This window comes from Trichosurus vulpecula, chromosome 4, assembly GCF_011100635.1.
Source record: "Trichosurus vulpecula isolate mTriVul1 chromosome 4, mTriVul1.pri, whole genome shotgun sequence".
NCBI classification, from domain to species: Eukaryota; Metazoa; Chordata; class Mammalia; order Diprotodontia; family Phalangeridae; genus Trichosurus; species Trichosurus vulpecula.
Window position 1 is genome coordinate 274,815,927 of NC_050576.1, and position 250,985 is coordinate 275,066,911.

Consider the following 250,985-nt stretch of genomic DNA (forward strand, 5'->3'; position numbering starts at 1 on the left):
CTTTCTACAGCTGTCCTGATTTGGAAGGCTCTGTGCCTCAGATGACACCATTGAATTACCCAAACTTATGTGCAAAGTGCATCCTTTTAATCACTTAATAAGTGGAGGTGTAGCAAAGGTTCCTTTTGGAAATGGATTTTTTTTTCAATTCTATATTTCCACTCCTGTCCTCAATGATAATCTTGGTGTTGATGTCAATACTTCTCACTGTTCCATACACATTTGTTAGCTTGGGGCCAGACTCTTACGTTGTTTCATTTACATTATATCAGAGTGGCAGGGGAGCAGATTATACTATGTTGACATGCATGAACCTGAGACTTATAGCCCATCTCCATAATGTACAGGAAGCCTAGTCTCCTGGGTGAGTTGAGGAAACACTCTCCCAGCAAAACGCACTCATATTTCTGAGTGTGTCTCATTTTAGTGGATCAAATCTTTCCTATCTCTGCATCCAAGCTACTCAGTTGTGATCAGATGATCAGGACCCAAGGAAGCGATTGGAGAGCTGGCTGGCTGCAGCTGCAATGTAGGCTGTTTGCAGAGACAAGGAGCCACTGTTTTTTTTTTCAAACATAGCATAAACATAGAAGTTATTTTGTAGGCTCCAGGATGCAGCGATGGGCTGCGCTGCCAGTATTGTTCTGTTACAAGCCTTTCATTCTGTGGTACAGAGGAACTGTCCACACATTTGCCGGCGACGCCAGGAAGAGCCATCACATGAAATTGTGCCTCTGGATAGTGAGGACGAAATGAGCAGACCCAGGACCCTCATCATCATGGTAGAGTATAATATTTCACTCTTTAGCTTCAGGTCATTGAATTTGTTCCTGTCTATGGGATACATGGTTGGAGTTGCTCATGTATTGCTTTGGTTTGGTTTGGTTTTCTATAGATTCAGAAATATGGGCTGGATGATTGGCTCCTGTGAATAAGTGTTTGAGTAGTCTCCAGAAACTCTTATTCAACACAGCTGAAATTTGTGTGTTACCCAATTAGAGTGTACCTGTGGACTATTGGAAACGCTCCTCTGTTAAGCTTTCTAAAACCCAAGTTTAACTGTCATTAAGAAAAGGCATTTCAGAGTGGGGATTAATTGAATGCTTTTTTATTTTATGCTTCAAGTTTTAGGGAATAAATAGAGACTTAGTGATTTGTGTTTCACCAATGTAAAAGCCTGAATGTGGTCAGTTTTATCATTAGGTCTCTGCAGCATAGCTTCGTGTGGATTTTTAATTCTGATTTGGTGGCAAAAAAGAAAAAAAATACATATTTTTTCTTTTTAATCATAGGAGAGTTTTCAGAAAAAGGGATGGATCTTTTAGTAAAATAGTGATCAAGTTTCTTATTTATTGATCCTTGATCCACTCTTGGAGAAATTGTCTTTAGAATAGACGTGCTTTCAGATCTGCTGCTGGAAAATTGTTCCTTGTCACCTGTTAAATGCCATCTCCTCTCTGCTTCTAATTCCTTAAGTTTCTCTTTGGTGTGAATTCTAGGACAAGGAGTCTTTCCTTGCTTTTAAGTTTCTTTCTGATGGAGACATAATTTGCAATCTGCTTAGTCACTGAAATTCCACACCAGGATGTCAAGGCTGTGTTAAAGTTTCCAAATTTGGGGGAAAATAGTCTGGGTGGTTCTATATAGTAGACATTTTTCCTCTCATATATCAAATCTGTGTCTAATAGTGAATGAAAAATCCCTGCCCAGAATGCTTTAGTTAAAAGTGTTTTCACTTGGTTTGTGCCTCTGAATGACAGATTATTAAACAACATTCCCCAATGATTCCTTCAAATCAATCCTATTTCCAACACTTCCATGATTTTTAAAAAACTCATAAGTCTATTCTGTACTCACTCCTGCTTCTCAAGTGGCTAAGACGACTCTGCTAATGTGAATTGATTTCACACTGATAACTTCAAACTTATGGCAGCTCATATCAGTGAAGTCCTTTGAAGGTTGATAAGTAACACATGGCAGTTTAGGTCACTCAGAGGCATGCATACATTTGTTCCACAAATCCTGCTTTAAACCTGATCATAATAGGATGAACTTTGTCCATTCCTATAGGGTTTGTAGCTCGCAGATTGTTATGTCTGTTACCTGAAAAACTAGCCCTTTGTTCTCCCTTTCTGTTGTTGTTGTTTTTATTGTTGCACCAATTAAATCAAGCTTTCAAAAAATCAACGATAAATGATAAAAAAATCAATCAGCATACAATGTGAAAAACCATCAAAGCCCCTTGGTCTTGCTAAAATAAGACAGAAATTCAAACATAACAAGGAAATGCATTAGGAAAATTGGCAGCTCTCCTAAAGAAAATACTTTTCATGACAGAATTTTAAAGAGAAGAAAGAAACTTTGTAAATCTACTTTAAATTCAGTTCAACAAATATTTATCAGTGCCTGTTGTGTTCAAGGCACTTCACTAGGAATTGGAGATAAAAGATAAAAAAAATGACAGTCTTTCCTTCAGGAAGCTTATAGTCTACTGCCCAGGGACAGGGAACCTTAAAAATACAGTTAAATACTATACAAAAGGAGGAACAGAAGAAGAGCTATCAATCCATCAATTAGCATTTATTAAATACCTACCGTGTGCTAGGCACAATACTAGAAACTGGCTATACAAAGACAAAAAAAGAAAGAAGAAAATTCCTACTCTCAAATAGCTTAGATTCTGTTAGAGGAGACATGACATAAAATATATAGACTAAATATAAAATAAATACTGTATAATTTATTTCAAGGATGTTGAGAAAGGTGGGCACTGGCAGGCAAGGAATAGGGGAGGTCAGGCAAAGCATCAAGCAAAAGGAGGTTTTGAGCTGAGTATTAAAAAAAGTGAAGAATTCTATGTCGTAGAGATAGGTAGGGAGTACATTCCATGCACAAAAGATGATTAGTACAAAGGCACTGAGGTGGGAAATTGAATAACATTACATGTAAGGAATAGAGAGAAGTTCAGTTTGACTGTGTTATGGAATGAGACAACAGTAATATATAAGAGGGCTGGAAGGAGAGGTTGGAGCCAATTTGTGAAAGGCTTTAAAACCTAAAATATAAACAGAGAAGTTTAAATGTTATCCTAGATGAAATAATATGCCACTGGAGTTTGTTGAGTAGGGAAGAGACTTGGTCAGACTTGCACTCAAGGAAACCCAGAATATTAAGTATGTTTATGATAATATAAGGAAAAGAGCGAGAACACTAACAACTAGGGAGATCAGGAAAAGAATTCCTTAGGAGTTGGTGCATGGGCCTTGAAAGAAGCTAAGGATGACATAATGAAACACCCTTCCTTCCTCTCTGTTAAGTAGTGGTAGATTTCAGGTGCAGAAAGTTGACTGCATTGTCAGAAGTTGCTATCAGGTGGTTTTGCTTAACTGTTTTTCTTTGTTATAAGGGAAGGTTCAAAGAGGGGACAGTTCTGTTTAAAAGTGTGCTGTTTAAAAGAAAATCCTCAACAAAGCATTTTTAAAAATAAAGTGTTCCAAGAATATGAAGTAATGGATTCCTAGTTATCTCAAATGAAACTCCCTGTTTGGCTTGTGATACTTTTCATTTATGCACCAAAATATTTCGTTGTTTTATTAAAATTAGTGTCTGATGGGGGTGTTAAATATTTGTTATTATCAGAAAAATGCATTAGAACTTTGCTGGGTGCTGGGTGAAATGAGTTAAGCATATATAGTCTCTACCCTCTAGAAACTCACAATCTAAAACTGAATTCTTCATCATTCCCCAAGAAAACAGTTCTCCACTCTCATTTCCTTACTTCAGGTAATGGAACTAATCTTCTAGTGACCAAAAGTTAAAGCATCTAGGATTCCTCTCTCTCATCCCCTATCCCCCACAATATTCAACCGGTTACTAAGTTTTGTGGATTTTTCTTTGACGATGCATCTAGAATCTATCACTTTATAGTCACTCGGACTTGGCTCACTCAAGTTCAAGACCTTCTTACCTGTAGCCTAGCTCCGACTAGTCAACCAATATCTCCTTTCTCCAACCAATCCTGAACATTGCCTCCCGTGAAATATTCTTAAAACCCTTCTCTAATTATATCACTTGCCTGATTTAAAAAAAAAAAACTTTATAATGGCTCCCTAATGTCTTCATTAGGATAAAGTTAGAAATTCTAAGTTTGAATGCCAATCTTAGCATTCAGGCTAAGGACCAGTCTTCTCCAAGCTTACTAACCATAATTCACCTTCATGTGCCCTTAGCAACAGCCACCTGCTTTACTCACTTAATACATCTTTCATTTTCTTACTTTCATGCTCTTTATCTTACTATTTACTTTAGTCTGAAATGCCTTTTTCATGCCTTACCATCTACATAAATCATATTCATCCTTCAACATCCAGCTCAAGTCTAGCTTTCTCAGTATAATTGTTCCTGGACTATCTCCTCTGAATGTTAGAACACTTAAGATCATAGAATTTTGAGCTGGAGGGTACCTTGTAGAAAATTTAGCCCAAACTCCTCGTTTTACAAATGAGGAAACTGAGAACTAGCTTATTGTTACTCCAACTCAATTTTTACTCACTCATTTATTCATTCATCCATCCATCCATCCAACAAATATTTATTAAGCATACATGAAGTGTCCTGAACTGAACTAGGTGTTAACTGTTAATAATTTGCCTGTTCCATTTATTTTCCTACCAATGTCGATTGCTATCTTTGTTATCTGACTCTTACAATGAATGATGTTTAACAGCTTACAATTAAGCTTTAGGTCTCCAAGTAGATTTTTGGCCTCTGGAGGGTTGAAAAGCTTTACTTTCTGCCATGTTGATCATGGAAAGTGCTTATTAAAAACTTGGTCAAATCAAAATTCTTTCCTTCACAGGATGTCCCTCACGTGGTGTCCTGTGCATAGTAGGTCCTCAATAAATGGGTTGATCTGGATTGACTTAAGTCGATGCCATTGACATAACCAGATACAACCGATGCAGTTTATTGAGCCCATCAGCTGCAATGTACTGAGGCAAATCAGGAAAACAGAAAGTCCTTCTGATCAATTCAGGGAGTTGCCACATTCATGTCTCCATGCACAATCTGGCAGCCAAACCAAAGTCCCCCAAATGCAGGGTGGACAGTGGGATGAGAGGATTCTAGCCCCCAGGGAGGGCTGCTGACTAACCTGTGCAGTCTGCTCCCTTTGAGCTGTTTAGATTAAAACAGAGAAAACTGCTTTGCTGGAAATCATAGAATGTCAGAACCCCAGCTGGGGGAGGGAGGGACAACTTTGATATTCCTCAGTCGAGCCCTATCATTTTACAGATAAGGAAACTGAAATGGAATACACAACTATTTAAAACTTTCCTACTGAAAATTTTGAAGGTGTGCCTAGCTGAGTGGACCATCAGAGGATGTAAAATAGATGATGTGACATATAGAGTAGTGGACATGGAAGCCAGTAAGACTGAAGGTTGAATTTTGCCTTAGTCACTTACTAACTGTGTGACCCAGGGCAAATCACTTAATCTCTCTCTCAGTCTCAGATTCTTCATATGTAAAATTGGTATAACATTAATACCTACTGAGAGGGTTGTTGTGAGAATCAAATGAGATATATGTAAAGCACTTTGCAAACCTTTAAGTGCTACATACTTTGGTTATTCATTGTAAGATTAAAATCTCTTTGATCAAAGCATTTGCCTTGTTAAAAAAAAATTCAGGGATCCTGGGTGCTAATGGCTACCTCCAAGGAAGCAGTATCTAATTTAGGGATTCTTTGGTGGCCCCAGAATTCCAGTAAGTATTATTTGTTGCCTTCCAGAATAATTTCATTCCTTCATTGTCCTTAAAAGGTCTTGGATCAGATTCTCTAAAGCACAAAGTGAACTGCCAACCCTGAGAGTATGGAATTTAGCCTCTGGGATGTATTCTCAGAAGCTAGATTTCCTCCAGGTAACCATCTGTCACCTAGGTTGCTCTGTTTATTCTGCAGCTCAGGAGAACTGTTGGGCCCAAATATCACAACTTGCCAGGAGTATAATGGAAAGAAAACTGAGCTAGGAGTCAGGAGACCCAGAGCACCTTAATCCCTCCCTAATTGTTACCTTCATGTAAAACATGAGCACTGATAACCTCTTCTTGGCAAAGTGCTTTGAGAGTATTGGATAATGCAAGGTTGTGAGTGAGGCTCATGCATTGTTTATGGAAATAGAAATGTATCTCCATCTTCGAAGGTTATATAGTTACATTGGCAGAGGTTGGTTTTCAAATATGTCACATTCAATAAGGACAGGAATTGAGAGGAGCCTATAAAATAATGTAATAGGAGGATAATAGTGATGTAGGGAAGCAAAATCACCCCCTCTTTTCTATGTCCTGATTTAATAATTGATTATACTAAGTTAACAAAGCTTTATTAACAAGGGAAATGAACATGGTTTGCTGTGTCTTCAATATTTTCATATTGTATCTAGCCAACATAGCTCAAATTTTGACTTGACATTCCTATTTTTATTTTCTTATTTGAATAGACATGATTTTTCACTTAAAAGAAACTCTGTTTAATAAAATATCCCTGCCAGTGTTACTTTTTTTTCTAAATTATCTACCACATAGATGGGTCAGGTTAGTGAGTGAAGACTAAGAAAAATTATAGAATTTGTTCCCCCACCTCACCCCCCACCCCATTTTGGAGATTTGATCAGAATCCCAAGAAATCATTATACACGATATCTATAAGGACTAACTTTGATAGCCTTGACTCCTCTCATCAAAGCAGGGTTCAAAGACAGCTCCAAAAGACTCATGATGGAAAAAGTTATGCACATCCAAGAGAAAGAATTATGGAGTCTGAATGCAGATTGAGGCAAACTATTTGCTCTCTTTTTTCCCTTCTTTTTTGGTTTCGTTTCTTCTTTCTCATGATTTCATTCTATTGGTTATAATTCTTCTTTACAACTGAGCTATTATGTAATTAAATTCAATGTGAAGGTATATGTAGAACCTACATTGGATTACATGCCATCTTGACAGGGAGGGGGGAGGAGAGGGAGGGAGAGAAAATTTGGAACCCAAAAACTTGTGGAACCGAGTGTTGGAAACTAAAAATAAAAAATAAATTTATAATAAAAAATAATGATTTTGACTGCTCCCCTTGTCAACTGCTTCTTGTTGACAAGAATAATTTGCAATTCATTTATCAAGTGCCTTCTATTTGTGAGGCACGTGCTGGGTGCTGGGGATACAGTGACAAAAATGAATTATTTCCTGTTCTCTGTAATTATTCCCTGCAAGTTACAAGGAACTTATATTCTACCCAACAGAGGTACGGGACTTAGCAATGCAACTCTTCATTTTCTGGTGCTGGGGAAGCTCAGAATACATACTACATAATTTCTTCAATAATAATCTTTCACTTTCCAGAATTTACCAAATTTTTACAAAATTAGAGTTCTATAGGAGTAGAGGAACAAGATAAGTGTAAAAAGAAGAAGAAAAAGATTATAAATGCATGAAAACTCTGAAAAGGAATTAGAGACTGAGAAGTCGAAAAGAAGATTACTTCCTTCACTCAATAATATTGGTGTAATCACTTGGTTTCCAGAGCATAATTGGAGGGGCTGGTAGGAGGTGGGGGTAGGGAGGTTATACACCAAGTTGATCAGTAACTTTTTGTGTTCACAGCTAGAAGGCAATTGTAAAGTTGAAATAACCAAGCTGGTTGTAAACATGAAAGAAATCCATTACTGCATGGTTGCTCATTGTACAGATTCCAGTATGGCACTGGCCAAATCCTATGTATCCCCCTCCCAAAGGTAATCATTTAGAGAAAAGTGATATCACACATTAGCTTTTAAGATGGGTTTTAATCTTACCCCCCAGCACTTTGATGCTCCAATGGAGTGATATTTTTATGAGAAATAAATGAATTTAATATCCATTGAGCTTACCATGAGTGTTTTCAAGGGAGAAATGAATAAGAATTACTGTCATTTTGCTACCACTTTAAGAGGATCATCTGAATGAGCTACATGGTCATTTGTACCACCTACACAGTGTTTTTAATGAAGCTGTTTAATTGAGAGCTGAGAAAAACATGAAAAATTTCCCCCTACTGGAATCATTTTGCATAATACGTTTAATTTGGGAAAAATATTTTATTCTCTATTCCGTAAAACCAGTCTTATAAAGTAAAAGAGAATCAGACATTCAATCAGACATGCCAATCTAGTGAGTTAGACAAGTTTTTTGAGACCAAATGAGACCAAATAAGTCTCAAACGAAAATCCTTTTCCCTTAAATATTTTGATTGGCAAATCACTTAAATTTAGCAAATTAGTCATAGACGATTTTGTACTGAGAGACAACCTGGCAGAGAGTGTCTAGATGATCAGACCTTGGGTCAGAAAGACAGGTTCAAGTCCTAACTGGAATATGCTGACTCTGTGACCATGGGCAAGTGACAACCTCTCCAGGTGCCAATTAACCTCTAAGTTGCAGACAGATGCTGATCTCCATCAGAGGAGAGTATCTATACTGGGGCTTTCCCATAATTATAAAATCAAAGGCCCAGAAAAATAATAAAAACTTATGCAGCATAGAACTAGGCTTCTGTCTGTATTAATTCAAGTTACACCTCCAAATTTTATCATGTGTTACTATGGAGAAGACAAAAACCTATCTCACTCTTCTTGGATATACTTAGGCAAATGAATTGACCTTTTCCAATGGAGCTTAATTTGTGCCCACTTGTTGACATTAGAGAGGGGAAATGAAAATTCAAGTCAGCAAATTCAACATGGTGTTAAAATACTTATCAAAAAGATCAGATACTCCTTATTCAAGCAAATACTCCTAAGTGGGATTTAATTTAGCCAAGTATGAATTTGTTCTTCCTTCATAGATCCTAATTGCCACTCTTTGAATACTTAATATTTTGGCTTCTTTCTGTTTTCCTGTCTCTTTTATAGGAAAGTACCTTTAATTCAATCAAGACTTTAGAATTAGAAATTCAGTGCTGAAAAACAGAAACCAGTTTACATTAGAAAAATAGCATTTTACAAATGAAAAAGTTCTATATACATGTGAGGTGCTGTTATCATTTTGCGCAAATTTACTCAATACCTTCCAATTTTCAGTGTTTTGAAATACATTTTATTGCTATCTTTTGTTTCACAGTGATTACATTTCCAAATATTTTGTGCCAGAGATCCATCACATCTGACAATTTTTTTAAACAGTTCATCAAAACAAATACATTGAAAGTTCTGATATCATGTACAAGTGATCTATACCCTTTAGTCCCCCACATCTGCAAAAAATGTGGGGCAGCAGCTTCTCATGACTCTTCTCTGGGGCCAAGCTTGGTCTTTATAATTTCATTGGATTCATTTTCAATCCTCATTTTGTTCTTCTTTCATATGCCACTGGCAAGTAGGTAACCAAGTCATGGTTCATTGGATAGGGTGCTAGACTTGGAGTCAGGAACTTATGGGTTTAAATGTCACCTCAAACACTAATTGTGTCACCCTGTACAAGCTACTTTTGCCCTCAGTTTGTTCATCTGTAAAATGGAGATAATAAGAGCACCTATCTGACAGAGTTGTCATGATGATATGATATATGTGAAGTAATTAACAAACCTTAAATTGCTGTATAAACGCTAGCTTCTATTATATTGTTTTCCTGGTCCTGCTCACTTCACTTTCTATTAGTTCACAGATATTTTTCCCTGCTTCTGTATTCATCATATTCTTGGTTTCTTGCAGCACAGTAATAATAATAGCCGTTATATTCATGTACCACATTTGTTTAGCCATTCCTCAATCCCTTGGCATCTACTTGGTTTCCATTCCTTTGCTACTAGAAGAAATGCAGCTATAAATATTTTGGAGTCTCTCCTCACTCTAATACATCCTTCAACTACACTATGGCTGCCAAGTGATTTTCCTAAATCACAAGTCTGACAATGTCACTCTTCAATGCAATAAATTGCACTGGATCCCTGTTACCTCCAGAATTAAATACAAAAGACCATGTTTATCATTTAAAGCTTCGTGCAACTTGACTCCTCCCTACCTTACCAGTCTTCATGTGCTTTACTCCTGTCCATATACTCTATGATCCACTTGAACAGACTTGCTTGCTGTTTCTCACAATCCACCTCCCTCTTTGGGCCTTGTACCAGTTGTCCCCATGCCTGTGATATTTTCCCTCCTCCCTCCTCTGCTCCTAGATCTCAGGGCTTCCTTCAAGACAGCTCAAATCCCAACTTCTCTAAGAGTCCTTTCTTTGTTCTCCATCATCCTCACCCCCAATTCCTACTGCCTGCCTTCCAACATTACCTTCCATCTACTCCATATATGTCTTTCAGGGACATAATTATTTGCATGTTATCTCCCTCATTAAAACGTTGGTTTCTTATGATGAGCAGGATACTCTGAAAAAAACATGGAAAGACTTACAGGAACTGATGCAAAATGAATTGAGCAGAACCAGAGGAACATTATACACTGTACAGCAGTATTGTATGATGATCAACTATGAGTAACTTAGCTATTCTCAGCAAAACAACAATCCAAGACAATTCTGTAGGACTTATGATGAAAAATGCTGTCCGTCTCCACAAAAAGAACTGGCAGAGCCTGAATGCGGATCAAAGTACTTTTTCTTTACTTTATGTTTTCTTGGATTTTTTTGTCTGTTTTCTTTCACAGAATGATTTATATGAAATATGTTTTGCATGACTACACATGGATAACCTATGTCGAATTGCTTGCCTTCTCAGTGAGGGGGAGAGGGGAGGGAGGGAGAGAATTTAGAACTCAAAATTTGAAAAAAAAAGAGAATGTTAAAATTGTTTTACATGTAATTGGGAAAAAATAAATAATGAAAAAATGTGGGGTTCTTGAGGTCAGGGATCATGAAATTTTTTTGCTTTTCTTTGTGCCTCCATTATTTGTAATGCTTGGCAGTCAGTCAATAAACATTTATTAAGCATCTACTATGTTCCAGGCACCATGCTAAGTGGTAGGGATGGAAATACAAATAAAAACAAAGACTGATGCTGCCCTCAAGGAGTTTACAATCTAATGGGGGGAATAGAGCACACAGAAAGGGGAAAAGAGTGGAAGAAGGGGAGAAGGAAAAGTAGCTACCATGGGATAGAGGGGCATGAAGGAGAGGGCCAAAGAAGTCCCCAACCAATGTAGCAGGCGCTAAATGAGAGCACATGGCACACAGTAATCACTTGATAAATTCTTGTTGATAGAATTCCAAAATTATTTCCAGAGATGCTGCATCAACTCACAACTCCACCAATAGTGCATTAGCACCAGTCTTTCTGTAACCCCTCCAGTATTGACTATTACTATTTTTAACACCATTGCGACTTTGCTGATTATACAGTCAAACCTCAGATGTTTTGATCTGTATTTCTCTTATTAGTAACTTGGAGCAGTGTTTCATATGATTGCTCATTGTTTGTAGTTCTTCTTTTGAGAATGATTTGTCATATCTTTTTTCTACTTTTCTATGTCAGTAATCCACAAACTATCTAAGCACTGCAATTGCTTATTGAGATGGAGAATCAGAAAGATATAAAACCCCGTTTGCAGATCATCCAACAGCAGGATTCATTGTAGGCTATGACTACTAAGCCTATGTTCATCTGTGAAATGTATACTATCTGATTGCTTATTTTAATATGTTTCTAAGACATTTTTCTGTGCTTCCTATATCCAAGGCAATTTGCTTTTAATTTATAATCATAGGAAGTTATCTACAGCTCAACAAAATTAAGTGATTTCTTCAAGTTCACCCAGGCAATTTGCATCAGAAGTATGACTTGAATCTGGGTCTTCCTCACTCCGAGGTTGGCACTCTATTTAATATACCATGCAGCCTCCCTTAGAATGTCTCATTTATAATCTATGAGGATTATAATATACATGCTGTAGCTTCTCTCCATCATAATGTAAGCATCCTGAAGGCAGGGACCTTTTTTCTTTATTATCTCCAGTGCCTACCACACTGTCTACCACATAGTACATGCTTAATCAATGTTTTTTTAATTGGAATTACAGTTAAGCCTGATATAAATAGGACTGCCCAAAAGTAGAATATGCTGCTTCAAGACAAAGACATTACTGAGCAAACCTCAGATCTAAGCAAGATTCCAGAAATTGTTTGAAAAATAATGATTGCAAATAGATCTGTCTCCTAGGTTCCCAGAGTGGTTCATCATTCACTGGAGGTCTTTGTACCATGATTAGATTACCTTTGGTATGGTATACTGTAGAGAATATGGTTTGGACTTGATGGCCACTAAGGTCCCTTCTAACTCTGACATTCTAGGACATTGTGACTTTAACATCTAGTGAATATTAGATTTTTTTCAGATAAAAGGATTTCCTGAGTTCCACTTGAGACACTAGGCATATTCCTCAGTTGCTCATCAAGACAGTTGGTTCACTTCCATTTTGCAAAGAAAGTTGTTCTCTCCCATTCACAGCATGGAAATAATTACTATCTTATACTGGTATCACAGAAATTAAGGTGGTAACTTCAATACGTGGCAATGTAGTTTGTATGGAATTTGTTTTTAGCGCTTTTTAAAAGTGGATTTTGGGTATAGCTGTCTGTTTTAGCCTCCTGCAGCTAAGGTAACAACAGAAGAAGACTATTAAGTCCAAGGTACATGGGGTGAATAAGAGTCATTAAAGAAATGGATCTAAATGAGAAAGGCAATGAACCAAAAGATATTGCAAAAATGGAGGCTGTTGGGAGAGATAAACAGAGAAAGAGACAGTCTGCAGCAGGAATCAAAAGGCAGAGAGAGTTACAAGCAAAGAAGAAGCCCTTGGAGAGGAAAGGGGGAAGTGGACTGTGAAATACTTTTACCATTTGTTTCAAATCAGATCAGGCATGCTGCTCTTCAAAGATCCTTCTGTAATGATGTTTTTAACCAACCTGCCTTTGTGCTCAGCGAACACCATGTGACATTTCAATTTCAATCTGTGTTATTACTTTTCTATGCTTATTTTTCTTCTATGCTTGCAAATATCAGGTCCTTTCAAAAGAGGAGCTCTATTCTCTCCCTTTGGGCCTCCCCCACCCCTACCATTTTAAGCCAGGGGTATTTAAAAGAAAACAATCAGCCTTGATTTAAGGATCTTTCCAAAGTAAATAATAAAAAAATAAAAATCTCTGCTACTGCCCTTGATTAATTCAGAAAGCAGAATGGAACATGGCAAATCTGTCCCTGGTGTTCCTGAAGCAAGTACTCTCTGGGTACATGACAGATCTCTGGGGGCAGCAATGATGGGCAGGCAGGGAAAGCTTCTGCTATTGACTTTGAATGACAGGAATGTGAACCAATGACCATTTTCATCTTCCTTGTTTTTCCTGTCTTGGCCCTTTCCTCCTGGCCAATTTGAATGAAAAGCTAGAAATTTGGTTTTGACAAATAGCACCACCACAGGCATCCTCAATTTGGAAGAGAGTAGAAACAGATTGCCAATATGTCTTTTCTTTTAAACAGGGTTCAATTCAAATAGAAATATGACGATGATGCTGATGATGACGACGATGATGATGACAGTGGTGGTAGTGGTGGTTGTGTTGATGATGGTGCTGATGGTGATGGCAAGAATTTACTTTGAAGCTATTCTATAGTCCATATTTTGGTCTAAAATTTGGTCTAAAGAGCTGACATGAATGACCTTAGAAGACAGCTAGTCCAACTCCCTTATTTTATAGACAGAAAAACTGAGGTGGGCCAGCAAGGCTAAATGACTGGTTAAGTGAACATTTCATAGGTAGCGAGAGGCAGAAGTCTTAGTGCTGGTTTAAGCTCTTTGATTTAAAATGGCACTAAGACTTTGGGAACACTGGATAACCATACTAGGCTTTATTGTGTCTCTATTCATATTGTAGATGGGCACGTAGTAGAGGAGGCCTGGTGGTCATGAATGATAACCAAGATACTTCAAATCCATAACAAAATAAAAGCCTACCAGTTCCCCTCTATAGGATTCTTCCATTATTGTTAGTTCAGCATTTTGACTCTTTGATGACTCCTTGACCTCAGTGATGTGGTTCTTCCCTCCATCAATGCAGATTGGGACACATTCATGCCTTCTGCTCCTATGTGATTTTGGTCCATGTTTCAAAGGATACCCCACTAAATATTCCCCCACTGTTCAAGAGATACTATTCTTGGTACTTATACTTTTAATGGATCTCAGTAGAGCTCACTGGCTGTCCACCAAGTATCACTCACTCTTGCCATTTGACTGGCCTGCTTCCTTTTCCAATCATTTACTTCCTCTATCACACAGACACACAGATACACACACACACACACACACACACACACACACACAGACACAGACACACACACACACACATCTTATTGCACTTACTGAGGTTAGGTTATCATTGAAAATATTGATCCTGTTTGTCCCTGCTGGGCAGTTCTCTATTGTCCTTCAGCTACAACTTTAATTTCTTGGAATTAAGGCAGCAGCAAAAAAGTTTTAGGTAAATAGCTTTTCTTTGCAATTCCCTAGAAGTTGCTACATTTACCTGTCCAGTATGATTGATTAGAACTGGCAGACACTGGGCAATATGGTATAGTGAAAAATGCATGTGACTGGGAGGCTAGAGATATGTTTTCCAATCATAGCATTGCTGATAATTAGCTCAAATAACCCTGGGCACTGTATTTAACCTTCCTGAGATTCTAGATTCTTATCTGTAAAGCATACCTGCAGTGCTGACTTCCAATTCATTCAGTAAACATTTATTAAACCCCTCCAATGTGCCAGGCACTGTATTAAGCACTGTGGATTCAAAAAGAGGCAAAAGGCAGTCCCTGCCCTCAAGGAGCAAACGTGTTGTGAGAAGCAAATAAGACAATGAGTACAAAAAAATTTGGAACTATAATTAAGTGCTGGGTTTAAACAGCTGTTGATGTGTTTGTTTCACTAAGGGTTAAATGATTAGTCATGACCTCATAGTTACTACCAGTTTTTCATGGTTGTGGGAGTAAGGCACTTCATTGGGTCTTTGGAGGAATTATTGTTACTGTTTTTGTTGTTAATATAGGCATTCATATGGTGTTTTAAAATATACTATCTCATTTGGACCTCACAATGCTTCCATAAGTTTAGATTGTATGAGCACCATTATCAACTTTCTGTAGATGATAAAATTGAGTCTCAGAAAAACTAATAGAATTACAGATTTCAAGCTAGAAAGGACCTTAGGGTTCACCTAATGCACACCTTCATTTTGTAGATAAGGAAACTGATGCACAGAGTTTAATGTTTTGCCCATGCTCACACAGCTAGTAAGCAAGTTTTGAATTCAAACTCTTGATTCCAAGTCCTACAGTGACATGGAGAAAGATACCCAATATTTTTACTGATTTTTACCTTTTAAGACTTAAGCCTTTTCATTATAGACCCTTTCAAAGGTGAAGCCAATAAGCACAAAATGAAAAGATTTCTATTTTTTTGACATATAATCAAGATTTTAGAATTGAAAGGGGCATCATCCAATGAAGTTACCAACTTTTAGAGAGGTAATATAGTAGTAGATCCATTTTCTAGAGGAGATGACTGATGCACAGAGAAGCTACCTGACCTTGCCTAAGTCACCGTAGTAGTAAATTCTTGAGGGGGGAAATTTATATCAATGTCTCATGCCACTTGGTCTGCTTCTGTCTCCCCTACATCAGGCTACCCACTTTCTAGACACTGGATCCTAAGTTATACTGGGAACAGTACTTCACTTTGAGGTTATATTTTTCCGGGTTTGAAGTTTCCCACATCTGTGAGGCAGAGTGTTTACCTGGAGACTTGTCCTTTTCCATGTTCAAAAGAGATGTTACAGGCCCAGCCATGCCTTTTGAGCAAAAGACAGGAAGAATAGAAAGCATCCTTTGCTGCCTGACAGCAAAGAAGAGCCTGACCTTACAAAGAGGCTGGTAAGGGAATAGGGCTGGAATGTTTCAGAGTATGATAGTTAGGTTGCCTGGTCTCCTTTCCCTCCATTCCCTACAAAGAGGCCGGTAAGGGAATAGGGCTGGAATGTTTCAGAGTATGATAGGTTGCCTGGTCTCCTTTCCCTCCATTCCCTACCTAGTAACTTGACTCAGGGATCAGTGGCTGTGCAAGCTGTGTTCATAATTTAGGAAAGCTGTCCTAGATAGTATCTGATCTAACAGCTCTTTAAAATTACTTGCAGCATCCTGGAAAATTCTCTGGGGTGATATACAAGCAACCAAGGCACAGAACCTCCACTACAGCACACAACCCTATAGGGGAAAGAGATTGAAGGCAAATGCAATATAATTGGAGACTCTTGGGGTCCACACCATCCCATGTCCACCTGCTGTCCTTCCATCAAAACACACATAAAACCACTCTACGTGGTCTGGCACTATCCAAAACCAGGCCAATTTTGAGTCAACTCCTGCCATATACACTGGCACACCAATTACTTCAACTCAACATTTATTGAAATGCCTACCATGTCCAGTACTGTACTAGACACTAGGAATAGAAAGAAAAGAATGAAGCTATCTCTTCCCTTGAAAGATTTTATAGTCTGTTGGGTTAAAACACACACACACACACACACACACACACACAGATGTATAAATATAAATTATATACAAATAATCAAATTTATTTTGAGATGTGAGAGAAGCACCAACAACTGAAGGCATTGGAAAAGGCTTCTTATAAGAGGTGGTCCTTAAACTGAGTTTTGAGTAATTGTAAGAGGCAGAGGTGAAAAGGTATGGAACCTTGCTTTAGAAATATCTGTTTGGTTGTTATGTTGAACATGTACTGAAGAGTGGGGAGGCAAGATGCAAGGAGACCAATAAGGAGGCTATTTCCAATGTCCTGATTCACTGGCACAATATAAGAAGTGAGTAGTAAATCTTCCTGCATAAACAGCAGCTCCCATGTCTCTCTCCCTAGCCCACAGCCTACTTCAGCCCAATAGCTTAAAGATGCTTAATAAGAGTAGAAGTTCATAGTGCTTGGAACCCAAGAGATAACAGCTGTCCCCTCTCCCAGCAGTTCTTAACATTTCTTTTGTGTCATGGCTCCCTTTGGCAGTCTGGTTAAATCTACAGACCCCTTCTAAGAAAAAAATGTTTTTAAATAATTGGAGGAAATGCTAAAATTCTTTTAAAGGTTAGTGAAAATAACGTTATTTTCTACCTTTCAAATTCACAGAACCCTTGAAACCTATCCATGGATTCATAAGGGGTCCATGGATCCTAGGTTAAGAACCTTTGACCTATGACCATCATGTATAGAGAGTATCTTAGAATAAACAAGGCAGGAGGTGCCAATAGCAAAAAAAATGTGCTGCTTTTGTTTCCCTGATTCTCCTATTAGACCAGGGCTTTAACACTCCCCAGAGAATTTTGGAGCCTGTGAAACATTCCCTTGTGCGGTAGCTTAGATTGGCCCATGCATAATTTTACATCGTGCATTATTATGTGCCCAAAGCTTACAATGTGCCTGATGCCATGAGGTATTTTCTGGCATTCTCATGGAAAAGCTTCCAGGGAGTGATTTCTCTGGAAGAAAAAGGTAGATTTGCCATCTCTGTTCTGCCATCTGTGCCTCCCCAAATCTTTTCCAAGAAATTTCCAGGCATGTGGACGTTTTTGAGATTTATCCTTCCTGTTGCTAGTTGGCATTGTTTGAATTGCTCTCAGGCTGTCTGGCTTTGGACCAGATGCTTTAGGTCTCAGTTGGCCAACTCAAAATTCAGTCCCTACTCTTTATTAAAATATCCTTTACATATATACATATATATATGTATATGTATATATATATATACATATATACATATATATATATATATATATATATGTTCACAGGAATTAGCAAGGAACTACAGGAGTTTCCAAACCTCAACTTTTCTTGAACCTTTAGCCCACAGAACAGTCAAAATGAAAGGCTTTTGGAAACATGGAGGTGACTAGCATGTGATCCATGGGAGGGCATGTGAGGTGCTGAAATGACTTCCAGTTCTGGTTTCCCTTTGAGATTTGGTTGGGGTGGGAGGATTTTCTCTTGGGGGATTAGTAAAAAGAGCAGCAATTTCAGGATCCAGACTACGTATTTGCTGATACAAAGGAGACTCTGGGCAGTGTAAATTCAGTGCCAAGTAACCCAATTAAGGATTAAAAAGTCAAACAAACTACCATTAGGGGAAGGGAAAGAGGAAGAGATAGACATATATATATATATATATATATATATATATATATATATATATATATATATATGTGTGTGTGTGTGTGTGTGTGTGTGTGTGTGTGTGTGTGTGTACACACACACATATATATATGTGTGTGTATATATATATGTATACATACCTTTAGTACATACTATGTACCAGGTATTGTTTGCTCTCCATGAAGCCAAACATCCAGATATTTAGGAATAATCCTCTGAATCTCAGTTCCCTCATATATAGTGGGAAGATGTTACACAGAATAAGTATTAGGATCCCTACCAGATCTAAACCCTATGAGCTTGATAGTGGATCGATGTTTATATATTGAAGACCTATTCTTTCACTGAATGTGAACCGATTACAACTATAACTACTACTACCACTACTACTGTTTCTACTACTACTACCACCACTACTTGTACTACTATTACTACCACTATTACCATTATGACTTCTACTATCATTACTACTACTACTAGTACTACTACTAACCACTACTACTGTTACTACTCCTGCTACTACTAATAACAACAATCCTGCAATGGATATGGTCTTGTCAGTTTGCATATTCTCTTTTTGGTGAAAATCACAACATATTCATGTCTTCTCATGTCATGATTCTTGTCCATGTCTTTCTAAAGACCCACCATAAAGGATCTGTCCAACGTGCTGAAGGCTATTCTCCAGGTCTTTTTCCATTTTCAAGGGAGCAGTGAATCAGCTGGGTTGGCCATCTGTTACTTCTCTATCTTACCATATGGTCAACCCACTTCCTTTTTTCACCAGTCATTTTCTCAATGGTATCTTTTATGCCAAAGAGAAGCAGTCTGATGTAGTGGATAAAGCTAACCTTGGATCCAGAAAGACTTGGGTTAAAGACCCATCTCTGACACATAGTGTCTGTGTGACCCTCTGCTCCTCCCCATGCTCCCTGAGTCAGATTATTAACCTCTCAGTGCTCTGAAGCCAGAGGTATCAAACACATTATTGCAATACTGCCAGCAGAGTAAAATATATTTGGGAAGTATTTGACAAAATAAAGAAACCTACAATAAAACATAGGTAGTTTTACTTTTGAAAACTAAGTCAATATGCAGCCCACAAGTATCCTTATATATGGTTTAGTGGCATCAATAATTTGCACACCAATTAAATCATAAATCTATTTCATATTCTATCCTTTACGTCTCTTACTGCATACAATAATTAGCTTTTATATACCACTTGAAGGTTTGCAAAGTGCTTCACAAACATAATCTCATTTTATTCCCACAACAACTCTAAGATGTGGGTGCTATCTTTATCCTCATTTCATAGACAAAGAACCTGAGACAGGGGTTAATTGACTTGCTTAGGGTCATATAACTAGTAAGTGCATGAGTCCAGATTTGAGCTCAGATCTTCTATCCACTGAGCCATGACTTTTATTTCCTCAGGAACTTGTGCTCAATTATCTGCAACCATACCACATTCTAGGAAAACATTTGCATTTAAAAAGAGGGATCTTTGCACCAGAGATCAACTTGAGATTATTAAAAGCTGAGCAGGGCACAGTATTGCTTATAGAATGAAGGTTATAGAATAATGAACCTATGTTCTGTCCTCCTGACCCTCTCTATGGCCTTGTTAAGTATTTAATATCTTTGTTCCACTATAAAATGTGGGCTGTAATATTGGTACTGACCTGTCTCTCCAGAATGCTGTCTAAATGTTAATCCGATTTAAAGATATACAAACCTGGTCAGCTGATCTCCACGTTAAAGATCAGGATTTCATAAAGCACAGGAGTGGGAGCCCATATTAAATTTAAACTTTTAGTATTCTAGAGCTGAAAAGAACCTTAGAAATCATCATTTAGTTCCTCAAGAAATGGACAGGAAGTGGAGAGTTCTTTTTTGTGCTCATCCTGCTTTCAGTCATCTGAGAAGCATTTATTAAGTGTCAGGATATGCCAGGAACAGGGGATACAAAAGAAAGGCAAAAACATTCCCTTTCTTCAAGGAACTTACACTCTAAATGTGGAGACAACATGTACATAAAAGACACATACAGTGTAAATGGAAGGTCACACCAAAAGGAAGTCACTCGTTGATAGAGAATGATAGAGAAGAGGGAAAGTAGGATTTGAGCTATAGCACATGTTACTTTGGCTGAAATGTGAAAAAAGATTTTGTGATGTCTACATTTTCGGTGTATGGTGGCTTTTAATATATTATTTCCATGTACCAGAACAATAGTTTTATAAGTCAGAGTTACATTTACAATTTTTGAATCTTAAGAATAGAAGAGAACTGGTACCAAGAATTGGACCTCCATCTATATACCTTCTGCCCTGACACAACTCTTTTCTCTCCCAGCCTTAAATTCCCTGAATTATTGAAATTCAAAAACATACAATATTTTCAGAACTACCCTTCTTCATGAAAATTTGAATAATTTGTGTTCAAGAAAACAGAAAACTGGAATTGAGTAAAGTGTCTTGGCAGAGAAGTTCATAAATATTTCCCAAGTATCAAGAAGGTGTCATAATGTCTGTTGTACCCCAAATTGTGTTTTTTACTTGTTGATCAATTAGATCAGTACTGCTATAGATAGCAAGCAATTATATTAAATTTATATTGGTATAATTAATAAATAATAGCAATTTCCAAAAGTAGCATTTCACCCTGTACACAAATACATGCTCTTTGTAAATAGAAAAGTTTGAGTTGGAAATTTGAGTTGTTAATGATAATGACCTATTATCAAAAAGAACAACACATGAGAAACTTCTTTCTAGCTCTTTCTTCAGTACAGAATCTCGCAGGGGTGGGGAACCTGCAGCCTTGAGGCCACCTGTGGCCTTATAGATCCTTAAGTGTGGCCTTTTGACTGACTCCAAATTTTATAGAACAGAGTTTCAGAAGGATGAAAATGAATCTTTCTTAGTAAGGAAGCACATCATTTCAGTCCCTGAAAGTCAGAATTTGGGTGACTTCAGAGTTGGCCAGGTCCTATGTGACCCTCTGGAAAAATGGATTTTTTTATACTAGTTTGACAATGGCTAGATAATGGTAGATGTGGGGATTTTAGTGGACTGTGGGCTCAATATGAAGCAACAAAGTAATATGGTAGCCAACATAAATGTGATCTTGGCTGCATTAAGAGACACTTACTGTTCAGAAATAAGGATGTTCAACTTCCTATATAATCTGCTCTGGTCAGATCATATCTGGCATATTGTGTTCAGCAGACTGAGATGCTGCCCCATTTGGGGAAGGACATTAATAAGTTGGACAACATCCAGAGGAAAGCAATGAGGATGGTAAAGGACCTTGAATTCCTGTCATTCAAGGCTAACTTGCAGACGTTTGGAACATTTGCCTTAGCAGAGAAAAAACAGAGGGGAAACATAACTGTGATTAAGCATTTAAAGGACTGTCACTTGGAAGAAGGATTTGATTTGGATTGCTTGGGCGCAGAAGGATAAACAAGGAGAAATGGTTAGAAGCTACTTCTTTAAGAGGCAAATTGGGCTGGAACAACTTCCTAGTAATTCAGACTGTTGACAAGTGGAGTAGGATGTCATGTTCTGCATCACTGGAGACCTTCAAGCAAATTCTGGATGGTTACTGACATTGGATAGGTTGGATATGGTGTAGAAGGGATTCTTGTTCAGGCATGCATTATTTACTAGATGACCTGTGACCTCCCTGTCAGCCCTGGGATTCTGTGATTAAGTGAATTTCACTATCCATTAAGCCTCTGAACTTATCCTCTACCTGTGTAATATTTATATTATATATAAATCTATAATAAATATAAAGTATGTATATGTATACACCCATATGACACACACATATATACATACATACACGTACACATAAATGTACATCTTTTGCTTTCTTAATGACAGTGGTGAATCAATAACGGCATTTTCCTATACAGTGAGGTTGTCCCTCATTGAAGAGGTAGATTGTGTTCTCTGTATCTGAACAATGTAGTAGACCAGGGCTGTCCAAAATGTGGCCTGTGGGCGGCATGCAGCCTGCAGTGTGATTTATGCAACCAGCCTACAATCAAAGAAATTTACATAAATGCTTTAGTAAAAGAAGCCAAGCTACCACAGAGCTCTCACTAAAATGGCAAATCAAAATATGTTGTCTATTGTGTCAGTAAAAACCTAAGGTTGGACAGCCCTGTAGCAGACCATGCCTTTGTGTCATAAGAAATTATTTGCGTGACATAACTTGGTCAGTTTGGGTATACATTTGATAATAGTATTGCTTTCAATTAATTATAGCTAGCCAGCATTTATACAGATTCTCCCAAAAGTCTTAAGCTGTTGTTAAAACTCTGCTAAGAATTTTTGGAATATCCTGCATAGCACTTTAAAGCTTGCAGAGTCATTTACAAACATCTCCTTTTAACAACAACCCTTGGAGAGAGGTGCCGTATTTATTCCAGTTTCATGGATGAGGAGACTGAGACCTAGAGAAGTACAATGACTTGCCCAGGGTTCCAGAGCTAGTAAGTACCTGAGGCCCTATTTGAGCTTGGCACTTCCTGTCTCCAAGTGGAACATTCTGTCCACTGTGCCACCTAGCTACCTAATATTTTGGCATTTTAAACCGTAACTTCTCAGTCTGCTTACCCCCCACCAAGAATGTTTCTTCCATGTTTAATGGAATGGCACTGTTCCAAGTCACCATGAAGGAGTCATAAACAAAAGAAAGTATTTCTGTAGCGCATATAACTACCGAAATGAAAGTAGGCAAGATTCACCTATATCCCTTTAGAGACCCTGTCTCTTCCAATTGTACAGATGTGGAATGGTTACTTATGGAAGCTGGAATGTCACAGTCTCCTACTCTACCTGGTGAAATTGTGTCTGCGGGAGAAAATGTGGATGGAATTAAAGTATGTGGGGAGGTAAGAGAGGTTCCTTTTGCCTCTCTCCTTAGGAGGGCATCTTGACTTATGGTGAAATGTACATCAATATTTTATGGATCTCTACTGTCAGAGGTTTGTATAATCCCTCTGCTAATGCATTATGGGTTATGATTAACCCTTCTACATCTAACCTAAGTTTCAAATCTGAACATCTACATAAAATTTTCCTCATTAGTTAAAAGAATGATTACTCTATGCTCCAACCCTAAGTGAGGGATGGAGTTGGTGAGAACTTAGGAGAGGAGAGAATGCTTTTTTGGGCTTCTGGTTTCTAGCTTTTGTCTCTGATTTTATTAGCATAGAAAATTCCCAAGTGAGAAAACTCCCTCAAGCAATGTAAATTTCATGCAAATAAAGTCATGGCAATGTATTGCTCCAAAAGTCATCAAAATGGACTAAAATTTACCTTTATATAGCAATTTTACACTTACATGGAAGTCTTCTCATGGCAACCCTCTACAGTAGTGCTAATTAAGTAGGCCAATAAAAAATATTGATGAGAGGAAACTGAGGCTCAGAGAAGACACATGACTTGACCAAAATCACACAGCTGATCAGTTTGAGAGCCAGGATTGGAGGATAGGTCTCCTCATTGCACATTGAAGGTTCTTTCTGTTGTACTAGGCTGCCTCCTTTTAATGAAATCTGAAGGCTCCTCTAATTCTATAGGATAGCACATAACACTTGTTGTTTGAGCATCTTCTAATACATAGGAAAGAGAGGTCTTTGCTCTTTTTTCCAAATTGTGGAGTGTGTTTCATCAGAGGAAATATTCTCTTTATAGAGAAGTACCTACATTGCTAAATGTCTTCCCATTTGAAGTTATCTTCTGGTTGCTTTGTATAAGTCTGGTGTATAATTCTATGTCTATATGTTTCTCCCTCATCAGAATGTAAAATACTCAAGGACAGACTGCTTTACTTTTATCTTTGGGTTGCCGATGCTTATCATAGTCCTTGGCAAATATAAGTAATTAATTATACTCGATGGTTGATGGGTTAAGCTTAATTTCATGGAAGAATACTCATGAAGATTGAAAATGGTGTGAATCTTTACAATCTCTTTCATTGTTCCCATCAGCCTTCCAAATATCAGACTTAGGATATGAAATAAGGATGAGTTAGCCATCATCTTATGAAGATTTTGACACTTTAACAGATCCATATCTTTGTTCATATTAGTATTCTCTGAACCAATGCAAATCATGTGTGATCTTTCCACACCTTCTCATCCAAGGCAATTTTTGTGCATCATTCTAAGAACCTCTTGCAGTGGACCTTCTCAATATGCTGAACATGTTCTCATTGTTTCTATTTCTCGGGCATACCAGTGCAACACCTCAGCTATCTATCCGTTGTCCCTCATTTTCACTACATGACTAATTTAACTCATTTTCCAGTGATGGAGTATTGTTTGTGAAGACATCCATAAATCCATTGCCCTTAGGGTTACTTGTTACTTTTATTCTTAGAGATAGTTGCATTTGGAGATTTGTAGTTATATAGCATCATCACATGGGAGCACTGCTGGCAGCCATCCTAACCTTAAGTATTGGAATGGTTTCAGTGACCGACCTCAGGTACAAATACAAGGCAAGGATACATGTTCTTGGACTCATTTAGGGTTCAAGGTCTTTTCAAGGCTAACCTTCCCTTATATCCCCCTTCTTCCCATGTCAACATTCTCAAACGATATCCAAAGCAGGCTTCATGAAGTGGAGAATTCGTCTGGCCTGAGAATGTGAAAAGATCCTCTCTCTGGGTGGTTTGTATATACTCACAGAGATGCCAGGGATCACATTACAAATGCAGAACTTTCCATCATTCACGAAACAAAGAAATTTTATGCTTTAGCTGTCTTTGAGTCGGTAGCATTCCCTGATTGTCAAATGACTTGTAATTCTGTCTGTTCCAAGATTTACCCTTGAAATTCCCTCTGTCTCATAGGACTTGATGAAATCCAGATAATATGTACAGGTATCACTGGGGTCCACCACACATCACTAGGAGGATATTGGTATTATAGAAATGAGCTTTTGTGGCATCAGATAGTTTGGTAGCATTGAAAGCACTAAGCAGTTTCCTAAATTCCACTGTTTTTAATTTCTCCAATTCTTTTCCATTATTCTTCCTTGGAACTCATGGATGTGAAGCATATGGAATAAACCACTGGATTCAGAATTGAGAGAGGTAGGATAACATGCCAACTCTACTGTTTACTTCTTGTGTGACCTTGGAACTTAGTCATGGAACATCTCTGGGTCTACCTTCCCACATCTGTCAATTGAAGAGTTTGGACTAAGTGGCTTCTGAGGTTCCTTTCAGTTTTAAAATTATGAAATCATTTTATTCAATCACAAATCAGGAATTTGTGTCTAATTTGCATTTTCAGTGGCTAGACTGACTTGAGGAGAGTATTGAAACAGGAAAGGCAAGTTATAAGCATTCAGTATTTAATAGAGAAGATGTCAGCAAGAGAGAGACACAGAGAGACAGAGAGACAGAGACAGAGAGGAAGCAAGGAGGGAGGGAAAGGGAGAAAGAAGAAGAGAAAGAGGGAAGAGGGAGAGGCAGAGAGAGGAGGGAGAATTCTAGAACATTATTTGGATTAGACTCCTAGGAAAATTTAGGGCTATGTGGTTTACTGGTCAGAATAATGAGCCAGACCATGCTGGACTGAGATTCTGGATAAGCTCCCTGGGCACATGATTCACTGCAAACTTTGAATAGCTTGAGACTCTTTCTGCTATATTTACCTATGATGAAAAAAATAGGATTGCAGAAAGAAGACCAGATCTACCTTGCATCATCTTAGGAAGGTTTTCTTCGGTCAGTGCACTCTAAAATAATCCCTTCTGACATTCACTGGAGATGTGCCAACACAATTGCCAGCACCTTCACATGAGTCCCTCTTGCCCAAAGATACAAGTTAGAAAAAACAACAAGGGCACGTCTGCAAATGGGGCCCTGAGGTGATTAAATTATTCAACAGCTTCTTGTGGCTTTTCATCATTTTTCATGGCTTGTTACCAATAGCTCTTCCCTAGCAAAGCTCCTCTCTGAGGAAGAGAAGGCTTAATAGAGCCAAGTCTTGTCCTCAGGGAGCACATAGTCTGATGAGCCTTGAGGAATAACAGACCCTAGAGCTGCTTTCTAGGAACCCACAATTTGAGGAAAGAGAAGGTATCCCAGCACAAATCTAGGCATGATTGAGAGATCCCCCTGGCCAAAGGTCAAAGGTACTACATCACTAAGTCAAGCGTGACAGTAGGCTCACCAGAGAGGTCTTGATATGGTAAAAACGCCAAAAAGCTACTGGTGTGCAGTATAATGTTGAATTCTGTATAGTAAAACTATCATCTTTAATGTAAAATTACTTAAGGGATTATAGGTTACTTTATCATCAAATCCAACTCTCTCATGTGGCAGATGAGGACAGTGAGTCTCAGAAAGTTTAATTGACTCACCCAGGGACCTATAGGTAATAAATAACAGACCTAGAATTCAAACTGAGGTCCTATGACTCCAGGCTCAGAATTCTTTCATTATATCACAGTCTTACTACCCTTGTAAAACCAATATCCTTTTACTTTTCCAAGTCTGAGGTGTGACTTTTTCTAACATTATGAGATCACTTCCCATAAAGAGGTACTGGCCCCATCATTAAATACCATAGAAAGTTAGAGGTGGTAGTCCCCCTAGAGTACTTGGATTCAAATTCTGCCTATTCATGTTGGGCTATCAGCAAGCCATTTATCCTCTCTGAGGCTCAGTTTCCACATCTATAAGAGAGTGGCAATTATTTCCTGTAATATCTGTCTCCTAGAGTTGCTATGAATTTCAGAAAAGATAATGAATGTAAGGTGCTCTGAAAACTTTAAATTCTTATATAAATAACAGTCATATACCAGTGTATTCTTGGCTACAAATTAAGTCTTCTCAAAAAGTAAGGTAGAAAATTTGATATGATGTTTTTTCACTCACTGCCAGATCAGATACAGGAAAAATACTAGGAATGGTCAGGAAATGAGATATTTTGGTAATAGAGCAGTCATGTTAACTCTCTATTAACCAGAACAGTCCATACATTCATTATCAATCTAAAAATACTATCGATCCTTTCTACATATTAAAGAATAATTCACTTTGGCAGTGGCTTGAAAGTAGGTTTCGAACCTCATATAGACTTCCCTTTATTCAAAGGATATACTTGGTGGGGCTTTCGAAGCTAGAATTTGAAATAAAGTGTCTAGTTGAATTATCTCCGGCAGGGTTTAGGCCAGATGTCCAGCCACAATCCCCTGAAGTGTTGTTGAGAAACAGTCTGAACTGTGAAAGCACAGACAGGCTGAAAGTTAGAATTTCACTTGAGTTACAAAGCAGGCTGGGTAACAAAATCTTCAGGGGTTGCCCAGCTGTGTGCCATTGTGTAATTTGCTCACCTGAGGACAAAGTGGTTTTGATTTTTGACTGAAATATGTAGGAGACTGTGGAATAGTGAAAAGGGTGCTACTGGCCTTGGAGTAAGAAATCAATGTTCAAATCCAGCTTCTGACTCCTGCTACCCATGTGACCATAGGCAGATCCTTTAATCTCCCTGAACTTCAGTTTCCTCACTCATGGAATGGGAGGGTTAAATAAGATTGGGAAGGGGAAGAGAAGGGAGCAAGCTGTTATTGCGTGTGATTATGTGCCAAGCACTGTGCTAAGCATTTTACTGATATGAACTAATATCACTTTACAGCTATGAAATAATATCTGTAAAATCCAGTACCTGGCATACAGTCGGTGCTTAATAAATGATTATACTGTTGCCCCGATTCTCACAACACCTGTGAAGTAGTGCTATTATTATCTCCATTTTATAATTGAAGAAACTGAGGCAGAAAGAAGTTGTGACTACCCCAGGATTACACAGCCAGTAAGTGTCGGAGTCTAGATTTGGACTCAGGTCTTCCTGACTCAAGTTCCAGTGCTCCATCTGCTTTATCCTAGCCTAGAAGATCCTTTCTATTTCTAAATCTATGATCCTCTGTCATATGCCTATACAGTTGACAATTATAGTATCACTAGGAAACGTGATCAGGTTCCTAATTCAGAAATAGCTTCCAAAGGTCTAATTTATACCAGTGTTTTCAAAGTGCTCTCTTTTTTGGCTGTAAAACAATAAAAGGGGAAGGTGATAATAAATATCTGCCACTTAATTTCATTCTAGGCAGCATCATGCAAGTAAAAGATGTGGACATTAATACATTGCAAACAACAAATCCTTTTTGAAATCTGTTTTCTAACCAGACTCCAGAAATCGCCATCAAGTGGGGTGCACAGCTGTTTCATATTTGCAACTTAATTGAGTCATGAATTATTTTCAGTGAAGACTTCAAAGACACACACACAAAAAAAACAAACACACATATATATGGTCATGAAAAACTATCAATTCTGCTTCCTGTTACATTGCAATTGCTCAGAGTTCTAAGATCTAATCCAAAGGTTATGCCCCTGAGAAGGTAGCATCTTGCTTTCCAATTAGCACATTATCACCTTAGAACAAATCTTTTTGTTTATCATTCTAACAAAGAGGAGGTAGGAAGGGTGCTCTTCTTTAAACTGCTAGAGAAGGTAAGGTGGCCGGGTCTAAAGTTATAATATCATAATATTTATAGCTTGAGGGACCTTAGAAATTGTCCAACTCCTTATTTTGCAGATAAGGAAACTGAGGCACAAAGGCTTGAAGTGACTAGCTGAAGGTCTGACTAGGGATGAAAAGTGATCTTGATACTCAAAACAAGAAAAATGATTATAATAATGCCCTATGTATAGAGAAAGATCAAATACACATAGATGTATACATATGTATATAATGTATACACAATACATATATACTATATGTTTGTTATACATTATTATTAATATATATTTATATGTATATATAAATCTATGTGTGTATGTGTATATGTATATATGTGTGTATATACACATATACATATATACACACATGCATACATAATACATACACACCAACAACCCTTTGAAGTCAAAAGGGTAGGCTAGGTGTTATGATCTACTCCCATTTTTAGGTTAAAAAAAACAGAGGCTCAGAGATGTTATCTCTTGTACATAATTCCTATTTTGAACAGATCTGAGAGGTCATGGGGATTAGAGAAAGTGTCTAATCCCCTCCATCTTTTTGGTCATAAGACCTGATAGTCTCAGTGATTTACAGGCTTATCTACATTTAGTTCCCCACATACTAATGAACTCTGTTAGAAGAGAGGGGACTTCTGGTTTTCCAGCAAGAAGCCATGGCCCAAGCAGTGGGAAGTTGAGTTATCTTAGAGGCCAGGAAGACCTAGATTCAGGTCCTCCTTCCTCTGACACATACTGACTGTGTCACCATGTACAAATTGTGGAACCTCTTAGTACCTAAGGCAAATCTCTAAGACTGCAATTCATGGAAGGGTTACAGGTAAAGTGAGTCTCCACCTCAAGAATCCCTCAGGGATGGGGAACCTGCCAGCCTTGAGGCCACATGCAGCCTTAAATGTGGCCCTTTGACTGAATCCAATGTTCTGTGAAGTTTGGAATCAGTGAAAGGGCCACACTTGATAGAAGGCTGCATGTGGCCTTGAGGCCGCAGGTTCCCCATCCCTGTGCCTAGATTGATGAAATCACAAAGCTAGATCAAAAATAAATTCTAAAAGTAGATTTTCATTATGAACTTGGGAGTTTTTAAAATAGCTGTTTCTCAAAAACTGAGCCTTGCTTACATGCAAAACAGAATCTGTTTGGAGAAGCATTTAGAATGTGGTAGAGAGGAATTGTGAATTGGACGAGGTGACCTCTACAGCTCCTTCTGATGAAATGCTAAAATTATATGAATAATTGCATTGCAGAATATGCATTTTTAAAATCTCCAACCAAGATATGCAAGAATACTATGTGGGTGGTAAACACTGGGCTGGCATTCTTTTCCATTCTTTATTTACAATCCATGCTCAAGAGATTGCCATCTAGTGGAGTGAGTGGATGTTTTATTATGCAAATATAATTCAGCAGTTATCAGGAAAGAGGCAGAGTGTCATGTGGGTAAGACCCAGGGCTGGGAGTTAAGAGTTCAAGATGCTATGCCATGGCCTTCCTGTTTCTCATGCTAACACCCCAGGCAAGCCAGTGAGCCCTTTACCCTTTCTGTGGTACCATCTGTCTGCCCATAAAATAGATAATGCATTCTGAAGCTTTAAAATGCCATATTATTTCAACTTATCAATGGCAGTGTCCACTGCAGCATGGGAATATGTGTGAGTTCATAGAACAAAATACACATGGCTTAGAAATGACTTCCTGAAAATATGACCCTAGTGAAGGGCAGAGTGGGAACCCTTCATGACTCTCATTACATATTGCTGCCAAAATTCTTTCACCCTGGCCCTTTCAGTCCCAATCTCTGACACCTACTAGACATATTAAGTATCTCCTTGTCATTGGACTAGTCTAATCCCTTCTCTTGCCTTTGCAGGGTTATAGAAAGAAAGACAAAAAAGTGAGAGGCAAAAACAATCATTTATACTGTACCAAGTATCAAATTAAGTAATTATAATGTTGGTATTTGTCCCAAGACTCTAGGAGACCTGGCATGGTTTGGACATAAATATAATGCTGTTATTGCTCTGAAAATGTATAGTCTAACTTGGGCAGGAAAATAACCACCAAAAAAAAAAAGATTGGAACACTTAAACTGTTGGTTAAATCTTGCATTGTTTCTGTTCCTAGGCATGACATTCAACTGTTTTGTTTTTCCTTTTCCTTTGTGTGAAATCTTGTTGTCACATAGGCAGGGGGCTAAGCAGCTGATGTTTTCTTTCTCAGAATGAATCTTTATTACCGCTATCAACTTTTCTTCTACATTCAAATGCCAAGACTTTGCTTCGCTTGATGTCCACTGCCAGAGATAGCTGTTACCATGGAAAGCAATCATAGTGGCAGGAGCTGTCCAGCTGGAGTAAATTTAGAGGCAACAACAGAATGGGGATGGGGGGAACAGAGAGAAAGAGAGAGACAGAGAGACAGAGAGAGAGAGACAGAGACAAAGAGAGACAATGACAGAGACAGAGAGAGAGACAGAGAGACTCACCTGAAGAAATATGATTGTGGCAAATTGAAAAATCTCTTTGAAAAACTCATACCACTCTTATTCATCCTTGTTACGAAGCCCTCCCACCTAAATCTGGGCCATATCTTCTCATTCAACCCTTTGGATATACCTGAATCCTTGCATGATTTTGTTACTGTTCCAGGTGTTGACCTTTGTAGCTCAACATCCCTATCCCAATAACCAATTCTGGCTTATGACATGACATCATTTACCCCAAACTTCATAGGAACTTACCAGAAGCTACTCTCTATCACTGTAGCCATGGACTCTTGATCCTGAACCCTCAGCCCTCTCAGCCTTGGCTTGGGTTAGAGAAAAATAGTACAGTCATCTATCTCCCTTGACTCTCATTTGCAGCACCCTAATGTTCTTCTGGCTTTGTCTCACCCAGCTCACTTCTTTGGAGAGGGGATAATGATAGCAATAACAAATTATCCTGATGGGAAATTTAAGTTGAATTGATGCCAAATGTAATTATTTGAAAAGCAATCAAAACTCAGAAACCACATTTCTTACCATATTTAATTTCCCAAAATGAGATCTTAGGGGAAAACAATTAAAGAGTTTGCTGGCATATTCATTAATAATGAATATTTCACCAAGAAGGAAGAAATTATTTGGTGAAATATTAAGTGAGATCCATCACAAACATACTTTGGGGGATTGGACAAAACTGAAGGAAAATGTTTATTGAATCAATGTATTTAATATGTTCTCCACTTAATTATATTATGCTTGCTCAATCAAATCTCATGCTGATATATTATTATATAAGGTAAGAAAAAGAAGAAAACAACTGATTTGAATAGGGTGTTTTAAGGCACCCTATTTAAAGGACTTTCTGCAAATCAACTCTGTGAAGGAGGTATTGTTATTCCCAGTTTAAGGAAAGGAAATGGACCTGTGATTTCACTGATATGGGGAACTCCCAGGTGAGGAAATTGCCTCCTCTATCAATGCAAGGCAACATTTTCTCTACACTTGTAGTTTTAGAGAGTTTTTTAGAACAGTGAGTAGTTAAGTGGTTTGCTCAGGGTTCCCTTGCCTGTATGTGGCAAAGACAGGATTGAACCTAGATTTCTTCGTTTATAGGCTGGCTCTCTATCCAGCATTTTATACTGTACCTCACCCCATTTTATAGGTAAGAAACAAAATCAGGGAGATTTGGTGATATTCCCAAGACCACACACCTACCAAGTGGCAGAGCCAGGACTCACAATCAGGTTTTCTGATTCTAAGAACAGAGCTCATCCAACTACTTCATATTAGCTAATGCACCAGATCTGTCCCTCATCCCCATCAATACTTTAGGGTTCCAGTTCTCAATTTTTAGAACCTTCTTAGCTCCCTCTAATCTGTAGACTATAATCTGATAAAGTTAATTGTATAAAAGGTTCTAATGCTCGATGATGGTTTCTTTAGGAGGTGTTTCTCCTCCCAGGTAATATATTTGATTTCTAGCCAGGTCTTTCTGGAGGCAAGAGGCATCCCAAAACACATGAGAGATTAACTATATGATATTAGGTAAGATATTTCACCCTTCTGGCCTCAAGTTCAACATCTGTACATTGAAGAGGTTGGCTTAGATCACTATTATTTCCATCTTTGACGTTCTGAGTCTGTTAGCTTTTGGTTCGGTATGTGAGATTATTTGGGGACTGGCCAAATTTTTGGTGCCCCATAGGATACCACATAAGTTATTATACAAAAGGTCAACCCTGATCGAAATTAATCGGGTTCAACCCTGAGGCTGTGGAGGGTTGCCCTGAAATAATCTAATATGAAAACAATTACAAAACATGGTTCCTGATGCAGAAAACCTACTAAGACAATGTAGAACCTTATTAGTATTTTGGCTCAGTACCACAACCGAAAAAAGTCATTTGCGGCAGAGTGTAGGATTCAGCCAAGCAGACAGGAGAGGAGCAGTTAGAGTACAGGGAGAGAAACAGCTAATGCATAAAAAATAATGTGAAACTTGAGAGAACTTATTGATGGGGGAAAGAGGGAAGTTAAGAGCATGGAGGAAGGTCTGGAAAACAACTTGTAATAGCTGTCCCTACTGGGTTTTCCTGCTTTTCAGGTAACTGAAATATAGCGGGCTACAGAGGATGGTTAGTTAGTATGCCAAATGGGATTAAGCCAGCTAGCATCAGTATATGGAGAAATGAGAATTTCTGACATTACAAATGATACCTTAGTTCCATATGGAGCTTAGGCAAGTGTCCAAATGGTCAGTGGTTGCCATTTGGATTCATAGGGCAACAAGGGAGTTTAGAGGTGTTCCTAAGGGCTAATTGTATGAAATTCTAGATTTCAAAGCCCTTTGAAAAAGTCTTTCAGTAGGAAATGCCTATTAAGGACAATGCTCTTCTATTCACAGATGATAGGTGCTAATAGCATCAAGACCCTAAAATATCGCAAACCCTACATCCATGGCAGTGTAAAAAAGTTTGGCTAGCTATCCACACCAAAAAAATGAGTGGATAGAAAAAAATAGATGTTTCCCAAAAACAGATATAGCCATATAGTTTGCTATTAGTGTGTGTATGTATATCACTGATCAGTGTGTGTCCTTGCATATATGTGTGTATATGTATGTATATATGTACATGCATCTATAGCAAAACAGACAGAGATAGTCAGAGAGAGGGCACTGTGGATAATGAGCATGTCCAGGGTTAAGTGGCACAGAGTGTTTCCTAAGCCTGGAATACACTCCATCCCTAATTTGTGACTCTAGTAGAATCCTTGTTTTCCTTCAGAACTCATCTCTAGCACCAGTTCCTACATGAAGCCTTTCCTAGTTCCTCCTAGCTGCCAGTATCTTCCCTAAAATCTATCTTGTTTTTACTACATTCTGTATATACTCATATATGTTCATTCTGTCTCCTTCCATTAGAATGTAAGTTCCTTGAAGTCAGGCATTATTTTATTTTTGTCTTTATATTCCTAGTATCTAATGCAGTTCCTGACACATAGTGATTAAAGACCTTAGCTTGAAAAGGCCAAGGTCTCCCATTGCATCCTGTGCCATCTCCAGTTGTCCTGATCCATATCTGGCCACTGGACCCAGATGGCTCTGGAGGGGAAAGTGAGACTGGTGATTTTGCACAGCCCTCCCTCACTTAAATCCAATTCACTTGCATGTCATGGCATCTCCTCCCTGATGTCAGGGTCCTCTTCAAGAATGAAGGACAAACAACAGTATCTTAATAACTATTTTGTGATTAATTAATTGATTGAGGGCAAGAAATTAGGTTTCAGCATGAGAATCCTGTGTTTTCTATGATCTTAAGCTCATTGCTTTCATACCAGTAACCTTCCTGTGGTTCTATAACACTGTCAACCACAGGATGCCATGACCCCAGAAGAAGCAGGGCCAGAACTTGTCTTCACATCTACTGTTTCCAAGTCAAGGATCCAAGTGGACAGTGCCAGATGGATGACATTCTAGTTTATTAAACATGCTTCTTCTAATAAAACGTCCTTCTTTATTACTTAATGTCTTTCAGCCTCACTTTTCTCAATTATAAAATAAAAGAGTTGGACTGGGTAGCTTCAGAGATCCATGATCCTGTGATTTCATTCATTCTCCTCCCCTCCAAGACCCCATAGACTCTGGGAGCTGGCAGCCAGGCGTCTCAGGGGACAGCATGCTGGACCTGAAGTCAAAAGAGCAAAGTTCAGATCCTGCTTCAGACTCTTACTAGCTGTGTGACTTTGCCTCAGTTTCCTCATCTGTAAAGTTCAGATAATAATAGCATCTACTTCGCAGGGTTGTTGTAAGATCAAATGAGATAATATTTGTAAAGTGCTTAGCACAGTGCCTGGAACATAGTAGAGACTATATAAATGCTACCTGTTGTTATTTTTGGAGAAGGAAATGGCAAACCTCTCTAGTATCTTTGCCAAGAAAATACCACGGATTTTCATCGTTCTATGGTCCACAGGGTTACCAGGAGTCAGACACAACTAAATGACTTAACAACAACACCAACAACTATTATTATTATCACCATGTGTTATTCTATCTCTTGATAAAGGTGAGCATGAACCTATTTGTTAGTAGAGCAAAAAGCAAGCATCTCATTTGTTTTTTTTTAATTTCAATATCCCTTCTTTCCACAGAGCAAAGCAATTAGATGTTACTACCATGTATACCATTAAATAAAAACAATTAATCATTCTTCTTTGACAGAACAGAAGGAAGTGCTCAAATGAAAAGCTAGCATTCCTGCCTTATTATCCCATCTCAGAGCTAAGGGCATTAGACATATGCCTAAATTAAAGTGTCACTTTTGCCTTGCTCGTCTCCAGCTAGAGGCTCTTCAAAGCAGCAGGAGCACACCATTGCCTTAGGATGCCATTAGAGGAAGGGTTAGTTGCAGTTCCAGAGGATGCCCATAAAATAGCAGGATGATCATCTAGCAAAGGATAATTGGCTGGCTATTGGGATGTGGCATTTAAATGACAGGTTCCCTGTCCAACCACCCTAATGGATTTCCTCATCAATGCTTCAATGCAGAGTCCAAACAAGTACATATTCTCTTTTGTGGACAAAGAAGCAGATCTCATGTGAATAGGGAATGCTTTGTAAGTAAAATATGGCCTGGGCTCGCATTACCTGAATAAACCAAAATTGCTAAGAAAATGTCCTGGCTTTGGAAGTTTATTTCCACCTAGCATGTGCCAGGGAACATAATGGCATTTTCAGGGTATTCATGCCTCTGGTTGCCTACCATGAGTGACAGTCATGTTGAAAGTCAGGTAATTAGCAGTTGAGATGACCGCAGGAGGGCAATAGCAGTTCCCTGTTTTAGAAAGAAGTAACTCCAGCCCTTGCCAAAGTTTGGAGTGTGGAGCAGGAGCAATGCCAGCTAGCAGCCTGGAGGAGAAAATCACTGTCCTGGCATGGGCTGCTGGAGAGTAGATCCTAATGGCATTAATTCTTATTCTCTTCCCTCCTCCCCCAACCAAAGACTGCCCTCCAGGGTACCTGTATTTATGTTACTCTCCTTTCAGTTTAATTGGTGGTGTTGAACCATCTGCCCCAGAGCCAGAGAGCCTTTCAAGATTTTTTTTCATAACAGTTTCCACTGGATGGCTCAGGAATCTGTGGGGAATTTAATCCGTTGTTACTGGGTAGATTGTATTTTTGTGGGCAGAAACTCTATAACAAGTTAGGAACTAGCTACATTCATTTTTTTGGAAGAAGGGAGAGTATAAATAGTCTATCTGGATTTCTTAGGGGGTGGGCTGGATACTGGGGGGAGGGGATGATGAGCCATAAAAATATAACATATCATTTGCGATTCTTACCTGGTCTTCAACTCAATTCAACAAGCATTGATTAAACAAACATATGCTATATGGCAGGAGCACTTTGCTTGGCACTGAGTATTCAAAGGTAAAAAAAGTGGAATATCCTCTACCACCATGAAACTTGTCGAGAGAGAGAGAGAGAGAGAGAGAGAGAGAGAGAGAGAGAGAGAGACAGAGAGAGAGAGAGAGACAGAGAGAGACAGAGAGACAGAGAGAGAGAGAGAGAGAGACAGAGAGACAGAGAGACACACAGAGAGAGAGGCAGAGAGAGAGAGAGAGACAGAGACAGAGAGACAGAGAGACACACGGAGAGAGAGGCAGAGAGAGAGAGAGAGAGAGAGAGAGAGAGAGAGAGAGAGACAGAGAGAGAGAGAGAGAGAGAGAGAGAGGAAGAGAGAGAGAGAGACAGAGAAAGAGAGAGACAGAGAGACAGAGAGAGAGAGAGAGAGAGAGAGAGAGAGAGAGAGAGAGAGAGAGAGGAAGAGAGAGACAGAGAGAGAGACAGAGAGAGGAAGAGGCGGGGAGAGAGATAAAGACACAGAGAGACAGACAGACTTATTTCTTTGAAGACAGAGTAACATCTTGGGGACTAGCCATTTTGTAACAGACCAAGATAAACCCCCCAAATGTAAACACAACTTTGGAGGAAGGAGGAATGGATTGTAAAGTGTTATAGCTTAGCTGTTGCCACTTGGAGTCTTTGACTGTAAGGAAAACAAAGTTTGCCCAACCCTGAGGCTGTGGAGGGTTGTCCTGAAATAGTCTGATACAGAAAGAAAAGATGATGTACTCTGACTAAGTATGAAAGCAAGAACTTAAGAAAAGAACTAACCCCAAAATCAGCATTTCCCCATTTCTCAGGAGCTATAATAAGAAACTGAATGGCTAAGCACATTGAAATCCTTTAAGAAAATAATCAGTGGATCTCAAGGTACTTTTCTGATAGCAACCTGTGATTGGTATTAAAGCCAATCTTAGGATCAAAGAATCGTGGACTTAGAGATGGAAGGAACCTTATAGATCATCTCAACTACCTACTGCTTTTTTATAGTAGGGGAAATTGAGGCATAGAGAAGTTAAATGACCTGCCCAAAGTCAAACAAATAGTGAGTACAAGAAATAGGATTTGGACTCGAGCCTTCTGCCACCAAATCCATCAGGTTTTTTTTCCCCTACATACTGCTATCTGTCCTCTGAGCTGAGTCCTCTTCACTCTCTCACCTCCATAGGGCAATATTGTTTTACAGGACAAGACCACAAATCTCTATACCAAACTGTAAGTTCCAGAGTGCAAAGATTGTGTTTAAATTGGAAACTTTGTATCTTCCTCCCCCCAAGACTAGGACAGTGGTCTACACCCAGTAGGCATTTAACGGACATTTGCTGAATTGAATATAAACTGCAGTTCTTTATTTACCTGCATATCCCAACATAAATAGAAAGTCTCACTTCCTGAGTGCCAACAAGAGCTTGAATGATTGTCAGATAAACAATCTCCCATTACTCTTGGGCCTCTTACAGTGTAGCTTACTCTAAGCTGTGTCGTCTGTGTTGTCATGGAGCTTAAATCCTGGGAGACTACTTCCACCCTGGCACTCAGACCTTGGAAGTACCCTCTGTCCCTGGGCCCCTTCCTTCTAATTGAAGGGATCCTTCTAGAACCTCCATTTAACAAGTGCATCCAGGCCAGCCCAGTCTGCACTCCCCTGGACCTCCCCTTGATTCCTACACTGGGCACCATCTCCCTCCGCCCTCCTCTGGCTTTTTGGGTTCCATTTATGAACTGCCTTCCCATTAGAATGTAAGTACCTTAAGGGCTTGTATTTGTATTCTCAGCACTATGCACTGTATCTGGCACATGGTAAATGCTTAATAAATGCTTGTTGACTGACTGACTCAGTCTGGTGTTATTAAGTGAAGACACAACCACAGATGGTTGTATCTAACAGTATTCTGTAGTAAGTGCCCTAGAGAGCTAAAAACAATGTGACATATGAAGTCTAAGGAGAAAGAAGGAATCAGGGAGGCTTATGAAGGATGTGGCACTTGGGTTAGGTTTGAAAGGATGGGAAGAAATTCAGTAGGCAAAGAGGAACAATAAGGGTATTCCAGGTGTAGAGAACAGGGTGAAGAAAGCATAAAGGTAGGAGAGAGTAGAACATATTTGGGGGTCACAAAATAATCCAAATAATCTGGAGTATAGAGAACATGGAGTGGAGCAACACAAATTAAGTCAGAGAAGGTAGACTGGCATTAAGTGAAGGTCCTTGAGATATTTTAATACTGCTTTCCCCAAAACAACCTCATAAGGCGGAGAATTGTTATACTATATACAAGGTGTTCCTAAAGTCTGGACACATAGGAAATGTGGAGTTATTGCATCGAGTTCATGTGAATCTTGCAAAGTGCATCAACCTTTGCATTACAAATGATGGAAATCATATTGAAGATGTTATTTGTTAATATTCCAATTAAATAAAATGTTGAAAATTTCATTCATTTCATTTCTTGAAAATATGCATTTTTGCCTATGTGTCCAGACTTTAGGAACACCCTGTAAATGGCACAGGGGATAGAGTGCTGGACCTAGAGTCAGGAAAATCTTATTTCAAATCCAGCCTCAGGTACATACTAGTTGTGAGACCCTGGGCAAGTCACTTAATCTGTGTCTGCCTCAGGCATGTGCTATTATTATCCTCATTTTAAAATGAGGATCAGATGAAATGCTATTTGTAAAGTGCTTAGCACAGTGCCTGGCACTTAGTAGGTGCTTAATATTGACTATCTGCTTGTTTTGTCCACTCACTCACCCCCATTGGCATCCCTATTTTACCCATGAGGAGACTGAGTCTCAGAGAAGGTACATGGTTTTCTCTTAGCCATTAGGAACCTTAGTATTAATGCTAAATATCTTAGTATTAAGTATCTTAGTATACTTAGTACTTAGTATCAATCCTTGCTTTCCAGAATCCAAGCCCAGGCTGATTTCTTTAACATGCTATTTTGGGTTCAGCATAAACAGCCCAATGACCCTCATTGAAGCCGATGCTATTTGGGCCATTTATCTTCCAAAGAGCAGCCAACATCAAGCAACATTTTATCAGTGCAGACACAACTGAGCAAGCCCACACTTATCTCAGAGGCCACTCAGAGTTTTGTTATGGCTGATCTACAGTGCATACCAGAGAACTTGGCTTTTCTAGTAGGTTTTTATGGAATGTAAGTTTCTTGAGGACAAGAACTGTTTCACACTAGAAAGCCTCTGTGTGGAGAGTGGATTCAAATTGGAAGCACTATTTTAGTGAGGTCCATGGGCAGAGAACACATTAGACCAATGGGTACCTTCCAACTTCTGGATGAGGCTCCCCTTCTTTGCTTGGAGACCTGTGCTTTTGTAGAGTCCATAGATGCAACTTCTCTCCACCACGAGGTGTTCATGCTCCCTTGAGCTGACACTATTGTTAGGTGCCAGCATCCTCAGGTGACATGATGTTACTTGAACTGAAGCTGGGAGGAGAATATCTGTACATTCTTAAAGGAATGCACCCCACCCACTCCCCCTAATTCCTTCTGCCAATTTAACTCCTTCAGGGGGGAAGAATGCAACGATTATCTATATCCAAAGCTACATACACTTTGCCAATAAATGAACCAATCAATCAATGAGCATTTATTAAGAATTTACTAATATGCCAGTCACTGTGCTAGGCATTGGGATCACAAAGACAAAAACAGTCCTTGTCCTTAAAAAAATTTACATTCTAAAAGAGGAGATAACATACATGTGGGGGGGCAGTTAGGTAGCACAGTGGATACACTGCCAAAGTGCCAGGCCTGGAGTCAGGAAGACTCATCTTTCTAAGTTCACATCTGGCCTCAGACACTTATTAGCTGTGTGATCTTGAGAAAGTCACTTAACCTGGTTTGCCTCAGTTTCCTCATTTGTAAAATGAGCTAGAGAAGGAAATGACAAACCACTCCAATATCTTTGCCAAGAAGACTCCAAATGGGGTCATGAAAGTTGAACATGACTGAAAACAACTGAACAACAACAATAACAAAAACATATATGTATATTGATAAAATGCAAAACAGACACAAGGTGACTTTGTAGGGGAAGGCAGTAGCACCTTGGGGGTCCAGGAAAGGTCTCATGCAGAAATTGTTGCTTGGGTTAAGTCTTTAAGAAAACAAAGGGGTACCAAGAGATAGAAGGGGAAAGCAGAGTATTTAGGTTGGGCAGAGAGCTAGTACAAAGTTACAGGAAACAGGAAATGATATGTCTTGTACGAGGAGCAGGAAGAAGGCCAGTTTAACTTTACCGTAAAGTGTAGGGAGGAGAATAAAGTGTAATAAGGCTAGAAAAGTGGGATAGAGCCAGGTTCTGACAAATTTTAAATGCCAAACAAAGGAGTTCATGTTTAATCCTGAAGATAAGAGGGAGACTCCAGAGTTTGTTCGTTGGTCTGATATGGTCAGACCTGTGCCTAAGCACAATAGCTTTGGAGGATGAATTGGAGCCAAGGGACTTGAGACAGAAAGACCAATTCGGAGGATATCGTAATAGTGCTGATGAGAGGTGATGTGGATTTAAACTAATTGTACCTGTGTGAATGGAGAAAAGGGATGTATGCAAGTAATATGGCAGACCTCAGGCACCCGATTTTTAGTGGGTTTTTTTCTTCAAAAATATTAACTTCTGAAACTAATTAATATTCATGAAGCCTCCATAAGGAAAAAGAAAAGAAACTACATGGATTCCACCATGTAGTTGGGGAGGCTCACAGGCAGTTTGTATCATATAATAACTAAAGCCTGAACAGGGATGGATTGAACATTTTTAGGATTCTGCTTGTAGATTTGTTTTTATATTTTCAATTTTTTTCCATCTGTTTTGGTAGGCTTGGTAGTGGAGTGGAGGAAGGGAGATGGGCTCCTTCATTAGACCTTCCTGTCTCCTAGTTATCCTATCTTCCTCTTTCTTTCATTGCCACACTTCCTGACATTAGATCTGCTCCCTTCATTTTCTCTGCTCCCACTCAGTCTTTAACCCACTGGTGTCTGGCCACTACTCCACTGAAACTATGAAAATGACCTTTGAATTGTCTAAGTCTCTTCACTGTAATACCAGCTTTCCTAGGCCTTCCGGAGTCAGAGTGTATTCATTTCCTTGCCCATGACTGGGAACCCTGGTGTTCACCCAACCCCAGCTGCTAGTTCTTGCTTTGACAGAGAGTAAGAGAAACCATACACAACCACAGGATTAGGTTGACAGCTGCTCTGAGAGCTTGAACCTTTGTTTGGATCTCCTTGACTTGCTGGATTCTAGGCTGCTGCTTGCCTTGATCTCTGAGATCTCACCACTCTCACCAACCTTGACTGATTTCCAAGCTTACAGATATCTAGCTATCAAAAAAAATGTAAAATTCCTGATCATTATCTGGATTCTGGGGAGCCCAGACTCCTGACATCAAGATCCTTAACCCTCCATTTGCCTGTCTCCTAAAACCCCCTAGTGCTGGTCCCTATAGACATTCCATTACTGATATTCTTTAAAAAAAACCCACAACTTTCTCCTCCTTTGAATTCTGTGACACTTCCCTCCCCAATGTCTCTTCCTTCCACTCTGATTAGATCCTCCCCTTTCTGTTTTGCTTCCTTTTCTTCCTTCCCAATATGGATGAACTTTGGCTATTTGTTCTCTTTCCCTCATAAATTCAAATTCCAATGCTATATACCATAATAATAACAATAATAGATAACATATAGCACCTTAAAATTTGCAAAGCCTTTGATATATATACATATATAATATATATTTGTGTATTATATATTTGTGTGTTGTATGTGTATATATATATATATATATATATATATATATATACACACACATATGTACACACACACACTAATTTGACAGCTCTGTGAGATAGGTATTATTTTTATCCCCATTTTAGAGGTGAGAAAACTGAGATAATCAAAGATTAAGTGACTTTCCCAGGATTACACATTTAGTGAGTGTTTGAAATGAGAAAACATGGATGACGCTGAGGTTGTAAGCCTAGAGGACTAGGGGAATGATGGTATCCTCAGCAGTAATATGGAAGTTAGGAAGATGGGAGAGTTTGTTGGGAAAGATAATGAATTCAGTTTTGGACATGTTGGGTTTAAAATGTCCATTGGACATCTAGTTTAAGATGGCCAACAGGCAGTTGGAGATGTGAGGCTGGAGGTAAGCAGAGTGGTTAGGGTTGGATAAGTAGATTTGAAAATCATCAGTATAGGAATGACAATTGAATCCATGGCAGCTGATGAAATCACCAGGTAAAATCCTGTAGAGGGAGAAGAGAAGAGTAAGAATTAATAAAAGGCCATTAAATTGGTCAATTAAAAGATAATTGGTAATTTCAGGGAGAGTTGTTTCAGTTAAATAATAAGGATGGAAACCATACTTCAGAGGTGAAAAGAGATGAGAAGAAAAGTGGAGGAGCCTATTGTAGATGATCTTCTTGAGTTTAGACACTAAAGGGAGGAAAGGTGGTAGTAAGCTAATGAGGATGGCAATGGATAAAGTAAGGATTTTTTTTTTGAAGATTGGGGAAGCATGGGAATTTTGTTGGCAATAGAGAAATAGCCAGTAGAAGAGGACACATTGAAGATTAGTGAGAAAGTAGGAATGATAGAGGGGGTAATCTGCTTGAGAAAATGGAATGGATTGGGTTCACATGTTCATGTAGAAGGGTTTGCCTTGGCAAAAAGAAGGACCACCTCTTCATATGAGATAGCAATAAAGGAGAGGAATGAAACACATCAGAGTGATTTGAAATGAGAAGGGAGAAGGGGGAGCTCTCATTGAATATTCTCCATTTTGTCAACGAAATATTAGGCAAGGTTCTGAGCTGGGGAGTGAGGGGAGTCATGGGAGATTTGAGGGTGGATGATAAGCTTTGAAGAAGTTTTGGTAGTGAGTGAGCTGGTGAATTGATTAGAGAAGAGTAAAAGGATCTCCTTGCTGCAGTAAAGGCCCAGTTGATAGATAAATTTACAGAGGAGTCAATCAGAACAGTTTTGTCATTTTCCCCAGCTGCATTCAGCAGTATGAGACTGTAACACCTGAGGACCACTGCTGTGAATAATTTTAAGGATCTAATCACATAGTATAATGAACTCTATTTATTCAGAACTAAACATTGTTCAATAAACTAAGTTATAACATTCATAGCAACATCCTTGAGCAAAATATATCATTATACATATATATATATATATGTATATGTGTGTGTATATATATATATATCTCATAACACTCATATGTCATATGGCACATAGCATATATCATTGCATTCAGTAGCATTCCCCAAAATACTTGTTTATACAATCGGGGGGTCCCAGGCTAGGGTTTTCCCTAACACAACACATCTTTAAGGGGTAGCAGAAAATACCATACTGTCCACCCCTAGGTCATAGTAAGAACATCACACTACACAGCATATATCATTGCATCCCCAAAATCAGGGGGTCCCAGGCCACAATCTTACCTAGTACAACACATCCTTAAAGGTTAGCAGAAAATACCGTGCCATCCATTCCTAGGTCACAGGAAGAACAATCTCCTTAATCACATAAGCCTATTAATGGACAGGAGAGATCTTCCTATTCCATTAACATTACAGAGACCTGACCAAAGTCACAGAGAGAAGGATTGACTGTCCAGCCAAGGCAACCCATCCACATGTACCTACTAAATAGGGTTATTTTAAGGATCAATTGAGATAATATATGTCAAGCACTTTGCACACCTTAAAGTTCTGATAGTAAAAATAATTATTATTAATGTTATTAATTTGTCTATATCTCAAAAACTGAAAACCATTCCATAGGTCTCAGTGCCATCCTCTATGTTCCCTATATTCTTTTTTTCCCCAAATACTTCTTTTTCTTGGATATCTCTCACAACACCTCATGCTTGCACATTTCTACTTATAATAAAATTTTTAAAGTACATCATCAGGCCTGGAAAGCCCATCTAACCCAGCATGTCAGCATTGCACATATTCCCACATCCCTTCCCTCTCGAGAATTCTTCTGAACTTTCCCTCCTTTCTATCCCAGTGGACTTCCTCATTGGGGAGCACAAAAATAGACATGTACAGAGATTCATGGACTGTACCATTCCTTGTGGAATTTTGTGCTGTTTATAGAAATGTCTCTGATGAGCTACCACTGAAGGTCATCTTTATGGAGAATGTGCAAGTTACTGTTGGGGGGGAGGCATTGTACGTACATATCTATAGTTCTGCTTCTTAACAACAGGATCCCTGGCCACAAACTTCATCCCTCGGCTGCTCTTAAGGAACCAGCAATCTGTGGCTAGGCAAGGGAGAAGTGAGTCATCCACATAAAGGAGAAGTTGAGTGATGTGAAAAAAAAAAACTTCAGGGGAAACAAATTGTGGTGGAGAAAAGAATTGAGAGGCCAGTAGGGACAGAGAGGCACAAAAGTCACACTTCCTTAGAGTTACAAAGTGTTCTTGTAGACATTATCTCATTAAATCCCCACAGCATTTCTGTGGGGTAATACAATTATAATTACCCTGTTTTACGGATGAGGAAACCTTAGGGTTAGGAAGGTGGGCGGCCTTCCCAAAATCACGATTAATAAGAGTCAAAGTCAAGCCCAGGTCTCAAAACCCAACTCTTTGGACTCCACCTTAAGCAGTCTCTCCACTACAACGCATTGCCTCCTCTTAATAAAATCATAGATCTAAAGCTTTAAGGGAATTGATTCCCAGTGATTTCTTTTGCTGATAATTGTTTTTCATACACAGAGGAGTGTCTTCATATGTAGGAGAAAAGGTAGACATATGTCTAAGCGTATTAGCTAAAGGAAGAGAGTACATAATTATAGAAGATGTTAAACAATATCAAATACTATAGTATAAAGATGATGCTAGATTTAAAGGAACTCATGTTTTAGTTAGGGGTTTAGTACATATACTTATTTAAAAGTAACTCATAATATAGTCACTTTGTAGTCCATGGAAAGGCACCATAATTGTCATGGAAAGAGCACTGCCTCTTGAGTCAGAGAACCTGGGGTCAAATTCACCCACTGACTTTTACTTTTTGTATGACCTTGAGCAAATTATTTAGCCATCAGGCCTCAATTTCCTCATCTGTAAAATGCTATCTTATGAAGCAATATTACTCTGTATGTTTTGCCATCTTTTTCTATATAAAGTTCATTCTCTAAACTGGTATTTCCCTTTGCTGCTTCATTTCTCTATTTGGAGTTGAACAGATGATCTCTGGAGTCCTTTTTAAGTGTAAATCTGCAATCTTATGTCTAGTATCCTGTGACTTTGGTTCAGATTCTAACTTTGTTACTTAAAACCCATGAGACCTTAGGCAAATGTCTTCCCCTTTATAGACCTCAGTTTTCCCATCTGTAAAATGAGAGGGTTGGGACTCTTCTAGCTCTGACATTCTTTGACTCGAAGTACCCAATAAGAAACAATCCTATTATAAATATTCAAAGACAGAAGAGATATATGTGCCTAAGTCCTCAGGGATGGCTTAATGGAGAAGTTGGAATTTGAGATGGGTTTTTATCAAGTGCCTGAAGGTTAGATAATACTAGTATCCTAAGGACATATCTGTACATAAGCAAAAATAACTATAATATTCAGTATTACAAAGAAATACATCAGAGAATTGAAGAACAAAGCACTCAGTGAGATCTGAGCAAAAATGGTCGGTCAGTGAACAAGCATTTATTATGTCCTTATTATGTGCCTGTCATTGTGTTATGTCCTGGGGGAGGGGGGGTAATGCAAAAACACTGTCCCCACCTACAACACATACTCTTTAAAGAACTTTACAGATCTTTTCCACTTTTCATGTGTTTGCTGTCCTTATCCCAGTTTCAGCCTTACATGTTCTTTGAATGGCTTATCTTAATCAGCTCTCTTACCAAGTTATCTTTAAATTTTTTTCTTTTTCCATTGGTTCTTACTATCTTATGAAGCAATATTATTCTATATATTTTGCCATCTTTTCTATATAATTTTGTAATCAAGTTTATGCTCTAAACTGGTATTTCCCTTGTCTGCTTCATTTCTCCATTTGGCAAGGAGATTAAGTATTTGCTTAATTAATTGATTAATTAGGAATTGAAGCAGGTTTTAGGCTCTTTTGTTCTCATTATGGCTACAGAAAAGGCTTGTGTCAGGAGCACAAAATAGCCTTGATAGGCGCTCCTCTAATATGCAGAACATGTCTCAAGATTATGCAAGATTCCTTGAAAGGCACAATAACAGGGGCAGCTAGGTGGCACAGTGAGTAGAGCGGGAGTAGAGCAGAACTCAGGAGGAACTTGAGTTCAAATCCGGCCTCAGACACTTGATACACTTACTAGCTGTGTGACCTTGGGCAAGTCACTTGACTCCAGTTGCCCTCCAAAAAAAGGCACAATAACAGAAATAGCCTTGTTCGACAAAACTCTGGTTATCATTATTATCAAAACTGAGGCATAAAGCAGGGAAATAGATATTTACCAAAGAGGTTTGTTCCTGAAAATGAAATCTCTATATAGGATTAATTCTTCCAGATACTACAGATAACCTTCTAGTTAGTTTCCAGATGCTATTGTGTTGACTGGATGAGTACCCATAATGAGTATCTTAAACAAAATCCTAATCACAGAGAATCCTAGCTATTAAAAAAGAAAAGACTAAATGGATGAACAATGGACAAACTATAGAGCTTATCTGTTTTGGATGGACACTGAATATGAGTGATGAGCTATGCCCAGAGTTGAACTGGAGGAGAGGAGGCTGAATAGTATTTGAAAAAAAAAGTTACAAAATGTGCTCACTCACACTTCTCCCTGAAACAACCCCCCATTTTTTTCACCAAGTATTCTTACAGTGATGTTCTATATCTCAGTCATTTGTCCACGTAATTAGATATTGAGGGCAACGTCAGGTACTGTGATAAGTGCTAGAGATACAAAAGGAGTCAAAGGACAATCCCTGCTCTCAGGGAGCTCAAAATCTAATGTGGGAGACAACATGCAAACAAATATATACAAAACAAACTATGTACAAGACAAATAGGAAAGAATTAACCAAGGGAAGGCACTAAAATTAAGGGGGAAGAGGGAAGGTTTCCACTAAAAGATAGCATTTTAGTTGTAACTTAAAGGAAGCCAGGGAAGTCAGTAAGCAGAATAGAGGAGGGGAAGCATTCCAGGAGTGTGGCATGCCAGAGAAAATGCCTAGAGCCAAAAGATATCTTGTTAATGGAACATCTAGGAGGCCAGTGTCACTGGATTGAATATATGACAGGGGACAAGGTGTAAAAAGAATGGAAAAGAAGGGGGCTAAGTTATGAAGGACTTTGAATGCCAAACAGAGAATTTTGTATTTGATTTGATCCTGGAGTCAATAGAAAACCACAGTTGATTGAATTGGGGGGGGGGGGTGACATAATCAGACCTATATTATAGAAAAATGGCTGAATGGAGGATGGATTGGAGTGGGGATAGATTTGAGGCAGGCAGACCTTCCTCCCTCTCCCAGCTGGCTATGGTAATAGTCCAAGTGTGTGGTGGTGAGAGTCTGCACTAAAGGCCATGTCAGAGGAGAGAAGGAGGCATATTCGAGAGATGCCACAAAGGTGAAATCAATAGGCTTTGACAAGAACTTGGATATGGGGAGTGAGACATAGTGAGGAATCCAGGATGACTCCTAGGTTGTGAGCCTAAAGATTAGTATAGTATTTCCCTCTAAAGTGATGGGGAATATAGGAAAGATAGTGACTCCATTTGGGATATATTGAATTTAATGTCTGCTGCACATCCAGTTTGAGATGTCTGAAAGGCAGTTGAAGATACAAGATTGGAGGTCAGCAGAGTTTGAAGCAAGATAGATTTGAGAATCATCAACATAAATTTGGCAATTAAATCCATGGGAGCTGATGAGATCATCAAGTGAAATAGCATAGAAGGAGAAGAGAAGAGAGCCCAGGATGCAATCCTGAGGGACATCTATGATTGGAGGGTGTGATTTGGAGGAAGGCCCAGCAAAGGGGACAGAGAAGGAGCTATCAAATAGGTAGGAGGAGGACTAGGAGAGAGAGATGCCCGGAAAACCTAGAGAAAAGAAAGTATCAAATAGGAGAAAATGATCAACGGTGTCAAAAGCTACAGAGACGCCGAGGAGAATGAGGATAGAGCAAAGAACACTGGATTTGGGAAATAAGAGATCATTAGTAATTTTGAATAGAGCAGTTTCAGTGGAATGATAAGGACAAAAACCAAATTATAAAAGGTTAAGAAGAATATGAGAAGAAAGAAGCTGGACATGCTTTTAGTCCACAATTGTAAAAGCAAATGTTTCTTTAAAAAAAACTCTGAAAACCATATGAAGAGGTTTCATACATAGATAATGACTATATCTAACTCTGTCCATCCATCTATCTATCCATCTATCTGTCCATCTATCCATCTGTCTATCCATCCATCTATCCACCTATCTATCCATCTGTCCATCTATCCATCTATCTATCCATCCATGTATCCATCTGTCTATCTATCTATCCATCCATCTATCTATCCATCCATCTGTCCATCTATCCATCTATCCATCCATCTATCTGTCCATCTATCTATCCATCTAGCTATCCATTCATCTATCTATCCATCTATTTTTCCATCTCTCTATCTATCCAACCATCTTTCCCTTCCAGCACTAGATCTTTCATCCTATGGCCAGATTTCATCAGACTTGTGATTTTAAATATAATAAAAGTGATATATAATAATTATAATTGCTCACATTTATGTAGTACTTACTGTGTGCCATACACACTGTGCTAATTGCTTTAAAATAGGATCTCATTTGATATTCATGACAACTCTGGGAAGAGGTACTATTACTATCCCCATTCCCCATTTTACAGATGAAAAGCTGAAGCAAACAAAGATTAAGTGACTTGCCCAGGGTCAAAAGGATAGTAAGTATCTGAAGCTGGATTTGAACTTATATTTCCATGACTCCAGACTCAGAGCTCTATCCACTATGCAAGCTAGCTACCTGTTTGAGTTGGTGGCAGGCATGGGATTAATTTTGCTTTAATTAGATCTTCCATTAAGTCTTCTTGATCAGGTTTTGTGTGTATTTTAAGTCCTATTTTATTTAATTATGATCAGTTCTCTAAAACAGTGAGGGCATATAGGATCTTAGGTTGTTGCTGCTGGCTATTTTTTAAGTCAAACAGGTGATTAGGGTGGGGAGAGAGAGAGAGAGAGAGAGAGAGAGAGAGAGAGAGAGAGAGAGAGAGAGTGAGAGAGTGCACGCATGTGTGTTTCTTCCCAGCTGGCTGTTACTCACAGGAAACTGACTTTTGATGGTTTCTTTTCCTTTCTGTTCAGTTACTCTTCATGTAGCATGTGCATTTCCCTTCCTACCAGTGAAGAAAGATTTGTTCAGCCTGTTGAAGCTTCTGAAAGGGAACCTTTAAAAGAACCGAATTTTTAGGTGCTTGGCTGCTCAAATTTCCATTGGTACAATGAGCTTTCGGGTAAAAGTTTTTAAAAAGGATCCTGGTGACTTGTGGAAAAAGAGAAGAACCATGAGGAGAATAAATCAAGGGGAAATTCAAAGATATAGTTCTGTAGGTATCTGCATTTTATATTTTATTTTGTATATTTTCTTCAATGATGGGGAGGGGGCTGAGAAGTCTTCTCTAGAGTGATCTATGAGATTGTTTAAAAATGGTTGTGTGGAGTCAAGTTTATGCAGTGAATGATGGCTTTAGAACAGGTGCTGTGACTTAACAAATTAGCAAAAACTCTCTTAGATCAGAGAAAGGTACATGGAAAAATCAGATATACTTTATTTTTTTTGTTCTTTTGAAGGCGTATATCCTTTCCAAAGTTTATTCTTACATTTTGTTCATATAGAGAGAAAAGTCCTTTAGACATAATGATAACTTTCGTTTTCTTAGAACGTGAGTACATTTGGAGTTTGTCTGATTACTTTAAAATCAAAATATCATTTTACTTTTCAGAAGTATTTTATAACAGGTAATCTGATTCCAGAGAATAACTTTTTGTGCTATTTAAAAATTTACCTAATAATCCACCTTCTTGTTCCATTGAATTATGAACTTTATGAATGCCTAGAAAACTTACTCCAGAAAGAAAATCTAAAAAAAGAATTCAATTTAGTTCAGTTTAAGGTGTTTTCAGAAAAGTAAAGGACAATAAAAATCAGACTCCCTTTGAAAAGTTTAAAAGGCTACGTGTATAAGGCCATTATTTCTATTAAATTTTCAATGAAATCTTTTTAGAATTAACTTCTAAAAAGCTTTGTAAATGGTAATTAACTTTACTTTCTTAAAAAACATTCATTGACAATGTAAAAAGAAAACAATAAACCTTTACTTTTTTAATACTCTTCAAGGATTTGTATCTTATAAATGTTCATCAGTTAAGTCTCTCAGCCAATCTGCCAGAACATCTTTCAGGGTTCATTGGTTAGATGAAAGACCATTTGTGGAAGAAAACTCGGTAGCTTAATCCGGTAGTGTTTTGTTTTTTTGTTTGTTTGGGTTTTTTAGTTCTTTCTAACTAAAGAATTTGGTTTTGGTTTTAAAATGGTAACAACAGCATTTTATGCCCAGGATTGTATTGAGCCTAGAAAGTTTCTTATTAAAGGATAAGTCACTTTCTTAATTGTATAGCCTCACCTCTTACCATTGCAGACCTATCAGGTTAAAAATAGAGGCTGATGACCATTTTTGTACCACATCACAGGAGTACCAGTCCTGAAGTGCCCTATCCAACCCCTTCTCTATTTCCTTCTCATTTCTGGGGCGTTTTTCAGTGATGTAAGTGTAGCAGCATTTCTGAATCACATTCATGTTCTTGGGAAATCAAAGGAGGGTAAGATACTGTCATGGTATTCTCTTGGTAGATGGTTAGTTCCCAGGGGAAAACCAAAATGCTGGATTCCTCAACCTTGTTTGTGATATTTTGCAGATTTTTGTTCCTCCTACTCAATATTTTATAATTGAGATGTGCAATAATCATGATCTGGTCTTATTTCCTGTCCATTTGGAAGTTCAGTGTTTTGGGCTTTTGTTTCATTTTGTTTTGCTGTCAGCATAATAATGGTTTGGGTCATTTTAATTTATTCAGATAGAAATTAAGTTACTCTTTGCATCAGTTCAAATACCAGCATTCACTGCATTGGCATTTTCAGCGAGTTGAGTTTAGAGATTCTGAGATACATGATCATTTGGACTTCTTTATTCCCATGATCACTAGAATGGATAAGTAGCAAATGAACTATAGTTGTATTTATTTTACATCAATCTGAAGTAAGTGATGGCAGTAGGAAAATTCATCATTTCATTTGTCTCCTGTCTAGAATAAAGGAATCTCAGTTGGAAGCAAACTCAGAAGTCAACTAGTCCAACCTGTACCAAACAGAAACTCTCCTTCTTCTGTAAAATGAAGATAAAATATATGCTTTACTTGCCTCTCAGGGTTGTTTGACAGGATCAGATGAGATTGTCTATGTAAAGTGTTCTGTATGATATATGGTGCTAAATAAATATCAGTTCTTATTACCCCTAATATATATATATTATGTCAGTGACTTTAGTTTATACATTCAACCCATTGGAGCCAGTGGCATAATGACTTGTGTGTTGGCCTTGCAATCAGGAAAACTTGGGTTCAAATTCTGTCCATAACACCAACTAGCTATATGACCATGGATATGTCAGCCCCTTCTCTAAGACTTATCTTCTAAATGATAGATATATTGTGTCTGCCTTGATAATCATAAATCCTTGCAGTATTAAAGCATGATTGGGGTGATAATTGTTATTATTGTTATTAACAACAATAATAATAATGCGTGCCCCACTTACCTCACCAGACTTTTATGAGCAGTAAATAAGATAGCATTGCAAGAGCATTGTTAATACATAAAACGTTACATAAATATTATTAGAATGTCCATATCACTACCTGGGAAGTAGGGGCATAAGGCAAAATTTACTGCAGTTTGCATTCAAGTGAATTATATAATCAAATTCATTGGGCCATGAAGCACTAACCCCTCCCCACCCAATTACCAATTTTAGTCACTTTCTGTACCTGCAGGTACAGTTCTGAATAGGGTTTTGGTGTTATGCTATATCTCTTGTAGTCTAGCTTTGACTCAAGAAGCTGAATTGAGGAATGAGGCTGGTTTGGTTTGGGGGAAGAGAATCCATCCAACTTTCTTCCTCATCCACATGAGCTCATTTGAATTTCTGGTGCTAGCAGGAAGCTAAAATAAATGCCAACCTCTCAGTTGGGACTCTTTGGGACAGCCCAAGTCTAGACCGGTTCTTTTTGGATGACATTAATATCTGAATGAACCTCCCTGAGCTTGTATAAATTTGAAACTGTACAACCGAAATGATTTAAGAGCCAGGCCTAGGACATGTCAGAAATGGAGATTAGTCAGTTGACAGAATTTTTAGCTCTGGTTGCTCAACCTAAAAGTGAACATTAACAAAGCATTTTCTTTCAAGCTGTTTGTTGCATGTTGTACTTTAGTAAAAGTACTCATGATTTAGATGCAAGTTATAGCATATACCTTTTTTAAAACAACCATATTGATTTTTTAACTCAACAAAGTTGGCCTTGTTCCAAACCAGCTATTTGTAAGGCCTTAGGTTTAATTGGAATTTTCCATGCATGCTGCAAATATCAGTCACTCTCAAAAAAACAATCTTCATTTCATAAGAGCTTTGCTGCCAAGTCATGGTTGTCAAGGATCCTCCATCCATTGTGCCCCTCCCCACAAAGAGAGCTATAAAACTTAACAATTACACCTGTATGCCTCATAAAATGTTCTCGACAGACAATCTGGCCTATTTTGATTTCTTCATAAGCACTTTACATTTAGAAATGTTACCCTGTTGGCATGTGTTAAAATTGCTTTGGGAGTTTATTATTACAGTAATCCAACTTTTACATGGGTGACGCTGAAAATCATATGTATGCCTATCTACCTTAGCAAATGGTTTGCCAAGTCAAGTGAAAGGCAATTAAATTAAAAGTCACTTAAAAGAGAGCTGTGGAAAATAAAGTCTCTTGGTTACATTGTCAATTAGAAAGACTTCCCTTAATATTTTTATAATAATTTTTTTGTTGTTGGTTTAACTTTTAATCACTGGAGTTTGCCATATCAAAAATAAGTAAATAGAGCATGTAACTCCTGACCCTCATTTTATTTTTCAAAAATAATCAAATAAGTTGCTAAATTTTGACACCTATAAATTGTTAATCAAGAATTAAAAATAAGTTTATGTAAAAATGTAAATACAGTGCCCCATGAAGTTATCTTATACTGAGAAGTCATTAATTTAAAGGATTTTAGACCATTTAAAAACTTGGAGGTGCTCAAATTTCTACCTTTCCCCTCTGGTGTATACCTTGCTAACAGTTCAAAGAAGAAATAAAATTGTAAATTGTGTGTATAGCCATTAAATGGTTTTACCATTTCCATCTATGTGTTTGTATGTGGGTATATATATGTTTCTTTTTCATCTTGTGTTTTGCCACCATTATTGCTCTCACCAGACCTATAACTAGGGTGAGGTGATAAGGACTTTGTACTATGGCATCACATTAGAGGACACTAATAGCATCTCTAGTCTCCTTCAGTGAGTATAGAAATAACAAATCATAGTCCTAGTCCTTAAGCATAATTAGTCAAAAATAAGTTATCAGATTGTGAATTACTCCCTTCTTTTCTCTCACAGACCATCATGACATACCCTTCCCAGAACTTCTGATCCTGGCATCCTGATATCTATCTTTTCCCTTCCTTGTAAGGGCATTCTTCATATATCTTGCCTGGGCACAAAATGCCTAGTTATCTTTCTGCCTACAAATTCATTTTCCTTTTCTTTCATGTTGTGGAAACTAGCCTCCCCCTCCCCAGTCCAGTCAAATATTAAAACTGAAAGATAATTTAGAGATTGTTATCCATATATTCTAATTCTATTCCTTCATAGTATAAAAAAAGGAAAATTTCCTAATGTGAATTTGGACTCTTAAGTGTGAGTTTATGAGTTACTGATTGACAGAAAACAAAAATTGTAACATATATGTTGGGACTGAGAAGATGATGAAACTGTAAATATTAAGCAAGATTAGTCATGGATGAATGAGAGATGAAAGTGATGAGAAAAATGGGCTCAAAGAAGAAAGGGAAACTGAGGAAATAAATTTTATTAAAATAGAAGGGCTGGAGGAACAGCAGGTTTAGTGAATTGTGACAGGCTAGAAAGATAGGTTAGAGCCAGGCTGTGGGTTTTAAAAGCCAAACAGGGGAGTTTATATTTTATGCTTGGGCACCACTGAAATTTATGTAGTAGGGGATAACATGGGAACATGTGCTCAAGGAAAATCATTTGGAAGCTATGTGGAGGATGGATTGGAATTAGGAGACACTTGAAGCAGAGAGACCAATGAAGAGGCAGTTGAAGTAGTTAAGCCAAGAGGTGATGAGGGCCTGGACTAAGATGTTGGCTCTGAGAGTAGTGAGAAGAGAAGGATGAAAGTAATGGTGTGAAGGCAGACATGGGTTTAGCCACTGATTGGATATGTGGGACAAAGGAGAGAGATAACACCAAAATTACAAACTTGGGAGACTGGAAAGATAGTAGTATCTTCAATAGCAACAAGTAGGTTCAGTAGAAGGTCTGTTTGTGGCGGGGGCAGGGGGGAAGGGAAGATAATGTATTCTGTTTTGGACATATTGACTTTGATATAACTTCAGGAAATCCAGTTTGAAATGTTTAGTAGATGGTTGATGCTGTGGGATGGAAGCTTAGCTTAGATTAGCCCTAACTTTTGTTTGGGACTGAATAAGTCAATCTGATAGTCATCTGCATAGAGATGATGATTATGTACCCATGAGGCCAGGGTAGAACATGGGGGAACACTCACATTTATGGGGTGTGCTATGGATGATGAGCCAGCAAAGAAGACCGAGAAGGAGCCATCAGACAGGTAAGAAAACTGGGGGAGAACACTGGCACCAAAGCCTATAGAAGATGGTTTCTTAGGGTGCTCAAAAGTGTCAAAGGTGAGGACTGAGATAAGATCATCAGATCTAACAAATAAAAGAGTATTGCTGATTCTAGAGAGAGCAGTTTCAGTTGAGGCCAGGTAGAAAGCCAAAGGGTTGAGGAGTAGGTGAGAGGAGAGGGAGGGCAGGCGATGAGTATAGACATCTTTTTCCAGGAAGGAGGAGAGAGATGAGGATAACAGCTTGCACTCATGATAGGGTCTTGTGAAGATTTGTTTCTTTTCTAAATGGCAGAGATGGATGCATTTGGAGGAAGTAGAGTCTATAGGATCATAGATTGAGGGATGAAGAACCTTAGATTCCATCAAATCTAACCCCCTCAATTTTACAAATAAAACTGGGGTACAGAGAGCTTAGAAAGTTTTAATTCAGCTCACTGTCCTCATCTCCAAGGACCATTACTATAACTTTCCTGAGGTTTCCATATATTGACCCCTAGTTTCATAAACCATTTAACTAAAGTGGGCTACACTGGTCTAGAAAGAATCCCAAACATCAGATCTTTTACTGTCAGGAAAATGTTCCCTTTCCTCAGTGTCCTTCTCTCAAATGATGGAGGAATTGCTCAGACAGTAATATAATACCACTTCCTTATCTAATCCATCTGTCATGGGAAGGGAACTACTGAATGTCAATCCATTCCCTTGTAGGTCCTTTCACCTCATTCGTAAAAAGAAAGAGACAAGCTATTCAAAAGTGGGATGAAGATTTAAAAGTAGCATATTGGTCTCTCCAACCTGATCCACAGTTAGGTTGGAGTGAGATGGGCTTTGATCCAAGACATTAAATTTGAAGAGCTCGACTAGCACTTCCACTCATCTTCAGTGCTTGGGGATATAACTAGAGGATTTGAAGCAAAGTCATGTTGCCTGTGTTGTAGAGTGGATCCTTACTAAGGTACTGGTTGGACCAAATGGCCACGGAGGTCTCTTTCACCTCTGAAGACCTAAATTGAGTGAAACAAGAGCCCACTGAATGAAAAGGATGTTTTCCATGGGGTGTGCAAGTGCACCCCAGGATGAATTCCATAAATTCAATATTCTTAAATTCTATAAATCCAATAAATATTCTTATAAAATAGATGATAGTATTCTTTGAAAGGATAATTGAGATGAAATTGTGTTGCATCAATCAGAATTATGGGAGCTGAGCATCGTCTCTTGATATTGACAAGTTTACTCAAGCTAAAAGCCTGCCCTTGAAATATACCAGTCAGTGGTCACAAATCAAGATTTCTAGAACATTTTCATATCTAATTAAAGAAAATAAAGAGCTCATTGTTGTTGCTATTTTACTAATAGGTATAGCTGTTGGTTGTTGTTGTTTTGTATTCTCCCCTAAGAAATTCCAGATTGAAAAGGGAATGAAAGAAGGGAGAGAATGATTGCCTGGAATTATGGGAAATAATTTTTTAAGTAAAAACTGAAAATGTTGATAAGACTTTCATTCATAAAGATTTCTTGTGAGCAAAACTTTGTTTAGGAATTTGGAAAGCACTTGATTTTTAGCATTTCATAAGTTAGTTGCAACTTTTCAACTGCAGAATTTAAATGAATTCAATTAAAGCTCCTAGGAATTCACCCTAAGACATTAATATCCTTGTGCTGAAGAGGGGCACTAGTAATTTAGTTTTGATATTTTTTAATGATATTTATTTATCATTTTCCCAAAGTGTTTGTAGGAAACTAAATGGGACACATAACAATTTTGTTTGCCTGTACTTGGGCATGATTCCTACCTTCTTTATAAATGCCATTATATTAGCCTTGCAGTTAACAATCTTTTCAACTACATTCTGCATCTAAGAAGGGGGGAATCTAAATGGTGAGGTGCTGACGAGAGATTTATGTGTCTCACTTTTCATTTCCATCAAAGGACTAAAGAGATCTGAATGCAAGCTGATTGGAAACTCTACATTAGTGTAATTCCCAAAAGGCTATTATAATCCCCCAAACTTCTTTAGTTAAATAAAAAGGCTAAGGATATGAAATGTTGTGATTTCTTTCCTTCTTTATTTCCATATTAGTCATGTTGTGAAAGAAAACAGACAGAAAAAGAAAGAAAGTTTTAAAGAAGTATTCTTTGACTTACATTCAGATTCCATCAGTTCTTTCTCTGGAGGTGGATAGCATTTTTTCAACATAAATCATTTGGAATTCTCTTGGATCATTGTATTGCTGAGAATAACTACATCATTTACAGTTGATCATTGTACAATGTTGCTGTTATTGTATACAGCATTCTTCTGTTTCTGCTTATATAACTTTACATCAGTCTTTTTAGGCTTTTCTGGCAGCATCCTGCTCATCATTGTTTATACTGAAATAGTATTCCATCAAAATCATATAGGACAACTTGTTCAGCCATTTTCCAATTGATAAGCATCCCCTCTATTTCCAATTGTTTGCTACCACTAAAAGCACTATTATAAATATTTGTGTACATATAGGTCCTTTTGTCTTTTGGTTTTTATTTTTTTGGAATACTGACCTAGTAGTAGTGTTTCTTGGTCAGAGGGTATGCATGGTTTTATAGCCCTTTGGGCATAGTTCCAAATTGTTCTCCAGAATGGATGGATCAGTTCACAACTCCACCAACAATGCATTCGTTAGCATCTCAATTTTCACACATCTTTTCCAACATTTGTCGTTTTCCTTTTCTGTCATCTTAGCCAATCTGATAGGTGTGAGGGGTTACCTGAGAGTTATTTTAATTTTTCTTTCTCTAATCAGTAGTGATGTAGAGCATTTTTTCATATGAATATAGATAGCTTTGATTCCTTTCTCTGAAAACTACCTGATCATATCATTTGATCAATTTATGTGATTTCTTTCTTGTAATTGCTATTTTATTTTTTTCCAATTACATGTAAAGACAGTTTTCAACATTGATTTTTTATATTTTGAGTTTCAATTTTTTCTTCCTCCCTCCCATGACACATTAGTCATGTTGTGAAAGAAGAAACATAACAAAAGGAAAAAGTCACACAAAAAAAGTGAAAATAGTATGCTTTGATCTGCATTCAGACTCCGTAGTTCTTTCTCTGGATATGGATAGCATTTTCCATCATGAGTCCTTTGGAATTATCTTCAATCATTGTATTGCTGAGAAGAGCTAAGTCATACTTGATAACTGCATAATGTTGTTATTGCTGTGTACAATGTTCTCCTAGTTCTGCTCACTTCACTCAGCATTAGTTCATGTAAGTCTTTCCAGGTTTTTTTCTGAAATCCACCTACTCCTCATTTCTTATAGCACAATAATATTCCATTGCATTCATATATCACAACTTGTTCAGCCATTCTCCAATTGGTGGGTTTTCCTTCAATTCCCAATTCTTTGTCATTACCAAAAGACCTGCTATAAAAATTTTTGTACGTGTAGGTCCTTTTCCCTTTTTTATGATCTCTTTGGAATACAGACCTAGCAGTGGTATTGCTGGATCAAAGGGTATGCACAGTTTGATTGCCCTTTCAGCATAGTTCCAAATTGTTCTTCAGAATGGTTGGATCAGTTCCCAACTTCATTAACAATGCATTAGTGTCCCAATTTTCCCATATCTTCTCCAACACATATCATGTTCCTTTTCTGTGATATAAGTTAATCTGATAGGTGTGAGGTTGTACCTCAGAGTTGTTTTAATTTGTATTTCTCTAGTCAATAGTGATTTAGGGCATTTTTTCAGATGACCATAGAAAGCTTTAATTTCTTCACCTGAAAACTGCCTGTTCATACCCTTTGACCATTTCTCAATTGGGGGATGACTTGTATTCTTTTTTTGGAGAGGAGAATGACTTGTATTCTTATAAATTTAACTCAGTTCTTTTTATATTTGAGAAATGAGGCCTTTATCAGAAACACTTGCTGTAAAAAACATTTCCCATCTTTCTGCTTTCTTTCTAATCTTGGCTGCATTGGTTTTGTTTGTGTAAAATTTTTTAAATTTAATGTAATCAAAATTATCCATTTTGCATTTCATAATGTTCTCAAACTCTTGCTTGGCCATAAATTCTTCCCTTCTCCATTTAACTAACTAATCTGTTTCTTTCTCTCCTAATTTGCTTCTGCTGTGACCCTTTATGTCTAAATCATGTAACCATTTTGACCTTATCTTGGTTTATGGTGTACGTGATTTCTTTCAAATTGTAATTTTGAAAATTCACACATGCAAGGCCTTAAAAATAATGTGTCAATGTAGAGGTTTAAGAAATTTTCTTGTTTATACTTCTATTCTCAAATCAGTATTTCTGATCTAATCACAATTTAATTTTTTCTTCTCTGCTAGGGTTTTTTATCCTTTTTGTGTCATTGGTAGAGTATGGTCTTATGGTTTTAAATGTATAAAACCAAATACGTAGGAAACCAGCTGTATCAAAATGCATTTATCAACATATTGAAAACAAGTTCACAGTCCCCAGGTTAAGAACCCCTGCCTATGCAGTAGTAGCTCAGAAGAGAAAATTTGCTGAACTTGGTAGAGCTGTGAGGATTAAGAAACTTAAATGATATTAACTCTACTTGTTCTATGGAATAAGTTTCTTCTGAGAAGATATATTATCATCTTTGATACAAAGAGAATATATTTCAGATTCATAGGGTCATAGAATACTAGAGCTAGGAAGGGCCTGGAAAGTCTTTTTGTCTAAACCCATAATTTAATCAACAAGGAAACTGTGGTCCCAGAGTAGTAAAATGATTTGCCTATCCTCACATAGCTGGTAAGAGACAAAGCAGGCACTAGAATTTAGGTTTTATTGGATTCAAGATTGCTATTTTTGTTTTGTTTTGTTTTCCATTCTACTATCCTGCATCCTTCTCCTTTGTCTGAAGATCCTGGCTTCTATCTCTTAGAATCCCTAACTTCTTCTAGAGTTGAGCTCATGGGTCACTTCCTATGGGAAGTCCTTCTTGACGACCTCTACTCCCAAAATTTTTTGTGCACCAACAGAATGCAAGTTCCTTGAGGGCAGGGATCATTTTTCATGTTGTCTTGGTATTCCCAATGCCTGGCTTTAAGCATGCATTAAATAAATGTTTGTTGAATGATGTAAGGTACAGGGGGTCCCAAAAACATCTTAGTGATTATTTAAGCTATTAAAACTTAAAATGGCACTTAGTCTTTTGGGGCACCTTGTGTTACTGAAATTCTCCCCCATTTTCATGATATTGTGCTTTTTCAAGCTCAAAGAGGGTTAAGAAGTCAGTATAAATACACTTTAGTCCTTATTTAATGATTTCCTTATTGATAGGCATGGCTCATCTTGGTGCCCTTAATTAGGATATGTAGGTAGTTTTCTACGGCAGCCCATTCTGATGTAAGACTAAATGAGCTCCATTTCTATCTTGGGCTATGAGTTGCTATTGCAAATGTCACAGTCAGGTTCCCTAAAAAAAGAAATGGCAAATCCAGGAGCAGCTGATTTTGAGCCATAGAATTTGAATGGCCCCAGGAAGGATCAATCAGGGCATTGTCATAAATTTACACTGATAATTAAATGCTCAATATATAATTATTTTGTAGCCAAAATGCTCAAGTTAATTCGAAAAACCTCTGCCCCCATACCTATAGGTAAGGGGCCCAAGTAAGCAATTGCATAGCTTAGTTGTAGGCATTGTATTCTCCCTCCTTATTCCATGAGTGCCTACATTTCCCCGCTACAGTTATCCCTTCCACATTGCGACTTTCCCCATTGCAGTTTCGATATACCGAGGTTCAGCATAAGAAATTAAATGGGACATGTGAAGGTCAGCAGACAACACAGAAAAAGTTTAGAAACTCAGAATATATGTATAGTATTGTATAATATGTATAGTATTGTATAATATCAACATATTTTCTCTTTTATACCATAAATATACACATTTTTTTTAAAGTTAATATAAGGAAAAAGTTAAAGTTTGAGAAAAGAACACAAAAGTCAATAAATGAAATACAAAGGCTAGAAATGTAGAGATATGTTTAAAAGTTGATTAACTCATAAATGCACAAAATGTATGTACTATTATGTATAATATTACCTGTATAGTATGTATTTTACTGTTTAATGACATAAACGAACAGCTACACAATTTTTTTTCTTAAAATTAAATCAGTAGTAAAAAACTGTGGTTCTATGCACTGGTTTGGAGATGCCAGGTGTGTTTACTTCAGTCTCTCACATGACATTTCATGGTGATCTCACAGTGATCTTTGCATTTTGAGTTTCTCATATCTTGTGTCCTTTAACCTATGACCAAATCCTTATGCCAAATTTAAAATAAGGTATTGTAAACACCACATAAAAGAAAAAGAAAAAAATCAGACTTCTCTGGTACAAGGGGAGGGGCAAAAAATTTTACTTGGATTTTTCAGATTACTGAGATGGGGGAGGTCATGCCCCTAACCCTTATGGTATGGAAGGGCTAACTGAACTTTCTCAGTTTTTTCACATCCTAAATGTTAGTTTGTTTTATATTGCATAGGTTAATATCTTTAACAGGGAAAAACTGGCAACTGAAATGTTTCTGTTCATACTCTATTCTCAAAAACAATACCTATGACCTAATTAATACCTCTTCTCTATACAGAAGTAGATTAACACATCTGCTGAGTTTGGTCTCTTAATATGCAATGCAAGACTCATAAAATTCAAAAACTCCTACTAACAAGAATGATCAAACTGATCACCATCCTCATCCATAAGGGAGGTATGAGATATCCTGCACTGGGTGGCTTAGAGCATGGACAGAAGATTTGTTGAGTAATGGATAGAATTCTGGGCTTAGATTTGGGAAGCTTTGGGTTTAAATACCAACTCTGAAACTTACTAGGTGTGTCAAAAAAAGTAACTTCTACGTCCCTCAAAGAACTGCCTAGAATTTGCCTCCTAAATCATAGAAGGATTGTGATCCGTGATGGAAGAAAGACTTCACACACCAGGAGTTTCCTCACCTTGCTAAAATTGCAGATCCTTCACATATCTGTGGATATATGGCAGCAGTAAAAATCCTTTAAAAAAAAGCTATATGTAATCAGAGTCACATTTTAAATAGACTAGAACTCATGATTTAAACAATGAGTTTTTTGTTTTAATTGTGAACTTAACAGTTAAATCAATACATATCAAGATAAAACAAACAGAGGAAAGGACTATATAAATGTACTAGGAACTTTTGTAGAAGTTTTAAGAAAATTACACACACGCATATATATATATATATATATATGTATGGACAGAGAAAATAAAAAATAATAACAAAATTGCTCTCTGTCCTTATGCATGCCTTTTTTAGTCCTCTAGATTTAAAAATGTTTATTGATGCTCTTTTTTATATCTGCCCTATTTACTAATCCACCTCCCACCCATTCCCTGAATAGAAACCCTCCTTACAACAAGTAAATTTAATCTGAAAATGCACATCTTACTTATCCTCTACCTCTAGTTATATCCTCTCTACCAGGAGGGAGGAAAGTACATCAGGCTCTTGGAAGACCAGTCTCATGACTAGTTATGGTTTGAGTTTAGGGTCTTTCAGAATTGTTTCCCTTCACATTGTTATCATGTTCTCTATGTAAATTACTTTCCTGGTTCTGCTCATTTTAATTTGCATCAGTTAATACAAGTCTTTTCCATATTTCTCTGCATCCATCATACTCATCATTTCTTATGTTCAATAAAATTCCATTAGACCCTTGCCATGAGTAATAGTCTCCTCAGAAGAGTCAGTTACAGGGAATATAACCTTTTATAGTAAAAAGAAATGCTGTTTGTGGAGTCTACAAAGGACACTGATCTTTAGGCCCAGCAGATAGCTGCACCTGCAGGGAACATCATGAGTTGTGAGAAAGTGACTTCCAGGCATGAGGAGTCCTTTTACCCCTTTGTACAGGTATCGTCTGTGCATGTACTGCTTACTACCTTTTTGCTTTAGATTTGAGCCTACTCTCCTCACCGACCTTCTGTACATTTGTGGGCAAAAAGTTAATTAACTCTAATTGTTAGTGGAAAGCACAGGAGTAGGGAGCTCATATACAACAGTGCTATAAACCCAGCCCCTGAGGGTTATCCCTCTGGGGATCCATCCTGCATTTTGAGTGAGAGTTTATGAAGGAGTGGTGGGGTGGACTCACTACTTGTAGTAGCTTATTACATTATATGAATAATCCTTTTGGAGTATAAATAGCCACTCTCTGATTTGTCATTTTAGGGCTTTTGGCTTTTTTTCAATGTAGGACACTCCATAAACTTAAGGACCAACAGGGAAGAACAATTCGCAAGTGCATTAATTAAGATTCTGCTTATATTCTGCTCTAATCATTTGCATGTTTGAACTATCCATACCTGCTCTCATTAAAAGCATTAGTTCCATAATTCAAAGATAATTTGCTTACAATTAGATATAAAGTCAGATGTAAATTTCCTCAAAGGGCCCCAAGCTCAGTCAGTCTTTTTACACAGTGAGGAATAGTTCACTTTGAAGTGGCAAATCATAGTTGTAATCAATGCAAAGTGTCTTTCTGACTTAATAAATGACTGCCATTCTCTTTAGAACTAAAAATAGAACATTAATAGATGAACTCCTAATTGTGCTTCCCTTGCTACTGACATAAGCCTTTGTTCTCACTTATAAAAACTATTACTTATTGTTGATTATCTCTGTTCTCCCCTACCTTTTAAAAAATTAAAAGTAGAATTTGTTAGTTGTTTATGCTTCATCTTTAATTTTATACTTGTTATATTGAGTTCCTGTTTCTCCCTAGAATAATTCTGAAAAGGCTGGCATAAAAGTAAAATAAATAAATGTCATATTGTCTTAAATATACTGCCACCCCCCAACATAGGCTAATCCCCTAAAGTGAGATTGCTTTGATAAGAAAAAAAATTAGGTAGGTAAATCTATTATGCAAAATAAAATAATTACATAAAATTACCATGGAAAGGGTTATTCTTTTGATCAAAAATGTATTTTATGCACAGAATTGTAGTTTTAGAGCTTGGAGGCCATCTAATGTAGGCCTCTTATTTTACAAATAAGGAAAGTAAGGTTGAAGTGACATCAGTAGCAGAGCTGGGATTCAAACCCAGATTCTCTCTTTTTTTACATAGCCCCATGATGCCTCTAAACCCTTATTTCCACTGCATTTATTATTTTCATTATCATGCTCTTACTGAAAACATGACTATAGTACATACTCATGTTTTATAGAAACCAGAACTAGAGGAAAGTAGGACCAATGTATTTGAAAATCTGGGCCAGAAAAAGGATAGAGTCCCACAAACTCCAACCCCATTCCAGCCACCTGAGCTCCCCATCCATTACCTTCTGTGTATTCCAAGGTTAGGACAGGATACCCTGTCACCTCTCCATACTGTTATACTGGCAGTATCCCTAAACATGACCCATGACCCACAGTTTGAGCCTAGGAGGTCATGACTCTTCTTTATTTCTCCTGAATATCAGCAAATAATTCATAACAAAAAGTTATGAGAAGTAAAACCTGGGGTTCTTGGTGTTGAGGGCATGAACTCCGTCTCCTTGTTCTAGACCAATCACATTGATGTTTGGAATTCTGGTTGTGGTGATGGCACTGCTCAATGACTTTGAGATAATAGATTGATCTCATAAGAATTAGTAGAATGTCTTTTGTAAATTCTGGGGATGACTGCTGTTAAATTGCTCTGATTTTTAGGTGATAGAAACTGTCTTATTTACCTGTTTATACTCCCTTGTTTGGTCTCATGCCCTTACTTCTATGAAGGGAGTGCTTGGTGAGAAAATGCCTCTTGATGTAAATTATAGTGATTTTTTGAAGTAAGGCATTTCAGATGGGAGGCTAGGTGGCACAGTGGGTAGGATGCTGAGCCTGAATTCAGGAAGACTCATCTTCGTGAGTTCAAATACAGCCTCAGACACTTGCTAGCTGTGGGCAAGTCAGTTAACCCTGTTTGCCTCAGTTTCCTCATCTGTAAAATGAGCTGGAGAAGGAAATGGCAAACCACTCCAGTATCTTTGCCAAGAAAATCCCAGATGGGGTCACAGAGAGTTGGACATGACTGAACAACATTCCAGGTAAGGAAACTCTCCCCACCAATGAAGATCTCAATTAATTAACAATATTTATAAAGCAACTACTGTGTGCCAGCCACAGTACTAGGTACTCAGATTAAAAATACAAAAAATAAAATCATCCTCAGTGAACTTACCTTCTAGTGAAGAAGACAACATATTCATATGGCACTAGGAACTGGGAGAATTAGAAAGGCTAGTGGTGGAAGGTGGCTTTTAACCTAAATCTTGAAGTAAATCAGGGATTCTAAGTAGTGGAAGTCAGTGAGGATGGCATTCCAGGCATAAGGGATAGTGCTTATAAAGGCACAAAGATGGGAGATAAAGTGTCATATGAAAAAAATAGCAAAAAGTCCAGAAGATCTGGACCACTGAGTTTGTGGAGGAGCAAGGTTAAGAGAGTGGAGTAAGGGAACATGTAAGAAAGTTGAGAAGGTAGGATGGGATCAGATTGTGAAAAGCTATAAATGCCAAACAGAGGTACATTTGACCTTAGAGGCAATTAAGATCTACTGGAGTTTTTTTAATGTGTGTTTGTTGATGGGGGTGGGGGAATTGATGTGGTGACATAGTCAGACCTGAGCTTAAAAGGAACCACTTTGACCGTTTGGTAGATAATGAATCAGAGTGATGAGAATCTTGTGATAGGAAGAACTATTAGGAGGTAATCACAGTAGTCCAGTTAAAACTTGACGAGGGTCTTAACTAGGGGAATGTCCATGTGAGTGGAGAGAAAGAGACATATACAAGATTAATTGGCTAAGATTCGGCAGCTGGTTAAATACATGAGGTAAATGTGAAGAGTCAAGCATGACCTCACACTTATGAGTCTGAGTGATGGAGAGGATGATACTGCCCTTGACAGTAATAAGAGAGTTTAGAATAGGGGTAGGTTTGGGGTGGTAAAATGATGTATTCTCTTTTGGGTATGTTGAATTTGAATAGCCTGTTATTGTTCAGTCATGTCTGACTCTTCATGACCTTGTGGACCAATATTGTCCATGGGCTTTTCTTGGCAAAGACAGTGGAGTAGTTTGTCATTTCCTTCTCCAAGGGATTAAGACAAATGAGGTAGAGTGACTTGCCCAGGGTCACACAGCTAGTAAGTGTATGAGTCCAGATTTGAATTCACATCTTCCTAACTCCAGGTCCAGCACTCTGAGCCACCTAACTTCCCCCTTGAAATGCCTATAGTAAATATAATTTGAAATATCCAAATGGCAGTTGATGAGAGAATGGAGGTAAGGCTGAATATATACATTTGGAAGTCATTTGCAGAAACCATTGAAACCATGAGAACTGATGAGATTACTTAGCGAGATGGTGTGGAATGAATACAGAAGAGGGCCCAGGACAGAACCTTTAGGGAAACCCACCGGTGAAAGATAGATGAAAAACAAGCAAAGGAGACTGAGGAACAGCTGGACACATAGGAAGTGAACCAGGAAAGAACAGGGTAATTTGCTAATTTTAGGACCCTCTAGTCCACAACTAGGTAGATTTCCTTTACCAGCTTCTTATAATCACCTATATTTTTCCATAGGTTTGATATTCTTTTTTCTCTTGCAGACAAACCCTAGAAAATGCAGTCTTGTGGTCTGCAATGTCTGGAGACAGGATATAAGAGATGGGGAGGCAGAAAGAGGATAGTGGTAGAAGGAAGAGGATAAGTTTTTAGAGTTTACACGAAGCTGATTTCTGAACTTATCCCGGAGAGCCATCTTGACTCAGGTGCTAGGCAAGGTCTAAGAGATCAAGAAAGCTAATTAAAGGGATGAAAAAGTACTGAGATTGAAGGTGAGGTACCCTGGACAGGTTCTGAAAGAAGCATCTGGTATTCTGGAAAACTGATTTTGGTCAGTGAGGTCTCAAATTTCTGGACTGGATCCTTGCCTCTTTCAAAATAGGTTACAATAATGAGAAAATGTTTCCTTTGTGTTGGGGCCCCATTCTTCCCATATGAAATTAAATTGGAGATTATTTTTGGATTTAGTTAAATGGAACAAATGAATGCCAAACATCTCTAGACACTAGAAAAATTGCATGGCCAACAACTCACCACTGTTTCCCAACACCAGCCCTGGTGCATAATAAAAGGTACTGGGGAATGCCTTTTCACATGCATAGAATCATTTCAGAACAGCTAATGAAATTCATTACTCATTTGAGATAGAGAATATAAAAGGCATTATAAAAAAATCCAATCCAATTCAACATAATCTTGGCACTCGGCTTATTCCAATTGGTCCACTTCCAAAAGAAACAGACAAATTAAATTCAGGAGAGACAATCCTACTGTTGTTAAAGTTTTAAATCAAGTCTGCTCAGTTACCCGGCTTCTCTCAATGTCTCTTTAAGGAGCAGTCATGAGAAATTAACTGATCCCAGCATCCTTGCTTACATCTGCTCAACTAGTACCCTGAACAGACAGCCCTCCTGCTCCAAATATGATTTCTAACCAAATAGCCAGAATTTCCCTTTCACGCATGCAAGACATATTTGAGCTAAGCTTTGCCAAATTCCAGGCTAGTAACAGTATAGAACATCTAATTACCATTTTCCCGTTTAATTTCATGTTCACAGGGCTATTAATCAATATTTTGAGTTAATTGATCCAATACCTAGCACATAGGTGTTTCATGATATTGATTGATGCTTTGGAAAAGGAATTTCCTGGAAAGCCATGAATTCTTGCTTTAAAAAAAATAATAGTAAGTAGAGAAATTAGAGATTGAAAGTCTTCAGTGTTTTCATGTAGATCCTAAACTCATTTTTATGGCCCTTTCATGGCTACCTATCTTCTCCCACCTTCACACTTCAGACTCACAATGACATTTTGCTCACTCAAGCCACGTTTCATCCATCCAATCCAAATAAGAAAGGAACTGATGTCAATTAAATGTCTGATTTTTTTTTATTTGACAGGTTATGCTTTAAGATAGGAAATTAATAAGAGTAGGGTTGTCAAGCAACAGGAAGGACCCACTGAGGCTATGCACCATTGGTGTTTTGGTTTTGTTTTTTTCTTCTAGGAACACCCAGGTAACCTGGGTGCAGAAGAAGAGATGCCTTGCATCTTGCTGTATGTCCACAGCTTGTTCTCATCTGTAGCAAAATAGGTGAATATAGGAAAAAGAGATAAAGAAATGCTTTGCCTGTAGTGGAGACAGGTAAATAGGAAGACCTTTGTAACTGGCAGGTGAAACAAATGACTGTTTAGGAAAGCTCATGAAATAGGATGAGATGACTCTTTGACTATGTTTTTCTTAAAGGCAGCATTTTTATGGTTTTCGTTTCACCCCTAGAGTAGGGACTCTTAACCTGGGTTCATGAACATTTTAAATATTTTGATAACTGCATTTCTTTTTTCCAGTTCAATTACTCTTATTTATTTTAATAAAGAAATTAAGTTTTGTAAGAGAATGAATCCCATAGTTGATGAAGGATAGGACATGTTAGTTATACGTTTAATGTTCTTTTCTTTTTTATGTGAAATAACTAATCTCTATTATATTCATCTTGCTTTTTTTAAAGTATATAATGCATTTAGAATTTAGCTTTGTTTTTTTTCTAATTTTATGTATTTTATTCTGAACTTAAGAAATAAAACAAGTATTTCCATAACATAGTGGAATAGAAAGAAGAGATGATTATACAGGAAACTGCAAATCTATTATGTACAACTTGCTATTCCTTTTAAGTATATAATAAAGTTATCAGGTAACCTTTTTTTTTCCTTTTTGTCTCCCCTGTCCCCCCCCAACTAGCTACCATTAGATACAAATATGTGTATATATGTAAAACCATGGTGTATATACATCTATTGATCAGTTCCTTCCTCTGCATACAAACTATATTTCAATATAATTGATTTCCCTTGCAATCTTATGAGTTTCATTTTATGTATTTAAAAAAATTATTCTGAGGAGTCCCTAGATCTTTATCAGACCATCACAGGGGTCCAGGACACACGAAATGGTGAAGAATTCCTGCTCTAGATAATAGCTGCTCATATTTATATCATGCTGTTGGTCTCAAATCAAATTAGATGGTTCCATTTGAGCCTCACAACAGCCCTGTGAGGTAGCCAGGGTAAGTGCTGTTGCCTATGTTTCATGGATGAGGAAACTGATGATCAGAATGGTTGTGATTTTTCTAAGACCACAGCTAGTAGGTTGAACAAGGACTCAAACCAACATCTTTTGACTCAAATGTTCTTTGCCCCATAATGTAATGTGTAATAGGTCTTAGTCCAAAAAGTCCAGCCCTCTCGTTTTAGAGAAGAAGAAACTGATCCAGAGAAGGTAAGCCACCTGCCCAAGGTCACACAGTGAGAACAGAGACAAGATAAGAACCTAGACTTATGTTCCCAATTTAATAATTCTTTTTAATACAATGCTGCCTCACACTTCATGTCTTTGGGTACCAGTTCCATCATCTGCAGGATGAAGAATGAAGGGGTGGACTGGATGACCTCTAAGAATCCTTTCTTTCTAACATTCTTTGGTTCCCTTAATTATTCACAGTCATCAATTATTTATGGTTTTAGCAAAACATGATGTTGTTTTATGATAGAAGTTTTTAGACAGCCCTAGAGCTGGCCCACTGTTCCTCTCATCTATTTTATTTGTGTTCTTGGAAAATCATCCAAATAATCATTTAAATGCTGCTTCAGGTCACCTACTAGCAATTATTCAGACATTGAAGTATGTTGTTGCAGCATTAGTCATCAGAGATCTTTGGAGGGAGGCCTAGAAATCAAAGACAATTTCCCTTTTTTGTTGTTGTTGCACTGCTAATTTCATTGTACATTTAACAGATTGTGTGAAATTTCTTTTTAAGATGCTCAGTTGTGGGCAATGAAAGATGTTTGCTTTCTTTCATTGAAGGAAGAGCTCTGTGATTACTTACTTAACTTTCAAGTTTATACCCAACACAAAACTACCTGGGAGCGCAGAATTCTCTATATACAAAAAAATGTCTGTTGCTTAAAGAATATTATCTAAGAATAGATATAATAATAATAACTAACATCTATATAGCACCTACTCTGTGCCAGACCCTGTGCTAAGTGCTTTACAAAGATCATCTCAAGTTAGGTGCTGGTATTATCCCCATTTTACAGGTGGGGGAACTGAGGCAACCTAGGGGTAAGTGATTTGCTCAGAGTCACAGGGCTAGTAAGTATCTGAGTCTGGATTTGAATTCATGACCTGAATCTTCCTGACTCAAAGCCTGGCATTCTATTCACTGTACCACCTAGCTGTCTATGAGAAGGAAGAGTAGTAGAGGGTTGACCTTTCAGTCATGAAGGCCTAGATTCAAGGCTTGCCTCTGACAGGTACTGACTGTGTGACCCTGGACAAGTAATTTCACCCAGAAAGCTCCCTAAGATTATAAATTATACATGCCTTGCTGATCTGTATCAATGGAGGAAGTTTCCACACTGGGAGTTGCCTACACCAAAGAAATCATGAGCCTGATGATTTTTTTTAAATATCCATATAGCTTCATTCCTTCTCTTGTCTATCTTCTTCTCCCTTATCTCCACTTTCTCTAGTCCCCTCTTTCTGTTTATGGAGGCAGACTGTCTGTTAGGTGATTTCTCTCCAGAATCTTTTCTGTTTCCAGTGCACTGAGTCCATAATGGATCTGTTATGCTGTTCTATTAGAGACCAACCCAGCTCGTCTCATCAGCAGTAAGGATGCTGAGAGCCAAGCAATTAATTCTGACACTGGATCTAGGCTTCAGCGCCAACTTAGACAGCCTGTGGTACTTTTATTGCTTGTAGGATGCCAACATTTAAAAACTGACCAACAGAAGCTACAAGGAAGTGTCTAAACCAGCAAGAAATTGAATTGAGCAACAGTGTTTTTGAGCAGGTCACTCTACAGCCCAAACAAAGCTAAATGTAGAAAATGTTTTAATGACAGTCCAAAAGCAAGGATGCATTGACTTTTCACCTCCATCTTTTGGTATATTTAATTTCTTTCAAGGCTCAGCTCAGATGCCACCTCCTACAGGAAATCCTTCCACATTTCTTTAATTATTAGTGTTCTTTCTCTTTCCCAGAAATTATCGTGTATCCATCTTATATATTGAATGCCCCTCCCCTCTTTAGAATAAGAATGAGGAAACTGATGATCAGAGTATAAGGACTAATTTTCTTTTTATCTTTGTATCTCCAGTCCTTAGCAAAATGGCCTAGGCATTGGTGCTTAAAAAATGTTTGTTGCATTGGACCCAACTGGTATTTTGTGTATGCAACAGATTTGATTGCCACAAGGTTTGGGAACCTGTGCGGAATCAAAGAGTCAGTAGCAATGGATTCAAATAGTGCAAAAAACTTTTCATATTGTTTTAAATTTGGATAAAATAGCAATATTACTAGAGATGATCAGCTTGGAGTAGGCAGACTTGGAAGCAATATGATGGCTATCTTCAAGTGTTTGAAAGGCTTTAAGACACAGAAGGGGAATTATTTTGCTTCACCCCAGAGAGCAGAACCAGGAACAACGAGCAGGAGTTGCCAAGTGGCCAATTTAGGCTTGAGCAGTGAGCTTCTAACAATTGGTGCTGTCCAAAGTCAAATGTCCTGCCTTGGGTGGCCTGGGACCACCTCACTGGAGATCTTCAGGCAGAGGCTGGGTCAACACTTGCCTATGTTGCAATGGTGGTTTTTTTTGTGGAGGGTGGGTTGGAGAGACATGAATTGGACTATATTGCTCATTGATGAACTCAAATATTCTGCAAAAACCTGTGATTTAACCAGAGCTAGAACGGCAATAACTCAATACTTCCAAAACATGAGACTCAGTGTGATCTGGGAAAATACATGGATGAGGTTAACATGATGTGTTTTCTTTTTCATAGCAAGAGAGACCCAGACTTCTGGAGCCCTTGGATTATGAAACAGTCATTGAAGAGCTTGAGAAAACTTATTGGAATGATCCTCTTAGAGATCTCATTTTCTTCCCCAATGATGATTTCTCAGTAAGTACTCTTTTTTTTTTCAAAGCACTTAAATCCTGATTGAATTTGAGAATGTCCTGTTTAATACAGTATTGGACACAGTGCCTGCTCAGAAAGACTTGTGGTTGGGTTTGGTTAGAAAAGTGAGTAGTCTGCATGACATAATATAAAAATAAAGATGATGAAAGTGAGCCAGATTTGGGGGAATGAATAATATTCCAAATTATTTCTAAGGGTAGTGAAGGATAGCTTTGTAGTAGCATTTTGGCAGTCCATTTTTTTGTGCTTCTTCCTAAAAGAGTCTAAAAATGTGGGAAATAGAGAATCACATGAGAATCATAGATTTTGAGCTATAAGAGGCCTTGGAGATCATCTTATCTAATTCCTTCATTTTTCCGGGGGAAGTAAACTGCAGCCCAAAACACTGGTCTTTTTCACACAACTGTCAAGGCCAGGGTTCAAACCCAAATCCTCTGACTCAAAAGCTACCACTACAAATATTATACTGCACAAGTCAGGTGATTCAGCTAATTTAGAATAGAGTAGAAAAAAGTCCTGGATTTTGAATCAGTGGACCAGGGCTCTGTCTCATCTCTGTTTGGGTAAGTTGCTTAACCTTTTCTGGGTCTCAGTTTCTTCACTGGATACAATGAAGTGGTTAGACAAGCTAATTGCTAAACTTCCTTTGAGCTCTGAATCTTATTAAGTCTTGTGGAAACCTATACTTTACTTGGCAACCTTCTCTCAAATAACAAATGTGATTGCATCATGGAGATATTCCCACCCACTTGATGCCTTTGTCTGCTAGTCCAAACCACTGTGACCACTGACCAGACTACCAGCCTAAACTACTTCAATTCCTGACTCTCCCCATGTATTTGGCTCAAATTTGAATATCAAATAGCCCTCACTTTCATTATTTTTTTGATTATCTAGGAAGATGCAGCCAGGTCCAGTGAATAAAGGGCCCTCCTTGAAATCAAGGAGACCCGAGTTTCAGATTTCAGATTCATACACTCATTGGGTGACCATAAACAAGCTGCTCAGGACCCCCAGACAATTTTCTAAGACTATAAATTTCAGGTGATATTGTCAATCTTCAGAGGAAATTTACATACTGGGAATTCCCTACAAGACTGTGATCACAGGTTTGGATTCTCCTAATCCCTTTTAAAAAAGAAAAGAAAAAAACCTAAGATTAAGGTGTAAAGTGGGATAGAAAAGAATAAATGTAACAAGTTAATAGATAATTTAAATTTGAAAGAGTCCCTAGAGGTCATCTATTCTAGTCTCTTCCACCACCATTTTTCTGGTAAGGAAATTTAAAGCCTGAAGGTGGAAATTGACTTGCCCCAATATCACAAAACTAGTTAATAACAGAACTAGGTCTAGGACACCAGCCTCTTGCTTCTTCCACCAGTCTAGTTGACAAATAAATACAAAAGCTATTCAGGTGCTCTCCTAAACCCAGACCTATTCTATGTGCTGCATATTATACTGTCTTGCACTTTCGTGTTTGGCACAGTTTGGGGCTTATCGCAAGCTGAAATGCACTTCCTTAGTTTGACCAAAATATGTAGTACTTGAACTCTAAATGCGAGGTTTAGCACACTTAACTCTCTCCCCACATCCTTGTTTTCATTTCTGTGACCCAAAAAAAAAAAAAAACGTTGATCTTCCAGGGCAGCTCCTTTTTCTCAAAAACAAAAACAAGCACAAACAAAACTATGCAAACTGGGAAATGTTTCCTTTCTTCTATTTAGCTTAGCCAACTATCTGATAAACCCGAAAAGTTCTATTTCTGTACCTCGAAGGAAAAGGAAGGCGACAGAGATAATAGGATCATGGGACCTCAGATTGAGAGTGGGAAGAAATCTCAGAGGTCATCCGGTCCAACTGCCCCATTTGACAGATAAGGCGACTGAGACTCAGAAGAGTTAAGTGACTTAAGTAACCCAAAATCATACCTTCAGATTATGAGGGGCGGAGATGGCATTCAAACCACCACAAGAAGGCATGCACAATTAAGAAGCATTCTTTGTCATCTTTCATCACTCATTAAGTTGGAACAGACTGTCCCAAAAGGATACTTTTCTGGGTTTTCTTTTTCTAATTAATGTACATGTGATATTTTAAATTGAGCACATCTTGGTGTACAAAGATTCAAATTGAACGGAATTCCCATCTCTGGCACTTGCTACACTTTCACATAGTTCTGAAGAACATGACTGATTACTGTAGAAACTTTCTACTTATTTTCTGACTAGGTGACTCTGACTGACCAAGTCAATTTCTCTGTACCTATTTCCTCATCTGTAAAATGGGGTTAACTATACTTATACTGCATCCCTCCTGGTGTTGTTCAATCAATTCACGAGCATTTATTAAGCACCTTGTTGTTATTCAGTTATTTCAGTCATGTCCGACTCTTCGTGACCTCCTTTGGGGTTTCCTTGGCAAAGATACTGGAGTGGTTCGCCATTTCCTTCTCCAGCTCATTTTATACATGAGGAAACTGAGGCACACAGGGTTAAGTGACTTGCCCAGGGCCATACTGATAATTGTCTGAGGCCAGATTTGAACTCACAATCTGACTTCAGTCCTCGCACTCTATCCACTGTGCTGTCTAGCTGCCCCTATTAAGCACCTACTATGTGCCAGATGGTGTGCTGAACAATGAGAATACAATGACAAGAACAAAACAGTCCCTTCCCTCATGAGGCTTACCTTCTATTGAGGCAAGCACTTTATAAACCTCACAGCACATTGTTAATGTAAGCCGTTAATTCTATCATTTCCCCCAATAGACATGCTAATGTCTGTACTGTGTACTTTCAGGATAGGTATGTGGGACAGTAGACAGAACTCTGAACCTAGAGTCAAGAAGATCTGAATTCAAATCCTGCCTCAGACACTTAACTAGCAGTTTGACTGTGAGCAAGTCAATAAACCTTTCTCAAGTCTCCATTTTCCCACCTATAAAATGGGATAATAATGGCACCTCCCTCATGGGGTTGTTGTAAAGCTCAAAGGAGACAACACATATAAAGTGTTTTGCAATTGAAGGGTTAAACAAATAAATTATAGGGTTTAACAAATGAATTAAGGGTTAACATGAATTTGAAGGGTTAAATAAACTATTAGTATGACCCTCATTGCTCTCTAATTCTATAATTTTGAATTAACATCTAATTATTATCGAATATCTATCATTTAAAAAAAACCGTGTGCCATAGTATAGGTCAAATCTTAAGTCAGATTATTGATCAACTGAAAACAAAAAGATGGCTTTGAGTATTTATTAAGTGCAAAGTTTTGCTTTGTAAGAAGTTTTCATATTTATTATCTCTCCTGGCTTCCTATGAATAGAATGAATTTGTGGTCTGAGGGGAAGCCATTCCTTGACCTCTCTTTGCAATCATCTAGTCCTGTCTGACTGCCTGGCACATAGTAGGCACATAATAAATGCTAATTGATTAGCTGACAGGAATCTGCTTGGCCTGACTGTCAGCCCCTGTTGTTACATGTGCATCTTGCAAGAACTGAGTAAAGAAGTAAAAACTAATAATTAATAATAATAATGATAATAATAGCATGTGTTTATGTAGCACCCAATATGCTAGGCACTGCGTTAAGCATTTTACAAATATTATCTCATTTGATCCTCAATAGAACCTTGAGGGGTAGGTTCTATTATTACCCCCTTTGAAACTGAGGCAAACAGAGGCCGACTTGCCCAAAGTCACACAGCTGGTGAGCATCTGAGGCCAAATTTGAACCCAGGTTTTCCTGACTCCAGGCCCAGTTCTCCATCTAATAAGCCACCTATCTGGTACATCATGAAAGAGCATAATTCCTTTCCAAGATGGTGGTCTGAAACATCTGGGATATCCTGTGGAAGGCAATAGCTAGATAGCCATACATGGGCCTGCTTTAATCCCCTATGACAGAAACTGCCAGTTCACTGCCCCCCATGAATGTTTCTGTGAATCTAGTCTCCAACCTATAAGTTGGAGAACTGCCTGATTCTATAATTACCATAATGACTACACTTTCAGTTACTGGACAGCAACACCATGGAGCAGGCCTTAACTCATTGATTCATTTATTAAATCAATATGTCGTTAGAGCTTACAAAGTAAATGGAATTATACTAAGGAACATGGGACTCAGAAGCAGAGTAATGATGCCGGAGGACTGATTGCAAAAGCACAATGTTGATTTAAGTTATTTTTATAAACTAATGTGGACAAAGAGAGTAAAATGATTGGATTGCTTTAAGAATCAGACTTTGTGCTGTGTATATGAACAGTCTAAATGTATCTACTCCTGCAATCCTGAATGAGTACATCAAGAGAATGATGTTAACATTATCTTAAATTGCTGTTTTAGGGACAATCTTTGTTCCTTGGATGATTTTAGTCTTCCTTACCTTCCTTTAAATCCCAAGTAAAATTTGGTCTTCACAGGAAGGCTGTCCTAACCCCACTTAATTCCAGTGCCTTCCCTCTGTTAATTATTTCCTATTTATCCTGCATATAACCTTCTCTCTGTGTGTGTGTGTGTGTGTGTGTGTACGTATATATATACATTTATATATACATATATATATACATATATGTATTTGTTTATATGTGGTCTCCCCTACTAGATGATAAGCTCCTTGAGGGCAGCAAATGGGGTTTTTGCCTCTTTTTGCATCCCCAACACTTAGTATTGAGCCTTCCACATAGTAGACACTTAATATTTATCGATTGATCAATAGTCTCCTAAGGGCAGAGTGAGTGAATCACAAGTGTATTTCACTACCAGCTTATGTGCCATCCTCAGTTGTGACTTTGTTAAAGAGTGAAAGATGATATGACTCTGCTCTCCTCCATTGCTGAAAGCCTTGATGAATTAATGAAGAAACTTCCATTTTTGGCATGTAGTATTTTGTATTATGGTTTAGCCATGTTGAAGGGTTGTCACATGGCAGTCATCATGGTCTTAGTTTGGATAACTGTTGGAAAGCTGTGTACTTTAAGGACAGACTTGTTCTGCTCAATTCCAGAAGGCAAGACTGAAAAAAATGGGTAGATGTTGAAGAAAGGCAAATTTTAGGCTTGGTTTCAATGTGAGAGTGGTTTTGACTTCACCCTTACATAAAGAAAAACTTCCTAAAGAGTGGAACCATAAACAAGAGGAATGGGCTACTAGGGGAGGTAACAGAGTTTCCTCTCACCCTGATGTCCATTAAGCAGAGTCTGAACAATCACTTACTGACCGTATTTTTCTGTGCCTAATAATAGTAGATGCTAGATAAATGTGTTTTCATTCATTAATACTGAATAGAGAATTCTTATTCAGGTGCTATTGGACTAGATGGCCTGAGTGGTTCCTTCCAGTCCTAGGACTCTGTGATTCTGATGTTGTATTTTGTCTATCCCTCAATTAGTTTGTAAGGTCCATGAGGACAGGTCCATGCTCTCACTTTATACTCATTGTTTCCTCTGGATGTTCATTATCAATGCCTTTAAAATCTGCATCTCCCTTAGCACCAAACACAGGAATTTTTATAGAGTGATGACTCAGTAAATGGTAGTTGATTGAACTGATACCCAACAGACTGAACCAAAAGGGAGTAAGTAGAATTAGGGGTATGAAATAAGCATGACCATCCTTAGTCAATTGATAGTTTCCTTTAGGAAAGATAAGTGACCTAGGTCAGAATCTTGTTCACTTCATTTGTACTCTATCACACAGAAAATATTATTCTACTCTGACATAGTATAGTCTAAGCTCTATTTCCATTATGATTCTGAGAGCACTTGACTGAAATTGTCATGCAAAAACTCTCCCAGTAGGATTTAGTCATAAAGAACAGTGGAAAAAAACAATAAACACACTTTTCAGTTTGCTTTCTTGCCTTTCTTTTCAAAGTTGTTTTCTTTTTCACATTTCAATTTTTTATTTATTTAGTTTTCAACATTCACTTTCACAAAATTTTGAGGTCCAAATAGTCTCCCTATCTCTCCCCTCCCTCCACTCCATGGCATTGCATTCTGATTACCCCTTCCCTGAATCTGCCTTCCTTTATATCACCCCCCCCAATTCTCTTATCCCTTTCTCTTTCTATTTTCCTGCAGGGTAAAATAGATCTCTATACCCCATTGCCTTATTTCCGAGTTGTATGTAAAAACAATTTTTAATATTCGTTTTTTAAAACTTTGCATTCCAAATTCTCTCCCTTGCTCCCTCCCCACCCACCTTCATTGAGAAGGCAAGCAATTTGACATAGGTTATACATGTGTAGTCATGTGAAACACTTCCGTAATAGTCATGTTGTGAAAGACTAACTATATTTCCCTCCATCCTATCCTGCCCCCATTTATTCTATTCTCTCCTCAAAAGTGCGTTCTCAAAAGTGTTTGCTTCTGATTACACCTTGATTAACCCATGTCACTATTGTCATCTAGTCTACATCTTTCCATCTCATCCATAAGAACAGCATGGAGACTCTCAAACTCTGATGAAACCCAGGTAATTTCTTTCAATAGGCTAGTAACCATCAAAAGAGGACCAGAGTTAGACTGTTTCATCCTGTTCTTCTCAAAGCCATGCGGAATCTTTAAAATTGCCAATTCCTTTTGAGATGCTCAATAATCATGCCTTTGATGATACATTTTAGAATTTTGCCAAGAATCAAAATCAAACTCCCTGATAGCTGCAGACCCAATTCTTACCTTTTTTGAAAACTCAACAAATTTCCTTTCTCTAGCATCTCTTCCAGCCCCTGTAATCTTTTAACTATCACTAACAGAGACTCAGCAATCACATTGCTAGATCTTTTCATCCCCTGGATGTGGTTCAGCTGGCTCTGTGTCTTAAAGGGAAGCTAGATGTTCTCTTGCTGTCACTCTACTTACTTGGGGATTTCAACTCTCCATTAGCCATTTTTGTTTTGTTTCTAATCCAAAGATTATCTTTCTTGCCAAAAAAAAAAAAAACAAAAAAGCAAAAGGAGAACAAAATTTGAGTAGGTTCACCCAGTTGGTACAGGGGATAGAGCGTTGAGTGGGGAGTCAGGAAGATCTGAGTTCAAATTTGAGCTCAGATACTTACTAGCTATGTAACCCCAGGCAAGTCACTTAACCACTCCCTGCCTCAGTTTCCTCAGCTGTGAAATCAGTCTCATAATAGCACCTACCTACCTTTTGAGGACCAAATGAGATAATATTTGTAAAAAGCTTAACACAGTGCTTGGCACATATTAGGTGCTTAATAAATGCTTATTCCTTTCCCCACTTCATTATCAGTTATCATCATCCTATTGATGCCAAACTGCAGGCGCATCTTTCTTTGTCTTCCTCTTTTTTCCAACATACTTTAAAAGCAAACAAACAACTTTTTGTTGTCCTTAACTTTCCTTACCATTCTCAGGCAATGCTGAGTGTTACCATTCCTGACATCATTCTTATAGGGCAATGCTGTGCTTTCATATTTATCCTCCAGAACCTGCCCTTGCATCCATCTTATCATCTTCAGTCTATTATGCAAGTAGTAAATACCTATTAATCACCAACTATATGCCAGGTACTTGTGCTGTGGGCTGGGGTCATAAATACAATGAACGGTGAACTAGGGATCAGGAAGGCAATGAATGCCTTTGAAAAGTAAAGATGCCACGTTTACCAGATTTGTAGATTTTAGCTATTGCTAGAGATTTAATGAAGGTATGGACTATAGAAAAACTACTGCTCGTAGATCAGTTCGCCCTGGACAGCATCAATAATGTCCTCTTCAAATATGAAAACTCATACTGTTCTGCCCAAGGACTGGATGATTTGTGGACTTCTGGTAATCTATAACGAAGCATTTTCTGTACTTACAAATATTTAGGATTCTACTGTTTGGTATAACTCTAATTTTATTTGGTTTGATATTGAGACTAATTGAATTACTGATGATAAAATAATAGTGACAAATTGTGATTGCTAAAAGTAAACAGCAAAGGGGAATTCTAGAACTGAGAGTCCTGAGTCATTCTATAGGAGGAAGGAGAATGACTTCATTTTTTAACCAGTGGAGCGAAATGTTCTTGGGGTTCCACCCCCACCTTCTGCTTTTCCTATTGATTCACTGCATATTATTATAGAGTTGAATTTCTTTCTGATGTTTCTACTTCTGCAGCTGTAAAACAAGCTTTTAAGGTTTACTTAGCTCATAGATGTTAGCACCACTTAAAATATTTTGCAAAGATAGTCATCTTGATCGAGTTAATTTCTTGAAGAGAGCATTATGCCAAGTGACCAGTTAGAAGATATTGACTATGCTTAGGCTGTTTTCTATTATAGGCTGTGTCCACTAGAACATGGTTAGAGTAAGATACCCAGTGGTCTGTAAGGGACCTCACAGATCATGGAATCTAATCCTCTCATTTTACAGTTGAGCAAACTGATACCCAGTGAGGCTGGTGAGTGATTTGTCTACAATGAAATAACTAGAAAGTGGAAGAGCTAGAGGAACAAGCTGGGCAATTTGGAAGAAGGCATTAACTTTTTTTTTCTTTAATTCATCTATATAGCCAGTTGAAAATTAGTACTCAATTGAAGTAAAAGAACCTAATGAAGATTATATTGTTTATGGACCACTCCAAAGTATCTGTTTTAACAATTCAGCAAAATATTAAGTGCTTACTAAGGGTCAAGCAGTGTACTAGACATATGGAACCAAAAGATGATCGATTAAGCAATCCTTACCTCCAGGGAGCTTATAGTCTCAAGTGTTTATTGAATATCTCCTACGTACCTAATACTGCTGCATGCTGTGAAGATACAAAATAAACATTGAGTATAATCCTATGTGTATATATATATATATATATATATATATATATATATATATATATATGTGTGTGTGTGTATGTGTATGTGTATATGTATGTATGTGTACACACACATACATATATCTCTATATATGTCTATATGTTTATATACACACAAAATAATTAAGGAACAAGGCAATAAATAAAATGATGTGGTTAAACTAAATTATCTTTAGGTCCCTTCCATCTCTAAAAGAAATTATAAAATCAAATGATCATTGTTGTTCAGTGGTTTCCAAATCTTTATGACCCCATTTGGGGTTTTCTTGGCAAAAATACTAGAGTGGTTTGCCATTTTTGTCTCCAGCTCATTTTACAGATGAGGAGACAGATACAAACAGGGTTAGATGACTTGCCCAGGGTCACAAAGCTAGTAAGTGTCTGAGGCTGGATTTGAACTCAGGAAGATGGGGTCTTCTTGACTTCAGGCCTGGAACCCTACCCACTGTACCACCTAGCATTCCCAATTAAATAATAGGTTATCACAATGGAGAAAGCCTGATAAAAGTTGAGAGAATTCAGAGTTCCATGTGGTCTGAAATAGTTGGGGTAGAGATGAAACTTAAGGCAAACTTGAAGAGTGGAAAGGAGGCAGGATTTAGACATCTGGGGGAAAGGAAAGAGCACATTCCTCATAGGAGGAATAAAAAAGAATAAAATCATAGATGTGAAAATGAGCAAGCCTGTAGGAAGGTGTTTATGCACCAACCCAGGGAGCATGCTACAACATTGCAACAGCCTGGTGTCTTGAAGGCTCTCCTCCCATGAGATCAGGAAACTTCCCATTATGAAAGCCTTCTGATTGACCTTTGTCATATGGCATGGTCAGACTTCTCAAACTCCAAGCATTAATGCCAATTTATTAGCATTTCCTTGACTTAACCTACCACTTTTCTCCCAAAGAGCCCCAGACTTTTTTGATGATGATGATAATGATAATCTCCATTATCTTCATATCTCTATGAGGAGATGAGAAGCATTTTATACTGATTAGGTGACTTGACAAGGGGCTAATACAGCTGGTCGGTAACAGAGCTGAGACATCATTTAAGGTTCCCAACACTCAGTCCTCTGAGGGGGACACAAGGGCACATTGTTGATAGGATCCTAGCAGAAGTGGAAGAATATTTCTTGGTCAAATTATCTGTCTTTAACTCATTTAATTAGCCCCTTGTTTCTTCTTCCATGTCATTTCTGTGTTCAATAAGTTATTCCAAAGTACTATCACTTAAATAACAGTGACACTTATATAACTGCAAAATACTTCCTTTCTCTCCTCTCTCTCTCTCCTCTCCCCTTCCTCCCCCCCACCCCCACCATTTTGCAGATGAGGAAGTTGAGTCTTAGGGAAATTAAATGACTTGACCATCACACAGCTAGGCAGTTCTGAAGTCAACACTTGAATTCAGATCTTCTGGCTTCAAGACCAATGATCTTTCCACTCTGTCATACTGTTTCTCAAATCATAATAAAATAATAATGATAATGATGCCTAATGTTTACATAGAATTTTCAGACTCGCAACATTCTTTGCATAAGTTATCTGATGACATTGTGTGGGTAGGTGCTATTTTTAGCCCTATTTTATAGGGGAGGAAACAGAGGTGAGAAGAAGGTAAATGGCTTGTGTAGGGTTACAAAGGGAGGTGTGGGCTCCAAACTCGGGTTTTCTGGACTCCAAATCTAGAAATGACCATCTAAGTGGATTTGTTAACAGGAAATATCAGCCCCTCTGAATTGGGAGTGCTTGTAGGAAGGAAGTTTAGATCAGAATTGAGGCCATGATCTGAGCCTAAATAGTTTCCTGATTCCAGGTTCTTTGGCTTCTCCAGCAAGACCTAAAAGCTTTAAACACCATCATTTGCTTCCACTCTTTGAACAAATGTAGATTGTAGCTTCAGAGGAAGCCTTCTCAGCCCTGGTGTGGAGGAGGGGAAATATAAGGGGAGGGGAACAAGTGGCTTTTCCTCATGGGCAATGATGGTCCTTTGGTGGACTGAGAAACAGCCCTCACATGTTTGAATGACATCTTACCTAATCACCTCGACCAGAAGATTTATGCTGTATGTGACAAAGACCCTCAGAACAAACATGAGGGCAAGAAGAGAGGACCATAAATTCACAAGATAGAACCAGCAAAAGTCTGGATTGCAATCAATTTCAAAAGTATATTCAAACAGTCTACATTTACCTGAATGAAACCTGATTCTTTCTGTCTCTGTCTGTCCCTGACTTTCTCTCTCTCTGTCTTTGTCTTTCTGACTCTCTCTTTGTCTGCCTCTGTCTCTGTCTCTCTGCATCTCTCTGTCTCTGTTTCTCTGTCTTTGACTGTCTCTCTCTCTGTCTCTGACTCTCTCTCTCTCTCTCTCTCTCACTGTCTTTCTCTCTGTGTGTCTCTGTCTCTGACTATCTCTCTCTATCTCTCTGTCTCTGTCTCTCCCTGTCTCTCTCTCTCTCTCTCTCTCTCTCTCTCTCTCTCTCTCTCTCTCTCTCTCTCTCTCTCTCTCTGTCTCTCTCCCTCCCTCCCTCTCCCTCTCCCCTTCTTAAACTCCATCACCAAAAAAGGAGCCAGGCTTAAGTTTTCAGTGTAGCCCATGACCTGTTTTATATCCACTGAGCCATTTTAATTATCAACCAAAGGGTTTATAGCACAGAACAGGAAGTCTGTTGTGGCCAAGGCACTTTCTAGTGGTCAGAAAGCATCCAGTTCTCAGAAAAGCAATTCTTTGCAATCTTATTAATACCGTTAACAAATGTCTTCGCTGGTTTAACCTTTTCCTGCCTTGATTTCTGAGGGGTATTTAAAAAGTCTTAAAAACTGTGAAAATGTTACCCTGATTCCTGAAATTATGACTTCCTTTGAGCTGAGGCAAACGTTGCTATCCCTACCTACACAAAAAGATATAAGCTTTTGTGTTGCTCATTCCTTTATTTTAGGTTCCTTTGTGTTCTGGGCAAGATATTAAATGCCCAGTAATTGCATGTGTACAGTAAAAGAATGGCCTTCATCACACAGATGTGTGGGTGTGCCTGTGTTCTGTGGCTATTTAGTCTGTAGGAACTGAACCATATTTGATAAGTACTAATCATTCTGAAACAGACATAGCCAGTGCACATCTAAGAAGGCAGCTCCATAGAAAGGAGGATGTGGTCTTCAGCTCCCAAATTTAAGAGATGCCTTTTGAATAGGAATAATCTTTGCATGCAACTTACTGACAGGTTCATGTCCTCAGGAGCCAGAGGCTTCTACAAGAATCATAGTGGGAGAAAGAGGGAAGGGTTTTGAAGCAAGGGAAACAGGGTTTTTTCATTGGTACACTCCCCTCTATGATGCTTTATTTTCTGTAGGTGTGTTCTTTGAAAAGCCATAAATCCAGATTATTGCTAAATAGAAAACTGAATTTTGAACTACAGTAACATATCACCTGGCCTGAAATCAGATACCTGGCAAATGTATCTATCTAAGAGATAGACCCCTACAAAAAGCTTCTTAAGAGCCCAAAGAGATCTCATCAAGTCCATGCACCTAAACTCATGCATTTTTCTTTTGAGGAAAGTTCCCCCAGATTCACAGCGTCTATTTATTCCTATTTTGCATACAGTTTTAGCACTCTTGCTTATCTACTTCCCAAGACCATAATAGTTAAGAGGTAGCAAATTAGAAGAGAGACAGGGGATGTTATTGGTGGCACCCTGAGGGACAGTGAAAAGCAACAGCTGATAGCGTGACAATGACAAAAATATTATATTAGCAAAATCAAAACTATCACTATGTTATAATTTAGATTATAACTGATATTTATTAGGAGGTCATCAAAAAGATTATTCACTCTATTTAGGAAATATATGATATATTTTAGGAACATTTCTACCCAATATATGATATATTTTAGGAACATTTCTACCCAATGTATGGTATATTTTAGGAACATTTCTGCTTATTTTTTTTAAATTGCTGCTTAAATGAATAAGCCTTCAACTATCTAAAACCTGAGTTTTTTGGCTATCTGAAGTTTTATCTGTACTTATCTCTCTACCTCCCCATCTTTTATTAGCAAAGAATACAGGCTCCATGCATCTTAAGATTATGAAATTTTTCTAACATACCGGAAAGCAAGAGTGTGTGTGTGTGTATGTATATGTATAATTATGTATATGTATATTTATGTATATGTATGTGTGTATGTATGTGTGTGCATAATATATGTATATATTATGTTGTATGTATATGTATGTACACATGTGTGTATAATGGATACATGTATGTATATAATGTATATGTGTCTATATAATATATTATATACAATACATATACATGTGTATGTACATGCACGTGCATATACACATGCATATACACATACACACATGTAGATATACATGTGCATGTAGGTGTGCATACACACATCCACACATAACCCAGCTATTATCTGTCTTGGCAAGGAGACAAAGCCTAGATAATAGAAACTTTCATTGAATCCAACAATCACTATTAGACATTATTTAAGCTCCTCCCCCATCAAAACATTAAACAGAATTATCTGACAAAAAAAAGCAAAATTTTCCGCCCTGTGTTTTCTCACCATGTATTTGTTATACATCCTTCCTGAAGGAAGAAAAGTACCCTCTCTTTTTGATTTTATGCTCCATTGTGCTTTGAGTGGGAAGAGGATGTCAAGAAGCATTCACACATATTCAAATCTGACTGATGAGTGGCCTATGATTTCTCCTTGACCTCTGAAATTTTAAGTATTGGTCCCTGATCACTAGGTCCCCTGGAGTTCTATTCAGTTTGTAAGGCAGTTTCAGTCCAAATGGCACCATGATGTCCTTGCTACTCATTTTTCCACCAATCAATATTTATATAACTTTGCTTCTAAAGCAGTTTCTCCATTTTTTCTTTCTATGTCACTAACAACTTATAGGCCCTGCCATTATCCTCCTTCCCCCATGACACACTTATTTCCAAAGAATTATGAGGAGGAATAGTGACAAGAGGTGGGGATTAAGTGTCAGACTCCATAAAAGGAATAATGCAGTACCATTTCTATCTCCAAATCTCTTGTCTCCATCTCCTTCTCCAGTGTTTAGCTACTTTCAAAAAGGAGTCCATGAAGTATTATTTTTTTTCATTTTAAAAAGGATCCATATTTTAAAAATTGGGAAACAGACTCAGGCCAGTGAAATTATATTTGCACTACTCATTAGGAATCATAGGAGTCTGGATTTAGAGCTTCAAGTGATCTTAGAGCTCATCAAGTTCAGCCCCCTCATTTTACAAACAAGAAAGTGACTTAGCCCAAGGTCACACAGACTGTAGTCAATTGTATCCCTCTCTCAGAATGAATTCTAGTGTAAGGAATATGCTGCCTGTGTAAGATACGTATCCACATGGGATGTACTGAATGTTTAGACAGACCGCTCAAGGGGAGACATTGATAGCTATCTCGGGATTCTTACTCACCCCTCTGCAAGGGAGACTATAATTCCTGGCTGTAGAGGAGCAAGAGAATGGTCCATAATTATGACTGCCTGCTCTGTACCACTCTGAGAAAGAGGTACCAGACTAGAATTAGATTTATCTGGTTGATATCCCTGGCTGCTATCACTTAAAGGGGAGGGAGGATAGCCATTAACTTAACTCACCAGTTTGACTCCTTCCTACCAAATGCTAGTTATACAAAAGATCATTGCAAATAGTGACCAATGAGTACACCAATTTATCCAAGAAAATAGAAAAATCAGAAAAGTTATACATATTAGAATGTACCAGAAAATGCAAAATGATAGGTAGGAGTGAGATGAGATCACATTCAACCAAGAGAGGGGCCGCTATCTCACCCAAGGGGAAACTCTCCAAAATTTCTAGGGAAGCAAGCTAGAAATCAAGGACATGTTGAAGAGCCACCTCCGCCTACATGTCTGCAGTAGAGTCTTTCTCTTTGCTTCTGCTCTGAAGAGATTCTGGAACCACATGAGTCTCAAAGAAGGAATGAAAAATGTCTCATTTCCAAAGTTCTCATACCAACTCTGTTCTTCATGTAGTCACATGAGATTGTGTCAGCCCTCCAATTAAGAGACTTGCATGCAAAATGCTCCAAACTGGAAACTCGGGTTATGTTAGAAAAACCTGTCATAAATAGTAAGGTTAAACAGATTTCATCAGAGCATGGGGTGTGATCAAGAAAAAAGATATGGGCTAGTGATGTAACAAAACTGAGATTTCACTAGTGAACAACCCACCTGCCTCATTACTACCCAAATTTGAGCTTATTATCTTTCTCGATATGCCAAAGATATCAAGACAATTCAAGGAAGAAAGGCTCCTAGCATGTTGGGTGGACACCTGGCAAATTTATGGAGGGAAGTGAAGAAGAAGAAGAAGAAGACACATTAATTATACTTATAAGACATAATAATTTTATGCATAATTGTATAAATAATTCTAACTATTTTATATTTATAATTTCTATTTTAAATTAAATATTTATTAAATTAAATATTTAAAATTAAATATTTATTAACTATAAATGAATATAATTTGCATACTCTATTATATATCATATGCCTATTATAAACTCATGTAGCTTGTATAAATTAAATGTTTATATCCTAATTTAATACATTTATAATTTATTTTATTAGTAATAATAACAATAATCATCATAATAATAACGGTATATCATTTTCAGGTTTGAAAATCACTTTACAAATATCCTATTCTATCCTCACATTAATCCTGGCAGGTAGCTGCTTTTATTAATCCCAGTTTATAGATGAGAGAAATGAGACTGGTAGGGTTTAAATGATTTGCCCAGGGTGATACAACTAGAAAGTGTCTGAGGTCAAATTTGAACTAAGGTCTTCTTGACTCCAACTCCAACACTCTAGACCCCTTTAATTCTTTAATGTTATTATGCTTATATTCAACCCATTTCGTATTAGGAAGAAGGTAGATCTTTCTTGTTTTGTGTCAGTTACCTTAATATCTTTCTTTTTCTGTTTTAGACAGCCACAATTTCTTGGGATATCCAAACACTGTATTCGACTGTGCCAGAAGATGCCGAACACAAAGCAGAAAATTTATTTGTGAAAGAGGTAACTATGAAGTGGCTAGCTGTCTACTAATTTAGAAAACTTTCGCCTCTGTTCTCAATACAATTTGTCACCTAATTAATGCTTTTTTCATATTAGGTAAGAACCTCTAAGCACTGTGATTCCCTGATGATTTTAAAGGAATAATCCTCTAGCCTGTCTCATGACATAGTCACATTTAGAATTATATAATATAAATTTTATGTAATTTTATTTCATACAAATTTATTTAATATAAATTTTATATCACTTAAATTTACTTTATAAAAATTTGTATTATATAATTTATATTAATGGAACGTAAATTATATAATATATAAAATACGTTTCTATTTATTTATATTACATCCTCTTATTTGGGCTTTTCTTAATTTACTGGTAATTTTTTCCAAGCAAACATTTTTTCAGCCTGACTCAAAGTCTCAGTCTGGAGAAATGTTAAAATGTTCACATTTAGAAATGGGGGTGAAGGCAGAGTCATATAGCCAAGTTATTGAAATTGATTCACTTCTCAGGCTCTCACTTTCCTCATGTGCAAAATATGGTTAGATTCAGTATCTCTGAGGCCCCTTCTAGCTCTAAGTCAATTGTTCCATAAGCTCACAAATTTGACCTTTTTTTAGCAATGTGATAGATCACAAGTTCATAGATTTTAAGTTGGAAAGAACCTTAGAGATCATCTAATCCATTCCCCTCAGTTCTGAGGTGAGAAAACTAGAGAGAGAGGTTAGGGGACTTACTCAAGGTCATGCAGAGATAGGAAGAAAACTGGGATTTGAATCCACGTCCTCTGGCTCCAAATTCAGTGCTCCATCTGCTGGGTTACAGGATAAATGAGGTCTAAATTATGGAAAAGTCTGAGTAATAAAGTATCCTGAAGAAAAGTAATTTATTACTTTTGAGTATTAACATGAACTAATGGTAGAGCGCTTCTGTGCCCCTTTCTAATGAATGAATAAGATCCATTTATGAGTAGCATCTGTTTCCTTGTAATTAATATAAATTTTCTCTCTTAAAAGAGCTTATTTTCTTAACTTAATTAAATTTTTTCCTCTATAAGTATATTAACATGTATAAAGTATATTTGAATAAATTCAGTTCAATTGAACATATTCAAAATATTTAAAGTTTGAATTAAATTGGAATAAATATATTAATTTTAAAGATTAAAATTTTATCTATTTAAAATTATTTAATTCAATTATACATTGAATATATTTATAAATATTCCAATTTTAATATATCAAATACATAATTTCCCCATAAGTATATACTCATAATAAAATTATAGGAAATTTTGCATATATTTCTAGAAGACATTCAAAATTATATGTTTCTATATTATGGTTTTTTGCTTTTCAAAACTTAGTCTAGCCTAAGGTAAATTTGACGCTACTGACCACCCTCATCATGTCTAAAACTGAACTTTCCCCTATCTTTCTGCTAAACCTCATGTCTTCCAATAGGTAGTGCCTATTTCTTTCCAAAGCACCACTTCCCATTAACAATGTCCCAGCGATATCCTTAATCCCTGGCTCTCTGTTACACTACAGATCTAGTCAGTTGCCCACTCTTGCCTTTTCTACCTTCACAACATCATGCACATAATCCCTTCTCTTTACTCACACAGCTCCCACCTTGATTCAGGTCCTCATTACTCCCTAGATTATTGTAATTGCCTTGTAATTGTTCTTTCTGCTTCAAGTCTCCAGTCCATTGTACACAGGACTGCCAAAGTAATCTTCCTTAAGCATGATCTGACCGCATCTCTGCCCTATCCAACCAACTCAGTGCTTTCCTTTTGCTTTGAGGATAAAATAAAAAGTCCTCTATTTAGTATTCAAAGACCTATACGACCTGTACTTCTGGCCTCGTTGGACATTACCACCTTCCTACAGTCTGTAATCCAGCTGAACTGGCTTTCTCTCTGTTCCTCACACATGCCACTCCGTCTCTCATTGCTCTCTACTCCCCATGCCTGGCATGCATTCCATCCTTATTTCTACCTCTTAGAGTCACTCTTCCTTGACGTTGCAGCTCAGGCAAAATTATCAACATGAATAGTTTCCTTATCCTACCCCAAATGCTGTGTGGTCATTATTGTTCAGTCATTTCAGCTATGTCCGAATCTTCGTGACCTCATTTGGGGTTTTCTTGATGGAGATAATGGAGTGATTTGCCATTTCTTTCTCCAGCTCATTTTACAGATGAGGAAACTGAGGCAAACGGGATTAAGTAATTTGCCCAGGGACACACAGCTTGTAAGTGTCTGAGACTGGATTGGAACTTAGATCTTCCTGACTCCAGGCCCAGAACTCTATACACTGTGCCACCTAAAACTACCTTGTTTTAGGCTATTTTGTATACCTTACATTTATTAACTTTCCATTCATGCTGTATATATTTTATATGTACTTATCTCCTCCGTTAGAATGTAAGCTCATTGTAAATATAAATTATTTCATTCTTCATACTTATATTCCCAGAGGCTAACACAGTACCTGGCACATAGTAAGCATTTCATAAATGGTTGATGATTGATTGAGTGACTGATTTAGTATAATCTGAATTTACTTATTCAATTCCATCTGTGAGAATTGGATGCCACCAGTGTGCAACCTGCCAGACCCTCAGTATTGAAATAATTATCAGTGTAAAGTTGATATTCTCCCAAGTAGATCTAACCAAAGATACTTTTATCTCAAGTTTACCTTCACTATTTTTTGTATTGGTGCATATATTATGCACTTGTTTAAGAAGGTCCAAAGCCATGGGTTTTATTACTCATCTAGTAATGCTATCCTGAGGGCCCCCCAATACAGGAGAACACAAGGCAGTCATTCCAGTACTCCACTATGCAGAGCTGCACTGCCCTGCCCTGGAAAGGTCTCACCTGGCTCTCTTCTCCCTCCCTCTTGGCAAAACATTCATATTTGCAGTAGTTAAAAAGCCATCCTTAGAAAAACTAGTCCTGAAGTCCATGCAAGTTGTTTTTAACAGGATTAACTAGAGGGAGAAATAATAGGGCCCTCTTCACAGTTGTTGGTAACCTGCTGGATTCCTGCCCCATACCTCAAATGCCTGGCCATCCTTGGTAACATTTTAAGAAATCAGTAATTGATAAGAATATTAAATATTGGCTGATCTGGGAGCAAGCCCAAATAGAAGCTTCCTAAATATGTTTCCCACAAGTCAAAAGTCAAGAATTGTTTCATGTGTGTCTTTACATCCCAGCGCCTAGACTGGGGGTGGGGAACCTGCAACCTCAAGGTCATATATGGTCCTCTAGGTCCTCCAGTGTGGCCCTTCAATCCAAACTTCACAGAACAAATCCCTTTAATAAAAGGATTTGTTCTGTAAAACTTGGACTGCGTCAAAAGGCTACACCTGAGGACCTAGAAAGCCACAGGTTCCCCACCCCTGCAGCCTAGACCAGAGTAGGAGCTTAATAAATGCTTATTGAATGAATAAATGAAAATTATCCCCATCCTTTGTACATTTCTGTCTAACCTAAGAGTAGGAAAGTCAAGATTTCCTCTTATTCTATTGATAAAAATGTCCCATGAGACAGAATCAAAAGCTCTCATTCATTTTCTTCACTCTTATCTCTTAGCCATGTCAGTCAATTAGTGAGACATTCAATTGATCTGACATGAACCTTCTTAACCAGGTTTGTGGATTACTCCTGGTATCTTGTCATTTTCTTATAAATGCTTGGTAAATCATTTTCCTCTTCTTTTTGTTTGGGAAAATATATGCTCTGTTTCATCCTTCCTTCATCTAGGCGCAAGTGCCTGTCATCTTAAGTGCTGGCCACTATGATTTTCTGACCAGACTTGACCTTTTTTAAGAGGAGTTCATTTCATTCAAAATCCTTTCATTTCCAGTAGCTTCTTTAAAAATAGATACCAGAAAACTGTCTGTTTTCACTTTTTCATTGTCTCTCCTGTCCTCTCTTAGCTTATTATTTATAATCCTTCAGTCTCCCCTGCCTGGATAACTCCTTAGTCAATAAATCAACAAGAATTATTTTTTATATATCAGACAATGGGTTAGGTGCTGGGTATAGAAATAAGAAAATGAAATGCCCTGCCCTCTAGGAGCTTATATTCTTATGGACGAGAAAACATGCAAATATATAGGTTTATTCAGCACGTTTATTCAGAGGTTACATTGGAGAGGAGAAAGGGGTCAGGAAGGCCTTATATGGAAGGTACATTTGAACTGAGTCTTAAAGGAAATTTGATCAATGCTTGTTGAATGAATGAGCAAAACCCTCTGGCCGTCCTTTAGGCATTGGTGCCTAACCTAACAGTAGAATGGTCAAGATTCCATCTTCTTACCTTATTAATAAAAATTCTCCATGAGAAAAAACAACAACTCTCTCATTTTGTTTCACTCTTATCTATTACCCATGCCACTCTTGAATAGGAAGACATTTAATTCATCTTGGTGATTCCAAGAGCTGAAGGTGATGAAAGGAATGCATTTCAGGAATTGGAGGGGGGGGTCAGCCAGTGCAAAGGTACAGAAGGGAGACATAGACCCTTCCACCATCAAAAAAACCACTTCAATTCTGGGGCCTCTAGGGACTAAGCTTGGCAATCCTCTGTGGCTCTGGTTGGGTTCAGATTTTGAGGGGCTCTATTAAAGCATCTCCAAATGTTCTAATGAATCCTGATACTGACCTTTCAGTATGCTCTAGATTTCTCCCCAAAATGGCCTAATTCCCAATTAAGGAATTCCTAAATCCCCTAATTTCCCAAACCTGGCCTAATTCAAATTTACTTTAGTCTGGGGAATATCAGAGCTCCTGGGTTTGAGGGCGTAGCTCCATTACATTTAGCAAACTTTTTATTAGACCACCCTTCATAGGATCATAGATCTAGAATTAAAAGGAATCTTGTCTATCTCATTTTAATGATAAGGGAACTGGGACCCAGAGAGATTTAGTGACTCACCAATAGATAACAAGTGGCAAGGCTGAAATTCAAACTCGGGTCCTCTGATTCCAAATCTCATGCTCTGTCTATTGCACTTTGCTCCTTTCTTGTGCCATGTGAGTGTAAGGAGTCTACATGGGACTTACCACAAGGTAGAAGAGCCATTAGGGGCATGATTGCTAGGCAGCAAATAGGCGCAAATTCGATTTTAACAATTTCAGCCTTTTTAACTGTTCCCCACTTTGAGTGCCTGAGTTTCTTATCAGTAGTGATGAATAGTCTGATTTCCATACCAATGTTGATTTTTTTATTGGAGTTATTATTTTTTAAAAAAAAACAACCTTTTCCCCCTATTTTATGTATTATCATTCCGTGCTCCCCCACATGCCCATCAGTTAAGTAGGAGGCATAAACCCTTACATATGACTATTTTATTACTCCTAGCATACTTCAAAAATCAATGTTAGTTTCTCAAGTGGAATATTGTACTACTCCAAACACTAATTTTACTTTTCCCAGAATGATCTGGTTAGCACAAAATCTGGTTCATCCTATTTAACACCTATTTTGTTTAAGAGAATGACACTGGAAATTATGAAAGTGAAGGAGGCCAAGGATTTAACAACCAACAGCAAACAACAAATATTTATTAAATTCCTACTTTGCTTAAAGTATTGTGCTAGGAGCAGGGAATGCACAAATGGAAGACAGGTGCTTAAAATTTCATGGAGCAGTTAAAATTGAGCAATGAAAGGAGCAAAACTAAAGGGAATTTAAGTTGAGAAAGATCAGGTATAACTGATGTGATTAGGAAAGGTCATGGAAAGGCTTCATGAAAGAGACAGCAACAAGTGAAGATGAGGAGGGAAGGCTTTCTAGGCATGGGAGGTAGCCAATCAACTCAGTGGATGTGAGGGAATGGGGGGAAAAGAAGAGTGAGAAACCTGTGAGATTTCAAATTCAGGCAGTTAGTAGGAGGGCATTGTCATCAGCAAGAATTAAGAAGTTGGAGAAAAGGAAGGCTTAGAAGAGATAAACATGAGGTCAGTATTAGAAATGTTGAGTCTGAAAGACAAGCAGAAATGTTTAGCAGAAATTTGAAGATGAAGACTAGAGCTTGAGATAGATTATGGGTCTGAATATATAGGTTTGGGAATCTTCGCTTTAAAGAAGGTAATTAAATTGATGGGAACGAATGAGATCACTAAGAAGAGGAGTAGAGGTGAAGAAAAAAAGAGGACTAATGACAGATCCTTGGGAAGTAAATGCATTAAGGAATGGGAAAAGGATGACCAACTGCCAAAAGGTCCTGATTATAGAAAAGAACTAAACATCCCCAACTTTTTTCAACCACACTTCATGTGACATGGTCTCTAGACCACTCCCTGTCCCAGTTGCTGAAATATATTTCAGTTTGCCAATGTCCTTCTTCAGATGCTGTTCCCAGTACAGAAGCAAAAATGTTAACCTTTCTACTTTTGTTTTGCATCATTAACTTTAGACTCTTTCTGTGGTAGGGAAAGTGAATGCAGAAACAGTCTAACAGCCCTTTGGAAATGAGAAATAGGAAGTGCCGTCATTATCTGGAGCTCATAAATGGTATAAAATTAACATCTACAAAACATCCCCATGTGTGTTTTTTATTTGCTTTTTTTCTATGTCGAGACAGCACCACCTCCTCCCCCTGGGGTAAAATCAAAGGGACCTATAAATAGGTTGCATACTTCATACACAGAGTTTGTACAGCAAAATCTTCATTTTAATATACACAAAGGGAATATAGAAGGCAGGAAGCTCCACTCTCTAATTAAAACTGAGCTCTTGGTTTGGTTTCACTTGGCAAATCAACATAAGGAAGCAGAGAATCTCATGTATTGAACCCTTGAAGGTAGAACCACTGTGCCTGGGGACCACTAAGGCTGAATTAACCCCCACCCACTGCCAAAAAATACTTGTGGTGTAATAAAATAACAAATGACTATTCTCCCCAGTTGCTATGGTTCCTCTGAAGTTCCTAAAAATGCACATTGCAACAGTAGATAGAACATAGCACTAGGAGTCAAGAAGATCTGAGTTCAAATCTTGCCTCAGATACTAGCCTCTCTGGTCCTCAGTTTCCCTATCTGTAAGATGAGGATAATAATAGTCTTTACCTCACAGGATTGTTCCGAGGATCGAATGTAATACTATATGTAAAGAGCTTTGCAAACCTTAAAGTGCTATAAAATGATGTCATTATTATTATTATTATTTAATGAGCCATTTGAAGCATAAGGTTAAAAAAAAAAGCTACAAACACATAAGGAATTCCATTCTGCCATTGATCTACCACTTTCAGGGAATTCAGTGGCATCTAAAAGCACTGAAAGGTTCAAAGTGCAATGACTGTGCCTTGTCTCCTGTATCCACACTTGAGTGAGGTCAAGTTTTTTTTTTAATTTATTTTTTATTTTTAGTTTACAATACTCAGTTCCACAAGTTTTTGAGTTCCAAATTTTCTCCCTCTCCCTCTCCCTCTTCCTCTCCCTCTCCTCCCCTCTTCCCCCCAAGATGGTATGTAATCCGATATAGGTTCTACATATACCTTCACATTTAACTTATTTTCACAATAGTCAAGTTAGTTGTAAAGAAGAGTTATAACTAATGGAATGAACCATGAGAAAAAAGAAACAAAACCAAAGGAAAAAAGAGAGAGAGAGAGAGAGAGAGAGAGAGAGAGAAAGCAAATAGTTTGCTTCAGTCTGCATTCAGACTTCATAATTCTTTCTCTGGATGTGGATATCTTTTTCCATCATGAGTCTTTTGGAGTTGTCTTTGAACCTTGCATTGTGAGAGGAGCCACATCTATCAAGGTTAGTCATCACAGATACAATGTGTCTGTAATTGTGTATAATGTTCTCCTGGTATCTGTTCCCCTCACTCAGCATCAGTTCATATGTCTTTCCAGGTTATTATGAAGTCCATTTGCTCCTCATTTCTTATAGCAGAGTAAGGTCAAGTTTGATGCAATATGGCCCAATGGAAAGTGTGTTTTATAATCATGACCCAGTTTCATATCCTGGCTCTGCCAGTTGGTATTTATGTGACCTTTGGACAAGCCATTTGATACCTCTAGACCTTTATTTCCTCCTTTTGTAAAATAAAGGGTTTGGATTCTGGGTCCTCAATGGTCCTTTCAGGCCATAAATATGAAAGAGGGGTTCAATTCATTCTGCCTAGCCCTCAAAGGCAGAATTAGAACCAAGGCATGGCAGTTGTAGAGGGGCAGATTTCGACTCCATTTAAAGAAAAATTGTCCTATCAGAGTTATGACAAGTATAGTGGGCTGCCTGAGGAAGCTGTGGGCTCCTCTTTACTAAGGCTTTCAAACCATAGCTCTATGACCACTTTTTAGGGAAGTGTAGGTACAGGCTAGGCCAGATGATCTTGAAGGTCCCTTCAAGGTCTTTGATTCTGACTCACTAAAGCATTTCATCCTGAAGAGAGATATATCAGTGGGTTGAGGAAATGAGATGGAATCAAGAAGGCAGGTATCCTGGACCTAACTAACCACTCGGAAATAACAAGAACTAGTTAGCAGGCAGGCATAAACCAGGAACAGGCTAGACAAGGTGGTTATTTTTAAAGCTTCTTATCATGAGTCACAAGGCAATGGCAGGAAGATAACAGCCAACTAAATTATGAATCAATCAACCACCATTTTTAAGTACCTATTCTTTGCCAGGCACCTTAGTCAGTGCTGAGGAGACAAGGAAAGAGAATGAAACCAGTATCCAGTTTTAATCTTCCATAGCAGGAAAATTAAGGGAGCACCCTACTCCTGATCCAATGAAAGGAGGTAAACAGACTCTCATATTCAGCCACTGCCGGGAGGTCAGGGAGGAAGCATCTAGAGGTCAGTTAGATAACACTTTCAAAGCTAGAAATTACATAATTGTTCTTGGTCATGCATACTAAGTGATCCCTACAGTTGGAAGGGAGATTGTGTGGGAGTTCTGGAAATCCAATACTTTCAATCAGTCAATCAATGCATAAACAAGCATTTATTAGTGCCTACCACGTAATGGGCACTGTTCTCAGGAAAAATCTACAGCTAAAGCCCTAATTGGGGACAGAGAGGGAGGGGAAACCCAGCAGCTTCCCCTTACATTACTATAGACCCAGTTTAAAATTCTTAAGTGAAAGAAATAAGCACAGAGTCCAAAGTACAAATGAAGCTATGCCTTGACAACCCTCCTTTTTGTAGTTGATCTGACTTCTGTGTTAGAGGAGTCCTTAACCTTTTTATGTGTTTGTGTGTCATGGAACACTTGGAGAGTCTGATGAAGCCAATGGACCCCTTCTTAGAACACTATGTTTTAAAAATAAGTTTTTATTGAGATCTTTTTTTTTACAATAGCATAGTTTCCCCCAATACCCCTCCTTCTCCTTCTCTCAAAGAACTATCACAATTTGTATTTTTAAAAGCAAATTTGTAATAAATTTGTATTTTTATAACAATTTGTATTTTTTAAAAGCAAAAAAAGAAAGAAGAAAAAATCAGTGCAACTATTCAGTACATCAGAAAAAGTCTGAAAATATGTACAATGCATAACACTTGTGGATCTCGTATCTCTGCAAAGGGGTGGAATGGGGATGTTTTCTCATATCTTTTCTTTGGAGCCATGCTCATTTCTTATGACTTTGCAATAAAATAGTCCATGTTGGAGGGATTGTGGGAAGAGAGGCGCGTGTGCGCACACACACACACACACACACACACACACACACACATAATGAGTACAATCATTTTGGAAAGCAATTTGCAATTATGTCAATAAAATAACTAAAATGTCCATACCCTTTCACCCAGAAATTCCATTACTAGGCTTATACCCCTAGAAGGCCACTGATAAGAAGAAAATCCCTATCTACACCAAAATATTTATAGCAGCACTTTTTTGTGATAGCAAAGAATTGGAAACAGAGCATATGCCTGTCAGACAGAGAATGGATGAACAAATTATGGTATATTAATGTAATAGTATATTATTCTACCGTAAGAAATGATGAATGAGACAAAGAGAACCATGGAAAGGTCTACATGAACTGATGCAGAGAGAAGGAAGCAGAGCCAAGAAAACAAGAAATGATTACAACAATGTAAATAGAAAAAACAACCACAAAAAATCAGAATACTATTTTAAATGCATAAAATGAAGCACCCAGGATTGCAAAGGAAACCAATTATATGGAAATACAGTTATCACAATAACAAAGTTTCCAAGTGTCTTATGTCTGTCTACAGACCCTTTGGAGGTCCAGGTTAAAGATCTATGTCTTCCTTCTGGAAATTTTTTTTTTTAAATAAAGCTGAAAAATTATGGTCTTTGGTCTTTGCTCAGAGCCAGAAGACCTTGACATCACAACATATCTAAATCACAGCATAATAGGAATTTTACAGCTATGATTAAACCAGCAATTTCTTTATAAGCATACCCTTGGAGATGAATATGTAGAGTAAATCTTTGTTTAATAACACTATCTCACATTTAAGTAACACTCTGATGTGTGCAAAGTCATAAGGGAGGTAATGTAGTAATTATTGACATCCGCATTTTGGAGTTGAAGGCCTACACAGCTACTCAAGTCCTAGGTGAGGTTTGAATGATTGGGACTTTACTAATTAAAACATGCCTCCGCCTGAGGGTACCAGGAAGAAGCCTGGTGACACACTGTCACCAATTTCTCTTTGACTTCTATGATATTTTTGAAAGATTCTTCCCTCTTTCTGAAAAAGTTTGCTCCAACACACAGTAAATAAAAGTCAAATTTTAAAATCTTAACATGCCTTTAGCAAGCATTCTCACGTCTATTGAATCCCTGAGCCATAGGAGATTCTGGAATGCATTCAAACAATTTAAGCATTTCGCAGGCAAATAGTCAGTGTTGGAGGAGTTGTGGGGAGACAGACGCTCCCGCATTGTTGGTAGAGCTATGAATCAGTATAGCCAGTTTAAAGTTTGCAAAGCACTTGACAAATACTACCTCCTTTTGTCCTCATGACAACCTGGCATGTAAGTGCTATTATTATCATCCCTATTTTACAGATGAGTAAACTGAGGTGTACAAAGGTTAAGTGACTTGCCCAGGGCCACACAGCTAGTAATTGTCTGAAGCCAAATTTGAACTTGGATCTTCCCGAGTCCAGGCCCACTGCTGTATTTACTGTGCCACCTAGCTGCCTCTGAGGAGCACTTAATAGCAATTTTTGGTGGTATTTGCCCCTTCTCCCTTATTACTTTTATTGATTCCTATGTCTAATTGAGTAAAAGGGGTCCTAACCCCTTTTATTTGATTTAAAGACTTGCCAAAAACAAACCCACGAATATTTGTTGATTAATTCAGAGAGCAACAGCTCGCTATCAATGTCTTCCCTATCTATAGGCCATGGCTTTCTAGTAACTGGTTCATATGTGTGAACTTTAGTAAAAAGCCATTTATTTAACTAAGAAGGAAATACCTATAAAAGGTGACCTTCAGGGGCAGCTAGGTGGTGCAGTGAGTAGAGCACCAGCCCTGGAGTCAGGAGGACCTGAGTTCAAACCCGGCCTCAGACGCTTGACACACTTACTAGCTGTGTGACCTTGGGCAAGTCACTTAACCCCAATTGCCCTGCCTTCCCCCCTGCAAAAATATATATATATATATATATACATATATATATATATATATATACATATATATATATATACATATATATATATATATATATATATATGAAAGGTGACCTTCTGTCAGTAGGGTTGCTGGTAGGATTGTTGAGAGAGTCAAATGAGATAATGGATAGAAAGCCTTTTCTAAACCTTTAGGAGCTATAGAAATATGAGTTCCTATTACTATTGTGGAGCAGGACCAGAATTATAAATCAGATCCTCTGTCTCTCAGACCACTGATCTGTCTGCTACAAATCATGCTACTAATTCCCCAAAATCATTAAGTACCTACTGTATGTTGTACAAAACTTAGTTAACACACATCTTTATTTCCATGGATCTTACATTCTCATATGGTGATCCAGTTTACAGATAAGTACAATAATAAATAATAGCTAATAGGTAATTGTTCTAGAGGTTCAAATAAAGTGCTGTGGGCTATGGAATCAGCAGAGGGTCCATGGGCAATGTCTCTTTTGAGTTAGGCTTCAAAGAATGGATAGAAAGGCATTCAGTGAAGAGTAAAATGAATGGCATTTAAGTTAAGAGCCAGGAGCATGATAAAAAGTTTATGTGCATGTGTGGCTGGAGCCAAGAGGTTGTAGAGGGGATGAGTATGAGATAAGACTGAAACAGAAAGGAGGTACCATATTGTAGAACACTTGGAATGCTGCGCAGTGGATTTTGCTAGGCTAATGGAGGATTTTGAGCAGAAGAGTGATACGACCATCTAGATCTGTCAGTTATTCAATCAATAAGCATTTATTAAGCACTTCCTATGTGTCAGACACTGTGGTAGGCACTGATGAAACAAGTCCAAAAATAGAACAGTCCTTGCCCTCAGAAAGCTTAGAAACTACTTCAGGAAATAGCACATATGTATTTAAGTCTATATTAAGTATATGCAAAATAAATATAAGATAACTTATCAGGGCTAACTATAAGAGCTGAGGGATCAGGAAAGGCCTATTGTAGGAGGTACATTTGAGTTCAACTTTGAAAGAACTTAAGGATTCTAAGAGAAAGAGGTAAGGAGAGGCTGCAATGATAAGTAGATGCAAGAAGGAAAGTGACGTGTGAAAAGCACCAGGACTAGTCATCACTAGGTCTGGTGTCAGGAAGACTCATCTTCCTGAGTTCAAATCTGGCTTTAGACACTAAAAGTGAGAGCCTGGGCAAGCACTTACGCCTGTTTGCCTCAGTTGCCTCATCAGTAAAATGAGCTGGAGAAGGAAATGGCAAACCACTGCAGTAGCTTTGCCAAGAAAATCCCACAGGGTCATGAAGAGTCAAACACGACTGAAAAAAGACCAGATAACAACAAAGGAGAGTAAAATATTATAAGGCAGGGAAGGTAGGATGGATAATGTTCTGAAAGCCTTGAAATGCCTAGAAAAGCATTCATATTTAACCCTGAAGGGGTTTACTAAAAAGAGGAGTAGCATTGTCAGACTTTAGGGATTTGGTAGCTGTGTAGAGGATGAACTGAAGCAAAAAGAGTCCCTGGAAGGTGATTTTTATGAAGGAATGCCTAGATGAAAAATTTAACTTGAATTCTAATGGACTGAGTTCTACCAAAGGATGTTTGCTTATATTTCCTGTTGGTTAATAATAATAATCCCCTTACACATATCCCAGGAAGTAATTAATCATCAAGATTATAATAGCTGTCTCTTTCTCTGGCATATTCCATTACGTGATTAGAATTATTATTTCAATATTATCATCACTAATATATCTTTGCAATGATTTTGAGTATTTCTATTACTATGTTATCAAAATTTTCTCAGTTTAATGCATCTCTGGCTTGTGCATTTACTCACTACCAGACACCAAATGTGTTTCTTAATACTGAGAAATAACCCATCATTTAACAATATGAGGCCTATACACATTGAAGTGAGTTGTGGGTGGAATTGGCCAGAATTTGTTTACGTTTGTTTTATTTTACACATTTGTTATTATCTCTTTAAAGTGTCTGAATGAGCTCCTTGTGATTGGTTGTTGATTTATCTTGTTTTAAGGAAACACAAGGAATGTCTGTAATTTTTGCAATGTAAATAATTAAGCCAGAATTCTATGTTACTCTAGGCAATTTATTACACACATCAAAATGAAGAAGGCCTCCTGTTAACCAGCAAGGTTTTGTTCAGGACTCCATGTACCAAGTGATCAGATCTCATCTGTAAAAAAACCACCACAAGAATACTGCAGAAATTGGAACAGGGACTTTTTATAAAGGCTTCCTTTTTTACATAGGCCCAACAGTATAGGAATCAAGTACAAATTTAGGGTATGGGGGTGGGGTTTATTATGCTCATTTTGTACTGATGCTGACATTCTTGATGAGGCCAAAAAAAGGGGATCCTATGCAAGGATGGATTTCCTTTAGCCCAGATGCACAGAAAACTTGTTTGGCCAAAATTCAGACCACAGAAACTCCCATTCAGTATTGTTCATTCCCTGTACAACTCCTAGCCCATAAAAGAAGCCTGGCATACACGTTACCAATTCAGAATCCTGGCATATTTTCCACAGACTTAACACTATCTCTCTCCTTGATTCAGAAAATGCTTTTCCAGGTGATGTTTTTGTGTGTTAGTGGGTTTCTTGCTGGAAGATTTTTTTTTCAAAAACCTCCTAATTTAGGGGCAAACCCGTTCTTTGGGGTTGTATTTGAGAGTTTTTTTTTTTCTTTTTGATCATGTTATATTAAAAATGAAGCTTTAATATAAAGCTAAAGAGTTTTTTAAAGGATGTGATCATTTTTAGAATTAGATTATAATTTATTGATGGTCATGGGATCATTAAATTAAGAGCTAAGAGGGATCACAGCAGCCGTCCAGTTCATTTTACAGATGAGGAAACTGAACCTTGGAGAAGTTAAATGCCTTGCCCAAGGTCACACAGGTAGGACAGATCAGAGCTAGTATTGGAACCCAGGTCCTAGAACTTCCAATCCAGCATCCAAATTGTTTGTTGCTTGGAGGATGTTTATATGCTATGAGAGCAGAGATTGCCCCACATTAGAAGCATTATTCAAATGGAAGAGTCTGAACCTCATTTTCTCTCTTTCCAATTCATATTAGAATAAAAAGGTACCTGGAAATAATGGATAAGAAAGTTGAAAAGAAAACCTTTGACATGTTTTTATTATCAGAGCTGGGGAAAACTTTCATTCCTATCCATAAATTCCACCCCCACCCCCACCATATAATTCCCCACACACCCTGCACCTCAAATGAATACTTAAGCCTCCAGACTTGAAGCACTGCACAGTTTCTAAATCGGCTTTCTCTTCTCCATAGTGAAAACAGTTGTACAATGTTTGGCAACGAGTGAATGAAAACACAGATGTACAAGCCAGAGACTTGTGAAGTGTAGGAATAAGGAAAACCCTTCTTCAGTTTGAACCAAAGAACTTAATCACAATGAATCGTAAGCCCATTTTGATTCCATAAATGAGGAAGGAGGATCTGAGGATTATCGATGTGTCTCAGCTCACTCAGTTATTCAACTGCTCTGAAAAATTCCTCATGGAATCTAGCCAAGAAATTGACTGGAGGGTCAGGGGTGGGGGGGATATTCCTAGGTCAGACTCAGACATGAATGAAGATGGTTGAATTTGAATGAAGCCCATAGTGGCTCAGATGGCTTTAGGAGTTAATGTGTTGGAAGCTGAATTGCATTTCAGTCTAAATCTGGGCGTAATGAAGATTTTTTAATGGCAACTTAAATCACTGTTCTAAGGAAGAAAAAAAAAACTTAAACCAGTTTCCACTTCAGGTTTGAATTCCCAGATGAGTCATTATAAAGTTATTACCTAAAAATGAAGTCTAAGTCTGACGCCTCTGAGACAAGGAAATAACCCTTGGTTCCTGAAGGTTATAAAGAGGCTACAAATTCTGATAGATCCTTCCAAAATAAAAAAAATCTTTGGGTATAGACCTTACAGGGGGTGGTAGGTTTATTATCTCAGGACCAGAGTGGAGAAATTTATGGCCTGATATACTTAGGTCATAGGACTTTTTCAAGACAGTCTTCCCAAACTGTAGGGGGTTTTATCTCAAATAGAGAAATGAATCACCTACACCAACAAAATTTCAGATCCTTAAGATAACTACCTTTTTTTTTTTAAAGAGAGGAGAACCATGTAGAACTGTGCCGTTAAAGCCACTAAACTGTACATACCTTTTTGACCCAGGTCTACCACTACCAGAGGTAGAGATGATGAGGGACAGGTGGAGTCTGGGGGAGAAGGAGGAGGAATATACATTTATATAGCACCTAATGGGTGCCAGGCACTGTGCTAAGTGCTTTACAAATATTATCTCATTTGATCCTCAAAATAGCCCTGTGGGGTAGGTAATGTTATTATCACCATTTTACAGTTGAGGAAACTGAGGTGAGGTAAAGAGAGCATAAGTGACTCACCTAGGGTGACACAACTAGTAAGTGTCTGAGGTTGGATTTCATCTCAGCTCCTCCTGACTCCAGTCCCAGCACTCTATCCATTGCACCACTACCTGCCTTAGAAGAAGAAGAGGAGGTAGAAGAAGGAAGAAGAGAAAAAAGGGAAAGGAAGGGAAGAAAGGGAGATGGAAGAGAAGAAAGGAAGAGAAGGAAAGCAGGAAGGAAGGAAAGAAGGAAGGGAGGGAGGGAAGAAGGAAGGAAGGAAGGAAGGAAGGAAGGAAGGAAGGAAGGAAGGAAGGAAGGAAGGAAGGAAGGAGGGAGGGAAGGAGGGAAGGAAGGAAGATGGGAAGCAAGGGAGGATGGAAGGAAGGAAGAAATGAAGGAAGTTGGGAAAGAAAGAAGGGAGGAAGGAATGAAGGGAGGAAGGGAGGAAGAAAGATTGAAAGAGTTTTTAAATGTGGGCCAGCTTTAAAAGGAAAAAGCAAGCTTTACATGATACAGATTTGCAGTTTCTTATATAAGCCCCCTTTTCTGTTCTAATTTGTATGTGGTCAGTGTCAGAGGAGAAAAGGGGGTATATGTGTGAGGCTGGTGTGAGGGTCAAATAGAATCTGTGTAAAACACTGTGTCAACATTAAAGTACTATGGAAATGTTAGCTATTAGTTTTATTGTGAAGCATTGGTGTAGGACTTTGGAAAGGCAATAAACAAGTGTACAATGGCAGATTAGAAATCAGCTACATAGATTTTTCAAACTGTGAGTCATTTCTGATGGAAATATTACCCCCTAAGGACTGGACTACAACTCTTCATAGATTCATCCCAAATGGGAGTCAGCAAGCTCATTTCCTTCAAAGCACATCTTACAAACACCTGGTGAATGTTTGCTAGTAAACCACTTAGAGTTCATTTGCAATAATTTAAATCTTTGTTCATTCTTGGCTAGGTTTCTCTCTTTGTTAAGCATTTCCACCGTTTTAAGTATTAATAAATACCAAGTATCCTTTTCCTTGTGATACTCTTGGCATCAGGATCTGATTCGAAATACATTGTTACTCAGACAAATGATTTCCAGATATACCCCCAAGGTACAACTAGAAGCTTCTTTTGTCAGATTTATAACATATCATTTCATACTCCTATATAATCTACCTTTCTAATCCTGCCATCTCTACAAAACATTAGGCAATTCATATTTCTTGATCCTGTCAGACAATCTTTCTTGTAAAAATTAATAATTCTTGCCATCAAATTAAGTAACCATAAACTATGCCTTTTAGAAAATATGAAAGAACAATTGAAGGATCATTCACCCTTAACGTGTATAGCCTCATCTGGAAATATGCCCTTCTAGGGTTTTGGTTTGAGGTTGGGTTGTTTTTTTTTAAAGTCCTTTTAAGTTTTCTACTCTCTTCTGAAATGTTCTGTTTTTTTTTCAGCTGCTTCCATGGTTATCATCTTTCCTCTTTTCTAAAGGAAAAGTTATGGCATTAAAATATTAAAACTGGATAATAAAAGATTCATTCATTCGGCACATATTTATTAAGTGTATATTACGTGTAAAGGTTTGAACTATATTTGGCATGTTCCGTTTTAAAAGGCTTGTCTCTCTGGGGGTGAAATTGAAACTCCCAATACTGTTGCCATCTGTATGGAAAGTAGAAATGCAAGATTTAGAGAGTAGATGCACTGTGTTGTGGAGCCACAGACTCTGGGTTCAAATTCTGCCTCTGATACTTAACACAGATGTGACCTTAGGGGCGTCAGTTCAACTCTCTGAGCCTGTTTTCTCACTGTTGTTTCTAACTTCACAGCATCTCTGGTACATGATCCCCTTCTCTCCAGTCCTAGCCCTAGCTTCAAAGCCTTATTACTTCTTACCTTGTCATACCCTTCTAGTTGGTCTCCGTGCCCCTCAAATCTCTCCTCACCATAATTCATTTTTCACTCAGCCACCAAAGTGATTTTCCTAAAGCATAGTTCTGACCATATCCTTGTCCACTAGTCAGTAAATTTCAGAGGCTCCTATTACTTCCAAGATAAAATAATACTATTAATCATAATAATATCAGCAAGCATATATATAGCTCTTTAGTGTTTGCAAAGCACTTTACATATATTACTTCAGTTGATCCTCACAACAATCCTGTGAAGTAGGCACTATTATTAAACCATTTTTATAAATGAAGAAACTGAGGCATAGAGCTAAGTGACTTGCCAAGACTCGCATAGCTACTAAATGTCTGAGACAGGGATTGAATTCGGTCCTTTCTTGATTCCAAGTCCAATGCTTTATCTACTGTGCCACCTAATTGCTTAATAATACAAGTTTTATAGTTGTCATTTAAAACTCTTTATAACCTGGTGCCTTCCTACCCCTCCAGTTTACTTTACTGCCCTCCACTCAATCTGTGACCCAGAAACGCTGGCCTATATGGAATTCCTTAAACCTGACCTTTTACCTTTTGTCTCTGTACCTTTGTCCTTTGTGTCTGGAATCCTTGCCTTCTACACCTACCTTACAGGCCTCCTTTCATGTCTAAGCTCAAACCCCATTTTCTACAGGATGTCTTTTCTGGTGCTTCCATCTCCTAGTGCCTTCCTCTCTGAGATAACCTTCCCTATATTCTGCATCAGTCTCGCATAGGCCTAGTTATTTACATGTTACCTTTTGCATTACAATGTAAGTTTTTGAAGACATGTTGGATCTTTCTTTGTGCCCCCAGCACCCCAGCACTTTGTGCCCATCACATAGTAAGTATTTAATAAATACTTTCAAAATTTGATTTGATCTGATGGGTTTAGACTCGATGAAGTCATTTCAGGTTCCTGATCTAGGAACCTTGGACTCTTTCAAGCTTGGGCCCACATCTATAGGAAGCCCAGAATTTAAGTTCACCAGAGCTGACTCTGAAGGCTTCATGGTTTAATGGCCTTTATCTACACTGTTTCCTATCCCTGATTTTTTAAAAGTCATATCTATGATCCCATCTGTCTGGAAACTCCCTCCACTGATGCATATAGGCAACTGACCTGCAATTTATGTTCTTACAGCCTTACTTTGGGACATTTTTTAGAATATAAAGCTCTCACATCTTTGCCTTTTCCTACATGTTTTTCTCATAGATTAAGATCTATGATGAGGTCACAGACTTAGAGCTATAAGGGGTCTTATAGGTTATCTAGTTCAAGGTCCCTCATTGGCCTCCTATAGAGAAACAGAGGGATAGAAAAGTGAAGTAACTAGCCCAAAGTTACACTGGTCATAAATCAAAAAGCTAGGATTTAAACCCAAGTTTTCAAATCCACTTGTATTTTTTTTCTTCTGTTCCGCCTCTTCTGTAACTTACAGACCAAGGATATGCTGGTAAATGTTGAACAACCAACTCTCTAATGGGGAAAAAAGTATACTATGCCACACTTTTAAGTTTAATCAGCATTATTACTATTTTCTCTATAACTTCCTTAAATCTAGACAATCATCACAACAATAGATCAAGCCTTTATCTGTACTATTTCTCCAGTGCCCAAGGTGTAAATGTTCTTACCAAAATTTGAACAATCAGCTCTTGAGAACTAGTTCAATTGATACTGAGTGAAGTGAGCAGAACCAGGAGAACATTGTACACAGTAAGAGCAATATTGTATGATGACAAACTTTGATAGATTTAGCTCTTCTCAGCAAGACAATTCCAAAAGACTCATTTTGGAAAACGCTATCCACATCCAGAGAAAGGACTATGGAGTCTGAATACAGAGGAAAGCATACTATTTTCTCTCTTTTTTGTTGTTGTTTTCTGTCTTTTTTCTTTATTATGGTTTTTCTCTTTTCTTCTGATTCTTCTTTCACAACATGACTAATGTGGAAATATGTTTAATATGATTGTACAAATGTAGCCTATATCAGATTGCATGCCATCTTGTGGAGGGAAGAAAGGAGGGGGAACAGAGGAGGAGGGGAGAGGAGGGAGAAAAAATTGGAACCCAAAATCTTATAAAAGTGAATGTTGAAAACTATCTTTACATGTATTTTGGAAAAAGATGAAATATGATTAAATGGGGGAAAAAAACTAGTTCAAGCTGTCTCCGGCACACTTTTGCAGAGGTACCCAAATTGGAAATGTGAGAAGTTGGAGGCTTCTCTGACTTGAGAAGTCAGAGCCTGGAAAAGTCACGTGCTCTGCTGTTCTTTTCTTCTCACTGGAACTGACTGGACTATCCTCAATACTGGAGAGAAACTTCACCAAGAAACTGATGGAGAAGTAAATAGAGCATGGGTCCTGTAGTCAGGAGGACCTGCATTCAAATCTGCCCTCAGACACTTACTAGCTATGTGACCCTGGGCAAGTCACTTAACCCTGATTGCCTCAAAAAAAAAATAGAAAGAAACTGATGATCTAAATCAGCTAGGGTGAAGTGCAGTCTGTGAAGTCAAAACTTCTGAGGAAGGCAGATAACGGTTGCTTTGAAGAGATTTGAACAGAGGGGTGGCCTAAGAGCATGAATTTATAATAAGCTGGGTCAACTTGGTTTCTGGACAAAGAGGAGCTGTTTTCTTAATTATAATAGCATTTAATGATCTTCTTAGTGAGAGCATGTGGGCTGTGACAAAGAACAGAGAATAAGCTTTCTATGCATAGCATTTTCCAAATGCCATAACTGGGAAGAAGAAATGTTCATGGTTTTTGTAAAGCATTCTGGGTTTCTCCTAAAATAGTCAAAATAAACCTGGATTAACCAGAGCATAATTAACAGAACTGATATTTTTTTCTCCCAATGCTCCAGTTTTAGGATAAGAAGCAAATCACAAGAAAAGAGGGTCAAATCTGGAATTAAATACAGCAATGTTGAGAGCATATCCTGAGGGCGGTGGATAGTAGTCATTGAAAATTCAGCTGAGTCCTACTCCTTCTGAAGTTAAAATCCTGGACAATGAGAATTGATATTCATAACTATGACCCTGAGGCCCTGAAAGACCTTCAGTTTTTCAATAAGGCTTCCTCTACTAAGTAAAAAAAAAAAAAACAGCCACATAATTGCACAGAGTGGGCCCAGTTTTGTTTAACTAGCAAACTCTGGACATCAGATCACATGCCATGGAGCTGGAAGGGACCTCACAGATCATTTGTCTAGATGGTAGGGCTGAGATCTCAACCTAGATCCTCCAGTTCTAAATTGAATATACTTCTAGGATATGATATACAAGACTTTTTTGAATTTGATGTCCCTTTCTTTTGCTACATAGATCTTCACACATTAGAATAGTTCCTCCACTATTTTTTTTACTTCTTTTAAGAGCCATTACCAGTTAATGTTGCCATAAGCTGACCAACCTTTCTATTAGCAAATATTTGGTATTGCCTTTTCATTTAGGGTTTTAATAAACATTTATTGATTAATCCAAATTCTCTAATTGAAATATAAATTAACAGTTATTATTCTGTCAAACCTAATTGATTTAATCTATTAAACTTGGCTTTTTTTCTAAATATTTTTCTCTTCTATTATTATCTCTTTTGGATAACGTCAAGAAAAGAAAGTTAAGAGAGCTACATATTACTTTACAAGACAGTAGGGAAGCTGAATGACTATATTTATGTAAAGTGAATGCTATAAAAAGAATAAGGGTAGTCACTGAGGTCAGAACAAAAAGAATGAGATAAAAATGGGAGATTTGGCTTAAATATGAGGAACATCATTCATAACTAATTGCTATTAAGTAATGGAAAGAACAGACAAGGAAGATTGGTGAATAACTGTCTCTGAGGCCAGATTATGCATTAGTATATCTGGGATGATTCAGGGGTGATTAAATTAGCCCTTCCACGACATGGGGAAATTGAATAAATAATCTAAATGATACTTCTCAAAAATGCAGGCATTTGTAAAGAAGGGTGACTAGATTTTGATGGGAAATATCAAATACTTCTAAGTAAAGAAGACATATTGATGCCACAGCCAGAGAAATTGGGTTGAAATCAGTTCTGCTATAAGCTACCTTGTGGTCTTAGACAAGTCATTTAACTCCTTGGCCTCAGTTGACTGTAAAATGTGTGAGAAATGGAGGTAGGGGGAGAGTGTCGTGAACCAAATGATCTCTAAGATCTTTTCCAGCCCTAAATCTATGATAATATTTTAGGATAATAACAGTAATAATAGCAAGCACTTATACAGTGATTTATGGCGCAAAAAATTCTTTGCATGTTATTGCATTTCATCCTCACAATAATCCTATATGTTACATACTATCATTATCCCCATTTTGCTGTTGAGGAAACTGAGGCAAATAGAGGTTAAGTCACTTACCCAGAGTCACATAGCTAATAAGAATCTGAGGTCACATTTGAACTCGAGTCTTTAAGACTACAAGCCCTGCCCTCTAGCTACTACTGCAGTGTGTGCTTTCAAGAATTTCAAAGAAACTATGGGGCAGTGGAGAAAGTGCCAGTCCTGGAGTCAGGAAGACTTGATTTCAAATCTGGCCTCAGACACTTACTAATAGTGTGACCTTGGGCAAGTCACTTAACCTCTGTCTGCCTCACTTTTCTCATCTGTAAAATGAGGAAAATAACATCCATCTGGCATGGTTGGTACAATTACAAATCACTTAGCACAGTGCCTGGCACATAGTAAGTGTTATATAAATGTTAGCCATTATTGTTAGGAGGGGAATAATCATTTGCTATTTTATTATATTACAGGCATTTGGGAGGGGGAGAATTCAGCCCTAGTGGTTCTACACTCTATTCTCTTATCTGCCTATGATCACCCAAAGGACTCTCCAACCCAACAAATACACCACCGTCACCAGAATGATGAAGGATCCAGTGTAAAGAGCCTTGGGCCCTCTTGCTGTTTTTTTCCACCTCATCTGGAAAAAAAATTAATTTTTTCTTCTTTTCTTTTAGGCTTGCCAATTTTACAATTCCCAGTGGTATGTAGTGAACTACAAATATGAAAAATATTCTGGAGACATTCGACATTTGCCACAGTAAGAGCCTTTTTCAGTTCCTATCTTTGCCCTTTCAAGCCTTAATTCCTACTCAAGATTTGAGGTGTGGTCTCTTTCGTGTATGTGTGAAGCCAGGATTGGGTTAATTCATAGCACTTCAGTTGCCTAACTCCTTAACAACAATGGAGGCCTGGTGATATGTCCAAGTTTGCTTCTTCTTCAGTCTTCCCTGAAATCCACCAGGTGAAGGCATGAGAAAATTGTGAGCGAACTTCTGTGTGATCTCTCAGTTGGAGATTCTGAGTCTTGTTTCATACCCCCCCTTCTAAGCCCTTACCATCAGATCTGCAAGGGTTAAGAATTCAAAACTGGAGTCAAAGATTTCCAGGGACAGAGACTTCCAGGCAACATTCAGACTCTGCTGATTCTGCCTTTTCCAGTCCTGGGATAGCAAATGTCAACCAAATGACATCAGTCACTAGCACCATGTCTTGATGTGATTAACATCCCAAGAGAGCAAACGGGGCAAGTGAACAACTGCTATCTCCAAACCTCTGTCACCAGCTTCACTTGTGGGGTCACAACACCAGCAAGCGTTTAGATTATGGCACATTTTATGTTTCAGATTTTATCTTAGGACCATAACATCCTAAGTCTAGAGTTGGAAGGGATTTCAATGGTCATATAATCCAATCTCGAATTTTACAGATAAGAAAACTGAGGCTTAGAGAAGTTATATGACTTACCCAAGGTTACACAGGTAGTAAGTAGCAGAGCTGGGATTAGAACTCAGATCCTATAATAATTTCATTACCTTGAGAAAGAAGGCTATTAGGAAAATCTACATAATTTATTCTACAAAGCTGGAGGATTCCTCAGAGTATGAGATATTGAAAAGGGCCCTGGATTTACGGTCAGAAAACTTGGGTTGGAATCTTGGCTCTGCCTCTTCCTAGTCATGTAGCCATCAGCAAGGATGAAGAGGAGGAGGAGGAGGAGGAGGAGGAGAATGATGGTGATTATGATTATGGTGATGATGATGATGATGACATTGATGATGATTGTGGTAATGATGGTGATGCTGATGATGGTGACGAAGATGATGATACTGATGGTGATGATAATAGTGGTTGTTGTTATCATTCATTTCATTCCTCTAATCTTTTTCTTTTGAAACTTGTAAATTATCTAAGGACGAGTCTTTCTGCTGTTGTTATCCTTTCACGTTTGAAGTTCTATAGACATTTGTACTGATAAGTGAATGACTGTTGTTTGTAACTGAATGAGTATTGGGATGTCAGCTCACATTCTTCTGTAAGGTCATGGAAAAGATCTTCCAGACTTGTAGCTGAAAGAACAGTGACGTGAATGTGCCCTTGCCCCCTCCACCCCATGGTTTTCATTTATTTCTATACTTTGTTACAACAGAAATAGAGCCCCCATTTAGGGGCCTTTGCTTTTGGAGAATTTGAAGCAATCATTAATTGACGAACTAGGAACTACAATTAGAGTCCTGTCATGACCAGATAGCCTCTTTTGTTTTATATTTTCTTTATTTCTAAATAGGTTAAGACTCCAAAGCAGAAAATTTGTGAAGTTTTTTTTTCTGGAAGTTTTTTGTCTGTGCTGTTACAATAACTTCATAAAGATTCTCCCTCGAGTTTCTCCCTTTTCTTGCCCATCTTCCATACAACTGTCTAAGTGATATTCCTAAAGTATAAGTTTGACCATGTCGTTCCCCTACTGAAGAAACATCAATAGATCCCTCTTAACTTTAGATTCAAATACAAAATCATCTCTTTGACATTTAAAATGCTTCCAACAATCTGATTCTGGCCTACTTTTTCAGACTCATTAATTATTACTTCCCCTCACAGATTCTACTAACCTACTTGCTATCCCTCACACACAACATTCAATTTACTATCTTCAGGCTTTTGCATAGACTGTCTCCCATGCCTGAAAAGCCCTCTCTCTTCACTTGAACCTTTTAGAATCCCTAGCTTTCTTCAAAGCTCCGTCCCAGTGTAACGTATCTTCAGTCCTTCCAGATTCCCTCAGCTGCTAGTTCCTCTCCCATGTAAAACAGGTTATATTGACCATATGTATAAATGTGTGTATATACATATATACACGTAACATACATATGTATATGTGTGTATATATATACATATGTATATGTATTATATTTTTTCTATATTTCCTGCTGTATTGATTTTGTGTATTTTATGTCTACTAATGGCACCAGGTAGGGCAAATTGTGTGTCCAAGAAGGACTGAGTGCTCACTAGCCATTCCCTCCATCACATATGGGTACCTGTTGTTTCTCCTGATAAAATACAAACTCCTTGAGGATGGTGACTGTTTCATTTTTGTCTTTTTATTTTTAGCACCTCATACGGTACCTGGCACATGATAGATGCTTAAGGATTTTCTGTTGATTGATTGATTCATTCTCTTTAGAAAATGCCCATCTTAGTATAGAGGTCACTGGAACATGTAGAAAGAATGAAAATTGAACCTACTATCTTTAAAGGAAGTTCTATGAATATAACTCAACCAAAAGCCATTCCTTCTCTGATCACTAGAACATATCCTGTCTTAAAAGATTGCCCAGTGTCTCACAATTCCATCAATATGGACTGAAAGGTAGGTGTCTCCCATTCTATGAGCCATTGTTCAAAGCATCAAAAATGAACTTGACCAAAGCTCTAACCATTAAAAAAGAAATACAACCCTGAACTCTTTTCATCACCCTGTGTCTAACCTCACATTAGGCAATGCTAGGTGGGTCCCTGGCATACAGTAAATGTTAAGTGAGCCATTATGGGTGACCACATTCCATGAGTCAGTTTCTCTCTTTTTTTTTTCTTTTACATCAAGCTCGTTCATTCAGTTTTGTCACAGGGCATCTATAGCAGCATCTGCAAAGCTGAGCTTTTTTCATCAGATGAAGACTTCCCTTTTCTAAAAATAGTTTATATACTAGGAAGTGGTTTGTCTTGGGAACAGCGTCCTTACAGCAAACAGATAGAATGTGAAGTGGTCCTAGATGGAGTATTTCTGGTTGTCTATTCTCAGTTGAAGCATTCCACCTTCCAGGCTCTCTATATCCATTAACTTCTTTGATGGCCATATATAATAACCCCACCCACCATCAGACTCTCAGATGTAAAAGGATAACCTTTTGGGGTGATGAGGGGGTGGCTCAGTGACAAACGTATTTTTTACTTTTTTAGTGTTCAGTTTGACTGATAAAAAAAACTATTTACAGTAAGCTGTGAAAACCATAGAAAATTTCAATATCTCATGGGCAAGAATGATTCATCAGCTAGGGAACATGACTTAAGTAATTGAAATAATATTGTTTAAGGCTTTCCTTAAGGGTTTCCCTTCATTTAACTAAAGGCAGTTGATGCCAAGATGAAGTAATAAAATCTTCTTGAAGGGAACTTTCAAAAGAAAAATCAGAAATGTTAGAAAATGATCATCAGAAAAAAAATAAAGACCATGACATTTATTATTAGCTATTTTTTCCTCACAACAACCCTGGGAGGTAGGTGCAATAATTATCCCCATTTTGGAGATGAGGAAACTGAGGCAGACTTGCCAAGAGTCACACAGCTTATAGTAGGCCGGATTTGAACTCAGGTCTTCCTGACTCCAGATCCGACTTTCCATCCACTGTGACACCTAGCTATCCAAAAGAATTGCATATACATTGAGAGAATGTAAAAAATGCTACCAGTTCCTTCTTAGAGGAAATTTTTGTAGTATTTTATGCAAAGGAAACTAACATTCTTGGCATCATAGAATCATTACGTTTTAGAGCTAGAGGAACAATTGAGGAAACTTCAACTCAGAGGGAAGTGACTATTTTTTCTACTCATGGGGCATTCCCCTTATGCTAAACTAACAGAGGCAATTTGGGGTGTTTTCTACTGGTGGAGTGTTGATAAGCAGCTTGTTCTCTGGGCCACAGTGAGACTTGTTATCCCATGCACAAATGGGAGTGCTTGGTTTTGAAGTGGGTCATGGCCAAACAATTCTAAATCTGAGCATGTGGAGTTCATTTCCAAGTATGGACAGACAGCAGCCCACTGACTCATGCTCTGACAGATACTAAACTGGATTCTACCTGCCAGGGACAGTCATGACAGCAGCCAATTGTGAATTTAGCATGCATGGCACATGAGGGAAGACCAACATGCCCTTGGGTTGCTGTCTTTCCTTAGTTTGATGTTTTCCTCATTAGTGTTATGTTTTTCACATAAGTTAATTTTTTAAAAGTGTTTTAAGGAAGTTGTATTTCATGAGAGAGTATGGAACATTGACAGAAATGTTTAAGGAGACAGCACGTCGAAGGAGGCCTCCCAAACTTTTCTGCTATTTATCTACCTTTTGTTTCACATGCTTTGTTGTTGTTGATTTGTGTCCAACTTTTCATGAACCTGTGGACCATACTGTCCATGGGGCTTTCTCGGCAAAGATGCTGGTATGGTTTGCCATTTCCTTCTTCATGTGCTTAATTCTAATCATTTCTTCTTCAAAATTGTATTCCCTGGCTTTAGATATGCAGAGCTTTGGGAATGGGCATCTCTGAGGTTTTTTCCCTTAGAATGAGAAATTTTCCAATACAAGCACCTAAATGGTTCAATGGATAGACTGCTGGACCTAGAATCAAAAAGTCTGCAGTTTAAATCCTATCTCATATACTTGGTCAGGTCACTTAACCTCTGTCTGGCTGTCTCCTTATTTCTAGAATAGGGATAATAATAGCAAGTGCCTGTCAGAGTTGTTGTGGGGGAAAATGAGATAACATCTATATTTCTATAGCACCGTGTGACTAAATAGATGCTAGTTTATTATTAATAATAATTATAATACCAATCTCGGAAAGGTCATTGAGGCAAGTTGTACACATTCTTCCTCTAGCACATCTCACATTGCACTCATGCAGTGAGGAAATAGGAGTCCTCATACTGAGTTTCTTCCTCTTTCAGTCTTCTATTCCCCAAGCACTGAACAATCATGGATTTCTTGATAGTATGGCCCCAGAATTGGCCTTGCTTATCGATTTTCCCTTTATCTGCCGTTCTCATTTCAAATATCCTTTGTTGATGTTGTTCTATTTTGTCTCTCTATGACCCCACTTGGGGTTTTCTTGGCAAAGGTACTGGAGTAGTTTGCCATTTCCTTCTCCAGCTCATCTTATAGATAAGGAAATTGAGGCAAACGGGTTAAAATGTCTGAGTCCAGATTTGAACTCATAAAGATAAGTCTTCCAGATTCTAAGCCCAGTGCTTTATCCATTGTGCCACCTAGCTGCCCCAAAATAGCTTTGCTAGGAATATAAAAATCTCAGTATTCAAAGTGACCTATTTGCTGAGCTTTAAGTGACAGATGACCCTGTACATCCTTGTATTGGACCAACCAACCCCCTGGCCACTTGGGTCAATCCAAAACTTTTCATTTGTGTCACCATTTCTATATCTCTTCTGACAAGCAACGTCTGAAGCAGCCTTCAGGAATAGGGACATAACAGAGTAACAGAATCAGAGGCCTTTTCCTCCTAATATTAAAGGGAGGCAAGAACTGTACAAAGGCTTCCTGAATGTTGTCAACACCATCAATTGTCCATTCTCAAGAAGTTTCATTTTTAGGCATTCATTCCTCTTCAGGTGCCAATCCTGATTCTCCTGACCTTCTCCATCATTCTGTAGTAGCCTCCTCACCCTGGAAGTCCACCCTGCCCCTACAGCCCATTCCTCTGAGTAACTGGTTCCTCCCAGAACTTTCATATCTTTGCCCCTTTGTTTTTTAAATTATTTATTTAGTATTTTATTTCCCCCAGTTACATGTAAAAACAAATGTAACATACATTTTTTAAAAAATTTTAACTTCCAAATTCTTTCTCTCTCCCTTCCCATTTCATTGAGAAGGCAAACAATTTGATATAGGTTATACATGTGCAGCTGTGAAGAACATACTTCCATATTAGTCATGTTGTGAAAGAAAACAGCCCCCCCCCAAAAAAAATAAGGAAAGTTTTAAAAAGTATTCATACTACATCAGTTCTTTCTCTCAGGATGGATAGCATTTTTCATAAGTCCTTTGGAATTGTCTTAGATCATTGTATTGCTGAGAATAGCTAAGTCAATCACAGCTGATCATCTTTACCATGATTGCTATTAGTGTGTACAATAGAATCTCCATATTTTAAGGAAAGTGTCCAGGACCACCACGTCTTCATTCTTCTCTGGGGTTCCATTTCTGATTCCCCAGAATTTTCTATCATGCCCTCTTGTGAGTCCCTTCCCCCTTTCCTCAACCTATATATCTATAGAGACTGTCTTTTTGCTTGTGTTTGTATTCCTAACACTCAACATCTGTGTTGTAGACAAATCTCTGAGACCATCCACCTAGGAGTTCCCTATATTAATGAAATCAAAGGTCAAGTCCCTCTCGTTATGGCACCAGAAGTGGGTACTCCCTGTCTTTCCTTAATTTCCTTCACTTATCTTCCACTAACCAGAACTCAAAAGAGTCATCATTTGGTGAATGGGTTTGCCTCCCTGTACCCCTGAAAAGTAAACTAGATTTACATAATATATTAGTATTAGTAGAGTGACAATCAGTAGTATTCCATCCCTAACCACTGCTTCTCCATCCTGAGCAGCTAAAGGTGATATTATCATTAATTATCATTAAATCATGAGTGTGAGATAATGCAGATGATGCTCACCCAACTAACATGCTCCTCATCTCATTCTCAGTCACTCTACTCACTAGGAAGACCCCTGCCTTTCTCACTAGCTCCAGATCAGCAGTAGGAGGTTTCTAAATGATTCCATTTGAAGGTTTCTCTTTGGGAATGATAAAATGTGCTATTGTTTTAGACAGTTTACATAATGTGACCACCCTTCCTCCTCCATCCTTTCATCTCCTTTATTCCTTAGCTCATCATTGAATTTCCCCACCATAACATAATGGCTGTATGAGCTCTATACCATCAATGTGAATAGGCAGCCCCCAAACCAATAGTTCCCCATAGAGATCATGTCCCAAGAAAAAGCAATCTGCTAACCCTCTCATAGTCATAACATCTATTCAGTTATGCAATGTACAATATCAAGTTGGCACTGTCACCAGCAAGAACACCAACAGATTTTTCAGGAACACTGTGACACACAGTGGCATAACATTCGAATAGCACATGGCCTCCCAACAGTTTAACAGAAGACTGAAACAGCTGGTTTGTTCAGCACAGTTGTTTCAGTGGAGAAAAAAAAGAACCAATCTCTTTTTGACTGTCAATTACAGCCTCAGGAAAAAGGAGAAAAGAGAACTCTTAAGCACCTCTTTGCATTTCTAGGAAAATAGCCTCAACCTAACACACGCCTCCAGAAAGAATTGCTTTAAAAAAGACTCTTGGACAAAACTTGCAGAAAGATAAATCCCAGTGGTACACTCAGTTTCTCAAAACTGGTTCAAGTTCATCTCTTAAAAGCCACATCTCACAAATGCTCGTTTTCCTCTGAACTTCTCTATGGCTAACCAGAATTTAATCATGTGGCACCATTGGTCTGTCCTTGCCATTTTCTGATCTTTAACTTTCTTCAGTCGTCGTTGCAGAAGGGTTTTCAGTCCTAGAAGTACCCCCAGTTTACAAGGTGGTTATCTTTAAAGTCCTTCACTGGCCCCAGAAGATCTTGCAATGGGTGCCACATTTTTACCTCCTTTACATGAAGCACATGATATGTCAATCCTTGTGGTTCATTAAACACCTAAGATCATAGGAGTTAGAGCTGGAAAGGAACATAAAGGTCATCCAGCTGATTCCCTCAATTCACAGATGAAGGAACTAAAACCCAGAGAGGTCAAAATACCTTGCCCAAAGTCAGAGAGGTGGTAAGTGGTGGAGTCTGAATTCAAACTCAGATCCTCTGGATTCAAAGCCCTTGCTTTTTTCTGTTGTTGTTTATTTGTTTCGATTGTGTCTGACTCTTCATGATCCATATTTGGGGTGTTCTTGGCAAAGATACTGGAGTGGTCTGCTTTTTCCTTCTCCAGCTCATTTTAAGATGAAGAAACTGAGGCAAACAGGGTGAAATGACTTGCCAAGGATCACACAGCTCACAAGAGTCTGAGGTTGGATTTGAACTCAGGTCTTCCTGACTGCAGGCCCAGCACTCTATCCACTGTACCACCTAGCTACCCAGTGTTTTTCCATACCTCTCTCCTTTTAGAGTACATATAAAAATTTAGCCATGATTTGAGGTCAGTTCTCTCAGTCATCTCCCTTTCTAAACTATAATCTTCTCCTGGATTTATTTCAGTTTAACATTCTTGTGAAAAAAATCTGACAAGAAGCTAGCAAAGAGTCATATTCTAGCACTAGGGGGGAACTCAGAGATCATCTGGTCTAATATGCTTATTTTATAGATGAAGAACAAGTCCTTGAGATGTCAGGTGACTTTCCTATATGACCTGAGATGTCAGATTATACAGATGGCAACAGAAGCAGATTCAAATCCACTTCTTCCAACTCTAAGTCCAGTGACCTTCCCATAGGTCCACAGTGGCCTCCCTCCTCCCAGACTCTCATAAAAGCCTGCTTTGATTTCTCATTTCTCAAAGTCCTTAGGTCAGGCACAGCCTTCCCCAGTGGATATGCTAATGTTATTTCAGAGGGTCCTGCTTCCTGCCTTCCCCACAGCTAATGGAAACAGAGGGAAATAGCTAGTTTACAGTCCCTGGAAAGCAATCATTCCTGGGAATCAGAAGTTATAATCATGGAAGAAAGCACTGGAAAATAAAAATAGTTGGTCCAAGTCTTTAGGAAAATTATGATATGAGGGGAGTTTTGGGGTGTGTGTGTGTGTGTGTGTGTGTTTGTGTGTGTGTGTGTGTAGTGCTTCCATTTCTCCGCCATCTTCATCTCTCTTCTCTGTGGGACTCTCCCAGTGCTTTCATCCCCTCTTCTCTGTCCTCTCCCTTACTAAAATCTCCCATCAAGAAAGAATCTAAATTTGTCTTCTGGAAAAACCAATCTCTGCTCCTTGCCTTGACTTCCTCTCCACTCATCTCACTTATTCCTTAATCCTCTGCTTAATAAATACCTTTTGAATGACTGATTAAACATAGAGTAGCTCCCAATCCTGATGGCCGTAGGACTGATCTGACCAGACTAATTGACATCCTAAAAAGAGTCCTGGATTTAGAGTTAGAATATCTGATCTCAAAACCATAAGTTTTCCCCCTGCCTCTACGACATAGCCCTCTCTAGGGGAAGGGTGGCAAATAACTTTAGAGGGCTAAGGGAAGAGGATAGGCATTTCTATAATTCCTGCTATGTGCCAGGCACTGTACTAAGCCCTTTAAAATGACTATCTCCTTTGATCCTTACAATAACTCTACAAGGGAGCTGGGTTATTATTACCAGTTCACAGTTGAGGAAACTGAGGCAAACAAGCTAAGTGACTTATCCAAGATCATTCAGCAAGCATCTGAGGTAGGATTTGAACTCAGGTCTTCCTGACTCTAGCCCCAGCACTCTATCCACAGGGATAGCCTCTTTAGACCTCTGTTTCCTCATCTGTAAAATGGTAGAGAATGGAATCCGTGATGATTGGTATGTCCCCAAGCTCAGCAGTACATCTTTCCACCCCCCCTGCTAGACCCATAAGAATGGTCCCTATGACCTGGGATGCTCAGTGATGATGGGGTTCTTTAGCCCAGGGCTTCTTAAACTCTTTCCACTCATGACCCCTTTTTGCATTTTGGCAGCATTGGTTCATTGGCATTGCGTGGCCTGGGGGCATGCACAGTGCAAAGTGCGAATGCTTTGTGTCCAGAACAAAGGCTGCAGTGAAGTGATGCAACACGGGCAAGCACTGCCAGAAACACCTCGGATTCATTACACATCTGATTTTTAATTAATTTTTGATCATTGTGTGTTCAGAAACCTTTTACTGTTGCCAAATTTTTTGCTGCCCCATAGGGGTTGCAACCCACAGTTTAAGAAGCGCTGCTTTAGCCCACATCTTTTCTTTGCCCACACATTCAGGAGCAAGCTTTACCTGGCTTTCAAAGAACAAATACTAATGGGACTGACTGTCTCAGTCTCTGAACCCTAGGTGGCCTCTGGTCATTTAATTCTCCTTGCTCTATTCCAGCATCTCCATCCTTAGCCACCTTAGACCAGGGGTAGCGTTTGACCAAGAGTTAAGAGAATATGGCACTGATCTCACTCTTTCCATTCAGTGACTTACTTTGGAAGGTTTAAGAAGTCAATTGACCTGACTGCATCTGTGACCACGTGCAGGTCACAAAACCAATCTGAGACTTAGTTTTCTAACTTGTAAAATAAGGATAATAATCCCTACACCCCTTTTCTCATTCATTTGATCTGAGTCTCAAGCAAAAGAATATATATTAAGTGTTCAGCGAGCCTTAAAGCTCTATGATTATTAACACCTATCTATGTAGAATGGATATACTCAGTTGAATACATTTTTTAAATCACATCCAAAAAGGACTTTGAGTCCATTTAGTGAAGACTCAATCAATACAAAAATAAAGTATTCCTGTTTTTGCACTTATTTATGGAGCATCCCCTCCATCCCTTTTTTTGTAATCTGAACCATCAATAACATTTTATGAGTGAGTGAAAATTTTGTGAGTAAAAATGGAATTTGCTTCTGGTTTCTAGATCCCAAATGAAAGTCTGTGGTTCTGTCTAGACGACACCAAATATCCTGATGGAAAGGAGAAATAGAAATATATGGATGCAGCCTTTTCCTCCTAAAGCCAAATGTCTATTTAGAAATGTTGACATGCTTGGCTCAGTTTTTCTGCTTCACTCCAGAGAGTTTTTATAGAAGTCATACACAGCCTTTAAAAAGTGCTGCATGGAATCAATTTTCCATTTTGCAGAGCTAGGTCTGTGATATTGCTGGACCCTTAGGATGGGTGATGATAATCTTAATTGGTAAAGGTCCTACTGAGGGAATTTTCTGGATGCCCTAGCTCCTACAGAACCTTTGGGCACTAATGGGCAGCTCTGGAATAACACTGATTGTGAAGTCTTAATTAGGGGAGCAGCACAGCCTAGTGGTCTGAGCAAAAGATTGGTATTCGGTGACACGGATGTTCCAGCAATACCTCTGTTCCAATTGTTAGTCTCAAGCCTTAAGTATGACACTTGCATTCATTCAAAATTTATGCTTCATAAAATGAAGCTAACAACGTTAAATGTGACAAATAAAAAACCACCTTCTTAAGGCCTTCCTTTATGTAAACCAGGGGTTTGCAACATAGTTTTGGGTCTGGTAAAGCCTGTTCTCAGAATAATGTTTTTAAATGTGTAAAATAAAATATACAGGGCTATGAAGGTAAATAAATACAATGAAATAAAAACATGTTATGCAAGACATTTATTTGTTTGTTTATTCATTCAAGAGCCAGTGATCTGAGGGATATGTTTTCTTCTGGCTAAGATCTGTTATTTTGTTCATGTGGTGAACTTCTATTTTGGAAATTCATCACTGATGCAGGTCTCACAACTAATCTGTAGTCAGTCCATCGGTAATACGTATTAATCACCTACTACGTGCCAGGTGTTATGCTAAGCTCTGGAGACATAAATAGAAAAAGAAAGATGATCGCCCTCAAGGAGATTAGAATTTAATGGGGGAAGACAACACACAAAAGGAAGCTGAAAAGGGGAGTATTTCTATTATCTTTGTTTTATCATTTTATTATCAGCATATTTCTATTATCTTTATTTCAGAACAGAATTCAGACCAGAGAAACTACCTTCCCATTCTTTTGAAGTTGACCATGAAGATGCTGATAAGGATGAAGTAAGTAGACTTTTTAAGGTTAAATACTTGCAACATGTCGTTAACAGTTTCCTGGAGTGTTTCACAGTGTTCTACATTTGGAACGACCACATCATCAGGCCCTATAGTCTAATAAAACAGCTTTGGACATAGAAAAGAGTTTTGTCCATTTTAAGTTAGATGCCTCCAACATCAGAAGTAGCTAGAGCTCTAGATTTGGAGCCAGAATGATCTGGGTTTGAATACCATTTGACATTACTGACTGTGTGATCCCTGGACAACATCTCTTTGACCCAAGTGCCTTTCTATAATTTATTTACTAAGCCATAAACAGGTTGCACCCTTCGAAGGTGGTTATGTGCTAATGACATCCTAGATCACAAATTCATTTCCTGTCTCCCATTCACAAAAGAAATCATCCCGTTATTATGGATATCTTTTGCACAGGACACCACATCCCACTCATCTTCCAAAGGAGGTGGAGGACCAGGAGGGCCAGGAGTCTTCAAGTCTGGCTGGCTTTACAAGGGGAATTTTAACAGCACAGTCAACAACAGCATCACTGTCCGGGTGAGTAGTCATCATTATCCAGGTTTGCTGTGGTTATCTTCGCGGGTGGTCCCACTGGAGTCACAGCAGAGATGATGTTGTTTGTATGTGGCTGTATTCCAGTCCCCCTTCATATTTCACTTATCAGGAAGTATGATGATATTAAAGAGGAGTTTGTTTTCTCCAGAACAGTGTCCAAGAAGTGAAGTAACCCGATGGCATTTTTAAATCTTCTAATTTATTTGAAAATATTTTATGATTCACCCAAACAACTTTAACTTTCTTCCTTTTTGGCTTATTTTAGTCATTCAAAAAGCGTTACTTTCAGCTGACTCAGTTGCCAGATAACTCCTACATTATGAACTTCTACAGAGATGAGAAGATATCCAAAGAACCTAAAGGCTGTATCTTTTTGGATTCCTGTACAGGTGTTGTGCAGGTGGGTCCAACTTGTTTACTTTGTTTGAGATTTTACTTGAAAAAATGATCATTTGTAACCCCTGGGACTACATTTCTTCTATTTGTTTTCACTCTTCCTACTTTAATAGTGTTTACTTACTAATGGTTTTCTCTTTTTAAAATATTTTATCAATTCATTTTGCTTTTATATCATAGTGCTTTCTGGATATACCCCCCAAAAAAAGGAAGGAAGGAAGGAAGGAAGGAAGGAAGGAAGGAAGGAAGCAAGGAAGAAAGAAAGAAAGAAAGAAAGAAAGAAAGAAAGAAAGAAAGAAAGAAAGATGTACATATATACACACATATGTATATCTGTATATATATACACATATGTATATCTGTATATATATATACAAACATATTTTTATATATTTTGTTTCTATTATTTTTATTTCAGAAAAATTATGTGTGTATATAGACATAGACATACACATACACATATACATGAACATACACGTACACATACACATGCATGCATGTGGGGGTAGCTAGGTGGTGCAATGGATAGAGTGAGAGGCCTGGAGTCAAGAAGACTCATCTTCCTGAGTTGAAATCTGACCTCAGACACTTACTAGCTTGTGTGACCCTGGGCAAGTTACTTAGCCTTATTTGCCTCAGTTTCCTCATATGTAAAGTGAGCTGGAAAAGGAAATAGCAAACCACTCTGATATATTTGCCAAGAAAACCTCAGACAGGGGCATAAATAGCCAGACGCAACTGAAAAACAACTGAGCAAACTACAAATATACACACATACATATATACTCACATACATATATAAACATATTATACATGTATCTATATACACATAGGTATGTATATACAAACACGTACATATGTGTATTTATAGATGTTTATATGTCTATAGATCTATAGATCTTTATATGTGTTCTTATATATCCCTTCTAATAAATAAAATCATTAATCAAAAATCATCTATTAAATTCTTACAATGTGCCAGGCACTGTGCCAAGCTCTGGAGCTGCAAACATAAATTTTAAAACTGCTCATGCTCTTAAGGAGTCTACATTTTATTAAGGGAGGTTTTATATACATATGTATATATCTGTGTATGTGCATATGTACATATACCGCATGTGTTTTATATGTATTTGTGTATGTATCATATATACACATATATATCCATAGATACACAGACGTAAAAGCTAGCAAAGTGATTTTGTTGAGAGAGCACTGGCTTCTGGGAGAATTATGAAAGGCTTCATGTCAAAAATTATACTTGAGCTGAACCTTGAAGGAAACCAGAGATTCCAAGAGCCAGAGGGGAGGGGAGAATGTGCTCCAGGCATAAGGAATGACCACTTCAAAGGTGTAGAGACTGGTAATGAAATATAGAGTATGAAGAACAGTAAAAAAAATTCATTTTGACTGGATGATAGAGCCCAAGAATTGTGATAATATATAATAAGACGGGAAGATAGGTTAAGGACAGTTTCTGAAGGGCATTAGATGCTAATAGAACAAAGAGGCCAAATACTACAGGGTACATAGCATTTCACAGTCATGCCCCCTACCCCTAATACTTCTGCGTCTTAGTTTCCTCGTTTGCACCATGATGAGCTCTGAAATCCCTTCCAGCTATAAATAATGAAAACAATAATAATAAGTGACTGTTATAAAGTGCTTTAAAGTTTACATAGCATTTTACAACTATTATCTTATTTGATCCTTACCATAACTGAGAAATAGATGCTGTTTGTTTTTCACTTGTTCAGTCATGTCCTACTCTTCATGACCTCATATGGTGTTTTCTTGGAAAAGATACTGGAGTGGTTTGCTGCTTCCTTCTCCAGTCGATTAGGCAAGCAGAAGTTAAGTGACTTACCCAGGGTCACATAGCTAGTGAGTGTCTGAGGATGGATTTGCACTCAGGTCTTCCTTACTCTAGTGCTCTATCCACTGCGCCACCTCACTACCTCCTGGTAAATGCTACTATTATCCCCATTTTACAGCTAAGGCAGACAAAGAGTAAGTGATTTGCTGAAGGATACACAGCTTTTAAGGGTCTGAGGCAGAATTTAAACTTAGATCTTTCAGGCTCCAGTTCTAGGTCTCTGCACTGTACCACCTACCTGCCTCTAATATATGGCCCATATGTCACATATGACCCAATATATGTCATGCATATAGCATGCAAACCCACAGAGATATTGAAAATTTAATCCTACCTGCTTTATTAGCTAGAAGGAATTTAAGTTGCCCAGGAAGGAAGGAAGAGTCTTTTGTTGGTAGAAAGAGAAGCATTAAAGGCAGTAATAATATTCTCATAGATTACACGTAAAAACAAAAACAAAAACCAGTCTCTCAGAAATCCCTGCTAGAAATCCAAGGGTGCAAGTGCTGTGCTGGAATATTTTAGGAGTACATGACTTCTATTTACCAGAACCTAACATCAACATGATTGAATCGTTAGTCAATAAAAATTTATTAAGCAGTTACTACATGCCAGTATCTATGCCAAGCACAGTGACAAAAATGCAGGTTTCCAAATCTCAGGGAGTTTACCTTCTGATTCTAGAGACAACATATACACATCTAAGAATGTGCAAAATGAACAGAGGGTGGCTGTGGGAGGGGCTGCCCTAGCACCTGAAGGGACCAGGGAAGAATTCATATAGAAAGTGGTGCTTGGGCTGAGTCCTGAAGGAAACCAAGAAATCCACTGAATTGGAGATGAAGAGGGAGTCCATTTCAGGCACAAAGAATAGCCAATTCAGAGCCAGAGAGGAAAACAGGGAATGGAGTATTGTGTGAAGCGTGTTTGCCTCTGTTGGTCCCTTAATCCAAGCATACATATACCTTAGGCCACTAAGACCACATTAGAAGTAGATGATGATGCCTGTTACCTCTATAACCTATAAAGGTTCCCTCATTCTAAACCTCTTCTTCTCCACTGGGTAGAATAATCAAAGCTACCCCACTGATTCTTGTGTTGTTACCACAACAACCCTCTATTCATTCATAACCCTTTTTCTCTTTCTCACCCACCTATTTTTGGGAGTCACAGTGACATCGACTGAGATCCACCTTTCTACCTTTTCCTGTGACCCCCAAGAGTCAGGCTGCCTTTGGTAAAAGAAAAAAAAAATAAAAAGATGTGGTTTGTAATATTATAAGGTCTCTGGAAGTTTGGAATGATAGGAGGTATGTGGTCACTTTAGTCATCACTCTCCAGAAGTGATCTTGGTCCTCTATATTCTCAGCTGATCATCTCAGAACTGTGTGCAGCTCCAGCCAGGGCTGTTTGCCCAGTGCAGAGCAAAGTTTTGCAGTCATCTCATGAGTGTAGGTCACCACTGAGAGCTCATTTGCCGGCTATTTTTGCATAAATTATCCTGGTTGGCTATCTAGATGCTCAGAAATTCCCCAGATAATTGCATCACCCTTTGTTTCCCTCTAGCTGGATAGATCTTCCCCCAGAGAGGCCAGCAACTAAGGCGTACTTCGACCAGAAAACAGCATTTGTGAGATGTCATGTATATAGCAGGCAAACCCACAGAGATATTGAAAATTTAATCCTACCTGCTTTATTAGCTAGAAGGAATTTAAGTTGCCCAGGAAGGAAGGAAGAGTCTTTTGTTGGTAGAAAAGGAAGCATTAAAGGCAGTAATAATATTCTGATAGATTGCAAGTAAAAAACAAAAACCAGTCTTTCAGAAATCCCTGCTAGAAATCCAAGGGTGCAAATGCTCTGCTGGAATATTTTAGGAATACAAGACTTCTATTTACCAGAACCTAATTGCAGTGAAGTGGTTTCTTTGGATAGGGCTATAATAAGGGTGATTTTTCTGATGCGCTGAGTTCTGACCAGGACTGACTTCCCCCTGGAGAGGTATTGTATTATGTCTCATGTCTCTCATTTATTCTTCTGAGATGCTATGGTACCATAAGGTTGGCATATGTATGAAAAGTGTCATAGAGTGAGCAAACTGGCTCTATCTGCCCAATGTTAGGTTGTTCCGGACAAAGCTAAGTGGCCTATGAATGGAAGCTCACTGGGTGGCTCCCTTTTCATTTCTTCAAAATTGCCAAAATTTCACTCTCTTTAGGGCTCTGGGAATAGTCCATTTGGTTAGTTTTTTTAATATTAAAAAACTGTTGAGAACAGAATCACTTCCTAGCATATAATTTACCCAAATAGAAGGGAGTATGTGAATATTTGTTTTAGGCAGTGGAAGATGGCTGGATTTGGATTCAGGGGACGTGGGTTGGAGTCACACCTCTCTCTTGATGCAGCTTCGGGAAAGTCATGTAGCCTTTCTAGGATTCAGTTTCCTCGTCTGTAAAATGAAGGAGTTAGACCAGGCCATAATATATAAATTTGGAGCTAGACAGGAACTCTGAGGTTACCCAGCCCTATAACCTTCTCCCCCATATTTTACATATGAAGAAACTGAGGTCCAGAGAGAGATGGATTATAAGGCCCCTTCTAACTCTTAATTAATACTCTTATGACCTCATGAAAATTAAGTTTGATTCCATGGTGTAGGATTTACATCTGATTGTATTGCTCTGGTACTCAGGATATATTGTTGATAGTTCGTAGATATCAAGTAATAATGAAGACATAGTAAATCTACCTGTACCCATTCACATTACAATGAATTCTTATTTCCCCAAAAATAACCATATTTTTCCATGAATTCCTTCCAAATCCACGTTGATGATGCCTTAGGAGAGTCCCAACTTAGGAATTCAGTCCTTGAATTCTGTAATACTGAACATTCCATCTGGGAATCATCCTTCCATTGGGTAGGACAGCTGTCCTAGGAGACATAGGTCCTAGGAGTATCACCCTCCCAGGGGGTTTCAGGCAAGAGCTTTCCCTGGTTTCAGCACCAAGTTGCTTATCTTGTCCACCCTCTGCTCTCTCCAATTATCAGCGGTCTCTTAATTGATGAATCTGCTCTCTCTTCTCAGTGCTCATCCTCTTTGAGCTCTCTGCAATATTTGACACTGTTGCTCACCTCCCCTTGGATATTCTCTCTTCTTGGTTTTTTGACACTGTCCTCTTTTCTATCTGACTTCTCCTTCTCAGTTTCCTTTCCTGTTTCTCCCCAAGGCTATGCCCCAGACCATCTTCTCTTTTCTCTCTGTATTAACTTTTCTATGCAGATGATTCCCAGATCTATATCCAGCCCATTTTCTCTTCTGAGCAACAGTCCCAGTCAATAGCATTTATTAAGTGCCTGCTATCTTCCAAGCTTTCTGCTAAGCACTGGGGATATGAGAGGCAAAAGACAGTCCCTGCCCTCAAGGAGCTCACAATGTAAAGGCCAATTGCCTTTTGGATATTTTGAATTGCATGTCCTGTAGGTATCTCAAACTTAACAAATCCAAAGCAGATTTTGTTATCTTCCCCCCCACCAACCTTCCTCTCTTCCAAACTTCCCTAATGCTGTCAAATCTCCCCCACCTTCAATCCTTTCTCCCACTCAGTAAATTTCAGTGCTTTCATAATGCCTTGAGGATAAATATAAAATCCTCTGCTTGGCATCCAAAGCTCTTCATAACCTGGTCCCTTATGACTTTTCTAGTCATTTTACACTTAATTCCTATATCCATATCTATATATCTATATACATACTCCACAATCCAGCTACACTGCCCTATTCACTGTCCTTACACACAATGTTTAAACTCCCACCTCTGGGCCTTTGCATTGGTGGTTCCTCATATCTGGAATGCTCCTCCTCCCTCACCTTCACTTCTTAATTTCCTTCAGAATCGGGCTTAAATCCCACCATCTTTAGGAGGCCTTCTCCAGTTCCCTGAGCTGCTAGTGCATTCCTCTCTGAGATTGCTCTCCATCACTGTATTATTTTATATATTTTTGTAGTATACACGTTTTTCCCCCGATAGAAGGTATACCTCCTGTGGATGAGGATTATTTCATTTTGGGCTTTGTAGCCCCAGAGCCTAGCATAGTGCCTGTCACATAGTAGGCTTTTCATGCTGCAGTGGAAAGAATGATGAACTTGGAGTCAAATGGTTCAAATCCTGGATTGACCACTTGTTACCTGTGCTACCCAGGACCTTGTATCAACCTTATTTACATGTTGCTTCCCCCGTTAAAATGTGAGATCCTTGAGAGGAGGTACCATTCATTACGTCTTCAATGCTTAACACAGTGCTGGCACATCAGAAGTGTTCAGTAGATGTTTGTTGACTGACTAACTACTTAGACTAGCAAGCCACGTTATTTACCTGATTGTCTGCTGAGCTGGATATTATCGCAAGGTTAAGTCCAAAAGGGGGTGGAATCATGGACGCTGAATTCAGATCTCTCGAGCGTTTAAAGCCTGGTATTTTTCTGGATAGTTCTTATTTCAAAATCTGGAATTCCTCCAGAATGCAATAATGCTGAACTTTAAAAGGAGAATTAATTAAGTGTTACAAAGCAATCCAGCAAAAGTAGGAGATAATTGCATTTTAAAGGAGATGCCAAATTTCCATGTGGAAAGGACAATAAAGAACCTAATGGAGGGAGGAGGTATTTTTCTATCATTGGCCACAAAAGGGACTATTTGGCTATAAGTCTGAAAAAAAAGTATTACTTAGCCATAGGTGAAAGATCCACAGCTCCATTTTATAGACATTGAACTGGAAAGTTTAATGCTTACTTTTCCACATGCACTCCAAGTTTGTTCTGGCAAGTAAAACCCGTTTAAACCTAGCTGCATGTGTTCTATGAACCTGTGTAGAGTATATTGAAGTATGGGCACAAGGCACATGTTAAATTCATGAAGAAGATGAAATAAATCTTTGTTGTTTCACTTTCAAACAGTTGTTGGTTCCTCTTAGCATAGCTCACTTAATGATATGAAACATTTAACTTTTTTTTTTTTTGGTGAGGTAGTCAGGGTTAAGAGACTTGTCCAGAGTCACAGAGCCTGTGACCTCAAGTGTGTGAGGCCAGATTCACCTCAGGTCCTCCAGACTCCATGACCCATGTTCTATCCACTGCATCACCTAGCACCCCAAGATGCATATTTCCTTGAGAGGAACCCACATTTAACATTAATTTTGACATTTCATCCCTTATTGGATGTTGGTTCCCATGCATAGATGATATATAAGATCATACTCTTTTGATAGTGTGAATTTTATTGCAAAGCATTATTGGACTTACACCCCTTTTAATCTCTTAGTCATAGAGCAAGGGTAACTGGGGGTGGAAGAGAAAGTAAAGCCTAAAGACCTAGGCAAATGACTACATGGCCCTACTAAGGAGATATTTGTATATAATAGTGGTCTTCTTTGCCCTGTACTTTTCAGCTGAAAGGCCTGACCATGTCCTCATAATCCCATTGTGGTAGACAAAAAATCAGTGAATCATCAAGTTAGAGCTAGAAAGGATCTTAGGGGCCACTGAGTCCAACCTTCTCATTTTAGAGATGAAAAAAATTGAGGCCAGAGGGCTTAAGTAACTTGCCCAGAGTCACAGAGCAGGTGAGACTCTGAGCTGGGATTTGAACCCAGGCCTTCTTGGCTCCCAATTCAATGCTATGCCTACTGATGCCATACTTCCAGTCATTCTGATGCCATATGATTAGCCAACTTTTATGTTAGTATGGAAAACTGAGAACTATTGTGAGATGCCACAAAAGTTACCAAAATCAGTTTTCTTACCACTCAACATGTTTAAAACAGAATTATTGCCTCTCAAAAAGCTTGAATTTCCCCAGTTTTTTAGAGGGTCCCTCTCTCCTTACAGTCACCCAAGTTTGCAACCTTAGAACTATCCTTGACTCTTCCTTCCCCTTTACCTTCTCCCTCCCTAATCAGATCAACTGCCAAGTCAAGTGGGAGATAGGGCAATGATATACGCAAATGATCACATATATAGGAATGGTCTAATGGAAGATTCAAGGTGAGGAGAGATCATTCTTTCAGGGTTTTTTTTTAATATTACTTTTGAAGTCCTATAGTACCCCCTACAGAGAGTATATGTTGAGAGAAAAGGCCTATATAGCTGTCCTGACTCTGTTGTAAATGAGCAGGGCCTTCAATTCCCAGCGGGACCATTTTTTTGTATACCTTTCTTACTATGAAGCTGCAATGTGTTTTGTTACGAGGAATCTGTCCGTGTCTGAGTCATTCTCACCTTGGAGGTGTTGTTGGCTTACAGAGTCCATATTACAGAATGACAGACTGGTAAGTTATCAGGTGAAACCTCTTACAGCCAGTTTGTTGATTAAAGCCAGACAGACTGGGTTGAATTTTAGACTTTCTAAAGAAAGGCAATGGGGCATAGTGCATAGAGAGTTAGCCTTTGAGTCATAAAGACCTGGATACAAGTCCTATTTAGCATTGTGACCATGAGCAATAAGTCTTTCACCTCTCTAAGCCCTCATGGAATTCCCTGAGCATGATGTCAGTCTTTATGGGTGGAGAGAGTTGCCATACTTGGATTCCTCTTCCATTCTTGCCTCACCAGCTGCTGGCTGGACATCTCCAAATGACTATCCCACAGGCATCTCAAACTCAACACGTCTGAAACAGAAGTAACTATTTCCCCTCAAAAAGCTTGAATTTCCTTAGTTTTTTGGAGGGTCCCTCTCTCCTTCCAGTCACCCAAGTTTGCAACCTTAGAGCCATCCTTAACTCTTCCTTCTTCTTTTCCTTCTTCCTCCCAAATCTAATCAGTTGCCAAGTTTAGTGGGAGGTAAGGTAATGATATATGCAAATGATTGTGTGTATAGGAATGGTCTAATAGGCTGAAAGATTCAAGGGGGAGAGAGGTCATTCTTTCAGTTGAGAGGTGGGGAGGGAAGAGAGAAGGTATCATGGCAGATGAATACATGACTTTGACCCTGAAAGCGGAGAAGGACTTCAATGGATAATAGTAACAACAGCAACAACCACCATAACACTAGTTGGCATCTATGTGGTGCTCTGAGGTTTACAAAGCACTGCACAAGTGTGATTCCATTTTATCTTCACAACAGCCCTGTCAGGTAGGTTATTATTGTATCCATGTTATAGATGAGCAAACAGATACAGGTACAGACTTGCTGAGGGTCACGGAACTAAAAATTATCTGAGTTCAAATTTGAATTCAGGTTTTCCTAACTCCAAGACGTTGCTATCCACCTATTCTAGTACCACTTGTTTGGGAGGGCAGGGAGTCTATTCCAGGCATTGGGAAAGGCCAAAGGCCATGTGCAAATGTACAGAAGCAGTAGAGGGCAGTAAGATATCAATGATCTGTCCATATGCATTGTAGCCAAATGAAAGTACCATGAGCTGTACCTAGCAAAGTAGGTTTGAGCCAGATTGTGGAGAGCAGGAAATTCTATTTTAAGGAGTTGGTATTTTATTCACTAGACAATGGGGAGTCACTAAAGGATTTGGAGCAAGGGAATTATATAATCACAATTAAGATTATTTTTATGTCAGCACAAAGGATGGATTAGAAAGGAGAGAAACTAGAGGCAGGAAAAACAATTATAATCATGCAGGCAGGAAGTACCTGAATTAGAATGATCTCACTAAGTGGAAAGTAGGAGACAAAAGCAAGACACATCTGAGATCAAATTCTCTCTACCTGGCTAGTGATTAAATGGTGGGGAATGGGAAAATAAGGGAAAGGAAGAGTTAAGCAGGATTCAGAATCTTTAAGCATTGGAGACTGGGAGAATAGTAGCATCATTGAGAGAAGCAAACAAGTTAGGAGAAAGGGCAGATTTGATAGATAGGCAGACAGGCAGACAGACAGACAGACTCATTTATATAGAGAGATTCATTTATGTAGAGTAATTCATTTATATAGAGTAACTCAAACCTATAGAAGAGGTTCTTATCCTATTTCATTATAGACAGGTAGGTAGCACAGTGGCTAGAGTGCTGGACCTGAAGTCAGGATGACCTGAGATCAAATCCCACCTCAGACGCCTACTAGCTCTATAACTTTGGGGAAATCATTTTTTGCCCCAGTTTCCTTAACTATAAGATGGGATAATAATAGCACCTACCTCCCAGGGCTGTTGTAAGGGTTAAACAAGTTCATATTTCTAAAGTACTTAGCATAGAATCTGGCACATAATAGGTGCTATAGAAATATTAGTTATTATTAATCAATTTTTGTCATGGACCCCTTTGGCAGCTTAGTAAAGCCTATGGAGACTTTCTTTAAAATAGTGTTTTTAAATGCATAAAACAAAATACATAGGATTACAAAGGAAACCAATTAGGTTGAAATAAAGATTTATTTTTTTCCATTCTAAGTTCATAGATCCCATAAAATCTATCCACGTTTTCCTAGGGTCTCTGTGCACTAGGTTAAGAAACCTAAATCCAGAGAGTTATGGCTACAAAACCCCTTTCCTCACAGCTACTATGTGAAGTACATGATACAAATAATATCATCTTGTTTTACAGAGGTATAAACCATGGTGACAAGTTGAGTGGCCAGATTTTTACTGCTCATGTCAGAGAAAGAATTTGAACCTAAACCTATGCCCTTTCCATCATACCCGGTGTTAGACCTATTGTTTTTGAGGTACAGATTATGTCATACAGCAAGTTCTTTGAAGTAGTGAACTAGAGCTAAAGGGAGAGGTCAAGGCTGGAGATACATCAAAATCACCAATCTAAATGAGTTGCAATAAATCAGGATGGTTCATAAATGGGCTACATCAGGTAAAAAAAATCACACAATTTTAAAAGAGAAGGGAGATTTTATGGGGAGTTGCAATAATTCAAGTCTTAATAACTAACATATATTCTGACATTTGACTATCATTGAAATATCTGACTAATTTTTTTCTAGATGCCATTATTATCTTGATTGCAGGTAATAGGTAAGATGGAAAACCACTCAGATATCTTAATCTGCCTAAATGCAAACTTCCCTACAGTTTGGTTATTTTTGATGATCTCAAAATAGAAAAAGATTATAATAAGCTATTAATAGAATGTTCCATTTCTAAATGCCCCCTTTTGAGAGCCAAAGGTTGCTTGCATGATGGCTTAGAATACAAATATAAATTATCATAATATCTTATATAAGTCATATGTAGGAAGATTATCTAAAATGTATGTAACAAATATGATAGACACATAGATAGATAGATGGATAGATAGATAGATAGATAGATAGATAGATAGATAGATAGATAGATAGATAGATATGGTTTGAATTAGTAGATATGGTCTTAACTCTGGTCCACTTTTGCAGAAAGTTGGAAGAGGGCCATGTCTGCAACACCAGGTGGGGAGTAGCAGGAAGAGCCAAGGACCATCAGAGGCTAGGTGATGACTCCTATCTCCTAGAGAGGTATTCAACAGATTGTACCACACTCAGATATCTCTAAATACAACATTTAGGGGCTCAAAAGGAAAGCAAATTCCTTAATTTCTCTTCAAGGAGAGGGTAGCTCTTAGCTTAAACTCACCAGTTTAGCCCCTCACCACCAAATGCTTGTTACACAAATAGCTAATAGCAAGTAAACTATTTATCCAAACAAAACAGAAAATAGAAATTAGAAAAGTTCTACAGATTAGAATATATTAACAAATATGCAAGAGTAAATAAAATTTCAGCTTAAACCAGGAGAAAGAACAGCCTCACCCAGGGAAGGTCTTTTCTTCATAATCTCCTGAGTTACAACTCCTTGAAGTCGAGGAAGGTGGGCCTGCTCTCATATTTGTCTGTGGTTCTAAAGGCTCCAGTCCATCTTTTGAAAGTCTCTTTCTCTCTCAGAAACCTCCTTAGAGATCTGTTTGTGTCTCTGAAGTCCCTCTCTGCAACAAATTGAAATAAGTCCCATTTGCAGGAGTCCTATCTCCCTCTGTATAAGCAGCACAGGGCTGACCCCTTGCAAAACCGCCCCAGGTTTCACACTTAACATTAGTGTAGCATTTTATAGGGATTACTTCCCCTGCCTCCCATATGGTGCCCCCTCCCACCTCCCCACAAAGTATTTCATTTGATTTCCACAATAAGCCTTTTAGGAAGGGAAGTAAGTGGGATTGTGATAATACCACTTATTGTGATAATTTGCAGGTTAAAAACACAGGCCCAGAAAGGTTAATTGACTTGTCCAAAGTCACTGAGCTAGTAAATGGTGGACCTAGCACTCGAATTCTGGTCTTCTGACTCCTGGTCCGGTGCTTGCCACCAGCTTTTCCTGCTGCCTTCATTCAATTATCTTGAAATGAAGCTGCAATTCATCAACTGTAGCTTCTTAAAAACCAATTTAAAATATTACTCTTGCTCCTGAAATCTTTTGTTATTAGCTATCTACATTGAAAGGCCAATGGCTTTCAGAGTATTTATTTTCTTTTGAATGAACTATAATGATGTTCATTTTCACATAGTTTTTTATCTCCTTGATAGTATTACATATAGGATTAGGCAGGTTAAACTAATCATTTCATGTTAGTTTTAGAAACAACTCAGCACTTGAGCATTCTCATCATAAAATTTGTTTCATTTGAAAATAACAAAAGCCAAATAAAATACGTATACTTTTTTTTTTTAGCAATTTTCAGCTTTGTTATTATTTCTACTGTAGTTGGAATTTTTCCTTTTATAATAACTGTCCTTTAAATAATTGTTCTTTAAAAGGGACTAGCCTTTGCTAATGTTATCTGCATAAACAGATCCTCTAGTCAATATATCTGTATGATTTATGAGTTTCCTAAGGTTTTGGAGGGTTTGTTTTGGTTTATTTTTTTCTTTTCTTTTTCTTCTAATTTTTTTTTTAATAATTAGCAGCTGCTAACAATCTAGTTATTCCAATTTAGGCAGAAAAAAATCAGACTATCTTCCAGTTTTAAAAATGGATAATTTCCTCCTTTAAATTCTCCTTTCCTTTGGCTTATATGCTACTGTGCTTTCCTAATTCTCCCCTAGCCTCGTTTTTTTTTTCTCTAAATAGCAAGGTGTCAAAGAAAATAAACTGAGGGAAATAAGAGTTATAAGAACCATCTTTTAGTCCTTTCTCTACCACTAGCTAATCATGTGACCTTGGACAAGTTGACTGAGCTCACATACACTGAATTTCTTCTCTTACAAATTGGGGATAATACCTCACCTTCCTGCCTCATAGCAATATTATGAAGATCAAATGAAATCTTTTGTGTTGGATAATAGAGATTAATATGAACAACATTCTAGATGTATAAAGGACTGTCCTCATAACATCCCCACAAGGTAAATTGCAGAAGTATTATTATCTGCATTTTAGAGATAAGTAAACTGTACTTTATTTTAACTGGCATACCTCATCTCTACCTGCTACCTCTGCATAAATGACTTCCATATCAGGTGAAACTTCCCCATTCTCCCTAGTCTCCTTGGTCCAAATACCTATGGCGTCTCCTTTTGCTTATCTTTTTACATGAAAGGATGGTTAACAATATAAGGAAGTAAATGAATTCTAAGAGGAATGGCATGAGGGCTGACACTGGAGTGAGAAAGATAGTGGGTCAAATCTTGCCTCAGGCACATACTGGCTGTGTGGTCACTGGCAAGTCATTAACCTTTTAGTACCCTTAGAAAGCTCAAGACAGTGATTCTTAAACTACCTTTGCTCACTTTAGTACAAGAAAACATTATGTTGTTGTTGTGTTTTTTTTCCTTCGTTTTCGAAGAGGACCATGGCATCAGGGAAATGATGGCATGACTTGCAGTTGACTTTGATTTGAGTGAGGGAGGCTGTGCAAGGTCACTAGCCTCACTTTCTCCTCCAGAGTCATCTGGATCCAGTGACCAGATATTCATCAGGATGACTGGAGGTTACCCAGGATGCAATGGAAGACCTTGGCCCTTTTAGGTTAAAGCCTTTTCATGTACTCACTTAGAATGAGGTAACACCCATTGGGTGAATAGGCCTTTTTAAGAAGCAAGTCAAGAGATGGCCCCTTTAATTAGAAAAAAAAGGGGAAAAAAATCAAGCTGGGAGGGGAAGACCCTCAGGGTTGCAGTTCCAAAGAGAAACAGTTACCATTGACATTCACTCTAAGCCAGGAGGGCCCAAAATACAGCCATTAAGTGGAGCTTGGGTAGGGACCTATTGTGGTCCAATCTATGAACTACAGAGTGAATTGGGTTTAAGGTTTTGCAAAAGAAGAGAGAGAGAGAGAGAGAGAGAGAGAGAGAGAGAGAGAGAGAGAGAGAGAGAAAGAGAGAGAGAGAGAGGAAGGAAGGAAGAAAGAAAGGAAGGAAGGAAGGAAGGAAGGAAGAAAAGAAGGAAGGAAGGAAGGAAGGAAGAAAGAGAAAGAAAACATAGCCCAATTGTGAAACTAGTGCTGGGGTACTAGTACTTCTCTTTGAGAACCTAAGATTCTAAATTACAAAAGAATTGAAGCTCTGCATCAAAGATAAAATTTTCAATACTGAAAATTTCCTGGCATGTAGCTGAGCCAGGATTTGACCTTGCTACCCTTCCAAAGGCAGTGTGGGATAATGGAAGAAACTCTGGATTAGGAGTTGGGAGATGTAGGTTCTAGTCTTTCTCCTAGAAATGGCCAATTTTACTGGAAAGAATATTGGATTTGTAATGAAAACACATGGGCTTGAATTCCAGCTTAGCCTTAAACCAGTTATTTAATTTTTCTAATCTTCAGTTTCCTTATCTGTCATCTCTGATCCTGATGCAATGACCTCAGTTTCTCAGGAATGAAGGATCTCAGTTTCTGCTGTATGACCCTAGGCAAGATCATGTTTTCTTTCTGGTTGTCCATTCCTGCATAGGATAGCTCCAAGCCAGGGAAGTTTATTGCCAGCTACACATTCACACACACACACACACACACACACACACACATCAGGGGAATAGCTCAGGAGAGTAGAGGGTGAAGGATAATGTCATTACCGTCTGCCCTTAGATTCTTTTGCCCCATGAGACCCAAAACATCTCACAGTGACAGATGAAAACAATGTATGTGCAGATTGACATTTAGGAATTAACTAGAAGTAAAGGGCAGTTTCTATTCTTTAAATCAGAGTCACTTAAGATAGAGATGTTGATCCTAGCAGGACAAATTGCAAATGCCTCCACTATCCTGGTTCCAAAAAGCTTGACTCTTGAAAGATAAGAATTCTGGACCTAATCAAATCCTTTCTCTATAGGGGGAGTTACTGAGGTAGTGTTTGTTTGTTTGTTTGTTTGCTATTCTGATAACTAGGTGTGCCTTCTTCTAGCCAAAAGAAAGAGAGCAAAGCCTAAACCTCCTCCAGTTGGGCAGGGGGTAGCTCCTCCGATAAGCTAAAGTTCTGACTCTGGTAGCAGAGGCAAGTTCCACAACTATTTGGGCAATGGAGACACCTAACAATAAGTATCACCATGAAGCTAGTAGGGTAACTAACTGCAGAGTGGGCAAATCTAGAAATGACCATGAGGACAGCTGGAGTAGAACCAGTGGAAGCAACAGAGACATTGGCAAACATCAAGAGCCTAACAGCATTTGAGGCACGAGTAATCCCTCCACAAATGTGGATACATGTTTATATGTGTTTCACCCATTATACCTATTCTTCTCATTGTAGATGTGTGTATTTAAGAGAGTGGGCCCAAATTGGGGGGTGGGGGAGCAGTTTGGAGGTGAAGGAGAGAATGTTTCAATTGCTACTTACCTCGCTTATTATGACATTATGTTAAATGTCTTCACTTTGAGCTTATTGTGTAATCTAGCTAATGAGTAAAAAGTGGACATTCAAGGCTATAGTTTTGAGTGAATATAGGCCCACAGAGAACCTTGAACGGGGACACATGTGACACCAGAGTGCCGGATGCACTACAAAACAAAAGGACTGGATAAGATGTTATTTATATAGCCATTTACCAACATCTCTCATTCAGACCAGCACATCTACTCAGTTTCCTCATATTAATAATGCCATTATTTTCTTGGTCTCTGAGTCTTGAAAACTAAAATTTAGCTGTGATTCTCTCCCCCACACACACACTTCACTTTCCATATCTATTCAATCACTAATTTCTTCCAGTTCCTTCTCTATAATGTCATTTGTATTAGTTCCTTTTTGTTTGTTTCCATAGCAACCACTCTGATTCAGGTTTTTTAGCACTTCATAGTTTAATACTGCAACTGCCACCTAATTGTCTCTCACTTCCCATCTCTTACCCTTTGAATATGATTATTGAGAAATATATTTGACAAATCACAGCCATACCATCATTTGTGTTAGAAAGGACTTCCTGGACATTGTTTCACAAAAACCTTACTTATCCAGTCTCTGTCTCTAACACAAATTCTGGCTCCTTTTGCCTATTAAGTTGAATCTCAACTCCCCAGTATAATTCAAGGTGCCATATAAAGTTCTCCTGCCCCACCCAGTCATTTTTCCAACCTCATGTTTTATCAGACAACAATACAGTCCCTCCTTCTAGACAATCTGGTCTAAAATCAGGATGTTTTCTCATCCTTAGAAGACCTTGTCACCTTTCTTCCAATCTATGACCTTTACTTCCTTCAAGACCTAGCCATTGGCATCTCAAATTCAACATGTCTAATATGAACTCATTATCTTTCTCCCCACACCCTCCCCTGTTCCAGGCTTTCCTATCATTAAGGTACTCCCATTCTCCCAGGCCCACAAAGTATCTGTCCTTTCCCCACTCCTTCCCTCCCTCTCCAACTTACTTTTTTCTGGCTTCCTTCAAGACTCAACTTAAATCACACCTTCTGCAAGAGACCTTTCCCCACTGTACCCAGGTACCAACACCTTCAACTCTCATTCCCATATTATTCTTTAAACACTTTTGTTTATAGTACATAGAATATGATTTTTTTGCACATGAACCTTTGAGAAAAGGTTGAAAGTACTGTGTGAGTCCACATCTACTCAAAACTATAGTTCATGAACCTCCACTGATATGTTTACTTGTAATAATCAACCAAAATGATTAGTTTGAACAATTAATTCCAAACAGAGACATTTAATGAGATAGCATAGTAAGAAAAGTATCGATTTTCTTATAAATGTGGTACAAACTGTCCCACAAATACATACATCATCAGTGGGAATGGCAAACATAAGTAGTAATCATTCATGGGGATCCAAAAATAAGGACTGTATGTGACCAAGGATTACATGTGTACATATAGGGAACCAATGTGGCTAGGAAGGAGCAAACCCATTCAGAATTCCTGGATCTGGGACCCACATTCAGAGGACACCAATGTAGGATATACATGCTGCCAAGGTACTTGTACACATTTAAGCCGCACAGGTCACCAATGTACCCACATGGAGGGGCAACTCCTGCCTCCAATACTACATGTGTTCTGGGCCTGCTTCCTGCTGGATACTGCATTGCCAGAGTGCACTGCTGGGTGTGGTAACTCCAGTACTCCCCCCATGGCTGTCATATCTTTCCTGTTTGTCATCTGTCTTTGCTGAGCTTTAGATGGAGTCTTCAGCTGAAGTGTTATCTTTTCCTCATGAGAAGAATGAGTCCTGGCCATCTCTCTTTTAGCTTAGGCTCTTTTAGAAAGGTAGGCCCTTCATATACCCAGTCATAAGGAAAAGTGGTTTTCTCTCCAAAAGGAGAAAGGGACTTTGTGGTAGGATGGGCTGCCCTTCAGCAAAGAGGAGAATTTAAGAAAAAAAAATTCTGATGTTCCTAATTGACTTAAATGTTCTGCTTAAACACTCTTTTTTTTTCTTTACTTTACTACATTGGAGCATAGCTAGAATACAACATTGACCTACCATATACTTCTCTGTTTCCTTTCATTTGAAAAATATGCAAAAGATTTTGGCTCAGCTTTAGATGGGAAAAAATTGTTGGCTTTTTCTAAAAGGCCTTCCCTTTTTAGTTTATGTAGCATGATACATAGAACCAAGAGTGGATTTGTGGAAACCCTTATAACCTGAAAGAAGAGAACTTAGTTATACAGACTGAGGACAGAGTGAGCTTGTTAACATATACCTTGTACAGGAGAATTCAATACCACTGCCCTTCTGAAGAAAGAGTCATGGAAATGAAATTGACCTGTGATTTTCCTTTTTTGTTATTAAAGGCTTCTGACTCTTAGTAAAATATTCATTATTCAGTCTTCATTGAGAACAAAGGCCTTCTGTTTCATGTTAAGTTTTTAAAAGTCTGTGGAAGAAATATTTGATATTTCTACCTGTGGATGAATGGACTAATTATATAAATATCTCCTATGTATATCAGGTGCATATATGTGTGTGTGTGTGTGTGTGTGTGTGTGTGTACAACGCGAACATTACATATATTTATATATGTACATGCATGTCTATGTGTATGTGTATATACATACATACACATACACATATACTTATTCCTGTACATATACATACACATATACATATACACCACACACAAAGAACAGGTTGAATGGGGCAGCTGGGTGGCACAATAGATAGAGCGCTAGATCTGGAGTTGGGAAGATTCATCTTCTTGAGTTCAAATCCAGCCTCAGACACTTACTAGCTGTGTGACCCTGGGCAAGTCACTTCACCTTGTTTGCCTCAGTTTCCTCATCTGTCAAGTGAGCTAGAGAAGGAAGTACCAAACTACTCCAGTATCTCTGCCAAGAAAACCCCAAATGGTGTCATGAAGAGTCAGACACAAATGAAATAACTGAACAACAACAAATAGGTTGATAGAGATTCAAAAAATTTTTTTTGGTTCAAGATCTATGGTCCCATTGCTATGGGTAATTCTCAGGGTCAAAACTGCTTCCACCAATGCATATCAGCAAGTTACTCATAGAAGTTATTATCTTAGAAAGTTGAATGGGTACTAAGATAACTTGCCAATGATGGCATCATTGGTGTGTGTGTGTGTGTGGGTGGGTGGGTGGAGGGGCTTCTTGACTCTCAAACCAACTCCTTCTCTCACTATACCATGGCCATGCTGCCTCTTTGACTCAGTATGAATTTGAGATACTCAAATTTAAAATATCATCACAATTGTATCAATGAGATACTTAGACATGTAATATATTGGAAAACGAAATGCCAAAGTTAATGCTGTGGGCTACTAGAAAGTACCTGATCAAGACTCAGAAAGGAAATGACTTACTCAAGGTCACACAGATATTATGGTAGCTGACAACAGCATCTTAAGATGTTGCTGACTATAGCTTCTTGAAAGCTGTTCTCCAACACAGCAGTATCCTCTTCCATTCAAATCTACTGTCACTCCATAGAATGAGAGCAGAGATCTGCCTGATGCCAAAAATTAGGATCACTCAGTAGTTTATCATTATTTTTGTTTTTAGTTTGGGGAGGGGTATGTATATTTTTCTGGCAGTAGGGGAAGGATGATTAATAGTTAGTAACAGATCATCTGGCCACAGGTCCACAATAATACTCATTGTTTGGCATTTAGATTTCTTAACAATATAGTTCCAACTTATTTTGCCAGATTGATTCGACATCAATTTTCCCCACATATTATATGCTCCAGTCTAATTGAAATACTTTCTGTTCCCACTTCAGGACTTTCCATCTCCTCCGAAGGTTTTAATCTGGGATCTATGAACTTTTACTTTTAATATTTCAATGTTTTACTATTTCAATTTTAGTATTTCAATCACCACATACCAGTATCATTGGTTTCTTCATAATCCTGTGTATTTTATTTTATGCATTTAAGAAACATTCTGAGAAGAGCTCTGTATCTTTTATCAGATGGAACAAAGGGGCAATGATACGAAAAGTTAAGAACCTGTGATCCTCAATGCATGCCTTCATGTAAACTATCCCCTTCAGAGGCATCACTCCCTCCTCACCTACCCCCTTTAAAATCCTTAGCTGCCTTCAGGTCTCAGCTGGAGGATGACCTTTCTGTGAGGGCTTTCTTCATCCCCTCTTGTCTTAAGCCGCGCACCCCCCAGACTACTTTGTATGTATATTTCTATTCTTATCTGTGAACCTATTGTTTTCCCCAGTAGAACATAAGCTCCTTGAAGACAAAACTGGCTTATTTTTTTTCCTTTGTATCTCCAGCCCATAGCAGAAGGTCTAGCACATAGTACATTAATACTTGTTTGTTAAATGGAGTTAAACTGAATAGAATTGAAGTGAACTCCCTGGAGTGATCTTTTCAGTTCATCTGCTAACCTTTACACTTCACTGCCCTACTTTAATGAAGGCTTCCATAGTATAGTATAGGCCTGGCTGTAATAAGAGTTCATGTTTGCACTGTGACAATATGTGTGTATGTGTATATGTATACACATACACATACACATAGATATACATTTATATATATACACACATATATATAAACACAAAATGGGTGTAATTATATTTTGACTCCTTCACAGGGCTGCTATGAGGATAAAATGATTGTATATATATAATTTTAATAAATATATAAATATTATATATGTTTAAATTTTACATAAAATTTCTATATGAAATTATACATGTGTATACATATGTATAACTTATTTGATCCTCACAATACCTCTGTGAAGTAAATTGTCAAAATATAATTATACCTGTTTTTCAGAGAAGGTAAGTGACTTGGTCGAGGTTACACAATTATGTTAATATATACAAAATCTTATTTGATCCTCATTAATAGCCCTGTGAAGTAAATAGTCAAAATATAATTATATCCATTTTACAGACAAGCTAAATGACTTGGTTGAGGTTACATGGTTATTCAGGAGCAGGCCAGGGTCTCCAACAGTATTCTCAACTCCAAATCCAAACATTTCTGCTTAGCTATTTCATTTTACACTTACACCAAGGAAGAATGGACGTAAATTACCTATCCATGCTAGGAGAGAGCATATGACTATCCCTAGCCTTATCACCTAAGAATGAATGCAGAATTGGATTCCTGATATACATACACATATTTTAGAGTTCTTGAGATCATTAACTTTGCCTTGTCTCTTTAGCCATAGCAAATTACTGACTAGGAGTTGCAGAAAATTCAGCCATCTCCAAAGCATAACTGAAAAGAACTAGATTTGAATTCGAAGGATGTAGATTTCAATCTCTCCTCTGCCATTAGTAGTTCTATGATCTTGAACAAGATACTTAACCTCCGTAGACCTGTTTCCTTATCTATAAGGGAGAAAAAAAGAAGATTAAACTGGAAGACCTTTAAATCTACAATTATATGAATTAGATTATAATACCTCTGAAAAGACAACTGGTGATATAAAATATTCGAGAGAGGGGTGACTTTTCTTAGCAGAAGTGCTACTTCTTTCTCAAAGATCCAACCTGAAAAGGTGTCACCTCCTGTAGAACCTTACAAAGGTCCTAAAGTTAAATATCAGTAAACTCCTGACATTAACTAGGTGGTGTAGTAGATAAAGTGCCGGATTTGCAGTAAAGACAACCTGAATTTTGAATCCTGCCAAAGACACGTACCAGCTGTGACATTCAAGGACTCGCTAGACACCTCTCAGCCTCAGTTTCCTCATCTGTAAAATGGAGATAATAATAGGACATAACTCACAGAGCTGTTGTTGGGATCCAATGAGATAATGCATGCAAAGCAATTTACATGCCCTTGGCAAACCTCAAGCTTCTACATAAATGTCAGTTATTATTATTATTGATATCAATATTGTTATTTGTTCCTATTGATAATATGCAAATTATCTGGAAATCAGAGATAAGTTGGAAGGTCCCAAAATTTGAAATTTAAAATTTCCCGGGGCCCCCAGCTATGTGCAAACTTGAAAGATCCAAAAGTTTGAAATTTAAAATTTTACAGAACCCCCCAGCTGTGTTGCAAAGCATACCACAAGGTTTCTCTGACCTCCAAAAAGTAGTAAGTGAAAACACTGTACCTCCAGCAGTAAGTGAGGCAGAGAAATCAATTTTGATCCACTCATCCATTCATTTAGATCCTAATGGAATGGGTCACCATTTTTTTTTTAATGCTAACAGTAGCGGATTTAAGTAAACCATATAATCAATATGCCTAGCATGTAAAGTGGCATAAAAGATATCCTCAAGGACATGTATGAAAGGAAGAAGGAATGAGCTGATCACAGAATGAGAATAAAGGATGAGAGAAGGACAAAGCAAGGGCTACAATGATACTTATGAAATATTAAAAGAACCAAAGCATTGAATGGCTCCACGATAGTATATTTATGTTAAGACACAAATGACACTGTTGGACAATATCAGAAGGTATGGATGGGTTTGACATCTACAGGGGTAGAAAGAATACATGATGTGATCACGGATTCATACCATAGTGCCCAATGAAATGGGACACTGAAGGTCATGGAGACACCAACTGCTCTATACTTTTCTATTTGAAGGGTCTCATAATTCTGCTACTTAGCTATTTGCCATTGTGTGAAAAACTCACGGATAAATTCTTTTTTCTCTCTCTCTTAGAGATGCCTTTGTTCCATGCTTCATAGGGCAATTATTGAAACCTTCCTTTTCTCTCCCCTTGATACTGCAGAATAACAGACTAAGAAAATACGCCTTTGAATTGAAAATGAATGACCTGACATATTTTGTGCTGGCGGCTGAAACAGAGCTGGATATGGATGAATGGATTCACACTCTCAACAAAATCCTCCAGATAAATCCTGAGGGGCCCCTTCAGGAAAGAAAGAGTGCAGACCTCACAGATCTCAGGCTGGGTGAGAAACAGATGTGCTACCATTTCTTCTCATACCAAAAGGAGACTCCTTCTTTGGGGTCAGTTAGGCCATTTAAGCTGCACCAGCTCAAATAGCTTTCTGCCTCTAACCCATCCATCCCAGAGGTATCCATTTCTGTAAATCATCCCCCAAATCTTTACATTGACTTAATAATGGTGGTGACTGCAAATGAGCATTTTTTCCAGTTGATTGGCAATAGTTTGAGATACTATTTCAACAGAAGTTGTTGGGAGTCACCTATTGCAAACACTTCAAACATTATTTCTGAAACCCGTTAATGGATCATGACATTTTTCAGACGACACATCACATTTTATGGCCTGACATTGAAATCAAGTAATAGAACTCCATCAGGTTGATTTTTTTAAGGCCTTGATAATGCAAATGTGCATAAATTCATGGGTAGCAATGCAAATGGGTAGCAATACAGCAGATAGAGCCTTGGTTGTGGAGACAAGAAAAACTGAGTCCCCATCTGAACTCAGAATCTCACTAGCCACGTGATGCTAGGCAAGGCATTTAACCATTCAATGCCTCAAATCCCTCATCTATAAAATAGGGTTACTAATAGCACCTTCCCTCAAGTCTGTTAAGATCAGATGAGATGTTTGTTAAAGGTTTTACAAATTTTAAAGCATTACCTAAGTACTAGTGACTATCAGAGTGCTGGGCCTGGAGTCAGGAAGACCTGACTTCAAATCCAGCCTCAGACACTTATAAGCTATGTGACCCTGGGCAAAGTCACTTAACTCTGTTTGCCTCAGTTTCCTCATCTGTAAAATGAGCTGGAGAAGCAAATGGCAAACCACTCCAGTATCTTCGCCAAGAAGGTCATAGAGTCAGACTTTACTGAACGAGATGATTAATATTATAAAATATGTTTAATGAAAATGAATCCTCTAGTTAGAAATTTTTCTGATTTTTCTTCCAAATCTGTTGTCCCTTGGTGCTCTCCTGTCTGGTCAGCTTAATCTCCTTTGCTTGTTCTGGTGCATGTTTTGCCCAAAGACTCCTTCCCAGGCCCTCTTCTCCTTTTCTCTTATACTATCTCACTTGATGACCTCAAGGGCTCCCAAGGCTTCCATTATCTCCCCTACACAGATGATTCCCAGATATACCCGGTCTTAACCTCTCATCTCTACTACAGCTACACCTCACCAGCTGCCTTTAGGGACATTTCCAGCTAGATATCCCATGTGTATCTCAAACTCAATGCAACCCAAACAGAACTAATTCTCTTTTCTGCAAACTCTCTAACATCTCAAACAGGCCTATTTCTGTCAGAGGCACCACCATCCTGCCTGTTTCCAAGATCATATCACGTTACATACATCATATTCTCTACTCGTTATCCTCAGTCACCACATATATCTAATCTGTTGCCAAGTCTTGTTTCTACTTCCCCAATATGGGCCCTTCCCTCCACTCACAAAGACACCTCTCTTGTTCAGACCTTCATCACCTCATTTCCTGGGCTATTATAATAGCCTTCTGATTGGTCTCGTCTGATTGCCTCATGTGAGGAGAGGGGCAAAGGGGAAGGACAGGGGAATAACCACTTATGTAGCACTATGTAGGTTCCAGGCACTTTTTACAAATATTCTCTCATTTGATCTTCACAGACTACCTGTGAGATGGACGCTATTATTATCCCCATTTTACAGTTGAGGAAACTGAGACAAAGAAAGATTAAGTGACTCATGCAGCATCGCACAGCTTACAAGTGTCTTAGGTAGGATTTCAACTCAGGTCTTCCTGATCCCTAGTCTAGTAGTCTGTATCCATTGTACCTTGCAGTCTGATAGAGGGGAGAAGAGAACTTAAGCTCATTTGTACCTCTTGCCTGAATGAGAAGAGGAAATCTCAGATTCATAGAACCTACTTCTTTCCTCCTTCCTCATACACAGATGTTTCAGATTGCTTCTGTTCCCTTTTCTAACATAGCCAAGGCTGAAGAGGAAAGAGACTATTTTGTTGACAGTGTCAACATAAGGTGTGCTGGTTTCAAACAGGGTCCATGCCCAGACCTAAACTGAATGATTCAAACCATAGGGGAGTGGATTTGATAACCACCTCGAAACACAAAGATCTCTGATAGCCTGTCCTGCAGCACAGGATCAGTGGGGTTAGAGGGTGACCCCACTGTGGTGGTGGTGACTCTGAACAGAGGGCAAATCTAAGTGTTGGGGCCAAGTACAAAATCTAACAAATGGCAGCCTGGGAGATGAGAATCATAGAATCAGAGGTCTAGGGCTGGAAGCTACCCTGGTGGGTGGCAATTCCAAGACCTTCATTGTATAGGTCAGGGGACATAGGCCCATAGATTGTGATGTAAGGGGAAGAGGCGAGACACAATAAACTTATTAACCCAGAGCAGGGTCTGAGACCGAATGAGTGTACCCAGTCTGCAGTTCTAACCTGGGTGATGTGTACTTTAGTGCTAACATTGATGATTGGTTTTCCTGGTGAGCTAAATGCTCTCAGAAAAACCAGGGTAGACTTACATGAACTAATGCGAAGTGAAAAGAGTAGAACCAAGAGGATGTTGTACACAGTAACAGCAATATTGTGGGATAATTAGCTGTGAATGACATAGCTTTTTTCAACAGTACAGTGATCCAAGACAACTCTGAAGGACTTATGATGAAAAATGCTATTCATTCCCAGAAAAAAGAATGATGGTATCTGAATATAGACCAAAGCATACTTTTTTTTTTTTTACTTTATCTTTCTTGAGTTGTTGGGGTTATTTTTGGTCTATGTTTTCTTTTACAATATGAGTAATATGGAAATATGTTTTGCATGGCTACACATGTATAACCTCTATCAAATTGCTTGCCTTCTCAATGAGAGCGGTGGGGAGGGAGGAAGGAAGGAAGAGAATTTAGAACTCAAAACTTTAAAAACAAATGTTAAAAATAGTTTTTACATGTAGCTGAGGAAAATAAAATACTACTAATAAATAATTTTTTAAATGATTTGTTTTCTCATGTGTCTTTTCAAGATTCTCTGGAAAATCCTATGACTTGTGAATGCACATCAGAGGAAACAGATTCTTCAGAGAACAACTTGCATCCAGAATTTGCAAAAGTAATTAACTGAGGGTATGGGGCAGGGAGAGGAAGATAATTATGCCAAGAAGGGTTTTTAGTCATGTTTACTCCTATATCTAACCTCAGGAAATTGATTTTACTTCTTTTTCTCCATCTTTAGAATGGGTAGTTTGAGTTGGATGGTCTTTAAGCTTCCTTCAAGATCTATCTTTCTATGATTTTATAAAAGATCTTTAATCTTTAACATAAGGTTTATATGGAGATATTCCCCACCAAAAAAATTCCAGTATTCCCAAATGCATTTCAACAACTGAACACGCCCAAGTTAAAAAATGGAAACAAAAAAGTTTTCCAAGATTTGACCCAAGAATGGAAGCAAGCATGTCAATGGGGAAATTACTTCTTTTGGGGCCAAGGGGAAAGAGAGGGCTCGGGAGAAGGTCACAAGTATCTGACAGTCTGTTCATGAATATTTGTTTGGTTTTGTTTTGTTTTGTTTTCACAGTACCTCACAGAAACAGAAGAAACTGTTAAAATGTCTCGAAACATGGAGAGGCTAAATCTATTCTCTCTGGATCCAGACATAGATGTAAGTTAGACTTTACTGCACTTAACAAACATGAGTCTATAAAATCAAAGATTATCATTTAGATTGAGAATGTAGAAGTGGATGACAGGTGAGTCAATTTTTCAAATTCTTTTTTGTTGTTGTTGTTATTAAGGCCTTAAAACTTCAGAGAAAGGATCTTTTGGAAACAGAATCCATGATCAGGCCATTCGAAGAAAAGGCAGCCAAGAGATTTATGATTGTTTGTAAATCTCTCAACTTAAATCTTCAGGGATGCGTCACTGAGAATGAAAATGATCCATTGACTAATGTAAGTTGGTCTTGGTTATTTCGTCTATTGATATGTCGACCCTGAATTGGCCTTCCTAACTCCAGATGCAATCATGATTAACTAATGCCCTGTTGTCCCTGATTATTATGCTTCTTCTCAGGATGGGCTTAATAATCTCAAGAGTTTCTAGCCCCCCACACTGGGAAATAGCGGCTAGCAAGTCCCTATATGTAATCTCTAGCCGGAAAAATATTCCTCATTGCTCCAACACAATGCATCAAAGGAAAAAGGTGTGTTTCTAGCTGTTTCTAGTTATTTGGCACATATCCTCTTCCTTCAGATTCAGTCTCTCTCTATGCGTGGAACTTTCTTGTTTATATTCTGATACTGGGTGGACGTATGAGTGTGTGTGTGAGAGACTGAAGGCAAAAGGAAAAGGGAGTGACAAGAATGAGATAGATAGATAGTATCGTGGAAACAATGAGAGATAGTGGAGGACAGAAGGGTCTGGCATGCTATCTGGTCCATGAGGTCATGAAGAGTCAGACGCAACTGAACAACTGAGCAGCAACAACAGCATGAGTATGTGTGTGCATGTGTGTGTACATATGTAGCACTTGAGGACCTAGAGGGCCGTATGTGGCCTTGAGACTGCAGGTTCCCCACCCCTGACCTAGGCAGCTAGGTGGCATAGTGGATAGAGTGCCAGGCCTGGAATTAGAAAGACTCACCTTCCTGAGTTCAAATCTGGCCTCAGACACCCAGTAGGCAAACAGAGGTAGGTGACTTGCCCAGGGTCACACAGCTAGTAAGTGTCTGAGGCCAGATTTGAACTCAGGTCTTTTTAACTCTAGGTCCATCGCTGTATTCACTGCTCCAAGTGTAGTGCTTGTGCCATTATACCAGGTATGCATTTAGTCATGTTGTACATGGTAGGCATTTTTTATCTTTAGAATCCCATATCTAGCATACATTTATGTTCCAATGCATCTATGATTTCATCCATGTGGGTATATACCCTCCAACAGTTCAGATTGCAACTCATCTATATCCTTCTTATTCTGTGTGACTCCTGTCCATGTCATCCCAACAGTCTCCCACGGTGGTATCCGTCCCATGAGCTGGAGGCCATCGTCTTTGTGTCTTAACTTGAGTGCTGAAAGAGCACATAGCCTACACATACATTTTTCCCCATTCTCACTACATGATTGGCCCACCCCTCCATTTTGTCAGGCATTTTTGTGATTCTATCTTTCATACTATTTTCTGCATAGAATCTGTAGCTGGTAATGGGCCGTGTCCTGCTTACATCCACCCTGCAGCTTTCCATTGTCCTTTGGATGACCTCCAGTTTTGGTTTCTTGGGAGATCATGGTATTTTGTGATGTGCAACCATAGAGTATCTATTTATGTCCCTGCAAAAATGATCTAGCCAGCTTGTTGTTTTGATCTTCATCCTAAGTGAGGCTGAAGCTGCCAGAAATGAAGATGTGGTTAGACTATATCTGTAGCTCCTAAAATTGGGTCTGGGGGCTCTTGGGAGTCTGCTCTGGTTTACAAAAAGGACTTAGGGAACTTCCAAGGACTCTGAGGGAAAGGAAACAAAGGTGGGCAAATGGTTTTGAGGGAGCAAGGGGAAGAGTGAGTACCATTTTTAAGGCCAAACCCTGCCTATGGGACAAGAGCAGGAACGGCTTAGAAACTGAAAAGGGTCAAGGAGTCAACAAAATGTCATCTAAAAATATGTATTGAATCTAAGGCCCCATGCTATATGCTGAGCAGCATACAGAAAGCAAAGATTTAGACCTGAAAGGTCTCCTTAGTGGTAGTCAAAGTCTACCTCCTCCTTCAACAGCTGCAGAAACAGGACCAGTTAAGAGAAAGGCAGGTAATAAGTGGCAAGGCTGGAGTTTGTGCCCATGTCCTCTGATTTGAAACACAGTCGCACCAGAGTTAGAATCCTGCTTCAGACACTTACTGGCTATGGAACTACCCTCTCTGCCTCTATTTTCTTAACTATAAAATTGGGGACTAAGGTCTCATCCCTCTCTAAATCTGAGATCCAAATATTATTAAACTCATTTTATAGAAGAGGCAACTGAGTCTTTAGGTTGTCCAGTAACATGTGTGTAGTGATATCTTGACCCTACATTTAGCACTTTTTTTTCCCATTACACCAAACTGTTTGACCATAGCCCTGAGATAGGCAACCTGAAGGAGCAGCTGGGTGAAGCAGTGGATAGAGCTCTGGGCCCTAGAGTCAGGAAGATCTGAGTTCAAATCTGGCTTCAGACACTTACTAGCTGTGTGACCTCGGACTAGTCACTTAACCTCTCTTAGCCTCAGTTTCTTCATCTGTAAAATGTGGATAACAATAGCATCTGTCTCCCATGAGATAATAACTGTTAAATGCTTAGCACAGTACATGGCATATATTAAGCGTTACATTAATGTTAGCTACTAGCTAACAAGGCCATGGTCTCCCACTGCATCCTGGGCCATCTCCAGTCATCCTGATGAATATCTGGTCACTGGACCCAGATGGTTCTGGAGGAGAAAATGAGGTTGGTGACCTTGCATAGCCCTCCCTCATTCAAATCAAAGTCAAATGCAAGTCATGTCATCATCTCTCTGATATCGTAGGCCTCTTCAAAAACAAAGGACAAACACATTAGCTATTATTATTCTTCCAATTTTCCTAGAGTACCTTATCTTGATAGCCCCATTGCTTCATTCATATAACATTCTGCTTAGAATTATGGTTGTCCAGATAAAAGTTATACCTGTCCTAGTGAACTGTAAGCTCCTTAAGAGCAGGGACTGTATTGTTTTTCATCTTTCCCAAACACTGAGAGCAGTGCCTTATGTATATAGTAAGTGCTTAATAAAATTTTATTAAATGAATCTTTCTGCCAAGAGAAAGAATTCTCAAGATCACACTAGGTCAAAATTTTTCCTGAGTTTTTGTTAAATAAAGCATTGTGTCTCTAATTTCACTGTTGTCTTCCCCATGTGACATCCTGCTCCTATAGGCAACTTTGCATGTCCAGGTGGGGAATGTTTATTAACTATCTGGTCTTTCATTTTGCTTCCAGATTGAACCTTTCTTTGTGAGCTTGGCCCTTTATGATACCAGAGACTACAGAAAGATTTCTGCAGATTTTAATGTGGATCTGAACCATACGCTTGTTCGACAGATGGTTTCAGGTGCTTCAGTGGCCTTGGAAAATGGCAACATTGACACAGTTAGCCCCAGACAGTCAGAAGAACCACACGTCAAGGGATTTCCTGAAGAATGGCTGAAGTATCCAAAGCAGGTCACCATTTTGTTTCCCCTTGATTATCCAGGAGACTTTTGTAACTCTGTTCTTTTTTTTTCTTTTTTTTTTTGGGGGGGGGAGCGGTGGGCAGGGCAATTAGGGTTAAGCGACTTGCCCAAGGTCACACAGCTAGTAAGTGTATCAAATGTCTGAGGCCAGATTTGAACTCAGGTCCTCCTGACTCCAGGGCCGGTGCTCTACTCACTTTATAGCTCTATTTTTACCAACAAATGAGATTCTTTGGGGGTACCAAACAAGGATGTCATGAAGTTTCAATTCTAAGTGGAACTTTGCAAACAACTTCATTAGCATGTGGGTACTTATTAATAATGTTCCTTGATTTTATTCATATAGGCTATATTTTCTGTAAGTAACCCACACTCTGACATTGTTTTGGTGGCCAAGATTGAGAAAGTGCTTATGGGAAATATCGCCAGTGGTGCTGAACCTTATATTAAAAATCCAGACTCCAACAAGGTAATTAACAAAGTTTCTTAAACATTTCTTCCATTTTTTTTTCATTAAAAGAAATGACAAGAAAACCAAACATTCATTGGTCAGTCATCAAATCTGAACAGCCAATTTAGAAAAATATTCCATTAGTGAAATATTCATGAAGATTAAAAAATAATGTATTTTGCATGGGAAAGTTATTATAGAGCAACTGGATTTGAGTGCATGGGGAATTTTCCATTTGGGTAATGTTTAATATTTTAATAATACTCCCTTCAGTATGAATTACAACAATAAAGAATAAAGTTATTGTGTAAGCCAAGGCTATGAATTTGAGAAATCTTTACATTCTAGAGTCAAGAAGGTTTTTCCTAATTAGTAGAAATCCAGTGTTGGAAGGAAAGATATTGCCCATGGGATCCACGAGTGAGAGGGAGGGAGTATGGAGGGGACACCATTTGATCCACAGGATAACTGAATCCATGGGGTAGAAAAGCACTTATAACTAACTTTTATTATACTAATAAGTGGCTGAATTTGAAAGCAAAAAAAAATGCCTTTGGGATAAAATATTTACTCCTCCATTTAACTTTTAAAGCCCTTCACAATGGAGCTTCAAGTCTTTTTTCCAGTCTCTTGTCACTCCATTTCGCATACTCTTCAAGTCAGCCAGACTGTCCTTGCTTTGTTCCACCTCCTTGTCTTTGCTTTAGTCCATTCCCCATGCCTGAAAAGCATTCCCTCCTTACTTTGTCCCATTCTTCCTTTAAAAGACAAAGTTCAAGCCCCACCTTCTGCACAAAGCCTTTCCTGAACCTGTAAGTGCTAGTGTTGCCCCTCCCGAGCACCTTGTTTTAACTATTGTATATTTTTTTGTATTATTTTGAATATGCTTATATGTGCTTGGTGACCCCTCCCATATGGTAATCTTAGCTCCTCTTGAGTAGGGAGTGTTTCATTCTTTATATTTGTATCTCTAGAACCCAAAACAGTACCTGGTCCATAGAAAACATCTGAGAAATACTTGATTGATTAATCGTAATTTTCCATATACAAGTTGCTAGATGCTCATCGCTAATTTGTTTTCCTCTTTTTAGTATGTGCAGAAGATATTAAAGTCAAATAGGCAGTTCTGCAGCAAGTTGGGGAAATACCACATGCCATTTGCTTGGGCAGTGAGGTATGTTAACTATTTTATTTGCATAATTTCACCCAATAACTGGATAATGAAATTATAAAATCTTCTCTGTGGCATAATAGAAGGAGGCAACTAGGTGGTATAGTGGCTAGAGCACTGGGCCGGGAGTCAGGAAAACCTGAGTTCAAATCCAGCTCCACCCGTTTACTAGCCATGTGACTTTAAGCAAGATATTTCTCCTCTATTGTCTTAGTTTCTTCATCTGTAAAAATAATGATAGTAATACCACCTACCCCCCAGGGTTGTTGTGAAAATCAAATAATATAATGTTTGTAAAATTATTTGCAAACCATAAAGTACTATATAAATGCTACCCATTATTATTAAGATTTCTGAACTTGAAGTCTCCTGGAGTCATTAGTTTCCACTTGCCCAATTCAAATTTTTAAGGATTTTTTTTTCATTGAACTTTTATACCTCTTTTTCCATTTGGCTAATTCTGCTTCTTTTAAGGAGTTCTTTTCTTCAGTGGAATTTTGTGCCTCCTTTTCTTATTAGCCTATTCTGCTTTTATAAGGGGTTCTTTTCTTCAGTGATTTTTTTTTTGTGCCTCTTTTTACCATTAGGCCAATTCTGTTCTTTAAGGTGTTAATTTTCTTCCATATTTTTTGTGACTGTTTTACCAAGCTGTTAATTTTCTTTCCATAATTTCTTTGTATCACTGTCATTTCTTTTCTCAATGTTTGCCCCACCACTCTCTCTCTTTCTTTAACTCTTCTAGGAATTCTTGTTGGACTTGTGTTCAATCAGCATTTTTCTTTGAGGCTTTGCTTGTAGGTATTTTCACATTATTGTCTTCTGAGTTTGTGTCTTAGTCTTCCCTGCCACCATACTTACTTTTTATGGTCAAATTATTTTGTGTTGTTTATTCACTTCTCCACCCTATTTCCTGACTTTGAACTTTTTGTTAAAGTTGGGCTCTGCTTACCTGGGAGTGGGGAAACACTATAACTTCAGGCTTTTTCATGCTTTTGTTTTCAGAAATAGTTCTGGGATTTTACCAATTTTGTGTGCTTCCAAGGTGATGTGATCCAAGGAGAGGTGTGGTCACTGATGTCCTGGTGTGTTCTCTGGTCTTTACGCAAGAAGAACCCCTACTCCCCCGCAGTCACAAAGGCCAGCACTTTTCTTGGTCCTGGAATTGTGGCCAGGACCTCTATTCTCCTGCAGCTATAAATGTTTATGCTCCTTTCTGCCTCAGAACTGCAAGCAGGGCTCCTGTTCCCTTGTGACCAACCAGAAACATTTCTCTCTACCCTAGAAGTATGACCAAGAATTGTGTATAGGTTACCAATCAATGCTAGCCGCACCCAGTGCCAGCAAAGGGTCTCCTGTAATCTCTTTCTGACCAGTTGTCTGACCCCCTTACTGTCTCTGGGCTGAGTGTTCCCAAAGCTGCTGCCGCCACTGTCAAAGCCACCTCCAGAGCCTACAGTTGGTACTACAGACCTCTCCAGCCAGCCTGCTAAGTTGTCTTAGGTTGGAAAAATGTGTCGCTCTGATCTTTTTTTGTTTCTGTTGCTCCAAAATTTGATTTGAGAAGTTATTCTAAAGTTGTTTGGAGTGGACTGTTTGGGGTGCTCTCCTAAGTGAGCTTATACTGCTTGTACTCTGCCATCTTGACCAGGTAGCCCAATTATGCTCATTTTTTAAAAAAATGAATTCAACAAACATTTACCTAACATACACATGCTGTAGGGAAATATCAAGACAAAAATGAAATAGCCTTTACCCTCAAGGAATTTGTAGTCTATTTGACAACATTTGCTGCCATATTCCTCCACAGGTTAATTGCCTAGTTCTGCTGATTGAGATAATACTTTGTAGGTTGGACCTTCCTATCAATATTTGAAGGAAAGGACTTTATAGATCATCTCATCATGGGATCCTGGATTAAGAGCTAGAAAGGATCTTGGTGTTCAATAAGCATAATGCTCTCATCGTGCAGATAAGAAAATTAAAATTAAGTGACTTGCCCAGGGCCCTATGGCTAGCTACTGTCTAAGGCAAGATTAAAACTCAGATTTTTTTGACTCCAAATCCAAAGTTCTATTTACTACCTATCTGCCAACTAGTCTAATCTCACTTTACAAAGGAGGAAAGTGAAGCCCAAAGACATTAAGTAATTTATCTAAAGTCACATGGATGAAGGAGAAGAACTTCAGGAGGAAAACTTAGTTTCAAGCCCAGGTTTGGGGAGGCCAAATCCAGGACCTTTCCACTCCACCTTTTCACAGTTCACTTTGTCTTATACTGAATTGTGCATGTGTCAAATTTTGTTTGCTATATTTTAAATTCTTTGAAGACAGGTCCCCTCTCATCTTCATATTCCTGGTGCCCAGGGCAGTGTCTTACCCATAGCAGATATTTAATAAGTGTTTGTTGAATTGAATTGGATCGCTATCACACACTTTTTGAGTAGAGAACAGTCTGGATCAATAATAGGGATATTCTTTCCCAATTATAGGGTCTTTTCAGAAGAGTAAAGAGCAGGTGGCACCTCCGCCTGATTTATAAAATAGTCAGATGCAGGAAGATTACCATTATACCTGTATTTTTTCTTCATGGAAGCCAATGTAATTTCTAAGATAAATGGAAAAATAGAACCTACCACTTGACTAGGCCACCTTTGTGGAGAAGTTCTGTGACATACATTTCAAACCTGGAATATCAATGAGATCGTATGAGGGGAAAATGAGGTCAAGTCTGAGTCCATAAAAGAGACCATAAGAAGATTTGGTGGCAGACAGAAGTAATTATTCAATTTGGAATGAGCTGGCAAAAAGTCCAACAGAGTTTCCAAGGAGACAAACTGAGTTAAGTATCCCTGACAATAGAACTAATTATACACTTGGGATAGAAAAGCCAACAAATCCCACCATCATCAACTGTAGCAATATCAGGTTAGTGGCCCTGAAGTAGGCTAAGAAAACGTTATACACCACTGGTCTGAGCCACGTACATTTTTAATTACATCAAATTAATAGTGTCTAGGATGATGTATTTCTTATATGGTTAATGGGAGGATGTATAGTTATACTAAATTTCCTGTTAGACCATGTGGCTTGTCAGACCACAGATGTTTTAAAATGTCTTCTCAAACTCCTTTATATCATGGAGATAGTACAGCATGATGGATAGAGAGTTGCATTTAGTCAAGAAAACCTAGGTTCAAATATTGCCTCAGACTTTCAGTAACTCTATGACCCTGGCAAATCACTTAACCTCTCAGAGCGTCATGTTTTGCATATGTAAATGATTGTTCCTACTTCACAGGGTTGTTGTGAGAGTCAAAGGACATAATGTATGTAGAACAATTTACTAGAGGGGTGTGTGTGTGTGTGTGTGTGTGTGAGAGAGAGAGAGAGAGAGAGAGAGAGAGAGAGAGAGAGAGAATATTCTGACTTTGTGGGCAAATGGTTTAAATAGAAATTGTCATAGCCTTACCAAACTGGATATCACCCATGTCATTTTGCTTAATGATGTTGCTTGTCCAGAATTTTATTCTTATGGCAGTGCTGTAGAAATTTTTCCTTTCCCCCTATATTATCCAGAAGAGTCCTAACTTTGAAATATTGTTGGGTTTTTTTTTAACTTTAAAACATGACTCTGAAGTCAACCGTGTCACCATAGTATGGTAGAAGTGATAATGTAGCTCATAGCTCATCAATTCACAGATTAAAAAAATAAAACCTGCTTGGCCTAGAATTGTTTTTACTCAGGTCTAGTCAAGATGACATTTGATTCTTATCACTTGTGAAAAATCTTCTGTCCAAGAGGAATTTGGTGCTTGGCCCCTTTTTTGGCAGGGGGAAGGGAGGCCAGCTGTGGTGCCATTTTACAATGAAAATATTATCTTTTCAGCTAATCACGAGAGCAGATACAGATGGGCTATGCTAGATTTTTAACACTCATTTATTTGACCCTTAGATATGTGTCAAGTTGTCAAGCATGAAAATGGAACTTCTATTCCAGTGTCTCTTTGAAAAATAATACTTCTAAATCTAGTGGGCCAGAATTCCTTCCTGGTTTCTTCTAAAGCCAGCCTCCTCTGACAGTCTGAGCCAGCAGTCAGATTTTATTTTTCCTTGGTAATAAAAATAGATGATTTTTTTCCCTAGTGTTTTAAGTTTTACAAAACACACAATGTATTTTGTCTCATCTCTTCCTTATAACAACCTAGTAAGGTCGGTGCTTTTGTTATGCCCACTTTATAGATGGAGAAAGTGAGGTACAGAGAAATTAAGTGGAGCCCTTGGTTCCACCACTTGTAAGTGTCAGAGGCAAAATAGATCAAGTCTTTCCTGGATCTAAATTGAGTGCTCCTTCTACTATAGAGAGCTGCCTGTCTTCATAATTCTTTTCAAATTAAGATGAGTTCTTGCATTCTAATTCCTTCATTGGGGATGACTCTCTTCCGTATCCTCCATCTCGGTTGCTCTGGTGCTTTGAATGATTCATGTCATGAGATGTACTGCAGTTTCTCCACATCTAGTCCTATGTGATCTGCACCCATATTTTACCATAATCAGTGCACTAGAGATCAATCAGTAAGACTTTATTAACTGCCTACTGTGTGCTAGGAGTTCTGGTTGCAGGCACTGGGCAGACAGATACACAACTGTGACAGTCCTTGACTTCCTCTTTTATCCCTGGCACAATGCCTGGTACATAGCCTAGTTTACACATACATGGCACTTGATAACTGCTTTTTGTTTGTCTGATAGATTGTTCTCTTTGTATCTCAAGGGTACCAGTCACAACTTCAGCTATCTATTCCTTAAGGTTTTTTCTCACTAACTGACCACCTTTTCCTCTCAGCCATCACTGGATTCAAAGAACCATCCTTTTGACTTCCCTCTATCATTGAGTTCTCCTAAGTTTTGAGACCTACTTCACTCAAACCCAACATATCTGCCCTATCTTGGTTTTGCTTGTTTTTTGTTGCTGTTACTGTCCTGGTGGTCATTTTCAGCACCTACTTCCATTTCCCTTTCAAATCCCCTATTTCTATCCACAGACCACAAGAATCCATTTTTATGGTTTGTTATGAAAAGATAAAGCCTAAAAGAGTATCTTGATCTGATCAAGTACATACAAAAGAAACCCATGCTCATGTGACCTAATTTTTCAAAGCATTAAACAATTGCTTCCGGAAATCTCTAAAAGAAGGAAAAGTTCCAAAATAATGGAAAATATCATGCAAAAAGACAATGACAACCACCAACCCTTAGACCTGCATTCTTATTTCTATCGAATATTTGTCTAGAATGATCTAAATCCAGTATGGTAAATGTGCATGGAAGGTACCTTCTATGAGCAGGAAAAGGGGGAAAATGGAGTATTTAGTGAGCCAGCCCAGAAGTCAGGAAGACCTGGTGAGTTCAAGTCCCAATTCTTATACATGTTGGTGATGTGACTCTGAACCAGTCACTTAATTTCTCAGTGCCTCAGACAATGAATGGTTCCCACCTATAAGAATCAGAGCAGGTGACAATTAGCATAGAGAAAGGAGTTTCCGTACTAGGAATTCCATATCACAGTACAATCATTGGCCCAACCCAAAGCAAACAAATAAAACCAGAGAATCAAGCAGATGAGTGGGTTTTTTTTTATCCTGAACCACATCTTTATGATCACATAAATGACTAGAATGCTAGAAAATATATTCCATGTATGTATTAATTACATGTTGCTTTATTGAAAGCATTTGATTCAGTAAAGCAAAATGCAGCCACAAGGATTCTATCTCCTACAGAGTACCTCATGACATCAAAACATTACACAATATTCCATGACAGGTACATCTTCGTTCATTTCATTCAGTGATCCCCCTGGCATCAGATATGGGGTTAGGCAAGAAGATCTCTGTGTGCCAGAGGACCTCTTGGGTGTGTTAGCAGATATGCCCTAAGATCCAAAATAGGATTTCCTTTTGATGGAGAGACTCTAAATGCATCAGAGTCTGTGATTTCATTATCTTTGGGAATTCCCAGTATAGGAACTCCCTCTACCAACACCAATCAAAAAATATATATGGCTTAGTAGGTCCTAGGGCCCTGTCTACAGTACATGGAAGGTACAAGTTGCCTAGAGTAACATACTTCATAAGTGTCAAAGGTGAAATATGAACCCAAGCCTTCTTGATCCTAAGCTCAGCACTCTATACCCCATTTCAGGAGTAGGAAACCTGATATGATTTGTTCAGTAAAAGTTGGACTCAGTCAAAAGGCCACACCCAAGGACCTAGAAGGCTACCTGTGGCCTGGAGGTTGCAGGTTCCCCACCCTATCCTATGTCATACCACCTCTCCTATTTAGAGATAACATCATGCTAATTTATGAGAGGCAGTGTGGCTGGTTGATAGTGCTGGACCTGGAGTCAGGAAGACCTGAGTTCAAATCCTTCCTCAAACATTTACTAACTGTACAACCTTAGCCAATATAGCCTATATGTTAGCTCACATGGCCTATTTGAGCCGTGGTTTCCTCATCTGTAAAATGAAGGTATTTTACTAAATGACCTGTAATGTCAGTGCTAGCTCAGAATCTACGATCCTATAAATTGATGAAGCAAGTCATTGGATTTGAGGCTTCCTTACCCTCGAATTTGCTCCATCCTTATTTGACGGTTGTTTCATTTTTGTTTTGAATTCACCAAACATTTATTGAGGCACTGTGCCAAGCTCAGGAAATGCAAGCATAAGCAAGACAACCTAGTCTCTAGGAATTTACAGTCTAAGGGAAAGAAAGACATGCACACAAACAGTCATGCTACAAGAGGGAATGAGATCAGTGTGAAGGAGAGATGCAAGAGAGTACAGAGAGAAACCAGAGTGCTACAAGATCATTTGCTCATTCTTGTCATGAGCTCAGCTCTCCTGAGAGCTCCATGTAAATGAGCAACTCCTTTGGCAGGAATGGGGGTGAACACATCAACAATTTGTCCTACAGCGACTTGATTTAGTCATCGAGGGAGCAGACAGTCTTTGGGATGACTAGATAACGAAAAAACTGTTGATTGAACTGAATTAACATTCCCATAGAGTGAGAAACAAATGTCATACTACTTCCAACATGCCAGTCACCTGAAGTGAAACCTGGTGTAACATTTATGCTTAAAATGATTTGTCCTACACAGATTTATTTTCGTGTCTTTTTTCAATTGTAAAATAGAACAGAGAAAATTAGAAGGGCTGGTTATATTAGTTGAAACACACTGCTTCTGAGAACAGGCTATGCTTGTTCTTCCATCACCCTTTTTCATATCATGTAAGAAAATGTGATCTTGTGATTAATGGTCCATTTAAAAAAATTTAAAAAAAAACAAGTGAACTTGAGTTTGAAGGATTTAAAAAGTAATGAAATACTCTAAATAGAGTATACACATTAGCAGAAATTAAAATCTAATATCCTTCTGACACTATTAAGACTAATTCATAGGACCATATATTTAAAGTTAGGTGGGAATTTTGAGGTCATTTAGTACAACTCCCTCATTTTACAGTTCAGGAAACTGAGTCACAGAGTGTTTAAATGACTTCACTGAGATCATAGAATTAGTAAGTAACATAGCTGGGCTTAAACCCAGGGCAATTGACTTCAAATCTAATTATAGATGTTCTGTTTTTCTATTATGAAAGAATAAAAACTAGCATGTAGGTATTTCATTCATTCTTTCAGCACACATTTGTTAAGCACTTAGTATGTACAGAGTCCTGTGCTAAGGGCTAGAGGAAATACAAAGTTTGAGTAAGACATCATCCCTGCCCTCAGGGAGTTTGCTGTCTAGTAAAAGTGATATCTCTGTGGCCACGTGTTTCCCAAGTTCACCGTTATTCAACTCCAAATAAATTTCCTAACAGATATTTTCATGGCACCAGTAGGGTAGCACCATGGCATCAGAAGCGAGTAAGAGAAACACAACTAGATTGGATTTATGTTCTTTATTCTATAGCCTGAAATGTTTATTGACTCACATACCCTAGTCTCACCTTTGCCCTGTCCTAAAAATGAAACAGACAGCATATCTATCTTGATTGGAAATATCTGAGTTCTGATCATCGGCATCTGCCAGATTCACCAAGTTCTCTCATCCTCTGCATATCAAGTGCTACTTACTTTCCCTGGGAAAAAGAAAAATCAAACTAGAGATGCTCAATTAAGAGTTTCCAAAATGATAAGTTTTAAATATGAGTTCAAATGTGACTTTTATAAAAGAATACAAATCGAGTTCCCAATTCTCATATTCACCCTTCTCCCCTACACTTTTCAGGCTTTTAAGTCAAGATGAATGAATAAAGAAAGAATGAATGAATAAAAAAAAATTATTTAGGACTTACTGTGTTGTAAGCACTGTATTAAGTGTTAGGAATACCATTACCAAAGTATTTGCTTCAAGGACCTTATATTCTCATGATGAAGACTACCCACAAAGAGAATTAATAGCTAGAGTGGAGCACTTTGGTCTAGAAAGTTACAGGTGTATTGAGTGGGGGAAGTGGCCACAGGAAAGTGTATTCTATCTAGGGACAATGTCACAATTGATTTGATTATGTTTCATAGTTCCAGAATTGGAGGGGATAGGGTTGAGAGGGGAACAGTAATGGGTACATGAGTAGCAACTAACTGACTGAATAGGAGGAGTCCACTGGACAGTAGGTAATAAAATAAGACATGATACCTTGAGCTTTCCTGAAATTGTGATCTGATAAAGGCAGTCACTAATCAAAACACTGGCATGAAATTTATTCATGGCAATAGGAAATTTGGTAAAGGGTATAAAAAGTGAAGACATTTAATTATGGTGCAGGGAAATGGCCAAACTTCTCCTTTGCCCCCTCCCTTTGAACTGGCCACAGGAGTTCTTTCATGCTGCCTTTGCTTCTATCATGCTGTTGGCCTTCCAAAGATAAGACAAATTGCTATGAAGGAATGATATTGAAAAAGAAGATTTTTCGAAGATGGTGGCTGGAAAGCAGGGACTTGCGTGAGCTCCCCACCATGTCCCTCCAAAAACCTATAAAAATGGCTCTGAACAAATTCTGGAACTTCAGAACCCATAAAATAACAGAGGGAAGCAGGAATCCAGCCCAGGACAGGCTGGATGGTCACTGAATGAGGTCTATCGTGCACAGAGTGGAGGGGAGCGGAGCTCAGTGTGGGAGGCAGCAGGACTAGCCAGACCAGGAGCTGGGCAGAACAGGCCCTGGCACCCTGAATCAGTGAGCTGTGGCAGTTACCAGACTTCTCAACCCACAAACACCAAAGACAACAGAGAAGGTTAGTGGGAAAAGCTGCGACAGAGTTTGCAGTTTGGCCACCACCCCAGGGGCAGCAGGGGAGGTGCAGCTACAGAACTATAGCTGCAGTTACTTCCGGCCCCAGGCCCACGTGGTGGGAGGAATTAAGTGGCAGATCAGAGCAGGAGTGAAGAGCCTGCTGAAGATTTGCGTCAGGTCCGGGTGGGTGGTTCTTGAGGAAGGAGGAGTGCTGGGGTGGCAGAGCTGGCTATATAGAAATAGCTCTGAAATCAACGGCACATCCTCTCAAGCTTGGAACGAAGTACTCTTTGCTCTACAAGCAGTCATACCCCTACAAAAAACTCAGGGGTCAAGTAAGTTAGCTGGGAACATGGCCAGGAAGTGAAAATGCACCCAGATTCAGTCTCAGACTTTGGAATCTTTCTTTGGTGACAAAGAAGACCAAAACATACAGCCTGAAGAAGTCAACAAAGTCAAAGAGCCCACACCAAAAGCCTCCAAGAAAAACATGAACTGGTCTCAGGCCATGGAAGAGCTCAAAAAGGAGTTGGAAAAGCAAGTTAGAGAAGTAGAGGAAAAATTGGGACGAGAAATGAGAATGATGCAAGAAAACCATGAAAAACAAGTCAATGACTTGCTAAAGGAGACCCAAAAAAATACTGAAAAAAAATATTGAAGAAACCAACACTTTAAAAAATAGACTAACTCAAATGGAAAAAAGAGCTCCAAAAAGCCAATGAGGAGAAGAATGCCTTGAAAGGCAGAATTAGCCAAATGGAAAAGGAGGTCCAAAAGACCACTGAAGAAAATATTACCTTAAAAATGAGATTGGAGCAAGTGGAAGCTAGTGACTTGATGAGAAATCAAGATATTATAAAACAGAACCAAAGGAATAAAAAAATGGAAGACAATGTCAAATATCTCATTGAAAAAAACCACTGACCTAGAAAATAGATCCAGGAGAGATAATTTAAAAATTATTGGACTACCTGAAAGCCATGATCAAAAAAAGAGCCTAGATATCATCTTTCAAAAAATTATCAAGGAGAATTGCCCTGATATTCTAGAGCCAGAGGGCAAAAGAGAAATTGAAAGAATCCAAAGATCGCCTCCTCAAATAGATCCCAAAAAGAAAACTCCTAAGAACATTGTCGCCAAATTCCAGAGCTCCCAGGTCAAGGAGAAAATACTGCAAGCAGCCAGAAAGAAACAATTTGAATATTGTGGAAAAACAATCAGGATAACACAGGATCTGGCAGCTTCCACATTAAGGGACCAAAGGGCTTGGAATACAATATTCCGGAGGTCAATGGAGCTAGGATCAAAACCAAGAATCACCTACCCAGCAAAACTGAATATCATGCTCCAAGGCAAAATATGGACTTTCAATAAAATAGAGGACTTTCAAGCTTTCTCAGTGAAAAGACCAGAGCTGAATAGAAAATTTGACTTTCAAACACAAGAATCAAGAGAAGCATGAAAAGGTAAACAAGAAAGAGAAATCATAAGGGACTTACTAAAGTTGAACTATTTTGTTTACATTCCTACATAGAAAGATGATGTGTATGATTCATGAGACCCCAATATCATAGTAGCTGAAAGGAATATGCATATATATATATGTATATATATATATGTGTGTGTGTGTGTGTGTGTGTGTGTGTACATATATATATATATACATATGTGTGTGTCTATGTATGTATATGTGTAGGTATGTGTGTATATATATATACACACACACACACACACAAAGGGCACAGGGTGAGTTGAATATAAAGGGGTGATATCTAAAAAAAAAGTCAATTTAAGGGATAAGAGAGGAATATATTGAGAGAGGGAGAAAGGGAGAGATAGAATGGGGTAAATTATCTCACATAAAGGTGGCAAGAAAAACTGGTTCTGTAGGAAGGGAAGAGGGGGCAGGTGAGGTGGAATGACTAAATCTTGCTCTCATTGGACTTGACCTGAGGAGGGAATACCATACACACTCAATTGGGTATCTTACCCCACAGGAAAGAAGGAGGAAGAAGATAAAAAAGGGGGGATGATAGAAGGGAGGGCAGACAGGGGGAGGAGGTAATCAAAAACGAACACTTTCGAAAAGTGATGGGGTCAAGGGAGAAAATTCAATAAAGGGGGATAGGTTAGGGAGGAGCAAAACATAGTTAATCTTTCACAACATGAGTATTGTGGAAGGGTTTTACATAGTGATATGCATGTGGCCTATGTTGAATTGCTTGCCTTCTTAGGGAGGGTGGGTGCGGAGGGAAGAGGGGAGAGAATTTGGAACTCAAAGTTTTAAAAACAGATGTTCAAAACAACAACAAAAAGTTTTTGCATGCAACTAGGAAATAAGATACACAGGCAATGGGGCATAGAAATTTATCTTGCCCTACAAGAGAAGAAGAGAAAGGGGAATGGGAGGGGAGTGGGGTGACAGATGGAAGGGCTGACTGGGGAATGGGGCAACCAGAATATACGCCATCTTGGAGTGGGGGGAGGGTAGAAATGGGGAAAAAAATTGTAATTCAAACTTTTGTGAAAATGCTGAAAGCTAAATATATTAAATAAATTTAAAAAAAAAGAAAAGGAAGATTTTTCACTGATGTTTCTATTCATAGCTCTAAGTAAGATGGGGCTGGGCACCAGAATGCCAAAATTTGCAGAGCACCTAACACCACTGGCACTTGTTTAGCCAATATAAAGAGTTATACCAAGTTAGTAAGAATAATGGTTGCCCAATAGTAGACTTTTTACTGCCCTTACCCATGTACATATCAACAGTTTCCCAAGTGAATTTCTCTCTTCGATGGCACTGCCCTTTCTTGCAGCCTCCCCATCAGCAAACTCAAAGTATCCTAATCTCTGTCATGTGACCATTGGACCTTGTGCTCCTTGACATGTGCTGTTCACCCCAGGCACCAGAGTTGCTACCTATGATTCTTCCTTTAATAGTGCTTTTTGTCTTTTTGCCTTTAAACTTTGATTTGTAAATTCTCAAATCACAACAAAAAAAACCTAAACTAACATAATCAGTTTCATTTTCTTGCAGATCAGTATTTAAGGATAACCAGGGGAATGTGGACAGAGACTCAAGATTTTCTCCACTGTACAAGCAAGAAAGTAGCAAGATTTCCACTGAAGACCTGATTAAACTGGTATCAGATTATAGGAGGTATGAATTTTGGGCACTATTGCAATGAAGCAAGATTTGGCAAGGTTTTGATGATTTCTGTGTGGTCTCTATAGAAAGGCATCAAACTCTCAATTAATTTATTGTTCAAACTGTAGCAAAACTCGGTCAACCAATAAGAGTGATCTTCATGTTTCTTCACAAACTGCTAGATTGTATCTTTCTAAAGCAAGTGTTCCAGAAAAACAGAAAAGGTATTTGAAACATTAAGGAATAGTTGAGTGCTGCCAGAGAGGAAAATAAAACCACTGACTGTCAGAGTAGGAAGAAGGAAACAATTATGAGAATCTGACATCAGTGAATTCACTATCCACCCACCAAGCCTACTTGTTGTTCACGTAAATTTTAATAGCAGGTTTTCAAATTGTGTGGTGGGCATTCATCTGTACTGCCAGGTTGGGATCCTTTCCTATTCCCCTCCATTTTTAATTATTAAATATTTTTCTCTCTATGTGTAAGTTTGAGCAATATGAGGATTCTTTTATTAAAAAAAATCACATTTAGCAAAACTGATAATACCATAATAATGGGACTAGAGTCTTGATGGTTGATCCCAGGAAACTCTATTGAAGATATGTCTTTCTTAAAACTCAATCAGAGAATTTAAGACTTGAAAGGATCTCACTGGCCATCTAGTCCAAACAATACCCAAAGGGGATCACCAATATAACATGCCTGATAAGTTCTCTGCTTAAAGAACTCCAGAGGAGAGACCCACTAACTACCAAGACCACCCATTCCATTTTTGGATAGTTCTGATGGTTAGGAAATTTTGTTTTGTTTTGTTTTCTTGCCATCAAGTCTAAATTTGTCTTTTTGTGACTTTCACTCCTGAAGCCTAGTTGTGTCTTCTGAGTTCAAACAAAACAAGTTCAATCCCTCTTCTATGTGACATCGCTTCAAAAACTTGAAAACACACACACACACACACACACACACACACACACCAGTCTCCTCTAATATAAACATATCTACTTTCTTCAATCTCCACGTAATATGATACCCTCCACATAGTAGGTGCTTACTAAATGCTTGTTTGTTGACTGATTCAAGGCCCTTCATCACCCTAGTTGCCCTCTTCTAGATACTCTCCACATTATTAATGTCCTTTTTAAACCATGTCACTCAGAACTGTACATAGTCATCTAGTCTAAACAGGAGTCTAAACAGGACAGAAAGACATTATTCCTGGAAGTTATCTCTTAATATAGCCCAAGATTGTGTTAGTTTTGGGGCTGCTATATCATATTGCTGATTCATACCCAGAATGCATTCCACTAAAACCCCAGGATCTTTTTTTTTTCCAGACAAACTACTTTCTTAAATTTCTCATTCATTCTATATTTATGAATTTTTTTAATCTGTGGCAGACTACATTTATTCATACTCAATTTCATCTTATTAGATTCAGCTCAATGTGCTGGTTTTAAGACCTTTTTGGATCCAGTTGTTAACTATTCCTTGATACTTCATATCATTTGCATATTCGCTTAGTATGCTGGATATAGATTTATGCAAATCATTGATAAAAGTATTTAATGGAAATAGAACAAGTACTGATCCCTGGGCTTCTTCACTGGAGATCTCATGACAAGTTGTTATCAAACCAAATCTTCTACAGCTACTCTTTGAAACAAACCATTTATCCAATTCCAAAAAGATCTAATTATATCATTGTCTCCTCCACATCTCTCCATCTTCTTCGCAACAATAGTAAGAAATACTTTAAAAACATGCTTTGCTAAAATCTTTGCAAACTATATTTACATTTCCCTGTTCTACTCGTTCAGTAATCCTGACAAAATTAGAAATAATATTACTCTGACACATCCTGTACTCAATGAAGTCATGTTGGCTTCTTGCAATCTCTGCTTCCTTTTCTGGGTGCTAAGTAGCCATCTCTTTCATAATCTGTTCTGGAATTTTCCTAGGAATCACACAAACCAGCTTTGTAACATGCTGCTATTGGCCTACAGCCTAAACGACCACTGAACTAGATAAAACATTTACCTGCCTAAACTAATAACTACATATCCTGATGAATTCCCGAAGTCTGGTTTATGTAAAATTATTTGGATTGCTTGGTTGTTAGTCTGAATGGTTAGATTGCTAGAGATAGAGAAATAGAGAGAGAGACATAGATATAAATGTAGATAAACTCATATATAATTTTAAGTAAGAGTGTGGCATAGTACATAGCAAGCTAGTTTTAGAGTATCAAAGACCTGAGTTCATGGCCTACTTTTGACATTGTAGGATACAGTGCAGAGAGTCCAAGCTCTTGAGTCTGAGGTCTTTGGTTCATATCCCACCTCTGAAGCTTAATGCAAAGACTTGGGCAAGTCACTTGGGTCTCAAGTTCCTCATCTATAAAACTGGAGATTGGACTTGATGGCCTTTGAGGTCCCGCCTAGCTTTAGATTTATAGCTCTATACATACTAGCTTTGGGACCATAGGTAGGACACCTAAGGTCCCATTACTGCCAGGCAATTCTCTAAGAATCTAAGTTATAGACAATGTGAACATCTTTATCAGTGGAGGGAGTTTCCAAATCAACAGTTCTTTCCACCAATAAAAATAGCTCTAAGGGAACAAAATCCATAGTTAAGGTAGAAAAACATAGCAAGTGTTTACTTAACTCTCTGCCTTGACTCTTTCCTAGCTACCTCTTTCAGTATCATTTTAGGTTTTCATTTCCAGAAATGAGATAAACTAAGATATACTAACGTGTTGTAGATTATTTATAGTCTTCTACATTCTGTGCCAGAATCTCCCCAACTTTGTCATGGATAATGAAGAGCAGACTAATTTGTTCCTGTGTTTTGGTGATAATTCATCATTGTTCTCGTCATTTGCTCTCTCTTCTCTTGTTTCTAGGGCAGACAAGATAAGCAAAACACAGATCATCCCTGGAAGCCTGGATATTATAGTTGAAAATGTACCTCTGGAGCATCCAAGTATGATAAGTCATCATCATTGATTGTCGTCTTTTAAAAATTCATTCTGATATTTTTTTGGATGGGAGCAGAGATTTGGAGTGGCATGTTAAAATCAAAGTCATCATTGTACTGATGTCATTGTCATTGTAGTGATGTCTTCCTCCACCAAGGCTTAATATAAATACATAGAGCAAAGACCATTGCCAAGTATGTGAGTTGTATCCTAGCCATCTATATGAGCACAACTAGTTAATAGTGAATGAAACCAGACCCCTCTCATTACAAATAAGGGAAATTCTCTTCCTCATAGTATGTCAAAAGTATCATTGATTTGCATAGGTTTTTCTTTTTAATAGAACATGGTATACATATATACCAGCTAGTTAAAGCCAGTGCGGTGTAGTTGACAGAAGGCTGGCCCTGGAGTCAGGAAGACCTGAGTTCAAGTCTTGTCTCTGATGGATACTAGTTCTGTAACTCTGGGCAAGCATGTAAGCTCTCATTGTCTCAACGGTTCTCTGAGTGTAAGTTATAGATGGTTGCTGATCTATATTCAGGGGAAGGAATGTCCAAACTGGGAATTCTCCACACTGATGAATCATAGATCCAAACCTTCCCCAAATTACAGTACCACCACCCCCCCAAAAAAATCTAATTAAGCTGGTAAATGGGACACTGGGCATTTGTGAAAAAAAATAGATTATATGGAGTTATTCCTTAGCTTTTCTATAGTAGCTTTCTCATTACTATAAAAATACTTCTTGACAGTCTTCACCCTCCTTTATTATTAGAGGAGCTAGGTATTGCAGTGGATAGATAAAGTGCTGGACCTGGAGTTAGGAAACTTGAGTTCAAATCTGGTCTAATATTCTTACTAGCTGTGTGATCCTGGGTAAGTCAACTGATGTCTATCTGCTTCAGTCTCTGGTAAAATAATAGCACCCATCTCCCAAGGTTATTTGTGAGGATCAAATGAGATAATATTTGTTTGCAAACCATTAGTTACTATATAAATGTACTATATACTATTATTATCGTATCTGATGTGGTATGAACCTGGAGAACATTACATGATATCTTCATTACTTTAACCATGCTCGTTTCCCCCCTGGATTTTTGCCATGCAATTATTTTAGCATGAGATATAGCAAGGAATCTAATCCAAGCCGTCTACTCTTAACTATTTTAATATTGATCGTTATGAGAAAGAGAGAGAGAGAGAGAGAGAGAGAGAGAGAGAGAGAGAGAGAAGCATGAACTGGGCTATTTCTTTTGACTGTTTGGGGAATCAGAATTTTATCTGTCCTTGAGCAGAGGAAGGAAAAAAAATGAGTCAAAATGATGGCTGAAATATTCGTTAGGAGAGAAACATTAGTTGAAGAGATGTTAGAACTCTGCTCTTTATCATTAAAAATATATTACAATTGACTAATGCCAATGCTATTTACTCAACAACACATGCAAAATTTGGTGGGGTGTCAGGGTGTGAAAGCTGGGATCTTTGGAAATGTTATAAACAAAAGTCACTTGCTTCTTTGAGACATTCCTCCGCCACCTCCTTAGTGCCATACATTTCTAGAATTACTAAGGATTCTAAGAGGCAAGAGTGAGGAGGTAGTTCATTCCAAAAATGGAGGACAGTCATTTATACAAAGGTAGGACATTAAATGCCTTGGGGGTCCCCCACAATTAGAGAGTGGAGTCACACCTGTGTGTGTGTGTGTGTGTATACATGTATATATGTACAGATACACACACACACACACACACACACACACACACACACACTTTCTAGGTTGAGAGGTTCCACTGAAATCCCTTCAGGAAAGTTGATCCAAAAAGAATAAACATTTGACTAATAGTTTTATGTTCTCTCCTTTTGAAGACTGTGTGACCTCATCCTTTACCCCCATCAAGCCTTTTGATGTGATGGTTCAACAGGAGCCCACGGTAGAAGTGGAAGAATTTGTTTATGATTCAACCAAGTATTCCCGGCCTTATCGGGTATATAAAAACCAAATTTATGTCTACCCAAAGCACCTCAAGTATGATGGGCAGAAATGTTTCAACAAGGTAAGCCTTCCTTTTCTGAGAGTGCCTCAAACTTTTTGCCCTTCATGACACCTACATCAGAGGGAACATGTCTAGAAAGTGAAATTACAGAGTGCTGAATGCCAAGAGCTCAGAATAGAAAGCTATTTCAGGGAAAACTGATTACTTTTGAACTGCAATGGGATTCCCTTTGGTATTATAAAGGGAAATGCAGTTTTGTGACTTATGCTAACAATCTTTTCTGAAGTTCATCCTAAAAATTTTCTTTTGGCCACATTTTTATTGTATCTTTTAAATGTGCTCCAAAAAAAGCCATGTCTAAAATCCTATTGTGTTTGGACTTTTGTCCTGTGTAATGAGTATAATGCTTGTTTAAAAAATTCCCAGAATCTGCTCCTATGTTTTTCAACCCCATGAGGAAGGTCATGTGAAATGTGTTCTTTGGTGTGAATAGGAGCTACTTATTTCAACACTTGGATTTTTTTTTTGGTGGTGGTGGTACTGAATAACAAATTATAACTTCTCTTTCCCCTTGCTATTTCAGGCACGAAATATAACTGTGTGCATTGAATTCAGAAACTCAGATGAAGAAGGTGCCAAGCCAGTGAAGGTGAGCCAAGACACCAAAGAGTCACAGAACAAAAAAAAAAATGGGAAAGAAATAACATACTTTCCTCCAACCAAAGAGGGATATTTTATTTGAATTTAGTTGAAAAAAAGAACAATTTAATATATTTTTTCCTATTTCCTGAAATGAACTTTTTAAAAAAAAATAGCAATCATTAGCTGGAGCCATTGGAAATGTCAACCTCAAGGCACTGCTTTGACTTGAAATGATTTAAAAAGAAATTTTCCTTGTTTCAAATGAATGTGAAAAGCTTCCCCCTTGAGAAGTAGTTGCCCTTTACCAGAAAAGAGCCCAGCTCTCACCTCCTGTATGTTTGATTCAAAATATTGCTCAGTGGGCCAAACTTCCAAAGCTTTGTGCAGAGACTGCCCCTACAATGGCCTGATTACCAGCACAATAGACCATTTGGACACTTTCACTTGTGGAAGGCATGCCTGTAGGGCCAAATGGGAACTCCACGTTAAGTGGTTTTGAAGTTAGAATGTGAAAGTATGTGCCTGATGTTGTTAATACAATTTTAAAGGATCAATAAAAATGTATATAGTACATAGAATTCTGCTATGTTACCCTACATAATTATTGAAGTATATTTAGCCAAATATATCTTTTCAAGGTTTTGTTTGTTTATATTTTCCAAGTTATAAGGTTAGGAAAATATAGAAAAAGAAAATCTGGGGTTTTTTTCTATGTAAACAGCCTTCAGGAAACCTAGAAGTAATCCACTTGTCAGCACAAATTGAAATGGGAAAAAAGGACCACCCTAGATTTGGGGTAGAGGGGGAGTTGCCATTTCTGTATTCTAAATTCATTATGAAATTCAATTCAACAAATCTTTTTACTGTCTACTATGTATAAGGCACTGTGCTGTGCATAGAGATAGAATGTCAAAAACAAGATAGCCCCTACACTCAAGGAGTTTACATTCTACTGGGAGTGAAGATGGAGTGAGATATGTAGACAGATAAAGATAACACAAAATATTCAAAGTAATACAAATTAATTTCAAGAGGTAGAAAACACTAGCAGCTAGGCAAATTAGGAAAAGCTTTGGTAGAAGAATCTGAGTTATACTTCAAAGGAAGATAGGGATTTCAGGAGGCAGAGGTGAAGCTGGAGTATACTAAACAGCTTTTAGAATTATCCAGAATAATGGCATGCTGTTGAATGTTAGTGAATGGATAGTCATATCAGTAGCTTGCATTTATGTAGCGCATTATGGTTACAAAATGCTTAATCAACAAGCATTTATTAAGTGCCTGTTGTTTGTTTAGTTTGGTGCTATGTGCTGGGAATATAAATTCAAAGAATGAAACAATCTCTGCTCTCCAAGATATTTAATCCTTTTAACATGTAGAGAAAGTAGGCTAAGCGATATCTCTGTTTTATAGATTAAAAAATAAGGCTCAGAAAAGTTATGTGATTTGTTCAAGGTTATATAGCTCATTAAAGGATAAAGGCAGGTCTTAAACTGATGTGTTTGTGAGAACTAAAGAAATCACAAGGACAGTGGGTACTAAATCAAAAATATAAGCCACCAACATTTTTTTAAAAACCAAACATTAATTAATGGAGAAAAGTTACAAACTGAATTGGAGTCCAAAGTCAAATTGTAGGATTTCGCACATATAGGAGATTGAAATAATGTCAGATTTGGAGACATGATAAGGAGGGGGTGCCTCCATTTGTAGCACAGTTTGATAGTCAAAATTAATTAGTTAACTAGAAAATGGGAAAGGAGGGTATTAGAAATTACCTAAACAGGACTAACAGCAGTGAAATTAAGGTCTGCAGAAATTGCTTGCCAACATAACTGGTTATCCTCAAAAAAACAAAGAATTCTGGACATGGTTGTGAGGGTCAAATGAGACAATGTATGTAAAACACCTCACATACCTTAAAGTGGTGCAGAAATTTCAGTTGTTATGATTATTATAGAGTTAAAACAGATCTTTGTATTTGGTCAACATATAACTTTTTTAAACAGTGTATTTACGGGAAACCTGGAGGGCCACTGTTCACTACCGCAGCATACACAACAGTACTCCATCATTCCCAGAATCCTGACTTCTCTGATGAGGTGAGTCCATGGTTTTCATGATCCTAGATGTTAGTTAAGAAGGCCAAGAGATATATAAATTTATGTTTTAAAAACATAATTTCTTGATTACAAAAAAAAAACTATTATGACAGCTCGTGTCAGTGAGTCTCTGGCACAAGCCATTTTTTTTTAAACAAGGATTTTCATCTCCACTAAAGTCATCCCTGCATCCAATATTTTACAAACCCTGAATTTTTGAAATTGCATTTCTCATTCTTTGATATAAATCCTCACTCTAGTACCTTCCCCTCACTCTAGTTAACTCCCAGTAATTACTTGACTAGAGATTCAAAGTCCAGAAGGCCAGAGCCCCTGACAATCACAAAAAATCCCAACAACTTCCCATGAGTGAATCACCACTCTTTCATAGGCCCAGCTATTGGAATAAGGAATGGGGTGGGAACAGAAGAAATAATGATCTCAGTGGGGCAAGAATGGCATCACTTGTTAAATTGCTGTGATACAGGAAGGTCACTCCTTCCATAGCTAGAGTATCCCTCCACCCATTCATAGGTCATAGAAACAAACAAACAAAAAAGACACCACCTGGGACAATATAGATTAACTCTCAGTTTCCCTATAAATCTCCATTTCTTCAATGTGCTGCTAATAATAAAACTCTGATTTTAATACTATCATGTTATCATACAGCTGTGTAATTTGATTTTTTTAAAAAAATAGAACACACGTTTGTTTGTGATTCTTGAGCAGAAGCCATAATAATCTTCTCTGTTATCAATACATTTTTAGTATATGTGCTGCCAAAGCAATTGTATTGAATTTTGAGAAAATACAAGTCATGCACCAAAATCCAAGTTTAGCCAGTTTGACTGTTTGGAGCGCTAAGACATTGGTCATGTGGAGAAATGGGTAGAGTCCGAGGTTGAGAATCAGGAAGACATGATTTCATACTCATGACATTAGATGTCTGACCCTGCTCAAGTCACTTTTCTCAGTGCCTCAGACAATTCCCAGGACGTACATGGACAAGACTGCAAAGAGGCAAGCTTTCCTAACAAATGGAATTGTCCAAAAATTGGATGAATCGACTACCTCAACAAGAGGTAGAATCCCCCTGCTGGGAGGTCTTCAAGTAGAGTCAAGATAATCACTGATTGGCTCTTTTATTCAGGGATTCCTTTTGTATATGGGTTGGTCTATGAGGCTTCTGAGATTCTTTCTAATTCTCGAATTCTGTAAATGTCTGATCTACTAAGTCATAAAAAGTTATTTGCAAATAATGTTGCTTATGGTCAGCTAAATGCAAGTAACTTTGCAGAGCATCCTAGGACAGATCTCCTAGTTTAAAGTTCCCAAGATCCTGTCCTTTTCTAAATCAAGCAGTATTTTTTTCAATAGTGCGCACAATCAGAAAATATACTTAACGTCTTTTTTGAGATTTTGTTCTGGCATAAATGCTTACATACAGAATATTGATATAAAATAACTTATTTTGATTGCCATATTAATTTTGTTCATATAATTTATGTCATAGTTGAGGACAGAGCAAATCATTTGGTAATCAGGTTTGGGGGTTGTTTGGTAGGATTTTTTTTTTTCAGTTTTGTTTGGTTTGGTTTCGGTTCTTTTGTTTTTTGCTGTCCTTGAATCTCTGTGGCCCAATGCTGACATTTTGATAAGATTTAGAGTTTGCTTCCTGGAGTTTTAGCATGTTAGTCCCCTGAGTGGTCAATTGTAACCTAAGTTATCTAATCGATAAATATTTCTTGAGAAGCCCTTGAATTATACCGCAGTATGCAATTGTAAGTTTTCTGTATGTTTGTTTATTGTAAGCCTTACCCTTATTCAGAATGCTTTTACTTGGTTTTTTAATGTTATCACACTATCATGCTGATAGAGAATTTACATTTTTACAAAATGAGGATTAAAACTGATTCCATCATTTCATTAATATTTTTATTGTTCGGTCATTTTTCAGTAGCGGCTGACTCTTTGTGATCCCATTTGGGGTTTTCTTAAAAAAGATACTGGAGTGGTTTGCCATTTCCTTCTCTGTCTCATTTGACAGATGAGGAAACTGAGGCAAACAGGGAAGTGACTTGCCCAGGGTCACACATCTAGTAACTATCTGAGGCTGCACTTGAACTAAGATGAGTCTTCCTGATTCTGGGCCTTCTACTCTATACACTGCCTTACCTAGCAGCCTTTAGAGAACTCTTACATGAGGAAAATCCTTCTACCAATGCAGAGCAGTGCCTTTTCCATAAATAGGAGTTTTAAGTCAAAAAATTTACCCAGGTTCTCCTAGCCAGAATGCTTAAGAGGCACCATGACAAAGTGAAAAGGGACCTGGGACCTGGATTCAGACAGCTTAATGGATTTGTGACCCTGGACAAGCCCTTTAAAACTTTTCTGGTCCTTAATTTCCCCATCTGTAAAATGAGGGGATTGTCCTTCTAAATTCTCTTCCAGCTCTAAGTCCTGCAAGGTTCATAAAATAATACTTTAAAAAAAAAGGAGAAGAAAGTATAAAAGTAGCAAAAGAAAGCACTAATCGATTGGTTAGTTTACTAATTTAATTAATTTCTCAATTAGTTGTCTAACTAATTAATTGATGGATACCAATTCAGAGTCACATGAGGACAATACAGATTAAAGGACTCGCTAACTTAAGCCTGGTAGAGTGGATGGAGAATTAGCCTTGCAGCAGGAATACCTGAGTTTGAACCCCGCCCCTGACATATACTATCTTTGTGATTGTGGGCAAGTCACAGTGCTCTTAATACCTTCCTAATAGCAATAATAATAATAACTAAGATGCATGTAGGACTTACTACATAGCGGTACTAAGTATTCAACGCTTTACAGTAACTCTCTTTGGATTCTCACAACAACTCTGCGAAGTAAGTGCTATGATTATCCCCATTTTACAGATGAGCAAACAGAAGTTAAGTGACTTTCCCAGAGTCACGCAGCTAGTATATGGAGGCCAGTACTGCACCCACTGCCCCACCTAACTGCCTAGTCTCTAACTTAGAGAAGGTGTTAGTTTACATTAGTAGGAATTTCTTCCCCTGGGAGTTCTTTATATGTATAATAACTAACATTTACAGAGCACCTACTATATGCCAAGAGCTTTATAATTATCTCATTAGATCCTCTACAACTTTGGGAAGTGGTATTGCTATCCCCAGTTTACAACTGATGCAAACAGAGGTTAAGTGACTTGCCCAGGGTCATACAGTTAGCCAGTGTCTGAGGCTGGATTTGATCTAAGGCTTCCTTACTCCAGGCCCAGCTCTCTATCCATTGCACCACCTACCTGCCCATGAAATGACAGTTCTGCTCCCTTTTTTTTAAAGCATGAATTTCAGTTTTTATTAGGCTAGAATTGCCATTTTGTTTCCCTTGCCTTATTCTTAGAAAAATGACTTAACTCTGAAATCCTAAGTACTCCTTTACATTACAGGTGAAAATTGAGCTGCCCACACAACTCCATGAGAAACATCACATTTTGTTTTCATTTTATCACATCACATGCGACATCAATGCAAAGTCTAATGCCAAAAAGAAGGAGGCTCTGGAGACATCAGGTACTGAGCAAAGTCCTACATAGAGACACAAGTTCATGTTGTTTGCGTGAATTAAAAAGTTCTTTAAATGCCTTAGGTTTGTTGAATTATTTTAGGTAAATTTCGGCTATTCGGCCCTACATGTTTTTTTTTTAGTTTGTTTTCCTTTTGTAACAAATAGAGACCAGCAGAACAAATTCCTACGTTGGCTATGTCCAAGAAATGAAATATACATTCTCGGTCCATCACCTCTCTCTCTCAAGAAATGACCTATATCTGTCTATATATCTGTCTACATCTTTGACTATTTACCACAAAAAAAATTTGCTGTCTCTTCTCTTGAACAGTTGGCTACGCTTGGCTTCCTTTGATGAAAGGTGATCAGCTAGCATCTAAAGAATATAATATACCGGTAGCAACCATTCTGCCTCCTAATTACTTAAGCCTTCAAGATTCTGCAACTGGAAAGGTATTCTATATGCCAATGATATTCAAGGGACCAGAAGTTCTGTTGTTGCTCAGAATTGGTTTATTGCTATTAGAAATATCCTTGTTATGAAAGTACTTTTCATCACGTCATTAGCTTGTTTCTGCATGTATTGTCAAATGTAGTCAAGTATGTCTTTTCTTCTCCTGCTAATTTACAACTCAACATTAATAAATCTTGATGGCAAATTCTGTTGAAAAATGAAGCAACCTGCATTGTGGGAAACTTTAACTGTGGCAATAACATCAACAAACTTTGTGTTACAGCACAGTGGGAGTGACTTTAAATGGGTGGATGGTGGGAAACCACTTTTCAAAGTAACAACATTTGTTGTATCAACAGTGAATACTCAGGTGAGTTCATTCTCCTTGATGTTCTGTTATCTCCATTAATATTAAGGAAATTTCAGAAATCCTCAGGATCACTAAAATTACCTGAGAATTAAAAGAATATGCTGTAATAAACTCTTGTTCTGCCTTTTTGCAGAGTGATTGAAATTTTTTACTCAGCTTTTATGTAGTTTATGATGAAAATTCATTCATTCAAAGAGAAGCCCTTTCCCCTTCTCAGAGTATAGACTATAACCTTGGGACAAAAGTTCCACCCCTGAATCCCGTTCAAGGCTATGAATTCTCTATGAAGGAGCTCTCCATATCATTGTGATCACAGTTCTAGTCTCTAATCTTATGCCCCACATGTGGCACAGTGCCTAGTACTAAAAAGACATTTTATGAATTAAATTTTGTCAAAATGAATTTAAAAGGCACATCTCTATGGTGAATTACATTGACTTCAGCAGTTATGGTACATAATCAACCTTCCTACAGTATGAGGAATCTTGGTGTAAATTTAATCTATCATGGAGAACAGTACAGCGTTGAGCTGTCTGTTTGTTCTTTCTCATGCATATTACACAATGATCCCTTCTCTTTTTCTTTTTTTGGAGGGGGGAAGTGAGACTTGCCCAAGGTCACACAGCTAGTAAATGTTAAGTATCTGAGGCCGGATTTGAACCCAGGTCCTCCTGACTCCAGGGTCGGTGCTCTACTCACTGTGCCACCTAGCTGCCCCTTCTCCTTTTCTAATCCCTCTTGCTGCTGATGATATCTTTTATGTCACTTAATTCATACCAGTCATTATTGGTAATAGGTTGTAGCTAGTGTGTCTTTCCATTGCCCTTTTTTGTCCAATAATGGTGATGTTTATGAGAATTAAGTACTCCGTGATTCACAGCCGCATGTCAGAAAGTATAAGAGAAAAAGTAAAATGGATAAAAAATTCATAGTATCTAGATTATTATATTTTTATATTTATTATATAATTTGTTATTATATATTTATATATTATATTATGATATTATATTATGTATAATAGTATGTATATTATATGATATAACATATAATTGTATGTTATATGTGATATTATGTATAATATATAAATATATTTATTATATATAATATGTTAAATCTGTAGTTTGTTGGCTACCACCCTGGTTTATTTAGGCCCTCATCCCCTCCAGCCTGGACTATTGCAAAAGCCGCATCCTTGGTCCTGTGCCTCTGCTCATCCCATTCTCCACACACAGCTGCCAAAACGATATTCCTAAAGGACAAGTTTAGCCACATCATTCCCCTAAGCTCCAAATCAAATGTAAACTTCTCTTTGGGGCATTTAAATACTTTCATAATCTGTTTCCAAACTATCTTTCCAGGCATATTACATCCTAGTTCATGCACTCTACAGCCCAGCAAATCTGGCCCACTCACTGTCCCTCACATGTAACATTCTATCAACAGACACCACACACACACACGCCTGGAATGCACTCTCTCATTACCTCTGCCTCTTAGTATCCCAAAATTTCCTTCAAAGACCAGTTTTGTGACACCTCCTTTAGGAAGCCTTTCCTGATCTCCCCCCAACTGCTATTTATTTCCCTTAACATTGTTTTCCAGTCATGTCCAAAAAATTTCATTTTTGGGGGGGGTGGCATTTCTTGGCAAAGATACTGGAGTGGTTTGCCATTTCCTTCTTCATCTCATTTAACAGGTGAGGAAGCTGGGGCAAACAGGCTTAATTGACTTGCCCAGAATCACACAACTAATAAGTGTTTGAGACCAGATTTGGACTCAGGTCTTTCTGACTCCAGACCCTAGCCACCTAGCAGCCCTCCCTTAAAATTACATTGTATTTATTTTGTATATGCTTTAATGGGTATAAGTTGTTTCCACCAAATAAAATGAGAGGTCCTTAAGGGCAAGGACTGTTTCACTTATGTCTTTGTATCCCCAATATCAAGCATGGTGCATGGTACCTAGTGGGAGCATAATAAGTACTGATTCATTGATTGGCTAATCCATTGAGTTAATCAAACAGGACAAATATCTCAGACATGAACTTGCCCACAGTCAGGCTTTTGAAAAATTGTTCAGTTCTTCCAATGATCCTAAGCTTCTCACAGGTCCCAATAGGGAGCTTTTTTTTCACCTATAACCTGCCAGTGATTCATAAAATATTTTTTAAACACCTTAATTATTAGGATGTCCCTATACTATGATTCATGCATCTAAGTGAAATTAAAATAAATTCACTACTTATCTAGATATTTGCATGTATTTTGTCAAACTATTTCCAAAAATATTTCCTACATATGTTATCATATGTATGTCTATAGCATTTTCCCCAGGTATCCAGATGTTTGCCGCAGATGTTGTGTTTCTGCTACTCTAGTAAAATTCATTTTAAAAAGAACCCATCATTTAAAAAACAGTGGCATATATGGTCCTTCCACAGGGAGAAGTTGGGGACTTTGCGCAGAAAGGATGATAGGAGCTTTCTGTCATCCTTAAAGTTTAGGAGTGTATTCTAAATATTACTAACTTCTCTTTATCATCTAATTTTAAAAATCTATCATCTTAGAGTTTATCTAGCCCCTTTTTGAATCTGTTTATATTTTCAACCTAAATAACTTTTTGAGGTAATAATGTAAAAATGAGTTTCAGAATATAGAACTAATATCCCAATGATTATTATTATATGTAGGAATTGGGAGCTCATTCTATTTCAGTTCAGTTCATAAATTCCTAGAACTTTCGATCCTGAGGTTGATATCTTTCTTTTGCTATTTTAGGATCCATATGTGAATACATTTTTTCAGCAGTGCCAAAAAAGAGAAAAAGATATGTCTCAGCCTCCTACCTCAAGTTTTGTGCTCTCTTGTAAGGTGAGTCAACTTAGAGTCCATTGTTTGGAATGTTGAAATAAACAAAATGAGCTTTTCCTCCTTTTTCTGGCATTGGACTAGGAGAATCAAACAAAAGAGAATTTGCATAAAAGTTTGGGAAACATAAAGTCAGGGGAAAAAATGCTTCTTCTATACCATTCCTGAATCTTTCCCAACTTGGGGAACAGGGAAGGGAAGAATACAGGTTAATCATCCCCAAATCCAACCTGAATGAAAATTCAAAGTCCAAATTTTTTTTAAAAAATCAGCAAAAACTTAGTTGAGAATTTATCCCTAGGTTCATGGGGTGCTATGGGGTCTGGAATGATCAGTCATGTCTATCATCATATTCAAACTTGTTTTAAAAAATGGCAACCATGTTTTGCTTTAAAACTGATCAGTGTCGTTTCTCATGATTTATTACCTACTATAGAACTTGCTGAATGTAGAGAAGATTCATGCAATCATGAGTTTTCTTCCCATCATCTTGAATCAACTCTTCAAAGTTCTGGTTCAGAATGAAGATGATGACGTTACCACCACTGTTACCAGGTATTCATAATGTACTCATACAAGAAAAAATTGTATAAGTAATATTGTCTAGTTAATTTCAGAATAGTTGGATATACAGTAATGGTAGTCCAACGAAGTGCTTTATAAGGCATTCTACCAAATATTTTAATGGAATATTTAAAGTTTTCCAAGCTTTTACATATCCTGGGTATAATGAATTCTCAATATCATTATTATAGAAATGGTATCCATATCACTTATACATGGTAACTTCTTTCATAGTTCCCTTCATTATTTCCTTTATTACACTACCACTTACTCAATCCACTAGTCTGATGGTCTAAATATAGCTCTACAAAACAATTTCCTCTTTATAAGCAATTTTTGAATTAAGATTAAATCATGAAAGTATAAATGTCCTTTCAGAATTAGAAACTGTACTGGCATTCTGAAAAAAAAATGTTGACACTAAAGTGTTTTCCTCTTATTGGGGGCAAAATTTCTAATAGTACAGTGATACTCTAGACAATTCCTAGATATGTTTATGCCCACTTCAAGTGAAGTGTCTGAAGTACAGAGTTATTAAAAAATAAGCCAGAGGTCATGCGGCCACACATTTGTGCTGTTAGAATAAGAATCCAGGGCCATAACTGGGATGAGATGATGAGTACTTTGCTACAGGACATTGACTTTGGAGGGTACAGTAGGGTTGTGTTTCCAACCTGCCATCTTCTTACATTTCTGAAGACTTAGTCATGCAGTGTAACTGATACCATGACCTTTGGGTATGACAGCCATAGCCTGGGGGTCCCCTTTTTTGATGTACCTGACCCAGCAACACAACACACACACACATCATCATCATCATCATCATCATCATCATCATCATCATCATCTCCTTAATCAAACAGGGAACTTTGTTCAATTAAACTGACTTGCCTATTGATTGTTTAACATCAGGATAAAATTATACAAGAGAAGATTTGGGTTTAAGCCTTCTAAAACATACTGGCTATGCAACTCTGGGTAAGTCATTTACCCTCTCAGTGCCTCCAAGCAACTCTCTAAGACTCTCAGTTGCAGAGTGGGTGCAGATCTGCTTTGGTAAATCTCTCAGAGAAAGCTCCTTATTATAATAACATCTCAGATCTGCTCAAAACAGGAACCACACCAACCAAACAAAACAAAAAACCTTGTGCAGAGCAGCCAGCCTGCAGAATTAGTTAGGGAAACTATCCTCATCTTTCCCTCCTTTACCTTTCTTATGGGCTTCCTACCCAGTTTTCATAGACCTGTTTCTTAAATCAATATCTTTTCCAATTACATAGAGCACCTAAAAGTTGGAGAAAAGGAAACACATCTATGAGAGTAGGCAATGACTTGGAAATTTGGAAGGTGCTGATGGACTGCCAGCGTCCCATTGGCAAACCAGCCTCTCAGTCCCTCCGTCAAAGATGGTGGTAGTTATCACATTCATCTCCCAAGCCAGAAATCCCTATTTTGAACCCAGACCATAGCAGCATCATACTTGCTCCCAGGATTAACAAATTATAAATGACCAAAAAGGAAAAAGTAACAAGAATAATTATCAATTTTTTTTATTGGGCAACTCATTTGTGCCTTCAACGTTGAGTATTTGCTGTAAGGAAAACACTGAGTTAGGCACTATTGGCTTGACTATGCCAATGTGGTCTTGAAACTGTCTTGTTCTACCTTCCAGAGAGATAAATAACTTTGATTTTTCAGGGTTCTAACTGATATCGTGAGTAAATGCCATGAGGAGCAGCTAGACCACTCCGTCAAATCTTATATAAAGGTATGAAACATCCCATTGTTCTTTGTCCATGCCTTTACATGATATGTAGCTTATCCCCTTTCCTGTCTTCGATGCTTAGTGCCTGTTTTCTTTTCAACAGGTCAGTCCCTGACCCTGTGGGTCTCAATAAAACATCCACCTTAATGTTTTTGAGTTCTATTCTTTGTATTGACTAGCTAAGTATATAGCTTTACACATGTATACATATCCATATGGGGGGGGGAGGAAGAGAAATTAAGTTTTTCTCCTTTATAAGTTAAAATCAACCATTTCAATGTGAAATTGAAAAGAAACATGTCTGTGGGTTTGCTGAATGCTGTATGTTCTTTAATGTTTTCTTAGCTCTTTTTTATTGTTTTCTCAGGCATTTTTTTTTCATTTTCCCAGTAACTGTATATTTGTACCTGCTTCTGGTATGTTAAAACCTTTCTCTTCTGGCATGAGTCATCTGCCCATCCCATCATGTGCATTGCTTTTTCCAGTGTCCTCCTTCCAGTCTTCACTCAGGGATTTATTGATTCCATTGCCCAGTTGGCCTCTTTTCCTGCCAGTGAACTTGGGATGATGTTTTGCAAGGTCATAGCAATAACACAGCCAACTGCACCTCAATCAGTAGGAATAATATGCCTATTGAGAGAGAAATGGGCTTTTCCCCAAATTTATACACACATTTGTACACACAACCCAATCAGCACCAGGTTGTTGTGTCCAGATAAAAACCTAAATGGAACAGGGCATTGATCTCAATGGCCCTATATTTTTAGGATATACTGAGAGATAAAGACTAGGCTCCTATGGCCTTTTAGAGGAAAAAGAAATAGTCTGAATGTGATTTTATCAGTATAAGAGCCCCCAGTGTTGAAATAGCCTCCATCAACACAAGCTGTAACTCAGATATAACCTATATTCTCAGAGAGTTGCCCAGGGCACTGAGAGGTTCTGTGACTTGCCCAGAGTCACATAGCCAGTGTCAAAGGCTCTATTTGAATCCAAGTTGACCTAATTCCTAAGGTCAGCCCTCTATCCACCAAACCACACTGTCTCTAGGTCCCTTTAGAGTAGAAACAGAATGTGGTAGACCAACAGGTTCTTCTTTCAGGGCAATGGCAGGAAGGTTCTCTAAGGACTTTATGCCTGAAAACTATAAAATAAGGAAGTTACTTAAAATTCTCCCAAGTTTTTAACATCTTTTGTGCCATTCAGCAACAAAAATACACAAGAATAAGCATGTCTATCTTTAAAAAAAACCTGAGATGCCCAAATATGGACTCATAAAACATATAATAAATTGTCCTGGAGGTGGCAGTAGAGGGCAGGGAAAGGGAGGGTGGTAAATGGATTATTCGCTTTGAAAAAATATCATGGAAACCTATGACAAAGCTCCTTTACATAGTAAGCTCCTCTACTACCATTAGACTATAATTTAATTTACTAAAAGTTTGCTGATTTCATAAGTCAAGCTATACCCTAAAAGTGTTTGTTTGGGGAAAGTTATGATTAATTTAGGTAGGATCTAACTGCAAAATCATCTAGAGTATTCCCAACCTCTAACCATCACCATTTTTACTTCTGTTTCACATTTCAGCCTCCAAAGGCCACAGAAACAGAAAAGATTTTGATTCTTCCATATGAAGGCTTTGAAAAGGCAGTTTCCTTGTTCTTTAACTTGCCCCCCCCCCCCCCACACACACACACATTTCTACAAAGGTGCAGCTTTCCTTTGCCCTCTTCAAGCTCAGCAACAGAAGAATTAAATATGGAACCAACTAAAATTTTGATTCGGCTCCTCTGGAAATAGTAATGAAGTTCTGGGACCTCACAGACTCAGATTTTTATCTTATCTTTGAAAGTCTGAGAGAGCAAGAATGAGGCTTCAGAGACCAGTGCTTTCTTGTCTGGTCCAATTCATTCTGGGATAAGGAAGATTGATTTTGTTTTTGTCCTCACATAGCTGAAATCCCTAAATCCCTCACATAAAGTTTTTATTTTATATCAAGGCTTAAGATTTTTAAAGCACTTAAAGACATCTGAAATAAATGTAATCAATTTGGCTTCCACTCTAGAAAGGTCACTGTATTGGGGAATTATGAAAACTTGGTTCTGGTTTTAGCCTTACCACTAATTATGATACAACCTTGAACAAGTTACTAACGTTCTCTGTGCCTCATATTCCTCATATGAGAGGTTGAACTAAGCAATCTCTGAGTTTCCTTCCAGCTTAAACACTCTATGATTCCATGGTTGAAATCTTGGCTTAGTGAAGAGCAATTAGGTCCCCCATATCTAACTTTATTTCCTCTTGTGTGGGGAGGCAGAACTGAAATTTACTCTAATCATATCATTACTTCATTACCACCCAGGAATGTCCTGAAAAAATAAGGGATTATCTGTTAAGTGCCTCGAATTCCTCAAGAGAAATGCCAAAGAATTTCTGTGTATTTTAATAATTATTCAAAGATAAAAATAAACACCATTTCAAGTTCAGTGATGCCAAATGCTGCTAATTCACTCCATCTACAATAGCCAAAAGTATTGTGTACAGACAGCAGATTCAATTCGATTCCAAGCTTTGAGGTACTGTATTGCACTGCCATGTTCGAGTTCAAATTCAAAGGAGTAAATTTTTCAGAGCTTGGAGCTAAATAATTGTGCATGTATGAGATAGGTTATGTTGGAGTCCACCCTTGTTTGAGTGATATTATGTGATTTTTTAAAAAACACTTTTCCTCAATTCCGTATAATTTCATACGTCTGTTAGCTTTTCCTTTATTCTCTATAATGAGTCTTGGATGAGTCAAGCCTTATTAGGATCACATATGGTCTGATAATGTTCAAATCCCACATTTGGAGACAGTTATCTTTCTATGTACTTCTTTCCCCTTGGTCAAAGTCTATTTTCTGTCTGCACATTGGATAAGACCCTGACTGTCACAACTAGGTTGAAGTTGAAAAATGAACTTTGTCTTCTCTTGAGTACTACTTCATAAGCAACATGGTGATAATTCAGTAATTAGCATAAAAATCTCTAAAGTGCATTTTAGTGCACAAATCGATATGTTTCAATACAATGGAGAAAAACAGTAACTAAGGCTATTCTTTGCACCCAGCAGTATGTCACAGGCAAACTCTTCTAATGAGAAATGGGTATTATTTGAATGTATGATAGCCAACATTTATAAAATGCTTTAAAGCAACTATATGCATATTATCTCATTAGAACCCAGGAAGATGGGTTCTATTAAGTGTGACCATGACACCTCTGTGATTTTACTAATGATGGAGGTTCGTGAGTCATCCATTAAAAGTTGCTAATCATGGGGCTGCTATGGACTAGGTCTGTGGTAGATTTTACCCTGCTGGCCTTTGGCTGGGACTGTCCTTCCCCACTTGGCCATTTGAGTGGGTGCTCTGCCCCTTTCAGGATGAAGAGTTGCTACCATGCCATGTGTTGCCATTGGAAGAGAGAAGGGGAAAATGTGCCCCCCAAGTAGGTGGGTCAAATGCCCTCCATGTTTCCTCATGCCTCCTTAATCGCTCTCTGTCTGTCTGTCACACCCTTGCTTTCTCTGTATCTGTGTGGTGAGAACTTAGAAGGGGCAAGGCCCCAAATACCACTTGCCTCACACAAAGTAACAAATAGGCAAAGGCATATCCGACTCTTATGGTTGGGACCTCATTGGTTTGGATAGTGATATGTACAAGGAGCAGATAACTCTGAGGGCTAGATTAAGGAACTGAGAACATTCTTTTCTGGACTTTCTGTCACATTTCATTTGATTCACTTCTTGGATTTTCTCCAGTATGTATTCAAGACTACAACATACAAAGAGAGGACAGTCCATGAGGAACTGACAAAGAACATGGCTGGTCTTCTGAAATCAAATGAGTTAGCAACAGTCAAACACGTCTTGAAGGTACACAATTTAAATATTATGTTTCATTTATTAGTACCATATGTGTTTCAATTTCATCTTCATTTTCTTCTTCAACAGATCCACAGTGATAACATTAATGGATTTCCACAAAGCTTATCCACCTGTAGCTTCAGGCACGCATTTCATATTGAAAGGCTCGATAGGTCATGGTTGAATTGATGACTAAGGTGAATTTGAGTACCTCTTCAAAATGCTCTTTGAAGCATGAACAAAAATTATTTCATGTTTGTATTATAGCAAAGAGAAGCAACTAATTACTAGAGACTTGGCCTTAGAATTAAGAAGATCTGAGTTGAAATCCCACTTCTGACAAGTACAGGCACTGTAACTTTGAGCAAGTCATTTAATTTCTCAATTCCCCTGCTAACTCTTAAAGATTTTGAGCTATAAAGAAGGTGCCAATCTGTGTTGGTAGAGGAAGTTATTCACCATGAGTTTCTTAGAGCTGCAAAATCAGAGCTCAGCCCAATTTTTCAGAAAAACTACAAATAATACATTATACAGACATAATAATGGGCATGTATAACAATGCATACATGCTTCTGAATTTTTCCAATATTATTTCATCAGCATAGTTATTATTCCCTCCACTAATGAAGATGGCAGTCTCCCTATGCCTTAGTAATCTCTTCATCATTAGTTGCTATGACCCAAAACTTAATACCTTGATAATCAGCTTTCTAGTGCCCAATCTCTCCAAACTTAGGCAGGCTAGTCCTCAGACAGCACACAATCCATCCTGAGACCTGTACTCCAAGCCTTTTCAGCTCAGTTTTAGATCTGCTAGAACTTGTGTCCCACTGGCATAGCCTTTGAGAACCCAGGTTACCCAGGATGCTACAATGAGTTATTAGAGTAAGACTTCAGAATACACACATTTTAAAGAAATGTCAGTCAAAATGAGTATTGGCCTTCAAAAAAAATTTATTAAGTACCTGCTATATATTAGGTACTGCGGACACAAAAACAAGAGAAAATATCTCTGTCTTGGCATATTTGTTATTGCCTTTGTCGATGAGAAAATATGAAGGGAAGATGGATTTCAAAAAGCCTGATTGATCACATTGCAAATATCTTTTCAATTTCTTACCCTAGATTCACATAGCTAGAGCTATAATTGTGGAAAAGGTTGCATTGTTACCAAGTATGACACTATTTTAAGAAAGTGGGGCATATGTTATTTGGGCTTCACTCCTCTTAATTTGGGCCTTCAAACTCATAGATTCCATTAATGTGCTAGAGTCACTTATCCACAGTGGGAAAAATATTGGTCCAAAAGGTAAATTTCAAAATAGGAAATAGATTGTTAATAATCACCTGAGTTGTTGTGGCTGTTGTTATGGTTGTTGTTTGTCCTTCATTCTCAAAGAGGACCATGACATCAGGGAGGTGATGCCATGACATGCAAGTGAATTGGATTTAAGTGAGGGAGGACTGTGCAAAGTCAACAGCCTCACTTTCTCTCTAGAGCCATCTGGGTCCAGTGGCAAGATATAGATCAGGACAGTAGTAAGTGGCCCAAGATGGGTAGATTGTAAGGACAGAATAAAGTGCCCAATTGTCAGACGCAGCCAATGTTTCCATTTGTTTTGGTTGGCTATTTATTTGTTACAGAGAAGGATTCTACAATATGGGGGAGGGAGAGAATAAATGGGAAGTGACTATGATAAAAGAATTTTAAAAGATAATCAACAAGACATTTTAAAAGAAAATTATTCAGCCTCAGTAATAAAAGATGCAAATTAAAATAGCTTTGAGGTACCACTTTACACCCATTAAATTGACCCAAAAAATTAAAAGCAATTAAAATCAGTACTGGGGTATTGTAGAAGAGCTAATAGGAATTTTTTGAAAATTAGTCTGGCAGTGTACAACAAAAGTTATGACAATCATTATACTCTTTGACCCAATAATTCTAAAATTAAATACTGAAAGTATTATAATTAACAGATTCATAGTCAAAGATTTTCATAGAAATATTACATGTAAGTAGGAAAAAACCCTGAAAACAGCAATAGAAGAATAGTAGTAGTGTTCATGAAATAGATTGTTATGCTATCAAGTTTGACAAGTTTGAGGGATACAAAGTAATCTAGAAAGAGCATCGTGAAGTCATGTAAAGAAAAAAGAAAAGAAAAACAGAATTAGAAGAATAAGAATAGAATACATATTAACTACAATCATACGAAGGAAAACGGGAATGAACAAAAATTCCAATGGGAAGTTAGAGGGAATGGCTCAATTAGTACTATATTTTATATGTTTAAATTAATTTCAATGTAAAGGTTTGCTACATGAATTTAGTTCATAGGATCTTGGATCAAGAGTTGGAAAGAACATCAGAAACCATCTAGCTCATACCCCTGATTTTACGGATGGGGCAGCTGAGGTCCCATAAGGTTAAGTGACTTTCCCAAAATAACACAGGTCTTAAGTAAGCCTCAGAGGCAAGATTTGAATCCAAATTCTCTGACTCAAAAGCCAGTGGACCTTACATTGCGCCACACTGTCACGTTAATGTTAAGGTTTTTGTTTATTTTTAGTTTTTTAAACATTTTAAAAAGAAAACTGAGTCTGGGTGACCTTGTTGGGTTCATCTATATTTCATGTAGTGGGAGACCAAGTAAAACTAAACTTTACCATGGAGATTAAGCCTTATAGCTAGCTGACAAGAGATAGCTGGTCTAATATAAATGAAGTAGTAGAGAAAGGCATTGGAATATTCAGCCTAATTTCACCATTACTGAAGTCACTGAAATCATCTTGACTTTTTTCCTCTGTAAATTGTGTATACTTCAATCTCTCCTATCTTTTCAAGGAAATGGGATTATGACCTTAAATTGCTTCATTTTCCTTAGAGACAAAATGATTGTATCCCCAAGTGTTGTTAAACACTTGGGTGTCTGTTGCTTTAAAGATTAAATTTATTTTACCATAAAAATCTTTGTGTTTATTTTTTTTAAATGTTAGTAAGTTAATTGAAGAGGGAAATGTATTTTTAAACTAAAAGGAACTCTATGCAAATGAGATTCAGGTCCCAAGGAGAGTAAATCTTCTATAAGAAAAATAGTTAACTCCTTACAGCCTGGCCTGAAGCCTAGCCAAGATTTTAGTTATTCTTAAAACTGGTACAAGAGGAAAGGCAATAAGTTTTCCTGAATTTAATTTTTACCTGTAAAGTCATGCAACTTAATAGATAGCTGGCCTTCTGAAACCAGAGAGAACTGACTATGCTGCCCATGGCATATTTTTGTTGTTAGTCGTTTTCATTTGTATCCGACTTTTCGTGACCCCATTTGGGATTTTCTTGCCAAAGATACTGGAGTGGTTTGCCATTTTCTTCTCCAGCTCATTTGACAGATGAGGAAACCAAGGCAAACAGGGTTAAGTGACTTGCCCAGAGTCATACAGCTAGTGAGTGTTGGAGGCCAGATTTGAACTCACAAAGATGAGTCTTCCTTACTCCAGGTCTGGCATTCTCCATCCAATGTGCCACCTAGCTCTCCATATGTCACATTTAACTTTCTAATAATCAATTTCAGGGTGTGCTTGAGAGTATACTTCAGATGATTGCTAAAATGCAGAGGGAGACAGTATAGGTTGGCTTTCTACCATAGAGATGAGTTTGTATCTTGTTCTTTTCAGCATTCCTGGTTCTTCTTTGACATTATCTTGAAGTCAATGGCACAGCACTTGGTTGACACAAAGAAAATTGAGGTAAGACTGGAAAAAATGGGTATGAATACTTACCAAATCAGTGAAAGAGCCTGCATTCATGAATAAGCTTTTTCTTTAAAAAAATTACACTGTCATATGGCTCTATGGTCAGAACCAGGAAGAAACCAGGGCAGCCTGTACAACATGTAAGTTAGATCCACAATTTCAGATCCAAATGAAAAGTGAAAAGTCACAGTCTATGTACATAGTACCCAACATCCTCATGTTTATAAATAATCGTATGTGCAACATCATATGTGCAAAGCTTCCAGATAAATTACTGTATGTTTAACTTTTTATCTAAGTGATTTCACGTCAGACAGATACAGGATTGGTAAAATTCTCCTTCACTTCAATAATGGATGCTGGCTACTTTCTCTTCCCCCAGTCACATCGTAGTTTTGGGGAAAGAGCACTGCCCTTGGGAGTTGAGAGATTTGACTGTTGGCTATGACACTGTTATGTAGCCATGGGTAATAAATTAATTTCTTAATTATGATAACATATAGTTAGTATTTATATAGCACTTTAAGATGCTAACTATTATCTCATTTTATTCTCACAACTCTGAGATCTAAGTGCTTTATTCTTTACAGAAAAGGAAACTGAGGCAGACAGCGTTTAAGGGGCTTGACCACTGTCTCACTGCTAGTAAGTGTCTGAGGCAGGATTTGAACTCAGGTCTTCCTCACTCCAGGCCCAGCACACTGTCTTCTGTGCTACCTTGCTACTTCTTAACCTCTTACAGCACTGGATTCCTCTTAATGGAAAACGAGGATAATACTATTATATGTCCAGAATGGTCCTTGTGGGAAAAAAAATCCCTCTCTAATCCTCAGTGTACTAAATAAATGTGTAAGCAATCCAGTGTGAGCTGTAAGTTCCTGGTCCCACTTCAATTAAAACCTATAACCTAGGAGGGCTTTCAAGGAACCCATTGAGTCTTCTCAGATATAAATTTACAACATCTGATAGCCATCCTGAGGTTTTGGCACATATTCTTTATCCACAGAACCTCCCAACTAACTGTGGTGTATGCAGAACCATGAAGTTACAATTGGGGCACCATACAAATTGATCTCTTTAATCACTGGACTTGGAATCAGGAAGACCTGAGTTCAGATCTAGCCTCAGAGGCTTATTAGCTGTTTGATGCTGGGCAAGTCACTTAACCTCTCTTTGCCTCAGTTTCCTCATCTGTAAAAATTAGGATACTAATAACACCTACCTATTACCTGTGATGATCAAGTGAGATAATAATTGTGAAACACTTTGCAAACTTTAAAGTGCTACATTAATGCTAGTTATTATTCTTAATCAAGTACTTGGAGGTCCTGAAGAAAAGAATCAAAATACTCATTGGAAAAAATAACATTGATTGAAATTAAATAGAGATGATCAAGTAGATGAATGACCAATAAAAGAGATATGTTTTCTTGTCCTTATAATAGAGTCCTCAAGATAATATTAGTTAATACAGGATTAGCTAATTGAGATTAATTAATATAACAAGTTAGAGTTAATTAGAATTGCAGCATTCTAGAACAGGAAGCAACTCAGAGATCATCTAATCTGACGCCCTCATTTTGCAAATGAGGAAACTCATGACGCCTTGAGAGTGAACAAACTTACCTGAGATCCCATAGATAGTGAAGAACAGAAAAAAGAATTTGAATCCCATTCCCCAATTGATAAATGTTCAAAGGATGCGAACAGGCAGTTTTCAGAGGAAGAAATTAAAGATATCTATAGTCATATGACAAAGATGTTCTAAATCACTATTGATTAGAGAAATGCAAATCAAAACAACTCTCATGTACCACATCTCTCCTGTCAGATTGGCTAACATGTCAAAACAGGAAAATGATAAATGCTGGAGAGGATGTGGGAAAATTGGAACATTATTGCGTTGTTGGCAGAATTGCAAACAGATCCAACCATGCTGGAGAGCAATTTGGAACTATGCCCAAAGGGCTATAAAAATGCGCATACCCTTTGACCCAGCAATACTACTTCTAGGGCTGTATCCCAAAGACATCATACAAGGGGGGAAAGGACCTGTACATACAAAGGTATTTATAGCAGCTCTTTTTGTGGTAGCAAAGAATTGGAAATCAAGGGGATGCCAATCAATTGGGGAAAGGCTAAACAAATTGTGGTATATGAATGTAGTGGAATACTATTGTGCTATAAGAAATGAGGAGCAGATGGACTTCATAAGAACTGGAGAGTCTTATATGATCTGATAATGAGTGAAGGGAGCAGAACCAGGAGAACATAGTACACAACCACAGACACATTGCTTCTGGAATGACTAACTTTGATAGACTTGGCTCTTCTCAAAAATGCGAGGTTCTAGGACAGCTCCAAAAGACTCATGATGGAAAAGGCTATTCACATCCCAAGAAAGAATTATGGAATCTGAATGCAGATTGAAGCAAACTATTTGTGTTCTCTCTTTTTTTTCTTTTTTATTTTATTTTACTTTATTTTTGGTTTTGTTTCATCTTTTTCATGGTTCATTTCATTGGTTATGATTCTTCTTTACAACTTGATTATTGGAAAATAAATTTAATGTGAAAGTATATGTAGAACCTATATCAGATTACATGCCATCTTCATGGGGGAGGAGGGAAGAGAGGGAGGGAGAGAAAATTTGGAACTCAAAAATTTGTGGAACTGAGTGTTCTAAACTAAAAAAATTAATTAATTAATAAAATTTTTTTAAAAGAATTTTAATCCCAAGCTTATAATGATTCGAATTTCACTGCTCGATCCCTTACATGAAATTAATATAATCTAATATGATGATAGAGTATATTTTAAGTTGAGTAACACACATGCCCCATTTAAAAAGTATAATCTGCTCTTTATTTAGCTTCAACGGGCTCAGAGGTTTCCTTACTCTTACCAAAGTGAATTGGACGCACTAGTAATGGTCATCTCAGACCATGTGAGTTGGAAGTATAAAGACGCTGTTGAAGAAACAAGAAGAGCAAACCAGAGTGTCGCCAGATTTCTTAAGGTAAATAAAATGTCAGGTCACAGTTCTGCCAACACCTTCGCTATAGCAAATTCAGCATACCTACAGAGCAACTCCTAATTGGAGCATAATAGTTTACAATGCTGATGCAAATCCTTTATGACTATGTAAACATGTAAAGAGCTTTTTTCTCATAGTTGATGTTTACAGAATGATTTTTTTGCTTTTACATTTATAGGGTCATGGTTGTTTTCAGTGTTAAGGTCTCAGTGAAGAAAAGACCAGGTGCTAATCCAACTGACGTGATAGTCATGTCACATTACAGGCGTGCCTATTTTGCCATGACAAGAATCTGTTGTTTGGCAATATTCTCCTCCTATGACATGCATAGTATCACAGAATTCTAGAAATGGACCAGAACATAGCAATTGCCAAGTCCAACTTAGTCCAACAGTATACTTACAAAATACTTTCTAAAAGAAAAGCAGGGAGAGGTTGGTGCAGCTAGGTGGTATGGTAGATAAAGCACTGACCCTGGTGTCAAGAGGACATGAGTTCAAATCCAGTCACTTAACCCCAACAGCACCCCCAAAAATAAAATACTTTCATCTGGAGGCAGAGAAACAGCATGGCATGGTAAATAAAAGTCCAGTTTTGGAGTCAGGATGACCTGTGCTCACGTCTTGCCTCTCACCTATGCTGCCCCTGTGAAACGAGCAAGTCACTTAACCTTTCCATGCCCAGACAATTATCTAATACTGGAAATTGCAACTAACTTGCCTATCTGCATTAATGGAGAGAGTTTTCATATTGGAAATTCCCTACACTGCTGAAGTCACAGGTTCAGACAATAAAAAAATCTTTATGTGATATTATTTTCTTACTCTTCCATTTTGGATGCCTTATATAAACGGAGTAGGTCTTTTGCTTTTGTATGCCTATGAAATGAATGAATGTTTGTAATCCTTTTTTCCTTCTTCTTTCAAATATATGACCACTACTCATACTCTCTCTGTCTCTTTCTGTCTCTCTGTCTCTCTCTCTCTCTCTCTCTCTCTCTCTCACACACACACACACACACACACACACACACACACACACACACACTCACACACACCCCTAATAGTAATTACTATAGTTAGGGGTGGGGTAGCACTGATGAAATCCTAAGCAAGGAACTGAAGACCTTAGGGGTATAGGTAGTGTTTTCATCACTGCTTCCATTTGAAAGCAGGTGCTGCAAAGATGAAGGTAGATCTGGGAAGTAAACAGTTGGGTGAGGAAAATGGTAACTGAAAACAGGATCTAGATTTCTAGACCATTGCTTTAAATATTTAAGAGATGAGCTTGGGGCCATGGATAGAATAAGCCTTACAAAGCCTGGTAAAATGCATTTGCCTATTTTCTTTCATTTCTACTCATAGGTTTAAACAGAAAAGGAAAAAGGAGAATGCTATTTACACCTAGATCTTCTTAGCTAGAAGCCAAAGAGCATAGTAGCTAGAACATAAGAAGAGTAGCAACAGAAATAACCAATAATTTATGGAACAAAATCCAAGGAAGGAACCAAAGTCTCTTATGTCTATAGATAAATGCATGAAGTACAATCGTCATTGGTTATTTTTGCTTAATTGGTATTCTTCATTACAAGGGAGGATTTTATTCTGGAGGAGGCATGGCATGTTTGAAAAAAGGGGGAGGGAAAGGAAATTTATGTAACTTTGTTGTGTTTTTAAAAGGAATAGCAATTTGTATATAGTAGATGTATGGTTTCATGTGCGATGATCTTTTTTGTTGTATGATGTGATGAAAATATTTGTTTTATTCCATAAATGTAAACATTTTTAAAAGAAAAAGACTGATATAAAAACAGAAAGCATCCATAAAACTTATTAAAAGAAAAAACAAAGTAAGCTAGAGAGTATAACTCAGGGACAAATGTGACCTCATAGGTATTGTAAAATTTGGTCAGAAAGGGCTCAAGATAAGAATATGGTCCTAAGAATAAGTGTAACTTATTCAAGAAGAATGGAATAAATAAAGAGGAAGGAGAAAAGCATTGTAAATTAGGAGGATGTACTCAAGAGGAGAAATTGAGAATGCTCCAGGGATCTCTCCTTATACTTTTCTGTTTGACATTTTTATCAGTGACTCAGATGAAGATACAGGTACTTATCAAACTGTCAAGTGGCATATATCTAGGAAGTATATCTAACACATTAGGCAACAGCATCAAGATCCAAAAAGATTGCAGCAGACTAGAAGGCTGAATTGAACAAGATGGAATTTAATAGTGAGAAATGTCAAGTCCTACACTTGAGCTCAATCAACCTCGTAAGTGCCACATGGAGTAGATGTGGCTAGACAGAAGTTTGTTTGAAAAAGGTATGGGGCTTTTAATGGAATGCTAATTCAGTGTGATGTAAGCCCCTGAAAAAAAACTAATAAAATCTTAGCCTGCTTTAGGGACGATGTATTGTCCAAGATGTGTGAGATGAAAGTAGCACTGTATCCTGGCCTTTGATTGACCACATTTGAAATGTTGTGTTTGTTCCATTCTGGGCATCATATTTTAGGAAGGACTTTGACAAACAGGAAAGTCTTTAGAGAAGGTAGAGATGATACCATAAGGGGAGCAGCTGAAAGAACTGGGAATGTTTGACATAGGGAAGAAAGGAATTGGATGGGGTGGAGATAAGAGGATAGCTTTCTACAAGTACTTTAAGAGCTATCTGTGGAAGAGGAATTAGGCTTGTTTAGCTTGTAGAACTTACAAGGAGGCAAATTTTCACTCAAGATAAGGGAAAATAATTGTTATTGTTCAGTGGTTTCAATTGTGTCCCCATTCTTGGCAAAGATGCTGTTGTGGTTTACCATTTCCTTCTCCACTTCATTTTAGATGAGGAAACTGATTCAAACAGGGTTAAGTGACTTGCTCAGGGTCACAGAGCTAGATTTGAACTCAGAAGAGACGTCTTTCTGACTCTGGGGCTGGTACTGTATCTATACACTGTGCCAGGTGGCTGCCCTCTAGAATTCCTTATTAGAGGTATCCAAAAGTGGCATGGGCTGCTTCAAGAGATGGTAGTTTCTGCCATTCTAGATTTATCAATGCTAAGCCTAGATGGCCACTTCTTATGGTGGATTCTACCAGCATCAACATTACCAATGTTTTCGAGAGGGGATTCTCAGTTGGGTATGGGTTAGAATGGATGAGCTGTGTACTCCCTTCTGACATTTAGTTTGAATAATTCTAGATAAAATATTGAATAGAACAATAAATTTAAAAGAATGAATATAACCACTCCAAAATTACCAACTCATTCTCGCTTGATCTTAAAAAAAATCAAAGATTAAAAAAGTGACCAAAGAAGATAGTGGAAAAGACTTCATTCTCTACCGTAGTTGGCTTAAATCCCCTTTGCCTTCTGGACTACATGTGTTTCCCCCACTGCCCCTTTGTATTTCATTTATGCAGAAGTTCCTGCCAGGAACAGATAAATCAAGGACTTCGGAGATACTGGGCTGGGGAGACATGGGGCAGAGACAAAAGATAAAAACAGAAAAGAGTCAACATTTATTGTAAATATCAATAAAATATAAGAGAATAAAGGGTGGATTGCAAAATGCAATCAGATATTAAAAGGAAGTCCTTGTGCATCATACATCATAAAAGCTTATCAACCTATCGAACAAGCATTTTTAGAGCACTTGCTGTTCCTTGCCAGCAGAAATCTGGATGAGCTGCTTGACCACACTAAGCCTCAATTTATTCATCTGTAAAATGAAGGAATTTAACTAAACCTCTGAAGACCATTCCAGCTTGAAATCTATGGTCCTATCACCTCTACCAGTCCCTTAGTTCAACTATAAGTACCCAAATAGTATAGATAATTTTTTCCTTGACTATATGATAGAGGAAATATAATCATAATACCTTATTATCAATCCTTTACATAGACACAGTTGAGCTGACTTTCATAAGAATAAATAAATAAACCCAGTTCTCTTGGGATCGGTATTCTATAGTGCTTTAAGATGTCCCATGTTTCTATCTATCTATCTGTTGATAGAGAGGTGAATGTTAAAGATAGAGATGAGAGTCAGAGACAGAAAGACAGAGAGAGATAATGGATCAAGAGAGGCCAACAGATAGATGACAGATAGATGGATGGATGATGGGAATGGAGATAGATTGATAGATGATGGTTCAGGCATGATAGAGAGATAAAGATAGATGGATAGATAATGGATTTGTATAGATTGAGAGATAATGGAGACAGAGTAAGACAGACAGACAGAGAGAGAGACAGACAGACAGACACATAATGGGGAGAGATGATGGAGACAGATAACAGATTGATAGATAGATATAGTTTGAGGGAAGCAATCCCATCATTCCAATAGGCATTAGAAGAGTGTCTTTGGCAAGCTTGAGGGATGAGGGGGTGTTAAGAGCAGCAGTCAAACTGAGGTCTCTTGACTCCAAGTCTTTTGCTGTGCCCTGATGGCTTTAAAGTGATAATACCTGATATTAGTATAGTGTTTTAATATTCCCAAAAACACTTTACCTAAGTCAGCCTTTTCTGTTTGAGGTTGACAGAGGTGAAGTGGCTTATCCGTGGTCAACCAGGTAATAGGGAACAGAGATAGGGCCAGAGCTTAGGTCCCACCTGACTCCAAATCCAATATTCTTTCCATGGCTCCATATTTTCTAAGGAGAGGATGATGTGAAGAGGGATAACAAAGGAAGGCTCTGCTTGTTTTTAATCACTCACAGAGCCACATCAACTTGTCTCCACAACCACAACTTCTTCATTGTTCTTAGGTTCAATCAATTACCCCTTAATTCACTGGCAGCAGGTTGTGAGAGCCTGAATGCAGCCTGCCCACATGATTTGTCAGGTTTCTTTCTAACTCATTCAGGCTCCTCCTTGAGTATAATACAGTGCATCCCTCATTCCATTCACTGTCAGTTAAGAAAAATATGTTGTGTTTGAATAGTCTGGTAGATGGTCCAGAATATAATTATGTTGAAGTTTGATTTGGCTATCACTTTTCAGACCTAGGGAAAAAAACAGCATTGGTATAAATCGCAGTCTCCAAAAGTGATTTGTAATTAATGGAGAAGACTAATTATATTATGAAGGCAGAATTTATGATTTCAAAGACAATCATATATATGTCTGAACGGTTCAGAACCACAGGATATAAAGAATTCTCTAAGTAGAAGGCAGAAGAATTAAAGCATTTATTCAAGCTCCAAAGTAGCAGACCCACAAACCAGTGTTCCCATTTCGATATCCTGGTCAAAAGCTTCCAGGCCCAATAAGTCCACCTCACAAGAGTAACCAGGAGGTTACGGAAAATCATGATGGCATTAAAACAAATCATATTCGTGCTTCCCCCCTCCCGTAAGAAGATTACCCACTGGCCTTGAGCCCTTGCTCAGCACTTCCCAGTTCACACGCGGGTCAGCCCTGCTACCAGCAGCTCCTGCTTCTTCAGCTCCTTTGGCTTTGGCTTTGTCTTCGTCTTTGTCTTCAGCTTCGACTGTAGCTGTTGCTGGCTCCAACAAGTCTCAGTCTCCAAGCTGTGTCCTCTCCTCTTATAGAGTTTCAGACGTCATCAAGCGTCGTCTGAATGACCAGAACTTAGGCTCCTGTGATTGGATCTTGAGTTAGCACCTCCACTTAGTTAGCCCCACCTTGGGCCCCACCTTAGTTACCAATCCACACCCACATAGGTTTTACACCTAATGGGGGTTTGGGCCTGGGGCTTAGCACCTAGTAAGACTCAATGAAATACAGTGAATTACTCAAAGGAAACAAAAGCCAAACTCTTCAAGGGCACTTGGGTAAACTAAGTGCTAAGAGCCCATTTTGCTTACCAACATGCTAATTTTACCATAATTCACATTTCTATGGTGCTAAATACCATGTGTTTTCCTCACAACAGTCCTGTCTGGTAGGTTGCTTAAGAATATTATTTCCATTGTACAGATGAGAAAGCTGAGGCTCAGAGAGGTCAAGTGACTTACTCAAGGCTGCACTAGCATTAAATATGCTAGATAATTCCATGTCTCCTAACTTCAAGTTCAGGGGGTTGTTTTCCTATTATATTACACCACTTCTTTGCCACCTTAAAATCTATTTGTACAAACAAAAAGTGAAATATGGTAAAACCAAAAATAGGCAGTGGAGAAGAAAGATGATGCTCACCTGCTAGCCTCCAAAACATATAATTAAAATTAATAAAGGAAGGTTTTTAACTTGCTGGTTTATGTACTTTCTTCTATATGTCTAATCAGTTACCACTTTGGGAGTAATGTTTAATACAGGTCTTGAGAGCTTTTTAAGTATATTTTAATGACACTTCTACATAAATGATATACTGTTTTTAATTATTAAAATGTATTTGAATATATTTCAGTGTTCTCAATATCAACATATTCTTATCTTACTATTCCTTAGCGCTGCTTTACATTTTTGGACCGTGGATTTGTATTTAAAATGGTCAATAACTACATAAGCAGCATATTCTTCCCAGATGATCTCAAGGTAAGAATTATCTGTAGAAATAATGGTATTTTAAAATGTAGTGCTCTTGCCTGGGTGGTAGCACATGCCTATAATTCCTGCAATTAAAAAAGCTGAGGCTAGAAGATCACTTGACTTTGAGAGTTCTGATTTACAGTAGGGCTTAATGCTGACCAGGTGGCCACACTAAGTATGGCACCAGGTGAACCCCCAGGAGGGGAAGGCCATCAGGCTGCCTGAGAAGGAGTAAACGACCCAGCTCATGAAAAAAGTGGGAGCTAGTTAAAGCTTCTATGCTAACCTGTTGGAATCAAATTGGGGAGTAGCCACTGCACTGCCATCCTAGATAAGATAGGGAGACCTAGTGTCAATAAACACACACACAAAAACAAATAGACTGATAGATAGGTGCTAGATAGACAAGTAAAGACATAGATAAATAAATATGAAACTCAAAATAAAATAGTATTCCAAGTACAATTGCATAAATCTTGACTTGATTGACCTATTATTTATACTAAGTAAAGGTTATATATCAAGGCTAAAGACCCTCTTTTTAAGTGGTATGTCCAATTTCTTGCCTTGCTGCCTAGGTTGCAAGAGGGTATTGACAGTAGATAGATAGATAGATAGATAGATAGATAGACAGACAGATAGATAGATGCTAAATAGGTAAATAAATACATGAATGAACAAATAGATGTAAGATTCTGAATAAAACAAAATGGGTCTCCAACTACATATATCTTGATTGACCTTTTATTGATATGAAATGGAGGTTATATTTCAGGGTAAGTGACCCTCTTTTTAAAGTGGTATATCCAATCTCTTACCTTGCTGCCTAAATTGCAAGAGTGAATTGACAGCACCAGCCTTCCACTCCGATGTGACCTGGATGATCAAAGCATAAGGAGTAGGGGATACTTTGACCATCTGTAGCTCTCCAAAATGTTGGGGAGTGAACCACTGCAAGGGAAATTGGCCTATATGTTGATGAAAATTGGCATAAATGCTATTGTTTGTGATCCAGACTTAACCAACTTCCTCTGAAGGCAAAAGTAGCCATTAAATGACAGAAATAAATGGCTGAAGAAGCAGTATTATTATTAGTAATATTAAGTGACTCACATTTCTAGAAAGCATTCTAGTGTTAAAAAAAGAGCTTTCCTCAAAACAACACCTTGAAATTGATAGCACAGGTATTATGATTCTCATTTTACAAATCAGGAAATTGAAGCAGAGATAAAGTGCCTTACCTACAGTCACACAGCTAACTAATGGAAAAACCTGAGATTCTAAACCAGTTCATCTGATGCCAAATCCTCCTCATTCCCTGATAGCAGTGCTGTTATCTGTAGTTACTCAAGTGACATATTTGTAAAACGCTTAGCACAGTGCTTGGCACACAGTAGGCACTCAATAAAAATGCTTGTTCCCTTCCCCCTCTCTCTTTCTCCAACTATATGCACTTAGGTAGTTTCCTGCTCCCCCCAAGACTCCCCTAAAAGTAGTTCAAACATTGTCAAGTCAAAGCAATTCAGAGTGAGAACATCTCTCCTGATTCAGCTAACTTAAAAAAGAACAACGAAATGCATTGTATCATTCTAACCTTCACATCCAACTCTCAGTACAAACATAGCACTTCTCAGAGGGATTTGAGGTAGCGTATTAGTGAAATGAAGTCTGGATGTGAAATCAGAAGCTCCGAGTAAGTTATTTTCTCTGTGGGTCTACTTCCTCATCAGTAAAATGAGAGTGTTAGACCAGATGGTATCTAATGTGCCAGCCTCACTCTAGATCTTGTATTTGAGATTAATCAAAACTCATTTTGAAAATAAATGATGCAAAACTTATGAAAATGGATGTTGAAAACTGAAAATAAATTAAATACATAAAAAAAGAAAAGAACCAATGCAAGTCTGAATTCTGTATTTTATCTTGACTTGGTAGATTTTGAGCTGAAAGAACTTTATAGAGATCATCTAATCCAAACCCACATTTTACAGACAAGGAGGTTGAGGCCCAGAGAAGGAACATCACTTACCCAAGGTCACACAGGTAATAAATAGTTGAGCCAAGATTCAAAGTAAACCCCATTTCCCTCGCTTTAAATCAATGCTTTTCCCAGGATACCACACTCAGTGCTTGTAAACTGTTGATGTCTACAGCATGGAGCAAATGTTTGCAACATAAAACAATGAATATGATAATCAATTAAACTCCTCATTTGTTATTCAATTACAGAGGATGAACTTTAGTAAAAATCCTACATGGGGTTTACAAGTATAGAGAATATTCAGCAAAAAAAAAAAAAAAAAAAAAACAAAGAAAACTATTCAGCGAGCCTATGTTTGCTACAAATGAAATTTTTAAAATATTTGTTGAAATTAAATATTATTTACTAATGCATATAATGAAAGACATAAAACACAAGCCAAATAAACAAATGATCTATGTGGACAAGGCGAATATAAATAAGACCCTAATTAATGAATATCTCTAAAGTTCCTTCTAAGAATCTACAATTCTATAATTTTCTGATTCTATTCATGCAGTCCTATTGGAGTGTTTCTGGCATTTGGTTTAAAAGCACCATTGACTATGTCTATACCTAACTCCTTTATTGATTTTTTATTATTATTGTATTAGTTTGTGTTTTTTCACATTTATTAATTGTAAATTTCTGCAAAATCAGTTGGATTCAAAATCTCCCTGGTCCAACAGAAAGAAGGCTAGATTTGGAATCAAAGAACCTGACTTCAAATACCAGCTTTGCTCCTTATTCCCTGTGTGACCTTGGGCAAATAAGTCACTTGACTTTTCTGGGCCTTGGAATTTCCTCCTCCAAAGCAATTACACTAAAAGATCTCCCCAATCCTTCCCAGCTCTAAATCTAAGATGTGGCGTGTTATCTGATCAGTTTTCAATCCTTTGTCTTTTATCAAGTAGAAAATATTTTAAATTTATGTTGGATATGCCTTGTGGTTTTATTAGTTCAAGAAACTGCCAGTTTAATATCATAATATAATATATATCGCATAGTATAGTATGGTACAATATAATGGTATAACATAATGTCCTAAACCAAGGAAAAGCACTTGTGTCAAAGCTGTCCTATGTAATGATCTTCTGGAGGGTCATCTTCTGAAAGTTTACATACTTCATTTTATTAGAATTCCACATGTGGCCATACCCTCTGCCAGTGTAGACTGCAAAGCCTCCACACCTTAGCAGAAAGCTCCAAGGATTGCTGCAAACTCCATAATTCATCACTTCTTGGCCAACCCCATAGCAATGAGTCTTTCAGAACTTTCAGACAACGCACAGGCTGGCATTGGACCAGCATTGGGAACCTTCACAAGTTTAGCAGCTGAGACCTTCCAGAGCTTGTGCTCAATGGGTACAGCCCAGGAGAGTCAAAGTCCCACCCCACCCCCTTTGCATACCAGTGTATGAGGCACCAGCACAGAACCGTTAGTGAATAAATTGACATATTGCAGGAAAATGCCACTTGCCCCATGCTTCTACATGTTGCAAAGAGAATGATACAGAGAAGCAAGCTTTAACTTGGCCACAATTCATGGCATAGCTAGAGACAGAGAAATGTCCTCTAAGTGACCAATCATCTCCCAGTGTTTGCTCTTCCATTTACCTTTAACTACAATATGCTTCTATCTTACTCACAGAAACACATGATGGAACTAGAAGGGAATTTAAAGATGGCCTAGTCCAAGTCCCTCACTTTATAAATGAGGAAACAGAGATCCAGAGAGGGCAACTCACCTGCCCAAGGTAGCACAGAAAGAAAGAAGTAGACCTTGAGGTTGAAATAAGATCTGCTTCACTCCAAATCCTGGAGGTCTCTTTTCACTAAGATACATAAAACCTTAAATGGTATGGATGGGAATAGGGCCTGAACCTGTGATTTCAATGATGTCAGGAACTACCAGGTGAGGAAATTCCCTCTACTGGTGAAAGTTGGCACTTTCTCTGCAAAAAACTAAGGAGTTTCCTAGAGCACTAAGAAGTTCAGTTTCTTGCCCAGGGTCATACAGCTAGTATGTGTTAGAGATAGGACATAAACCTAGGTGTTCCTAGATCCAAGGCCAGCTATCTACATATTAAGTTGGGCTTCTCAAAAAAAAAAAAGGGTAAGGGTGAGAGAGAGAGAGAGAGAGAGAATTTGAAGACTTTGGAGATAGCTAAACTTTTAATTATCCAAAACACAACATCCTCACAAAACAGATAGTTCTGGATGACCATCTTTTCAGTGTAGAGGGGAAATTATCACCATATGATGTTTTCAACTATTTTAGTATTGAATGACTGACTTTGGTTCCATTTCAGACGCTAAGCCAGTACAAATTTGATTTTCTTCAAGAAGTATGCTATCATGAACATTTTATTCCTTTGTGTCTCCCCATACGTTCAGCCAACATTCCAGGTAATAATACACTACCTATTTTTGTCAGTTTCTGAAAATGCATGTGATTTTACCCATTTTGTCTCAGCTTCTATGTAGGCCAAAGATTATCCAGAAACATTGCACCTAGCTGAATAAAATGAAACCCAAGGGTAAATTATCAAATATTTCATGTTTTTCATCAATTCTTTCCGGGTCAACTACTTTGGGTCTGATAATTTCAGTGATTTAATAACCCATTCTTATCAATTGTTCACTAATAGAATCAATTACTTGATCCTTGATCTAAAAAGAGGTTAGAAATTTTGCCTATATATTCTTCATTGTAGGAGCAGCAGATAGAAGAGAATCTGTCTTTTAGGAAAGCAAAGTTCAGTATAGAAAAATTAATACTCAATAAAAGATAAAGAATGGAATTTTGTTTTTGAAAATTTTCGACTTGTACTTTTCTATTGAAATCCTGAAATGGAAACATGGTCAATTTTTTTTCCAGAAAATGTGTTATCAAACTGAGACCTTTAGGTAGTAGACCTTGTCATAATTTTACTTGTTTATCAGTTACCAGTAGGAACAACCAATATATCCATCATAGAAAAGATCTATTATTTGATTACTACTGCAAAGAAAATGTCTATTTGTGCAAACAGCTGACCTTTTTAACTTATATTCATTCAAGACCCTTTGACACCTTCAGAATCAACTCAGGAGCTACATGCATCAGGTAAATGTTTATGGGTTTATATTATGAGATACTCATGTATTTATCTTTATAACTGTCATCAGAATATGGTCCCTGAGAATAGCACATGGCTACTTTAAAAAGAAAAAATGTTTAGTCATGTCTGCCCAACTGTTCACATTCTGATGTTGACGTATATCCAGCTGTTTCATATTATGTATATAATTCAAATGATCCTAAAGGTCTATTGAATTTTTACTTTCACCTATTCACATTCTAAGGCCTCCCTGAGCTCACCTTCTCCTGTTTATTCAGTAAACCAAAATCCCTTGACACTTTTAAACTTTTTAAGGCATCTGGAATTTTCTTAGACTGACTAATAAACAAAATTCTGTAACTAAGTACATCTATATGCATAAAGCAGTATACACATAGGGGCAGCTAGGTGACTCTGGCCCTGGAATCAGAAAGACCTGAGTTCAAATCTGGCCTCAGACACTTGACACACGTACTAGCTGTATGACCTTGGGCAAGTCACTTAACCCCAATTGCCCTGTCAAAAAACAAAACAAAAAAAAAGCAGTATTCACATTTCTTTTAATTCTTTGATATATCTCAAGCCTATTAAATAGCTAGATGATGCACAGTCTAGAGTGCTGGGCTTAGAGTCAGGAAGACCTGTGTTCAAATCCTGTCTCAGACACTTAGCTGTGTGTCAATGGGCAAGTCATCCAAGTTGCCTCACTTTCCTCATCTGTAAAATGGCCTCTATGGTCTCTTCCAACTCTAAATATGTGATTCTGTGTTCCTTATATAGCAAATATCCTTTGATGGATTAGTAGCTTAGTTTCTATCATAAATTTTCATGCAAAATGGAGTCTAGCTGGATCTTATGAGGTTATTTTGATAGAAACAAAATTAGGAACTATTTTAAAGTGTGTTAGGTAAATGATTTGTAGGATCCTGGGATGGGAGTTAGAAGGCCTTGTTTTATTTTTGGCCCTCCCTGCCTGTTATTCACTATGATTTTGGGCAATTTACCTAATCTAGAAATTTTCTGCCTCAGTTTCCCAAACTAGGAGACCCCTATATAAAGGCCATATTACCATAAATAGATGGCGAATTATTTGAAAATGTTAAGTACTTTTGGAAACCATGTTATCTTCCTTGCTACATTAAATAGCATCCAGGTAGCCTGAAATAATTATCACACATATGTCGCTCCTAATAAATTATATGCTGGTGCTGTCTAGTACAATATTTATGAGATCCCTTAGGCATGTCAGTATTTTATGTTAAATACATTCTTTAATATCGGAATTTAACATTCTCAGTTTGCAGTATTAAAATGAGATTTTTATCTTTCCCGACCAAGATATGCCTGAATATACTGTCACCAATGAATTTTGCCGCAAACACTTCTTAATTGGAATTTTGCTCCGAGAGGTCGGCTTTGCACTGCAGGAAGACCAAGATATCAGACACTTAGCATTAGCCGTTCTTAAAAATATAATGGCTAAACATTCATTTGATGATCGATACAGGGAACCAGTAAGTGATTGCTCCCTCCTCCGAACTCCTTGAAACTCCTAATTACATTCAGTGACAATAAAACCTAAAATTTTATTGCTTTTAAAGGATCTCTTTTTGTTGTCATTACATTTCTCTCCAGGATAAGCAGGCCCAAATAGCCACTTTATATATGCCTCTCTATGGAATGCTGCTTGACAATATGCCAAGGATTTACCTGAAGGATCTGTTTCCTTTTACAGTCAATACATCTAATCAGGTAACTTTATGAAATGCTTGAAAACTTTATTTTAATCTTTCTTTTAATGATCATCTCCTTTTCCCCTTAAAGGATATTATGTAGTGGGAAAAGCAAGAAATTTGTAGTCAAAAGCAAATTCCTGTTTTGTGACTTTGGGTGAGTTTCTTCCTCTCTGCAAGTGGTTTTCTCATCTGTGAATTGAAAGGGTTAAATAGTTTGACCTCTAAGTCACGTCCAATTCTGAAGTCTGTGACCCTAGGAATAAAGCAGAAATGGCCCATCATTTCAACCGAGTTATTTTAAAGCATCTATATCAGAGTTACGTCTTTAAAATGTTTGCTGCAATCAATTGATATATCTTAAGCACCCCTTCAGCGCTGTCTCCATTTTCTCTTGTTCCCTGCTAATAATCAGAATCATAATAATATTCCCTACCATAGAGAAGCAGCATGGCATGATGGACAGAGGCACAAAAAGATGGGTTCAAGTCCTTCTTTGGGCACATACAAGTTGTATGACCCTTGACGAGTCACTTAACTTTTCAGTACACCGATCTGTTCTGAGTGAAGTGAGTTTCCTTACCAGGAGTTCTCTGCTACACTAACGAAAAGTATAAGTCTGGACCCTGCCACCTCCCTACCTCACAAAAGAATTGCATTAATAATAACATTCCCAGGTAGCCTGCTAACCTCATACCATGTTCTCCTAAACTCCCTTGTTGCAATCCTCACCCCTACCCCTTTATCACTCTACCATACTCCATTCAAACTTCCTCTACCCCAGCCTGAGAGAACAGTAGAGGGAACTATCTGTTCCAACCAACATGGCCAACCAAATTAACCAGTGCTCCATTATCTTCCCCTAAGATAGTCTCCTAACAGCCCAGCTTCAGTACTTTCTGGATTCTCAACATCTATCAATTGACACACCACTAAGTCCTACTAACAATGCCTCGTCATGGTATGGAAAGTGACCCTGAATTTTTGAGTGTTATGACAGTGGACCATAAGCTCTGTCAGCTTCTTGTAAGATGGAAAGGCTTCCAAGATGAATGCAGTGACTAACTATGGGCTTGCTATCCAACAATCAGTCCAGCTAAGCTTAGAGAAGCACATCCTTTGGCTTAGCCATGGGGTAGTAAGTGTTTTGGCCACAATAACCAAAGAAGACTGTCTGTCTTAGGAAGTGCAATCTGTGGAATCATAGACTGTCATATAAATTGGTACCTTCTGGAATCCACTCTAGCATGTTTACATTCATTTGATACCTAAAACCAAGAATACAGGAGCTTCCAAGTGGCATTTCACTCTGAACTAGTAGCAGTAACATTATTCAAGTTTTCATGATTAGAAAGATCCTCACATCACTAGGGCTGTCCAGACAAAGGTATATTACACTATTATCTGATCAGTTGACTGGAAAGGGATAAAAGAGCTAATCTAATATGATAGAATAAAAAAAAGTTTAATAAAGAATCTGCATATGAGTTTAACACTTTATCATTGTAAATTGGGCTGTCATGTTTAAAAAGTTTGAGAGACATAATTTTGGGGTAATTAGTTATTTTACTGGTAATGCCAGCATTTAAAAAAAAAAGAGGTCAATGGCACTCTTGAATGCTAAAGACAATCATGGCAGCTGGCTCACAGTTTATATGCCCTTGGAAGAGGAGTGTTCCTGAGGGTGGTACTCAAGTCTGATTGGTTAACAATTAATGAGAGAATAAATATTATGATGAGGGGCTGGACCTATTCTAATGAACTTTCATTATGTCATTTAATTCTAAGTTACAGCATTGAGCAATGTGTTCAAAGAATTTATCCCCAAACCTCAGTAGAAGGTTGGGTGGGCTCTGACCAAGACTGAGGAGAGTTAATTTAATCTCATTATCGATAATTTCCTTCAAGATACTGAACTTTGAAATGAGGATTATAGAAAAAGGGAGAATTCTGGATGTCCCCAAATCATTGGTTATTAATAATCGTTTCTCTCATTACAATGAGCCAGGTTGTTTCTTTCAAAATGCAGGGATCCAGGGATGACTTGAGCACCAATGGAGGATTTCAGAGCCAGTCAGCTATGAAGCACGCTAATTCTGTGGATACGTCATTTTCTAAAGATGTTCTTAACTCCATAGCAGGTACTTGGGAACTGATGAGAATTCATGTTCACCAACCTCATCTACATCTCATCACATCATTGTATTTTTGCCAGTTCATTTCTGTGAGTCTGGGCCATAAGTTTACACAGGAAAAGAGAAAGAGAAAATCTTTTCCATAGAATATAAGCCCTGCCTGTAGGCTCCTAGGTAATAGCCTAACTGAATATTGTTCAGTTTTGTACTTAACACCATTGTCATTCTTTATACACCACCACCACCACCTGCCAGTGGCTTCTGCTTTGCCCTGTAGAAAAGCCTTCCATGACTAGTCTCCATGAAAAGTGTTTATGTATATTTCATCCTTTCCAAAGGCTCAGGAAATATTAGAAACTCACTCTGATCATTCAGCGCACTTTTAAAATATGTCTTCCTCTTTAAGAAGGAAGCTTCTTGATTACAGGGATTGTTATTCCCTTTTCTTTGTGTCCCAAATGCTTGGTATATTGCCCAGCACAAAATAACTGTTCCATAAATTTGTGGTGATTTGTTGCTTGGTTGGATAGTTACATATCTGGATAAGATCTTGTGACTTCTCATTGCATTTTCTTCTTGTTTTAACTTAATTTTTGGGAGTCATCTGCATGGGTGGTATTTTATCTCTCTGGGTCTCAGTTTCTTCAATGTAAATAATGGAGTTAGATTATATGGCTTTTAACCACCCTTCAGTTCTGACTCTGTGATGCTGTAGCTCATAATCCAAGGGCTACATGACCTCTCAGGTCCCTTGCTCACCAACATTCATCATTCCATTCTGAGCTAAAGTCTGTCACTGCTTACTTTGGAGAATTAGAATAGTCTTCCAGCTTCAAAACACAATTTTGACAGCTATTTTGGAAAGGCCACTTTTCATTTGATGTTCTCAAGGCGTATCATAAGTAAAAAACTTCTCAAAAAGAGTCTTCATGAATTTTTATTATATACTCCAGCAGATCGCAACAACTATCTTCTCTTCTACTCTCTCTCCCCCCCCCCCTCTCTCCAATCTCTATCTACTGGTTCATTCCCTGCTATCAGCAAACACACCCCACTCTCTCCATCCTTAAAATAAGAAATTCTCACTAGATCCTACCATTCCTATAGCTACCAGCCTATACTTTTCTTCTCTGCAGCTGAATACTGGGGGGCAGGGAATCCAGCAATAACATTCAGTGCTTTCAATTGCTCCTCTATTTGTCTCTTCTAAAACCTCTGCATCTAGGTAATAATCTCATCATTCAACTCAATCCAGTCTCTTAAAAGACACCAAAGATCTTTTAATTGTAAAATTTGACAGCCTTTTCTCAAACCTCATCCCTCTCTATTCCTCTGTAGCATCTGACTCTGTTGGGCATCTTCTCCTGGTTCTCCGACTTGCCTGACCAATTTGTGTCCTATACATAGATGATGGTGATGCCCCAAGACTCTGTCCTGTGCCCTCTTCTCTTTTTCCCCTGTATTCTCTCATGGGATGATCTCATTGGCCCCAAGAATTCAGTATTTATGTAGAACACTCAAGATGGATGTATTCATCCCTTGCCTCTCTGCTGAGCTCCAATCTAGCATCACTAACTGCCTATTGGACCTTCCAAACTGAATATTTCATAGACACCTCAAATGCAACATGTCTGAAACAGAATTAATTGTTTTTCTTCAAAAACACACCCATCTGCTGGACTTTCCTACTACTGTCAAGGGCACCACTGTCCCACCTAGAAAGTTTCACAATTTTATTGTCATTCTTCACCCTCATCCCTTCACAAGTGAAGTCAGTTGCCAAATTTTCTCCCTCCCTCCCCCTACCCCTCTGTCTCTTATTCTTAGTTTCTGTATCTTTCTGTCTCTGTCTCTCTTGGTGTCTCCATCTTTCTCTGCCTCTGTTTCTCTGTATTTCATTCTCTTTGTCTATATATCTGTCTCTGTTTCTCTGCCTCTCTGTCTCACTCTGTCTCTCTCTTTCTCTGTCTCTATATGTCTGTCTCTGTGTCTTTGTGTCTATCTCTGTTTCTCTGCCTCTCTATCTCTATTTCTTTCTGTGTGTCTCTCTCTGTCTCTTCGCGTTTCTCTTTCCGTGTCTCTCCCTGTCTCTCTGTCTTTGTCTATCTCTCTATGTTTGTCTGTATCTTTGTCTGTATCTGTTTATCTCCCTGTCTCTCTGTCTTTACAGTCCCTGCCTGTAAATTTTTGTCTCTATGTGTATCTCTCTCTTTCTCTGTCTCTTTCAATCTCTCCATATATATGTGGGCATATATGCATATATATACATATTTATTCATACACACAAGCATTCTCTGCGCCACTTAACATCCACACCATTCCAGTTCAGGCCACTTTTACTTCACATTGAATCCAGCAATTTTACATGTTGACATATCAGAGCATGGAAGCCACCAATTCCCCCATTAATTAGCAATTCCAGTACCTAGAGCAGATGTCATCAAATATATGGGTAGCAAGAAGCAGAATGGAGGCCTTCAAATCAACTTTTTAAGAGAATTTCATTTTGTGGAAGGAAAAAAGTATAAAATCCAATATCTTCTTATCTTGAAAAATTGTTATCAGTACTGAGTTACTAAGATCAATTATTTTTACTCATTGAAAGAGTACAAGTTCTGTCAGCACCACCTAAATTTTATTGCCTCAGGACATAGCTCCTATCACCCTGCCCTAGTTATGTCTCTAGGTGTCACTATAATACTAAATCTCTTTGTGAGTTCTCATCTTAATTTCACTTTCTGTACCCATACATCCCATTTTAGTATGTGTGCTGTGGCTTTGTTTGCAGCTTTTTCATCAATAGCTATTTCTACAGTAAACCATGGTGACTCCAGAGCTTCACTTGCCAGTCTTGACTCCAATCCGAGTACCAACGAGAAAAGCAGTGAGAAAACTGACAACTGTGAAAAGGTACGAGCTCCCCACACCCCACCCCAAAAAGTCCTTGCACCATTGTCATGATTGATCCTGAAAGCATCTGATCTTGTTCAGTAACTACTGTGTCCTTGATTCAATAGATTGTAAGGCCGCTGTCTCTGATAGGACTGACGCTGAGATATGACAAGCTTGATCAAGCAGAAACTAGGAGTCTCCTTATGTGTTTTCTTCACATAATGAAGACCATTTCAGAAGGTAAAGAAATCTCTTTAAAACAACTTTGAGGTACAAGAAAAACTACTGGATTCCAAATAACCCCAAACTATTTTATATATGCTTCCAGAGACTTTGATTTCCTACTGGCAAAGGGCACCCATTTCAGAAATATCTGATTTTTTCAGCATATTGGAGTAAGTCCTATAACTTAACTATATGTATGTGTGTATATATTTATTTCTTTATTTGTTTGTTTATTCTTTATGATTTTCTCTCTCCAGCTGTCATAAGCACCTACCTAGTGCATTGAATGGGGCCTAGGGGGTGGAAAGCAATATCATATAGCAGAAAGAATGCTCTAGTTGGAATTGTGACTTAGGCTCAAGCAGTAACGTGCTGTCAAATGTTTAACAACTGACTCTCTGAAAATGCATGACATACTTTTAAGTCTAATATGATTTATTAACATTTTCTCTGTCACTTTCTTAAGTATAATCAAGAGAACAATAGATTAAGCCCTAATTTGTAGCATTTGCCTATTTCCAAAGTATAAACACTCAGACTGAAAATCTAACAATCATCTTGCATGAACTGGTATTTCATGCACAGTCCTGGCTTCAAGTCTCAGTTATGCCACTTAACAGTTCGTGACCTCTCTGACCTTCAGCCTCCTCACCTACTAATGAGGAAATTAGACAAGATATTTTCTGACTTCTGTTTTCAGCATCCTGCGACCCTATGAATTATAACAGTTGACATTTTAATATATACAAAGCACTTTACATCTATTATGTTAACTGCTCCTCATAACAACCTAAGACATAGATACTACATGTATCCCTTTCTCCAGTTTATAGATGAAGAAAATGAGATTTAGAAAGACTATGACCCACTTATGGTTCATAGGATAGTAGGTTGGGAAAACTTGGAGGTCAGAGGGGTTACACAGTTAGCAAGCATCAGAGGCAGAATTGATCCCAGCATTTCCTCTTCCCAGGTCAGGCATTCTATTTACTATCAAAACAGAATTGTCAAACAAGATTAAAAGGATTTTTTTTCTTCTGAAGAATATCTTCAGAAGCTACATGAGATCACAGATAGAGAACTAGCTTCAGAAAGACTTGAAGTTCTGTCTCTGACATATACTGACCAGGTGACCCTGGAAAAGTCATTTACCTCTTCAGTTCTTCTAGATAACCCTCTAAGCCTGTAAGTTGCTGAGAAATACTGACGCCTTCACTGATAGTTTCTTCACCTGGGAATTCACCATATCACTGAAAACACAGGCCTAGGCCGATCCCTAACACTATGAATATTCTGAGTGTAAGTGGTTTGCTCCCTGAAAATGGTGCTAATAATCAGAATTTAACATCTTTTTTTCCCTTTCAGTGTTTGTCTTCAAAATTTCAGATACCTGGGCAAACGTAATATAATAAGGTAACATTTTTTGAACTACTACTGTTATAGGACATATATAAAATAATAACTTAATGTATCAGATTAATCCTTGACACATATTCTCCTCTCCACCCACATAGCCACAATCCTGGTTCATTTCACTTTGAATCGCAGCACTGGGGCCACCAGGGCCATGACTAGCAATTACCTAGAACAGATATCCTAAAATATGCCTGTGGTAAGGAGCAGAATGCAAGCTTAGATTTTTTTTTCAGGCTTTAAATCAGTATTGCTGTGCAGCCTTTGATTTAGGCAGGCAATGTGAAGGGGCCTTTTCTGTATACAAGATATTTAAGAACAGTAAAGGAAGATATTCCCTCAGTAATATAGGTTACATATTCCTGAAAGAATTTGATCAATCGATTAATAAATAAACAATTTATTAAGTACCTGCTTTGTGGCAGGCATTATGCTAGATACTAGAAATAGAAAGACAAAAATGAAAGTGTGTGAGCCTCCTAAGGAACCCATTGGGGAAACCACATGTATCCATAGAAATATGTACAAAATACATACATGGTAATCAAAAATAAATACCGGGTGATTTTGTAAGGGAAACAGTAACAGCATTTGGGGGATTCAAAAAAGCCGTCAAGTGGGATGTGGCCTTTGAGGTGAGCGTCGAGGGAAATTAGGGGTTTTATGAGACAAAGGGAGGGAAAGAATGCTGTTCAGGCACGGGAGACAAACTGTGCAAAGATAGAAAATGGAAAGTCTAGTGTGAGGAACAGAAGGGAGGTTTGAACAAATCCTAGCGTATGTGAAGCAAAGCACCTGGAAAGGTAGGGTGGAGCATCGTTGTGAAAGCCTCTGAACACCAATCAGAAGAGTTTATATTTGATCCCAAAGATGATAGGAAATCTTTGGAGTGCCTGAGCAAGGCAGACGTGGGCTTTGCCAATATCAATTTGTTAGCTATGTAAAGATTGGAGAGGGAGGGGAGAAACTTGAAGCAAAAGCCTAATTAAGAGTCTATTTGGGGGCAGCTAGGTGGAACAGTGGTTAGAGCACTGACCCTGGAAAAGGGACGACCTGGGTTCAAATCTGTTCTCGGACACTTACTAGCTGTGTGACCCTGGGTAAGTCACTTAACCCTGATTGCCTTGGAGGGAAAAGCCTATTTCAATCATCCAGGCAAGAATAATGAGAACCTGAAGGCACTAACGTATTGGCTGAATTAATGTCACATAACAGGGGTCATGTGGGCACAATTTTCATATATCCACTTCAGAATAAACAGCCAAAGAGGAACAATCACAGGGATGCTTTGGGTCTGTTATTATCCATTTCTTCTGAGAAAAATCCCAGGTCAAGCTCCTTATCCAAACCTGACTTTCCAACTGCCAGCAGTAAACATGACTCTTATGATTATATTTCTTCCGTTGGTCGATCAAATTTAGCAGATTAATATTCTAGTTATTATTTTGTTAGATATATTTCTGCATTTCCTAGACACATTGTTATAGAATCAACATGCATATTTTCTTTATAGGAAAATTGCTGCTGCATTTAAGTTTGTCCAGGCAACCCAGAATAATGGAACTCTCAAAGGTTCTAACTCCTCCTGTCAGACCACAGGTCTCCTCTCACAATGGTAAGGTCATACCAGCTTCATTCATACATGCCTATATATATTATATGTGTTTACATATGTGTATGTATCTACACATATTTACATACACACATATAACACAGCCCATATATCTCACATATATCATATATAATAAAATATACATGTTATGTGTACATATATACACATATACATATACACGTATGTATACATGTCTGTGCACATATATAAATGTCAAGCCAAATATGGATTGTAAATAATTTCAATAATAAATTTTATATAACAAATACATACATACACATACACCTATGTACATTATTACACATGTATGTACGTATACATGCACATATATATGGATGTATGTGTGTCAGATCAAATATAGATTATAAATAATTCATCTTTTGGATTCCATTAAAAGTAGGTGGTTGTTTTCTTTTTAAGGAAACTCTCTTGAATCTTAACTTGATTAACAAACTTTGTTCCAATATTTGGATCTTTCTAATAGTTGCTAATCTTCCCATTGAAAGGCCATAGCAACAATAGTAAACAATCATTCTTTAAGCAAATACTATGTCCCAGGTACTGTGCTATATACTGAAGATACAAAGAAAGACAAAAACTGTCCCTGCTCTCAAGGTGTTCCCATTCACAGTGACATGGGGGACTGTTCATCAATAAATTAAGAGCTCATCTTGGAACCATTAGACCTAAGTTCAAATCTTCCCTCTGACATCTACTAGCCATATGGCCATGAGCAAGTCACACAAGCCCCAGGGACCCCAGGCAATTCTCTACAACTCTTAAGTAAGAAAAGAGTTACCAGATTGGCATTTTCCATACCAATAGAATCATGGGTCTAAACCAAGACAAATACCTTCCAGACAAATGGCAAAATATTAGATTATATCTGTGCCTCTTTGATTTTAACAATTACAGTTGTTTTTCAAGCTCTACTATTGAATCGACATTTGCTAAAATAGAGGGCACAATTAAAAAGTGCCCAGAAGTTAGTGTGTGCTTAATAAATTAAATGCTTATTGAATTGAATTAGAATCCCATATGACTCAAAAATAATAATCCTATGCTAATATCACATCCTGGTTTTGCTTATCCCTTCTTTTGGTAGTTTACCAGTTTATATAACTAAAGCAGTATTCTTGAAAGTTTCAGAGAGCAATGTTAGTAGGAATCATAGTATAGTTGGAAAAACTGAATACAGAGGAAGAGAATTTACATTCAGATCCTAATTCTGCCACTTATAAACTGTGTGACCTTGGGAAAGTTACCTAACCACGCTGGGCCTCAGTTCCTTAATCCATAAAATGAGAATTCGAACTAGATGATCTCTATTCCTCTCTGTCTCTAAATCTATAAAGCCATGGAATTTATGGCATGCACACAAAAAAAAAATCATGCGCCATATTTTGTCTATACCAGAGGAATCCCTAGAATTTGACCTTAAACATGCAATCCACATTCAGTAATAATAAATAATAATTTTGCCGAGGTTGGACCTGTTATGCTTGACTCTGGGGGCTATAGTTCAGTCTGAACCTGAGGTAGGTCCAAGTGTCTAATCCAATGAGCAGAAGTCTGCCTGGGAAGTCTGAATTGGCCCCACATCATCTCTAGGTCTGTGGTCCCCTTGAAGACCAAAATACTTGCTGAGATTTGCAGATATAAGTGCATCTATATCTTAGAACCAAGCATGTTACATCTACCCATTGCGGTCCACCATATGGGTCTCAGAATCCAGCTCATTTGCTCCTGAGATCCTGGGAGATGGTCTAAGCTCATCTATCTTCCATCATCTTAAGCATCTTTCCCAAGCCTAGCCTCATATGGACCACCTAAGGCCAACATGCCTGTGGTTAACTCAGAAATAGCCTAACCTTGGAGACTGGACGTGAGACCAAGAGAATGGTCATTTGTTTCCAGTATCCAGTGTTCCATCCTTCCCTCGCAGAGCTGTTTTTATGGGCAGTTGAACCAATAGTAAACATCCTTAGAATTATAAACCTATTATATTGGCAGAAGGGTAAAACAAACAAAGACTGGGAAGAAGGAGCCATTCTTCACTTGCTTCCCAAATAAACATTGTTCTCAGTTTAATAACTGGAAGAGGCATAAGGTATTTGACTAAGGCATCAGAGGCCATCATGCTATCCTTTAATAGAAACAGCATGGCGGTGTTGTCTTAAAATGTGGCCAAGAGAGAGACAATGAAGCTGTTTTCAACTCCTCCTGCAGTGTTTCAGGCTCTCCTCCTATCATTAGCCCTTCTGGAACTCAAATGCAATGGTACATCATAAGAATCTCCAAGGGGAAAAGAACCATAACTTAAGTAGAGGCAGCTAGGTGGTGCAGTGGCTAGAATGCTGGACTTGTAGTAAGGAAGGCCTGACTTCAAATCCTGCCTCAGATACTTACTAGGTAGGTAACCCTCTGCAAGTTACTTAACTTCTTTCTCCCTCAGTTTCCTTATTTGTAAAATGATAATAGCAGGACCTACCTCAACAAGGTTGTTGTAAGGATAAAATGGGGTAGAATGTATAAAGTGCTCTGTAAACCTTAAAGTGCTATATAAATACTAGCTATTGTTGTGATTAAATATTGCCATTAACCAGGTCCTTTCTTGGAGAATATTTTACAAAAAATGTTTTTAGCACCAGATGCGTAGTAATAAAGTCGTGGCCATCTTTCCCTTCTCCAACATCAAATGCACTGCAACTTAACATTTCAAGTGTTCTCTGTGAGAAAAATTCCCTTTCAAGTACTCTCAAAAACTTGCATAATTTTATTAAATACAAATGAACATGTCTGAACAGGTTTAAATTTCGAGGCTATTAAAGGATGTTTATATTTATACCAAAGTGAACTCTGCATTTATGACTTTCACATGTGGAGAAATTGATTCCTCAATCACACAACAGAAAAGAGGGAGATCCTTTTCCTAGGCAACTCTATACCAAAGCCTTCTTTTCATTATTTATTAAAATTAAGTCTGTTCTGTAGTGAGTCAGGCTAAGACAGAGAAATAAAGTACTCACCGGTGGGTGGTGAATTAAGTCTTTAAAGTCACATGGGTACCATTTGGTAAATTAACTTTCCCAAGAACTAAGTGTTTCTCTTAAAAGTGTTAACTTTACCCATATGGGAACAGTTCCTCCAGGGAGCAAATTACAAGCTATTTTTTCTAATAGCTTGTGCTTTTGAATTCTTCAGTAGGCTAACACAAATACTGCACTTCTGTTCTGGCAAAAACACAGATAATGCCAGAGGTAGCAATTCACTATTTCTAATGACGAGAAGGCTTTTAGGAGGATAATTTATTATTGTATATAGATCTTCCAAAATCTGTTTTGGCCCCAATAAAATATCTCTGGCAAAGTAGACATCCAGTCCAATCCAATGTAATCACTTAAGTCCTACTATGTGCAATACACTATTCTAAGTGCCTGGAATGCAAAGATAAATCAAAAACAGACCTGGTCCTCCAAAAGCTTACAAGTTACCCGGGGAATAAAATACATAGATAGATAAGTATGTAGATTATTAATTGAGTAGAAAGAGAGAATTAACAACTAGGCGTGGGGAGAGGAGGTTCAGAAAAGGTTTCCCATAGGAAGTAGGACATCTGAACCCTGAAGGTTCTAAGGACTTTACTGGATAGAAGTGAAGAAGGAGTACATTCCAGGGATGAGGAACAATCTTGCAAAGGTATAGAGTGAAGAGATGGAATGTGGAGTTTGGAAAACAGCAAGCCAGACAGTTAGGCTAGAGAAAAGAGGATAGGAAAGGGAGTGATGAAAAGTATAAATATGGAAATATCTACTGGAGCCAGACTGTGAAGGGTTCCAACTGCCAAGCTAAGGAGTTTGTATGTTATTCCAGAGCAGGAGTGCTGAATATTTTTTTATGTCATGGACCCACTTTGCCAGGAGGGTGAAGTTGATGGACCTCTTCTCAGAAGGTTTTCTAGTAATTGAAGGAAATGTTAAATTTCAGTTGTGTATTATCAAAGATAAAGATGTGATTTTTTTTCCCATTCAAGTTCATGGACCCCCTGAAATCATCTGTGGACCCCACCGTGGACCCTGGGTTAAGAACCCCTATGCTAGAAATTGAACTTTTCACTGAAATTTCCATCATGGTTCATTGACCATAGTGACAAATCCTATAACTAGTTCTTTCATAATTAATCCCTTTCTAGACATTTAAGTATTTTTAAAAATTAATTGTTTGCATTCATTGTTTCTTATTAGCATAATTTATTTAAATGACTTCTGTTTTCTCTCCTTTAGGATGCATACCACTTCCAGTCATGAAGGGCATAAGCATCACAGATCTCAAACCTTACCTATAATCCGTGGCAAAAATGCACTTTCTAACCCCAAACTGTTACAAATGTTGGATAACACCATCACCAGTAAGTAAGCCAGAATCATTAGAAACCTGATTGTTGCCCATCTTAGCTCTCATTCAATTTGTATGAGAAGCCATGCTATTGGGATTAAGAGAAGGTAAAGAAATTTATTATACTATTTACAGCAATACTCCTTGAACAGTTTTTTTCTCTCAGTGAGACTATATCCTGGAAGATCAGGAGACAATTACAACATGACTGGCGGGAGGAGGGAGGGTGAACATAGAGGCCCAATATTTAATACATCCTTCTTCGTATGGTCCCCGGGCAAAAGGGCTACAAGCTTTTCCCAGTGCTGAAGCTGGATAACCCACTCAGTGGGAAGGAACTCCACTGAGTACATAGATACATAGAGTGGCACAGGGAATAGAGTCTTAAATCTGGAGTCAGAAAGACCTGAGTTCAGATCCGACCTCTGACACTTACTATCTGTTTACCCTGAGAAAGGCACTGTACTTCGGCCTGCCTGAGTTTCCTCATCTGTAAAATAAAGATAACAATAGCACCTACCTTCCAAGGTTGTTGGGGGGAAAAATTGAGATATTTGCAAAGTTCTTTGCAAACCTTAAAGTGCTGTATTTGGGTGGGGGAGAGGGGAGATAAGCATCTCTATAGCACCTACTGTGTGTCAGGAGGTATGAGAAGCACTTTTTACAAATGGCTATTATAAATGCTAACTAAGACCATGTTCCTGTGGGCTGCTAGTCTACTGTAGAAGGAGGCAAAGCTCTCTTTCTCAGAAAGGGGTAAAAATGGCGACTTTGAGTGGCAACCCATGTAATATCAAGAGACCCACATACTGCAGTCAGGAAGTTCAAGATAATGTTACCCAGTGTGTTGTTAAATAGCAACATGGTACAGTAAAAACAGCGGGTTCTGGAGACAAAGGACCTGGTTTCAAATTCTACCTCCCCTACTTAAGAGCTGTGTGACCTTGGGCAAGTCACCTTCCTAGACCCCAGATTCCTCACCTGTAGCAAGAAAGAGGTAGATTAGATGATCCTTAAAGCCCTTCCAGCTCTAGGCTTACAATCTTATAAATGTTAAGTCAAGTCAATAAACATTTATAAATTACTGTGTACCAGGGCCAGTTCAGGGCCCTGTGTACCAGGCACCACACAGAGTACTAGGGATAAAATGACAGGCAAAAAAACAGTCCCTGCCTCCAAGGAGCTTACACTATAAGAGGGGGACATGTTAAGGTAACAAGTAAGGCTACTTCACCCACAGAGGGTAAGTAATGGTCTGTACTTTTTGTGCTCTTCTAAGGTGAAGGAAAATATCCTATATGTCATAAAATATCTATTACCATCATAAAAATTTGTGCTTCCTATTTTGTGGAGACAATATGGGGCTGGTTATGAATTAATAAATAGCAAACTAAGGACAAGTTACAAATACTCAATATGGAGGGAAATAGATCACTTTGGCTCTTTAAATCTTCATTTGGAATACAAAGAAAATGCTGAGTTGTAAAGTTAGCCAATGAGGTAATCTGAGTGGTTTGAAAAATGATAGGAAGATACTAGATCACTTTGAATCTGCCCCTCAGACAAATATCTTTTACTAGATGAAGATTGCCTTATAACTTATGCACGCATTTCAACTTTTTATGTGTAGGTAATTCCAATGAAATAGACATTGTGCACCATGTAGACACAGAGGCCAATACCGCCACTGAGGTTTGCCTCACCATTCTGGATCTGCTGAGCCTCTTCACTCGTGTCCACCAGGTGAGTCTCACAGGGGAACTGTCCTTGGAAGGGTAAAAAGACTGCAATAGGGGAAAGTTGATTGCGCATGTGATGTCACATAGCCATAACAGAATACCATGGAGCAAAATATCATCAGAAGTTTTGTGACAACAGCTGGCCCTGAATTGACCATTTCAATACTACTAAGTAATGACTAAGCTCTAAGAGAAATAAGTTGACCAATGGTGTTGGATAATGACCTGGATATTACTCTGGTCAGATGTTAAAAATGGCTGCCTATTATTTCCTTTGGGAAAGAGAATTTGGTTAAGAGAAGCCAGAGTAAAGGTCTGACTTACCATGCCTTCTGAAATAAAGGGAGACACAAAGAGGAATTGTATGAGTCAAGCTCACAATAGACAAGTCCTGGGTATGGACCATAGCTGGTAAATTTAGCAATGAAGAAAGTTTGCATCAGTTGGATCCACTCATTCAATCAGCAGACATTGTTTGAATACCTGTTATCAATAACTCACTGAGATAAAAAATGAAACAATCCCTGCCCTTGAGGTGCTTACTTTCTATGAGGTAGGAGGAACAATACAGAGGACCTAGGATTCCATCACTGTGAGTATTCCCTACAGAGATCTTGGCCAAAATAGATCTATGGCTTCCTGTTCTTATTGTCTGTTTTCCCATGAATTCACCAAGGGAATCCACTTAAATCCACCCATTTGAATACCTTTTATAATTTTTTTTTCAATTTACTAAAACAGGCCCTTCTTTTTCTACCACAAACCGTAAGATCAGAGGAGTCATCATGGTCCAGATGCAGCCCGAGAATCATAAGGCTGGCTTCAGATCCTATGATGGCCGTTCCCTAGCTACATGAATTTGAACAGATCACTTAGTTTCCTCAGTTGTTAGACTGGATGACCTCTACCGTCTCTTCATCATCTCCATTTCTAGGAAATGGAGAAGTTTCCTGGAATTAGTCATACACCCACTCTCACTTTTCTTCACCAAAGCCTCTTGCCCAAAGGAAATAATAGTCCTGAACATTCTTCAGTGGCAGCCCCACTATTCATTTACAGTATACAGGATGTGGCCAAGCTGCTCATTTTACAGATAAGAAACTAAGATCCAACACTTATCTATGGTAGTGATTGGCAAAGCCATAACTAAAACTCAGGATACCTAACTGTTTCAGTAAGTATCGTGACCTTGAAGATGACCATGAACATGGCTGTATAGTTTGGAATCACAAAGTATAAGAGATTCTCTAGGTAGAAGGCAGAGGAAGTATAACATTTATTTAGACACCAGATGATCAAACCCCAAGACTGATAACCCCAATTCGACATAGCAGTAATTGTATTCCAAAACCAGTAAGTCCACCTCAATGTAACAACAAGGAAATTATAACACAGTATTACAGCAAGGAACCAAGTCATCCTGTAACTTTCCCCCCTGCTAGGGCCTTCCTGTAAACACTCCCAGATCCCAACTGTCTGCTTGCCTGCATTTTTTCCCCACTCAGTTCTCTGGTCTCTGCAACTCTCTGGTCTCCACTCTCCACTCTGCACTCTCTCTGCAGCTCTCTCTCATCTCTCTGCGACTCTTGGAGTTCTGTAGCTCACTACTCTGCAGTATCTTAGCTCTGTTGTCTCCAAGTCCTTACTACTTCTCCTTGGGCTGAATTCTGACCTTAATGGCTACCTTCTGGGTATATACACTTCTTTCTTAGGGCCGGAGAACTTCACGCCCAATCAGTAAAAGGGTTTAGGCCTTGGGTTTAGTGCTTAGTAAGTAAAGAGTGTAGGCCTGCCTCTAGTCAAGGCACCCTTAGCCCCACCTGAGGCCTATTGAAAGGGCGGGGAAAGATCTTTAATCACTGATTGGCATCACACTATCACACCTGGGGTCTTTTAATTAACCAATTAACAAGCAGTATTACTATGTGCTTACTGCTAGGGGTACGAAAGGCAAAAAGGTGTTCCTTGCCCTCAGAGAGCTCACATTGTAATAGAGGAGACACATGAAAATTAGAAGCTTTTCGACCTATCTATGATCACTTTTCTGTTGATTTTTCCAGAGACAACTCCAGCAATCTGAATGCCAGAATTCAATGATGAAAAGAATTTTTGATACCTACCTTCTCTTTTTACAAGTGAATCAGTCGGCAACTGCTCTGAAACATGTTTTTGCTGCATTAAGGTTGTTTGTATCAAAGGTAACAATTCCAGTGAAGTCTGTACTCTAATACATGCCTGTGACCTATATGACATTGTGTAAATCTAAACATTTAGGAGTAGAGATACACATGTGAAGACCTGTTCAAAAATATTTTGGTTATTGTTAATGGTGGGGAGAAGAATTTAATTTTTAAAAAAGAAAGCGGGAGCAGATTTTGAACAATGATCTCGAAATTGGGCCAATAACTTTGTCAAGTCTGCCCTATTAACATTTTCTCTATCACTCCCTTGAGTCTAGACAATCAACAAAACAATAAACCACTCCCTGATTTGTGGCATTTGCCAGTTTCTGAGGTATAAACGTTCTCACTGAAAACTGAACAACAGCAGGCTAATTAGAGTTGGCTCCCACATACCCTGCCTACAATCCTGGTGCCAGAGGCAGTTGTAGCACAGATAATAATAGTAATAATCACGATAGCTCAAATTAAAATGACACAAAATTTTCCTCACAATCCCACGAGAGTGATAATATGAGTTTTTTTTTATACCCATTTTGCAGGTAAGGAAATTAAAGGTCTGATGTGGGCATGACTGTTTTAAGGTCACACATTTACTAAATAGCCAAATTTATCTCCAGCAGGGTTATCATACTTTGCTTGCCTCAAGTAGCCCAACAGAAACCTGGGAAATATAGAAGGGGTAGTATCATGATAGAATGCTAGAAGACCTGGTATTGAATTCTGACTCAAAACTCCTAGGTATGTGACCCTGAGCAAGACATTTAACCTCCATGAGGCTCCACTTCCTCATTTTTAAAATGGGGATGGCAGGTTTAAATGAGAAAATGCAAACTTTAAAGCACCAACCAAATCTGAGCTGTGTGTCTTACCTCTGGCAGTCCAAGTGTTCATGTAGTCGTCATTCAAGTCACCAAGTAATGAATATGTGACAGTTATTGTACCTCCTCATTGACTGCAGACTCCCAACCCCCTTTGGGGGGCCCACAAAGTTACTTACACATGGAGTTGTCAACCTGTCATTATCTCAGTAATTGGGCCAATGCCTTAGGGCTTGGTGATGGCCAAATGTTTTAGTTATGATTTTATAAGTTAGAACCCAGACCAACATCCACTGTAGACTTACTCCCCGTGATTCATGGGGGACAGTGACCCCAAGAGTAACTAATGGTGTCATTTTAACTTGAGTCCAAGTCTTACAGAACAAATCCTTTTTATTAAGGGGATTTGTTCTGTGAAGTTTGAATTCAGTCAAAGGGCCACACTCGAGGACCTAGAGGGCCACGTGTCACTTCGAGGCCACAGGTTCCCCACCCCTGTCAGCTAGAACATTTCTAAATAAAAATCTGTGGTGCAACCCATGCTGGGTGAATGGGTAGTGGGCTTCAGAGGGTGGGCTAAGATATTTTAGAATGAAGCCAACTGATGATAGCACAGGGTGGCAACAAGTAAAGTCACCCCACTTTGGGGAAGAAAAATATTATCCTAACTAATAAATGTAATTATCTCCTCTTAATTTGTGGGAGACACAAAAGGAAAGCAAAAGCAGGAGGGTTGTTAGGGAACTTTTTGTAAAGTTAGAAGGAATGGAAAGAGATGTCAGCTCTCCTCAGTCTGTCTTTTGTTTTTTAGTTCCCTTCAGCATTCTTCCAAGGGCAGGCCGACCTCTGTGGATCATTCTGCTATGAAGTCTTAAAATGCTGTAACCACAGGTCACGGTCAACTCAGACAGAGGCCTCCGCACTCCTTTATTTCTTCATGAGGAAGAATTTTGAATTTAACAAGCAGAAGTCAATAGTCAGGTCCCACTTACAAGTAAGTCTTGCCAATTTTTAGGGCTAGCTGCCCCCAAAGCTACTGATCAGCTCTCTATGACAAGTAACCATCAGGCGATCAATGAGAGAGGCAACCGGAATCTCTCTACAGGATGCTCCTGACAGATACCCCAAATACCTCCCCTTGGGAAGTAGACAACTGGGGAAAATGGGGAGAAAACAGTGTTTCCATTCCGTCTGTAAAACAAGAGCTCAGGACAGGCTTGGGAGTGCCAGTAGTTCATGAGAAAAAACAGCTCTAAATGTCCCACTTTCCTACCTTTTCCTAGGTCTATCTCCAGAGCTACCATGAGAACACAAGCCCTTTCTGAGTAGCGACTGTTTCACTCTTTGTACATGTATCACCAGCACCTATTACAATGCTTGGCATATATTTAAAACTTAATAAATACTTACTGATTGATCAAATGATCGATTAACTTCAAAACCTCTAAGGCATCCTGGGCTCCTTCCAATCTGGCTTCAGGATATATAATGTTTCTTCTCCAAATATTTCAAAAGATCTGGTTTCATTTAGGGTGGGTACTCCTTCCACCAAGGCAGATCATAATCCCCTCCTTGCCTCAATAGACAGCCTTCATGAGTTGATGTGGATGAAAAAAACAAGCTATCATCTGGTGATCATTTATCTGTTGATTATCTGTTGATGAGCTTAGGTAGGCAGGAAGATCTTGGATAATAGATGCACAGTCTCTCCTTTGCACAGTCTCTCCTTGGGCCTGAGCTCAAAATCTTTCCAGCTTGTAGAATATGCCAAAATTTCAAGGTCCCATGGCAGAGCCTTCTAGAAATCAGGGTCCCCTCCACACGACAATGGTCTCATTGTAATGAATGCACATCAAAACCCTTTACTAGAGTTCTAACTATTCATTTGAATGAGTGGTAAAGAAGGATGTCCATAGTTGGACCCATTGGGAGAGTATGCTTAGGTCCACTGAGTCCTATGTATGTGTGTAAGCAAGATGGGGCTACTTCTGGAATTGGTTCTTCTTTATTCAATTCTGCTTTCTCTTCTAGCTCATTAAGGCTGTAAGCCAGTTAATAGCCGATGCAGGAATTGGAGGATCCCGGTTTCAACATTCCCTTGCAATTACAAATAATTTTGCCAATGGAGACAAACAAATGAAAGTAAGAAATGTTTTGCGTCCTTCTCTATGCACATTAGGAAGAAAGGTGAAAAGTAGTCTAGAGAGTAGTGTGATTGCCTACCAATTGAAACATTAATTGTACTTTTAAAAAACAGCAACTTCAGGTGGGCATTGTGCTATCAATGGTACTAATGAGAAGTTTTGATTTTATTTTTCCTCAAGATGCCAGTGGAATCAAAGGGAAAGCTTTACGAAATAATTATCGCACATCGGAGAGAGATTTGATGCTCAGCATTTCTCCAAGCTAGCCCCAATTATGCGCTCTACACTCTTCACCCTTTTCTAATTATAGTCAATCACTTAGTCAATAAGCATTAGTTAGGTGTTTACCATGTAAACTGGGCTAAGTAAATATTGGGGAAACAAAGAGAGGCAACATTTGCATAATGACTTTTTTTAAAAAACTGATTTAACTTTTTTCCTCACCCACACTCATGGTATGGAGAAATGAACATTCAATCCAGGCTTTGACCTGTGAGAGTAAGGTGTTGGACTCATGCAAAATGACTGTCGAGTGACAAACTCTTTAGTTTAGTTTAGCATGCGTATACATATATGTATGTATGTATGTATGTATGTATATCCAGCTTCAAAGCCTGACTCCAGACTACCCTTCCGGGTTTCGTACTTATTCTGTCACTTCTATTATACTGCCAAATTGGCCACGTTGGTACCATCTCCAGCCTCCCTGCTTTGGCATGAAGCATATCCCATGGCAGAGATACACTTTTTCCTCATCTCTGCCTCTTAAATATTCAGTTAGTCAGTAAGCGTTTATTAAGCACCTACTGTGTGCCAGGCACTGTGCTAAGAACTGGAAACTTTAGCTTCCTTTATGGCTCAGTTCATCTGCTACTTCCTCTGGGAAGACTCTTATGATCTCCTTGATTTTAAATGCTCCCTCCCTTCTCAAATGTCTTGTGTGTGGCTATCTGTCTACATATTGTATCCCCACATAAGCTCTCTATCCTCTGTATCACACTTCCTCAAAACTCATAGTAGGTGCTTCATAAATGCTTATTGGATTGAACTGGACTACGAGATTTATCCCGGGTTATCTAATCTCACACACACACACACACACACACACACACACACACACACATCCCCCTTGGTTCCATCATCATCATCACCAACATTAAAATAACTTACATTTACATAGTACTTTATCACTTAAAAGTAAATCATAGTTATCCAATTCAATAAGTCTTTGAAGCACCCACAACATGTGAGATTGTCCTAGTCATTGAGATTACAAAGACAGCAGCACAGGCCCTTATCTCAAGGAACTTAACAGTTCACTGAGGGAAAAGACATGAACACAAATAATTATGATGCAAGGGAGAGAAGGCTTGACCCTTACAGCCCTCTGAGGTGTGTAATGCAATATTATAACCATTTTACAGATGAGGATGCTGAGGCTCAGAGAGGTTATATTACTTCCACGTGGTTGCCCAAATAGAAAAGCCAAGATTTAAACTAAGCCTTTCTGCCTGTAAATCCAGTGCCCTTGTCACACTGTGGTTCCATCATAAGCTGTGACATTATTGCTGTGAGGAACATGAAAGCTCAAAACCCAGTGCAAGGATTGTATTTCAGCTGAATAAGTCCTTATTCAAATTGTTTCTATGGACTCTGTCTAGTGATGGGTCACCATTTTGCATGTGCCCATTTGGATCAAGTCTTCAGCCTTTGTGGATATGAAGCTAGGCAGCTAGGTGGCATAGCAGATAGAGCAACAGACCTAGAGTCAGGAAGACCTGAGTTCAAATTCAGTCTCAGACACTTACTTAGCTGTGTGACCCTGGGCAAGTCACTTAACCCCTATTTGCCTCAGTTCCTCATGTGTAAAATGCTGATGCACTGAAGGAGAAATGGCAAACCATTCCAGTCTCTTTACCAAGAAATCCCCATGGACAAAAAGTCCATGAGCTCAAGTATAGTCAGAAATGCCTGAATGACTGAACAACAACAAATGATTTGAAACAGAAAGTCTGGCCACAAATACTTAGAACAGTGATGGTGACTTTCCATCCCCATTCCCAATCTTGTTTTTGCCTCTCCTTCCTCTTAGTCCATCATCAAATCCCATATCACTTATGAGCAGAAAGTGCCCGTCTTATCATCAGAAGACTTAGTTTAGAATCTAAGCTTCAAACACTTACGAGCTGTGTGACCTTAGGCAAGTCATATAACCTCTTTAAGTCTATTCCCTCATCTGTAAGATGAGAGCAATAATATCCTATCTACATCATAAAGTATTGAGGAAAGTGCTTCATAACCCATAATGGTGACTTACATTTAAGCTATTATAAACCCCCTTGGAATATGAGCTCCTCAAGGGCGGAGACTGCTTCATTTCACTGATTGAGATCTTTGCTTTCACTTGAAGACTTGCTGTATTTGCTAAGCCTTTGACCCTGGACAACATAAATATATTAAGTGGAAAGAGAAAAAAGTGGTTCATGTGTATGTGCATTCTCTGAGAGGAATCATAGGATTGCAGACCTTGAAAGCCACAAGGCATCTTGTTATTACTGGTTAGTCATTTCAGTCATGTCCAATTCTTCAAGACCCCTTTTGGGGTTTTCTTGGTAAAGATACTGGAGGGGTTTGCCACGTCCTTCTCCAGTTCATTTTACAGATGAGGAAACTGAGGCAAACTGGGTTAAGTGACTTGCCCAGGGTCACACATCTGGTATCTGAGGCTAGATTTAAACTCAGGTCATCCCGACTCCAGGTCCAGTGCTCTGTCCACTGCACCACCTAGCTGCCCACATAGGCACCTTAGAGAGCATTTATTCTGATCTCCTCACTTACAGATAAGACTACTGAGGCCCAGAGAGTCACAAGATCATAAATTTAAACCTGGAAGGAACCTGAGAAGGAGCCCACCCCCCTCATGAGGAACCCATACCCAGGGGGTAGAAGTGGTTTCTCTAAGGTGATATAATTGATGAGCTGCAGAGCTCGGATTTGAACATAGGTTCCCAACTCCAGGTCCTCTATTCTTTTCACCACATTTGCCAAAGTATAATGGTGGCAGCTAGAATAGAGAACTGGACTTGGAGTCAGGAAGACCTGAATTGAAATCTGGCATCAGAAAGTAGCTGTAGTACCCTGGGCAAGTCACTTAACCTCTGTCTGGGTCAGTTCGCTTATCTGTACAATGGAGATAACAGCACCCCTACCTCCCAGGATTGTTGTGAGGATCAGATGCAGTTAGCACAGTGCCTGGCACAGAGTGCAGTAAAAAGTTAATAAATGCTTCTTCCCGTCCTTCCTTCCAAAGGAGAAATGGATTCAGTAGTCTTTTCTCTCATCCTGAAGCACAAAACCTTCAGGACATCCACACACGTGCTCAGTCACACACATACGCACCTCACCCATTTCTATGATGAGTATGTACTTCCTCTTCCATACTCACACAAACTGTATCTTTCTCGGTCCTTCTCCAGGAGAGGAGCGCCTGTATCACTAGTGTACCACCCAAATGATAGCAAGGCAAGCCATAAGCATGACTAAAAAGAGTTCAGTTTTGAATACTCCTGACACTGAACTCTGAGTCCACCAACTCAAAGTTACTAGAATATAAGCTCCATGAGAGCAGGACTGTTTCTTATCAGAACCCACCCTCCCCTCCACAGTTAACAAAGGGGTCTACAGATGCCTGGTTGGTTGGTTGGTTGGTTGATTGTTGTCCTTCGTTCTCAAAAAGGATCAAAATGACATCACCAAGTTAGAGTCAAGGTACAGTGTTTCCAACTGGCTGATCAGACCATTAGCTTGGAAAGCTCCACTACAGGTCAGGAACAAATAGTCCATATGAACATTTGGAGTGGAGTTCTTTCTAAATTTGTGCATCTCGTGTTTCTTTTGAGCTACTGCAATTCTGCTTCCCTCATAGAGAGTGTACTTTCTTTGATGTGGGCATGCCATGCTGGGCAGTCCTGTGCCAGTGTCTCCCATGTCTCACAATCGATTCCAAAGTTCTTCAGAGAGAAATGTACATATTTGTTGAATGCTGGCTGTTACATAAATACCAGTGGCACAAGAAGATGTTATAAGAAGTGCATGAGGTCAAGAGGGTTTTTGTTTACCCAGGATTTTGTCTTTTCCAAAGAACAGTCATTTCCCAGCAGAGGTGAAAGACCTAACGAAACGGATTCGGACGGTCCTCATGGCCACAGCTCAGATGAAGGAGCATGAGAAAGACCCTGAGATGCTAGTGGATCTCCAGTACAGCCTGGCAAATTCCTACGCAAGCACCCCGGAGTTACGAAGGACGTGGCTAGAAAGCATGGCCAAGATTCATGCAAAAAATGGAGATTTGTCAGAGGTAATTTGAGGGGATGTAACAGAGTGCTTTATGAAAATGTCAGAGAAAAGGATCTCAGACCATCTAGTCTAACCCCCTCCCCATTTTACAGATGAAGAAACTGAAGCTCAGGAAGGTCATGACTTGCCCCAGTTCAAACATGTAATGGGTCAGAAGCAGGATTTGAACACAGAACCTCTTACTCTGGAGCCAGTACTCTTGTTTGTCAGATTTCTTTTTGTTGGCTTGAATAAGATTTGACCTGTACGTTGTTTACATTAAATTTGCACATAGGATCCAAGAAATCCTCAGTCCTAGTCTAGAGAATCAATCAAATGTCATTAATTCAGAAAGAGAAGGGAAGGGGGAGGTCATTAATTCATGCATGCTAGTATAATTGTATTCAAATCTATTACTGATTTAAAATACTGAACTAAATTCCAAATCCCTGCCATTAAGAATTGAGTAATAGTAGGAGATAAAAACCCCTTCATCATCACCCCACATTTGCCTTTTATGGTGAAAGACAATCTTCACTAGAATTGGAATTGACTCATGCATGTAGCATATTGACCTCTGAGCCCAAGGCTTTATCCTGGCTCTCAGTAGACCTTTCTCACTCATGAGTAAGGAGCAACCCAAAGAAGCAGAAACCCAGGATGGGGTGATATTTTCTCTGATGAATCTTTATTTAAATAACAGGCTTGGGAAAGTTCTCCTCCTGAAACAAAGAACAAGAGGCAAATCAACCTGTAATGGTGTGTAAGTCAAAACCTGGGTTTTCGTGCAGAAAAAAAATCAAAACCTAGACTTTTATGCTGAGCAATATTTACTCAGCAAAATGTGAGCCTTCCCATGACCTTGAGAGGTCAAACATTTAGGATTTGATCAGCATATTAGGCATGCTTCAGGACATCAAGGAAGAAGGAAACATCACCCTTGTCTTCAAAAATTTCTAGTCTTCGAGTTACAAATAATTGTTACATAATCGAGTGGTGTGGTACCAATTTTCAGTGGCTATCATAGACCTCTGATAGATCTAATAAATGGAAAATAATAGTCAAGGAGTTGACTCAAATTCATCACAAGAGCTCACAGAAGGGAGAGAGGCCCCCAGCAGTATGAGTGCTGAGGGAATGCTCTGTGGTTACTCCCAGGTTGAGTCACAGTAGCATCAGTGTTCGTTCTAATGCTTGGACATTATTAAGAAATGAGAATAATTGTTTAAGGGACAAAATAAACAGATAGTGCTCATTTGGGTGTGGAGGGGAATCTAATTTTACATAATACGGAACTCTAGAGAGGTTCAAGTGATATTAGTGAATTTTCTTGAAAAGAAATGGCAGCCAGATGAATTGATACAAGGGTAGGCGACAGTATGACAGACTTGGGTTCAAAGACTTCGCCTGGCACTTCCTTGCTATGTAACCCTAGTCAGCAAGCCATTTAATTTCTCTGAGCTTCAGCTTCCTCATCTGTAACACGGAGTAATGTCATACCTACCTCACAGATTGTGAGGCTGAAGGGAGACCAGGCACATAGACCATCTAAAAAAGTGAAAATGCTATCAAAATGGCAGGTATTATGGATTGGTTTTGCCAGCACCCTCGATAAATTTTTTATCCTGAACCATACATGTTCCTGGGGAGTTCTTCACTCCCCTTAAGTAACCCCTCCCCTACCCTCCAAGAAATGCTTCTTTTAAAAAATAGCTAAACAACTTAATTATTTTCTGGCTTTAAAGATAGTAGAGAGAAAACCCTACATTCTTCCTGTTTTTCTATTTTTAATTAAAATATCTTATTACAACCTTAACATTAAACAAAGTAACTGTATTTACTAGTAACTATATTTAAATCAGTTTAAGTGCATAAAGCATCATACCACTTTTTTGCTTCCTCCTTCTAAGTCTCCATTCCTTTTTAATTACTTTTCTTCTTGTGTGGTTGTAGGTAGTATGTATTCCATTTTTCTGGTTATGTTTTTTGTTCAGTCTGCATTATTTCATAATGGCCTTTGCAGATATCTCTATATTCCTCATACTTGTCCATCTTAATTGAGTTATAATGTTCCATTACATTAATGTACCACAACTTAACTATTCCCCTGTTACTGTACATTAAAGTTGCTTCAATTTTTTTCTTTCTCTATTACACATAATCATGTTAGGAAATCTTTCTTTGTTTTGATAATACTACCAGGGTATATTCCCAACAATGGAAGTATTGGGTCAACCATGGTTTGCTTTTTAACTTGTATTTTCTTTCTTGTTCCAGGCTGCTATGTGTTATATCCACATAGCTGCCCTCATCGCAGAGTACCTGAAAAGAAAGGGTAAGATGAATATGATTAAAACAAATGAAACCAGAAATTATGAATATTATAGCATTGTTTAAAATTCATGCATCATTTTAGATTACATCAGTCTTTTGCAGGGTTTTTTAAATTGACTTGCACTTTTTATACATTTCCAATTAAACTGTGATACTAAATTTTAACTCCATAGCATCATAATGCTATTCATTTTTTGTTGAATAGTAAGCTTCTTAATGCTAAATGAGAGTACCTCATGGGTTAGTGACTTGTGACTTAATATGCATGTATTAACACACGATGGTAGTATTCTCCTAACATCATCTCGCACTGCCATAGGTTACTGGAAAATGGAAAAGATTTGCACATCAGCTATGCTCCCGGAGGATGTTCACATCTGTGATAGCAATCAGTTACTAACAACTCACAATGGAGGAAGTGAGTGTTCTAACCGTGCCTGTTTATGCGTCAAATAACATGACTTAAGTCAATCAAGCCACCTCTCGAGGTGTATTCAAAGGGGAATGTCTTCAGTGTGCCTGTTGAAACAATGGTGTCTCAAGCCCAAGTCATGCATGATTGACTTATAGCAACCAAGAACAGTGGTTCTGAAATCTTGGCTTAGAATTCTGAAGGTCAGGTAATTGAAACTTAATCACTGTCCTCAACAAACAAGGTCGCATGCGATTTATATGATTGGTATGACGAGCTATGGTCATAGATCACTTCCAACCTGCATGTTGCCCCACCTTTGGAAGTCTTAACAATTTTAGTCTGAAATGGATGAGTCTTGTTGTCTGCCTTCTCAGTAGATGTGGAAGGTGTGGGAGGGAGAGAGAGAATCTGAAACTCAAAATTTAAAAAGAATGTTAAAAATAATAACAATAGATTTTTTTTGAAAAGAAGACTAAAGTAGGAAAGACCCAGGTTATTAAAAAAAACAAAATAAAATGGATGAGTCTCTAAGATTCACAAGGACAGGTAAGAAACCTGATTTACTTCAACTTTGCAGTGCCTAAGACTTTGATAGACACACTGTAGGTGTTTTTAAAAATCTGTGGAATTTGAAATGATCAAATGTGCATTTCAGATTGCCGGTAGAATAAATTTTAGTTTTATATCAAACATTTATTTACATTAAACTTAAGACATATTAAAGCATAAATGTAAAATAGACTAGCTTTTATAATCTTATTTCTGTGTAAAGAATATTGTAGATTAGAATTTCAAAAAACATAATCCGCTATTAAGAATTTTCAGCACAGAAGAAAGCTATGATCTGTCTATATATGTATATATACTATATATATGTGTATGTATATATATATATACACAAGGTATATATGCATGTGTGTATATATATACACAACATATGTATGTATATATATATATACATACACACACACATACACACTTTTTTTAAACTGGGAAGGTTCTTATTTCTTCAGAGAATCTCAGAATGTCAGAGTTGGAAGGGGCTTCAGTAACCACATAGTCCAACTTATGCCCAAAAGGGAAGGGCAATAGGCATTTATTAAATGGCTGCTATGTGCCAGGAACTGTGCTAGGCACTTTAGAATTACCTCATTTGATCTTTATGACAACCCTGAGAGGTAGGTGCTCTCATTATTCCCATATTACAGTTGAAGAAACTGAGGCAGACAGAGGTGAAGTGACATCTTTAAGGTCACACAGCTAATAAGTTTCCAAGACTTAATTTGAACTCAGGTCTCCTGGCCCAGTTCTCTAAGAGCTGTGCCACCTGACTACCTCAAAAGGAATTCTAATGATAATATACCTGACCAGTGGTCACCTAGCTTCAGCACAGAGATCTCAGAAGGGAAAACCTTACTGCCTCCTGAAGCTGCCCGTTTCACGTTTAATTATTAAGAAGTTGTTTCCCCCCCTCCCCCGACATTGAGCCTAACATCATCTTTGTGTAATTTCCATGTAGCATCTGGTTCTTCCCCTTCTGAAGCTGGATTTGAATTTGTCTTCCTAATTTCAGGTCCAGTGCCTGCTCCGCTCTGTTACCCAGCTGTCTATCCTGCTATACCACTCTTCCTCTCTGAGACCTCTTAAATAATGCACATATAATGAAAAGAAGTCTTCATGAGTCAGCAGTTAAAATTCCTATCTGAAATATAACTTGAGACTTCAGAATCATTACTGGTGGCTTCCTTTTTACAAGCACAGAATCTTTCACCAAAGGATCTCAGCTTATTTTACAAATGAAGTTGTTGGACACAGACACAATTTAAATGCAAGGAGGTAGAAAAGAGTGTAGCCAGAGAGACTTGATAGCTGTCTTCTTATTTTTGAAAGCCTGTCACATAAAACAGGGAATAATCTTGTTCTGCCTAGTCCCAAAGGGCTAAGCTAGGAAAAGTTGGAAGGAGAGGAGGAGTAGACTTGCTGAGAGACAAATTTAGCCTTCATATAAGGGGAACTTCCAAATAATTAAACCTTTCTGGAGGCCTGTCATGGGAGGTCCCTCACTGAAGGTCTTTCAAAAACGGTTTGATGGCCATTTGTTAGATTTGTCATAAAAGGGTTCCTGTTCAAGTACAAGTTCAAAGAACTGGCCTCTGGGGTCCCCACCGACTCAGAATCTGTCATTCTAAGGCTTTTTCAATTGAGGGTTCAAGTGTCAGTGATAAAGCCGCAACTGTTTCTCTTAAGTGCTTACTGGGATTTTCTCACTATGGAAATTCACTCCAGTGGTAAAGCTCATAACCTCTTGATCCCGTAGTATTTTGTCTTCATGAATTACCATGGCTCAAAAAAATTGATCACCTTTTGACCAAAGTTCTCATGATGACCTTCTCAAAACCAGCTAAGCTGGTCCTCACATGGCAGACATACAATCCATATCCAGACTCATAGTTAAAGTTTTTGCATTTTGGTGGGGCCTTGACAGATCTTGACCTGAAACCCTGGGGACAGCTCTATGTCATAAAGAAGCTAAAGGCATGGGATGAGACTTCACTGGAAGGTCCAGGCATGTGGCAGTATAAATGTAAGCCATATTTGTTGTGACATCATATTCTTTATATAGGGCCTTTTCCTCAAAGGTGCCTTTTCACATGATCAACAAAGACTTATCTCATTTCCATAAAAATTATTCTTGACTTTGAGGTCACTGAGCTATTAGAGCTGGAATAGACTTTAGATGCCATCTCCTTCCAATCCACTTATCTTACAGATGAGGAAACTGAGGCCCAGAGAGACAAAGAGACTTGCCCAGTGTGACCTAGGTAGAAAGTGGAAGAACCAGGATTCAAATCCAGGTCCTCTGACAGTAAATCCAGAACTCTTTGCATGGCACTGTGATTGTCAAGTTCTATTGGAGAAAAAGAAAGAAAGAAAGAAAGAAAGAAAGAAAGAAAGAAAGAAAGAAAGAAAGAAAGAAAGAAAGAAAGAAAGAAAGAAAGAAAGAAAGAAAGAAAGAAAGGAAGAAAGGGAAAAAGGAGGGAGGGAAGGGAAAAAGGAGGGAGGGAAGGGAAAAAGAAAGAAAGAGAGAGAGAGACAGAGAGAGAGAGAGAGAGAAAGAGAGAGAGAGAGGAAGGAAGGGAGGAAGGAAGGAAGGAAGGAAGGAAGGAAGGAAGGAAGGAAGGAAGGAAGGAAGAAGGAAGGAAGGAAGGAAGGAAGGAAGGAAGGAAGGAAGGAAGGAAGGAAGGAAGGAAGGAAGGAAGGAAGGAAGGAAGGAAGGAAGGAAATGAAGAGACATACTGACAAACTGCAAAGTTGGAACAATTGGGATAGATCATGTTAAGTATGAGTCCTTGCCATCCCCATTTACCAACTCCAAGGAAACATTTTATGCATAGTCATGTAATTTCAGTTATCAAGACTTTACATCATCCTAAGTGATCCAGTTGGATCCATTACCATGCACTACCAGAATAATTTTACTTCTGCTATCCAGTTGTCCAAATCTGGCAGAATCCTCACTATGTTAGGAATGAACGGAGAAAAGAGATGATAAAGAAAATAATAATTCCAGTAGACCAGTTTCTGACAGAAATCCAGCTTCTGTCAAGATTCTCATTTTTGCCCATGAAGAGTTTGTAATGGAGCCTCCCACAACTAGCTAGCCCTCCCCAATTTTTCTTGTATAGATTTAGTAATGCAAAGAAGTATTTTCTATAACTATCTAAAAATTTTGAAAACATAGTCTCTACAATGGATCTATCATATTAGATTCTGCCTTTTTTCTCAGCCATTAACATAGGTGTATACATAGAAACTCACAAAATCAGCAGTGGGGGTTGAAGCCATAGCAAGACAGACCAAAGATGGATGTAAGGAAAACTTCCAGGCAATTAGAGTTGTCCCAAAGGGTAATGGGCTTCATCTCACTGGACATCCATCAAGTAAGGGCTAGAGATGATCATTTGTCAGGAATACCATTGTTGAATTCCTGTTCCGGTATTATGGATAGGACTAGATGACTTTTGAGATCCTTTCCAATTGTGATCCCTTATGATTCTTTCTCTAATCACACTTTATATAATATCCTGGATGTGATACAGAAGAGATGTAAGACTATCATGAAGATGCTACTTGCTGGAAAGGGACTATATAAAATGGACTCTATAGTGATGAATAAGATTATTCTTTGTCTAGCAAAACATATTTCACTATGAGCAAAAATCTTATTTGTTTAGTTCTACTACTACTTGAAAATAGTGATGAGACGAATAATTATCCCATTCAAATAAAACTTTAATCAACTAATAATAATTTCTTTTGCTTTGGCTTTCTCTTCCTAAGGCATGTTTTCTATGGGTTGGCCTGCTTTCTTGAGCATCACACCAAATATCAAAGAAGAAGGAGCTATGAAAGAAGATTCAGGGATGCAGGATACACCCTATAATGAGGTCAGGCAAAAATAGACCTACACGTTTAGTAAATGGAATATTGTTCGTAAGTTGTCAGATGAACAAGGGATATAACTTTATTTCCATAATGGTAGCGTATAGTTAAAGAAGAAAAGGCAGCCCAAGACTGGACAGATGTCAAAAAAAAGTGGCTATCCTATGATACTCTATCTCAGCTGTGCAAACTGATAAAGGCCCCTCAGATGAAATTCAACCAGATTGTTTATGACCAATTACTTAGCAAGCATTTATTGAGCATTTACTGTGTGCCAGGCATGGTGCTAAGCACTGAGAATACAAAGAAAAAGCAAAAATAGCCTCTGCCCTCAAGGAGCTTCCATTCTAATGGGGTAAGAATGTGTATGTGTGTGTGCATGCACGCATATGCGTCTGTGAGTATGTGTGTATCAGAACATTTAAGACAGAGAATATTGGTTGGAAGGTGGCCTTAGGGGGATAAGACAGTTGGAAAGGACTTTGTAAACTGTGGAGTATTATAAAATCAATGATGACTATAGTGGGGAGGAATCTTGGCCATTTTATGAGCTGGCCACACCTCTTTGGTTTAAAGAAAGAAAAAAAAAACAGAAATCTACCTTCCTTGATTTTATGTCACCTTTGCCTTACTTCAGGTGTTCATACAAGTCAAGTACCATCAAAAAAATTCAATGATTTCTTGAACTAACCCTCATTGGTGAACTACTATATTAACCTGTCCAATGCCATTTAATTTGGGAAATTGCAGAATATCCTGGTGGAGCAACTCTACATGTGTGTTGAGTTTCTGTGGAAGTCTGAGAGATACGAGCTTATCGCTGATGTCAACAAGCCCATCATTGCAGTCTTTGAGAAGCAGAGAGACTTCAAAGTATGTTTAGAAAATATTTAATACTGAATTTAAGTTCCTTACTTCAAACTGATGTTATTTAAGATAAATCTCTTTATTTTTGTATCAGAATCAGACCAAATGAAAGCCTCCGATGTAAGGTTATTTGTGTGTGTGTGTCTTTTCTGGCTTTAGAAATTATCAGATCTCTACTATGACATCCATCGGTCATATCTGAAAGTTGCAGAAGTGGTGAATTCCGAAAAACGACTCTTTGGTCGCTATTATCGTGTGGCATTTTATGGACAGGTAAGTGAAAAGGAAACAGTTTACTTACATAGCAGTAAATTTCATTTAATTTGTTGGATTCAGGCTTTCTTTTTTATTTTATTTTTTTTTAGAAAACTTAGTTTTTCCTCACATTATGTTTTTGTGAATTTAGCTAATTGAGAACCCAAATGGTCAGAGAAACTCGTGGGTGTCTTGATAAAGGCGCAGCTTAGAACAGTGATTTCCAACTTGGGGAGAATTGAACTTGTTCTCATCATTCATTTGATTTCCTGACACCCTTTCTTCCCTGCCTCCCCGAGAAGTAGTCTGTGTTTTAGTATGGGGCAACAGATAGATAATCTCGAAGCCAGGAAGAGCTGAGTTTGAGTCTTGCTTCTGACACAGACTGATTTATATAAGCAAATTACTTAACCTCTTAGTACTCTAGATATCTCTCTAAAACCATGAGTTGAAGAGAAGGTGCTAACCTGCATTGGTAGAAGTAGTTTCCCCACCTGGGAATTTACTATACCAATGAATCCCAACCCCAATCTTTACACTTCAGTGAGACTGTGTGGCTTAATGATTTGGGAGCTGGCCTTGGTGTTAAGAATCCCAGAGTTCAAATCTTGCCTCATATATATGCATATATATATATATATATATATATATATATACACACATACATATACATATATATATATACACACATACATATACATATATATATATATATATATATATATATATATATATATATATATATATATATATATATATATATATAAAAGCTGTTTGGCTATAGGCAAATAATCTAACCTCTCAATGCCCTAGACTCGGTGTTCTAAAAACATGAATTGCAGATCTGGATCAATAGAATTTACTCATCGTTCCTACCATGTGTGAAATTACAGGTTTAGACTAAAAAATAAAATTAAGTTAATTCGATCTTCAGAATTGTTAGAGAAATTCTTATCATCTCTGGAGATAATTGGAGACCCTTGTGGGGATATCACAAAGCTAGAGCTATGAATATATGGCTTAAAGACACTCTGTTGCTTTTCTTTTGATTTCTGCTTCTAAATTACCACTGCTTTTATATAGAAGGGAGTATAATAGTTTGGAATCCTGCCTTGAACTTGAACACATATTGAAACACAACATGTGAGTTTATATTATAAACTATAGTCAGGGACTGACATGTTCTGTTCTTCTAAAAGCCAGTCAGCATACCCTAAAAATGTAACTATTCATGCATGCATCCCGAATTGTCCCATGCAATCACTGAAATAAGATAATTATTTATATGAGGACTGGTTACTACATCATTATTTTTCAAGGAACTTGTCTCACAGCATTGTCCCTGTAAATAAGCATTCTATACCCTTTAAATATTACACACTAGCCATTAAATATAACACAGCTATCTTTCTTTTTTGCTGTCACTTTAAGTGCTGTTCCCATGTGTTGCTCCTTCATTTGAACTCAACCAACATTTAAGAAGCACCCACCCACCATGTACAGGGTGTTGTGCTAGTTGTGGAGCTAAAAGGATCTTTTTTTTATCACAATCCCTGCCCTAGAATATGCATTTATGCTACAGTAGATATTTTCCTTCTCTCCACATCTTCAGGTCATTACTAGAGATGCCACCTCAACTTGATCGTTCGGGATCACTTTCATTGTGTCATTGGGTCTCCCCTTGATCCTCCAACTATTATTAAGGAACTAAGTCCTGGATAGAAATACTGTCTTTTATATGGACAAGTAAAGCATTGAAGTCACTGAGAAGCTACACTTTTCATGTAATAATGTAATTAACTTCTATTTGTCCAAAGTATTGCTTCAATCATTCATTCAACATTTACTATCTGCTTACCACGTGCAGAACACTGTGTTAGGCACAGAGGGAGATATAAAGTTTAGCTAAGACATAGTGCTTGTCCTCATGAAGCTTACAGTCTAGAAGTCACAAGCATAATTAATTATAGTACCCTTTTAATTGGCTATATATGGAGTCCAAGGGAGAAGTTCATTACCAAAAGCTACATGAAAAAAGTGAGACTTAAGGGACTTGGGCTTTAAAATCTGTAGCCAAAACAGATTGCTTTGTGAGGCAGCAGGGGAAAAAGTGATGGGAGATGGGGGAGGATGGGAAGGGGAGAGGATGTTGTGTGGTCAAGAAGACCACCAAAGATGTACTGAGGAACCCAGAGACAATAAACCATTCAGATTTTCAATACATGATTAACCAAGAGTTGAGTAGGGAATTACTTTAGCCCTTCCTTTACTCTGATCTCTCTCTTCTTTCTTTAAAATTTCTTTTCAGTTCACAGAATAAAACAAGCATTTCTATAACACAGTGCAATAAAAAAGATTATTGCGCATGAAACTGCAAATCTACCATGTACAACTTGCTCTTCCCTCCAAATATGTAACAAAGTTGTCATGTAAATTTTTTTCCCTTTTTTTCTTCCCTTTTCCCCCTCTCCACCCTCAAGACTCAAATATCAGTTCTTTCTCTAGATGCAGATAGCATCTTTCTTCATATGTCCTTTATTTTTAATTTGTGTGTTTATATTAGTCAAAATGACTTAGTTGCGCCAGGTCATTCTTAAAACAATATTGCTGTTACTATGTAACTTTAAAACAGGGTGGAGGGGGATCATTGCTACCCAAAACATATGAAAATAGGTTCCTCATCCTTACATAATTCAATCTGTAAGACTCAGAATGGGTAAACAAGTTGAACTGAATCCTACTGCTTGCTGATTGATTTTTAATGCCCACCTTTGCTCTTTTCTTCTCTTGGTCTTGATTATTCCAGGCTGTGGTAAGTTCTCTGTCCCTATGCATGCTCTAATACTGCTCACTCTTCCCTAAGTGCAGTTTTTAACTGAATTTTAACTTCCCCTCTTTGGTTACTCAGTATGTGGTGTCAAAGGTGAGATAATCCTGCTGCCATCCATTTAGGAATCATCCTGCATTTATTAAACTAAATGTTTTTTCCAGTTCCTTGAATTACAAAAATGTATCCATTGATTTATTTATGCATTGACCTTTTTTGAGTTTTGATCTATATACACATACTCAAATAAATATATATGTGCATGCACATACATAAGCACATATACCTGGTCTCAAGGTTTTTAGGCAACAGCTCTCCAGCTACTCCACTGATAGTCTAGTAACTGGCCTTCTCAAAGGAACACTCTATTATAATGGCCAGTGCATGGGCCCGGCCGACAAGAGACCTTCCAGTTGAGTCTAGGACACTACTAGCTAGTTAGCTGTGTGACCTTGGGAAAGTCACTTCATCTCTCTTGCCCTCAGTGTTCTTATCTGTTAAATAGGAGTATTGGGTCAGATGATCTCCAAGCTCCATTTAAATCCTGAAATTCTGCAATACTACAGAATTTGAAGTAGGTGCCCAAACCTACGTATTCCTCCAATGTCCTGCCAGTATTACTGTTGGTCCCCAGATATTGGAACCTTTTAACATGAGAGCACTCTACCTTCATCAAACTCTATCTTGGACATTGCCCCAGGTCCTCATGCAGGAGCCATGGAGACACAATTCTTTCTGTAAAGGATCCTCTCCTAACTAAGGAGAGAATTTTCTCACTGGGTTAATTTCAAAAATGCACAAAAAAGAGATGAGGCCATGAGTCTGGAGCCTTTGGAGTCAGGAGCTAGGGAGAGAATGTAGAGATCATCTCATCCAGCTCCTCATTTTTCAAATGGGGAAACTGAGTCTCAGTGAGCTTCAGTTACCCCAAGGACACACAAGTAGTAAATGGAAGAATTGGGATTCAAACCCAGGTTATCTGACTCTATATCAAGGTTCTTTCCATTACCTCCACTCAGGCCCCCTTTCCAAATTTAAGACCCTGCTGGACACGCCAACAAAGCTGCTCAATTCAAAGAGAAAGCTGGTAGTTAGATACCAGATGGATAGCAAGGCAGCCAGGGGAATAGGAAGATCTTCCCAATTAGAATGAGTTGGAACCATAGAAAAATAATAATGAAGAGCAATACCTTCTCAGAAAGCTATGGGAAACAGTTTTTTAATTCTGTCATGAAGGAGGAGGGTTCCAAGATGAAAGTGAACCACATAAATTTAAATAGAGCTTTTCTGACTTTAAAAATAAAAGAGAGGGGGGGGGGAGGTATCTTTTTTATAAACAACAGACTAGATTTCCAAGTGGAGGGCAAAGGTGTCAAGAGTGGTCTTGAGTAGACCGTGTGATACTTCATTCCAAGGACAACACATACTTAGGGCTTTGTTAGAAAGACAGAATCCCAATACGAAATGCTTTTCTTGTCTGTATGTTGTCTGACAATATACAAATATGTTTATTTGACCAGTGTATACTTTTTTGTAATTCTTTAAATATCACCTCCCTCCCCACTCCAACACTCATGACCCCCACTGGAATATTTTCCACCTTCATATGTAAGTTTGGGATCCTGACAGTTTAACTCACCTACTAAAAGAACACTTGCAAACCCTTATACTAAAGGGAGTGGGGTGGGGGAAGCAGAGGCGGGACAACTTGGTTGATCTTATTTAAGATGTTTTTATGTTTTAAATGTTTAAATTGTCTAACTTGTTCTTTTATCGGATTTCTAAATCATGCATCCTAATACTTCTTTCGGTTTTTTATTTTTGCTTTTGGATTTTTTTTAATGATGCCACGATTTCCTAGCTGTATCTGCCAAAAATGCTTATTGTCTTATTAGAAAATATTGACCAGCCTCAAAAACCCAAATATGCTTTGCTAAGATCACAAGTGTTCAGAGACCAGAGGAATGTGTTGAAGCCAATTGTTAAGTTTTTAGCATGAGCATTTATATCTCGGAAAGTAGCAAATGCTACAAGATCAGGGCTTTATTATTTTATTGTCTATTATTTGTTGTCTAGAAAAAAGTAACAGAGAAAATCTTAATAATACAGATTAAACTTAAAAGTGTACCAAGAGTACTTTTTCTCCTTCTGGAGAACCAGTTGTTAGACATTTACCAGCATTGCCCAGCTAAGAGCCCAGTGTCATATGGAATGAAGATCTAGCTTGTTCTGAGTGGATGTCATCCCAAGGTTCAGAAAATTCCAGCCTCAATAATCATTGTTCAAATTGCACTCAGATACCTTTCCCAAAGGACCAGATGCAAAACAGAAGCAGCAGCCTCCTCCCTCAGGCAAAAAAAAAAAAATAGGAGCAGGCAGGGCATCGTTCCACACTCAATAACAAATGCAACACCAGAATAGATATGAATAATCCACAGGACATGCATAGAATGAGGACTGCAAGAAGAGAAGATTAAACCTGTGAACACTTGATTATAACTAATCCCCAGGGACAGAAAGCATACTTTTTTCATGATATTGCATTATGTAACTGTAAAAATCACCTGGAAATGGAGAGAAGAACACATGCTTTGAAATCGCGTTACAACAATTATGGCAACATAGTTTTCCATAAGCTTGTTGCTTTGGTAGAGACGTTTGGGGAAATGTTTGCATCCCTTGGGTAACAATGCTTTCATTTTCTAGGATCTGCCAAGGTATTTAATATTAATTGTTTGTGGGGTACTAGACATGCTGTAGGAAGCATGTCAAATGAAGACTCAGAGCTTTAGGACTCAGGACATACTCAGAATAAATTTCCCATCCTATCACCCGCCTTCCTTTGCCCTCTTGGATTTTGTGTGTCAGTTCATCCTTGCAATTTCCCTGAGGTTCGAATTGCTGGCATTAACTAAAGAACAGCTGTAACAAAACAGCCACTCAGATCAACGAGGACCTCTGGCTCTTTCAATCAGTGTCTGGGCAGACAAGGGAATGCCCAGTGCAGAAGCTCAAGGGCCAGGTGCCTTTAGAACCCTTACATAGAAAGGGAAGAAGGAAATGAATGGGTTGCAGGAATGTTATCCTACTCTCCATCTGATCTCAATAGGTCTCTACATTTTTAAACAGGCAGAGATTCTTCTGCATTCAAGTGATTCCATGTGGATGCTCAACCATTTATCTGCTCTACAAATTCTTCCTTTCCTTTTGGCTCTCAGTGGGCTAATCAGCCTTGTTGTCAGCAAATTCTGAACCAGCGTTATTCAAAAACTCTCTCTGTAAATGTACCCAATTGATTATGTGTTTTATAGCAGAATAGTACGGGGTCTTCTATTTCCTAAGATGACAGCAGCTACCATCTTCAATGAGAATGGGCAAAAAAAGAAGCCAAAGAGACCTTCAAATATTAGAAGTACATGTAAAGAGATGTAGGATTTTTCTTAAGTTGGCTATGATTCTACCCTATTTCCTCCTTTCTAAATTAGAATCAAATTATTTATTTTTAATAAATATTTCTAATTCAGGTACTTATTATTATCCCATTTTAGTATAGGGCTTTGCAGTCTGCAAAGTTCTCTCCTCACAACCATTTTATTAGGTCACCAGTAAAAAAGAATATATGTGTGCCTGTATGTGTGTGTGTGTGTATGTATAATATATATACATAAACACATATGTGCACATATATGTATATATATACACATATATATGGGTGTGTGTATATAATCCCCATATTTGCAGATGACGGCACTGCCCATGACTATAGTCAATTAATTTAAGAGCAAAACTATAAGCCCAGGGCTATGTGTACAAGACCAAGTATGGCTAGGTTGCATAGTGAATGAAGTATTGGACTTGAGAGTCAGGAAGACTCAGCTCAAATCCTACTGCAGACTCTTACTTTCAGTGTGATGCTGAGCAAGTCGTTTAACCTATTTCAGCCTCAGTTTCCTTATGTGTAAAATGAAGATGATAATAGCACCAACCTCATACTTGTGTTGTGAGGAGCAAATGAGATAACTGAGAAGAGTGCTTTACAAAGGTAAAAGTACTATGTCAATGTTAGCTATCGGTTTGATAGTGAGATCATCTACATGCTGGTTATTCTCATTACTGTTGATGTTACTACTAGCCTGTAAAGTTGCCATGATAATAATTAGACATAGGTAGTAATGGTACAAAAGTAAAAGGCAGCATGCTGATTTTGGAGTCCAAATGTGCCACCTGTGTGACCTTTAGAGCATTACTTAACATCTCTAGACCTCAGTTTTCTCAACTGTAAAATGAAAGGGGTTGACCCGATGACTTCAAAAGCTCCCTCCAGCCATCAAATCCTATGTTCCTATGGTAAAGGCATGATAATCTGATATTCTGTCAGCTCAAGGTCTCTGTTAATATATAGTTTTATACCCTGTGTAATACAGTGTTCATTAATGTTCCTATGATGATTTCTGTTTTCTCTCCAAACTCTCTTTGCTTGGTGACTTCATCAACTCCCACAGTATTATTTATTATCTCTAGGCAGATGACTCTAAGATCTATATATCTAATCCTCATCTCTCTTCTGAGCTGCAGTCCTGCATGGGACATTTTGAATTGGATGTCTTTTAGGCATCTCAGATTCAACATATCTAAAACAAAAATCATCATCTTTCCCCAAAATTCACCCCTCCTCTGAACTTAACTGCTTCAGTTGAGGGCATTACTAGCTTTTCAATCACCCACAACTTTGGTCCCATTCTCTCTGCCTTCACATCATATATACATAAAGAATGGCTACTTTTTGTCATGTGTGCTTCCATAGCTCTCCTATGCTTCCCTTTTTCTCCACTCACATAGCCACTACCCTAGTCCAGGCGATCATCACATCTTGCCTGGACTACTGCGATAGCCTCCAAGTCAATTTCCCTGACTCAAGTCTTTTCCCACTTCCATCTTCCACGCAGCCACCAAAGTAACTTTCCAGACAATGTCATTCCCCCTTACTCCATAAACTCCAGTGGCTCCCTCTTGGATCCAATATTGGGCATTAAGAATTTCTATTGGGCATTTAAAGCTCTTTGTAGTCTGGTTCCATCAGACCTTCCTAGCTTTATTAATACATTACTCCCTTTCACACACTCTAATCTCTGACCAAACTGGATTTCTTACTGTTCTTCACACATAACACTCAATCTTCCATTTCCTTTCCTTTGATTGTGTTTCTCACGTATGGAATACACTCTCCTCACCTCTTCTCCTTGGAATTCTGGGCTCAACACAAGCTCAGCCTTCTGCAGGAGGCCTTTCTTTATCTCCCCAGCTTCTAGGCCTTGGGGTACCCAAATGTGTTCTGCATGTGTTCTGTTCCCAAGCCTCTATCATGGCTCCGCCCCCTCTGTATGTATTCTGTATACACTTAAGTGTGTGCATCTTGTTCCCCCTCTTAGAATGTAAGTTCCTTGAGGGCAAGTTTCTCTTTTGTCCTTGAATTCCCAGCCCTTCCTTTAAGCAGTACATGGCATACAGTAGGTGTTTAATAGATACTTTTGTTGATTGATCAATTGACCAGATCGTAGGATTTAAAGCTAGAAGGGCCTAAGAGATCATCTAGATCAGATTTCCTGATTTTACAGGTGAGAAAACTGAGGCCCAAAGAGGGAACTTACCCGGAGATCCAATGGCTAGTAAAGAACAAAGCTGAGATTCAAATTAAAAGTTTCTCTTTCCAAAGCAAAAGAATGTGCTGCAAAATCCTGATGTGCCTTCAGAATCTTCAAAAGACCTTTCAATTTTGTTCATTTGATGTCATAATGTAAAGTGTATTTTACCATATTCTACTTTTTTGAAAATTGCTATTTATGTGTGATAAATACTCCCCCAAATATTTAATTAAATAGGCTTCCCTTTATTGCATTATGTTAAGTCAACAGAGCCTTTATTAAGCACTTACTCTATGCTAAGGATATAAAGAAAGGCAAAAATAGAATAGATGGAAGGAGTCCCAGAGGGGAAGACACTAGAAGATAGAGAGACTGGG

The 250,985-nt window shown here is 38.2% G+C and overlaps 1 protein-coding gene and 1 pseudogene across 3 annotated transcripts; one reads left to right on the top strand and one right to left on the bottom strand.

The window, feature by feature from the left end:
* Positions 1 to 50,144: 50,144 nt before the first annotated feature.
* On the top strand, positions 50,145 to 242,157 carry DOCK10 (dedicator of cytokinesis 10; the record flags this gene model as incomplete). Of its 3 annotated transcripts, none has more annotated exon segments than XM_036755279.1 (50): positions 50,145 to 50,330; positions 72,741 to 72,860; positions 88,711 to 88,800; positions 111,757 to 111,839; positions 123,595 to 123,667; positions 124,094 to 124,216; positions 124,500 to 124,634; positions 147,073 to 147,256; positions 150,282 to 150,367; positions 150,836 to 150,919; positions 151,053 to 151,208; positions 154,265 to 154,486; positions 154,844 to 154,966; positions 156,040 to 156,122; positions 168,458 to 168,580; positions 171,477 to 171,556; positions 173,424 to 173,611; positions 174,135 to 174,200; positions 176,203 to 176,295; positions 179,747 to 179,870; positions 180,197 to 180,318; positions 180,603 to 180,689; positions 183,467 to 183,559; positions 183,993 to 184,111; positions 185,819 to 185,888; positions 189,689 to 189,802; positions 193,469 to 193,540; positions 196,419 to 196,565; positions 202,997 to 203,083; positions 207,410 to 207,506; positions 208,162 to 208,206; positions 209,540 to 209,715; positions 209,837 to 209,953; positions 211,964 to 212,075; positions 214,858 to 214,979; positions 215,087 to 215,201; positions 215,290 to 215,356; positions 216,552 to 216,599; positions 218,113 to 218,214; positions 222,495 to 222,619; positions 224,237 to 224,349; positions 226,406 to 226,543; positions 228,158 to 228,340; positions 229,378 to 229,488; positions 233,632 to 233,847; positions 236,103 to 236,160; positions 236,479 to 236,577; positions 240,916 to 241,022; positions 241,768 to 241,890; positions 242,044 to 242,157. In XM_036755279.1, coding segments are annotated over 50 exon segments (5,640 nt in total), but the record flags the coding sequence as incomplete, so codon positions are not given.
* LOC118849293 lies at positions 176,988 to 177,086 on the bottom strand (annotated as a pseudogene).
* Positions 242,158 to 250,985: the final 8,828 nt, after the last annotated feature.